The sequence below is a fragment of the Dromiciops gliroides genome, chromosome 2, assembly GCF_019393635.1.
Source record: "Dromiciops gliroides isolate mDroGli1 chromosome 2, mDroGli1.pri, whole genome shotgun sequence".
Taxonomy (NCBI): Eukaryota; Metazoa; Chordata; class Mammalia; order Microbiotheria; family Microbiotheriidae; genus Dromiciops; species Dromiciops gliroides.
In genome coordinates this window covers 603,290,535-603,578,892 of record NC_057862.1, presented here as the reverse complement: position 1 = coordinate 603,578,892, position 288,358 = coordinate 603,290,535, and the positions used below count along the sequence as shown (strand labels likewise).

The 288,358-nt window shown below is 38.9% G+C and overlaps 2 protein-coding genes across 3 annotated transcripts; one reads left to right on the top strand and one right to left on the bottom strand.

Moving 5' to 3' along the window:
• Window positions 1-133,895: 133,895 nt before the first annotated feature.
• Window positions 133,896-159,413, top strand: MSH6 (mutS homolog 6). Of its 2 annotated transcripts, XM_043982071.1 has the most exons (10): window positions 133,896-134,396; window positions 147,644-147,843; window positions 149,746-149,912; window positions 153,036-155,577; window positions 157,223-157,497; window positions 158,057-158,174; window positions 158,498-158,587; window positions 158,664-158,818; window positions 158,926-159,125; window positions 159,255-159,413. In XM_043982071.1, exons 1-10 carry the CDS (start codon window positions 134,023-134,025, stop codon window positions 159,334-159,336), a joined length of 4,203 nt encoding a protein of 1,400 aa, XP_043838006.1. In that variant the 5' UTR covers window positions 133,896-134,022; the 3' UTR covers window positions 159,337-159,413. The 2 variants fall into 2 exon arrangements, with proteins under 2 accessions (XP_043838006.1, XP_043838007.1); XM_043982072.1 differs by lacking the exons at window positions 158,664-158,818; window positions 158,926-159,125.
• On the bottom strand, window positions 159,380-275,361 carry FBXO11 (F-box protein 11). Its single transcript, XM_043982073.1, is given in 29 exon segments — window positions 159,380-160,693; window positions 160,785-160,883; window positions 161,350-161,458; window positions 162,010-162,117; window positions 162,760-162,870; window positions 164,435-164,578; window positions 164,664-164,685; window positions 164,688-164,742; window positions 165,271-165,356; window positions 165,452-165,574; window positions 167,043-167,137; window positions 167,564-167,649; window positions 168,447-168,508; window positions 168,511-168,543; window positions 168,545-168,568; window positions 168,570-168,668; window positions 186,878-186,963; window positions 186,966-187,014; window positions 187,093-187,199; window positions 188,000-188,111; window positions 188,194-188,273; window positions 188,276-188,299; window positions 190,731-190,863; window positions 190,950-191,033; window positions 191,637-191,766; window positions 193,008-193,152; window positions 193,655-193,736; window positions 193,919-194,046; window positions 274,953-275,361. Coding segments are annotated over 29 exon segments (2,850 nt in total). The 5' UTR covers window positions 275,257-275,361; the 3' UTR covers window positions 159,380-160,563.
• Window positions 275,362-288,358: the final 12,997 nt, after the last annotated feature.

Sequence of the window (288,358 nt, the reverse complement as noted above, 5' to 3'; positions counted from 1 at the left end):
TTTCCTTGGCCCCACAATTGTGGCTCAGATGGCCCAGTAGAAAGGCCTGTTTGTATTACTTATGGTTAGGGGGTAGGGTGGATTCAAAAGGGAGAGCATACTAACTCCAAAGTGTTATGGAAATTTAAGTTATTAAGTTGTTATAGATGAAATGTGGCCAGACGGAGGCAGAAGTGTAGACTCAGATCTGTAGGCAAAAGGGAGTCACTGAAGATTCTTGAGAGAGGGAATGATAAAATGAAAATCAGGCCGGGACACAGAGAGAAAAGACCGGCAATTTTAGAGCTGAAACAGAGATTTCAAAATTTGAAGTGAATTTAGATAGCTATTCTGACAATATCCCTGATTCAGATCTATGGCTCTTTCCTATTACAGTGTGTGGGAGAAGTGAGTGACATATCTCCTACATGGCTCCAGGCTGGGGTTTAAGGAACACACTGACCTGGAAAATGCAAAGGACAATGGGTGATGGGGCCTTCTTTTCTCCCTCCCTACTGTGACTCAAATGGGGCCAGATGCTATGAACACAGCTAAGTCAGCTTTCTGCAACCCATTGCAGCATGCCAAAATGAGTGCTTCCCTCTGGTCCAACCACCTCAAGTAAGTTAAAAGGAAATCATGTTGGGGCAGCTAAATGGCGCAGTGGATAGAGCACTGGCCCTGGATTCAGGAGGACCTGAGTTCAAATCCAGCCTCAGACACTTTACATGTACTAGCTGTGTGACCCTGGGCAAGTCACTTAAACCCAATTGCCTCACCCAAAAAAAAAAAAAATGGAAATCATGTTGGCTAATATGACAAAAAATGAAAATGATAAATATTGGAGATGATGTGGTAAAATTGGAACAGTAATCCATTGTTGGTGGAGTTGTGAACAGATCTGACCATTCCGGAGAGCAATTTGGAACTATGCCCAAAAGGCTATAAAACTGTGCATGCCCTTTCACCCAGCAATATCATTACTAGGTCTATATCCCAAAGAGATCATAAAACAGGGAAAGGACCCACATGTACAAAAATATTTATAGCTATTCTTTTTCTAGTGGCAAAGAACTGGAAATTGAGGGGATGCCCATGAACTAGAGAATGGCTAAACAAGTTGTGGTATATGAATATAATGGAATACTACTGTGCTGTGAGAAATGATGAGCAGGCAGATTTCAGAAAAACCAGGAAAGACTTACATGAACTGAAGCTAAGTGAAGTGAGCAGAACCTAGAGAACATTGTACACAGTAATAGGAACATTGTATCATGATCAACTGTGATAGACTTAGCTCTTCTCAGCAATACAATGATCCAAGATAATTCTAAAAGACTCATGATGAAAAATGCTGTCTACATCCAGAAAAAAGAACTATGGAATCTGAATGCAGATCAAAGCATACTATTTTCATTTTTATTGTTGTTGGATTTTTTTTTGTTTGTTTCTTCTTTCTTGAGGTTTTCCCCTTTTGTTCTGATTTTTCTGTCACAACATGACTAATGTAGAAATATATTTAATATGATTATACTGTATAACCTATATCAGATTGCTTGCTAGTTTCAGGAATGGAGAGGGAAAAAGGGAGGGAGAAAAATTTGGAACTCAAAATATTATAAAAATGAATGTTGAAAACTATATTTACATGTAATTGAAAAAAATACTATTTTTTTTCTTTTTTTTTTTTTTTTTTTTAGTGAGGCAATTGGGGTTAAATGACTTGCCCAGGGTCACACAGCTAGGAAGTGTTAAGTGTCTGAGGCCAGATTTGAACTCAGGTACTCCTGACTCCAGGGCCGGTGCTTTATCCACTGCGCCACCTAGCTGCCCCAAAAATACTATTTTTTAAAAAAGGAAGTCATGGGGCAGCTAGGTGGCGCAGTGGATAGAGCACCGGCCCTGGAGTCAGGAGGACCTGAGTTCAAATCTGGCCTCAGACACTTAACACTTACTAGCTGTGTGACCCTGGGCAAGTCACTTAACCCCAATTGCCTCACCAAAAAAAAAGGAAGTCATGGAGTGGGGTGCAGTGGATTGAGTGATTCGGCTAGGGTCAGCAAGATTTGAATCCAAATCTGGCCTCAGACACTCAGTGACCCTAGGTGAGTCACTTAATTTGTGTTTGCCTCAGTTTTCTCAAGTATAAGATGGAGATGATAATATCACCTCCCTCAAAGGGTTGTTGTGATAATCAAGTGAGATACTATTTATAAAATATTTTTCACAGTACTTCATACAGATTGGGTACTTTGTTGTTGTTCAGTCATTTAGTTATGTCTAATTCTTTTTGACCCTGGAGACCATGGTATGCCAATACTATCCATATAGTTTTCTTGGTAAAGATATTGGAATCGTTTGCCATTTTCTTCTCCAGTGGATTAAGGCAAATAAAGGTTAAGTGTCTTGCCCAGGGTCACACAACTAGTATCTGATACTAGATTTGAACTCAGGTCTTCCTGACTCCAGGCCCAGAGCTCTATCCACTGAGCCACCCAGCTGCCTTCAGTGGATGCATCGTATTTGCTTATTTCCTCCCTTTCCTTCCATTTATTTTCCTTAACCATTCTGACTTGAACCACTGGATCCAGACCAATCTCTGTTAGCTGCCTGTGGAAGAAAGATTCAGACTCAGGTCATATTCAAGGAAGGAGCAGAGGATAAAAAGGAACAAGAAGAGGAGGAATACCAGGGATGGAGAGGCAGAGCAAGAGGAATATCAGGAATCTCTGATCATGTCCCTCCTCAAACTCCCGCTCTATAAACACCAATGGCTTCCTTTCATCTCCAACATCAAATACAAAAGCCTCTGTTTGGCATTCGAAGCCTTTCATTACCTATCCCCTTCTTACCTCTCCAGTCTTCTCCCATCTTACTTCCCCATATGCACTTTCTGATCCAGTGACACCAACTTCCTGCCTATTCCATGAACAAGACCCTCCATCTCTCTGCTCTGGACACTTTCCCTGGCCATCCCCCATGCCTGTAATGTTGTCCCTCCTTCATTCTGACTACTGACTACTGCTCTGGCTTCCTTAAAGTCCCAACTGAAGCCTTCCCCAACCCCTCTTAATTCCAGTGGTTCCCTCTGTTAATTATTTTCTATTTTTACAGCATATAGCTTGCTTTGTATATATTTGTTTGCATGCGATTGCCCCATCAGACTGTAATCTCCTTGAGGGCAGGAACTATCTTTTGCCTCTTTCATATCCCCATTGCTTAGCAAAGTGCCCGGCACCTAGCAAGTGCTTAATAAATGTTCATTGATCGATTCATCTAGTCCTACTCCCTCGGTTACAAGTGAGGACATTGAATCCAAAGGTAGATGTGAGGTGGGGTAATGAAGTAGAAAGAAAGCAAAATTTAGAGTCAAAGGCTTTGGTTTTGAAGCCTAGGTCTGCTATTTATCATCCGCATGACTTTAGGCAAGTTACTTCCACCATTGGCCTGTGTGTCTAACATAACCTTCCGGCTCTAAACCCTACCGTAAATGATTCATCCAAAGGTACCTGGCTAATGAGCGGCACAGTCGTACCCAAACCTTCTGACTTTGTCACAATAATGTCTCCGTTGGGACCTGCTTAGAACCATAACTCGGAATTCTGACCCCTGGGGCAGACTCAGCTGAGCAAGAAATGAAAAGATTAGATCAGCTCTGGTTAGGGAAAGCCTTAGCCTTGTAATCATCTAGTGCATTTTGACATTACCACTAATTCTGAGCATACCTTTTAAAAATATGAGCGTCCTTTGTAAAATCTCTAGGCTGAGTGCTGGCTTGACATCATACTAGTCAGGTATGGTCCTCATCTCTCAGAAAGTCTGCCCTATGTCCCTTTAGCAAGGTCAGCCACTCCTAACCCCTAAACCCCAAACTCCCGGTAGTTTGGAGGGGAGGCTGGATGCATGGAAATAAAGTGATTCCCAATAGAAGGTAAGTGGGGGCGGGGGGGGGAGGGGAGGGGATGGAGATGTGTCCCAGGACTGGTCAAAGAAGTAGAGCTAGCTACAGTTGTATCACTTGCCTCAGTGGCTGCCATAGGATGAAGCTTTAATCACCCTACCCTTGTTAGGTTCTGGTCCTTGTGAGGTCTCTCCTACACTCTTATTTTGCTTCTATATCCCCAATTAAATTAATGTTTATAGACAGTCTAAGGTGTTCTTAACCTGGAGTCCACTGATCCCTCCCCCAACCAAGGGATGAATGAGTAGATTACAGGGGGGTCTGTGAACTTGGATTGAAAAAAATTACATCATTTTCATTAACCTCTATTTGAAATTTAGCATTTCCTTCCAATATGAATGTAGGCAACAAATCAGAACAGTATTCCGCTTCACCAGAGTGGCAAAGGGGTTTATGACCAAAAAAAAAAAAAAAAAGGTTAAGAATCCCTGGTCTAGGAGTAACAGCAACATTATGCAATGATCAACTGTGAGAGACTTAGTCCTTCTCAGCAATACAATGATCCAAACAATTCCAAAAGACTCATGGAAAATGTTCTCCACATCCAGAAAAAAAGGACTGTGGGATCTGAATACAGATTGAATCATACTAGTTCTACTTTTTGTGGTTTTTTTTTCTTTTTTGAGGTTTTTCCCTTTCATTCTGATTCTTCTTTCACAACATGACTAATGCAGAAATATGTTTAATGTGATCATACATATATAACCTATATTAGATTGCTTGCTGTCTTGGGGAGGGAAGAGGGAAGGGAGGGAGAGAGAAAAATTTGGAACTCAAAATCTTATACAAACAAATGTCGAATACTATCTTTACATGTAATTGGAAAAAAATAAAATACTATTAAGATTGGGAAGAAAAACAGAATCCCTGGTCTAAGAACTCTCTGCCCTTTTCCCCACATAGGATGAGAAAGCATGGAGGGGTTGCATTGTACAACACAGGATGGAATACCAGCAGGGAAGAGTGTCTACATCCCTCCCTGCCCTCTATCCTAGGGAAATATGGCAGAGATGATGATATCTCTTCCAGAGCCACAACAACAAAATGAAAAAGCTACCTGTTCCTAGAATTGAGCAATGAGGCTGATCATCAGGTCTATTCTTTAGACACTGACATGCTCTTAATCCCAGAAGCTGCTAAGGAGTGGGGGAGATTAATAACCTTTTTCTGTCATGTGCAATTGCAAGCTTTTGGTTTATTGATGCACTGGGGGGCTTGGCCATGACCCTGCTCGATTTTACAGTGTGAGGAAACCCAAATGAGGAATGAGTTGCTACAGAAAATGAAACAATAATGCAGAGGTGATTATGCTAATTACACCCAAGTGCTCCACATTTTCAGTTCTCAGCAAAATCCAATCAGTATAGAATTCTTCACCCCCTGCCCCAGCATCCTATCATTATGCTTGATGAAAATAATTCCTAGACAGAAGCTAGTGCAGCAGCTTTGAATTAATGTTTTGCCTTTCCCACACAAAAAAAAGAAAAAGAAAAAGACAAATGACCCTATAGATGGAACTTGATTTATATTCTTAAAAATAATTATGTAAATTAATTTTGTGAATATTGAATTCTAATTTCCCATAGCCTTTTATTATAAAATTAAAGTTATGTTCCTGGGAGAAGGGAAATTGACTAGAAGAGATAATCATCACATCTGCTAAAAATAAGGGATCTTTTTTTAAATGACAAAAACAGTGTAGAGTATTTCTAATAAAATATCAATTGCTCTACTCAAAATACCATGCAAAACAATTAGAGTTGTGGGAATATGTTTAACATGATTATAATATATAACCTATATCAGATTGCTTGCTGGCTTCAGGAAAAGGGAAGAAAGGGAGGAAGGGAGAAAATTTGGAACCCAAAATCTTACAAAAACGAATGTTGAAAACCATCTTTACATGTAATTGGAAAAAAATACTATTAAAAAAAAAAAACAATTAGGGGCATCTAAGTGGTGCAGTGGATAAAGCACCAGCCCTGTATTCAGGCAGACCTGAGTTCAAATCTGGCCTCAGACACTTGACAGTTACTAGCTGTGTGTGACTCTGGGCAAGTCACTTAACCCTCATTGCCCTGCAAAAAAATAAATAAATAAAATAGATGATTGGATGAATAAATAAATAGGTGAATGAATGAATGAAAATAATAAGTCTTGCATTTGATGAACTTTAAGGTTCAACATAAAAACAATGTGAAAAGAAGCACTAAATAGATTTTATTCCTCCTTGCCCATAACAAAAGAATAAACCCTAGTTATTCAGATCTTATTTCCTAGCCCATCATACAAGAATGTGACTTTTAGAAACAAATAAAAAATATAAAAAGAAAAAAAGTTTTTAAAGAAATAAACATGGCCCTGGATTCAAATCCGGCCTCAGATCCTTGACACTTACTAGCTGTGTGACCCTGGGCAAGCCACTTAACCCCAATTGCCTCACCAAAAAAAAAAAGAAAAAAAGAAATAGACATTTATGAGTTGAATACAGAGGAGATTCTGAAACCCAGCCAAAAAAAACAATAACTCAAATGGGGCAGTAAATTAATAGCTCAGCCAGCATATCTACTGGCATGAAAGAGGATAGGAAAAGGTATCAGGTATTATATGTACATTATAGGAAGCCTCTGACAGAAATTCTCAGAATTTTAAAGGTTAAATTTTCCTGCCACAGGGTATAGCTATGTCTCTGAATCATGTCTCTAGAAGTGGGGATGGACCATCCTGTTACCTGAATGCTTGACTCAGTCCTACTTGTAACCAAGGGCATCCATTTGTCTGATGGGTTTCTTCCTAGAGTTAGCAATGTACTCTTGTAACAAACTGTCTCTTTGGGAAACTAATTAGGCCACATGGGATGCAAAACTATGTCTTCGACCTCATTAACATCATGCTTTAACTTGAGCTAACCAATCCACATAGGACCAACTTTTCTCTCTTCATTTTCTTTCCCACCAGTAATCTATAAAGTCTCATCATTAGTGGTATTATTCTAAACCAGCTGTTTTGTTCTTCATTTGTTTCACTCTTCATGACCCCATTTGGGATTTTCTTGACAAAGCATTGGCTTGGTCTGTCATTTCTTTCTCCAGCTCATTTTACAGATGAGGAAACTGAGGCAAACAGGGTCAAGTGACTTGCCCACAGTCACACACCCAGTAAGTATCTAAGGCCAGATTTGAACTCAGAAAAAAGAGTCTTCCTGACTTCAGGACTGGCGCTCTATCCATTGTACCAGTTAGCTGGCTCCTGGGAGCAGATCAGGATACACTGGAAAAGAAGTCCTGGCTTTGCTACATAATAGCTTTGTGATTTGAGGAAAATCATTTAATGTCTCTGGGCCTCAATTTCCTTATTTGTAAAATGAGGGGATTAAGACTAGATCATCTTTAAGATAGAGGTCCCCCTATAACATACTGTGACTATGAATTTTGCCCTTGCATCATTGTCATAAGACAATGAAGACTAATTTTATGTCTATTTGTCACTTAAAATTATTTTATGTGTGCATTTCCATGTATTGACAGGGTCTACATGTTCATCATTTTTTATTTTATTATTTTTTATCCATCTCCCTGTATGAAGACTTTTGAGCTGCTTCCAATTTGGTGTTTGAGTTTTGTTGGGGTTTTTTTTCCTAGTATAAATTGTGCTGCATCGAAGATCTTTATACAAATTACTTTCTTCCCCCTTTGGAGTTATTCCAAAAGATATATTTTCCAAAGTGGAATTGCTGGGTCAAAAGTCACAAACAGTTTTACAGCTCTGGTTATATATTGCCAGATCCATAATCTCCAGAAAGATTATAGGCAAGCGTAATGAGGTAGAAAAAACACTGATCTTAGAGTCAAGAGGCCTGGATTCTAATCCTAAATCTGAAAGTAATAGACTATGTGACAGAGAACAGGTAACTTCCTTCCTCAAGGCCTCATTTGTCAAATGAGAGAAGTGGACTAAATACCTCCAAGATCTCTTCCAGCTCTATGTTTTTCATTTGCAGTACTACTAGCAATGTATAAATGTGTCCTTTTCTTATACTGCTGGCCAACAATGGGCTTTGCTAATTAGGCTAAGCCCTTTCCTTGGGTCTGTCAGACTTCTCCCCCATCTCTTTTGACCAGGTGTACAATGGATTCATTCTGCAGGCTCCTGACATCCCAGTTCTAAGAATCTGCAAATCTCAGAGCTGGAGGGAACTCCAGAGACTTATTTTATCTATCTCCTATCTGAACAAAAATCTCCTATATCTCCTACTTGAGAAGTAATGATCAAGCCTTTTCATGAAGACCTCTGGGGAGGAAGAATCCATAACTTCTAGAGACAGCCCATTCCACCCAAAGATAATGCTAATTGTTAGGACATCCCCCCACCCTTTACACCAAGCCTAAACTTACCTTTTAGATTTCTACCCTTTGCTCCTGCTACTGACCTTTGATACTAAGCAGAATGAGTCTAATGGTTTCTCTGATTTCCTTCCATTCTCAACTTAAATCCCACCTTCTACAAGAAGTCTTTGCTATAACTTCTTTTTTTTTTTTGTGGGGCAGTGGGGGTTAAGTGACTTGCCCAGGGTCACACAGCTACTAAGTGTCAAGTGTCTGAGGCCAGATTTGAACTCAGGTCCTCCTGAATCCAGGGCCAGTGCTTTATCCACTGTGCCACCTAGCTGCCCTCTAACTTCTTCATTTTAATGCCTTCCCTGTGACATTCCCTCCAGTTTATCTAGCATATGTCTTATTTGTCCATAGTTCTTTGCATGTTGTTTCCCACATTCGACAGTAAGTACATTGAGAGCAGGGATTTTTTTTTTCTTTCTTTATATTCCCAGCACTTAGCAGAGATCCTGGCACATAGTAGGCAGTTAAATTTTTGTTGACTTAACAAGTGACAGCCCTTTGAGCACTTGAAGAGCTATGGAACATTGGATCTTCTAAGTCTCCCAGTAAGTCTTCTCCTCAGCATACTGGTCACCCTCCTTTGGCTACACTGACACTTGTCAATGTCTCTCTTAAAACGTGGCAGACAGAACTGAATGCAGCCCTCCAGATGTGATCAGGACAGCTGCCTTCTTAGAATGTTTTAAACTCCTGGAATTCAAAACAAAACACAACACAACACATACACTACCCTAGATACGGACTCTTCCCCTTGGCAAAAAAAAGTCAGTGGAGTCTGTCTTTAGCCCCCACTTGTTCAGTCTCCTTTGGCCCCTCTCAACGTCTCTAACTCCTAAGACCAGACACAGATCTTTCCCAGCCCTGCCCCATCTTCCTGTGAGCAAGATGTCAGCTAATCTCCCTTATTATTAACTCGGAAATGGCATTAAGATATAACACTTTTCAGGCTACTTGCATTGAGTAGGGAATTCTTTATTTTTTTATTTTTTATTTTATTGTATTTTTTTAGTGAGGCAATTGGAGTTAAGTGACTTGCCCAGGGTCACACAGCTAGTAAGTATTTTTTTTTCTTTTTTTTTTCAGTGAAGCAATTGGGGTTAAGTGACTTGCCCAGGGTCACAGCGCTAGTAAGCGTTAAGTGTCTGAGGCCGGATTTGAACTCAGGTCCTCCTGACTCCAGAGCCGGTGCTCTATCCACTGTGCCACCTAGCTGCCCCCCCCTTTTTTTTTTTTGCGGGGCAATGAAGGTTAAGTGACTTGCCCAGGGTCACACAGCTAATAAGTGTCAAGTGTCTGAGGCCACATTTGAACTCGGCTACTCCTGAATCCAAGGCCAGTGCTTTATCCACTGCGCCACCTAGCTGCCCCTGAGTAGGGAATTCTTAAAGTCCTAAAGAACTGATTCTCTAAATCCTAGCATTTTAGTTTTTGTAATGAAAGAAGGGAGGAGTGGGTGGGGGAAGTCTGTCTAGTGATCATCACATGTCACTTAATTGACAGCCACCTGGGAAGTCAAGGCAGCACAAAGGAAAGAAAAATGAATTTGGAGTCAAAGAACCTAGATTCACACTCCGGTTCTATTGCTTATTACCTGTGTGACCTCAGGCAAGATACTTCACCCTTCACTCTGGCCTAAATCTGTCCCTTAGTGACCCTCTATGGTCCCTTCTAGCTCTGGATCTATGATCCTTCTGTTTCTATGCATAAGGACCACCCTGTCTAGATATGACATCAGTCTTTAATCTTCTCTGTTGATTACCTACATCTTTTTTTTTTTTTTTTTGGTGAGGCACTTGGGGCTAAGTGACTTGCCCAGGGTCACACAGCTAGTAAGTGTTAAGTGTCTGAGGCTGGATTTGAACTCAGGTCCTCCTGACACCAGGGCCAGTACTCTATCCACTTCGCCACCTAGCTGCCCCAATTACCTACATCTTAACTGTACTGGACTTAGAGTCAGCATCTCTCAAGTGGAAATCCCAGTTCTGACACTTATTAGTCATATGACTTTAGGCAAGTCATTTATACTCTCTGAGACTCAGTTTCCTGATCTATAAAATGGGGATAATATACACTATCTACCTCATAAGGTTGCTACAAGGGAAGTGCTTTCTAAATCTTAAAGCATGATAGAAATATTCACTAACATTCACTAATTTTCTGCCCATTTGTTCTATTTGTGTGATTGGTACTGCTCTTAAAAGCCAAGCCCCCTGGAGGGCAAATACCCAAATTACTAGAAGACTCTTCATTGTACAGTGTTACAAACAGAGAAATGCAAATGACTAAGTATTTTTTGATGATGGTGATGCTGAAGGGGAAGCCAGGACCTGCTGGAGTTGCTCATTTTCTAATAACGAGACCACTTTAATTTTGGAAATGAGATGGAAACATGATGCTTGTCTGGGAAAGTTTGCCACAGAGACATTTTCTCTTACTCCCAAGCAAATCTGTACTAATAAAAACATATAAAAATGTTATTGTGTATATTAATTTCCCAAATGGATTTTCCTCCATTGCAATTCACATAGATACTTGCTCTGCCTTTGCTTGTCTCCAAGCCCAAAGGATGCTTCAAGTCTCATAAAGGGCCAGTGTCCTTAAGAGCTACCTAGGACATAGAATAGCTTGTATATATTCAAGGGAAAATGTGGAGAGAGAGTAGGACATGAAGATGCAGGGTGGAACTCCTCTCCTGACTTCCTTTACTCATTAGCAAGCTCAGCCCTTCTCAAGAGGGCCCCCAAACTGCAGAGCTAGGAAAGATGAGAGAACTATCTCTGCACTGATGGGCTTTCAGTCTGTCTTAGTTAAGTGATGGATTAATACTCTGGTTTCTTAGTAGTTCCTCTGAGCCCACCCTTTACATGGAACTAAGTGAGAAGAGCAACATTTCAATTTTTGTTATTGTTTTTCTAAACAGGGATTTTGCCCTACACTTGGTGAGTGGTAAGGGAGAGTGATAATAGAAAGAAAGAAAGAAGGAAAGAAAGAAGGGAAGGAAGGAAGGAAGGAAGGAAGGAAGGAAGGAAGGAAGGAAGGAAGGAAGGAAGGAAGGAAGGAAGGAAGGAAGGAAGGAAGGAAGGAAGGAAGGAAGGAAGGAAGGATATTTATTATTTATTGCTTATTTATTGTTTATTAAGTATTTGCTGCTATTTGTTAACATTTATTATATGCTAGACACCATACTTGGTAGGAGCCCTATACCAAGTTCTTACCTCACAGATTAGGATAGCTTTTCTTAAAAGGTATTGAAGAGGGGCAGCTAGGTGGCCCAGTGGATAGAGCACCGGCCCTGGATTTAGGAGGACCTGAGTTCAAATCCGGACTCAGACACTTGACATTTACTAGCTGTGTGACCCTGGCCAAGTCACTTAACCCTCATTGCCCCACCAAAAAAAAAAAAAGATACTGTAAACCTTCCTTTGAGACTTAATTGGTTCCAGGGACTAATGCTAGGCTTGTTGACAAAGCTTCGTGATGAGTGACATAAATGCAAAAAAAAAACCTCTACTGTTCTAAGAGTCAGCAGTTCCTCCCACAGGCTTCTGAACAGTGGGAACAAAGGAGAGGCAGAGAAATTCCACCCAAATGAATCAATGTTGTACCCTTACTGAACGTCTTTGATTTGGCTAAGTAAACTTCCTTTTGTTTGCTGCTGGATGTTCTATGAGGCTCTTATTTCCTTCTACTGTGAACTATTAGATCAGTCTGGGCCTACAACCCAGAGTCAGACAGATCTCAGTGCAGGAAGGCTTCCTCAAGGAGGAAGTTAGGCAATAACTAAAGGAAAGTGAGTTGAGTTCATTTCTCTGAAAAAGAAGACTAATAGGGTACACTGGGATTTCAGGAAAGGCAGAGAAAACAGGGTAACTGAGGATACCCTAATGAAAAGTTTTGAAGATGAGAATTGGACATAACCAGTACTGGCTCTGACAATCATAGGATCATATATTCATAGCTGGAGGGAACCTTAGAGGTCAGAGCCCAACCCCTTCATTTTACAATTGAGGAAACAGAAGCAAACAGGGTGAAATGACTTCCCCAGGGTCACATAGCTAGTGTCTGAGGCAAGATTCAAACCCGAGTTTCCTCACTCTAAGTCCTGTGCTCTGTCCACTAGGCCATGCTACTTGTCTGACTTGCCATTCTTCTAGATCTAGCTCAAATCTTATCTCTTCCAGGAAGCCTTCTCTGACTTCCAGCCTTCACTAATCTCCCTGTAACATTTAAATCATTTAGCTGATGCTTGTCTCATACTGCCTTATATTGGTACCTTTAAGGTTTGTGTGAAATGTTTTATTATTTTGTTTGAAAAACATATTAATTATTATACTGTTTAAACCTAACCAGATATTATTTGAACCCAGAATGTCACCTTGACCTCAGTAACTCTCCAGGAATGCGAGAAATGGTTACAAGAAAGTTGGAATTCCCCCAGGACCCAGATCTAGCCAAAGCATTCTTGTTTTGGGTTTCTACACCCACGTCTTGTTTGGAGTCCACCCATGCTTGTGTTTTTGGTTCTCCTTGTATTTTGGCTTTGCCCAATTTTTATTAAATGTTTATATTTATTAATATCCATCTCTATTTACCTTTCTTTCAAGTTGTTCTTTAGTAAAATTGCTTAACTGTGTTACATGAGCATGAGGGTCATGTGTCTTATCTAAATCCTATATAATGTAAACTTTCCAGAGCCTGGATAACAGGGAGCCACACTTTCTTTTCAGCTTGCTCTCCTCTACCAAATAATGTAATAAACTCCTTTCTAAAATTATTTCAGATTTTGGGGTTTATTCTCATGAACAACAATTTGTATTTTTTATTCATTGTTCTAAGTTCCTTGAGAAAAAGAACGGTTTCTAATTTTTCTCTTATATCCTGAAGAGTTGTTAGCTCCACAGAAACACATTGTAGTTATTCTATAAAGATAGGAAAAAAGGAAGGAAAGAAGGAAGGAAGATTATTTGAGAAGGCCCTTTAGAAAGAAAGGATGGGTATATGGGAATCCTATTGAAGGTCTCTGATTTCAATGTTGGACTTATGGCTAAGCAAATAAATTATTTCTCCCCCTAAAATTCTTCCTACTCAGGCTAAGGGTTGAGCAAAGCAGGAGAGAGCAAGGGTTCAGGGAGGTCTTGTCTGTATTTCAGCATTTATCTGGGTCTCCCCCTGGCTCAAAAAGATGATGATGAGGGAGTGAGATTCCTAAGGCAATGTGTCTGAGACCTTGGCTTCCCTGCTAAGGAACTCTCTCAAAATAACACCCTGCTAATTGAATGTAGTATTTGTGGTGCTTCTCCAACTTCAGGCCAATTTCCAGACCAGAGGAAGGGAAGAGCAAAAAGACAGAGACAACTTTCTCATTACTTGATGAATCCCAGCAGGTATCTGTGGCAATTGATGTCATGGCTGAGGAAGGTTCAATCCTTGCTGGAATAAATCTTATTCACAGAGATGTTTGATGACAACTTGTGCCTCCAGCCAGTTCCCCTAATGATCCATACTCAACCACAGCTCTCAGGCCCATTTTTCTGCCTGGCTACCTTTGGAATATGTGCCTCAGAGCAGGAAAATGGTCTGGATGAGTCTCTATCTTATCCAGTCAGTTTAAAGGACTAGAGTAGGAGGTAGGTGAGAGGGTGGGGAACTCGGATGAGTTTAGGTATCAGGATCCATGTATCCCATGCGTCGGTCATGCACATTCCTGTTGTTTTACTGAATGTAGCTCCAGTCCCTCCCCCACCTCCATCAGTCACCTCCTCCCTATCCTTACAGTGTCCTCCCTATTTCTCTGTACCCATCTATTTCCTATCCATCCTCCCAGGTCTTTCTCAATAATCTTAGAGGCAAAGAATGTGAGAGCTGGAAGGGGCCTGCAATAATGTCTAATCAAATGTCCTCATTTTGCAGGTGAAGAAACAGACGCTTCCCTGAAAATCCTGGTGACACCCCAATTCACAGTGATGTTTTCCCCCATAAAATTATACATTTAACACATGTCCTGTGCTTCCTTATGACAGCTCATATCTTCTTGCCTTGAAGTTCATCAATCAACAGGAATTTATTAAGTACCTAATATATGCCAGGAAGAAAGGAAGGAAGGAAAGAAAAGCGAGAGAAAGAAAGAAAAGGAGAGAAAAAGAAACAATCTTTGCTCTCGAGAAGCTATATGTATATGTATATACAGGATGCATATACCATAATGTCTACCAAAAAAATTTTAGAGTTTTGTGTCTCATTTTTTAAAGTTTAGTTGTCAATTTTTAAAATTAAATACAGTAAAGTTTTTGTTTCTTTCATTTGATGGATAAAAATAACATCCCGGATGATTGAGCATTCAATAAATGTTCACCTTTTAAAAAATTCTCCAGGTGCACAGCCTAATGAAATGTGCCACGTACAACTGTGAGCGTGTTTTGTGGTCCTGTCCCTATCTAGACTATACATTCTGTGTATGTTACAGTGTCAAAGAAAGGCTCTTAAGAAATATTTGTCGATTGAATTAGCTGTGTTACAACAGAATTAGAATGAACTAAAGAGGCAACAGTGTAATGGAGTCAGAGGATAATAGATTTAGAGCTGGTAGAGACTGGAAATGTCATTTAATCCAACCCTTTCCTTCATATAGATGAGGAAACTGAAAAGCATTCATTTTAGTATTAGAAAAGCTGCGTTAAAATGAATACTATTGGGGCAGCTAGGTGGCGCAGTGGTTAAAGCACCGGCCCTGGAGTCAGGAGGACCTGAGTTCAAATCCAGCCTCAGACACTTAACACTTACTAGCTGTGTGACCCTGGGCAAGTCACTTAACCCCAATTGCCTCACTAAAAAAAAAAAAAAAATGAATACTATTTACTGCCTTTGAGATCTTGGCCAAGGTTCTAGGCCTCCCTAACCTACTGTTTCCTCAACTGTAAAATAAAAGTTGTGGAACAGATAAGCTCTAAGGTCCCTTCCATTTAGAAATTCTATAAGCCTATGATATTTCCCCCTGGCTTCTTAGTTAGGACTCAGAGCTGGTTAAATGTTTGTATCCAAAGGTTGATGATTAATCTATCTATTTAAAACGAGAAGTTGCTCTCTCGAAGAGTTCCGCTACTCTATCTTCGGCCCTATTCTGTTGAAAATGTTTATCAATGACGAATGAAGGCATGGAGGATATGCGTGTCATTTGAAAAGGATTTGAAACAGAGAATATAGATATGAGAGGATATAAATCATCAGATGGCAGAATTAGGGTCCCAAAAGATACTGGCAAGGTAGAATAATAGGTTGAATCTAATAAGATTATTTAGATAGTAAAAAAAAAAAGTGTGTGTATGTATATCTATATCTATATATGTATGTACATATGTGTATGTGTATGTATATATATATATATAATATTGTGTGTGTCTATATATGTATGTATGTATCCTTGTGACTTAGTTTGAGAGCTCACAGGGACTTTGGGGGTGAGAAGAGTTGATCCAATTTGGATATCCTATAGGCATCTCAATCTCATAACAAGACTCATTATCTTTTCTCAAAATTCTTCCTTCTTCCTAACTTTTCTGTGTCTGTCATCCTTCCAGTTACCTAGCTTTATAATCTCAGTCTTAAGACCTCAATTCTTCACTCTTCATCAGCTACCCCTACCCCGATTAAAGTATTTGTCAGGTCCTAACAATTCCACCTTCACAAAACATCTCTGGAATCTGGCCTCTTCTCCCAGCCTAGACAACTAGCACCTTAGTCCAGGCCCTGGTCACATTGGTCCTTTGCTATTTCAGTAAGTTAATTGATCTCCCTGTCTCAAGTCTCCACCCTCCACAGTCTGTGTTCCACATAGCTACCAAAGCCATACTCCTAAAATAGGGAGGTCACTTTGTCGCTTCTCTGCTCAAAAAGTTCCTTCTTGCTTCAAGGTTAAACAATAAACTCCCCCATTTGGGGGATAGACCAACTGGGCCTGGAGTCAGGAAGACCTCAGTTCAAATGGGGCCTCAGAAATTTATTCGTTTTGTGAACCTGGGCAAGTCGCTTGCCACTGTTTACCTCAGTTCTCTCATCAGTTAAGAGAGAGAGAGAGAGAGAGAGAGAGAGAGAAAATTAATAATAATACCTTCCTCCCAGGGTTGTTGTGAAGATCAAATGAGATAATAACTGTAAAGTGCTTAGCAAATCGCAGGAACATAGTAAAGCACTATATAAATGTGAGCTATTATTATTACCCCAAAACTTACACAATCTGGCTACAGCTACCTTCCCAGGCTTATTTCACCTCAGTCCTATTTCCATACTCGAGGGTGCAGCTGCGCTTGCTTCCTTGCTCTTCCTCATGTGTAACATTCCATCCCCCAAAAGGAGGTCTCCCTAACTAGAATATGCTTCCTGTCCCTCTTATAGTCTTTAGCTCCCTTTAAAGCTCAGTTCAAGTGCTGCCTCCCACCTGAGGCCCCCCTGACCTTCCTTGGCCTTACTCCCAGCTGCCCTGGCCTTCCCTGGCTTACTTTGTCTATATGTTATATTTACTTACATGTGTACACATTGTTCCATTGTCCTATGGACAGAAGCTGTTTCAGGGTTTTGTTTTTGTCTTTGTATTTCTCATAGTGCCTGGCCCAGAGTACACGCTTAAGGAAAGCCTGCTGGTGGGCTGACTGAGTGACAGTTTACCTTCTTCATCTTTTAGCAGCAAGGGACCTTTAAACTGGTGGTTTGTGGTAAGTCGGAAGTCACATCAAGAGAAATGAAAGACTGCTGACAAACAAAACATATGCATCCTAGCAAGATTTGGTGAAAGAGCCATGTATTTGTATGTATGTGCATATATACAAATATGTATGTACACATCTATGTATCCGTGTGTGCATACATGACACATATAGCAGGTTGTGTGCTTGTGTAATGTATGCGTGTGTGCACACTGGTATATGTATAAATACATGCATGTACACTTTTTTTTTCCTAGCCAGCCAAAGACTCAGGGGTTAGAAGCTCAAGGTGCTACCGTCCTTCAAGAAATGGTTAGAAAGTTTAAGTCTTACTCTGTGTCTATAGATCAGATCTCAGGCAACTATCGGGATATAGCAGCTCAAAGGATGGCTCCCCAATTTTCCGTATATATAATCCCTATTTATGTATACATGAATGATATATGCATGTGTATATATGTATATGTTATTGTATACATGTGTGGTTATGTGAATATGTGCATGTCTATACGTGCATGTGTTATTGTATACTTGTGTGGTTATATGTATATATACATGTGTATACATGTATATGTTATTGTATACATGTGTGGTTATGTGTATATGTGAATGTGTGTGCATGTGCTGGAGTCAGCTCGAATTGGCTTGCAATATCCAATTGTTACATTTTCACTATAAGTATTTTACAGCTCAGAAATCGACAAACAAATACTGTAAGAGGGCTTCATTTATTGTTTTATCGATTGTGTAGATTTCAAAGTGATAGAGAAAATATTAATAATGCAGATTAAATGTAAAAGCATGTCTTGCATATGTATATACACTTCTAAGGCAGCTAAATTAGCTAAATAGGGTTTTAGAGTTAGGATGACATGATCACCCCATTATCTCTGATGATCAAGGTCTTTTAGAAAAGGATATGAAAAATTGTCATCTATCTTCTCAGGAACCAAGTTACCATGATATACTCCTCCATTGGGGACCAGATGGGCTTTATCTATGGAATCATATTTTTGGAAACAAGGAGAGAGCTTCTCAGGAATATGAAGAAAAACAGTAGGAAGTAATAAAACTGCATAGGTGTACAGAAAAAGATAAATAATTTCTAAAAATTTGGATAATCCTAAATTTAGCCTGGCAGAGCTTCCTTTATCTTTAATTACTTCATGCAGGGTGACCATTGCCAGGAAATAATCTTAAGGACTATTCCTAGCAGCAGAGCAGACAAAGACAACACAACGGAGACTTTGATGAAGAGGGTTGCAACTTCCCTAGAGGTTGTGAAAATGGGTTTGAATAATAAGGAAGGGAATTCCAGCAATTGTAACTAGCAAGGAGAAAACTTTGTCTAAAAGTATACAAAAATCTTCAGACTGCTGTATACATGAGCACATACATGTATGACACGCATGTGCACATACAAATTTATATGCCTAAATACATTTGTAAAATGGGGAAAATATTATCACCTACCTCACAAGATTGTTATGAGTTAACACATATAAAAGTGCTTTGCAAATCTTTTTTTTTTTTTTGTGAGGCAATTGGGGTTAGGTGACTTGCCCAGGGTCACACAGCTAGTAAGTGTTAAGTGTCTGAGGCCGGATTTGAACTCAGGTACTCCTGACTCCAGGGCCGGTGTTCTATCCACTGTGCCACCTAGCTGCCCCGTGCTTTGCAAATCTTAAAGCACTATCTAAATGCTAGCTATTACTTTTAATATATGTATATTGTGCATGTAAGTATATATGTATACATAGATGTATGTATATACATTGTAAAGTATGTGGATGGATAGACAGACAGATAGATATAACTTTGAGAAACTATTGTTTGTTCATCACAGGAGCCACGCTCACTCCCTGTTTTGTACCTAGGTATGCTATCCAGACTAGGTTCAGTCCTGGGCAATCCTGCCTCTAATTAGAGGAGTCTGCCCCTTATATTCTCTTTGACTAGTTAAGTCTCACCGTGGTACCCCAACAATGATTTTCTTTATGGCTCATATTTAAGGCCTTCTCCAAAAAAGGAGGGAAACAAAAAAGGTACTCAATGTACAATTATGAATCAAGTATGAAATGGTTAATTTATTCCTACACACAAATGAATGCTAAACATAGGAGGCTCACAAGTACACATTTGAGAAAAATACAAAATTTAAATCAGGAATCAGTAATTTAACTTAAAACTACTGTTACAACCTTCAGGGCGGCCAATCATAAATTACATCAAAATATGAATCAGTTCTCAGGCCTGCTATTTAGACATTTTTCATTTCATCTCGGCTCTGCACTGTCCAAACAACTCCTGATACATGTTTCCCTAGTAAAAAAAAAAAAAAAAAGCCAGTCCTTTAGTGGTTTTTCTCTTAGAATCCTTCTCTGCCTCTAGCCCAAAGCCTAAGGAAGGCAGAAAGAATGAGATTCTGCCAGAACTGAAAACCTAGAGACACATCCTGGTCTTACAAGACCAAGCTCAAGCCCCACATATTCCATACAGAAAATTTAGGGACATCTCCACTCCAGATGTTCATATGGACTATTTGTGCCTATCCTATGTAGAGCCTTCCAAGCTTGTATTGGTCTGATTAGCCACAGTTGGACACACTGTACCTTAACCCCAATATAGTGATATCATTTTGATCCTCTTTGAGAATAAAGGACAACCACCAATATCATCTCTGAACTCCCACAGTACTTATTACCTTATTTGGCATGTATTCATATTTTTCCAATATTAATAGTATTTTATTTTTCCCCAGTTATATGTAAAGTTAGTTTTCAACATTTGGGGTTTTTTTGTTGTTGTTTTTGTTTTTTTTAGTGAGGCAATTGGGGTTAAGTGACTTGCCCAGGGTCACACAGCTAGTAAGTGTTAAGTGTCTGAGGCCGGATTTGAACTCAGGTACTCCTGACTCCAGGGCCGGTGCTCTATCCACTGCGCCACCTAGCTGCCCCTCAACATTTGTTTTTAAAAGATTTTGAGTTCCAAATTTTTTCTCCCTCCCTCTCTTCCCTCCCCACTCTCCAAGACAGAAAGCAATCTGATATAGGTTATATATGTATTGTATTAGTCGTGAAATGTGAAAGAAGAATCAGAACAAAAGGAAAAAACCTCAGAAAAGAAAAAAATATTTTTAAAAAGTAGAAACAGTATGGTTCACTCTGCATTCAGATTCTACAGTTCTTTTTTCTGGATGTGGAGAGCATTTTCCATCATGAGTCCTTTGGAATTGTTTTGAATCATTGTATTGCTAAGAGCTAAGTCTATCACAGTTGATCATTGTACAATGTTGCTGTTACTGTGTACAATGTTCTCCTGGTTCTGCTCACTTCACTCAACATCAGTCCACTTATGTCTTTCCAGGTTTTTTCTGAAATATGCCTGCTCATCATTTCTTATAGCACAATAGTATTCCATTGCATTCATATACCACAACTTGTTCAACCATTCCCCAACTGATGGGCATCCCCTTGATTTCCAATTCTTTGCCACCACAAAAGAGCTGCTATAAATATTTTTGTACATGTGGGTCCTTTCCTCTTCTTTATGACCTCTTTGGGATGCAGTCCTAGTAGTGGTATTACTGGGTCAAAGGGTCACAGTCCCATAGTCCTTTGGGCATACTTTTAAATTGCTCTCCAGAATAGTTGGATCAGTTCACAGCTCCACCAACAATGCATTAGTGTTCCAATTTTCCCACATCTTCTCCAACATTTATTATTTCCCTTTTTTGTCATATTAGCCAATCTGATAGGTGTGAGGTGGTACCTCTTAGTTGTTTTAGCTTGCATTTCTCTAATCAATAGTGATTTAGAGCATTTTTCATATGGCAATAGATTGCTTTGATTTCTTCATCTGAAAACTGCCTGTTCATATCCTTTGACCATTTCTCAATTGAGAAATGACTTGCATTCTTATAAATTCGATTTAGTTCTCTAAATATTTTAGAAATGAGGCCTTTATCAGAAACATTGGCTGTAAAAATTGTTTCCCAGCTTTCTGCTTTCCTTCTAATCTTAGCTGCATTGCTTCTGTTTGTGCAAAAGCTTTTTAATTTCATGTAATCAAAATCATCCATTTTGCATTTCATAATATTTTCTATCTCTTATTTGGTCATAAATTCTTCTCCTCTCCATAGATCTGAGAGGTAAACTACTCCTTCCTCTCCTAGTTTGTCTATAGTATCACCCTTTATGTCTAAATTATGGTATGTATTAATACTGCACTGAATTGTGGTTATTTGTGCTCTTGTCTTAAAATAACTTAATAAATGTTTGTCTATAACCATGCTTTCAATATACTGTGCCTCCAATATGAGACTGTAAGTTCTTTGGGTTCAGAGACTATATCTTCTTTTGTAATCCTCACATTCCTTAGTGTGGCACTAGATACATAGCAGATTCATGGTTCATCTTTTTTTTTTTTTTTTTGGTATGTATCTGAAAATAAACATGTATCATTAACTACTACATAAGAAACTAGAGGTAGGAGGAAGGAACTATACCCTGAAACTGTCAAGGCCCTCTACAATTTGGCTACTACCTTCCTTTACCATCTTGTTTCTCATTACTACCCTTACCTACTCTACCTCTGCACCAAAGTTTACAACTAGATGTTTCATGAGCCATCTCCTAGTTGCATGTATTCATGATGATCTTCTCCTGTGTCTTTGCACACTCCTGCTTATGCCCCCCAACACAAACACACACACACACACACACACACACACACACACTTATTTCCCAATACCAGGTGCATAACCAGCAGCTGCTACCAACTTGCCTCAGGATTTTGGGAGTAACCCTGAGGATTACAGAGGTTCATGTTGCTGTTGTTCACAAGCTTCCATTTGGTGTGCTTCCCCACTGATTATCAGCCAAAGTTAATTAGCTTTTAAAAAGAGTGTTTACTCAGCAGTATATCAAGGAAAGTTGTTACAGAAACATCTTCCCAAACTGGGAGCACACTCTCCCCTTGCACACACTAGGTTTCTGGGGACAGTGGAGTCAAACTCATAGAGCTTGAGTTTGGTCTAGTTCATTGTCATTGAGTTCATGAATCTTCTGGAAATTCCCCTTAGGTACATGCTGGGCTCTAAAAGTCAGTGCCTTTGTTGAATCCCGAAGTTATCATCTTTTCCTAGGTATTTCTGGTTTGTCCTAAGTACAGAGTGATTAGAATGACCAAGTTGGCTAAGGTCTCAGAAGAAAAGGAGAAAAGATATTCCAGAAATGATGGAGAAGGAGGAAGAGGAAAAAGAAGAGGAAGAAGAGGAGTAGGGGGAGGATTTAGAAAGCAGTGCAAAATATTTGTATTGTTAAGAGCAGTAAGAATAAGTAATTTCCCTTCCAGGAAGCTTATTAATATGTCTAAACCATTTTCTCCCAACCAACAAAGGTTTAGAGACTAGATAATGATAATGAAATCAATAATATATAAGCTATTATTATCTATGATAATATACATATAGAAGCTCTGATATTAGGAATTTCATCCTTTCTCAACTCAATTGATAATTCATAAATGATCCCTGAGACATGGTCAAATTTCCTTTTTGGGGGATCTTTTAGCACTTAGTGGAAGGTCTATAAGTAATTGATTGAAACATGTTCTCACTTATTTGAAATATCAAGGTAGGGGACAGCTAGGTGGTGCAGTAGATAAAGCACCGGCCCTGGATGCAGGAGGACCTGAGTTCAAATCTGGCCTCAGACACTTGACACTTACTAGCTGTGTGACCCTGGGCAAGTCACTTAACCCTCACTGCCAAGAAAGAAAGAAAGAAAGAAAGAAAGAAAGAAAGAAAGAAAGAAAGAAAGAAAGAAAGAAAGAAAGAAAGAAAGAAAGAAAGAAAGAAAGAAAGAAAGAAAGAAAGAAAGAAAGAAAGAAAGAAAGAAAGAAAGAAGGAAAGAAAGATCAAGGTAAAAAGGGAATGAGGTAATTTCAATCCCATTTTATATTAAATTTAACAAGGTAGTAATAAAATTGTCTTGTCCCACACTTTCTGAACTTTTGGGTCTTTTTCTTTCTTTATAATATTTTACTGATGCTCTCCCCCCCTTTTTTATATTTCTGCTACTGTCCACTAACTCACCTCCTCCCCTGAAGCCATCACTACTTCACAACTAACCCATCAATGCAATGCCAATTTTGTAGCTAAAAATACCCGTGCATAACAAATAAAGACACTGGCTCTATCTGAAAATGTTGCTAATTCTGTACCTCTAATTCTTCAACTCTCTACCAGAAGCAGGGAAGAACATTATAAGGGGCTCTTAGGAAGGAGAAGATTCATGCCATGGGGAGTCAGTGTCCAAGGCATTCAAATCACTAGAATAGTCCCACTACAAAAAGGTGTCAAAAATTTTGCCAAAGTATTCTAGGAGAACTGGCAATTTATACTCATCCTGATGTACTAGACTAGGTCAGGTGTATGGGATGTTCAAGGATGAACATCTCTGATGTGAGGGTTTGACAAGCCCTTTTCAGGACTGCTCATCTACCTTTGTTGTCTACCTATCACCTAATTCTCACCTGTGGCTCCAAGAAGCTGTAGATGCACAATAGTCACACCCCAATAAAATCATCTTGGCAGATGGGCTAAACCAGGTTGAGGGTGGCTTACAGGCCTCAAACTCATTGGTGAGTTAGGGGGATGTCTACCCCAAGTATGTGAAGACTTTCCGCAGCAGAATTTGTGGATGAGAATAATTTGTTCCAATGACCATGAAGGTGGCTGAAGCAGGCACTGTGGGATGCTTAGAGCTTGGTCACACATGGAAGATGCCAAAGTTATCCACTGCGTCCTGGGCCATCACCAGTCATCTTGACTTTTATCTTGCCACTGGACTTCAATGACTCTGGAAGAGAATGAGATTGATGACTTTGTGCAACTGCCTCACTTAAATCCAAATCATGTACAAGTCAAGACTTGGTGTCATTGGTCATCTTCAAAAATGAAGGACAAGGGGCAGCTAGGTGGCACAGTGGATAAAGCACCGGCCCTGGATACAAGAGGACCTGAGTTCAAATCTGGCCTCAGACACTTGACACTTACTAGCTGTGTGACCCTGGGCAAGTCACTTAACCTGAAATACCTCATCCAAAAAAATTTTTTTAAAAATGAGGGTCAGCTAGGTGTCGCAGTGGATAGAGCACTGGCCCTGGATTCAGGAGTACCTGAGTTGAAATCTGACCTCAGACACTTTCACTTACTAGCTGTGTGACCCTGGGCAAGTCACTTAACCCCAATTGCCTCACTAAAAAAAAAAAAAAGGACAATCAACTAGATTAGAAAAGAAGAATATCAGTGGCCATTGATGAATTCAAGTCACCTGATGAACAAGATGAACTACAGCCTCAGGTTCTAAAATAATAATAGCAACAACAACAATAACTAACATTTATATAGTATTTAAAGAGTCTGCAAAGCACTTTACCCATTATCTCATTTGATCTTCACAACAGCCTAGTGAGGAAGGTGCTATTTTTCTCCCCACTATTAAGGCTGATGGTTGAGTGATTTGCCCAGGGTAAATAAACTAGTGTAATGTTTAAAATTTAATGTGGTCACCTATTCCTGTCTCAAGTGTAGGGAAAATTAGCTGGGGTTCCTAATATATTTGCTACTTAGAAATTAGAGGCTACTGCACCAGTTTGGGGCATTAAGCATTTATTAAAATATATTAAATATTAGTAAAGAGAGAACTCATGCTTCTGAAAGATAGGAAAGTCTAGAGAAAAGAGAAAATGGAGAACCCTAGAGGGCTGCATCTGCGTTCACCCCATTCCTCGAGCCCAAGAGCGCCTGTGAAGAGTGTCTGTACAAGCTCGCTGAGGGCTCATTGGCTAGCATCACTCAAATCTATTGGTTCACTGGATTTGAGGGCAGTTTGGTGCAGTCATGCTGATGTCAGAGCTCAGATCCCCTGGCGGGAACAAAACTTTCAGGTAGATGTGGTTTGGGGGCCCCTGGAAGTCCCCAAACCCCTATTGTTTTCTCATACTTGTAAATGTCTGAGGCAGAATTGGGACTCAGGTTTTCTTAAGTCCAATTCTAATATTTTATGTATAACTCTAGTTGGTGCTGGTAAATTTGATTTCTGAGTCACTCTAAGTGATATATAAAAGATCATGAGAAAGCTGGGAAGAAGTGTATGAACTGCTGCAGAATGAAGTGAGCAGGGGCAGCTAGGTGGTGCAATGGATAGAGCACCAGCCCTGGAGTCAGGAGTACCTGAGTTCAAATTTGACCTCAGACACTTAACACTTACTAGCTGTGTGACCCTGGGGAAGTCACTTAACCCCAATTGCCTTACTAAAAAAAAAAAAAAAAGAATGAAGTGAGCAAAACCAAGAGAACAATTTATACAATCGTGACAACACTGTGAAAACAAACAACTTGGAAAGACTTAAGAATTCTGATTGGCACAAGGATCAATCATGATGAAGCCTACTATCCACCTCCTACCAGAGAAATAATGGAATGGAGACATCTATTTTAGTACATGGCCAACTTGGGAATTTGTTTTGCTTGACTATCCAAATTTGTTACATGGGCTTTCTTTTCTTTTTTTTTTTTCTCCAATTGAAGAGAAGGAGGTGAGAGGGAATGGAGAAGATCTTAAGGAGGATACTAGACCACCTATGTCTTCATTCTTCTCCAAGATGCACTTTATGGGGGGGCGGGGCAGTGAGGGTTAAGTGACTTGCACAGGGTATTAAGTGTCTGAGGTCAAATTTGAACTCAGGTCCTCCTGAATCCAGGGCTAGTTCTTTATCCACTGCGCCACCTAGCTGCCCCTCCACGATGTACTCTTAACTCTTCTTGGGACTTTCTCTACAATGCCCCTGAACCAGATACCTTCATTTCCCACCCTATCCTTCTCCTTTTCAGCTTGCTTTTATATGTTGTCTTCTCCCACTAGAATGTCAGCTCTGGACTGTCTTTCTCCTTGTGCTTGTAATTCCAGATTAGCACAATTCTCAGCACATTTTTCCATTGTCATTGAGTTGTTTCAGTTGTGTCCAACTTTTCATGACCCCATTTTTTGGTTTTCTTGGCAAAGACACTGGAGTGGTTTGCCATTTCCTTCTCTGGCTCATTTTATGGATGAGGAAACTGAGGCAAACAGGATTTAGTGACTTGCCCAGGGTCACACAGCTAATATGTGTCGCAGGCCAGATTTGAACTCAAGAAGATTAGTTTTCCTGATTCCAAGCCCAGGACTCTATCCACTGAACCACCTAGCTGCCATTCTAGCACATGGTAAGTGCTTAAGTCTTTCCTTGGCAAGGTAAGACAAAAATCTCCCTTCTCAGAGTCAGGGGAGTCAAAGAAAGAATCTTGTGTCTTTCTAGGGCTACTCAATTTCTCCCAGTTTCCTTATACAAAAGATAATGCTTTTGAGCTATTTCATCATGGCAGGGGTAGGGGGGTGGGAGGGAACGCTCCTTGGTTCATCAGCATGAGGCACTTTCTGAAATGTCAGGCAGGTCTCAACATCTGAAATTGTTCTAGTACACCATCATGAATGTAAAGCATTGTTTCTTACCCCCTCAACACTTTCTCCTAAGGCACTGGATGCCAATGTTAAACAGAAACCTATCCCCCACGAAAACAGAAACAGGGTGAATCACAGTTATAAAGACAAGCACCCATTTCAAAAAATTCTTCTCAGCAACTGATTACATGCACTGCATGAGAAACCTCTCTAGAGGTTCCATCCAGTCTTGTGGAAGGAGAGTATTTAAGGAGTTGGGGGGGGGGGGTGCAGCCCCTGGACAATTAAATTTTTAAGTCTTTATTGATAAGAGGTCCAGATTGATTAACTCCCTGGTACCTGGTTATGCAATAGGATGCTTTTAATTCCATTTGCACAATGAAAATCAGTCTGATAGCTCACTTCTTGAGCCCAAGCAATGAGATTTAGGATGTGAAGCTGGAAATCTCTGGGAATCTTTGCAGATAAGGACCATAAATTCCCAAATATCTCAGGAGAAGCCTGCTTGGTTTGTGCTTTTCATTGTCATGAGGAATGTCTGATTATTTGCATATTAACCAGGTTCAATTTCTGTTACCATAAGGGACCTTTGAATTGTAGACCAGGTTTTCACGCAGTTCCTCTAGAAAAATAAAGGAATTCTAATAAATTTTGTGCCCCAGAAAATGTGAGAAGGCACAAAGGAACCATTTGCTTACTCCTTAAGACCAGTGTCCCCTAGAGAGCCAGGTGTACACACATAAAGAAAGAAACCCTTGCTGTTTCTGCAGGAGTGAAGGACTCATGGCCACCTCTGTGACTGGATATCCATCCTATGTGTTGCTTGAATCTTGTGGAACTCTCTTCTTCTTCTTCTTCTCTTCTTCTTTTTAATGTTTTTACCTCCTGCTTGCATATTTTTTAAATTAAGTATTTCTTTTCTCTTCCTTACCTTTGCCTCCCCCAGCCAATTGAATAACTAAAAAGAAAAAAAGAAAGGAAAAATCAAAATCTCATAACAAATATGTATAGTCCAATGAAACTAATTCCCACATTGGTCATGTCCAAAAATGTATATCTCATCCTGCATTTTAAGTTGGTTGGTCTCTTTTCAAATCATTAGGTCATCAAGTATGCAGCACAAGATTCCTTTCCTCAGTGTTCATGAATGCAGTTTTCTACATGACTAGAAGGATAATATCAAATGCAGATTACCTGAGTTATCTGTTATTGTGGATCCCAGATTAGGCTGTACCAACTCCACAGGAAGTTTCATTGTTCAGTGACCTCCCACTATAGTACAGTATAACCCATCAAAGTATGAGATCAGTGGTGTAGAATTCCATATGAGAAGTAGTGTGGCTTAGTGGGCAAAGCACCAGACATATAATTAGAAATTCTGGATTTGAATTCCAAGACTTCTGCTACTTACTACCTGTGTGGCCTTGAGCAAGCTAATCAATCAAACAATCAATAAAACACTTAAGTGCTTTCTATGTGCCAAGCACTGTGCTAGGGACTTACAGACAAAAAAATTTAAAAACCCTTGTCCTCGAGTTTATATCTATTAAGGAAGACTAGATAGATATGTATCTACATGCATATATCTATGCATATATATATATACACACATGTGCATACTTATAGAGATATACACACATAACATGTGTTTATTTTTAAAATATACAAATTAATTATAAGGTCAGGGAGAGACACTGGCAGTTGGAGATGTCCGGAAATCAATCCTTTAGCCTGTCTGAGACTCAATTTCTTCCTTTGGAGATATTATCTAAGGATAATAATATTAGTATTTGGTACCTCCTAAGGTTGCTGTGAGGATCAAATAAGATAATGTATTTAAAGTGCTTTGTGAGAATAAAGCCTTTTTTATTATGATTATTATTTCCTGTACAGAGTGTTGAGAGGATATCTAGCAGAGACATTGCCCGAGGAATTCAAGTCATTCACAGGCATTCAATATGAATTATCTGCCTATAGAGATTGCCTTTTATAGGAAAATTGCATTGTTTTTCCAGAAGGCAATCATCACATTATCTCGGTCACACTATATGAAGTGCATCTGGGAACTGTGAGCATAAAAACATAGATGAGAAGCTAAGTCTGATAGCCTGGAATTTATTACAATGTTGACAAATGTGTGTAATAACCCATCTGGGGCTACCTCCCGCAACTCAGCATTTGTAGGCTGTAGGTTGGGTTCTCAGGGGGTGGTGATTCCTCTCAAATGCAGAGAATACGTTGTTGGTCCACAGTCCTAAAATTATAACCCATAATCCCTTCCCCCAACCTATGAATTCACTTACCTGTAATGGACAGCAGACATAATTAGCTCAAAAAAAAAAAAAGGCATTTCTTAGGATGGCATAGTAAGAACAGTAGATACAAAATATCCCCCCACCAAAACCTGGCACGTGTGTTCCCACAAACATAAACAGTGTCACTGAGAATGACAGACTCAAATATGTAGTAGTTTGTACATGAGGCACACAAATCAGTAACACATTACCAAGGAAACTTAAAAAACTGATACTACAGGGCTTGGTGTCCTTTTTTTTTTCTCTCCTAGTATCATCATGCTACTCGTTGTGATGGGTGCAGCATCTCTACAAGGTAGGTGGGTCACCTTGGCTGCCTGAATTTGTTGCTTTCTTTAGCTTAACTCTCAAATTCCAGAGACACTTCACTCTGAAATCTATAGTTAGCTCTCTTCTCTGCTGCCAGAGGTCGTGCTTCTTATAGCTGTTTTCCACTCCAGGATCTCTGGGTCTATGTTTCTTTATAGAGTGTATACTCCTTCTTTAAAAGTAATTAGTTGTTGGGGGCAGCTCAGTGGATAAAGCACCGGCCCTGGATTCAGGAGGACCTGGGTTCAGATCTGACCTCAGACATTTGACACTTACTAGCTATGTGACCTTGGGCAAGTCACTTAATCTTCATTGCTCTGCAAAAAAATAAAAATAAAATAAAAGTAATTAGTTGTTTTCTAATTCCACCAAGCAGCTAGATGGTGCCTTAGATAGAACACTGGGCCTGGAGTCAGGAAGATTTGAGTTCAAATCTGACCTCAGACACTTACTAGCAACACCCTGGACAAGTCACTTAACCCTGTTTGCCTCAGTTGTCTCATCTGTAAAATGAACTGGAAAAGAACATGAAGAGCCACTCCATTACCTTTGCCAAGAAAGCCTCAAATGAAGTCACAAAGAGTTGAATATGAATGAAACAACTGAACAACAAATTCCATCAAATTCCTCAAAAGAGAAAATTTCTTCATACTTTTTAAAGTCTTCACTTCTTTGCACTTTCTTTAACCTATTAACATCTGTCTTTTCTGTGATTTTTATCAACTTTGCTAGGGGAAATGGTAGGGGGTAACTCTCCTTTACTGCATTTGTAAATGATATTTTCGACTATTTGCCTATTCAACATAATTTGCCAAAGGTATTCAATTGTATCATGACAAATGGCCAAAAAAAGTTTGGGTCAAAAATCTGTTTTTTATCTTTCAGGGGAAATAAATTTTTAATTGGAATATATGTCATCTTTTCAAATAGGTTTAGAGAACTAAGACCATCACAAAAAATTGCTGAAAACATAGTTCTGCACTAGGTATTTGCAACAAGTGAGCAGACAAACACTCATTTCTTCCAAATGGTCTGCTAAGTTGAAGGAATTTGTGGACAGAAACCTTTTCAGAACTGTCAACCTCAAGAAAATGGTGGACTTAATGGATAATACAAGACTCCTAATTATGCTGGCTGTTAGAGGTAACTGTCCAATGAGACATGCCAAGTTTGTCATCACGCAATATGCCACTGTATGTTTAGCAACTAAAGTTAGTCTTACTGGATTACTAATAAGGGGGCATCAGAAGAGTTCCCTTGTCCATGTCCATCCAAATTTAGCTGATGTTTTACAAAACAAGTAAAAATCTATCCTGGGCACTATTGTATTTGCACCTATGCTTTCCTCACTTTTGCCACAAAAATTAGTTAGATTTTCCCAACCTAAAACAGAGGAGAAGATGGTGAGGTAAGGGTAGCAATCCAGCTGAACTCTCCCAACATTCAACACATCAAATTGAACTCTTGAAAAGAATTGCTAAAAAAAAGGGGGGGGGAGAAAAGAAAAAGAAAAGAAGAAAGAAAGGAAGGAGAAAGAAAGAAAGAAAGAAAGAAAGAAAGAAAGAAAGAAAGAAAGAAAGAAAGAAAGAAAGAAAGAAAGAAAGAAAGAAAGAAGGAAAAAGAATTGCCAACAAAAGTTGGGGTGAGACATTTTTCAGCCCAAGATAACTTAGAAGGATAGCAGCAGAGGTGTGTGAAGCAGAGGTGGGGGCTGACGCTGAGTAAATGTAGCAACAACACAAGTGATAGGCCTTAGAGGTGGCTGGGACAGCAGCATCAACAGCTTTGGGAGCTCTCGGCCCAGACTCGGTAAGAGAATTGGATATGGCCAAAAATAAATTATAAGAGACAGTAAGCTGACACTGAGCAGGGGAGCAAGCAGTGTTTGGCAACTCCACTCTCTATATGCAGTTCTGGGTTGCAGTTCCAGGGTGGAAAGGAGTCACATGGGAGCAGGGGCCCTGGTTTCAGTTCCAGGGCTGAGAGGAATGCTAACACTTCTGGTCACAGGAAAGTTGGGGAACTGGCCACAGTTCCAGGTGTTAAGGGCTAAAATTCTAGCTAAACTGTCTAAAATATCTAATGAGTGGTCGCCAATCAATTATAAGCTTTAGCAAGAGTTAGACTTTTAAGCATTTATTAAGGAGAATAAGAATTTGGTAAAGAGAGAGAAAAAGGCCTAGATTCCTATCTATTAAAGGGAGAGCACATTTCTCGCTCCGCTCTCCACCAGAGTCCGAAGGAAAGAGCCCTAGAGTCAGCGCCAGTCTCTTCCTTCCTCCTCCCACTAGTCCGCGTCACTTCCTCCCGCCAAGAACTCTTCTACAGTAAGTATCCAGCAGGTGGCGTCATTCCAATCGTTACAGTCCCCCCTGTTGTTCCTCAAGAAACAAAATGTTTCCTTGACGGAACAGTAAAAACAATATAACTATTGCTAACTAATAATATGTGAACAACAATATAGAAAAGGAAGAGAGGAAAGTTTTGTCCAGAGGGGCGATTTTTTGTCCTCATGAACCGACGCTTTGACATTGGTCTTGCAAAGGGAGGGCCTCTGCAGAGAATACATGTTACAGATGGTGTATATTATAACAGAAAGAGAAAAAAAACAACAAATCAAAACTGTTCATTTAAAGTCTCTGAAAGTCTTTTCTCAGATGTCCTCTAGGTGTAGTCGTAGAATGGAAGTCTCTTCAGGGGTTGATGTGTGGATGCTGGTAATCAGCCAGGAAAATTTCCTACAAAATTGAGCTTAACACAACTTTAAAATAGCTTTATCAATAATCAAATCAAACAATGAAAGTTCTCAAAAACATGTCTAAGGGAATACAGAATCTTAGTTGTTACACATGAAACATATAATAAAACAAAAATTGAAACATTCTTTAAAATTATAATATTACTATAGTCCCCCCCTTATGGAGGGTAATTGAGAAGACAATTGCTGCAATATTAATTATTAAAAATAATTTTTATCTGTTTCATCACTTTTTGCATCATCTGCCTAATTATCCTCATGCCATTATGAGAAATTAAAAAATCTAATATAATTGGTAACAGGTGTCAAGGCCAAATTCAACACTGTATTTATCATGACACCTGAGATAATTATGGGGGTTACCATAAAAGAACAGAGAAATGATGGGATATGAGCATTCCCACACTTGAGCAATATGTACTGCCCATACAGTATCTCAGGCTTAAAATAGGTGGATGGAATATATGTCCATGCCACCGAACATATTGGAAGAAACTGAGTCAGACTTAATCAGATGCATGGGATTGAGATGTCCATGGCATCAGGCATATAGGAGGGAGCATAGAAGCCAGGTGTAGAAGTGAGATGGGTGGGATGAATACTTCCAGCCATCTGTACAATATTGTGGGGAAAAATAAATAAAATATTAAACCAAGAGAATCCAAACCTCAACATTTGTCAAAAGCCGTTCCCTCGGCCATACCTTGACTTCATGCATGTCTCCCCTCATGTGACAGTTCAGTGTCTGCTCTTGCATGTATTCCTCTTGTGATTGGATGGCATCTTGGCCAACTGGCATCTGATAACTCAGAATAAAGGCAATTAATGTCTTAAATGATAAGTTCCCATAATCCAAGTCTCATATGGATTTAAAATTGAGGATAATAAATGATTGCAAAAAATGTGAATACATCTTGACTCAGAATATAATATATAATTATGCAACAATTTCAAATAATACCCTTTTTTTTTTACTTAGTATACAATTACTTTTGTGAAAAATCAGAACATACTTAAATACAAGTTAAAGCACAACAGAATCTCAAAGAACTTTTTTTTTTGAAAAAGAAAACTTTTACAAATGTTCCCCTCTTTTTTTTTTTTTTTTGGGAATATGCTTATCAAAAATAATACTTCTAGAATCAATTTACACTTGCCATGGCAACCAATTTGCCAGGGAAATGCTTTAAAGAGTTTGATCAAATAATCAGTTGAGGAAAAAAAAACAAAAACAAACAACTCAGAATATGGGAGCACAATACTCCTAGAATTAACATTGTATAATAAAATCAAAACCATCTTGCAATGTTTCAAAATTAGATAGACAAATGAATAGAAGAAAATACACATGGAGTATAAGACACAATCTCAAAAGCATGAAAATCTCTATGAAAATAAACCCATACCATTAATTTCAAAATGTATATATAATAGCACAGAAATCCTATGTAACCTCTGAACTGATACTATTACTCTGAGTGAATTCAGAACACTTTTGATTCCGATATCTAAAATCCCCAATACTCATATCAATACCTTGCTGCTTACTTCCACATTTCTGTAAAATATATACCCTTCCATGGCAAAAGAAGCGGAGTCTTGAACTATGTTGATTGTCATTCTTATTCAGCTTAAGTTTTTCTTCTTTAACCCCTCTATATTGTCTGTCAGGCTTTTCACCATACAAATGCTTTATAAGATTACTAATTAAAGACAAAAGCAGGTTAGCAAAATTATGAACAAAACGAGCATATCTGGAATTTAAAGGGTTTTCTAAGGTTGTCTCAAAAGCACAGCCAGGCCGGGGAAGGGCTGAGCCTGAAGCTGCAAATGCAGGTAGAAAAAGTTGAGCATGCGCATCAGATCTCTGGACTTCCCAGGCAGGGGAAGCTATGGGCTTGGCCATAGGAGGAGTAGAGGGTGGGGTCTGGAGAGGAGGGGAGGGACCAGAGCAATTTGAATCAGACTGGATTTTGAACTCAGGCCTGGATTCCTCTTCCCCCACTTTGCCTCCAGGTGCTAGGGGATTAAAAGCTTCTAGAGGGTGGGTCATTGCCTCCAGGCATGCAAAATTAGAGCAACAATTAGTGTTAGAACTGGGAAAAGCTGCAGGAATCTCTTCAGGTTTCTCTGAAAAAGCATGGTTGGGAGAGGGGGAGATATTTCTTTGTGGGAGTATGTTGCTGGCTCTTCTAACAAAAATAAAAAGAAAAATAGAAAATCCACAAAAACAAAGCATTAACATGATCTTATCTCCCATTTGTCTGGTTAAACAGACTAAAATCAAAAATAGGATAATTAGGGAGTCTAAAAGGTCCATATTCGAAAAATTTGAAGGAAAACACAGCCAGTACACCAGTACTTAGCAGTTTAAAGGGTAGGGGAAATTTCTTACCCAACCAGAAGATCAGAAGTGAGGTTCAGCTTTCCTCTTCGTGGTCAGCCATCTGTTAAGGGCTAAAATTCTAGCTAAACTGTCTAAAATATCTAATGAGTGGTCGCCAATCAATTATAAGCTTTAGCAAGAGTTAGACTTTTAAGCATTTATTAAGGAGAATAAGAATTTGGTAAAGAGAGAGAAAAAGGCCTAGATTCCTATCTATTAAAGGGAGAGCACATTTCTCGCTCCGCTCTCCACCAGAGTCCGAAGGAAAGAGCCCTAGAGTCAGCGCCAGTCTCTTCCTTCCTCCTCCCACTAGTCCGCGTCACTTCCTCCCGCCAAGAACTCTTCTACAGTAAGTATCCAGCAGGTGGCGTCATTCCAATCGTTACACAGGCCTGAGAGGAGAGCTAGTGCTTGTAGCTGCAGCAGAGCAAGGGCCCTTCCTGGGTAAAGACCAGAACACAGACCAGGAGAACAGTGACTAAACCCCTCTCAGAATAAGGCCATCTTTAAAGTACTGACAACTAGCAAACCCCCACAACTAGTTCTAAAAACAGCTTTGTTAGTATGAAAAAGCCTAAAACTTGGCACAGTGCCTCCCCACCCCTAAGTAAGCAGAGCACAACTTTAATATAAAAGTCCAAAGTCAAGAAATAGGCTGGGAAAATGAGAAAACAACAACAAAAAGAACTCAACCATAAAAGCAACTACAGTGGCATGGAAGATCAAGACACAAATTCAGAAGAAGACAACAATGTGAAAATAGCTATAAACAAAGTCTTGAAGAAAAATGCAAATTAACCACAAATCCAATGAGAATTTCTGAGTTTTTTAAAAAGAAATAAAAGTGGTAGAGGAAAAATTGGTAAAAGAAATAAGAGTAATGCAAGAAAATTTTGAAAAGAGATTTAACAACTTGGTAAAAGAGGCACAAAAAAATGCAGAAGAAAATAATACCTTAAAAAACAGAATTGACCAAATGAAAAAGAAAATACAAAAGCTCACTGAAGAAAAAAATTAGAAGTGGTTGATGTCTATCAAGAAGTAATAAGGTTAAAGCACCGGCCCTGGATTCAGTAGTACCTGAGTTCAAATCCTACCTCAGACACTTGACACTTACTAGCTGTGTGACCCTGGGCAAGTCACTTAACCCCCATTGCCTGCAAAAAGAAGAAGAAGAAGAAGAAGAAGAAGAAGAAGAAGAAGAAGAAGAAGAAGAAGAAGAAGAAGAAGAAGAAGAAGAAGAAGAAGAAGAAGAAGAAGAAGTAATAAAACAGAGGCAGCTAGGTGGCCCAGTGGATAGAGCACCAGCCCTGGAGTCCAGAGGACCTGAGTTCAAATCCAGCCTCAGACATTTGACACTAGCTGTGTGACCCTGGGCAAGTCACTGAACCCCAACTGCCTTAAAGAAGAAGGGGAAGAAGAAGAAGAAGAAGAAGAAGAAGAAGAAGAAGAAGAAGAAGAAGAAGAAGAAGAAGAAGAAGAAGAAGAAACAAAACAAAGTAAAGAGAATAAAAATATAGATGAAAACATGGAATATCTAAACTGGAAAAAAAAATTGACCCGGAAAACAAGTCAAGGAGAGGCAATTTAAAAATTACTGGACTACCTGAAAGCCATGATCATAAAAGAGACTAGATCTCATATTTCGAGAAATTATCAAGGAAAACCGCCCTGATATCTTAAATCCAGAGGGTAAAATAGAAATTGAAAGAATTCACCAATCACCTCCTGAAAGAGATCCCAAAATGAAAACTCCCAGAAATATTATAGTCAAATTCCAGAGCTCCTGGGTTCAAGGAAAAAAATATTGCAAGCTGTCAGAAAGAAATAATTCAGATATTGTGGAGCCACAGTCAAGATCACACCAGATTTAGCAGCTTGCATGCTAAAGGAACAGAGTGCTTGAAATATGACATTCCTAAAGGCAAAGGAGCTAGGATCACAGGCAAGAATAACCTGATGATCAAAATTGAGTATAAATCTGTAGAGAAAAAAAAAAGGATATTTAACAAAATAGAGAACTTTCAAGTATTCCTGATAAATATAAGACTCAAGAGAAGCATAAAAAGGTAAACATGAAAAAGAAATCATAATGGACATAAAAAGGGTAAACTGTTTACATTCTTATATGGTAAAATGATACATGTTAACTCCTAAGAACTTTATCATTATTAGGGTGGTTCAAAGGAGTCTACTAGGCAGAGAACATAGGTGTAAATTGATTACGTTGGGATGGTTTCAAGAAACATTGAAGAGATGCGAAAGGAAGAATGAAGGAAATAATCTCACATAAAAGTGGTATGTGAGAAAGAGCTTTTATAATGAAGGGGAAGTGGCAGGGGGTGGTAGACCCTCCTTTTCATCAGAATTGGTTCAAAGAGGGACAAATATATATATTCACATTATCTATCTTATCTAACAGGAAAGTAGGAAGGGAATTGGATAAGAGAAAGGGGAGAGGGGTGATAAAGGGAAGGGTGAATTAAGGAAAGCAGTGGTCAGAAGCAAAACAGACGTTGAGAGAGACAGAGATCAGGATAAACAAGAAAAGAGCATAGATGGAAATATACATTTAGTAATCATAACTGTGAATGTAATGGGATGAACTCACCCATAAAATGGAAATGGATAACAGAATGGATTAGCAACTAGAATCCAACAATATGTTGTTTTCAAGAAACACACTTGAATCAGAAAGGCACACACATAGGGGCAGCTAGGTGGCACAGTGGATAGAGCATCGGCCCTGGAGTCAGGAATACCTGAGTTCAAATCCGGCCTCAGACACTTAACACTTACTAGCTGTGTGACCCTGGGCAAGTCACTTAACCCCAATTGCCTCACTAAAAAAATAAATTTAAAAAAATTAAAAAAAAAAGACATACACAGAATTAAAGGGGCTAGAGCAGAATCTATTATGCTTCAGGTGAGGTAAAAAAGGCAAGGGTAGCAATTATGATCTCAGACAAAGCAAAAACAAAAATAGACCTAATTAAAAGAGATTAAGGAAAACTACATTTAGATAAAAGGTGCCACAGAAAATGAAGTAATATCAACAACAAAATTACAGCAGGTTTCTCTGATAAAGGTTCCATTTCTCAAATATACTGGAAACTGAGTCAAATTTATTTTTTAAAATGAGCCATTCTTCAACTGATAAATGAGAAAAGGATATGGACAGGAAGTTTTTAGAAGAAGAAATCAAAGCTATGTGTAGCCATGTGAAAAAAAATGTTATAAACCACTATTGATTAGTGAAATGCAGATTAAAATAACTCTGAGATGCCACCTTACATCTATCAGCTTAGCTAACAAAACAACAAAAAAAAAGGAAAATAACAAATTTTGGTGGGGATGTAGAAACATTGCAACACTAAAGCATTGTTGATGTAGTAGTGAATTATTTCCAACCACTCAGGAGAACAATTTGGAACTATACCTAAAGGGCTGTAAAACTCTGCATACTCTTTTAGCCAACAATAACACTACTAGGTCTGTATCCCAAAGAGATCAAAGAAAAGGGAAAAGGACCTTTGTGCACAAAAAATATTTATAGTTATATTTATTTTTGTGGTGGCAAAGAATTGGAAATTGAAGAGATACCCATGAATTAGGAAATTGCTGAACAAATTGTGGTAGATGATTGTGATGGAATACTATTGTGCTATTAAAAATGACAAGCAGGATGGTTTCCAAAAAAACTAGGAAGACTTATCTGAACTGATGCAAAGTGAAGTGAGCAGCACCAGAACACTATATACAATAACAGCAATATTATAAGGATGATCAACTGTGAAAGACTTAGCTACTCTGATCAAGATAAAGATCCAAGATAATTCCAAAGATCCATGATGAAAAATGCTATCTACCTCTAGAAAGAGAATTCATGAACTCAGTACAAATTGAATTATATTTTTTTGCTTTCTTTTTCTTCCTCTTTTGTCACATAATTAGTATGGAAATATGTTTTGCATGCACATGTATAATTGATATCATATAGCTTGGCTTCTCAATGGGTCAGGGAGGGGCTGCAGGGAGGGAGAGAAATTAGTACCAAAAATGTTTTTTAAAAATATTAAAAATAAGTAAATAATAAATTAGAATAAAGAAAGTATCAAAAAAAAAAAGAAAGAAAGAAAGAAACTCAAAAACTGCTCCAAAGAAGGCTCCTGTCACTATAATGGTGATCAAAGAACTCGTGCCATATAAAGTCCAGAGTGAAAATGGAATAGGATGATAAGAATATATTGAACCAACACAGATGTCTAGACAACAGCAATTCCAATTGAGGGTTTGCCACTGACTTGCTGTGGGAATGAGGATTATTTGGTAGATATATAATCTCTCTTGATGTCTCAGTTTCCTCATCTATAAAACTTGCAAAATAGCTTCTTCCAATGTCACAAGGTTATTTTGTTATCATCAAATGAAATGATTGATGTGAAAGTCCTTTGACAAATACTAAGCTCTTTACAAAGGGAAGGTTTTTTGATATGTTCAGGGGAGCTTGGAATTGATAATTATGCAAACATCAAAACTATAGAAATTCATTTATTCTATCCTTCTCCCTCTAGTTAAGACTCCCACATCAATGACACTAGATGAAGAAGAATTTCTTCTGTTTTAAACAAGTCTTTTGGAGGAGAAGATTACAGAATCTCCTTTGGTCGGTCTTCCCTTTGAGCTTGTGTGGGGTTCTTCCTTAGGTCTAATCTAAATCTTTGACATTTCAATTTGAGCTGCTTCTCTCTTAGCCTATCTTCAGCTCACATTTATATACTACTTTTCCTTATATGAGGCCCTGCACATATATTATTTCCTTTGATCCTCACAACCCTGCAAGTTAGGTAAGCATAAATATCATTAGTCCCATTTTACAGATGGGGAACTGAAGTTCAAGAACCAAGTGATTTTCCCAGGATCACAAAGCTAGTAAATGCCAGAGCTCAGTTTTGAACCTATTTCTTTTGACATCAGAGTTCAGTTAGGTTGTTTCACCAGCCCCTTTAGAGAGTTCTGTAATAGTTTATGTGAACCCTGTTGCCCATCAGGTGCCATTCACATCAAGAAAATATGTGATCGTGAAAACCCCAATAGAAAACTAAGATAGACTGAGTCAGATACCAGGGAATGAGTCTCCACTCCCACCCACAGTAGTGATGTAGCTGACTGTTCTCTCTAAATTTTACTGCTGCTTCTACCATACTAAATTATTTAGGTGCTTTCTTAATTATGGCAGGCCTTCGATTGCTTCTTTTCTTTGTGCCGTTTCCACTTCTATAATTGGTGCCATGCAAATTGGTGTCAATATTTGTAATCTGACTCAGTGGTTTTTAAAGCCTGCCCAATCTTTCTCTCTTAAGGAGAAACAACCTGCAGAGCAAGGCATTTCACTAAGCTGAATTTCTAATTCTACAATGACCTTGACAAAGATTGTTTTCTGGACATGCTATTGAAGAGGGTGAACGCAGAAGAATTTGGAGCCTGGAATCAGCACTTTATCCACAGCCCACTTGTCCTGCTCTCCCTTTCATCATGTCTCCAGGCAGGACCACCCTAACCCAGCCCAGGTAAAGTAGAATCTTTTTTACACTTCAAGTCCTCCAGAGAAAGAGGTTTCAAAAGCACAGATGAGATTCAGCATTATCCTAGGTGGTTGTAACTTAAAGGGATCCTGGAAGTTATCTAGTACAATGCCCTTATTTTATATATGGAGAAACTGAGACCCAGATAAATGAAGTGACTTAGAAACATAATATTATAGATTGAGAGCTGGAAGGGACTTTAGAGGTCATCTGGACCAACTCCCTCATTTTACATTTGATAGATATAACCAGGACCTTGGATATGTGCACACTCTGTCAGTTTGTCCAGCTGATGCAACTTCTCCACCTGTGGTGACTGCTTCTAAGACAGTTATGATAAACAAAAAAAAAATAGTTATGGTGACATGTAAGGGAAATGCATTGGAGAGACTATGGTTCTCACTGGCTAACCACATGGTGGATGGGTCATTCTTTAATTGGCTACAGAGGCTTCAATCGCTCTCTTGCCTTAGCCCTTTTTTTTTGGGGGGGGGGGGGGTGAGGCAACTGGGGTTAAGTGACTTTCCCAGGGTGTTAAGTGTCTGAGGCCAGATTTGAACTCAGGTCCTCCTGAATCCAAGGCTGGTGCTCTATCCACTATGCCACCTAGCTGCCCCAGTTGCCTTAGTCCTTTTGGCTGTTCTCTCTCTTGCTGGTAGCGTGCCTCCTTTGCCCTCAGTATCGGATGAATGGATTCCTGAGCCATTATAGAACCAATATCCTAAGGATAAAGGAATGACCTTGGGAATGATGCTTGGGGCCATAGCTTAGACAAGGACTCATCTAACAGAGATGCCACCTTTAGACGTGAACTTGGTAGGATCAAAATTATGTGGGAATTGAGCTAAATTATAAGTGTACTCCCCCTAGAAACCAAGAAGGGGTAAGGGAGAACATGCTCCTTGAAGTATTTGTTTTGGAGGGGAGGAATGATTATATTTTGTTCTTATTTTATCTTCAAAGTAAATATCTCAGGGGGCAGCTATGTGGTGCAGTGGATAAAGCACCGGCCCTGGATTCAGGAGGACCTGAGTTCAAATCCGGCCTCAGACACTTGACACTTACTAGCTGTGTGACCCTGGGCAAGTCACTTAAGCCCAATTGTCTCACCAAAAAAAAAAAAAAAAGTCATCCACAAAGTAAATACCTGTTCATAAAAGTTCATCAATGTTTTATGGCTAAACCATTTGTACCTAACAGAGATGAGAAACAGAGCTGCTGGGAGTGGAGGCTCAAGGTGATAGCAGTAGAGAAGAGACATCCCCCAAAGCCTGAGGGGCAGATGTGACCCACCTGGCTCTGAGGAACACCAGCTCTATATGTAAGCAAGCCATGGCCCAACGAGGTTCACACAACTTCTCTGAATTCTTTCCACTGGGTCATGCTACTCCAAGGCCAGATAGCTAAGAATAAAAATAACAGGTGTTTATCTACATGGAACATACATCAACTCATTTGATCTCATAACACCCTTTGTGAGGTAGATGCTATTGTTGTTCCCATTTTATTAACAAGGAAATAGCTTCTAAGATGTTCAATGTCTTGCCCGGGGTAAGTGTTCAAGATGCGAACTGAGGTCTTCCTAATCTGAGTCTTCCTAATCACTTTTCCACTTTGCCATGCAGTCTCTCCTGGCTGACAGAGCTACTGAATGACAGAACTGGATCTCCTATCAGAACTGGATCTCCTATCCAATGGAACTCATATGGTCTGACCATGCTCTTCTCCTCAATGGCTTCCCAATATTTCCAGGATCAATGATAAATTCCTTAAAGTAACATTTAAAGGGCAGCTAGGTGGCATAGTAGATAGAGCACTGGCCCTGGATTCAGGAGGACCTGAGTTCAAATCCAACCTCAGACACTTGACACTAGCTGTGTGACCCTGGGCAAGTCACTTAACCCCAATTGCCTCACCAAAAAAAATAAAATAAAATAAAATGACATTTAAAGCCCTTTGAAACCTAGATACAACTTGTCTTTCTAGCCTTACTCTATACCTACACACACAACAATCTAGCCAAACTTCTTATTGTTCATAATATGTGACATTCCATCTCCCATCTCTGTGTCTTTGCTTTGGTTGTGTCATGGAAAGCACCTTCTTCTCACCTCCGCTTCTGAGACTCCCTAGTGTCCTTCAAAGCCCAACTGAGGGGCAGCTAGATGGTGCAGTGGATAGAGCACCGGCCCTGGAGTCAGGAGTACCTGAGTTCAAATCCGGCCTCAGACACTTAATACTTACTAGCTGTGTGACCCTAGGCAAGTCACTTAACCCCAATTGCCTCACTAAAAAAACCAAACAAACAAACAAAAAAAAACAAAGCCCAACTGAAACTTCAACTTCTACATGAAGCCTCTCCTGTACCTCCCAGCTGTGAGGGCCTTCTTCCTCAGATTATCTTGTGCATGTTTTATTTTGTGTGTATATGCCTATATAGATACATGTTGTCTCCCTGGATAGACTGTAAACTCCTTGGAGGACAAGAGTTGTTTCACTTTTCCCAACAGCTCACACAATGACTAACACATGGTAGGTATTGAATAAATACATGTTGATTAATTTATAGGCTCCACACGCCATCCAAACTGAACCACATTCTGTTTCCTGCTTCCATGAATTCTCACAGATTGTCACCTATGCCTGGAATATCCTCCCTTCTTGTTTCCCCCTCTCAGAATCATTGACTTCCTTCAAGGTTCAGCCTTCTTGAGTTTTCAATCTCAATTAATACTCTCTCCTCCAATTTGCCTTGTATCTTATTTATATGAGTTCCACTCTATACTAGCTCACTTGGTAATCTCATTGGCTCTTCTGGGTTCAATTATCATCTCTATACAGATGATCTCCATATCTATATATCTAGCCCTGATCTCTCTCCTGAACTACTGTCTCACATCACTAACTGCATTTTTACATCTCAATCTGATATTCTAAAGGCATTTCAAAGTCAATATATTCAAAACAGAACTCTCCTCTTCTAAACTTCCCTATTACTGTGCAGAGCACCCTTTTCCTCCCAGTTACCCAGACTCACAATCTTGGTATCATCCTCAATTCCTCATTCTCATTCACCCTAATATCTAATCCATTGTCTGAACTAACAGGTTCTGCCTTTACCAAATCTCTCATTATGTGTTCTCTTCTCTCCACTCACACAGCCACCCATGCTCATTCAGCATCACCCCTTATTTGAATGAATGGAATAGCCAGGTCTCCCTCCCTCAACTCTTTGCCCACTCCAATCTGTCCTCTACTCAGCCACCAGAGTGATTTTTCTAAAGAATACATCTGGGGGCAGCTAGATGGCGCAGTGGTTACACTTGACGCTTACTAGCTGTGTGACCCTGGGCAAGTCACTTAACCCCCATTGCCTGCAAAAACAAACAAACAAACAAAAAAAAAGAATACATCTGGGGGCAGCTAGGTGGTGCAGTGGATAGAGCACTGGCCCTGGATTCAGGAGGACCTGAGTTCAATCCAGCCTTAGACACTTGACACTTGCTAGCTGTGTGACCCTGGGCAAGTCACTTAACCCCAATTGCCTCACCAAAAAAAAAAATGAATTCATTCTTTGCATTTGCAACATAGTTTTAACAATTTCTAATAACATCATATATCTGAATAAAAAATTAAAAAGGGAGACAAATAGATTCATGAAAGGGAGAAGACACACACACATTTATGCACACTTGTAATGAAACACTCCTGGGAAGACAAGGAAACACCATAAAGATACCTTTCTGAGAGTCCCATTGGACCATTCTTGCTAGAGTGTGTTAAGCTCCTACCTAAACAGAAAAATAAAGAATATCTCCGAGCCTCTCAGCTCTCAGAAATAGAAAAGGGGGAGGGGAGCACTTGTCCTCTGAGCTTCTGTACCAGGGAAAAAAATATTAAACGCATTAAATTGCTCCCCAAACAAGAAATAGTATCAAGACAAAGAGCAAAGGAGAAGAGAACAAAAACATAAAATCTCCCTTTTTTAAATGAGACGCAAGAGAGGGAAACACAAACTGCCTTTACTCTTCAGCATAAATGTGTTTTTTAAACTGCAGAATATATAAATATCATTAACACTCCCTATTTGTCTATAGTAGCGATGGATATAGAACTGCTTTTTGTTCTAACACATTCTTTCTATTTTAGTCTGTCTGGCCTTGCAAATGTTTGCTTCTTCCCTGTGTTTACAAAGTTATATAGCCACACAAAAGACCATTGTAGGGCACTTAGACATTTTCTTCAAGGATAATCCTAATTTACTGTGGGGGCTGGGACAGAGAAGAAATGGGAACATGTGGAGGAACCTGTATAGATTCAGTTCTGCCAAGTTTTTGGTTTGGGAATCACAAGGACTGGAAATGCAAGGACTGACCTTGCATAATTTTTCTGTGTTCATTTTCTCTTTATACTTGTAGTAGGAGAGGAAGGAGGACGGGGTATAAAATGGGGAGGACTCCTCCAGTGGTGACCAGAACACTCTCGAGCAATTGATCTCCCACACCCATCCCCCTATCCTGCTATGTCATCTCAGAAAGATGTGCTAAGGTCCTGGAGGAAGTGTAAAGAAGTCTGATTCTTTTTTATAAAATGAGTCACTCGGTAGCCTTTATTGCCCTTTGTACCTCTAAATCTATGATCCTACGACCCCTTTTTGAGATGTGAAAGAAGACTGATAAAATCTGATAGAAGTAGGGTGTAGCTAACAGGACAAGGATCAGTCACACCCCTGGTGACCCTTAAGAAAAAGTCGAGACTTCCTCTAGGGAATCAGTTAAGGAGTCAAGGCAGTAGAGGCAGGGGACAATTCCAAGAAGCATGACCTCTGGCTTCAAAGAAGAGAGCCAGTTTTGGAAAAAGAATCCAGCTCCTTGGGGTCAGCTAGGTGGTGCAGTGGATAAAGCACTGGCCCTGGATTCAGGAAGACCTGAGTTCAAATTCGGCCTCAAACACTTGACAACTTACTAGCTGTATGACCCTGGGCAAGTCACTTAACCTTCATTGCTCCACCAAAAAAAAAAAATCTAGCTCTTAAAAAGGAACCTATTGGTGTGGGAAGGGTATTTCTCTCTCCTCCCACCATGGCAATGGTGTCTTGTAGTGGAACTCTTCACCCAATGGAAGATATCACAAATAGCTGGGAGATCCAGTCAGAGAAAGTGAACTCTAAGAGTCAAGAGGAGTATTAGCCCTAGCAATCAGAAGTGTTAAAGGACATACTCTGGTGATCATTAAAATCCATGTATAGGACACACTCTCTAGGGACACACAGAGAGTCAGGGACAGGAAGTAACTTCAAGAAGCATGGTCTCTGGAGAGCAGCTAGATGGCACAGTAGATAAAGCACCAGCCCTGGATTCAGGAGGACCTGAGTTCAAATCTAGCCTGAGACACTTGATACTTACTAGCTGTGTGACCCAGAGCAAGTCACATAACCCTCATTGCCCCAAAGAAGAAGAAGAAGACGACAACGACGATGACGAAGAAGAAGAAGAAGCATGGTCTCTGGCAGCAGAGAAGAGAGCAAACACCAGATTCAAGAAAAAAATAATTATCTCTGGCAGTCCAGAGTGGAGCCATGAAAAGGATTATACCCAAGGAACCCAGATGTACAACCCATCCAGCAAAGACTCTAGCCCTGTTGGGGAGCAGGGTGGGAAAAAAAATAAGCACTACAGTAGTTGTATGAGTTACTTTTGCCACGTGTATTCCTCACATATGTGAAACACCACCAATGTATTCTGTGTCCAGTCTTCCCACTGATTCTGTGTGTATTTGTAGGAGAGTGCACCCCAGTTTTGTGGAGAGAATGTTTTGTAGCTACTGTTCTTTATAATGCCATCTTAGTAAAAACATTTACTTTGAGCTAATTTTGTCTATTGGCTGACTATGAAAAGTAATTCACCCTTGGGGTCCATGAATATAGCATTAGGGTTTTGGACCAACAGAGTACTTTGAACCTGAGGGTAGTCCTTCCCCTGAGGGACCTACCCTGTGACTTTGAATTGGGAGATAACCACAAAGAGGCTGTTACATACAGTTTCTATTCTGGGTAAAAGTTAATAAGTGCTTTTTGAGTTAAGATGGCAGGATAGCAGGAAGAAATACAGAGCTCTCTCCCCCTGTAGCTCTCCCCACAAAAAGAAAAAACAAAAACAAAAACAAAACAACCCTCTTCTAAATATATCTAGAAAATATATCAGATCAAATCCTGATCAAGTAAACCAAGAAAATGTCACAATGATTCACTTTTCTGGTCAAGGTTATTAATAAGGAGATAGAGAGGTCTGTGGACAATGGAAACAGAATTTAATCAAAAGTGTGCATCATGGAGCATTCCGGTGCTCAGGGACTGGAAAAAGAACAAGGCAGTACACTGGGAGAAAACTTAGTCCCAGACCCATACCAAGGCACCACAACTTTGTTCAGGTATGAAGAAACAGGTACCAACTGTCAGTTTTATCAACCCATTATATATTTCCAGATCACAGATCCAAGGTGGAATGAGGAAGTGATATTCTGTGGAAAGGAGTAGACATGGAGTCTAGGTAGTATAGTGAACAATGAATGAGCTCAAAAGAAAACAGTAGCTGTGTGGGTCTGATCCTAGTAGTGGAGTGGAGTCTCATTCCAGCTTCCAACTCAATCTGAAGCCCACAAAGAAATAACTGGGGCAAGAATCCCACACCAAAGGGAAGCCTACGTTTCTGTCACTGAACTAGCAGAGCTTTCCAGCTGCCTGATAGGGGGTGAGTACTGCAGCATTCTACTGAAACTTCATAGGAGGCAAGGCCAAAGGCCTGTTACCCACACCCAAACCCAGGTCAGGAACTTGCACAACTCAGACTATGGGAAAGTGATCAGACTCATTCTGTATCAAACCACTTTGATTTTTTAAAAATAAATTTACTTTTAACATTCTTTTCCCTTTATATTCAGAGTTCCAAATTCTCTCCTTTCCTTCCATCACTCCCTAACCCAGTGAGAAGACAAGCAAGATGATATCAATTATACATGTAAAATCATGCAAAAAATTTCCATATTAGCCATAACACTAAAAAAAGACAAAAATAAAGAAAGTTAGAAAATTATACTTCAATTTGCACTCATCAGTTCTCTCTCTGGAGATGGTTGGCATTTTTTCATCATGAAAGCATTGGAATTGTCTTGGATCATTATAGTGAATTGAGTAACCAAGTCTTTCACAAATTGATCATCATAAAAACATTGCTGTTACTGTGCACAATGATTTCTCGGTTTTTCTCACTTCACTCTGCATCAGTTCATTTAGGTCTTACTATATTTTTCTGAAACCACCCCACTTGTCATTTCTTATAGCACAATAGTACTCTTAATAAAATGGCCATTTTTTTAGATCATCCCAACATAATCAACTCACACTTACACCCTTTATGTAGACTCCTAACTGCTCTAATAATGATAAAGTTCTTAGGAGTAGTGTGTATCATCTTCCCATAAAAGAATGTAAACAGTTGAATCTTATTATGTCCTTATGATTTCTCCAACATGTTGTGAGATGCATAATTTCTGGGTAATTAATATTCAATTTATTAATTATGGATAGCTAATAATTAATCAATGAGGGTAGTGGCAGTCTTAGAAGCCAAAAACACCCTGGAGAAGATTCAATGCTTGGGGGCAGCTAGGTGGCACAGTGGATAGAGCACCAGACCTGGATTCAGGAGGACCTAAGTTCAAATCCGGCCTCAGACACTTCACACTTATTAGCTGTGTGACCCTGGGCAAATAATTTAACCCTCATTGCCCTGAAAAAAACAACACCCCCCCAAAAAAAGAAGATTCAATGCTTAAAAAGCCTTTGGAAAAGGGGGTATAATAAAGATGGAAATTAATACTCAATGAGGAGATGGACATATTAACAAGGAGGTGGGAATTCTTTCCCGCTGAGAACATGACCCAATCATGAAACTCAGCCACCTCCAGCAATCTGGACAAAAGAATCCATCTCTACCCAGACTACTCTGACTGGGTTTTCCCCTTCAAAAGTTGAATCATCCTAAATACTAATGGAAGGTCCCAAGAACAAGGGCTTATTTCCTAAGGAAAACATCTCACCTAGACTGGACTCTGTAAGGTTTTCTAGTTAGGTGGGTTCTCACCCAAAATCAAAAAGCATGTACCCTTAGGATTTAGGCAATCTCATCTATCAGCAATGTCCTTCCGAGACTGACTGAATAATAGGGCTAATTCCTAAATGAGGAAATAGGGAGGGAAAACTTTAATTTTAATTTAAGAATTGATTATTAATGTAAGAAAAATAATTATTTCTTTCATTATCTACATTGTTGTGCATCTCTTGAGTCTTGTATTTAAATGTCAGATTTTCTTTTTTGTTTTGTTTTTGGTTTTTTTTTTAGTGAGGCAATTGGGGTTAAGTGACTTACCCAGGGTCACACAGCTAGTAAGTGTTAAGTGTCTGAGGCCGGATTTGAACTCAGGTACTCCTGACTCCAGGGCCGGTGCTCTATCCACTGCGCCACCTAGCTGCCCCAATGTCAGATTTTCTATTCAGCTCTGGTCTTTTCATCAGGAATATTTGAAGGTCCTCTATTTAATTAAATATGCATTTTCCCCCTAAACAATTATACTGTTTTTCTGAATAGGTTATTCTTGGTTGTGATCCTAGCTACTTTGCCTTTCAGAATATCATATTCTAAGAACTCTGCTTCTTCAACATGGAAACTAATAGATATCGTCTTATCCTGACTGCGGCTTCACATTATTTGAATTATTTCTTTCTTGCTACTTGTAACATTTTTCTCCTTGAACCTAGGAGTGCTGGAATCTGGTTATATTCCTGGGAATTTTCATTTGGGGAGTTTTCAGGAAGTGATTGATGGATTCTTTTCATTTCTATTTTACCCCCTGGGTCTAAGATATCAGGGCAGTTTTCCTTGATAATTTGATATCTAGGCTCTCTTTTTATCATGGCTTTTAGGTAGTTCTATAATTCTTAAATTAGCTTTCCTTAATCTATTTTCCAAACCAATTGTTTTTCTAATGAAATACCTCACATTTTCTTCTATTTTTTTTCATTCTCTTGACTTTGTTTTATTATTTCTTGATGTCTTATGGAGGTATTAACTTCCATTTACCCAATTCTAATTTTTAAGGAATTATTTTTTTCAGTGAGCTTTTGTGCCTTCCTTTCCATTTGGCCTATTCTGCTTTTTAAGGAGTTCTTCTATTCAATGATTTTTTGTCCCTCTTTTATCATTAGGCCAATTCTATTTTTTAAGGTGTTCTTTTCTTCTGTATTTTTTGTTTCCCCTTTACCAAGCTGTTAATTCTCTTTTCATAACTTTCTTGCATCACCTTCATTTCTTTTCTTTCTCTTTTTTTTTTGTGGGGCAGTGAAGGTTAAGTGACTTGCCCAGGGTCACACAACTAGTAAGTGTCAAGTGTCTGAGGCTGTATTTGAACTCAGGTCCTTCTGAATCTAGGGCCAGTGCTTGATCCACTGTGTCATCTAGCTGACCCCACTCTCATTTCTTTTCCTGATTTTTTTTCGTCAACCACTCTTATCTCCTTATTTAACTCTTCAAAGCATTCTTGTTGGGCTTGGGTCCAATTAGTATTTTTCTTTGAGGCTTTGTTTATAGCTATTTTCACATGGTCATCTTCTTCTGAGTTTATATCTTGGTCTTCCCTGCCACTGTAGTAGCTTTTTATAGTCAGGTTATTTTTTTGTGGTTGTTTGCCCATTTTCCAAACCTATTTCTTGACTTTGAACTTCATATTAAAGTTGGGTTCTGCTTATTTAGAGGTGGAGAGACACTGTCCAAAGCATCAGGGGTTTTTGTGTTTTTATGTTATGGTTTTCACAGCTAGTTCTAGGGGTTTACAAATTTTCAGCACTTCCAAAGTGGTGTGATTTGGTAAGAGGTGTGGTCACTGCTCTCTTGGTCTGTGCTTTGACCTTTACCTAGGAAAGGCTCCAGCTCCCCTTTAGCCATCAGCACTCCTCTTGACCCTGGAACTGTGACCAGGTCACATGCTTCCTGCAGCCACAGGCACTAGTGCTCCTCTCTGCCTTGGAATTGTGACCACGGTCCTTTGTTACTGACCAGAAGCACTCCTCTCCTTCCTGGGATCGTAACTGAGAATTATGGACAATAGAGTTGCCAATCATCACTATCTTCACTACATACTAGCAAAGAGTCCCCTTTAATCTCTTTCTGACCAGTTGTCTAATCTTTTTATCATCTCTGGGTTGAGAGCCCTCAAAACTACTGCTGTTGTAGCCACCTCCATGCCCCACTACTGATACCATGCCTTGTACACTCTGGGCCAGCCTTCATCACAAACCACTCCTACTGACCTCCTAAGTTGACTTAGCCTGAAAAAAGCCTCACTTTGACCTTTTATTGGCTCTACTACTCCAAAATTTGATTTGAGGAGTTATTTTAAAGTTGTTTGGAGGGGAATATTGGGTTTCTGCCTGTGCTCTGCAATCTTCATTCTGCCTTGATCAGACCACTTTAGAAGCACGGAAAGCTTGCAGATATTCACTCTAAGCTGTCCCTGAAATCCTGCAACTACAAATACTCAATACCACCAAAAAAAGCAGCAGTAAGGGTAGTCCAGATATTCTCTCCAGAAGTGCAGAGTGATAACATAAAGACTGAAGTAAACAAATAGACTGGAAGAATGACACCCTCCCCCCTGAAAAAAAAAATCTTACTACTAAAAGCTATTGTTCTGATAGGTATGCTTAAGACACAAACCCAGAAAAAAAAGAGAATGATTACAAAACAGCTACAAACAAAGTGTCAAAGAAAAACACAACTTGGGGATAAAATTCAACTAGAATTCCTAGAAGAGATGAAGCAGGAGTTTAAAAAAAGAGTTTTTAAATTTTTTTAGCAATTGAAATGAAAGTACTAGAGGAAGAAATGGGGAAAGAAATGAGTTATAGAAGAAAGATTTGGAAAGGGGATTAATAGTTTAGCATAAGAGGTACAATACCTTAGCCAAGCAGAAAACTACCTGAAAATTAGAACATACCACATAGAAGCCAATAACCTTATGATATAACAAGAAATATTAAAGCAAAGTCAAAAGACTGAAAAATACAAGAAAATGTAGATATGTCATTACAAAAACAAATGGCCTAAAAAATAAATTAAGAGGGGAAAAAATTGAATGATAATTGAACTACCTTAAAGCCATAACCAAAGAAAGAGCATACACATCATATTTCAAGAAACCAGCAAGGAAAACTGCCCAGATCCCTTAGAACCAAAAGGCATAGTGGAAATAGAAAGAATCTACTTGTTACCTAATGAAAGAAGCCTGAAAATGAAATCTTCAGGAACATTATAGCCCAAAGCCAACACTTGCAAGTCAAATAAAAAATACTTCAAGTAGGCAGGAAGAAAGAATTCAAGTACTGAAGAGCCACAGGTGGGATCACACATGATTTAGCAGCCACCACTATAAAGGAGGGATGAACCTGGAATACAATATTTCAGAAGGCAAAGGATATAAGGTTACTACCAGGAATAACTTACTCCACAAAACTGAATATAGTTCTACAAGGGGAAAATGGACCTTTAATGAAATAGAGAATTTCTAAACATTCCTCATGACCAGAGTTAGGTAGAACCTTTGAAGTGCAAATATGAAGAAAAAAAAAGTAAATATTAACAAACAATCAAAAGGGACTAAACAAGGATAAACTATAAACTGCTTACTTCTACTATGGGTAGATGATACATGTGTTCCCTCTGACACCTATTATCATTAATGGTTATAAAGGGAATGTAATTAAACAGAAGGCCCAGGAGTGGCTATGCTATGTCTTAATGACCTCAAAAAAGAGGAAAAGAATAATACAATAGGGGTGGGAGGAGGAGAGAAAGGTTAGGGGAAATTATCTCTCATAATTGTAGCATGGGAGTAGATATCTATGTAAACAAAGAGAAAGGACTAGTGGAAGTGGCTATTTGAACCTCACTTTCACCTGAACTGATCAAAAGAAGGAAGAATACATACATACATACATACACACACACATACACACACACACACAATACAGAGTTGGATTCAGAAATATATTTCACACAAGAAACTAAGAGAAAAAGGGGAGAAAGGAAAAGGGAATTAGAGAGAGGGTAAATTAAGGAAGGTGTTGGTCTTAAGCTAACTAAATTTTTAAATGTACAAAAATATTTATAGTTCTTTTTGTGGTGGCAAAGAATTGGAAACAGAAGGGATGCCCAACAATTGGGAATTTAGTATATAAATGTGATTTAATGCTATTGTGCTATAAGAAATGATAAGTGGATGGTTTTAGAGAAACCTGAGAAGACTTGTATGAATTGATATATAATGAATATAACAGGAGAATAATTTATACAAAGACAGCAATATTTCAAAGTCAAGCAAATTTTGAAAGATTTAGAAACTCTGATCATCATAATGACCAAGTATGAGTACAGATGGCTAATGATGACACAAGCTACCTACCTCCTGACTGAAAGACTCAGAGTTCAAATTAAGAAATGTTATGGGGGGCGGCTAGGTGGCGCAGTGGATAGAGCACCGGCCCTGGAGTCAGGAGTACCTGAGTTCAAATCCGGCCTCAGACACTTAACACTTACTAGCTGTGTGACCCTGGGCAAGTCACTTAACCCCAATTGCCTCACTAAAAAAAAAAAAAAAGAAAAAGAAATGTTATGGAGGGGATAGCTGGGTGGCTCAGTGGATAGAGCATTGGCCCTGGAGTCAGGAGGACCTGAGTTCAAATCTGGCTTCAGACACTTAACAATTACTAGCTGTGTGACCCTGGGAAAGTCACTTAACCCCCAATTGCCTCACCAAAAAAAAAAAAATGTTATGGAACAAGGAGTGAGGAGAAAGATATAGCCAATGTGGAAATATGTTTTGTTTCACTATACATGTTTGTATCAGGAGTCTTGTTTTTCTTTCTCAGTTGGGGGAAAGAGAAAGGAGCAGGAGGAAAAGAAGGCAGATTTTTGCTGATTGAAAAATCTTATTTTAAAAGAATCCTGCATAAAACTTGGTAACAGATGTCCATTCATCTTTGACTTTATACTAACCAAAGGGTAAAATAGTCAGGTCACTGAGCCCTTTCAAAGAAGAAAAACAATAGGACCTACACAAAAAAAGGTTCAATCATCACTTCTACAAATTCCTCATACTACTCCTGAGTATCTACTTGGGACCAATTCAATAGACTCATCAAAAATAAAAAATTAAAGATAATAGTACTGGTTCAGATTTGTGATTTCATTAGTGTGAGGAACTTGGGAGGGGGGAAGATCCCCCACCAAAGCAAATCACCAATTGTTCTACAATTTTCAGTCTTTAGAGAATTTCTTAGGGCAATTGAGAGGTTAAGTAATTTGCTCAGGGTCACACAGCCAGAATATGTCAAAGGCAGGACTTGAATCCAGATTTCCCTGACTCTAAAGTCAGATCTCTATCTTCAAGGTCAAACTCCCTCAGCCAAACTGTAACATTGATCTGTACTCTACAAACCAGGATCCTACTGATGGTACTGCACACTTCATACAACCTAGTCTGAGAATCACTGAAAGCAAGCTAAGTAGAAGGCCTATTAATATATCAAACAGCCAATGGCAAAAGAATAGTGAGAGGAGAAAAGAGGTCATATTTGACCACGATATAAAAATATCTGCAAAGCCTGAGCAAACACAGGAAAAAGAATTAGAATGAAAAATAAGCATTCAATTTGGAGCAGAATCTAAAACTGAAGGGCAGAGATTGACCAGGAGTTTGGAGGAGACTCATAAGGAAGGATTTGGCTCTCTCTAGGACATAAATTCTTAATCTTTGTGTGTGTGTGTCATGGGATTAGAGAGAAAACCAATTATTTTGAAATTGTTATTTTAAAAAACCAAGTTCACAGACCCCCACATGGAGAACCCCTGACTTAAGAGCTCTATTTTTCTCTGGAAAGTTTACTTTGCCCCTCTATCTCCAAGAGTATAAACACTCAGACTCTTTCTCTCCCTGCTCTTCACCTGAGGAAGGTAGGTGACACAGTGGATAGAGTGCTGGAGTGGCAGTCAAGAAGAACTGAATTAAAATTGGGCCTTACTCATTTACTAGCTGTGTGACCCTGAACAAATCACTTAACTTTTGTCTACCTCAGTTTTCTCATCTGTAAATAAGGATAATAAAAGCTCACACTTTCTAACAATCAAAATTGTTGTGAGGATTAAATGAGCTAATATTTGTAAAGCACTTTACAAAACCTTAAAGCCCCACATAAATGTGTGAGAGTTGGAATAACACCCCCTGCTGGGAGGAACATTTTGTGAGCTCTGGCCTGAGGACATAGCCATGTGGCCTTGGCATCAGGAAGTGATGTTTGCTCATGGGTACTGTCAATCAAAGCTACCAGCCAATTAGCTTGGAGGTGTGTGTGTGTGTGTGTGTGTGTGTGTGTGTGTGTGTGTGTGTGGACAGCCCTGTTTCCTGTTGGACAGGAGGCTTCTGGGAGGAGGAAGGAAGCGTTGGGTCTTTTGGTTCCTGACCTCGGGTTGGAGAGGTTGGATGATGGGGTCTCTTAGATATAGTTAGATCTATTACCTCTTTCTCTCTCCTCACCAAATTCTTATGCTCCTTAATAAATACTTAAAAGTCTAAACTCTTGCTAAAGCTTGTAATTTATGGCGACCACTCATTAGATTTTAGACAGTCTAGCTAGAATTTTAGCCCCCTTACAGATGGCGATATTACCAATACTAGGTATTATTATGCTTATTGCCTATACTTATGCAGGACCATAGGACCATAAGTTCTAGACCTAGAAGGGCTCTCAGAGATAATTTAGTTCTACTGAGTTTCAATACAATCAACTAAGAAAGTTAAAAGGACTCCAGAGGGGGCAGCTAGGTGGTGCAGTGAATAGAGCACCAACCCTGGATTCAGTAGGACCTGAGTTCAAATCCAGCCTCAGACACTTGACATTTACTAGCTGTGCAACCCTGGACAAGTCACTTAACCCTCATTGCCCTGCAAAAAACAAACAAACAAAGAAAAAAACATGAAAAGGACTCCAGAAATGGTTTCAGAAAATCTTGGGAAGAACTTCATGAACTGATGCAAAATGAAATGAGCAAAATTAGGAGAATGATGTCCACAGTAATAGCAATATTGTGAAAGACTTAGCTATTCCGAACAAGACAATGATCCACCAAAGCACTCATAATTAAAAATGCTGTCCACTTCCAGATAAAAAACTAATAGACTCGAAGTGAAGATTAAAGTATATATTTTTCTCTTTCTCTTTCTTGTTTTTAGGTATTTTTCAGAACATGATTAAGGTGGAAATATGTTTTGCATGACTTCATATGTGTAATAGATATTATATTTCTTCCTTCTCAATGAGTAGGGGAAACGGGTCAGGGAGGAAGAACATTTGGAATTGAAAACAAAATAAAATTGAATTTAAAAGGCTCCAGAGAAGAATATCTTTCACTCTCTTATCTTCTTGGAGGCGCTTTCCCTACAAGTTATAGCCTTCAATTTTCTATATACTTTTCTATCTATGTGTGCATGGCAGCAAATTGTAGCCTTCTCTATTCTTCACATTTTTCTTTCTACATGTATTCCATCACTGTGACTTCAGAGCCCTGTGTAATCCTTTGTTTCTTGAATCACCTCCTCTCTGTATGTATGACCTCTCTTTTTGATTGGCATGTCAGTTATGTCTCAAAGTTATTGAAGCTAAGTTCTTATTGAAGCTATTATTAAATTGAGCAAATTTCCCAGTTTTGCTGAATGATTTGCCTATTTGCCTTTCAGCTAAAATTTTCCCCAAGTGATCAATGTATAGATTTATAGCTTTGTTTTTATAGATTTTAATCAGGTATGCTGGATAAAAATCACATTCCTACCACTGGTTTCAAACACTACCTAAGCTCAAGATCTACACTCTACATATATGAAAAACTACTGGTAAGAGATCAGAAATATAACAGTTATGGAACATTTGATCAAGCTTTCTCCTCTCCTCTAGAATGCATTCAGCAGGTACAAAACCAGTAAAAGTTGGCTTTCTATATCACAACAAAGATAAAAATCTTTGTTCTCTGGTTTGTCCATGACTCAACACACTCTCTATAGCAAAGCTTCTTAAACTGTGGAGTCATGAAACTGAATTTGGAGGTCACAAAAAATTTGGCAACAGTAAAAGGTTATGAATACCTATTTTATATACCTTTATACCTGGGGTCATGAGTAGAAAAAGTTTAAGAAGCCCTGCTCTATAGCAATTGTTCTTTAAAAAAAAAAAAAGTAATTTTGGAGGCAGCTTGGTGGCACTGGCCCTGGATTCAGGAGGACCTGAGTTCAAATTTGGCCTCATACACTTGACATTTACTAGCTGTGTGACCCTGGGCAAGTCACTTAACTCTCATTGCCCCTCAAAAAAAAAACCCAACGACAACAAACAAATAAAACAAGTGCAATTTTACTTTATTGTTTCCAATGTAAAGACAATTTTAAACATTCATTTTTTAAAATGTAATGAACATTTTTATTTATAGTTTTGGTTTCCAATTTTTATCCCTCCTTCCCTCCCTCCCTCCCCATCCCCTGAGGTGGCAAGCAATCAGAGATGGACTATACATGTATGATCATGTAAAACATTACTATATTTGTCATTTTGTACAAGAAAACTTGATTTTTAAAAAAATGAAAGAAAGTGGAAAAATAGCATGCATCAGTCTGTTCCACCAATATCAGTTCTTTCTTTGGAGGTGGATAGTATGTATCATCAATATTCTTTTGGGATTGTCTTGGATCATTGTGTTTCTGAGAATAGTCAAGTCATTCACATATCTTCATCAAACAATATTGCTTTCTCTGTGCACAATGTTCTCTTTGTTCTGCTCACTTTACTATACATCATTTCATACATGTCTTTCCAGGCCTTTCTGAAGTCATCCTGCTTGTCATTTCTTATAGCACAATAATATTCCATCACCATCATATAGCACAATTTGTTTAGCCATTCCCCAATTGATGGCCATTCCTTTGATGGCCAATTCTTAGCCATCCCAAAAAGAGTTGCTATAAATATTTTTGTACAAATAGGTCTTTTTCTCTTTGGGGGGATATCTTTGGGATATAAACCTAGCAGTGGTATTGCTGGATCAAAGAGTATGCACAGTTCTATAGCCCTTTGGGCATAGTTCCAAATTACTCCCCAGAATGGTTGGATCTTTTCACAACTCCAGCATTGGATTAGAGTTCCAGCCTTCCCACATTCCCTCCAACATCCAATATTTTCTGTTTTTGTTATATTTGCCATTCTGATAGGTGTGAGGTGATAACCTCAGAATTGTTTTAATTTGCATTTCTCTGATCAATAGTGATCTAGAGAATTTTTTCATATGATTATAGATAGCTTTGATTTCTTGATCTGAAAACTGCCTGTTCATTTATCAATTGGGGAATGATGTATATTTTTAAAATTTGACTCACTTCTCTACATGTTTGAAAAATGAGGCCTTTATCAGAAATATTTGTTTCAAAAATTCTTTCCTAGTTTTCTACTTCCCTTGTAATCTTGGTTACATTAGTTTGTGCAAAAGCTTTTTAATTTTATAGTCAAAATTATCTATTTTACACTTTGTTTTACTCTCTATATCCTCTTTGGTCCTAAATTCTTCCTCTGCCCATAAATCTGACAGATAAACAATTCCATACTCTCTTAATTTGTTTATGGTATCATCTTTCTTGTGTAAATCATGTACCCATTTTGACCTTATTTTAGTATGTGGTATGAGGTATTGGTCAATACCTAGTTTCTGCCATACTGTTTTCCAGTTTTCCCAGCAGTTTTTGTCAAATAATGAGTTTTTGTTCCAAAAGCCTGGATCCTTGGGTTTATCATATAGTAGATTGCAATTTATTATAGTGTAATTTCTATCTATTCTATTCCACTGATCTACCTCTCTATTTCTTAGCCAGTACCAGATTTTTTTGATAATTGCCACTTTATAATACAGTTTGAGATCTGGTACTGCTAGACCACCTTCTTTCATATTTTTTTAAATTGATTCCCATGATATCCTTGAATTTTTGTTTTTCCAGATGAATTTTGTTATTTTTTCTAGCTCTATAAAGTATTTTGATAGTTTGATTGGTATAGCACTAAATAAATAAACCCAAGTAGGATTGTCATTAACATTCATTTTTTAAAAAAGATTTTGAGTTCCAAATTTTCTCCTTCCCCTCCCTCCTCCCTAAGATAGCAAGCAATCTGTGCAATACATGTGCAATCATGTAAAATATATTTCTATATTAGTCATGTTGTGAAAGAAGAAACAGAACAAAAGGAAAAACATACATAAAAAGTGAAAATAGTATGATTTGATTTGCATTCAGACTCCATCAGCAGTTCTTCCTCTGAATGTGGAGAGCCTTTTCCATCATGAATCTTTTGGAATTGTCTTGGATCATAGTATTGCTAAGAGCTAAGTCAATCATAGTTGGTCATCACACAGTGTTACTATTACTATGTACAATGTTCTCCTGGTTCTGCACACTTTACTCAGCATCAGTTCATCTAAGTCTTTCCAGGTTTTTCTGAAATCCACCTATAGCAATTATTCTTTTTTTATAGCAATTATTCTTTAAAAATTTGCCTTCTGGGACAGCTAGGTGGTGCAGTGGATAAAGCACTGGCCCTGGATTCAGTTCAAATCTGGTCTCAGACACTTGACACTTACTAGCTGTGTGACCCGGGGCAAGTCACTTAACCCTCATTGCCCCGCAAAAAAAAAAAAAATTGCCTTCTGTGTCCTTCAAGGTGAGCTGGGTACACCATAGGTTCTTCTTTGAGACAGTCTAATAGTGTCCACTCCTTCTGCCTTTACTTCTTTCACTACCTGCCTCTAAAGCAGCCTGTCTATAAGCTGGTAGGTACTGATAAATACTGAGAAGTCATGACTCTGCCAAATTGATTCTAGCCTTTACCAGTATTCAGGGTTTTGTGATTTCACACCAAGTATGGAATTGACTGCTGGTCCCATGTCTTTCCATTCACCCATTTCTGTTTCTCTATATCCATGACTAAGTACTTTAAATACTTTGAGAAACTTCTTAATATGGGGTAGTGAGGTCTATACACTGTTGGAGCTCCATCTCCAAATGCCATTAGCTCAGATGTTGATCTTTCCCTCCTAAGCAACTCCTTATCCTTGGTGGGAAGTCTAGTGATCAATTTACAGGTAATATCTTCCACTCTTATTGCCCCAAGGAGGTGAAAATATATCACTGGTACAGCTGATTTGCAGACCAAGGATGGGACTGTCTTTCTCCTTGTACATTTTAATAAGTACATCTCCCCAAATTGTACATAGCCATTACATAAGGCACTCTCAGTTTTTTATCCCCCATATCATCAAGCACTTCTATAACTGGTCCCCTATGAAAATTAAAATCTAAAGCTTTGCAGCAATATTTCAAAGATTTAATAGTCATTTTGTTTATTATAGTTTAAATCATACTCAACAACACAATGATTGTGAATACTTAAGTATACAACTATACAATAGTTATAGTGGAACAACTGATCTAACCTATAAATGCCATAGTAAAAAGCCCTGTTGTATGATGACAACCTAGAAAAGGAAAATAATATGTATATAAAAGGAGGCAAAATCTTCAATATTAATTCTCTCTCTCCCTTGGTCTTTCTCCAAGTTCTTTGATCACTCTCTTCAGCTATAAAGCACAGAATCCAAGAGAGTACATTTATGAGAGGCCGAGCATAGGAAAATGACATCATACCCCTCTCATATGATCCTCATATCTGGACTATCACAGTAAAATCATGATAAATTGTTTTTAAAATCAATTTAGGGGTAGCTAGTTGGCACAGTGGATAAAGCACTGGCCCTGGAGGGTGTCAGTTCAAATCTAACCTTAGACATTTACCAGCTGTGTGACCCTGGACAAGTCACTTAACCCCAATTGACTAAAAAAAAAAAATTTTGCCTGTTTCCTAGTCAGCTTGTTATAGATTCCAATGACCAATATTTTTCTGCCATAGTCACTTACCATCAACTCAATTTAACTCAGTATTTATTAAACAACTACTGCAAGCAAAGACATTAAAAATATTAACAGGGAGCAGCTAGGTGGCACAGTGGATAATGCACTGGGCCTGGATTCAGGAGGACCTGAGTTTAAATCCAACCTCAGACACTTGGCATTTACTCGTTGTGTGACCCTGGGCAAGTCACTTAACCTTCATTGCCCTACCAAAAAAAAAATGTTAATAGTCCCTATCTTTAAGGACCTTACATTCTTTTCCCAACTTTTTGTTAATACTCTGTGTATATTCTCCAGACCTAAGTTGTTTTGCACTTCTGATCACTATTACCTCCAGGATCAAATATAAAACCTTCCGTTTGACATTCCCAATACTTGGCCCCCTCCTACTTTTCCAAACTTCTTACACCTTACTCCACTCCACTTATTCTGTGATCCTGCCGCACCAGCCTACTTGTTGTCTCTTATTTAAGATATTCCATCTACCATTTCTGTGCCTTTGCACTGGGTATTCCCCATGCCTAGAATCCTCTCAAACCTCATCTCTGTCTCCTAACCTCCCTGGCTTCCTTCAAATGCCAAATAACCCATCCTCCTTAGTCTTAATGCCTTCCCTCTGGGATAATCTCTGATTTTTTTCTGTCCATATTTTGTTTGTGCATAGATATTTGCATGTTGTTTCCCCCTGTGAGTTCCTCGAGGGCAGGGACTTGGTCTTTGTCCTTCTTTGTATCCCCAGTGCTTATCATGGTGCCTGGCACACAGTAGGTGCTCAATAAGGCTTATTGACTAGCACACAGTGGGTGCTTTAAAATGCTTATTGACTAATTGTCTAAACTTTATACAGAAATCAGAAAGACATTTGGAATTCTGATCCTAGCCTTCTAGCTGACTCCTGCTTCACTCTTTTATTCCACTTTTAGGAGCCTACCTGCTTAGTTAGCCCTGCTTAGTAAAGAGCCACTTTTTTCTTTGATTTTGTTGTTGTTCAGTCATGCCTGACTCTTCATGACCCCATTTGGGGTTATCTTGTCAAAGATAACTAGAGTGCTTTGTCATTTCCTTCTCCATCTTATTTTATAGGTGAGGAAACTGAGGCAAACAGGGTTAAGTGACTTGCTCAGGGTCACACAACTAGTAAGTATCTGAGGTCAAATTATAACTCAGGAAGATGAGTCTTCCTGATTCCCAGTCCAGTGTTCTATCCACTGTTTCCTTCTAGTTATTTATAGCTGGTACAGGAATAGGGGAGATGGGGTATATTCCTCTGTCCCACTCAGCTCTAGCAAGAACAAAAGGTCCTTGGAAAGTAGTCAGGAGAGAGGGTTTTTGGCTATCCTGAGTCTCCTATTGTTGAAAGCTTTTTACTTCCTTTATTCCAAACTAACTAATCCCTGGAAATGGGATCCACCTCCACCAGCCCTCAGTTCCAACACTAAACTTGAATATCAGAAGGTATGATGTTGCCCTAAGCTTTCAGGAAGTTCTGAGAAGTAGGAAGAAACTATAATAACATATTACTTAATCAGATCGGAAGTCTTGGAAAGAGCAAAAAGTCACACAGATTTCTGGGATGTTCCTCCCTCTCTCATCCCCATCCGTCCTTCAGACATCTGAAACTGGATGCCCAGTAGACATCTTTTTTTTTTTTTTTTGCGGGGCAATGGGGGTTAAGTGACTTGCCCAGGGTCACACAACTAGTAAGTGTCAAGTGTCTGAGGCCACATTTGAACTCAGGTCCTCCTGAATCCAGGGCCAGTGCTCTATCTACTGCGCCACCTAGCTGCCCCTGCCCAGTAGACATCTTAAACTTAATATGCCTCAAACAGAATTCATTATCTTTCCCCCTATACCTACCCCACCCCAACACCTACCCTCTTACTGTGGATGGTAACACCATCTGCCCAGTCCCTCAGGCTCACAACATAGGAGTCAGTCACCTGGATTCCTCACTATCTCTCACCCCCATATCCAAGCCGTTGCCAAGACCTGTTGATGTCACTTTTGCAAATACACCCCTTTCTCTCCTCTCACACTGTCACCACTCGAGTGCAAGCCCTCATCACCTCATTCCAGGATTTTTGCAGGAAATCCTGCTAGTGGATCTGCCAGCCTCGAGGCTCACCCCACTCCAATCCATCCTCCTTTCAGCAGCTAAAGTGATTTTCCTAAATTGAAAGTCCGATCATGTCACCCTGGCCCCTTCTAAATAAACTCTAGTAACTTCCTGTTGCTTTCAGGAGCAAATACAAAATGCTCTGTTTGGCATTCAAAGCCCTTCATAAGCTGGCGCTCCCTCCTAGTTTTCCAGTCTTCTTATACTCTACTCCCCAACACATACACTGATCCAGTGATACTGGCCTCTGGGCTATTCCATGAACTAGACACTATCTCTCAGCCCCAGGCATTTTCCCTGACTGCTCCCCAATCCCGGAATGTTTTGCCTCTTCTGTTTTGACTACTTACCTCCTTGGCTTCTTTTAAATCCCAACTAAAATCTTATCTTCTACCGGAAGCCTTTTCCAACCCCTTTTAATTCTAGTGCCATCCCTCTGTTAATTATCTCCTATTTTTTCTTGGATATATTTGCTTACATCTTGTGTCCCCATTAGACTGGAAGCTCCTTGAGGCCAAGGACTATCTTTTGCCTCTTTCTGTATCCACAGTACCTGGTACATAATAGACTTTTAATAAGTGATTGATTGATTGATTGATTGATTGATTGATTGATTGATTGATTGTCCTCCCATTTGGTTTCAAATCTGGCCCCAGATACTAGCTAGCTGCATGACCCTGGTCAAGCCATTTAACCACTGTTTGCCTCAGTTTCCTCAACTATATAATAATAATAATAATAATAACACCTACTTCCCAGGGTTGTTGTGAGAATCAAATGAGAGAATATTTGTAAAGTGCTTAGCACAGTGCCCTGTACATAGTAGATACTTAACAAATGTTTCCTTCCTTCCTTCCTTCTTCCCTCCCATCGTTCCTTCCTTCCTCCCTTCCTTCCTCCCTCCCTCCCTTCTTTCCTTCCTTCTTCCCTCCCTCCCTCCCTTTTTCCTTCCTTCCTCCCTCCCTCCTTTCCTTTCCCTCCCTCCCTTCCTCCCTTCCTTCTTTCCTTCTTTCCTTCTTTCCTTTCTTCCTTCCTTCCTTCCTTCCTTCCTTCCTTCCTTCCTTCCTTCCTTCCTTCCTCCCTTCCTTCCTTCTCTTCTTGGAGAGAAGGGTAGCAGACAAGCAGCACAGATTCTCACTTCCTCTTCATCTCCTCCCTAGTCAATAGATAGAACCCATGATCCTCTAGTGAGCAAAGAAACCAGATGCAGCTTCTCTCCATATTGCTCTAGCTTAGCCCATATACTTATTAGATAGGCCCACCCCTCTCTTTCAAGCAAAATCATCTCTATTTTTTCACCAAGTGTCCATTGACAAAAAGATCTGAGTGACTTTCTGAGTAGGAGTTAATGGTGCCCACAAGTCCCTTCTTGGGGCAGTAATGGCTTTAACAGGGCAGGCAGGTAACTCAGGGGATAGAATGCTGGGCATAGAGTCAGAAAGACTCATCTTCATGAGTTCAAATCTGACCTCAGACACTTACTAGCTGTGTGACCCTGGGCAAGTCACTTAACCCTGTTTGCCTCAGTTCATCAGCTCATTTTAGAGATGGAGAAGGAAACAACAAACCACCCCAGTATCTTTGCAAAGAAAACCCCAAATGGGGTCATGGAGAGCCAGACATGACTGAAAAATGGCTAAACAACAAAATGGCTTTAACAAATTAGACATTGAATGTGGGTATAGAACTATAAAGAGATGACTGCTCTTCATGGCACCAGCCCCCTTCCACCCCACATTTAATGAACCTTCCAAGTTGTACCTGTTCAGAGATAGTGGCTGCCTGCAGCATCTTGCACACGGTAGGCACTAACAAAATGTTTGTCAACTGAATAAAATATGAAAATGTCAAGCAGCAGGATATAACTTCTTCCTTCTTCAGGACTCTGCAGGACATCAGTGCTGATAGCAAACAATATCTGGAGACATTCAGCCCTTTAGCTGAATGTTTCCCCCCTCAGCCTTGCCTTTTACTAATGAGGTCATTTCCAGGAGAGATTCGCAGGGTTGTCAGAAAGTTCCAGTGGGTGGTTCAATGAAAAGTCCCCTCTCTCCTTATACTGGAGTTTCATCCATTAAGCCTTGTCTCACTTTTCAAATCCGTAGTCCTCTCTTCCTCTCTCCCTCTTCTGAGCTCCTGTGCTGTTTCTAGTCAGTACCACTTATAGACGAATTGTTTCATACAAGCTGGCTGCCCTTGCTAGACTACAAGCTCTAGCTTACAGGGAAGCAAGGGGCACACTGTCAGCGACTGTCTTCTCCAGTCCTTGTCTCTCCCACAGCACCTCTCACAGAACTGGGCATAGGGCAGGTGATTAATACATACTGATTGGCTTGTGAATGACCCCTCCCCCAAGAGGAAAAAGACCTTTCCTACCAGAATTTTAACTCCGGTTGTACCTCTCCTTGTCCATTCATTGAGTCTGAAAGATCTTGCATCCAGGAGACAAAGCAGAGTGACACTTGGCTAGCCAACTCAAATTCCCTTGGTCTCAATTTCCTCATCTGTAAAATGAACGGACTGAATTAGGTGACCTCAGAGGTCTCTTCTAATGCCAGATCTATGACACTCTTACATGACAAGTAGCTTTTAGAGGAAAGGCCATTGGATTTGGCATTTTTTAAATTGCCGGGGGGGGGGGGGGCGGAGGGGAGGAAGGAAGGGAGGGAATTTGGAACTCAAAAATTATTTTTTAAATGTTAAAAATTGTTTTTACATGTAATTGAGAAAAATAAATAAAAACTTTTCCAAGTCTAAATTTTTTTAATTAAAAAAAAAGTTAGGTAAGAATCCCAGATCTCTTATTTCCTTTGTGACCTTAGACAAGTCACTTCACTTTTTCTGGGCCTTAGTTTCTCCATCTATAAAAATGATAATAGACTAGATAAACTCTGATGTTTTTTCTGACTCTATATTCTGCTGTCCTATGGTAAGGAAAAATCCATTGGCAAGCACCCTTTACCAATAACCATCAGTGAAACTTGATGAATATTGAAGAAGAGAATAATAAAGAAGAAACGATTCTGGTCCAGGTAAGCCTGAACTCATTCAGATTTTTAAAAGCACTTACTATGTACTATTGGCTATGTGACCTTGAGCAAATCTTAAGAGTCTCAGTTCTCTCATCTGTCACAAGAGGAACTTGTCAAATTCTTTTTTTATTTTTTTGAGGGGCAATGAGGGTTAAGTGAGTTGCTCAGGGTCATACAACTAGTAAGTGTCAAGTGTTTGAGGCTGCATTTGAACTCAGGTCCTCCTGAATCCAGAGCCGGTGCTTATCCACTGAGCCACCTAGCTGCCCCTGAATTCTTATAATGGGATTTCTTTTTTTTTTTTTTTTTAGTGAGGCAATTGGGGTTAAGTGACTTGCCCAGGGTCACACAGCTAGTAAGTGTTAAGTGTCTGAGGCCGGATTTGAACTCAGGTACTCCTGACTCCAGGGCTGGTGCTCTATCCTCTGCGCCACCTAGCTACCCCTGCCCCTGAATTCTTAACTAGTGAGTTTATGAGGCGGCTGTGGGGGTTAGCGAAATATAGAGAAATTCATAGTGTCACTGTTTCTCACTACTGCTCCACTGGGTGGGTGGGAGGAAGCATGGTTCACCAATGGAATGTCTGTCTTTCTAGGACCAATTCTGCCAAAACCAGAATATGCCCTTGATGCCAGAAGCAATAGCAGCCAACCTACTACTCCATACCAACGATTTCTTCTAGGACCACACTACTCCAGCTACAAGACTCTTCAACAGCTAGGCCTTCCTGGAAGATCAACAGCAAAGATACCATTTCCTGCTCCTCTCTATTTCTTCTGAGGTGAAGCCTTCTTTAATTTTGTACTTCTGAAAGGTTAGAAGGTTTAGCTAAAGTGGGTGTTGTGGAAGAATAAGATGCACTTGATAGAATCTTAGACATTCACTGATAATACATCAAAGAGCAAACACAGCCACAACTCGGGTTTATGATAAACCTCCTTGGGCGTTTTGATTGGCACTGAAAGAGATAATAATTAATCATTCATAACTGACTTTTATATGTCAAGTGGAAGTTTTCAAAGTGTTTTCCATATATTATCTCAATTGTGCTTGACAATAAATAACTCTGGAAGATTTCTTAGCAGGGAAGCTAGGTGGCACAGTGGATAGAATGTTGGACCTGGAGCCAGGAAGACCTGAGTTAAAATTTGGCCTCAGATACTTCCTAGCTGTGTGACCCTGGGTAAGTTATTTCACTTGTGTTTGCTTCAGTTTCCTCATATATAAAATGGATATAATAGTAGCACCTACCTCTAAGGGTAGTTGTGAGGATCAAATAAGATAATTATAAAGCACTTGGCACATAGTGAATACTATATAGATGTTAACTATTTATTAATTTTTATTTAAGGTAGATACTAGTTCCAGGATCACCATTTTGCTAATGCAACTAAGAAAATTGAGGCTTAGAATATTTAAGTAATTTGCCCATGGTCCCAAAGGTCAGAGAGGGTAAGGCATCAATATAGCTAGTTAGAATATACAATGTACGCTATTACATGATAAGCACGTAAGAGTAAAAAAAAAAAAATTATGTCTGAAATCCAAAGGAGAAACCTGTCACCAGTGGGGAAATCAGGGATAACTTCCTGGAGGAGTTGGCATTTGTACTGGGATTTAAGGTATAAAATGGGTTTGTATAGAGCATGTACACCAAGAACTCCCTGGAAACTTCCTGAGATTCTAAAGACAAGGTGACTCACTGTCTGGGCCTTTGGGGATAATGAACTTCTTGGATGCTCCTGGCTATGTGGTGGTCAAGCCCTGAAAGGCCTTGGTATTTCTGAGTGTTGGGATGTTCATTGAATGACTTTGGTTACTCTCCCCATTGGTTGGGTTTGGGGTAGGGTAGTGCTGAAGCTCATAACTCTACAGATGATAAAAATGGTTGTTGTTATTGCTGTTGTTGTTCAACCTTCCTCCTCAAAGAGGACCATGACGGATGTCAAGACTTCAATGAATTGGATTTTAGTGAGGAAAGCCTGTGCAGTTGCTATTCTCACTTTCTCCTCTGGAGCCGTTTGGGTCCAGTGGTAATTTATATTGTCAGGACAGCTGGAGATGGCCCAGAATGCAATGGCAGACTTTGGCCTTTTAGTTTAAGGCCTTTCCGCAGGTCTCAGTTTGCCTGAGGCAATGCCCATTCAGTGATTAAGGCTAGGTAAGAAATGAGGCAAAAGCCTCTTTTATCTAGTCAAAAAAAAAAAAAGAGATAGATAAAAAGGGTGGGAGTGGGGGCAGATACTCAGGGTGGGAGCAAGGGAGGAAAGAAGGAAGGAAGGAAGGAAGGAATTGCTATTGCAACCTAAGCATGGCTCCTGTGCTAAAAGCTATATAGTAGCAAAGGAAAAATTCACTTTTGTAGGTGTGTACCTATCACAACTCTGCAGGTTATTTCCACCCATAAGAAGAAGTGTCCTCACCCTTTATCTTCCCCTAGTAGCTGTGGCATGAAACCTTCGCCCCCATGTTAACTGCATTTCTTAGTTTGCTATTACCACCAAGTTACTAAAACCTTTTCTTCACCTCCATTTTCCTTCCACTTAAACCCTCTCCCTCCACAGACCACCCTCCTAATTTAAAGTGAGCGAAAATCTGTGTCAAGAACCAGTCAAGGGGGCAGCTAGGTGGCACAGTGGATAGAGCACCGGCCCTGGAATCAGGAGGACCTGAGTTCAAATCTGACCTCAGATACTTAACACTTACTAGCTGTATGACCCTGGGCAAGTCACTTAACACCAATTCCCTCACACCAAAAAAAAAAAAAAAAAAGAACCAGTCAAGTACATGGTCTTAAGTAAGACCTGTTACCAGGAAAGAGTAAAGGTGAATTCTAGGGCCCCCAAGACACCCCGCCCCTTGTCTTTCAGTAATTGAGCAATGCACAACTTTTTAGTGAGTAGATTCTTTCCTTCTAGACCCTCTTCTGCTACACAGTTCTCTTTGGGCACTGTTTCCCCTACAGCAGAAAGGATGCAGGAGACCAGGCTTTGCCTCCAGTTGGCTCTCAGCTGCTTCCTTTTACACTTTATCTCTTGCCATCCCAGAGCCACGGAAGGAATTATCCTTTAACAATTTGACTCACTAAACTTCAGAAATAGAGATTGTTCTTTAAAAGTTCTAAACTTCTCCAAACCCTCAAAGGTTCTATGAAATGAACATTGTATGGAAACGAAGTATGGAATGGAGTCTTAGGGACGCATCTGAAAAAGGAATAGGTGCTGTCCCACCAAAGAAAGCCCCATTGCTATGAATTGTTATAGGTTGTTCTGTGGCTCCACGTCCATCTCACTCTCTCCCCACCGAATCTTTTTTTTTTTTTTTTTTTTGCAGGGCAAGGGGGGTTAAGTGACTTGCCTAGGGTCACACAGCTAGTAAGTGTCGAGTATCTGAGGCCAGATTTGAACTCAGGTACTCCTGAATCCAGGGCCCAGTGCTTTATCCAATGAGCCACCTAGCTGCCCCTCCCCACCGAATCTTACCAAGGGTTACATAAGTAACAGCTGAACCAATTATCATGATTCTCAACATTTTCTCACCTCAAACTTTTCCCCCTAAACTTCCCAAACTGCTGACTTCTGATTTCTCCTTGGAGGATATTTCTCTAGCTTTTAAACCATTTAGTAGCCTTCTTGTCACCCTGCCAACCCCTCTAGGAAGATGAATAGCAAAGATTCTTTCCTGTCTCAGTCTAGTCATTCCCTCTCAGATATTACTTTCTATAGAAACTGCTTTGAAAGTTCTTAAAATATGTGACAGGGAGGTCATAAGCCAGACCTGAGCTGAGCTCCAAAAACACCACCCACGAAATCAGAGAAGGAGATTAAGTTTGGTTTGTGATCCCATGAAGCCCAACTGAGAGTATGGTCTTAAAGAAGGCGTGTTTTGGGAAGTGTGTCACTCTCATTAAAACAGAGCTCCCCGGGGCAGCTAGGTGGCGCAGTGGATAGAGCACCGGCCCTGGATTCAGGAGGACCTGAATTCAAATCTGACCTCAGACACTTGACACTTGCTAGCTGTGTGACCCTGGGCAAGTCACTTAACCCCAATTGCCTCACCAAAAAAAATTATATAAATAAATAAAAAGTAGTACTTGAGTTATATCTTTTTTTGTTTTGTTAGTAAGGCAATTGGGGTTAAGTGACTTGCCCAGGGTCACACAGCTAGCAAGTGTCAAGTGTCTGAGGTCAGATTTGAATTCAGGTCCTCCTGAATCCAGGGCCGGTGCTCTATCCACTGTGCCACCTAGCAGCCCGCTTGAGTTATATCTTAATGAAAGTAAGAGGTTCTATGGAACAAGGGAGGTAGAGAACGGGGAGGAGGAGTAGAGGAACTTGGAGGAGGGTGGGTGGAGAAAGGAGGAGGGAGGGGGGAGGGAGGGGTGGAAAAGGGGGGTTCTGAGGGGAGTTCATTCTAGGCATGGAAAATGGCCAGTGCCAAGGCATGAAGTTGGAATATGTCATCTGTTCAAACCACAGAGGACAGTTTGGCAAGAAATACTCCTTCCTTACTTTCTAGACTCTATGGAAATAGATTCTGTAGAGTATGGGAAGGAGAATAATATACAATGAAATTGGAAAGATCTCTATCTTTCCAGGCTGTGAAACAGAGGACTTTACTTTTTACCTTGGGGAACTTATTGAATAGAAGAGTGTCATGATCATATCTGTCCCTAAGAAAAATCATTTTGACAGCTGTTCAGGCAGTGGGATGCAATGGGGAGAGACCAGAGGCCTCCAATGAATCCACTGTAACAGTCTAGGTGAAAAGTGCTGAGGGTCTGAAATAAAAGGATTGCTATGTGATTTGTTTGTGTGGTTTTTTTGCAGGGCAATGAGGGTTAAGTGACTTGCCCAGGGTCATATAGCTAGTAAGTGTCAAGTATCTGAGGCCAGATTTGAACTCAGGTACTCCTGAATCCAGGGCCAGTGCTTTACCCACTGCACCACTTAGCTGCCCCCTTGCTATGTGATTTGAGAGAAGGGTACCAGATGTGAGAGATATTATGGAGTTAGAATGGCAAAGTCTGGCAACTGACTGGATGTGTGACTGAAAGGAGAGTGACAACATAGCCTAGATGGCTTCCCCTGATTTAGCACATATTTCCAGGATGTGATTTTTGGTTAACATATAATACAGTTTGCAAATTATGCTCCTGTGATCTTTGGGATCATCTGTATATAACTTCTTGATTCCCCTTTGCTCCCCTGGATCTGTTCACGTTATTCTGCATCAATTCATACAAGTTTTCCCAAGTTTCTCTACAAGCATCATTTCTCTCAGCACAGTAGTACTGTTTGTTTATACACCACAGTAGTATTGTGCCATTTATATACCATAATATATTCATCCATTCCTCAATTTATGGACAATCCCTCAGAATCTCACTCTTTGCCACCTCAAAAAAGTCCCAGTTTAATTAATGATAATGGGGTTCAGAGGAGATACGTGCATCATCTTTTCATAGTGGAATGTAAACTGTGTATTCTTCCTTGTTAGTTCTTTATCGTTGTTCATGCATGTCTACCATTTTATGTTTCTCTTTACACCTATATTTGAATTTCAAAGTTCTATGTAGCTATGGTCTTTTTATCAGGAATGCTTGGAAATCCTCTATTTCATTAAAAATCCATTCTTATTTTCCCTGTAGCATTATACTCAATTTTGCTATTTAAGTTATTCTTGGCTATAATATATTCTTTGCCTTCTAGAATTCTGAATTCATTATAGTAGTGGCTGCTAATCATATGTGATCCTGACTGTGGCTCTTTTGTACTTGAATTCTTTCTGGCTGCTTATAGTATTTTTTTTTTTCTTTGACCGAGAAACTCTATGATGTCCCTGGGAGTTTTTGCTTTTGAAGTTTCTTTCAGGAAGTGACCAGCAGATTTCTTTTCATTTTTTCCCTTTGACTTATAGTTCTAAGAGATCTAGGCAGTTTTCTGTTATTAGTTCTTAAAATATGATGCCTAGTTCTTTTTTAGATCATGGTGTTTAGATAGTCCAATCATTCTTACTTTTTTTTCTCCTCAGTTTTCCAAATCAATTGTTTTTCCTCTTGTCCTGGTACACAGTTTCTCCCTGGGTGCTGGAGTGTTCTGTTCTCAATTTGGTTCTTGTCCAACCTATACTTTGTGTCTGAAAACCTCTCTGTCTGTCTTCCTATGTTGAGCTGGGCTGAACAAATGACTCACTGCAACTTTTTCTGTATTTCCTCATCAGGATTAAGTCTGGTGCATTTTCTAGAACTGTTTGGAGGAGTTTTGTGGAGGTGAGCTTGGTTATACAACTTCCTACAATTCTACCCTCTTGGCTCCAACTTCCCTTTGGGTAACAGCTGATTAAGTAATACAAGAGCAGGGAAAGTAACACATGGTAGAAATTTGCTATCCTTTGGGGTAATAGTGGGCAATAAAGATCCCCAAAGGCAATGTTGTAGAGTCCTAGGCTCTGATCACTTGTCTGTTCCTCTGGGCAGACAAGATGAGGAAGGAAAGGAAAGAAGGAAGGATTAATTTTTATCTACTGTATCCATGCATTTGATCCTTACAACAATCTTGGGAGATAGGTGCTATTATTATCTTTCCTTTACAGTTAAAGAAACTAAGGCAAATACAGGTTGAGTGACTTGCTCAGGATCACACAGCTAGTTATAATGTATCTGTTAAGGGCTAAAATTCTATCTAGTCTGTCTAAAATATCTAATGAGTGGTCACCAATCAATTACAAGCTTTAGCAAGAGTTAGACTTTTAAGCATTTATTAAGGAGAATAAGAATTTGATAAAGAGAGAGAGAAAGGCCTAGATTTCTATCTATTAAAGGGAGAGCACATTTCTAGCTCCACTCTCCACCAGAGTCTCAGGAAAGAGCCTCAGAGCGAGCGCCAGTCTCTTCCTTCCTCCTCCCACTAGCCCGCGTCACTTCCTGACGCCAAAGAAAAGACTCCTGGGTCTTGCCCTCAAAGACCTTCGCTTCATGGCAGAACTCTTCTACAGTAAGTCTCCAGCAGGTGGCGTTATTCCAATCGTTACATATCTGAGGCTAGATTGAACTCATCTTCCTGACTGATGGCCCAGTATCCACTGTGTCACTAAGATTACCTGTCTCTAAGAAAGTAAAATGGTTTTTCAAGGTCAGAGGGTACATGTTCCTCATCCATTTCTTTTTAAAATCATATTATTTTATTCTTGTGCATTAATGTATTGAAATGTATTTAATAAATCCCCTATGACTTGATACTTAGGTTGCTTTCAGATTTTTGCAATTTTAAGTGTCACTATGAGGAAATCTTTGAACAGAGAGCTCTTGTTGTTATTTTATAATATTTTCAAGGAATATTTTCAATAATGGCATTATTGGATCAAAAGGTGTGATTACTTCTGCACCTTTTCCTGTTCTTCTCCACCAAGATTCTATAAATTCGCAATTCTACCAGTAATGCATCAGTGCATCCATTTCTTCATAACCCTGTCAGCATTGAATTTTCTTGCTTTCAATTTTTTTCCCCATTTTTATGGGTGTGAGTTGGTACCTAAAAAATGTTTCCATAAGTATGGATTGAATGCAGTTTGGGTTCTTCTGAGGACAGGATGCTCCACAATTCGTGTAATTATTAAGAAGATGGGTTTTGGCAGCAAGAAGCAGTTTGCAATCATTAAAAGCACTTCATAATTTTTCAAATGTAATATAGCCTAGTTTCCTTCTCCTAATCATGCCACAGGAACTTCCCCCTATTTATAGGGCCAGTTTTGCCTAAAATAATGACAATGGGTTGTTTGGAATGAGTTTAAATGATAAATCCTAAACCCTCATTATACCTCTGTCAGTACACATACTAATTAGGTACATCAATTTTTCCAAATGCACCCTAAGGAGAAAGGAATGCTTTTAACCTGATTATATTTTTGAAAACAATAATCAGGGTAAAAAATAAACAATATTTACCAATAGAATTATCTTCATGATTGAACATAAACTAGATGGATAAAGAGATGTGGTATTTCATTATTATTATTAAGCTAACCCAATTATAAAGAAGGTATTAAAATGAGCTATGTCATCAATGGGTGACATTAAACTTCAACCAAGAAAACAGTTTGCCTCAATTAATTTCCTGTTAGTTATTCCAAGTTGGAAGTGAACTTCAGCTTTCTGGAAATTGACAAGATAAAAGGATAACTCAGTGTTCTAGAGAAGTGCTAAAGCAAGAGAGGGCTAAAGATAGTCCAATCCAACCAAAAGTGTAGATGGAGGAGTAATTTGGAAGTTCTCAGTTGCTGTCTGGCCAGAATGCCCCCAGAAAGGTTAATAGGGAAGGAAATTGAATGAAAAGCACCAAGGAAGGATCCCAGTGGGGGCTCTCCCAAGTTCAAGCTAAGATTTTTTTTGTTGAGCACTGTCATTGGGGTATAGTTATTACAATGCAGGAAGGGAAACAGAGACAGTTTGATGAAAGAATCAGACAGGATCATTTACCAATTCACCGGTTTGGGCAAGTAACCACCAAGGGTCCAAAGGAAGTCTGTTGAGTAGAAAAAATGGGAAAGACATTTATCCCAGGATTTCTGGGAGATGATTACTTTTTGAGCCTATCTAACCCATGCATTATCCTTAGCTGGCTCTGACCAGAAAACAAAACAAAACAAAACAAAAACTTTTGGTCTGATTATAAAGGGATAAGGAATGGATAAGGAAAGGATAATGAGCAAATTAAAATTTAACCTTCTGTTCCCAAGATCAGTAGTCTGAATAAGAAGTTTTACACTGATTAGGGATACTGACACCTGAAAATATGTTTGCATCTTCTGGATGTGGAGTTAAAAGGTCTGGGTTTGAATCAGAGAAGTGCTGGAGCCAGCCAATACCAGGTCTTGAGCCAATTGTTTAATTTTCAGTGTGAACATTTATACATCAGAAATTATCAAAGGCTATGAACCAAGGCTTGATTTATTGTTTTATTGATTGTCTAGACTTAAGAAAGTGATGGGTAAAATGCTAATGATGCAGATTAAACTTGAAAGTGTGTCCTGTGCGATTTTTTGTGGGGTGAGAGCCAGTTGTGAAGACATTTACCAGAACACTTAGTATGAAGCTTGGTTCTACTGTGTATAGCACAAGCTCTGTGACCTTGGTAGCACAGTCTAGTATTAAGAATCCTAGACTTGGGAGTCAAAAGACTTTGGAGCTGGGCTAGCAGTGTGACCCTGGGTGAGTCATTTCAGTTCTCCAGGCTTCATTTTCCTTACCTGTAAATAAAGGTTAATGATTTTTGAGATCTCTTCCACCTCTGAAACCTATGAAGTTGTTTTTTGCTTTATAGAGTGGAATCAAAAGATCATAGGTTGAGAATTGTTGGGAGGGGAATTTAGATATATTTAGCCTAGCCCCGCAATTTTACAGATGAGATCGCTGAGATATTAGAGAGGTTAAAATTATTTGGGAGAGGTCACTTAGTTGGTAAGTGGCAGAGGAATTTTCAGAGAACAGAAGAAACCAGCTAAATTCACCCCCCCACGCCCCCACCCCACCCCCCGACCTCAGTCTTCTCAGTGGCTGAGGGGATCAGGGGAAGAAAACAATCAAATTAGAACATGGATGGTAATTTTCCATTGCTGTGGAGCTAGTGCCCCTTACTGCAGCATCTCTGTGAAAGGAGAAAAACAATCATGTGTACTCTCTATTGCAGTTCTTTCCCTTTCCTTACTGAACTCTCATTCGACCACGCGGCTCATAGGATCCTAGATTCAGAGCTGGAAGAGACCTCAGAGTCCAACCTCCTCATTTTCAGAGGAAGAAACTGACTATCTGGACAATCAGAGCAATCACTGAAAATCAACCCAGTAGAGCCATGCAAAATTGCAATAGTGAACTAGGAAAGAAATTCCCTTTCTCCAAGCCCCATGCCTGCTAGATATTTTGTTTCTCAGATTTGAGCTCCCTGCTGTCTGTCCCCAGTGCTTGGTCTTGCTCTAGCCACCACCCCTCTTTATCTCTGGTGGGTGATTAACTTCATCCAGGACCCTAGCAGCCTGCCCTTCCATTATGTGAATTGTTCTGTTCACTCATTTCATCTGTGTCTGACCCTTCATGACCCTATTTGGGGTTTTCTTGGCAAAGATACCAGAGTGGTTTGCCATTTCCTTCTCCAGCTCACTTTTTACAGATGAGGAAACTGAGGCAAAACAGGGTTGAGTGACTTGCCAGGGTCACATGAGGCCAGATTTGCACTCATGAAAATGAGTCTGCCTGACTTCAGGCCCAGCATTCTATCCACTGTGCATCAACAAAGTTCCCTTACTTCACTGGGGTTGTGACTTGCGATTGTGGGCCCTGCCCCTAGCAACAAACATGGCAGATAAGAGAGATTGACGGCTTTCCCTTTGCTGGACTACAGTATTCCAAATTTCCTGAGTTTGTGTTAAGCCAGACACAAAGAAACAAATGTATGACGCTAACATTCCGTGCAATATCCAATTGAGATCTTTGAGTCAAGGCCCCTGGCCAACTCCAACAGCTCAAATAATGACGATGTCGGCGTCTGTTTCTCAGAAGCCTAAGATTCTCTTTAACCCTGACTTCCTAGCTCAGACCTGAAGCTCAAGTCAGCATCGTACTTCCCAACCAAGAACCCCTTCTACAACATTCCCCAAAGGGTGCTTATTGTTTAGTCGTTTTCATGTCCAATGCTTTGTGATCCCATTGGGAGTTTTCTTGACAGAGATACTAGAGTGGTTTTCCATTTCCTTCTCCAGCTCACTTTTTACAGATGAGGGAACTGAGGCAGGGCTAAGTGATTGCCCAGGGTCACACCGCTAGGAAATGTCTGGGGCCAGATCTGGACTGAGGAAGTTTTGTAGTCTATCCACAGTGCCACTTAGCTGCCCCAGTGTTTATTAGTGACATTGAACCTTTCTGAAGGCTGGGAGCTACTGCCTTGAGGTACCCCTTTGATGGGGGTACTCACCACTTCCAAAGGTAGCTCATTCTGTGTTGGAATAGTTCTAGTTCTCAGTTTTTCTTTGGATCAAAGGTAAATTTACCTCCTTTGAAGCCAACTGCTACTAATTCCATTTGATGGGGTCAAATAGAGAAAGTCTAATCCCTCTTTCTGTGGCAGCCTATCTAATCCTTGATGACATCATCCCCATATTTCTTGCCCAGGATCTCACAGCTAGTAAGTGTCAAGTGCCTGAGGTCAGATTTGAACTCTGGTCCTCCTGAATCCAGGGACAGTGCTTTATCCACTGTGCCACCTAGCTGCCCCAGCAGCCCATATTTCTACAAATGATCCTCATATGTTATGAATTCAAATGAATTCAAGGCTCTTTGCCATCCCAGATGTCTCCACCCCGACACCTTCTAATCTTATCAGTGTTCTTCCTAAAATACAGAACATAATATTCCTGTTGTGATTTAACTAGGGCAGAGGATCACCTCTTTAGTTAGTTCTCTCCTATTTAGCCTAAGATTACATTAGCAGGTAGTTGGCACAAAGAATACAGAACTGGCCTAGAGTCAGGAAGACCTAAATTCAAATCCAGCCCTAGACACTTGTATCACCTTGGGCAAGTCACTTAACCTCTGTTTACCTAAGTTTTCTCAACCATAAAATGGGGATAATAATAGCACCAACCTCCCAGGGTTGTTGTGAGGATAAATGACATAACTGACAAATATTTAGTACAGTGCTTGGCAGAACTTTCATGGCTGCCATAGAATACTATTGACTCATACTGGGCTTGTGGTCTACCAAAACCCTCAGATCTTTTCCAGACAAATTGATGTGCAGACATACCTCCCCTATCCTATTTTTGTAAAGTTGGGTTTTTTGGACCCAAGTATAAGACTTTACATTAATTCCTATAAAATTTCATCTTACTGAGTTCCACCAAATTTCCTATCCTGGGTAGGTTTGTTTGGATGCTGACTGTCACCCAGCTGTGTCTGCTATACCTCCTCCAGATTGTGTGTCATCTGCAAATGTGTTAAGCTTGCCTTTGTCAAAGTCAAAGATAAAAATGTTGACCAGCATTGATCTTTATCTAGAAAAGAGAGGGTTGAACTAGATTATCTTAAAGACTGCTTTGAGCAGTAAATCCTATGGTCCTGTGAAATTCAACCGATGAAAGTCAGTGCCCAGTTTCTTGACTGAAAAGAGTTTATGACCTGAAAAGGCAGTCTTGTGGGCCACCAGTTTGCTGAGAAGATCGCCTCTGGGTATAACCAGCAAACCTCTGAAGAAGAGGGAAGGGAGTACTTGAAAAAGGCAATCACAATATTGCAGGCCAATCTAGAGCAGAAAAGAATGACTATGGAGGGTCCAGGTCCCAGAGCTTTTCCATAATACTATCCCAGCAATGAAGCCACACAAAGTTGATCAGACTGAGTTCAGGAAGAAAAGATGGCAGAAAGGAAGAACGGATGACTCAGTCCTGGGAGGCCAAGCCAGTGGGCAGACTCTATAGAGGCTCAGGTTTCTTTCTGCTGCTTCCTCCCCACACTGTGTTTCTTTAGAAAGGATCGCTAGGGAAGACATTTCCCACATACCTCTAGGCTACCTCCAGTTTCCTGGGGACACATGCCTTAAGTAGGGCTGGGACTGAGGGACCCAGGAAATAGGATTCTGATCACTGAGTGCCCAGAGGACACAAACCTAAGCAAAGGCCAGACTTTCATGCAGAAGTCATTGGTTTGATGTAACTGAAGCTATGCCCCAAAGACCGTTCTCTCACTTTCACACACACACAAAAAAAGTGGGGTTGACCTTCATCTTTCCCTCTCCAAATTGGAAGCCAGAAGTGACCAAAGTAACTTCAGGGCCCCAAAAGACTCAACTACTGGAAGACTTTCTCCAGAAGAACTAGAGATACTCAAGCTTTCTGGCCAACCAACTCCTTACCCCTCATGCAAGGCAGGGCGGTCGTCTCCACCAATGGGGAGAAAGTCCCGTATTTTGGCTTTGCAACTGTGCTTTCACTTTTTACTATGCCAGAAATTCCACCATTAGGATGCATTCCTTGGAATCATAGGTTTTCTACCAAGTTGCAAATACCTGGTAAAGGGTCATACTCTAAATTAGTTATCCACTAAGTCCCAACTCGGTTGACAGCTTCATGGAGAGAGAGACTTCAGGTCATAGGACAGAGAATCAGGAACTGGACAAAATTGTGGGGAAGACAGAAGGCTCTGTCTGAGAGGGAAAGAGGTAAAAACCCAAATCTCAGCTTGCCCACTAGGTAAGAAGTCAGGAAGTGGGAGGCAGAGGGGGAATACAAACAAGGCTTCACCTTGGATCAGGCTGTACCCTGGGTGAATTGTGACCTCTTGTGGCGATCCCTTTTCTCTACAGCCCAAACTTGCCGCTCGTTTCAGTGACTGCTCTAAAACTTAAGCAATCTTTGAGGTAGCCCTCCTCCCTCGTGGCTTATGGACATAGGAATATCCTTCCCCGCCACGCTCGCTGCCCCCAGCCCCCATTCTGTTACATCAAGGGAAATGGAAATCCTGCTTTCCCACCATTAGACCCAGAGCACCTGGCTCAAGTAGGCCCTCGAGTTGGCAGGACCCGCCTTGCTCAAAGACACTGATTATTGTTCCCCCTGAGAGCTTTGCCACTGGCGATCTCCTGAAAAACTAGACCAAAAAAAAAAAAAAAACCCCAAGTATTTATAAATAAAACCAAAATCCATCATAAACCCAGCAGGGCAACTCACTATTAACTTTTTGATACACTGGGTTCGTTTAAAGGTGGAGTCGCAGATAGAAAGTACACTCTATTGCTTGTTTGAGATAGGTATTCACTGATCACCAGCTGTGTGCCCCTGGACCAATCTACCCTGTTTTCCCTCTGCTTAAAGAGGCAGCTGGTGGCACAATGTGCCTTGGAGTCAGGGAGTCCTGAGCTCATATTCAGTCTCAGACATTTACTACCTATGTGCCCCTGGGCAAGTCACTTAAACCCTCTTTGCCTCAGTTTCCTCAACTGTAAAGTGGGAATAATAATAGCACCTATCTTAAAGGATTGCTGGGAGGATCAAATGAGATGATATTTGTAAAAGTGCTTAGCACAGTGCCTGACACACAGTAAGTACTATATGAATTGCTTTTTCACCTTTCCTGGAGAGTAGTAAAATAAGAGAAGGAACCTGACCTCCTAGAGAACACCACCAACCCCTCCTACTCAGTCTCTGTTGTTGAGTCATTTCTCAATCATGTTCAACTCTTCATGACCCCTTCCCCTTTTGAGGTTTTCTTGGCAGAGATACTAGAGTAGTTTGCCATTTCCTTTTTTATTTATTTTATTTTATTTTATTGGTAAGGCAATTGGGTTGTGACTTGCACAGGTCCCCCTGACTCCAGGGCCAGTGCTTTATCCACTGCGCCATCTAGGTGTGCCTGCCATTTCCTTCTCCAGTTCATTTTACAGATGAGGAAACTGAGGGAATTAGGATTATATGATTTGGGGCAGCTAGGTGGTGCAGTGGGTAAAGCACTGGCCCTGGATTCAGGAGGACCTGAGTTCAAATGTGGCCTTAGACACTTGACACTTACTAGCTGTGTGACCTTGGGCAAGTCACTTAACCCTCATTGTCTAGCAAAAAACAAAAAAAAAAGGATTAAATGACTTGCCCAGGGTCACACAGGTAGGAAGTGCCTGAGGCGGCATTTGAACTCAGGTCTTCTTTCCTCTAAGCATAGTGTTCAATCCACTGCACCACCTAACTCCCCCTGGCTCAATCCCTAGCTCTGAATTAATCAATAGAATTTTGGAGCAGCAGGTGTGACCAGGCCTGAGGTTTCAGCCTTCACAACTCAGGAGAAATTCCTTTCCATGTACACAGGGCAAAATCTCTGTTGTAGTAGTAGTAGTGTATGAGTCCAATGAGAAACTACTCATTCATTTAGTAATGATAAAAATAAGCATAACAATAATCTCTCTCTGGAAGGAGGTGCCTCACTTTTAAGTCAATTGGTATTGCTATTTGAAAGACAGAAGAAATGCAGCTCCAGGGAGGATGTAGCCTGGGGGGTGTCGGTGGCGGTGGAGAAGGGAGGCTGAGGATAGAATCCAATGAAATGAAAAACAATACCAAAAATGATGGTGTAGCAAAAAGGGCATGGTCCTGGGTTTCAGGACACCTGGGCTCTTAGGAATTCAACTCAATGAACTCCAAGATCACTTCCTGCTCTAAATCTATGACCCCCCTGATACTAGTCCTGGCTTTGCAACTAACATTTGTGATAAATTACTTGGGACTCCAATCTGTGAAGTAAGAGGCCTGGACTAGATCATCTCCAAGGACCCTTCGAGGTGAAATTGTATTGTTCTAAGTGCTGATACAAATGATACAGATAACCCAAATCAAGACAAATCAGCTCAATCCACATTTATTAAGCACTTACTATGTTCTAGGCACTGTGATAAGCACTGGAAACAAAAATACAAGCAGAAAGAAATGTACTCTTTGCCCTCAAGGAGCTTGCATTCTAATGAGACCACACAACCCGTAAAAGGAATCTAAAAGGGTGTTATGGGCCTCAGAAGTTTTCTAGGGGGAAATCCAGGAACCTTCTCCTGGAGAAACTAAACCAAAGAACTGTTATGGGCCCAGAGCTTCCCAAAAGTTCTCTGGGGCACATCAAGGAACCTTCTCCTGGAGAAACTAAACCAAAGAACAGACACACCCCTAAAGAAAAGAGGCTCCTGATCTGAACTGAGATAACTCCAGGACCACCACCCTTCATTCCAGTCTCCCCCACCCCTCATAGAGATAAGATTAAGTGTGGCTGCTGCCCTTTGTGGGATGAGGGGGACAGAGATGGCTTGAGAGCTCCGGAGGCTCCTCTCACCCAACTTCCCCCAGCTACCACCAGTAGGGGATGGTCCTCCCCCAATAAGAGAACTTTCCACAGTTAGATGATCACCCCATGGGTCCTCTATAAAAGGATTTGCCTATCTCCTGCTCGAGGAGAAAGGTATCTCAGAGAGTGATGCCTCTGTGCCATGCCTTCTCCCCATGAGAAGAAGTCCAAGGATTTCTCTTGTTAACCTGGAAATTAAGGAAACAATCAATATAGGAGAAATAAGGTCTTTTATCCGGGCAGAGGAACTATAGCTTGTGGTATCGCAAAGCTCCGAAGCTAGGAATACCCAAAGATGGGAACAGAGGACAGGGTTTTAATGGGGTAACAGAACAAAAAGATTGCTCCAGAGTGACATATAGCTAATTAATGTAAATGAGCCTTTGACAAAAGAAATAATAGAACAGCTCCTAATTTAAGTATAGGCTTACTGACTGAATAGAAACTACTTAATGCAGGTGGACCCTTTTTACATAATAACATAAAGTCCAGGGAGTAAGGTGGGGAACATTGGGAGGGGATAAGTTGCTTGGGGGAAGGTCCATAAGTCCATTGAGTCTGGAAATGACAAAGACAGTCAGCCCCAGGCAATTCACCTGCCTGGGAAAGAGGGGACTGGGTGGGGAATCAGTTCTCAGTAAATTTTGTAGTTCTCACTCTCTTGGTTTCCTTTCCCTAGCCTCTAAATAAACTATCATTTTATTCTAATTGGATTTGTCTGCAAGAGGGTGTAATTCTTTAAAGAGGAATTCCTAAGACCCCTATCCCAAACCCCCACCCAATTTCCCTCATAACAAGGGGAAAGGAGGAAAATGGGGGAAAGGGGTTCCTGGTATGAATGGAATGGGGTAGAGGAGAAGAAGAAATGGCTGGCTTTGGTGTTCTCAAAAGGGAAGTTCTGGGAGGAACCGGTCAATCAGGAGAAGCTGAAATAACAAAGTACTGCAAGCTTTCATGAAGAAAAGGTTTCTTTAAGTCCAGAGAGTCAAGAATGGGAGGGGGGGGGGGGGACAGTGCAGTGGATAAAGCACTGGCCCTGGATTCAGGAGTACCTGAGTTCAAATGCGGCCTCAGACACTTGACACTTACTAGCTGTGTGTGAGTCTGGACAAATCACTTAACCCCCATTGCCCCGCAAAAAAAAAAAAAAAAAGAATGGGACCTGGAGAGGAATGAAGACAGAGGAAGGAGGACATTCCATGAGGTAGATCAGAGAAGATAATGGATGGGTGAGGGCTGCAATAGCCTTGAGAAGGTTTCAAGAGGAATTGGGACTTCAAGTCAATATTGAAGGAGAATGGTCAGGTTAGGCAAGTGTATGATATGATTATGGATTTGAGTCAGATTAAACTCTGAGGATGGGGTCTGGAAGGTATAGTTAGTTTAGAAGTTTATTGCTTGTCAAATTCTCACGGTCTCCTTTAAGTTTTATTGCCAATTAACAGTATTTTTACTTCTGCTCAGTTTCCCCACTTGTCAGCTACATATTAGTTTTGTCTGCAATCCATCATGTGTCAGAACCCCAGTCCCTGTTGAGTCCCTGGGTCAGGGAGTTTGCCCACCAATTCAATACTCGGGACTCAAGAAGAAAGGACAGGGCTCAGCACAGGATGCAGCAATTAAGTTGAGACCAGATGTTAAGTGACATGTCTCTTTTTCTCAGAGCAGAATCCCCTTGGCCCTGGGGTCCCAACAATGGATTATTCTTTTCTTCCCGACATAACCGAAGATAAATTTTAACCCTGTCATCCTTCTAGAATTAACATGACTACAGAACAATGCTGAAGCACCTGAGTGACTCTTCCTGTTATTCAGGTTGAATATCTTTAGAGACAGGGGCCTGGAGAGGGGAGTCAGTGGGAACTGTGAGATCTGAAACATCTGACTGTCACTCCCCTGTTTCGTCTTCCTTTGGTTTGACCTTGTTCCCCCCTCCCCTTTTCCCCCTTGTTCCTGGAATACCTATGCATGTCTCCATACATTGATGATGAGCTGAACACGCACCCTGGGTGAGACAGGATTGGATGTTAGATTGTGAGCTTGACCTAGTGTGCGTGGGGACTTCCCCTATAAAAGGTCAAGGCATGGATTAGCTAGCGTGGCTCAGGTATTGAGCTTGCCCATTCCTATGGGAATGTAATAAATCTGTCTCTGCTTGACTTGGTGGTCTCCTCGAGTTATTTGGGTAAACTGAGGCAGTTTGCTCCATACACAAGGAACAGCAGGGAAGTGGAGGGCAGTTGTGGGCCAAAGAGCATTTCTTTTCCTCTGAATATCCTTCTTATCTCATATTTTGTGTAGTGCTAGAGGCCTCTCCTGCCTAATTTCTTTTCTTTCTTTCTTTTTTTTTTTTGGTGAGGTGTGAGAAATGGGTAATTGTCTCCTCTCAATGTGGATATAACAGTCAGTCATACCCCCCTGACCTGTTTGTAGGACAAAGGTCTCAGATCCCCTCCTCCCCCTCAGGTTAGCAAGGTCACATGGTTCAAGGAGCTCTGGTCTCAATTAGGTCCTCTCCAGAGTTCTGTCCATATAAGGAAGTATAAGGTCCACTCCTAAGTTATGCCCATACAAGGAAGAGGAGTGGGAATACTGCATTCCGATTAGCTAGTTTTTCCTCATAGATTGTAACCCCAACCAGTGATGAAAAAGGGGAAGGTCCATTCGAGTTAGGGACTAGGGTATAAAACAGGGCCTGTGAGCCCCCTTTCTGGGCACCCATTAGCTGCACACTAGGGTGCCTCCTTCTCATGAGAAGAAAATAAAGCCTTTGTCACCTCGCTGCTGAGTTCCTGAGAATTACTGAGAAGAGGATGGATTTTTCCCTCACATGAGGCAATTGGAGTTAAGTGACTTGCCCAGGGTCACACAGCTAGTACATGTCAAGTGTCTGAGGCTGGATTTGAACTCATGTCCTCCTGAATCCAGGGTCTGCGCTCTATCTACAGCGCCACCTAGCTGTAATTTCTGCACTAGGCAGCAGGGCACTAGGGCCTATGTAATAAATTGGGTTTGTTGTTGTTATTCATCCTTCATTCTCAAAGAGGACCAATGACATCATGTGTGTGATGTCTTGACTTGCAAGTGAATTGGATTTAAGTGCACAGAGTCATCAGCCTCACTCTCTCCTCCCAAGTGATAGGAGTAAAGTGGCAAGACATGAACTGTGAAATTTAAGATTCTAAATGTGGATTCTAATCTGTTCCCCCAGTTTTGGGGGAAACTGACTAAAATCACTGATAAACCGAGTTCAGGTTTTTAAGGGTTTATTGGAAAATAGAAAGAAAAAGACTGAGAACAGAATTCCAACAGCCTGGCATTCCTATCTTTCCTCAAATTTCCTGTGAAGTCCTCTGCTGCCACCACCACCAAGTCAGGAACCCCCCAAAAAAACGCAAGAGCTCTCCGCACAGGCTCCCTCTCCTCCTTCCTGTCTCCTCCCAGAAAATAGGAGGCTCCACAAGTTGATTGGCTGGTAGCCTTGAAAGACAGCACCCATGAGCAAACGTCATTTCCTGACGCCAAGGAAAAGCCACATGGCCTTGCCCTCTGAGGCATTTTCCTCATGGCGGAGCTTTCCCACAGCAAGTCTCCAGTAGGTGGCATCATTCCAATCATTACAGAGTCAAGACAACACACTGCGGTCCAGAAATCAGGTCCAAGAAGTTGGAGGTGGTTCAGCGAACCTCATTGAAATGAGTGAGTTCCTAAAGTGTTGTGTGAATGCCAGGTTTTTGTTTTGTTTTGTTGCAAAGTTGACTTTGGGCCTTTTTATGTCATAACTTCTGGTGTGTGTGTGTGTGTCTGTATTTATGTGTGTGTCTGTGTGTGTCTGTATGTGTGTATATATGTGCCTCCAGTTGGAGAAGGAATAGCAGTCAGAGAGAGATGTAGGATGGGTTTCTTCCCAAACCTAGCTAGACTTCCTCCTCTTCTTTCTTATACCTGTTTTCACTCTAATGCTATTGACGCCCTAGGCAGATATAGACCCATGCAAACACTGCTTGTGTCCTATCCGGGTTATCTCCAAACAGGTGAAATCAAGCAAAAATGACCATCAAAAGCAGCTCTGAAAAACAAAAACAAAAAAGGAAGGAAAAGGCAGCCTGAGAAAGGGATGCTTCAAAGGTGTGAAGTTCTGCCCTTTTGCCTTGCTGATAGAAATAGTGGAGATGGCAACCAGCCCAAGGTTTTTGGTTATCTCCTTGAAGGAGCCTCCAAGAGCTGATTTTTCTAAGAAAAGTGCTTTTTGAAAGAAGAAGATGACTATCAACAGGATCTGCCTGCAGCTAAAGGACTAAATCCACACCATGTAGTACTAACAGATAGGAACCTGAATTGCTCAGATATTGCAGACCCAAGATGGTGGGATATCTTTGTTTAACAGTTCCAAAAGTGTGTTTCCAGGAAGTGGTTAGCTAGCCTAATGGACTATTTGGATGTTTTATACTTCCCTATTTATCCAGGAGCACCTGTGAACACTTTGCATTTTATGCAGGGGGTAAAATAAAAACTATTCTATGCCTGATTCCCATATTGAACATTGAATTCTGCCATGTGAATTGAGGATAACATTATTGATAAACTATATATTAGAGAGTTTCCTTTAGAAATCCAGGTGAGGGAACAATGAGCTCCAAAGAAAATTAAAAAATCCCTTGGGAATCAGGCTTCCCAGGTTCAAACTTAATCCATGTGAGGCCGGAGTCCACAGGGAGCCCTAAGACATTGAGTATTTCTTTTCTTTTCTTTTTTTGGGGGGTGGGGGGGGGTGGGGAGAGGGCAATGAGGGTTAATTGACTTGCCCAGGGTCATACAGTTAGTTAGTGTCAAGGGTCTGAGGCTGGATTTGAATTTAGGTTCTCCTGAATCCAGGGTTGGTGCTTTATCTACTACACCACCTAGCTGCCCCCAACATAGGGTATTTCTTCAAGAAATTGTTATTTCATTGATATTGGTGTTCCCTCTACCCACCTAGATCACAGTCTCTCTCTTCCTTAGTAGAAAGTCTTTGTGAGTTACTATGCCTGAAGAAATCAATTGCCTGGGAAAACCTACCAGTCATGAACCTCTCTGAATTTGGAGTGCACACTGTTCATACTCAAAAGGCATACTAGGGGCAGCTAGATGGCGCAGTGGTTAAAGCACCGGCCCTGGATTCAGGAGTACCTGAGTTCAAATCCGGCCTCAGACACTTAACACTTACTAGCTGTGTGACCTTGGGCAAGTCACTTAACCCCCATTGCCCCGCCAAAAAAAAAAAAAAAGGCATACTAAAAGCCTTTTCAGCTTGGGAGGACCTACCAACATTTGCTTTTTACTGATATAACCTTCTAGAACCCAGTCACCTCTGTTAGCAGGCTACTCGCTGGAGTAGTCATGAAAAATATGCTGTAATTCTCATAATGCTGCCATATTTTAGTATTGAATTGGTCCCAGGTGGATATATGGCAGCACTGGGAAGGATTGAAGAATTGGTCTCACAAAGGTAGTGGCAGGACTTTTCTAAAGATCTCACTGTTTTCCTTGTGTCGTAGACTCAGGCCCTGATTTTTCCATCTTTCATTTAGCCTGAAGACAAATGTCATGAAATAATTACGGACCAAACTTTACCTAAGATCAAAATAGGATTAAAAAGAAACTAAACCCATTGAAACCATCAACCTGCAATTCCCAAACAAAGACCTGACAGAACACAACTAGAGAGTACCCATGAAGGTGTCCTTCTCACCCTTACATAGGATATTCTGCTTCTCTTTGAAAGAAGATAATCAGCTGCTGTATGATTATCTTTTAAACAGCTATCTAACTTGTGTATGTGGAGACTAAACAAGTAGACAGTCTTATTTGAAAGGCCAAATTGAAACAGGTGTGCTAGAACAAAGAATGCTTTCAAGACATTCTCATAGTATTAATCCCCTTCATACTCTTGACCTTTTGTTCTTCTATATGAATTTTGTTATTGTTTTTTCTAGCTCTATGAAATACTTTTTTGGTAGTCTGGTATGGCACTGAATAAGTAAATTAATTTGGGTAAAATTGTCATTTTTATTTTATTAGCACAGGCTACCCATGAGCAATTTATAATTTTCCATTTGTTTAGATCTGATTTTATTTGTGTGAAAAATGTTTTGTAATTGTGTTCATATAGTTCCTGGGTTTGCCTCGGCAGGTAGACTCCCAAGTATTTTCTATTGTCTACAGTTATTTTAAACAGAATTTCTCTATCTCTTGCTGCTGGACTTAGTTGGTCATCACAGGCAAGGAGGGTGAGACAATTGTGATGTTTAAAATCTAATGTGGGTCCTAACCTGACCCCCCAGTTTTGGGGGGGAAGCTAGATAAAATTATTGATAAATTCAGCAAGAGTTTAGGCTTTTAAGGATTTATTAAAGTGTATTAGAAGTTAGTGAAGAGGGGCAGCTAGGTGGCGCAGTGGATAGAGCATCAGCCCTGGAGTCAGGAGTACCTGAGTTCAAATCCGGCCTCAGACAATTGACACTTACTAGCTGTGTGACCCTGGAAAAGTCACTTAACCCCAATTGCCTCACAAAAAAAAAAAAAAAAAAGAAGGTAGTGAAGAGTCGGTATAGCCAGAGAGAAACCCTTGCTTTTCCTAGCAGTCCACATGAAGTCCCTCACTACGCCAAAGTCCTGGACAGAAAGAGGGGCCCTCCTGTTCTCCATCTCCCACAACCAGTCCAGTTCCGGACCACAAGAGGCCGATTCAGCCAACAAGCCTCACCTTCCTACTTCCTGTCTCCCTCCCCAAAAGGGGAGGTCCTTCAAGCTGATTGGTTGAGTATCATCTCCTGATGACATCAGTAGTCCACAGCCTCTGAGGACAACACCCCACTCAGGGCCAGCCAGGTATGGTCTCAATTTAATCATTCTTAAGTAGGTACTCAGTCAGTTTCTCAGTCTCACTCAATTCAAACAATTCTAAATCAATCTTCAGGTGGGGCTCCTGGGTGATCTGCCAAATCCCATTATTTCATCACATTCTCCCCTGTGCTTCATTAAGAAACAATTGTTTCCTTAATGAAGCAATAACATTAGATACTTATGACTAACAAAGTAAAGGGAATGAAAAGAGAGAAAAGAAATTGAGCAATGCATTAACAAAGGCTAAAGGGGGCACTTCCCTTTTAGCAGGAGGACATTACAAACAGAAAAACTAAAGGGGGCACTCCCCTTTAGTAAGTGGAAATTATAAACAGTGTATACAGTGGGGAAAAGGAAAACAGAAAAATGTCCATTTAAGTCTTTGGAAGTCTTTTCTCAGATGATTCTTGGGATGTCCTCTGGAAAGTTGTGGAAAGGAAGTCTTTCAGGTGTGGATGCTGAAGATCAACTAACAAGTCTCAGCTGTAGAGTTTAGGATGTGGTTTTAAAGACCCTCAGGTGTTTCAGATACTGGTAATCAGTTGGGAAAGTTTCCTACAAAATTGAGCTTAACACAACTTTAAATAGCTTTGCCAATAATCAAATCAAACAATGAGTTCTCAAAAACATGTCTAAGGAAATTCAGAACTTTTTAGAGATTTTACAATCATTGTCCAATTGTTATATATGAAACATATAATAAAAACAAAAATTGAAACATTCTCTAAAACGAATATGACTACACAATGATATATCTATGTTTGCCGCAGTTTGGGAAAAAATACATATCTTTTTCTTCTCTTGCTGCTTTTTCTTGTTTGAGGAGGGTAGTTTTTTGTTGGGATTTTTTTTTTTTTTTACTTAGAAAGGGGCTCCAAAGGTCATCTGCCTTTTCTCTCTGAAGGCAAGCTTGCAGTTGAGGTCAGAAGAGTTCACGCTTTCTTGTTTCTCTCTCTTCTCTCTTTCCTTCTCTCTCCCTCTTTCTTCCTCCCTCCTCCAACTTTTTCCTCTCTCATTGCTTCTCTCTCTCTTCCTTTTTCCTATTCCTTCTCAATTTTTCATATATATATCTGTATATATATCTGTATGTATATATGTGTACATGTATATGCATATATATTCTTCATATATATCTTTCTCTCCCTCTTTCCCCTCTTTCTTACTCTCTATCCTGCCTCTCTCCTTTCTCCTTCCTTCTTCTCATTGCTTCTCTATCTCTGAATCCTCTCCTCTTTCCTCTCCATGTAATTCTTCCCTACCTCTATCCCCTTCCTTCCCCCTTTTTTCTTCACCCTGCCCCATACCCTGTCTCTCACACCAACATGAGAATTTCTGTTTGTACCACAATGGCCAGTCCAATGGAAACATGGCAATGTATCTTACTTGTTCTGTTCTATCTTTCTGGATGTATTTTAATTATAATGTACAGCCTCTATTCCTGTCCCCAATATTTGCATGTTTGTGTGTGCTGTTCATCTCCTTTCTGTCTACATTTCTTCGACTGATGATAGTATATTTTAGTTATTGTTCCAAGTTGATAAAACTAAGTTCTTAATACAAAATAGGTGTCTGAGATAATTCTCATTTTGATCAACAATGATTTGCATATTTGTGTTTGGGTTTAATTTTCCCCAAACCTGATCAATGTGCATTTTAATACTATTTGCTTAGCAAATTTATACTCCTATTTTCAAAGAAGGACTTGAGACCCAATGAGGTGTTGATGATTATCTACCAAAAACATTGCTACTGGGGGCAGCTAGGTGGCACAGTGGATAGAGCACCAGCCCTGGATTCAGGAGGATCTGAGTTCAAATCCAGCCTCACACACTTAACACTTACTAGCTGTGTGACCTTGGGCAAGTCACTTAACCCCGATCGCCTCACCAAAAAAAAAAAAAAAAAACCCAAAACATTGTTACCAAAGCTAAAAGATCCTGAATCAAGAGGCTTGTTGAACATATATAAAAGCACACATTTGTGGGAGAAATACTTTAAACAGTTCTGATAGGATTGATAGAAAACAGCTTTTGGCAGAGATTCAGAAAAAGAAAAGGAGTCTTCCTAACACCGGCATACCACTATAAAGCATCTAGTAGAATTTTAGTAGAGATCTTTATAATATAGAACTATTACATTCCAACTTGGGTTTTGACAGTAAACAATGATGCATCCATGAAGTACTGCTGCTTTGCTTTACAATAATGGGTACCAAACAAGACTGCAGAGAAGTACAAGTAGACCTCAGGCAAAGTTAATTGGTTTGTCATCATTAAGGAAGGCAAGGTCATGGAGGACAATTAATTCCACAGAAATAGCATATATTCATTGCTTTTATATAAGTAATATGGCTTTGTTAAAACTGTTATCTGTGGTATTTAACATGAATTAGGGTACAAGTGCTAATACCTGGGTAGCTGGATGGTATAGCACATACTGTTGGACTTAGAGACGGGAAGATCTGAGTTCAAATCCTGTCTCAGTTACTTAGCTGTGTGACTCTGGACAAGGAACTTAATCTCTCTCCATCTCAGTCTCTGCATTTGTAAAATGGATAGAGCAATTTGTACATTCTGTAACGATTGGAATGATGCCACCTGCTGGAGACTTACTGTAGAAGAGTTCTGCCCATGAAGCGAAGGTCTTTGAGGGCAAGACCAGGAGTCTTTTCTTTGGCATCAGGAAGTGATGCGGACTAGTGGGAGGAGGAAGGAAGAGACTGGCGCTCGGTCTCGGGCTCTTTCCTTTGGACTCTGGTGGAGAGCAGAGCTAGAAATGTGCTCTCCCTTTAATAGATAGGAATCTAGGCCTTTCTCTCTCTTTACCAAATTCTTATTCTCCTTAATAAATGCTTAAAAGTCTAACTCTTGCTAAAGCTTATAGTTTATTGGCAACCACTCATTAGATATTTTAGAGAGACTAGCTAGAATTTTAACCCTTAACAGATGGCTGACCACGAAGAGGAAAGCTGAACCTTACTTCTGATCTTCTGGTTGGGTAAGAAATTTCCCCTACCCTTTAAATTGCTAAGTACTGGTGTACTGGCTGTGTTTTCCCTTAAATTTTTTTCAAATGGACCTTTTAAACTCCCTAATTACCCTATTTTTTATTTTAGTCTGTTTAACCAGACGAATGGGAGATAAGATCATGTTAATGCTTTGTTTTTGTGCATTTTCTATTTTTCTTTTTCTTTTTGTTAAAAGAGCCAGCAACATACTCACACAAGGAAATATCTCTCCCTCTCCCAACCGTGCTTTTTCAGAGAAACCTGAAGAGATTCCTGCAGTTTTTCCCAGTTCTAACACTAATTGTTGCTCTAATTTTGCATTCCTGGAGGCAATGACCCACCCTCTAGAAGCTTTTAATCCCCTAGCGCCTGGAGGCAAAGTGAGGAAAGAGGAATCCAGGCCTGAGTTCAAAATCCAGTCTGATTCAAGTTGCCCTGGTCCCTCCCCTCCTCTCCAGACCCCACCCTCTACTCCTCCCATGGCCAAGCCCATTGCTTCCCCTGCCTGGGAAGTCCAGAGATCTGATGCGCATGCTCAACTTTCTCTAACTACATTTGCAGCTTCAGGCTCAGCCCTTCCCCAGGCTGGCTGTGCTTCTGAGACAACCTTAGAAAACCCTTTAAATTCCAGATATGCTTGTTTTGTTCATAATTTTGCTAACCTGATTTTGTCTTTAATTAGTAATCTTATAAAGCATTCGTATGGTGAAAAGACTGACAAACAATATAGAGGGGTTAAAGAAGAAAAACTTAAGCTGAATAAGAATGACAATCATCAACATAGTTCAAGACTCTGCTTCTTTTGCCATGGAAGGGTATATATTTTAGAGGAATGTAGAAGTAAGCAGCAAGGTATTGATATGAGTGTTGGGGATTTTAGATACCAGAATCAAAAGTGTTCTGAATTCACTCAGAGTAATAGTATCAGTTCAGAGGTTACAGAGGATTTCTATGCTATTATATATACATTTTGAAATTAATGGTATCGGTTTATTTTCATAGAGATTTTCATGCTTTTGAGATTGTGTCTTATACTTAGTTTTTAAAACAAGGAGAATATTTGTAAAAGCTTTTTAGTCATGTGATCAAGTTTATATTTTATAATACTCTTATTAATATTAAGTTCTTGCTCATTTAGATTTCCTTAGTTTGAATTTCATTGTCTTTTATTGTTCCATGTGTATTTTCTTCTATTCATTTGTCTATCTAATTTTGAAACATTGCAAGATGGTTTTGATTTCATAATACAATGTTAATTCTAGGAATATTGTGCTCCCATATTCTGAGTTGTTTGTTTTTGTTATTTTTTTTTCCTCAACTGATTATCTGATCAAACTCTTTAAAGCATTTCCCTGGCAAATTGGTTGCCATGGCAAGTGTAAATTGATTCTAGAAGTATTATTTTTGATAAGCATATTCAAAAAAAAAAAAAGAGGGGAACATTTGTAAAAGTTTTCTTTTTTTAAAAAAAAGTTTTCTTTGAGATTCTGTTGTGCTTTAACTTGTATTTAAATATGTTCTGATTTTTCACAAAAGTAATTGTATACTAAGTAAAAAAAAGGGTATTATTTGAAATTGTTGCATAATTATATATTATATTTTGAGTCAAGACGTATTCGCATTTTTTGCAATCATTTATTATCCTCATTTTTAAATCCATATGAGACTTGGATTATGAGAACTTATCATTTAAGACATTAATTGACTTTATTCTGAGTTATCAGATGCCAGTTGGCCAAGATGCCATCCAATCACAAGAGGAATACATGCAAAAGCAGACACTGAACTGTCACATGAGGGGAGACATGCATGAAGTCAAGGTATGGCCGAGGGAACGGCTTTTGACAAATGTTGAGGTTGGATTCTCTTGGTTTCATATTTTATTTTATTTTTCCCCACAATATTGTACAGATGGCTGGAAGTATTGATCCCACCCATCTCACTTCTACACCTGGCTTCTATGCTCCCTCTTATATGCCTGATGCCATGGACATCTCAATTCCATGCATCTGATTAAGTCTGACTCAGTTTCCTCCAATATGTTCGGTGGCATGGACATATATTCCATCCACCTATATTAAGCCCGACATACTGTATGGGCAGTAAATATTGCTCAAGTATGGGAATGCTCACATCCCATCATTTCTCTGTTCTTTTATGGTAACCCCCATAATTATCTCAGGTGTCATGATAAATAACAGTGTTGAATTTGGCCTTGACATCTGTTACTAATTATATTAGATTTTAAAATTTCTCATAATGGCATGAGGATAATTAGGCAGATGATGCAAAAAGTGATGAAACAAAGATAAAAATTATTTTTAATAATTAATATTGCAGCAATTGTCTTCTCAATTACCCTCCATAAAGGGAACTATAGTAATATTATAATTTTAAAGAATGTTTCAATTTTTGTTTTATTATATGTTTCATGTGTAACAACTAAGATTATGAATTCCCTTAGACATGTTTTTGAGAACTTTCATTGTTTGATTTGATTATTGACAAAGCTATTTTAAAGTTGTGTTAAGCTCAATTTTGTAGTGATTACCAGCATCCACACATCAACCCCTGAAAAGACTTCCATTCCACGACTACACCTAGAGGACATCTGAGAAAAGACTTTCAGAGACTTTAAATGAACAGTTTTGATTTGTTGTTTTTGTTGTTTTTTTTCTCTTTCTGTTATAATATACACCATCTGTAACATGTATTCTCTGCAGAGGCCCTCCCTTTGCAAGACTAATGTCAAAACGTCGGTTCATGAGGACAAAAAAAAATCGCCCCTCTGGACAAAACTTTCCTCTCTTCCTTTTCTATATTGTTGTTCACATATTATTAGTTAGCAATAGTTATTATATTCTTTTTACTGTTCCGTCAAGGAAACATTTTGTTTCTTGAGCAACAACAGGGGGGACTGTAACGATTGGAATGACGCCACCTGCTGGAGACTTACTGTAGAAGAGTTCTGCCCATGAAGCGAAGGTCTTTGAGGGCAAGACCAGGAGTCTTTTCTTTGGCATCAGGAAGTGATGCGGACTAGTGGGAGGAGGAAGGAAGAGACTGGCGCTCGGTCTCGGGCTCTTTCCTTTGGACTCTGGTGGAGAGCAGAGCTAGAAATGTGCTCTCCCTTTAATAGATAGGAATCTAGGCCTTTCTCTCTCTTTACCAAATTCTTATTCTCCTTAATAAATGCTTAAAAGTCTAACTCTTGCTAAAGCTTATAGTTTATTGGCGACCACTCATTAGATATTTTAGAGAGACTAGCTAGAATTTTAGCCCTTAACAATTCTAAAGTGCTATATAAATGCTAGTTATTATTATTATGCAATGCTAAACCATTTGTAACCCCCAGCTGTTCTAGGCATGTCCAGGGCTAACATGGAGTCCACCACATCCCTTACCATACCCTTACCATCCTCACATGGATTGGCTGCCTCCATCTTTAAACCTGGGAATATTGAGCCATTTGCTTTTTTTTTTCAACCAAGCTCTTTCCACGATTTTTCAGCTATGTTTTTTTTGGAGACTCCTATCTGCTGTATTCAGCATAAGCACCATGAACTGAACCCCAAGAGAGCTCCAGCTCCAGATAAATGAACTAATGGTATGTGTTTCTGTTCTGTCCTGTTCATCCTCATCAGTTTCAGAAGTGTCAGAGATGACCCACACTGATTCAGAGTTTGAACCATGGTGATCTCGCAGAATTGCAAGTGGAATAATGCATCTAGTCAGGCCATCATGAAAGCCCTGAGAAGTCAAGGTGCCTAGTACTTGAGCCTGAGGTGGGGTTTGGACTTGGAACTGAGACTATACTTTAGCTAAGATTTAAGACTAATCTCCTTCTCCTCTTCATAACCAAGAGTGGAAGTGATACAAAGGTGAGCAGGGAGATTATGGAAAGAGCAAGTTTGTTTATTTCTGATTTTATCTTTTGAAATAAATATTCTTTTGTAAAGGTTTCAGTGTTACACTTAGCATTTAATAATTTTAAAAGGGAAACAGGAGGGCTAGATGTGACAGGTACATTTTTTCATATTCCCATAATTTACTTTTTTAAAATTTTCCATATTAGTCATGTTGTAAAAGAAGACACAGGGGCAGCTAAGTGGCGCAGTAGATAGAGCACTTGCCCTGGATTCAGGAGGACCTGAGTTCAAATCTGGCCTCAGACACTTAACACTTACTAGCTGTGTGACCCTGGGCAAGTCACTTAACCTTCATTGCCTCACCAAAAAAAAAAAATCCAAAGAAGACACGGACCAAAGGAAAAAAACCAGAAAAAAAAATAAATTGAAAAATATTATGCTTCCATCTGCATTCGGACTCCTTCAGTTCTTTCTCAGGAGGTGGATAGCATGTTTCATCATGAGTCCTTTGGAATTGTCTTGGATCATTGTTTTTTTTGTTTTGTTTTGTTTTTGTAGGCAATGGGGGTTAAGTGACTTGCCCAGGGTCACACAGCTAGTAAATGTCAAGTGTCTGAGGCCGGATTTGAACTCAGGTACTCCTGAATTCAGGGCCGGTGCTTTAACCACTGCGCCATCTAGCTGCCCCGTCTTGGATCATTGTATTGCTGAAAATAGCTAAGTGATTCACAGTTGATCATCATACAATATTGATCTTATTGTGTACAACGTTCTCTTGGCTCTGTTCACTTCACTTTGTATCAATTCATGTAAGTCTTTCCAGGTTTTCTGAAATTATCATGCTTATAATTTATTTTTTTTTGTTCCAAAAATTAACCCATTTATTGTTGGACTATGGGCTAGAGATATTTGATGGGGAGAAGATTTTACTGGTCTTTCAATTCCTTCAGTCTTCTGATGGCAGATTTGACTATGACTGCAGAGGTGGTATTGTAGGTCCATGCACCACCAGCTACTGTTTTCTTTTTTCTCTCTCTTATTTTTTTTTTTTTTGCGGGGCAATGAGGGTTAAGTAACCTGTCCAGGGTCACACAGCTAGTAAGTGTCAAGTGTCCAAGGCTGGATTTGAACTCAGGTCCTCCTGAATCCAGGACCGGTGTATTAGCCACTGTGCCACCTAGCTGCCCCTAGCTACTGTTTTCATACAGGATCCACAATGCCAGATGCCCACAGCCCATCTCTTCATTTTAAAAAAAATTTTTTTAGTGAGGCAATTGGGGTTAAGTGACTTGCCCGGGGTCACACAGGTAGTAAGTGTTAAGTGTCTGAGGCCGGATTTGAACTCAGGTCCTCCTAACTCCAGGGCTGGTGCTTTACCACTGTGCCATCTAGCTGCCCCCGTCTCTTCATTTTGATCTTGCCAAAGAAGGAGCAGGTATACTTGGCATGCTGGCTAATTTCAATTTTCTTCACCATTTTTCTGAGAGATGCACCATTAACATGTTCCATGTTTACCAACAATTCTAACCTTCTTGGTACATCTAGCCATGTTGCCAGTTGCAGGCCAGGAGCTTAGAGAGGCCTGCTTGTAATTTCTTATAGCACAATAGTAGTTCATTACAATCATATATCACCACTTGTTCAACCAGTTGATGGACATCCCCTCAATTTCCAATTCTGACCATTGCCTCCCTCAATCTGCCCTGCCTTCTATCAGTCTCCAGCCCTATTCACTCCTATTCTAGTGAGATAATATATCCCATTCTATCTTTCCCTTCTTTCTTCTCTCAGTGTGATTTTCTTTCTTACTCCTTATTTTTGGGGGGAGGGGGAGGGGGTTTGCATATCATCCCATCAAAGTAAACTTATACCCACACATTCTATGTATACTTCTAAAGTGACCAAATAGTGATATAGTTCTTAAATTACATATATCCTCTTCTAATGTATGGATGTAAACAGTTTGACCTAACTGAATCCCTTGTTTTCTCTTCCCTGTTTAACTTTGTATGCTTCTCTTGAGTCTTATGTTTGAAAATCAAATGATCTGTTCTGCTCAGGTCTTTTCAACAGGAGTACTTGAAGAAACTCCTCTATTTCATTTAATATCTATTTTTTCCCCCTGAAGGATTATGGTCAATTTTATTGGACAAGTGATTCTTGGTTATAATCCTAACTCCTTTGCTTTCCAGAATATCATATTTTAAACTCTCCAGTCCTTTGATGTAAAAGCTGCTAAATCACGTGTAATCCTAACTCTGGCTCCACAATATTTTAATTGTTTGTTTCTGGATGCTTACAGTGTTTTCTTCTTGACCTGGGAGCTCTAGAATTTAGCTGTAATATCCCTTTATGTGTTCATTTTGGGATATTTTCCAGGAGGTGATTGGTGAATTCTTTCTGTTTCTATTTTACCCTTTGGATTTAAGATATCAGGACAGGTTTTTTTTATAATTTCTTGAAATAAGATGTCTAGCCTTTTTCTTTGATCAAGGTTTTCAGGTAGTTCAATAATTCTTAAATTATGTTTCCTTGATATTTTTTCCAAGTCAATTGTTTTTCCAATGAGATATTTCATATTTTCTTTTTTTCATTCTTTTGATTTTTAAAAATTTTTTTCAAAAAGCTTCATTTAAAAAAAATTCCCAATTACATGTCAAGACAATTTTTAGCATTCATTTTTACAAGATTTTGAATTCCAAATTTTTCTCCCTCTCTTTCTCCCCTCCCTTCTTCCTAAAATGGTAGGCTATTTTATAAAACATATGTCCATATTAGTTACAATTGTGAAAGAGGAAACAGATGAAAAGAAAAAAATATGAAAAAGAATAAATTATGTGAAAAATATATGCTTTGATCTTCATTCACAGTCCATCAGGTTTTTTTTTTTTTAATTTTATCCTATTTTTGAGGCAATTGGGGTTAAGTGACTTGCCCAGGGTCACACAGCTAGTTAAGTGGTAAGTGTCTGAGGCTGGATTTGAACTCAGGTCCTCCTGAATCCAGGGCCAGTGCTCTATCCACTGCGCCACCTAGCTGCCCCTTCCATCAGTTCTTTATGTAGAAGTAGATAGCATTTTCCTTCATGAGTCCTTTGTACTTGTCTTAGATCATTGTGTTGCTGAGAAGAGCCAAGTCTATCACAGTTGATCATCACACAATGTTGCTGATACTATATACAATGTTTTCCTGGTTCTGCTCATTTCACATTGCATCAGTTCACACAAGTCTTTCCAGGCTTTTCTGAATTTTTCCTGTTCATAATTTCTTATTACACAATAGTATTCCATTCCATTCACATACCATAACTTATTCAGTCATCCCCTAATTGATGAGTAGCATCTCAGTTTCCAATATTTTGCCACTATAAAAAGAGCTCCTATAAATATTTTTGCACATGTAGGTCCTTTCTCCTTGTTTATGATCTAGTAGTAGTATTGCTGGATCAAAGGGTTGTACAGTTTTATAGCCCTTTGGGCATAGTTCCAAATTGCTCTCCAGAATGGTTAGATCGGGGGCAGCTAGGTGGCACAGTGGATAGAGCACTGGCCCTGGAGTTAGGAGGACCTAAATTCAAATCTGGCCTCAGACACTTGACACTTACTAGCTGCGTGACCTTGGGCAAGTCAGTTAATCCTCATTGCCCAACCAAAAAACCAAAAACCAAAACAAAAAACCAGAATGGTTAGATTGGTTTACAATACAACCAACAGTTCATTAGTGTCCCAATTTCCCCATATTCTCTCTAACATTGATCATTTTTCTTTTTTTGTCATATTAGTCAATTTGAGAGGTGTGATGTGATAGTTGTTTCAATTTGCATTTCTCTAATCAAAAGTGATTTGGAATACTTCTTCATATGCATATAGATAGTGTGGTGTTTAAAAATTTATGGGGTTCCCCTATTTCTGTCCCAAGTGTTAGAGAACTTAGCTGGGATTTATTATATATTGTTACTTAGAAATTAGAGGCTATCACACTAGTTTTGGGCATTAAGCATTTCTTAAAGCATATTAAATATTAATAAAGATAGAGCACATGGCTCTAAAAGATCAAAAGGCCTATCCAGGATTGAGAGCGAGAGAATGGGCCACGTGGCTGCTCTTCTGAGTTCCAGAGGGAAGAGCAAGGCTGCATGAGTATAAGCTAGCTGAGGTCAGGAGGAGAGTTGGCCCTTCCACACTGCTCAAAGCTAATTGGCTAGCATCATTCAAGTCTATTGGTTTACTGGACTTGAGGGTGGTTCAGCGCTGTAAGTGCTGATGTCAGAGTACAGAGGGCAGACCCTCTGAGGGGAAAAGCTTTCAGGTAGGTGTGGTTTTAACCTCCATTGTCTGTATTCACAGTCCAAGGTTCAACTACATTTCCTTTGGAATTCTCCTGACTCTGGGCTGGCCTTAAGAAAGGTCAGGCAAGGCTCTTCATCACAGACACTTGCTGGAAAGATTGTTTCCCAGCTTTTTGCTTTTCTTCTAATCTTGGTTGCATTGGTTTTGTTTGTACAAAAGCTTTTTATTTTAATATAACCAAAATTATCTTTTATTTTTTGTAATGCTCTATCTTTTGTTTGGTCTTGAATTCTTACCTTCCCCATAGGTCTAACAAGTAGACTATTTCTTGCTTTTCAAATTTTCTTATGGTGTCACCCTTTATTTCTAAATCATGCACCAATTTTGACCTTATCTCAGTATATAGTGTATGTAAAATGTTTTGGTCTACACTTAGTTTGTGTCCTATTGTTTTTCAGTTTGCCCAGCAGTTTTTGTCAAATAGTGAGTTCTTTTTTTTCTTTTCTTTTTTTTTTTGGTGAGACAATTGGGGTTAAGTGACTTGCCCAGGGTCACACAGCAAGTAATGTTAAGTGTCTGAGGCCGGATTTAAACTCAGGTCCTCCTGAATCCAGGGCTTGTGCTCTATCCACTGCACCACCTAGCTGCCCCTAAATAGTGAGTTCTTATCCCAAAACCTGGGGTCTTTGGCTTTAACAAACACTAGATTACTATGTTTATGTGTCTTGTGTGCCTAATCTATTCCACTGACCCACCACTCCATTTCTTAGCCAGTATCAGTACTGCTTTATAATATAGCTTGTCTAAGATGCACAGTTGAGGTCTCCTGCTAGTATAGTTTTTCTGTCTATTTCTTCATGGAACTCACTTAACTTATCCTTTAAGAATTTGAATGCTATACCATTTGATTGTGTTAAGGGCTAAAATTCTAGCTAGTCTGTCTAAAGTATCTAATGAGTGGTCACCAATAAATTATAAGCTTTAGCAAGAGTTAGACTTTTAAGCATTTATTAAGGAGAATAAGAATTTGGTAAAGAGAGAGAGAAAGGCCTACAGTCATCTATCTATTAAAGGGAAAGCGCATTTCTAGCTCCGCTCTCCACCAGAGTCCACAGGAAAGAGCCCGAGTCAGAGCGCCAGGCTCCCCCTTCTTCCTCCCACAAACAAACGTCACTTCCTGATGCCAAAGAAAAGACGCATGGTCTTGCCCTCAAAGACCTTCACCTCATGGGCGGAGCTCTTCTACAGTAAGTCTCCAGCAGGTGGCATCATACCAATTATTACAGTCCCCACTTTGTTTCTTCAAGAAATGGGGCGTTTCCTTGATGAAACAGTCAAAAATAACAGAATATAATAACCTATGCTAACTAACAATATGTTAATAACAATATAGAAAAGGGAGAGAGGAAAGTTTTGTCTAGAGGGGCGGGTTTTTTTTGTCCTCATGAACTGGCACTTTGACATTAGTCTTGCAAAGGAAGGGCCTCTGCAGAGAGTACATGTTATAGATGGTGTATATTATAACAGAAAGAGAAAAAGAAAACAACAACAACAAAACTGTTCATTTAAAGTCTCTGAAAGTCTTTTCTCAGATGTCCTCTAGGTGTAGTCGTGGAATGGAAGTCTTTTCAGGGGTTGATGTGTGGATGCTGGTAATCAGTCAGGAAAATTTCCTACAAAATTGAGCTTAACACAACTTTAAAATAGCTTTGTCAATAATCAAATCAAACAATGAGAGTTCTCAAAAACATGACTAAGGGAATTCAGAATCTTAGTTGTTACACATGAAACATATAATAAAACAAAAATTGAAACATTCTTTAAAAGTAATATTGCTATAGTCCCCCCTTATGGAGGGTAAATTGAGAAGACAATTGCTGTGATATTAATTTTTAAAAATAATTTTTATCTTTGTTTCATCACTTTTTGCATCATCTGCCTAATTATCCTCATGCCATTATGAGAAATTTAAAAATCTAATATAATTGGTAACAGGTGTCAAGGCCAAATTCAATACTGTATTTATCATGACACCTGAGATAATTATGGGGGTTACCATAAAAGAACAGAGAAATGATGGGATATGAGCATTCCCAAACTTGAGCAATATATACTGCCCATGCAGTATGCCAGGCTTAAAATAGGTGGATGAAATATATGTCTATGCCACTGAACATATTGGAGGAAACTGAGTCAGACTTAATCAGATGCATGGGATTGAGATGTCCATGGCATCAGGCATATAGGAGGGGGCATAGAAGCCAGGTGTAGAAATGAGATGGGTGGGATCAAAACTTCCAGCCATCTGTACAGTATTGTGGGGAAAAATAAAATAAAATATTAAACCAAGAGAATCTAACCTCAACATTTGTCAAAAGCCATTCCCTCAGCCATATCTTGACTTCATGCATGTCTCCCCTCATGTGACAGTTCAGTGTCTGCTTTTGCATGTATTCCTCTTGTGATTGGATGGCATCTTGGCCAACTGGCATCTGATAACTCAGAATAAAGGCAATTAATATCTTAAATGATAAGTTCCCATAATCCAAGTCTCATATGGATTTAAAAATTGAGGATAATAAATGATTGCAAAAAATGTGAATGTACCTTGACTCAGAACATAATATACAATTATGCAATAATTTCAAATACCCCCTTTTTTTTTACTTAGTATACAATTACTTTTGTGAAAAATTGGAACATATTTAAATACAAGTTAAATCACAACACAATCTCAAAGAAAACTTTTTTTTTTTGGAATAGGCTTATCAAAAATAATACTTCTAGAATCAATTTACACTTGCCATGGCAACCAATTTGCCAGGGAAATGCTTTAAAGAGTTTGATCAAATAATCAGTTGAGAAAAAATAACAAAAACAAACAACTCAGAATATGGGAGCACAATAGTCCCAGAATTAACATTGTATTATGAAATCAAAACCATCTTGCAAAGAAGAAAATACAAATGGAACAATAAAAGACAATGAAATTCAAACGAGGGAAATCTAAATGAATATGAACTTAATATTAATAAGAGTATTATAAAACATAAACTTGATCACATGACTATAAAAAGCTTTTACAAATATTCTTTTTTTTAAAGCTAAGTATAAAACACAATCTCAGAAGCATGAAAATAAATCCATACCATTAATTTCAAAATGTAGATATAATACCATAGAAATCCTATGTAACCTCTGAACTGATACTATTACTTTGAGTGAATTTAGAACACTTTTGATTCCAATATATAAAATCCCCAATACTCATATCAATACCTTGCTGCTTACTTCTACCTTTCTGTAAAATATGTACCCTTCCATGGCAAAAGAAGTGGAGTCTTGAACTATAATTGTCATTCTTATTCAGCTTAAGTTTTTCTTCTTTAACCCCTCTATATTGTCTGTCAGTCCTTTCACCATACAAATGCTTTATAAGGTTACTAATTAAAGACAAAAGCAGATTAGCAAAATTATGAACAAAACGAGCATATCTGGAATTTAAAGGGTTTTCTAAGGTTGTCTCAGAATCACAGTTCAGCTGAGGTAGGCCGGAAAATGCAGGTAGAGAAAGCTGCGCATGTGCAAGATCAGGACCTGAGAAAGGTGGATTAGATCTTGTGACCTCCTGGGCAGGAGAATCAAGGACAGGAGGGGGAGGAGGTGGGGTCCCTAGAGAAGGGGAGGGGACCACCTCTCCCATGTGGTGTACAGCCTGGGAATCAAACTCAGGCCTGCATTTCCCTTCCCCCCCTTCTAGGGGATTAAAAGCTTCTAGAGAAGCCTCCAGGCATGCAAAATTAGAGCAACAATTAGTGTTAGAATTTGGAAAAGTTGCAGAAATCAGAGCTTTCTCTGAAAAAGCATGGCTGGGAGAGGGGGGGGATATTTATATTCCCTTGTGTGAGCACCTTGCTGGCTCTTCTAACAAAAATAAAAAGAAAAATAGAAAAACCACAAACACAAAGCATTAACATGATCTTATCTCCCATTTGTCTGGTTAAACAGACTAAAATAAAAAATAGGGTAATTATGGAGTTTAAAAGGTCCATTTGAAAAAATTTAAAGGGAAAACAGCCAGTACTTAGCAGTTTAAAGGGACAGGGTAGGGGAAATTTCTTACCCAACCGGAAGATCAGAAGATAGAGGTTTCAGCTTTCCTCTTTGTGGTCAGCCATCTGTTAAGGCTAAAATTCTAGCTAGTCTGTCTAAAGTATCTAATGAGTGGTCACCAATAAATTATAAGCTTTAGCAAGAGTTAGACTTTTAAGCATTTATTAAGGAGAATAAGAATTTGGTAAAGAGAGAGAGAAAGGCCTAGATTCCTATCTATTAAAGGGAGAGCGCATTTCTAGCTCTGCTCTCCACCAGAGTCCAAAGGAAAGAGAGTCAGACAGAGCGCTACTCTCTTCCTTCTTCCTCCCACTACCCAACGTCACTTCCTGATGCCAAAGAAAAGACTCCTGGTCTTGCCCTCAAAGACCTTCGCTTCATGAGCGGAACTCTTCTACAGTAAGTCTCCAGCAGGTGGTGTCATTCCAATCATTACAATTGTAAGGGGCTAAAATTCTAGCTATACTGTCTAAAATATCTAATGAGTGGTTGCCAATAAATTATAAGCTTTAGCAAGAGTTAGCTTTTAAGCATTTATTAAGGAGAATAAGAATTTGGTGAAGAGAAAGACCTAAATTCGTCTATCTATTAAAGGGAGAGTGCATTTCTAGCTCCACTCTCCACCACAGTCCTGACGAAAGAGAGAAAGAGTGTCAGCCTCGCCCCCTCTTCCTCCCACAAGCAAACGTCACTTCCTGACGCCAAAGAAAAGCTGCATGGCCTTGCCCTCAGAGGCCTTCTCCTCATGGTGGAGCTTTCCTACAGTAAGTCTCCAGCAGGTGGCATCATTCTAATCATTACATGATGCATATATGTTTAGTATTGATATTATTTCATTGTCTATGGTACCTTTTAGAAAGATGAAGTTTCCTTCCTTATCCCTTTTAATTAAGTCTATTTTTACTTTGTCTAAGATAAGGATTGCTACCCCAGCTTTTTTTTTTACTTCAGCTGAAGCATAATATTTTCTGCTCCAGCTCTTTACCTTTACTCTGTGTGTGTCTCTCTGCTTCAAGCATGTTTCTTGTAAACAACATGTAGGATCCTAGTCTTTGATCCACTTGATCTGCTTCTGTTTTATGGGAGAATTTGTCACATTCAGAGTTATGATTACTGTATATTTCCCTCCATCCTATTTTTCCTCCTGTTTGCCTCTCTCTCTCCTTTCGCCCCTTCCCTCCTTACCAGTGTTTTGCTTTTGTACATATCCTCCCCAATCTGTCCTCCTTTCTGTCAGTGCCTCTCCCTTCATGTAATCTCATCCCCTCTTACTTCCCTGTTTGGTAGAATAGACTAATTGTATATTTTATTCCTTTTTTGAGCCAATACAGTGAGAATAAGGTTCAAATGATGCCCATAGCCCATCCTCCCATCTTCCTCTCCACTGTAATAAACCTTTTATGCCTCTTCATGTGAAATAATTTAACCCATTAGACTGCTCCCTTCCTTCTGCACCCAGTGTACTCCTTTCTCATTCTTTAATTATTTTTGTCATTCCCTCAAATTCATCTCATATCTATACCGTCTGTCTACATATATATTCCTCATAGCTGTATTATTAGTGATAGAATTTTCATGAATTACAAGTATCATCTTCCCATGTAGGGATATAAGCATTTTAGTTCTACTGAATTCCTTACATTTTCTTTTCCCTTTTTACCTGTTTATGCTTCTCTTGGGTCTTGATATTAGAGATCATAGTTTTGGTTTAATTCTGTTCTTCTCCTTATGAAAGCTTGAATTCATTTTGAGGAATTATTTTATAGTTTTTTGGAGGTGAATTTGGAAGAGTTCAGGTGAGATCTTGCCTTATTCCACCATCTTGGCTCCACTCTCCCCTAATTTACTTATATCACCACTTATATCTAAATCATTTATCCATTTTGACTTTATCTTGATATATGGTGTCAGATGTTAGTCTATACCTAGTTTCTTCCAAACTGCTTTCTATCTTTCCCAGCAATTTTTGCCAAATGGTGAGTTCTTAACCCCAAAGCTTGGATCCTTGTGTTTATAAAACAATAGATTACTAAGTCACTGACTATTGTGTATAGTGTACCTTATCTATTCCACAGATCTACCACTCTATTTCTTATCAAGTACCAGGTTGTTTTTATGATAACCACTTTGTAATACAGTTTGAAATCTGGTATTTCCAGGCTGCCTAATAACAAGTGTTTATTAAAAGCTTGTTAGGTCTCAAGCATTGTACTAAAACTGGGTATGCAAAGAAAGGGAAAAAAACATGGTCAGGGAGCTCTTTAGGCCTTCACAATCTAATGAGGGAGACAATGTACAACTACGTATAAACAAGATGTAGGCAGAATAAATGTGAGTCATCTCATGTCCTTTAGGAACTTATTTTCTAGAGAAATAAAAGATTAAGTAAGCAGTAAAACAAAAATAAGAGAGATGTCACAAGGCATTCTTTAGTAAGCACCAAATGAATGACACTCAATTCAATAAAGTATCTACCGCTACATTCAGGCATTGTCCTAGGCATTGGAAATGCTTCAATAGGGCTCAGGTGGCAGAAGACTAGCTTGTTTCTGTTATTGTTCTTTTCTATTGCTTCATATTCTGTTTTAAGTAAACATCCTTTACTTTGCTATAATATCAGATGATTTTTTTCTGACTCAATTGGGGGATATTTAGTAGAAATAAGAGTTCATAATGAGTGTCTTAAAATAAGTGGGTTTTTTTATATTTCTCTGATACAATCTTGTGTATTATAATTTCCTCTGTTTACCCTTCTCTAACAGACTTCATTCCTCTCAAGACTATGCACCCAACTTTCCTCCTTGACTTTCTCTACAATACTCCAGAAACTTCATTTTTGAAACTCACTCCAGCCCTGGATCTCACACACAGAAAGTACCCTCTACACCTACAGCCCTTCCCTCTGATGGGATAGATCTCCCCAGAACCTCCATTTCTTTTTTTTGTTTGTTTTTTGCAGGGCAATGAGGGTTAAGTGACTTGCCCAGGGTCATACAGCTAGTAAGTGTCAAGTGTCTGAAGCCAGATTTGAACTCAGGTCCTCCTGAATCCAGGGCCAGTGCTTTATCCACTGCGCCACCTAGCTGCCCCTAAGAACCTCCATTTCTAAAGAGGCTTCTGAGAAGACTCATGGCTTCATTCTTTTCCCATCTTCCCTCCTGACCTTCCTCTTGGATTTTCTCTACAATGCCTCACACACAGGTTATCTTTATCTTTTCCCACCCCAGCCCTAAATTCTAGTTTTCTCTTAAGTGCTGGCCTCTACCATTAGAATGTAAGCTTAAGTGGATAAAGCATGGGCCCTAGATTCAGGATGACCTGAGTTCAAATCCAGCCTTAGACACTTGACACTTACTAGCTATGTGACCTTGGGCAAGTCACTTAACCCCCATTGTCCCACCAAAAAAAGAGAGAGAGAGAGAAAGAGAGAGAGGTACAAAAAAGCCAATGAGGAAAAGACTGCCTTGAAAAGCCAAATTGGGCCAAATGGAAAAGAAGGTACAAAAGCTCTCTGAAGAAAATAACTCCTTAAAAATTAGGATTGAGACCCCAGGCAAGTCACTTAACCCCAATTGCCTCACTAAAAAAAAAAAAAAATTAGAATTGAACAAATGAAAGCTAATGACTTTATGAGAAATCAAGATACAATAAGGCAAAACCAAAAAAAACAAATGAAAAAAAAATAGAAGCCAATGTGAAATATCTCATTGGAAAAACAACTGACCTGGAAAATAGATCCAGGAGAGATAATTTGAAAATTATTGGACTACCTGAAAGCCATGATCAAAAAAAGAGCCTAAACATCATCTTCCAAGAAATTGCGAGGGAAAATTGCCCTGATATTCTAGAACCCAAAGGTAAACTAGAAATTGAAAAAATCCACTGATCACCTCCTGAAAGAGATCCCAAAATGAAAACTCCCAGGAATATTATAGCCAAATTCCAGATCAAGGAGAAAATATTGCAAACAGTCAGAAAGAAACAATTCAAGTATTAGGTGTAATGATTGGAGTGACGCCACCTGCTGGAGAGTTACTATAGGAAAGCTCCACCATGAGGAGAAGGCATCTGAGGGCAAGCCATGAGGTTTTCCTTGGTGTCAGGAAGTGACATTTGCTCATGGGTACTGTCTATAAAAGAGGTGAAGCTTGCTCTCTCACTCTTTTTCTGGGGGGAGAGGAGCTGGAGACATTGGCTCCCTTAGATAGACAGCTGAATCTAGGCCTCTTTCTCTCTCTTCACCAAATTCTTATTCTCCGTAATAAATGCTTAAAAGTCTAAACTCTTGCTAAAGCTTATAATTTATTGGCGACCACTCATTAGATATTTTAGACAGACTAGCTAGAATTTTAGCCCTTACAAATGGAACCATAGTCAGGATAACACAAGATTCAGTAGCTTCTACATTAAAGGATTAGAGGTCTTGGAATATGATATTCTGGAGGGCAAAAGAACTGGGATTACAACCAAGAATCACCTGTCTAGCAAAACTAAGTATAATTCTTCAGAGGGAAAATGGGAATTCAATGAAAGAGAGGACTTTCAGGCATTCTTGATGAAAATGCCTGAGCTAAATAGAACATTTAACTTTCAAATACAAGACTCAAAAGAAACATAAAAAGGTAAACAAGAAAAATAAATTATAAGGGATATTAAAAGGTTAAACCATTTACATTCCTACAAGGGAAAATGATACTTGTAACTCATAAGAACTTTCTCATTATTAGGGTAGTGTGAGTTGAATATGAAGAGATGATATCTTTAAAAAATAAAATTAAGGGGTGAGAGAGGAATGCACTGGGAGAAAGGGAAAGGGAGAAGTGGAATGGGGTAAAGTATCTTACATAAATGAAAAAGTGGAGTTCCGGAACAGAGCCAAGATGGCGAAGGAAAGGCAACTCATGACACAATCACACCAAAAAACCTCCAAATAATGACATATGACAATTCCTGTGCAGCAAAGTCCACAGAAGAACGTGCTGAGATAATTTTCCAGCCAAGGACGACTTGGAAGGTCGGAAGGAAGGAGTTGCTGTGCCAAGAAAGGAGTGGAGCCCAACCTGTGCAGTCACATTGACACAGATCCAGTCCCAGGAAGGCCTCTCCAGAAAAAGAGACTGCAAGAGCCTCTGAATCAGCTTCAGTGCCAGTGTCATTTGGAAATAAGCTCACAGTCTGGTGAGTGGGCTGAACCTTTGGCAGGGGGGAGATTACAGGGGTCTCTGCTGGTGCTGAGGCAGAACTTGGGTTTTTCACCCCTGTTGAGAACCAGGAGGTAGGCTTGAGTAGCAGTGGCCCAGGTTGGGGAAGGGCACAGACTCATTGGAGCTGACAACCACAGTACTCAAAGATGGTTAATTAGCAAGTTGGCCTGGGGTCATCTATGGACCAGGGAACAGGCCAGGTGAGTGAAGAACCTGATCCTCCTTAAATCATACCACATGGGATGCCCTGAAGCTTGGGACAGTGCAGCTTGGAAACAGTGCCCTACTTTAAGAAGCTAAAAGCCAAATAAAAGAAAAGCAAGATGAGCAGACAGAGAAAGGTGAGGACCATAGAAAGTTTCTTTAGTGACAAGGAAGATCAAGGTACACCTTCAGAGGAGGATGGCGTCAGGGCCCCTATATGTAAAGCTTCTGAGAAAAATATGAATTGGTCTCAGGCCATAGAGGCTCTCAAAAAGGACTTTGAAAATAAAGTTAGGGGGGCAGCTAGGTGGTACAGTGGATAAAGCACCAGCCCTGGATTCAGGAATACCTGAGTTCAAATCTGGCCTCAGACACTTGACACTTACCAGCTGTGTGACCCTGGGCAAGTCATTTAACCCCCATAGCCCTGCAAAAAAAAAAAAAAAAAAGAAAAAGAAAAAAGAAAAGAAAAGAAAGTTAGAGAGGTAGAGGAAAAAATGGATAGAAAAATGAGGGTGATGCAGGAAAGACATGAGAAAAACGTCAGCAGCTTGAAAAGCCAAATGGAAAAGGAGATACAATAACTCTCTGACAAAAATAAGTGCCTAACAATTAGGATTGAACAAATGGAAGCTAGTGACTTTATGAGAAATCAAGAAACAATACAGCAAATCCAAATGAATAAAAAATAGAGGGCAATGTGAAATATCTTCTTGGAGAAACTGCTGACCTAGAGCTTCTACTCTCTCAGGCACAGGGACTTCCTCTTTGGGGCCTGAGACTTGTGAATGAAGGGGGCTTTTTCTCTTCTCTCTCCCTTAGATGCTAGCTAGGCTTTCCTATCTTTCAGAGGCACGTGTTCTCTTTTTACTAACATCTAATATATTTTAATAAATGTTTAATGCCCAAAACTGGTGCTAAAGCTTCTAATTTATAAGTAAACTTTAGGTAATTTTCCCTACACTTGGGACAGAGATAGACCACCACACATTCGATTTTAAACATCACAAAGGAAAATAATAAATGTTGGAGAAGCTGTGGAAAAATTGGAACACTAATGAATTGTTGGTGGAGCTGTGAACTGATCCAACCATTCTGGAGAGTAATTTGGAACTATGCCCAGGGGGTTATCAAACTGTACATATCCTTTGACCCAGCAATACCACTATTCAGTCTTTTTCCCAAAGAGATCAGAAAAAAGGGAAAAGCACCTACATGGACAAAAATATTTATAGCTGCTTTTTTGTGGTGGCAAGGAATTGGAAATTGAGGGGATGCCCATCAATTGGGGAATGGCTGAACAAGTTGTGGTATATGAATGTAATGGAATACTACTGTGCTGTAAGAAAGATAAGCAGGGGGGGCAGCTAGGTGGTGCAGTGGATAAAGCACTGTCCCTGGATTCAGGAGTACCTGAGTTCAAATCTGACCTCAGACACTTGACACTTACTAGCTGTGTGACCCTGGGCAAGTCACTTAACCACCATTGCACTGCAAAAAAAAAACTAAAACAAAAAAACTAAAACTAAAACTAAAAAAAAACTAAAGAAAGATAAGCAGGCAGATTTCAAAGAAACCTGGAAGGACTTACATGAACTGATGCTGAGTGAGATGAGCAGAACCAAGAGAACATTATACACATTATGTGTTGATCACCTGTGATATACTTGACTCTTCTCAGCAATACAATGATCCAAGATAGTTCCAAAGGACTCATGATGGAAAATGCTCTCCAAATCCAGAAAAAAAGAATTGTGGAATCTAGATGCAGATTGAATCATACTGTTTCTACTTTTTTTTGTTTTTCTTTTTTGAGGTTTTCCCCTTTTGCTCTGATTCTTCTTTCACAGCATGACTAATGCAGAAATGTGTTTAATGTGATTGTGATGTAGGAGGCAAAAAAAAAGGAGTTAATAGAAAAACCTAAGACCCAAGCTCTAATTCAGATATTAGCTCTAAAAGGGATTCAGACCCCAGTTAATGGATAACTTACAAGTCAGGATGCTAAGTTCTCTTACCCATATAAATCAGTACCCATAACAGGAATTTAGGGAGCTAGGCCATAAAGACCTTAGACTATAACAATGATACATTAACAGGCTATAGAAACTCAAATTAGGAATAAATGATAAATGAAGATATTTTGAAAATTGGGCATGGGAATCAGAAAGAGACATGTGCAGAAAAGGCCAAATTTGTCCCCAGATTCACATTATGACTTGTAAACCCCCAAAACACACTTCCACAGAAGCCTTGGGGGTTGGCTTAGGACCCCAGGAACTCCAAATTAGGATAAGCCCTCCCCCATACCTCCCAAAGGTGGAGATTATTATAATGAGTAGGACAGGCCCTCCCCTGTACCTCCTAAGGTGGAGATTATTATAATGAGACTGATAATCAATTTATCCATACTATAAATATAACTTTCTATCTTTCCTTATTTGAGAGATACCCTTCCACTTTTTTGGTTCTCTCTTTGTGTTCACTCACCGTATTGCAATAAAACTTGGGAAACTGAGTCACTGAGTCTTCTTTTGGCATGACTCACGATCAATTTGACCCTAATTCCATCCCACATCAATTGTACATTTATAACCTATATCAGATTGCTTGCTATCTTGGGGAGGGGGGATGGAGGGAGGAAAATTTGAAACTAGAAATATTACAAAAACAAATGTAGAAAACTATCTCTGCATGTAACTAGAAAATAATAAAATATTTTTATGATAAAAAAAGAGAGAGAGATAAGCAGCACTGGATCTGGAATGAGATAACTCCAGGATCACCACCCTTCATTCCAGTCTCCCCCACCCCTTGAGGAGAAAATCCTATTAGGCATGGCTATTGCCAAAGTGCTGAGAGGGGACAGAACAACAGCCCCTTACCAGACTGCTTCCAACCCACCACCCAATAAGGGAACTTTCCACAGTTAGATGATCACCCCATCACAACACCATCAGTCCTCTATAAAAGTCTCCTGTCTCCTGCTCGAGGAGAAAGGTTTCTCAGAGAGCCATTCCTCTGTGCCATGCTTTCTCCCCATGAGTTGTCTAAGGACTTCTCTCTTGGTTTCCTTTCCCCAGCACCTAAATAAAATATTATTTTATTCTAATTGGATTTGTGTGCGAGAGGGTATAATTCTTTAAAGAAGAATTCCTAGGCAGCTAGGTGGTGTAGTATATAGAGCACCAGCCCTGGATTCAGGGGGACCTGAGTTCAAATTTGACCTCAGACACTTGACACTAGCTGTGTGACCCTGGGCAAGTCACTTAACCCCAATTGCTTCACCAAAAATAAAATAAAATAAAATAAAAATAAATAAATAAAAAGAGGAATTCCTAAGGACCCTTATCCCAAACCCCCACCTATTCCCCCTAACACAGGGTGACAATCAACTCTGGCCAACAAACAATGACTCGCTGGACCCATTCCCATGAACTTTTGATCATATCATTTACCTCTAAATCACCCCTACCCTTAGACAATCTGAACAAAACATTTATCCCCACCCAAACCTGACAAGAGAACAATAGGCTTCCTTACCTTAAATTCCTTGTTAGGTTGGGTAGGGTCTGACCACTACTGAGGAGAAATTAATTCAACCTTCAGAGACTGAGTCCTGAAAAAAGGGACTCCAAAAAAAGGGGAAACTCGATCTCGATTTCCTCAAATCAACAGTCACCAACAATCATCTCCCTCAGTAATCACTGTTTCTTCATCTAAAAATTGGTAATTATAATATTTGCTCTATCTTGCTTGTTTTGATTCAATTTGAATCCTAGCCCTGACACTGTTTCAATGTGATCTTAGGCAAGTAAGTCACTTAAACCAGAGGAAAATTAATTTTAATGATGTATTATTTGATTATTAATATTAATTTGTAATATTTCCTTCTCTGTTTAAGAGGCCATTTCTTACATTAGTTTAAAGAGAAATCCCAGCCAGCATATTTTAGCTGAGGAATGTAAACTACTCCCAGTTCCCAAGACATCTACCTGGGCAGAGACCCCAAAGCCAGCTGGAGCCAGATTCTCTTCCAGGGACATGTAATCTTGTCCTTGCTACTCCCCTCATCAAGATTTGGGGTGACCAGGTCTAGAAAGGGAGACTAAACCAGTGAAAACTTGATTGAGATTGCTCATGGTTTTTTTTCAAGCCAAAGATTGCTAATAAATCAGCTACCGTTCCATTTAAGTACCAGAAAGGGATGATGAGCCACATTTGAAAGTCATTTTCCTTAGGTGTAGTGAAACTATAGAGATCTGCCCACCTGAGGAGTAGTCTTCCCCATTTCTCCCCATTAGATTGTAAACTTCTTGAGTCCTGAGACTGATGGAGGACTGTTTTTATTTGGTTTTGTATTCCCAGTGCTTAGCAGTGTACATATAGTAAGAACTTAATAACTATGTATTGTATTGTTTTGTAAATGAAGGAGTTGGAACTGAGGACCACTAAAGTCTGTTCTAGCTCTTAATCTAAGGGGCTAGGATCATCACATATTCATATGTATAGGATAGGTGGACTTGAGTCAGTTCAGATTCTGAGGATAGGGTCTGGAAAGTACCTAGCCCCCAGTCCCTGTTATTGTTAGATTATTCTGTTCACATTTTATTCCATAGATTATAATAGAAATCATGTATCTTGCTTTACTAAACCTGATGTATCCTGGTACTACCACCACCCTCCCTCACCCCCGCCTACATTCCAAACCCCGAGTCCTTGTTATGGGTTAGTTATGTTGTTGCTACAACATACCCTTTACCACCCCACCCCACCCCCTTGTTCTATGACCAGGCAGGAAAGATGTCTCCTGCTAGGGCATACTCCACCCAGATACTACCTCTCCCTTCTTGCATTCCTCCTAGTACCAGCTCCTGGTACCATGTCTCCCCTCTTCCCCCTTGCCCCCTCCTTACACAGGTGGTGGTTTCACCCTTCCCCGTCCCCCGCCCCCCCCCGCCCCCCCCCCGTTTTAATGTAGGAGGTGAAAAAAGGGTTAACAGAAAACCTAAGATCCAAGCTCTAATTCAGACATTAGCTCCAAAAGGGAGTTAGGGGGCAGCTAGGTGGTGCAGTGGATAGAGCACCAGCCCTGGAGTCAGGAGGACCTGAGTTCAAATCCGGTCTCAGACACTTAACACTTACTAGCTGTGTGACCCTGGGCAAGTCACTTAACCCCAATTGCCTCACCAAAAAAAAAAAAAAAAAAAGGGAGTTAGACCCCACTTAATGGATAACTTACCAGGTTATCATACCTACAGCAATCAGTACCCATAACAGGAACAGAGGGAGCTAAGCCGCAGAGACCTGACAAGACTATAGAAATTCTAAAGAAAAATGATTACATTTTGAAACTAGCCATGGGAATCAGAAAGAGGCATGCGCAGAAAAGGCCAAATTTGTCCCCAAATTCACCTTATGACAGGTAAACCCCCCAAAAACACACCTCCACAGAAAAAGGTACCCGCCTTGGGGAGTTGGCTTAGGACTCCAGGAACTCCAAATTAGGATAAGCCCTCCCTTGTGACACCCCTAGGTGGAGAATATTATAATGAGAAGGACAGGCCCTCCCCTGTACCTCCCCAAGGTGGAGATTATTATAATGAGACTGATCATCAATTTATCCATACTATAAATACAACTGTCTTTCCTTTCACTATTGGAGAGATACCTTTCCACTATTCTGGTTCTCTCCCTGTGGTCACCCACAGTATTGCAATAAAACTTGGGAAACTGAGTCACTGAGTCTTGTGATTCTTTTGGGACAATCACTTTGACCCCAAATTCCATCCCACATCTGTTTGACCTTTTCCCCCTCCCCTTCCCCCTCGATCTTGGGACACGTATCCATACCCTGATCATGAGCTGAACTCGCATCTTGGGTGAGACAGGATTGTAGTTTTTCTGTTTCCTAGGAACTAGCTTTGATCAGTTCCTAGCTTTCTCACCAGAGATAGGGCAGGTATATACAGCACAACTCACATCTCCCTCTTTCTGCAGAGGTCTCGTGCAAGGTGATCCAGGAAGAATTTTATCCAGATGCAGTGATAAAACTCCAAGCCAGAAGTCATGGCCATAGTTGTGCTTCTTCTCTGATGTGGGATGGAATTTGGGGTCCAATTGATCGTGAGTCATCCCAAAAGAATTACAAGACTCAGTGACTCGGTTTCCCAAGTTTTATTGCAATACTGTGAGTGATCACAGGGAGAGAACCAGAATAGTGGAAAGGTATCTCTCGAATAGTGAAAGACAGTTACATTTATAGTATAGATAAATTGATGATCAGTTTCATTATAATAATCTCCACCTTGGGAAGGTACAAGGGAGGGCCTGTCCTACTCATTATAATATTCTCCACCTAGGGGTGTTACAAGGGAGGGCTTATCCTAATTTGGAGTTCCTGGGGTCCTAAGCCAACCCCCGAGGTGGGTACCTTTTTCAGTGGAGGTGTGTTTGGGGGGTTTACCCGTCATAAGGTGAATATGGGGACAAATGTGGTCTTTTCTGTGCATGTCTCTTTCTGGTTCCCATGGCTAGTTTCAAAACACCTTCATTTCTTTTATTTCTAGTCTGAATTTCTATAGGCCAACATTTAGTCTAAGGTCATCATGGCCTTTCTCCCTCTGTTCCCGTTATGGGCACTGATTTCTGTGGGTAAGAGAACCTACCGTCTTGACTTGTAAGTTATCCGTTAAGTGGGATCTGACTCCCTTTTGGAGATAATATCTGAATTAAAGTTTGGGTCTTAGGTTTTTCTGTTAACCCTTTTTTCACCTCCTACATCATCTCCACCCTTTGAGGATGAGGTTCATCAAAAATCCCCAGCAATGTTGACACTGTTCCATCTAGCCCCTGATAAAGGTATAAAAATCTCTCTTCTCGACAGGGATACTGGGGTATAGGCTCCTAGGCTTCCCCAGACTGTTGTAACGATTGGAATGATGCCACCTTCTGGAGACTTACTGTAGAAGAGTTCCTCCCATGAAGCGAAGGTCTTTGAGGGCAAGACCAGGAGTCTTTTCTTTGGCGTCAGGAAGTGACGCGGGCTAGTGGGAGGAGGAAGGAAGAGACTGGCGATCAGTCTCGCTCTTTTTCCTTTGGACTCTGGTGGAGAGCGGAGCTAGAAATGTGCTCTCCCTTTAATAGATCGGAATCTAGGCCTTTCTCTCTCTTTACCAAATTCTTATTCTCCTTAATAAATGCTTAAAAGTCTAACTCTTGCTAAAGCTTATAATTTATTGGAGACCACTCATTAGATATTTTAGACAGTTTAGCTAGAATTTTAGCCCTTAACACTGTCAATGATGTGGTCCATTACACACAAAAAGGTGAAGAACCTTGCTTAATGCTTATGACCTTGGACAATCACTTAACCTTCCTGGGCCTCAGTTTCTCCACAACAATAGCTAGGTGGAACAGTAGATTAGAGAACTGGCCTTGGAAAAGGACCTGAGTTCAAATCTCACCTCAGACACTAGCTATGTAACCCTGGGCAAGTCACTTAACCCCAATTGCCTTAAACATCCAGGGCCATCCCCAGTCATCCTGATGTATATCTTGCCACTAGACCCAGATGGCTCTGGAGGAGAGAGTGAGGTTGGTGACCTTGCACAGCCCTCCCTCACTTACATCCAATTCAGTGCAAGTCATGACATGGCCTTGATGTCATGGTCCTCTTCATGAAGGATAAACAACAGCTATCACTGATATAGCTCTTACTTTGTGCTATAAGCACTTTATAATCATTATCTCATTTGATCTGCTGGGGGGGGGCTTGTGACCTGGAAAGGGGGGGGTAGCTCACCCCAAAAATTGGAGGCTCATCACCAATGTTGTCAAATAAAAAGATTTATTAGGAGAGAAGAATATATAGCCAGGGGGAAAGAATCACTATGGAGATGGTCCTACTGGAGTAAGAGAAGACCTGGTCTTTTGTATGTTTATAAAACAAAGAAAGGGGAAGGAATTACAAAGCATCTAGGAGGGGATTTTTGAATAATGGGGCATCAGTAAGACTGCAGCACCCACCCATATCTTGCATATTATTTTATAGACCTTGGTATTCCTCATCCTGTATGAGGGTCCTGCTCAGCCACACCTTATTCCTAAATTGGGAGGCAGAGCTGGTTTTCTTTTCCCTTGGAAAAGTTTAAGGATTACTTGGGGATTGGAGTGCCTCATCCCACAAGAGATCCTTATAATAACCCTGGGAGGTAGGTGCCAATATCTCTATTTTACAAATGAGGAAACCAAAATAAAGAGACGTTAAGTGACTTGCCCAGGATCACACAAGCACTAAATGTGAGGCTAGATTTGAACTTGTCTTCCTAACCTCAGCCCATTTCTTGGGGTTGGAATCAATGACCTCAAAGATCCTTTAAAGTTCTTTTCTATGACCCTATGCATATGCAGTTGATTAGCCAACTTGTCACTCAATACTCCAGCAGTAAAACCTTACTTTGGACTTAGTCATCATACTAGTGATGATGATTTAAAAAAAAAACCCCAGAGTTTTAGATTTGCTCTTGCAGAGATGATAGAAGTAACTGGTGGCACAATGGGTAGGGTCCCAGACAGGGAGTCAGAAACTCAGATACTCACTCAATGTGTGACTCTGGACAAATCATTTAATTTCTGCCCCCTTCAGTTGCATACTAGCACCTGCCTTGTAAAAGGTTTTCTGAATGTTAAAGTGCTAATTATTAGAGGAGGTATATCAGTTCTATATAACTGCTAGCTGTTATATATTAGAGGAACTCTCATCTACTTATCAAAATAATTGGTTAATAGCCAGCTAGGAAGTACACTAAAGAGGCCTTGGACACGTGCCAGAATGTTTAGGTTTATTTCCTGTCTGCCATTCCACATGACTGTCTTCTATGTGATGTAGGAGGGAAAAAAAAAAAAAGGGTTAACAGACAAATTTAAGACCCAGGCTCTGATTTAGATCTGAGCTCTAAGAGGGATTCAGATCCCAGCTCCAAAAGGGATTAATGGATAATTTAAGATTTGGGCCTTCATTAATACAAGACAGGGCCTAGATTCTTGTTAACTGGTACCTTGAGGTCTGGTTCCTATTAATTACCCCCATTAATCACCACCTACAACAAAAACATAAAGAAACAGATCATAGAGACCCTAACTACAACAAAAATGCAAAGAGACAGATCACATTGTGAGGGAAAATCAATTCTCTTCTCAATAATCCTCGGGAACTCAGCAGTGATGTGACAAAGGCTCTTTTATTTCCTTCTTGTGAGGAGGCACCCTAGTGTGCAGCTAATGAGTGCAAAGAAAGGGGGATCAAAGGCCCTGTCTTATACCCTAGTCCCTAATGCAAATGGACCCTCCCTTTCTTCATCATTGGTCTGATTACTCAAGGGTTATAATCTACATGCAAAAACTAGCTAATCAGAATGCAGTATTCCCATCCCTCTTCCTTATATAGGCATAACTCAGGAATGGACCTTATTTTTCCTTATATGGATACAACTCCAGGAGGACCTTATTGAGAACAGGGCTCCTTGAACCGTGTGATTTTGTTAGCCTGAGGGGGAGGAGGGGATCTAGACCTTTGTCCTGCAAGCAGGTCAGGAGGAGTATGATTGACTGTTATATCCTCATTGAGAGGATACAACTACCCATTTTCTCACAACAGAGACCCTAGCTGAATACCCCAAAATTAGGCCTAAGAATAAGAAAGAGATGAGGCAGCTAGGTGGCGCAGTGGATAAAGCACCAACCCTGGATTCAGGAGGACCTGAATTCAAATCCGGCCTCAGACACTTGACACTTACTAGCTGTGTGACCCTGGGCAAGTCACTTAACCCTCATTGCCCCGCAAAAAAAAAAAAAAATTAAAAGAACAAGAAAGAGATAAAAAACACCAAGACACTCTACCTTGGCAAGTTGAGGTATGTTTTTTATGAACATGCTCAGAAAAACTCAGATTTGTCCCCATATTCACCTTATGACGTGTAAACCCTAAAAACACATCTCCATGGAAAAAGGTACCCACCTCAGGGGTTGGCTTAGGACCCCAGGAAGTCCAAATTAGGATAAGCCCTCCCCTGTACCTCCCTAAAGTAGAGATTATTATAATGAGACTGATAATCAATTTATCCATACTATAAATATAACTATCTTTTCTTTCCCTATTTGAGAGATACCTTTGCATATTTTTTCTGGTTCTCTCCCTGTTATGGGCAAATAGAGTTGGGGTATGAGATAGGGGTAGGGATTTGGGATGGGGTAGGGGTTTGGGGTCCTTAGGAATTCCTCTTTAAAGAATTACACCCTTTCACACAAATCCAATAGAATAAGTTAATAGTTTATTTAGGGGCTAGGGAAGGGAAACCAAGAGAGACATCCTAGGACTTCTCATGGGGAGAAGGCAAGGCACAGAGGTGTGGCTGAGATACCTGATAGGTTTGAAGTGTCCTCCTCAGAAGGCAGGATGCATTATTCAAGTCCTGGGGGCTTCTTCCCATCCTTCCCACCCCCCACCCCCCTTCTCCACCATTCCTTCCTTTTTCCTGCAGAGTTAACAATTAACCAATAGAGCACATTCCTCTCAGATAAGAACAAACTATGTAATTCAAGCCCTAGAGGCTAATTCCCACTCCCCAACATTTCCCTTCCTTTCCTTGCTGAGTCAACAGAGGTTTTCTAAAGTTAGAGAACAAAGAATCATAAAATCACAGGGTCTGGTTGTCCCAAGGGATGGGGGCAGCAGTGGCACCACATCTGGGAGTGGGTAGTCTACATGTTTAGAAGTATCAAGAAGAATGTGGGGACAGCTAGGTGGCACAGTGGATAGAGTACCGGCCCTGGAGTCAGGAGTACCTGAGTTCAAATCCGGCCTCAGACACTTAACACTTACTAGCAGTGTGACCCTGGGGAAGTCACTTAACCCCAATTGCCTCACTTTAAAAAAATAAAAAAGAAAGAAGAATGTGAACCCAAATGGGGGAGGGACCTTGCATTAGTTCTAGGGTAAAAAGGAGAACTTCACTGGGACAAGTCGCACCACTCCTTTGGAGTTCTTGCAAGATTGAGAATAAATGGCCTTCCTTCTTTGTACCAGACTGGGAGTCATGCATCAGTTTACCTGTTTCTAACATACCTATCTCCTCAAGCAGGAGACAGGAAGATACTTTTATAGAGGTCCAATGGTGGTCTGATGAGGTGATCATCTGACTGTGGAAAGTTCCCCTACTGGGGGAAGATCATCCCCCACTGGTGGTGGCTGGGGGAAGTTGGGTGAGAAGTGGCTCTGGATCTCTCAAGCCATCTCTCTGCTCCTCAAGCTACAAAGGCAGCAGCCACACCCAATCCCATCTCCCTGAGGGGTAGGGGAGACTGGTTAGGTGTGTCTGTCCTTTGGTTTGGTTTCTCAAGGTGAAGGTTCTTTTGATTTTTACCCCAGAAAATGGGGTAATAACACTGTGGTCAACAGTCTTTCAATAAAACTTGGGAAACTGAGTCACTGAGTCTTATAATTCTTTTGGGACGCCTCACGATCAATTTTATCATCCTAATTCTGATGTAGGTGAAAAAAGGGTTAATAGAAAAACCCAAGACCCAAGCTCTAATTCAGATATTAGCTCTAAAAAGGAGTCAGACCACAGTTAATGGATAACTTATACTAGGTTCTTGTACCCACAGAAATCAGTACCCATAACAGGAACAGAGGGAGAGAGGCCATGATGACCTTAGACTAAATGACAAGGGTATAGAAATACTAATGAAAAATGGAGATATTTTGAAACTAGCCATGGGAACCAGAAAGAGACATGCACAGAAAAGGCCAAATTTGTCCCCAGATTCACCTTATGATGTGTAAACCCCAAAAACACACCTCCACTGAAAAAGGTACCTGCCTCAGGGATTGGCTTAGGACCCCAGGAACTCCAAATTAGGATAAGCCCTCCCCTGAAACACCCCTAGGTGTCTCCTGTACCTCCCCAAGGTGGAGATTATTATGAGACTGATCATCAGTTTATCCATACTATAAATACAACTGTCTTTCCTTTCACTGTTGGAGAGATACCTTTCCACTATTCTGGTTCTCTCCCTGTGGTCACCCGCAGTATTGCAATAAAACTTGGGAAACTGAATCACTGAGTGTCTTAATTCTTTTGGGACAACTCACGATCAGTTGGACCCCAAATTCCATCCCACATCAATTCCATCCCACATCATTTGGCCCTAAATTTAGGATGGCCTCTGTCTCTACATGTCTTCTCTAGATCTTGCCCTTCCACATGCTCCTTGAGGCTGGTGTGTTTAAAGGGAAGAGCGATGTCAATAAACCTAAAGAAGGAGGATCACAGGTAATGCTCACACATGCATACATATACCCTTATACAAACAAGTGTAGTAGGGATGGGTTTAATTGATAGAATTGATCGTGAGGGCTCCCAAAGAATTACAAGACTCAATGACTCAGTTTCCCAGGTTTTATTATCAGACTGTGATGACCACAGGGAGACACCAACGAGAAAAGTGTCTCCCATAGGGAGAGGAAAATGGTTATATTTATAGTGAGAAAAGTAGGTTATTTCCTCATTATCTTGATGTGGGCAGGAAATTTGGGGTTAAATTGATCGTGAGTTGTCCCAAAAGAATTACAAGACTCAGTGACTCAGTTTACCAAATTTTATTGCAATGCTGTGAGTGATCACAGGGAGAGAACCAGAAAAGTAGAAAGGTATCTCTTGAATAGAGAAAGAAAAGACAGTTATATTTATAGTACGGACAAATTGATTATCAGTCTCATTATAATAATCTCCACCTTGGGGAGGTACAAGGGAGGGCCTGTCCTGCTCATTATAATATTCTCCACCTAGGGGTGTCACAAGGGAGGGCTTATCCTAATTTGGAATTCCTGGGGTCCTAAGCCAACTCCCCGAGGTGGGTACCTTTTTCAGTGGAGATGTGTTTTGGGGGTTTATACGTCATAAGGTGAACCTGGAGACAAATTTGGCCTTTTCTACGCATGTCTCTTTCTGATTCCCATGGCTAGTTTCAAAATAGAATCATTTTTCTTTAGAATTTCTATAGCCTTGTCATTTCCCTTATTGTTATTTGACCTGACCCGTTTTTATGGGTACTGATCACTGTGGGTATGGGTACGAGAACCTGGTAAGTTATCCATTAACTGGGGTCTACCTCCCTTTTTAGATCTAATATCTGAATTAAAGCTTGGGTCTTAGGTTTTTCTATTAACCCTTTTTTTCACCTCCTACATCAATCTTAATCTCCTCCTTAAGGAGGTACATGGGAGGTTCACACCCTATTTTGGACTTCCTGGGGTCCTAAGATGTCCTGCAAGGTACCTTTCTCCCTAGGTGTGTGTTTTGGGGATTTAAACATCATAAGGTGAACCTAAGGTCTTTTCTGCACACGTTCATGCTCAAACTTGTTAGAACCAGAGTGTCTCTCTGTTTATGATATCTCTTACTTAAGATCTTGTTTCTAGGTGCAGTTACTGTTTTCTGTCATCTAGGAATATTAATGGCTATTAATAATTAATGGTCGCGGGGCAGCTAGGTGGCGTAGTGGATAGAGCACTGGCCCTGGAGTCAGGAGTACGTGAGTTCAAATCTGGCCTCAGACACTTAACACTTACTAGCTGTGTGACCCTGGGCAAGTCACTTAACCCCAATTGCCTCACCCCCCAAAAAAATAAATAGTTAATGGTCTCTGGTTACCTTCCCTAGGTTTCTGCTGATAGTGTTGGTTGATAGTAACTCTGGTTATTCTGGTCTTAGTTTCTCTGTTAACCCTTCTAGCTACTATTGATCAAGTCTTAGGTTACCTGTTAACCCTTTTTAGCTACAGTTGATAGGTTATCTATTAACCTTTTTAGCTTCCTCCATCACTAGCACATACCTATGTCCATATACCATACATGGATATGTCTTTTGAGAACTTTGGGGGTTAAGTGTGTGGAACAGTGATTAGGGTGGGGACATTGGAGCTTTGCCATTGGATGGGAAATTGCCCAAGAGGATGAAATTTGTCCCAGATGAAAATAAGATTGATACAAATAACAATTCTATTCCTCTAAAGAAGAGAGTAGTGGGGCCAGATCTAGAGGGTTTTTTTGGGAGGGGGGAGAAACAGATGATGGGATGGTAAGAATAGAGACAGAGACAGTAGAAGATCATGATATCAAGCATCTAAAGCTGGAAAGAATTTCAGAGGTCATTTAGTACAATGCCTTCATTTTACAGGTGTGGAAACAGGCAAAAGGAGGTTACATGACTTACCTCAGAGGTAGGATTTGAATCCATGTCTTCTGACTCTTGAACCAGTGCTCTTCCCATTTTACCAGGACTTGCTTGATTGAAGAAAGCCAAACATTGCTCATCATGTGCACCAATATGAGCCTCAGTGAAAAGATGAAGAAATGTAGTTCCCATTGTCATGGGGTGCAGAGCACCCCAGAAGTTCTCTGGGGCACATCAAGGAATCTTCTCCTCGAGAAACTAAACCACAGGACAGATACCCTAGAGAGATAAGAGGAACCAGTTTGGACAGAGCTAGCTTCGGGACCTCCCACCTTCCATTCTGGTCTCCCTTAAACATGGGGAGATAAATTTGGTGTGGCTACGGCCTTTGTGTCCTGAAGAGAGATCGGTAGTCACCCCTCACCCAAATTCCTCCAATCACTGCCAGTGGGGGATGGTCCTCCCTCACTAAAGGAACTTTCCACAGGCAGATGGTCCACCCGCATCAGTCCTTTATAAAAGTACCTACCAGCCTCTTACTCAAGGAGATTGGTACCTCTGAGCCATGTGCTTTGTGCCTATCTCCCCATGAGAAGGCCAAGGATTTCTTTCATGGTTTCCCTTCCCCCACCCTTCCCTTCCCTTGCCCCTAAATAAACTACCATCTTATTTAACTGCTTTTGTGTGCAAGAGGGTGTAATTCTTTAAAGAGGAATTCCTAAGAACCCCAACCCCTACCTCAAACCCCATATCCCATTTCCCCCATTACACCGTCTTTCCTTAGAAGCATATGTCAGAAGGGAGGTGAATTATGGATACAGAATTTACGAACAGTGTGTTGGTGGTTGGCTTTATTTATTTTTTGTTATTGTTACAAAATAAGATTCATGGGGCAGCTAGGTGGCGAAGTGGATAGAGTGCAGGCCCTGGAGTCAGGAGGACCTGAATTCAAATCTGACCTCAGACACTTAACACTTACTAGCCATGTGACTAGGCAAGTCACTCAACCTCAATTGCCTCACCAAAAACAAGCAAAGAGGGGGCAGCTAGGTGGCATAGTGGATAGAGCACCGGCCCTGGAGTCAGGAGTACCTGAGTTCAAATCGGGCCTCAGACACTTAACACTTACTAGTTGTGTGACCCTGGGCAAGTCACTTAACCCTAATTGCCTCACTAAAAAACAAAAAAACAAAACAAACAAACAAACAAACAAAAAACAACTTAAGATTCACTTTGTGGGAGATGGTTTAAAGATTGGAATGATGCCACCTGCTGGAGACTTACTGTAGGAAAGCTCCACCATGAGGAGAAGGCGTCTGAGGGCAAGCCATGCGGTCAGGTCCTTGGTGTCAGGAAGTGACTTTTGCTCGTGCGTACTATCTATCAAAATTACCAGCCAATCAACTTGAGGAGTCTCCCATTTCTGGAGAGACTGGAGAACATGAAGTAGGAAGCAGATACTGGTGGAGGGGTTCTTCCTCTTTTGGTTCCTGACTTCGCCATGGTGAGTTGGATGATAGGGTCTCTTAGATTTTTACCTTCCTCTCTGATCCTAATGCTCTTTAATAAATACTTAAACACTTAAATACTCTTGCTAAAGCTTATAATTTATTGGCAACCACTCATTAGATATTTTAGACAGATTAGCTAGAATCTTAGCCCCTTACAATGGTATATCTGGAAATAATTGTGATAATTTTCAAGAGTCTCAGAAAAACTTAAAGAAGAAAAAAAAATAAAAACTTAAGGGGATTTTCTTCAAACTTAAGGGAGTTACATGACATTTGGAGATAATGTTTATGTTTAATGGGAAAGAATTATGGTCTTAGGCCAACAGGATGTGCCTGTTTTTCTGTAATTGTCAGAATAAGGCTCAAAGGGTTTTGCTTAAGTGACAGGGTGGGGTGGGGGAATGCACACTATGACAAGCTAATGTTTATGCTTAGTGGGAATGGGAAGGCTTAGACCAACAGGATGCATCTGCTTCTGTGGAAATGACCAATGTCAATCAAGAGGATGGGAAACAGATTCCCTGGACCACAAGGTGAACTGCAGAGTTGGCCTAGGGGAGTCTACAGTCCCATATCCCTCAATTAGGCACAAAGAACTTGGCAGCCTACAAGCTGCCAAGTGCACAATACATGCTTGCTTTCTGGCTATCTCACAGTCAATTCTATCATTTGGAAATTATGGGATGATTTGAATATATAGGAAAAGGGATACAAATTGGGGAGGGGATGGAGGAAAAGTTGAAAAAGGAGTATCTAGAAGGGTTGTGTCATGGTCTCAGAGACACAGGATACATAAAAAGTCTTGGGGGCAGCTAGGTGGCTCAGTGGATAGAGCACCGGCCCTGGAGTCAGGAGTACCTGAGTTCAAATCCGGCCTCAGACACTTAACATTTACTAGCTGTGTGACCCTGGGCAAGTCACTTAACCCCAATTGCCTCACTAAAAAAAAAAAAGTCTTGCCAGATTTCTGCTCAGGGAAGCATGCTGCATGGCGCAACACGACTGCCTTCCCTTGGCTTTGCCAGGGCGATGGAGAGGCAATGAAACTTCATAAGCTGAACAGGCTTCTATGTTTCCTTACAGTCTCACCTCTCTATGGCACAGGGCAAAAGCGGACCACAGTTAAAACACAAAGTTGAGGGAGTGCTAGTAAGTGTGACATATGCCTATGCCTTGCCCACTTACCGTTTTGGATAGAATGCAATAAGCATTTATTAAGTGTCTGTTATGTGCCAGGAATTGTTTTAAATGCTTTACAAATATTGTCTCATTTAAGCCTTAAAACAACCCTGTGAAATAGATACTATTACCAATCCTATTTTACAATTAGAGAAATTGAGGGAGACAGATTAAGTACCTTCACTGAGCTATTGTCTGAAGCTAGATATGAACTAAGGTCTCACTTATTGCTGGCCTGGCACTTTATCCATTGTGCCACCTGGCTTCCTCTGTGATAAAAATTTTGAATTATTATTATTTACTTTTGGGTAGAGTTAATACAGGGAAGAGAAAGAGACTAGTAAAGTAGTTTCTGATGATCTTGGTATGAAGAAAAGGTTAAATGCCCTTCCACCTTCAGGATGCATGCAACCAGTGGGTAACTAAGCAGTAGGATAGAGGGGTACCAGATTGGTATACTGGTGTCCAGAGTTACCTGCTTCTTCTTCTGCTCATTGACCTTAAGGTTTGAACTCCTTGCTCATCAGACTGGACCAGAAGTAGACAGTATATCTAGATAGGATCTGAGAGACTGGACCACTAGGAAATAATACATTCAGCCAAGAGCAATAGTCGTCAGAGAAAAGACAGCTTTAGGGAATGTGGCTCCTCATGGTAGAGAGGTGTCAGCTATGAACTTGACAAAGGCATTGAACTTCAGAGGTCAGAAGAAAGTTAAACATAAGGGGAACTTCATGAAGACTTTACAAAAAGAAAAATGGATTTCCAGTAACCAGGAACTAAATTACCCCTTTGTCACACATTCTCTACATATTTACCTCAATACTTTTGTATTTTAAATTTGAATACATTTATAATTATAGTTCTTACTATACCATATTAGCAAATTAGCTAATTACCTGTTTGGTTGTTAGTGGGAAGAATACTGGTGTGGGCCCCAAAATGTCCAATCTGCAATAAAAACAATTGAGGCAGAGCTGCAAGCTAATAACCATTTATTAAAGGGACCTGACCCCCTTTAATAAATAGGACCTCAGGAGACTTTAAATAGGATCCTTACAATCTGAGACGCCCCCTTTTCTACAGGGCCTTGGTTTTATAGTGCTTGATATCCAGATGATATAGATGACACAAAGTAAAATACAGGATTTCATTGGTTGACAGACCTATACCTTAACCCTCCTGGTGGGCCTATAGAAAGTGGGCATGCTTGATGGGTCAGTATGACTAAATGCTTCTAACCATTCCCCCAAGTTGGGCAATAGAGATAAAGAAGGGTTGAGGAGCAACAAAAATAGTCGGGGAACTTTCTATATCATTAGGTCATCTCCACCATGCTGGGCTTCACCACTTACTCATTAGGAAGAAAGAGTCGCGGTCCTCTAGTTAGCTTCCTGGGGTTAAGCAAGTAAACTTATAACCAAGTGTTTAAAGTGTTGGGGCCTAATATAAGAATCTGTCTAACCTTATCTAATTATCCCTAAATATAAGATTGACTTTAAAAAGCATGTGGGGCAGCTAGATGGCTCAGTGGATAGAGCACCGGCCCTGGATTCAGGAGTACCTGAGTTCAAATCCAGCCCCAGACACTTACCACTTGCTAGCTGTGTGACCCTGGGCAAGTCACTTAACCCCAATTGCCTCACCAAAAAAAAAAAAAAAAGCATGTACTAGTAATATTGGTTGGATATGTAAAACATGTACTGTCAACCTTGAAAAATAAAGTATCATAGTCATACGGTCAACTCTTTATACCGTCAACTCTGAAAAATAAAAATAAAATAGCCAAGAGCTCACAAAGGTTATAGCCAAAAAGCCTTCTTTATGCCATTGGAGGAGACAAACTAGACACAAGTGGAATGCCGCGGTCTGCTCTAGAGCTGAGGAAAACCAAGGCAGCAAGGCTAAGCTTTGATACATATGGTTGTAGCTAGACAAATAATCAAGCAGGGAGGTATAACTACAGCATTGAGGCATAACAGCAACAATGAGGCAAGGTTGCTTAGTGACAAAAAGTTTATTGGTAGCAGGGCTTCATGACCGAGATGTAGTTCCTGCTAGTGCTCGCCCTAGCTCAGGGACTGTCAGTTCTGATTTAGCTGCAGCAGAGTTCATACAAAGGGTGAACACAAAGGACTTTTGTTATGACAAGCTCAGGGCACAACTTGCTGGCTTAGCCCTGGAAAACAAAGTACCTCCTAATAATAAATAGAGAGGAGTGAAAAGAGGAGTGGTCTTGGGGTGGGAGTCCTGACAGTACTAATATTACTTGACTAGACTGAATATATATTAATAGACAAGTATAACAGAAACAATCACTACTCCTATGAAATTACACTAAATTGAATTACAGTGGTGGGGGCTCATTAGCACGAGAAACCTATTCCCTAGGGTTATCCTAGAACTCTGACGAAAGTCTAACTATATGAGTGGGGGTTGGGAAAGTCGCTCCAGAGAGGGTGCTTCACCAAGTTTCTCTGAATCTCTTCCTTTCCTCATTTCTTGTGGTGAAATAATATTCCATTACATTCACGTTATTTGTTTAGCCATTCCTCAATTTACTGGTAACAGCCTTTTTTTTTTTCCAATTCTTTGCTACAACAAAAAGTGATGCTACAATTTTGTGTATATATGTCCCTTCCCTCTTTGATCTCTTTCTTTGGGATATGCATCTGGTGGTATCACTGGGTCAAAGGGTATTCATAACATTTGTTACATTTATGTCCCCATGGTTTAGTATAGTGTCTGGCATATAGTACTGTGAGGGAAATGCCCCCCCTCGGCCTAGTGATCAGATCTCAAGGTCTTAGAAGCCCCTGTCTCTCTCTCTCTCTCTCCCCCTCTCTCTCTCTCTCTCTCTCTCTCTCTCTCTCTCTCTCTCTCTCTCTCTCTCTCTCTCTCTCTCTCTCTCTCTCTCTCTCTCTCTCTCTCTCGAGCTTGAAAAGAACAGGAAGCTACTATCTCCCAGCTAAATATAGGCATATCAGTTTGAAAGTTGCCTCATACTAGGGTCTGCACAAAGACATTATGCAGACATGACAGAATATTTGCTGAAACAGGAAATTTAGGATAAGTTTCAAAATAACCTATGGCTGGACCCCTAAGGTCAGAGCACTCTGACCTAAGAGAAAGATTTATTGCTGAACATATAGTTTCAACCTAATTACCGCATCCTGCTTAAAATAGATATCTGTAAAGGGTATAAAAACTGCTTGGTACTTTATCTCTGTGTGTCACACCTCCTGGTTGTCCCAGTGAGTGTGGTGCACCTTTCTTTCAAAAGAAATAAAAGCAATGCTTTGACCTCCTTTCTCCTTGAGTCTTGATTATCAGGTCGGTGGGTGTATTTCCCATCCCACTCAGTAGGCACTTGACATGTTTTTATTGATTGACTGGGTCTAAGATTCGCTGACTGGTCTGCCAAAAAACTAGCTCTGCAACAGATTTCTTTTTTATAGGCAAGCAAAAAGGGGTGGCTATGAACCACAACAAATCAATTCCTCTGTCCCCAGTCTATGAAATACAAATTCTCTCCTGATCAACACTCCACATACTTACTTACCTACCACCATGTACCCATGTACAAATTGTATCTTTTCATTAGACTGTAAATTTCTTTTTTCTTTTTTTTTAGATTTAAATTTCTTGAGGGCTGATACTATTTTTATGCAAAGTAATGTGATGAGTAAAACTAAATGTGTGGTCCCCTTATTCAATTAGCTAGGGTTTCTAATATAAATTAGAAGCTTTAGCACCAATTTTGGGCATTAAGCATTTATTAAAGCATACCAGGTATTAGTAAAAAAAGAACACCTGGGGCAGCTAGGTGGCACAGTGGATGGAGCACCGGGCCCTGGATTCAGGAGGACCTGAGTTCAAATCTGACCTCAGACACTTAACACTTACTAGCTGTGTGACCCTGGGCAAGTCACTTAACCCTCATTGCCTGGCAAAAACAAACAAAAAAGAACACCTGGGTCAGAAAGTTAAGAAAAGACCTATCTAGCCTAGAGCTCTGGCCTCCTCTTGTCTGGTTCTTCCTCAAGCCTGTCCAAGCACCAAAAACTGCCAAGTAATTGTGTGTGGTAGCTTTTTATGGGTCTGGAGGAGAGGCAGTCCTTACACATTGCTTCAGGCTAATTGGCTAGCATCAACCAAATCTATTGGTTCACAGGACTTGAGGGTGGTCCCAAGTTGAGGTCAGAGTTCACAGCCTCTGAGAACACTCCCTCTTTGGAGTCAGGCAGGTGTGGCTTTTTTTTGGGGGGGGGGAGGGCAGTGAGGGTTAAGTGACTTGCCCAGGGTCACACAGCTCTAGTAAGTGTCAAGTGTCTGAGGCAGGATTTGAACTCAGGTCCTCCTGAATCCAGGGCTGGTACTTTATCCACTGCACCACCTAGCTGCCCAGGCAGGTGTAGTTTTAATCAAGTAGCTTCCATTCAAGTCCTATCGTTACTATCTGTACCCCTCCTGAAGCATTTTTGTTTTTCTCTTGGTTCCTCTCAGGACTGCCTATGTTCCTCCTCCATCTATGTTCCTCTGTGTTTCTCACACGAAATTCTTTTCCCTGCCTTTTTTAGTAAATAAAATAGTTACATAAAAGGGGTGTAATACCTTGCCCTAGACACTGTAAGAAAATAATGGGCTTTTGCCAACACCCAAAAGCCCCAGGTTAATTTAGACTGATTGGATTGACTAAGAGATTAAGTCACTTAAAGTTGAAAAGAAAGAAGCCAGTGAAAGACAGCATGGTGGTATGGCTAGAGCACTGGATTTGCAGGGATGTTAGAATCTACATCCAGAAGTCAGAAGTCAGAAGCCAATAGAGCTGAGAATCTAGTAGAAAAGTAGGGTGGCCACACAAGCATATTCCAGCTAACTAGATATAGACAGAATCTGCAGTTAATGTGGAGAGTTGATCTGATTGGAGGAAAGCTCTGACGTTAGCTGATGAGAGAAAACAGAGAATGCTCTGCTGTTTGAAAAGCTGATTGGAGAAAGGTTGTCTTGTTCTCCAGTTCCATTTGCTGCTTGAGAGGGGAGAGCCTTCCAAGCTTGCCTAGATAGCCCTTTACCACCCTTTATGGCTGGAAGGGGAGACCCTTTCCAAGCTCAGGGAGCACATACGAATAACTTTGTAGATCCCAGGCTCTAAGGGAACTGTTTTCCCTGTATATTGCTGCCTCACAACTGAGACAAAGGAACAGATCTGAATTCTGCAGATCTCAAACTTTAAGATTATTGTTTGCCAAAAGAGCTTAACACTGTTTCAGGGGGCAGCCAGGTGGCGCAGTGGATAAAGCACCAGCCCTGGATTCAGGAGGTCCAGAGTTCAAATCCGCCCTCAGACACTTGACCCTTATTACTTGTGTGACCCTGGGCAAGTCACTTATCCCTCACTGTGATATAGAAAATCACATAGCCTCTGATCTCGTCTATCTCAAACAAACCCTGACCTTGCTATGTTCCAAACTGCAGCTGTAGCCTGTAATCTCTGTTTTCCAACCTTGTCTCAGACAGGCTCTGGCCTTGAGATACCCCAGCTGTAACACCAAGCCTCCCTTAATGGTACCCCAGCTGCAATGCCAAGCCTCCCCTTAACGACTAGGCGCCACTATGCATCCTTTGTTCAGTGAATAACTGACCTCATCTTTTTGATAAACTTGCCACTATACCATGCCTACTCTTTTTGTATATAACCAGGTGGGTTACAAGACTCATTGCTCATTGTTGGAGGGATGAAATCCCCCTCTTGAGTCCTTGCATAATAAACTCTCTCTCCAACCTCAAGTACCTGGCTGAGTATTTTCTGCATCAATTGTGCTGTAACAACTGCCCCAAAAGAAAACAACAAAACAAAACACGGCTTCAATGGCTCCCAAAATAGAAATCACCATGCAGAAGGTGACATGTGGGGCAGACTGTTCTTTAAAGAGTTCAAAGTCAGGAAGGTCTATAGTCTAGAGTTATGAGTTGCCTCAAGCACAGAAGTTTCCCTTCTCATGTAAGTGTTGTCCCCCTCCCCCCCGCCCCCCCCCCCCCCCCCCCCCCCCCCCCCCCCCCCCCCCCCCCCCCCCCCCGCCTTGCAGTGTGCATTGCTGGGAAAGTGGGATTGATCCAGGTTTATGGGTGGATTATTATAATTATTACTGCTCTGCTTTCTCTTAATACATGTTTCATAATTAAGAGTTAATGGGCCATCTTGGGGGAGGCATACCAGCCAGGTCTGAGGAACGGCAATAGTGAGTACAAAAGATGAAAAAAAGGTTTTCTCTTAGCTGCCTGAGAGTGAGTTGTAACAATGTGGCCATCCCTTTGAGGAACCACTTCTGCCTGGAAGCATGAGGCAGGTTGGGGTAAGCCCAGGCAGAGAGAATGTTGGGGCCTGGGTTCTATACATGCCCTACAATATATGAATTCTGTGCCTTTCCATTGTAAGGGCTTACTAAATATGGTGTTGCATTAGATTTTGAACACAGAACTCAACCTAGAAAATCAAGCCAGTTTAGGCGCTAGAAAAATCTAGGCAGTTTTGTGCCTGAGTTGGAGTCATAAACAAAATGGATTTTAGGTGGTCCAGGTGGGCAGACGCCCAGAGTAGGAACAGAAGGATTTAGAGCTGAAAAAAAAAAAACCCTCAGAAATCACATTTAACACCCTCATTTTCATTTTAAAAAAAGAAAGAAAGAATATGACTAAATTAATAGATAAGACTTGAGTCGAAATTCTTTAGTTCTTGAGCCAAAGGTCAGGGCTGGATTCTGGGTCTTGGGGGATTTTGTTTTTTTGTAAATACAGGGTGAGCTATTTTACCTCGGGAGGGTTCCTTTTCCTAATTTGCAAAATAACAGGGTTTGACTATAAGCTCTCAAAAGGTTTTTCTTCATTTTGCTCAACAATGCTTATTTGTTAGAGGGGGCACACCCCTTTCTTTTTTTCTCAGGTTTTTAAGGGGGGCTGGGCAGGAGAGGGAAGGTAGCTATATAATAACAGGAGCTAATATTTATATAGCACCTACTATGTGCCAGGAACCGTGCATATATTATCTCAGTTTAGCTTCACAAGAAACCAGAGAAGTAGGTGCTATTATTCTTATTTTACAAAAGAGGAAAAAGATTGAGTGACTTGTCCCTGGTCATACAGCTACTAAGTATGGGTCCAGACTCCACACTAGGTGCTCTATCAATTGCACCAATTGGCAACAGTGATAAAAAAAAAAAGAGCCATTGAAACATTTTTTAAATGCACAGAAAAGGAAGCACAGGTAAGGACAATTTTGAAAGCAACCTGGAATGACGCCTTTTTTTTTTAAAGCAAGCACTTGATTCCATGTGGAAATATCTTTTTTTGTTGTTTTGTTGGTGGGGGGGTTGTGTTCTTTAAGTTTAGAATTTTTAAAAAGTGCCCCAGCACCAAAATTGGGTGCCTAATGAGTTTTAAGGTCTTAAGAGAGGTTGAACAGGACAATGATGACACAATTTTGGTATCTCTGGGGCGATCATTTAACTCCCTGGGGGCTCCAATTTTCCATCAAATCAATCCAAGGAATATTTACTTACTTTTTTTTTTGAGGCAATTGGGGTTAAGCCCAGGGTCACACAGCTAGTGTTAAGTGTCTGAGTCTAGATTTGAACTCAGGTCCTCCTGAATCCAGGGCCCGTGCTCTATCCACTGTGCCACCTAGCTGCCCCCAAGGAATATTTATTAAACGGTTACTGTGTGGAGAGTCCAGAAGTAGGCTGGAATAGATTTTAGGAATAGGAATTTTAGGTAGGAAGTGGCCCCAGCCCCCCTGGAATTTCCAGTCTTCAGCTTGGTGGGGTACTCCAACTTCAGACACTCCTTTGCTGTATAACCCTGGCAACGTCATTTAACCTGTCTCAGCCTCAGTTTCTCATCTGCAAAATGGGGATAATAAGAACACCTAACTGCCAGGGCAGTTTTGAGGATAAAATGAGACCTTTGTAAAGCACTTTACAAACCTTAAAGCGCTACATAAATGCTAGCAATTTCATATTATAATTGTTACTGTTATTATATGCCTTCACGCCCTGGGACATGCAACCGTTTGCACTCATTTAGTCGCGTTCCCTTGGAAGTTCATTCTCCGCCCTCCCCGCCCCGGCAGTAGCCCCAGTTTAAGTTTTCTCGGGGTAACCCGTCCCGCTTCACTTCTCTCGGGACCACCGGGGCGGGAGTAGGGACGCCGGGCAGCCGCTAGGTGGCGCCCATCCCCTCCATCTCTTTCGCGAACTGAGGCTGGAGGACAGAGGCTCCCGCGCGAGCCCACGCACGCTCTGATTGGCTGAACATTGGGTTATCCCCTAGCGGAACCCGCCTCCGCCTCCCTCCCTTCCCGCCCTTCCCCTCCCCCATAGCGCCCTCCCCACTCCCACCTCCTCCTCACGTTTCCCGCCAGCCAGAGCGCGGTCGGCGGTTGGCCGCGGTGGGTCATTCGTCTCACCCGAGCTACCTGGAGCAAGCTAGGGTGGAAAGGGGCTCTGTCCCCACCGGCTGCCATGTCGCGACAAAGCACCCTGTTCAGCTTCTTCCCTAAGAGCCCGGCGCTGTGCAGCAACAACAAGACCGCCGCCATTGCTGCAGATGGAAGCGGCGCCGGGGCCGGAGCGGGGGCCGCGGGGACTGCGGGGGCCGGAGCCTCCGGGGCCTCCTCCGCGCGCGAGGACGCGCCCCGGAGTGAAGAAGCCCACCCGAGCCCTGACCCCGCTGCCAGTCCAGGCCCCGGCCCCCGCGGCCCCAGCTCCCACGACCCCAGCCCCCGCTCCAGCTCTGGGGTCGCCCCGCTGCCCCGAGAGATAAAACTCAATGGAGGGCCGCGTCGGCGGGCGGCCCCGGCCCCGGCCCCGACCACGGCCCCGGCGGCTTCTGCCAGGTAATCCGGGAAAGGGCCGTGAGCCTTTCCCCCTCAGCGAAGGATGCGGGGTGGGGGTGGGGGGCTGAGGTATAGGCTGGAGGAGGAGATTCTCTCCCCACCCCCACCCCCCACCCCCGGAAAATTGAGTAAAGGGGGCGTGGCGCTGGGGGAGGGGAAGCAGCTCGGAGGGGGAGGATTCGAGCGTGAAAATGAGGGAGGGGGGCGATACGGGCGGCTAAGCCTGGCGAGGTGGGGGAGGGGAACGAGTAAGCGTGCAGGGGGAGGGAGGAGGAGGTGGAGGTGGGTGGGAGCACACCTTCCGAGTCCTGGAGCAGGGAGAAAAGAGAACTTTGTAATAAAACCTGATGGTCTGGGGGAGGGAAGGGGATGGCTTTGATCTTGTGGTTGCACTACTGAAAGGGGCATAAACAGATTAGATGTCGGTTGAATGGGGGGGTGACGGTTGGGTACTTAACGATAATGAAAAGTTTTGGAGCCGAACAGACAATGCCTTGCTACCCTCAATTCCGAAGGGATCGACGCGTGCCAACTCCTTGGAAGAGAGAGACGGACTGACCTAGACCTAGGGATTGGACTGTGCAAGCAGAGGGCAGTTAAATCTTGGCCCAGAGAAACTTTTAGGGAGTATCAGAGCAAGGGAAGACCTTTTGATTTGAAGTAGTGTCACAGCCAGCTAACTAGATGTATAGGAGAATGTTCAGAGGTTTTTTTTTCCTCCTCCTTGGAGATGCCTGTTGAAATTTTCAATCTAGGTGAAACTGAGGCAACAAAGTTCCGAGCACTTTCCATTTATTAGCAAGGCTAGTAATTGCCAATAAATGGGGTTCAAGGCTCCTTAGTAACCAGAACCCCGTGGAGAGTTTACAGACCTTTTCTTATAGTAAATAAAGAGGCAAATTAGAAAATCTTGAGTAATTTGGCTGTCGTCGATTCCTTATTGGTGGTTGAAGGTAGTAACCACAAGTTGTATTATTTTGCCACTAGGTGGACTAGTAGATCCTGGGGCATTTTATTTTTATTTCACTTATTTATTTTTGTGGGGCAATGAGAGTTAAGTGACGCGGCCAGGTCACACAGCTAGTGTCAAGCGTCTGAGACCCCCAGCATTTAAAAAAAAAATTTTTTTTGGTGAGGCAGTTGGGGTTAAGTGACTTGCCCAGGGTCGCACAGCCACTATGTGTCAAGTGTCTGAGGCCGGGTTTGAACTCAGGTCCTCCTGAATCCAGGGCAGGTGCTCTATCCACTGCGTCATCTAGCTGCCCCATACCCCCAGCATTTTAAACAAGGTCAAGAATAGGAAATCTTGGTTGGAAATAGATTAGAAACAGGAGGGAACCTATTTCTGGGAATGGGGAAATGGAAAATTATACAATCTCTGAGGAGTTAACACTCCTTTTCTCTGATTGACATGGCTTTATTGATTTAATAGGCTATTTACACATCAGTATTTTAGCTTAGCATCATGCAGAAAGTTTGTAATTTTCCATGAGTCCAAATGAGGAATTAACACATAAAAAGGGGGAACTTTGACTTACACAGAAAAGGGAAGTCTTAAAAAACAAGGGACTTAGGTTCACAAAAGTGGAGGAGGGCAGCTAGGTGGCGCAGTGGATAAAGCATTGGCCTTGGATTCAGGAGGACCTGAGTTCAAATCCAGCCTCAGACACTTGACACTTAACTAGCTGTGTGACCCTGGGCAAGTCACTTAACCCTTATTGCCCCGCAAAAACAACAGCAACAAAAGTGGGGAAGCTAAACTCTTGGAAATTATTAACACAAGCTAGTTTTAGTTTGATTCATAGTAGGCCTCAGCTAAAAATCAAGTTTGTACACAACTCCCAATTGATTGAACACTGTTTTCAATTTACATTTCACTGAGAAAGAGGAGGGAGGTGCTCCTCTGGAGTAATTGTAAGAGAAGCCGAGGGAGAAGACCTTAACTTTGTATTTTGCAACTATATTTCCTGCATTTGAGGATTTTATTTTTTCTGTATAAAACAAGATGATCTAGTCCCTTCTAGCAGATCCTTTGTTCTCTTGTATTATTACAGTGATGGTATGAAGACTCTGAGCCACTGATTAGCAGTTATATATTTTCCCAGGAGAGCACAATTTTGAAACCTTGCTTGGGGCTTCTCCCAGCTTTGCTTCTGACTCCTTATCTATTGTTCTTTCCACTGTACTAGAACCATCACTTTTTTTTTTTTTTGGTGGGGCAGTGAGGGTTAAGTGACTTGCCCAGGGTCCCACAGCTAGTAAGTGTCAAGTGTCTGAGGCTGGATTTGAACTCAGGTACTCCTGAATCCAGGGCCGGTGCTTTAACCACTGCGCCATCTAGCTGCCCCAAACCATCACTTTTTAAAAGATAAAACAAAATTTTGTTTTGAGAGATGCGAGAAACATTGATTAATTGAAAGGTTTAAGGGGAAAAAAAGGAAGTTTCACTCTCTCTTCATGTAAACAGATACTTTGCAGTCTTCAAGTATTCCAGATGTGATAGAATTGTGCAGCACTTCTTCCGAGGCTGGATTTTCCAGTCATCTCAAAGTCTTCTCTTCCCTTCTCCCCAATATCCAGCATCTTCATGTGACAGTGGTAGGCTATTAATCATGGTCTTAATTTTTATTCCCAATTCTGATACTGAATTGAATTCATTACTGTCCTTCATGTAGTCTTTGTTCCAGGCCAACTGATCCCTTTGCTGGTCTCCAAACTCACCCCCCCCCCCCACCTACCTGTCTTTGTACATGTCACCTGTGCTTGAAATCTATTCCTTTTCTGCTTAGTTTCCTTCTAGGATTGATTATTAACTCAGGCTCTGCCCCCTGCAGAAAAGCCTTTTTGTTTCTATCTTAGCTTTTCCTACTCTTTAGATTATTTTTATCATCCAGGAGGATACAGTAAATAGTGATGCTAAAAAAGAGGTATTTTCTGTCAAAGAACCAACTAAATATTATCTTTTCTTGTGTAGTCAAGGCATCCATTAGTCTTAGAACTTCAGAGAAAGCACCAAATGATGACTTTTCTTTACGGATGCTGAAGTAAAGTTCTTGGAGCTAAGAAAAGACTGTACATTTTGTAGTCTTTCTCATAGGTTCAAGAAGACAGAAAGCCAAATGAGGGGATTACAGATTGAGTCCAGTTGGAACACTCTGGGAACAAGTAATATGTTAACAGGATATGGTTACAGGTTGAACAGGTACTTTCTATTATTATGCTTAGAGACAGTAGTTTCCAGTAGTTCCTCAGGACAGTGTCTAGTCTAGTCATAGTGCTTAGCAGTAATGCTCAGCTTTAGAAGTACTGCAGAAAAGGCTTAGAGTCTTGTTTCTGTACTCCTCAACAAATCCCTTTGTTTTTCTTTGCCTTAGAATCATCCTTTATTCCACAGGATATTTCTGCCTTTCCCTTGTTTTGTTGTTGTTCAGTCATGTCTGGCTTTTTGTAACCCCATTTGGTGTTTTCTTGGCAAAGATACTGGAGTGGTTCGCCATTTCTTTCTCCAGTTCATTTTTACAGATGAGATTGTCGCAAACAGGGTAAAGTGACTTGCCTAGGGTCACACAGCTAGTGCCAAGTGGCTGAGGCTGTATTTGAACTCGGGTCTTCCTGAATCCAGGGCCGGTGCTTTATCCACTGCTCCACCTAGCTGCCCTTAACACACTTTTTTTTTTAATCAGTTTAACAACATTTCAACATAACTCCTTGGTAACACAGCTTCTGAGGCTAGATTTGAATTTAGGAAGATGAATCTTGACTCCAGGGCTGGTGCTATATCCACTGTACCTCCTAGCTTCCCCAATTTGCTTAGCTTTTCCTTGTGCATATATATATAAGGGGACACATTCAAGAGATGTCTTGGAGGTAGACAGAAGAATTAATAACCAGTTGGCTGTGTAGGGTGAGAGAGATTGAGGAATTCAAGATAATGCCAAGGTTTTAGACCCAAATGGTATTGTTCTTGACAGAAGCAGAAAAGTATGGAAGATAGGTGTGTTTGGGGGAGAGATGAAACTGTTTAGAAATGTTTTTGAGATGCTTTTAAAATACTTAATTGGAAGTATTCAATAGGCAGGGGGATTGGAGCACAGAGGAGAAACTAGGAATGGATAAATATTATCTGGGAATCAACTACATAGAAATGATCTCTAGATCCATAGGAGCTGATGAGGTGTTGTTACCAAGTGAGAGAGTTTAGATTGAAGAGATTGAGGCCCAGGACAGTTAGGGAGTGTTGTAGGTGATGAATTGGCAAAGGAGATAAGAAGGAATCAGACAGGAGGAGAACCAAGAGAGAACAGCATCTGGAAACTTTTAAAAGAAGAATGAATACCTAGACAGATAGGGTTGTCGATAATATGAAATGCCTCTTAGGTGTCCAGGAATGAAGACTGAGAATAGGCCATCAGCTTTTGAAATTGAGATGAAGAGAGCCATTTTTGTAGAGTGATGTAGTTGGGAAGCAGATTTAAAAGGACTGGAGGAGTAAGGAGAGAGAAGTGGAGGCAAAAAGTAACAGGTGATTTTTTTTTTCCCCTAAGAGTTTGACCTGCAAAAAGGAGGAGAGAATGGATAGTAGCTTGAGGGAATGGAAAAGTCTAGTGAGGGTTTTTTCAGCATGGGGGAAACTTGGATCTGTTGTAGGTAGCAGGGAAGAAGCCAATAGAAAGGGAGAGATTGAATCATAGAAATAATAGTAGAATCAATCAGCTGGAAAAGATAGGTGGGTTTAGGATCAAGCTTTGAAGACGACGAGGTCACTTCTTTAGGGACTGGAATAAAGGGGAGAGTTGGGGCATGATGTCAAGAGATTTAGAGAAGGGGAGAAGAGAACAAATAGTAGTGTCTGTAGTTTCTCAGTAAAGTGTGAGGTAAAGGCCTTAGGTGAGATATGGGAGTCTTGAAGAGAGAAAAGTTTTGGATCAGCCTCACTGCGGAGCAAGAAGATTGATGGTCATTTTGTGGTAAGGCTCCTGTTGTAATTAGATAACAAAATTTTTATAGACCCAGTTGGTTATGATTCCCTCGAGTTCTATTCATCCACATAAGTAGGGGAGAATACATTTAAGTACTGGAGGTTTGGGGTTTGGCAAAGTATTATAAGGCTTCCTAGGACAAAGAAGCTAGGAATTTGACATGGCTAACTGTAGGGTTAAGATATTGGGAAGGGAGGGAAGTAAAGTTAGGACAGGGAGGGTAGCCTGAGAGACTGTAGTTTAGGCATTCTTAACCTGAGGTCCATGGATAAATTTCAGAGGGTCCATGAACTTGGGCCAGAAAAATAATTATATTTTAATTTTCATTAACTTTTAGCTGAAATTTAGAATTTCCTGCCATTTTTTCAAAATTAGAATTCTGAGAAGGAATCTGTCCATAGGCTCAAGTAGATAAAACTAGTGGGACTGGAGTCAGGAGTACCTACTGAGGTGTAGTGAAGGAGGAGGTCATGGAATGAAGAGATTTAGGAACTGGGAGGTTAGGGTGTTTGAGTTCCCTACTTATAAGGACAAGAATTGAAGTAGAGGGGACAACTCTAGGTTACTGATATAAACTGCTATTAGAATTTGGATTGGGTGATAAATTTGGATAGAGTGAACCTCAAAAGAATAGGGCTTGCTGAGTGATGGTGGCAGAGTCAGGGGAGCAAGAAGTATTTCCTTCCCCTCCAGGAATGGTGGCTTGGTGTAAAAAGTGAGTATGAAAGTAAAACCAGTGATAAGTGATCAGGTGCCCTCTGAGGAAAGTCAGATCTCTGGGTTTCATAAGATGGAAAAAGTGTAAGAAGGAAAGTAAAGAACTAGAATTCCAGAGCGCGTTGCTATGGCACAAATTTTTTTTTTTTTTTTGGTGAGGCAATTGGGCTTAAGTGACTTGCCCAGGGTCACACAGCCAGTAAGTGTCAAGTGTCTGATGCCGGATTTGAACTCAGGTCCTCCTGAATCCAGGGCCAGTGCTCTATCCACTGCGCCACCTAGCTGCACCTGCTATGGCACAATTGACACAGAAAATACTCAGCCAGGTACTCGAGGTGGAGAGAGAGAGTACCAAGGGGGAGTCAAAACCTCCAACAATGGGCCCGAGTCTTGTAGCCCACCTGGTTATATACAAAAAGAGTAGGTGTGGTATAGTGGTGTAGTCATCATTACAGGACAGCAAGATACATACAATTGTATCAAACAGGGATGAGGTCAGTGATTACCTTACAAAAAACAAAGGAGAGACAGGCCTGCAACTGCAGCTGGAACACAGCAAGGCCAAGGACCTGTCTGAGAACAAGGTCAGAGGCTACTTGTGATTTTCCATATCAGCATAATGGAAGGAAGAGGAGACTTGAGAGTCTGAGTTGAGGTTGTTAGGGATAAGAGCATGGAAAGTGGGATTTCAGATATCATAGAGCAAGTTAGTCTAATCCCATCCTAGAAAACAAAGCTTATATCTCAAAGAGGAAAACACAAATGGATTTTATGTTCTTGAGTATTGTTTTAACAGAATCCAATGATGTTTTATAATAAGATTTTTTTCTGTGCATAAATTTAGCTTCCTTTCTACTAAAATAGAGGGATGATTGGGGTTTACTAACTGCAGTCCAAATTTAAACATATTTTGAATTTTAAAAATTTTATTGCTAACTAAAATTTTCCTAAATTTCCAAAACACATTCTTTCAACATCCCTCATAAGAAAGAATAAGGGTGGGGCAGCTAGGTGCTGTAGTAAAGCACTAGCCCTGGATTCAGGAGGACCTGAGTTCAAATTCGGCCTCAGACACTTTACATTAGCTATGTGACCCTGGGCAAGTCACTTTAACCCCCATTGCCCTTCGAAAGAAAGAAAGAGTTTGGCAACACTAATCAATATTCCTAAACTGAGTCTGACAATATATTAATTGTTCCACATTCATACAATGTAGCCTCTCTTCCTCAGTAATGAAGGGAGTGAGATTTTATTACTGAGACTTAGGTTGATTATAGTAGTTATACAGTGTTCATTTCCCTTTTTTCCCATATATTTTACATAGTTATAGTTGTGTATGTTTTTCTGGGTCTGCTTACTTTATTTTGAGTCAGTTCGTATAAGCCCTTTCATGCTTCCTTTGAATTTTTCATATCCTTCAAACCTTACTTTATAGTAATTCATATTCCATTGCATGAAAGTATCACAGTTGCTTAGACATTCCCCAGTTTTAGGCATCTTTCTGTTTTCAGTTATATGTTACTATAAAAAGTATATATGGTAAATATGGGGCCTTTATATCTTTGACCTCCTTGGGGTATATGTTTAACATTTTGGTCTCTGGATCAAAGAGCATTAGTCACTTTTTAAAATTGTTTTTTAAAAAATAAAAGTATTTTATTATTTTCCACTTACATGTAAGGATAGTTTTTTTGTTTTTTTTTTTGCGGGGCAATGGGGGTTAAGTGACTTGCCCACGGTCACACAGCTAGTAAAGTGTCAAGTGTCTGAGGCCGGATTTGAACTTGGGTACTCCCGAATCCAGGGCCGGTGCTTTATCCACTGCGCCACCTAGCCGCCCCTAAGGATAGTTTTTAACATTTATTTTCATAGGTTTTTTAGTTTCAAATTTTTCTCCCACCCTCCCTCCTCCCCAAGATGGAACGCCATCTGATATAGGTTGTATATGTACAATCACATTAAACATTTTTGCATTAGTCATATTATGAAAGAAGAATCAGAGCACAAGGGGAAAACCTCACAAAAGAAGGGGGAAAAAAACAGTCCAAAAGTAGAAACAGTATGGTTCATCTGCATTCATAATCCACAGTTCTTTTTTTCTGGATGTTGAGAACATTTTCTATCAAGAGTTCTTTGAAATAGTCACTTTTCTTTGTATGATTTTAAACTGCCTTACAGAATACTTGGATCAATCCACAGCTCTACCAACAGTGTAATAGTATGCTGAAGTCTGAATTTAAGACTTATAAAGAGCATATTTAATTTTTAATAAATCAAATCAAAATAACTGATATTTCACACCTATCAGGCTAAAACGATAGAAGGGGAAATGACAAATGTTAGAGGAGATGCAGGAAAATTGGGATACTAATACACTGTTGGTGGGAACTATGAACTGATCCATTTGGGAGAGCAATCTGGAATTATGACCAAAGAGTTATAAAACTGTATATCCAGCGATATCATTATTAGGTCTGTTTCCCAAGGTGATCAGGAAAAAAGGGAAAAAAAAGCCTTATATGTTCTAAAATATTTATAGTAGCTTTTTGTGGTGGCAAAGAACTGGAAGTTTGAGGGTATGCCCATCTGAAGAGCAACTAAACAAGTGGTATGTGACTGTGGTGATGGAACCTACTGTGCTGTAAGAAATGATGAGTAGGTTGATTTGAGAAAAACACAAAGACTTGCATGAAATAACAGAGTGAAATGAGCAGGAAAAGGGTTGTATGCTTAACACCAATATTGTTCAGAGAAGAACTGAACAATTAAGCTATCCTGAGTATTATATTCAAATCAACTGCAAAAGATTCTTTCCCCTTCCAGAGAAAGAACTGATAAAGAAAAGTATGTATAATAGGGTTTTATATATAGACAGACATCTGTCTGTGCCTCCTGTAGTGTGAGGTGGAGAGGTGGACATATCTCCCCCCCAAATCTAAAATGAATAAATAAATAAAATTAGGGGGAAAATAATTTTTTAAAAATGTCTTTATTAGAGAAACTGGCTGCCAAGATTTTTCCCCACTCACCTGCTTCTCTTCTAATTTTATAAAGGTATCATAACATATCTTTATTTCATAATGTGTTTTAGTTGGAAGACAGTTTTAGTTGGAACTTTGGAGTTAATGAATAGCCTTTGGTTTCTCTTTGACTATCAGGTGTAGTGTTGATAATTTGTTGATCATGAAGAGGGGAATAGCATAAGTCAAATGAAAGAGGAGTGTGTATACAGACTAGAGGCTTTTAAAGAAGTACAGCTTGAAATAGCCACTGTATTCTCTTGCCTTCACTGCCAAGGATAGTGGGTTCTATGTTACTACTTTGTGGTTAAAGACAATGTCATGTATGTATAACAAGTTATTTTCATGTGACAACATAATTTATGTTATATTTAGTAAAATTGTATTGTGTAATTTATATTGAGAGCTGTATGTAGTCCGGATGTCCCCTTTTTTATACATGAGGAAATGGAAGCTCAAAGAGGTAAGCAATTTGACCAATATTACATCGGTAATTGATGAACTGGGATTCAAACAGAGATCATCAGTGTTTGTGGCTCCTCACCACCTCCAGGATCAAATAGAAAATCCTTTGTTTGATATTTGAAGTCCTTCATAACCTCTTCTCCACCTTCTCCCATTTTCAGGTCTTACATCTCCTATCTTTTGCACCATCTCCTATTTTCCAGTCTTCTTACATTTGCTATCCTTCTCCCCACCCCCACCCCAACTGTGGTCCAACTACCCTGGCCTACCCTGGCTTTCTTGCTGTTCTCTGCACAAGAGAAACCATCTCTTGAACCTGGGCATTTTTACTGACTGTTCCTCTGTGCACAGAATGCTCTCCTTCATCTCACTTCCTGGCTTCCTTTGATTCCCAGATAAAATCTTGTAGAAATGCAGGAAACCTTTCCCAATTGCCCTTAATTCTAGTGTCTTCCCTCTGTTGAGTATTTCCAACTTATCTTGTATATAACTCATTTTTCCATAATTATTGGACAAATTATTGGTCCATATTGTGATGGAAAATTGACTCGGACAGATGCAGTATTTGAGCAAATCAGGTTTATTAGCAAGGCTAGCAGTTGTGTGACAAATTGAGTCCAAGACCTCCTCAGTAGGTACAAGGACACCATTTGGCAGTTTATAAAGCATTCTTATAGTCACTAATAAGAGATCAATTATTTTACACAATCTTGAGTAACGTGGGCCCACTCCCTTCTCATTGGACAGAGTTTTACAAATTTTGTGGTTATTAATACAAGAATGTCCTGGACATTCTTTTGTTCTTACAAGAATACTTAAAAGATGTGGGGTGGTTGGAGTTGGGTGACATGCCTGGGATCTTGCAGTGGGTGAGTGTCTTGTATCTGAGGCTGGATTTGGGCTCGGGTCCTCCTGGGTCCAGGGTGGGCACTTTGTCCACTGTGTCACCTAGCTGCCCCATGATAACATCTTGTTTTGTTTTTGTTTTTTGGTTTTGGTGAGGCAATTGGGGTTAAGTGACTTGCCTAGGGTCACACAGCTTACTGTGTTAAGTGTCTGAGGCCGGATTTGAACTCAGGTCCTCCTGACTCCAGGGCCGGTGCTCTATCCACTGTGCCACCTAGCTGCCCCCCATGATAACATCTTTAGGGTAAAATTGAGGGGTGAGAGGAATGCATTGGGGAAGGTGGAAGGGGAGAGGTAGAATGGGGTGAAATCCACAGGAAAGAGTTCATGGAGTAGGGGGAGAGATGGGGGAGGAGCACTCATCACAATAGGCTCAGAGACCTTAATCTCATCAGAGTTGGCTCAAGGAGGGATTAACATACACACTCATTTGGGTGGAGTAATCTAAACTGGACAGTGAATGAGCCTTACACTCATTAGAATTGGCTCAAAAACCTTAATCTCATCAGAGTTGGCCCAAGGAGGGAATAGCATACATACACACTCAGTTGGTTGGAGTTATCTATCTAATCCTGCAGGAAAGTAGGAGGGGAAGGGGATAAGGAGGGAGGGGATAGTCAGAAGCAAATCCCTTTTGAGGAGGGATAGGGTGAAAGAAGATAGATAATAGAGTAAATATTATGGGAAAGGGAATAGGATGGAGGGACAGTTAATAATAGTAACTGAAAAAGAGAAAAGAAAAAATATACAAAATATTTATAGCAACTCTTTGTGGTGGCTAAGAATTGGAAATCGAAGGAATGCCCATCAATTGGGGAATAACTGAACAAGCCGTGGTCTATGATTGTAATGGAATATTATTGTGCTATAAGAAATTACAAGCAGAATGATTTCAGAAAAACCTGGAAAGACTCATATGAACTGATGAATAGTGAAGTGACCAGAACCAGGACAGCATTATAGCTCTATGAGCAATTGTGAATGACTTAACTACTCTCAGCAATACAATGATCCAAGACAATCCCAAAGGACTAGCGATGAAAGAACTGATATTGATTGAACACAGACTGAAGCACGCTATTTTGTGCTTTTCTTTTTTTTTTTAACTTGTCTTTTTATGTAAAATGTCTAATATGGTAATGTTTTACATAATTGCACATGTATAATCTATACTGATTGCTTGCAACCTTGGGGAGGGGGGAGGGTAGGGAGGGAATGAGGGATAGAATTTGGAACTCAAAATTTTAAATTATCAACATTTTACAGATGAGCAAATAGCTGAGAAAAGTTAAGTGATTTGCTTTTCATCACATGCCTAATAAACTGTGGTGGGGGGCGGGGCGAAGAATACTTAAAGATACAGAGAACATCTTGTCAGCACATTTACCAAATTCCCAGAATTATAACAACATCTTAATTGCCCATAATCATGGGTTATATGAAAGCAAGGCCTAGGTCACAAAGTGGAGGAATAATCATATAGTGAAGGGAATCAAACAAAATGAAGTTAATTTTGGACTAAAACACCCATTAGACTGAACTCCTTGAGTAGAGACTGTCTTATCCTTCTTTGTATCCCTAGAATTTAGCATAATACCTGACACATAGTAAGTGCTTCATAAATATTTATTGGCCAAGTAGGCTCTGAATGTGGCACTACTCTGTTCTAGCTTGAGGTGATAACTTACTCGTATTCATTAGTTATGTTATTGAGGAAGAAAAACAAACATTTAGGATAGTTGAATACCTGCTTGAAATGTTAGCATTGTGATGAGAATTTTAAAATTTATTTTTATTCAGTTTTATTATGCCATTCCTTCTGGAACATTTGGTTAACTGAAATGTTTCCTGTTAATAATCTCATCTACCAGAGAGCTGAAGGGGAGTTTGAACTTTCTAAAATGATTTAGCTATTTGTGGAAGGATTCTTTTGGCTCCAAGTTTTTTATTACATTTGTGAAGTGTAAATCTCCTTTCAGTCAGCCCATTGTGAACCCTCTAAATGTAATTCAGTTTGTGACCTGACTTAGTTTACCTTGAGCATCTCTGTGAGTAAGCATACTTTCTTAGGGGATATATGAGATTATGATTCTATTTTAAGTTTTGTTCAATTTTTGTGGCTTAAGAGGATACACAAGATTGCTGTATGTCTCTCTGATGTAATTTTTGTCTATAAAAGGCCTTTTTAGAATCCTAATCCTTCCTCAGGTTTATTTTTCTAACTCCTGAACCTGTGTCTAAGCTTAATAAAACCTAGGTTTTTATCTCTATATTTTCTGCTTTGTGGTAGATTTATTTGACAGCAGTAACTGTTGGGAAAATAGTTATCTGTTAATATTATTTTAACTTAGCTTTACATGCCTAGAAATAATCTAACCCTAAACCGTAGGTTTTGCTGGTTTTAGAGACCTTGTAGAGAAATCCAAGTGCTTGTTTTGGGTCCACCCAAAATTGGGTCTGTCCAAAGAACTTGTGTTTTGGCTTTGCCCTATTTTTATGGAATATTTAAACTTGATCAATATCTCAGGCGATCTTATCTGGATAACCTACCGACACTAACTCAGAGGAAATATTTTCTCCCCTAATAGTATCTTTTGATTTTATAAAGAAGAATGTACTTTCCTAATCTTGTAACATTTGGAATTTGTAAGTATTCATGGTTGATAAGACTTTACCATTTCCACACAACTAGTTTCCTGGGTACCAATCAGCTTTTGAGTAGCTTTACAAAATATTTCAGTGTGTTCTATTTGACTAGAAACAGGATATATGTGGCATTATTCATTAGGCAGTCCATTGCAAAGTTTGCTTTACCTTATATTTAGTTACTATCTTATGTGTTTTGATACCTGTGTTCATATTATAATTCTTACCATAGGATAGCAGTTGGGCATTCTGGTTGTGGAATCTCTGTATATTACTCTATAGGTAGCTTAAATTTGCTAGTAGGGAAACCATAGTGCTATTTGCTATTCAAAAACAAAGGATGTTTTTTTTTTCTTTAGTGTTATTTACTCACTCATCCACAATTTCATCTTTATTACTGCCTTGTAAACTTTGTAGGACTCTTGGAAACTACCCACACAAAAGTATTGTTAAAGTAATTGCCTTTAAAGGTAATTGACCCAGATATTAATCAGCTATCTTCTTTTGACAACAGCTCTTGTGACTTCTCTCCTGGTGATTTGGTTTGGGCCAAGATGGAAGGTTATCCCTGGTGGCCTTGTCTTGTGTATAACCACCCCACTGAAGGAACATTCATCAGAGAAAGGGGGAAAACTTTCCGTGTCCATGTACAATTTTTTGATGACAATCCAGTGAGGGGCTGGGTTAACAAAAGGCTTGTAAAGCCATATACAGGTAAGAGATTTGCTTTTTAAGTAGGAAACTAACACATTTTAACTTTTAAAAAACATACCGACTATATACAAAATAGATTTGCAGTTTCCTGTGTAATCATTGTTTTTATTTTACTTTTTTATGGAAATGCTTATTTTATTCTATATTAATTTTAGATTTGCGGTTTTATGTGTAATCATTGTTTTTATTTTATCTTTTTATGGAAATGCTTGTTTTATTCTATATTAATTTTAGATTTGCAGTTTTATGTGTAATCATTGTTTTTATTTTATCTTTTTATGGAAATGCTTGTTTTATTCTATATTAATTTTTCATTTCTGCTAAGTTGTAGGAATGGCCTTTGTGTAGTAGTACCACTATCAAAGATTTGGGTATGAAAAAGTGATTTGGATTCCACTTTGTCTTCCTTAAAAGAAAAGAGATGTTGTGAGTTGCCAAATAGACCTTCATGCTCAAACAAGATTAAGAAGAAGGAGGGAAAAGGAAGAGACATGGTTTGGTCAAAAAAAGGAAAGCTAGAAAATAATAAATAATTTGCCCAAGTTCATATATAGAAAGCTAGAAGAGATGTTAAGCCATTTAGTCTAACCTCTTTTTCCTTGCCTATAAAATTTTATATTTAGGATTAGTTAATATGGGCTATGTTCATCCCATTCCCGTCCAATTGCACTTGTTTTTAATTTGGACTGGGGACTAATTGTGCTTAAGTACTCAGTCCAGAAATAAATGTAATTTAAAGAGTCCTGGACAGGGCTGGTTGAATACCAGCATTACCACTTGCTAGATGACTTCCTCCATTGTCTGAAGGGAAAGACAACATATAAATAATTAGATACATGCAAGATATATACAGAATAAATGGGAAGTAATTTCAGGTAAAGGCTTTAGCAGCTGGGAGGACCGGTAAAGGTCTTCTGCAGCTACTGGAATTTGAGCTTGAGAGACTTAAAGGAAACCACAGAAACCAAGAGGCAGAGGTAAGCAGGGGGGCCACCAGATAGAGTATCTCATAAGTAGCAGCAAAAGTAGGCCAATATAACTGAGGTGTAGATTAAGTAGAAGGGGAAGTGAAGTGTAAGACACCTGGAAAGGTAGGAAAGTACCAGGTTATCAAGAATTTTAAATGGCAAATAGAGGCCTTCATGTTTGATCTTGGATGTACTAGGGAATCACTGGAGTTTATGGAGCAGGTGGGCTGACATGGGCAGATCTACACTTTGGGCAAATCATTTTGGCAGTCGAGTAAAGCTGGACTGGAATAGGGAGTCACTTGAGGCAGGGGGAACCAGTTAGATAATTATAATAGCCGGGTGACAGGCTTGGCAGAGGGTGATGGCTGTGAATAGAACATATAAATGATAAGATTTGTCAACAGATTGGATGTGTGAGGTGCAGGATCCAGGATGACACAGGTTGTAAGCTTGGTTGACTGGGAGGATGGTAGTATCTTTGATAGTACTTGCTTATTTTTTATAATTTTAATTTTCTGGATGTATGTAACTAGTACCATACTACCCCTTTTAACAAATGTCACTTTAAAAGATTATTAAAAATATTGTACTAGCAAGTTGGAATTAAATAATTCATTTTAAGAGGAGCATCTTACCTCTCTGTTTAGGGTGCCCAATTTAGAAGAAAAGGGAGACAATCTAAGTGAAGTTTAATGACTCGAGAGTAGCTTCATAAAAGTAGTACATTTCCTTTCCTTTTCACTTGTATTTGCACACTGGGCCTGATGCTGCTTAACATTAAAAAAAAAATCTTTTAAGCAGATTTTTGGGAAGTTTTTACCTCTGCAAAAATGTGAAATTAGTTGGAGGATTTATAAATAAATTTTGCTACTTCAGGCATCCCTGTTCATTTGCTGAGTAGAGTACTTACTAGTAAACTTTTTCTTTCCAGGTTCAAAATGTAAGGAAGCCCAGAAAGGAGGTCCTTTTTATACTGCAAAGCCTGAAATACTCAGAGCAATGCAACTGGCAGATGATGCCATAAGTATAGAGAAGAGTAAGCGGCTTGAATTAGCAGTATGTGATGAGCCTTCAGATCCAGACGAGGAGGAAATGGAGGTAGTAACACTAATTTTGCAACTGTTTGAGCACTTTATATGAATTTCTTAGGGATAGGTATATTTCTTAGGTATATTATGTATTTGTGTGTGTGTGTATGTATACAAACGTACGTGTTTGTATATAAACATACACCTACATATGCCAAAATACAAAATATACAATAATATAGCAACATGGAGCTTGTAGCTTTGTGTGCTCTTATTTATAGAGTATGAATTCCTGCCATTTTAAGCTAGAGTGATGTTAACAGAGTTCACTTGTGGCCTAAGATCTTAAGCCATAATACCACATTTGTCAGGGTACTGGGATGGAGTGTGTTGGTTTTTGAAGGGTTATGGAGTGTGTGCATGTGTGTGTTTTATTGGGGGGGGGGGGGAGTCTTTGCATGAGAGGTATTTAATTGCTAGCATTAAACTTAAATCTAATATTTAAGAATATTTTCAACTTTATGATTCCAGTCTACAAATAAAGGGCATAGAGTAATGCTGTGAGTCTAAAATGCCTACAGTTCCCTGGGAAGAGTTGGGAAAATAGATTGCAACCTTCTTTGTACTCTTTGCTAATATAATCATTGAGATGAAGCAGAACCAAGCATAGTGCTTGAAAGCAAGTTTTACTGCCAAGCAAATAAAAGTATTTATTAGACTTACATTATGCAGAAGTTTAGTAGAGCATAGTGAATAGAGAGGAGCTGGCCTCAGAGTCAAAAGACTAAATTCAAGTTCTTTCTCTGACACATACAAACATCAATTGCCTGTATGTATTGTTACAAAGAATTTCCTCCATGCAAATTCCCCACACCAATAAAACAGTTCTGGATCACACAATGCACCTTGCTCTAATGTCCTTACAATAGAAGCCCTGGTTTAAAAAGGTTATGGACTCATTGAATCTCTGTGTTGGGATAGATCTTTTGAGGTCATCTGACTTAAATTGTGTAATAGAAAGCAGTGTGGCTCTGTGGTATCAGGATTTGAGTTCAAATTTTTATGACTGTAGGCAATTCACTTAATCTTCCTGGGCCTTATTTTCCTCATCCATAAAATGCAAGGTTGGACTGGAAGTCCTCCTATCTTGCTGCAAATTTGTGATCCGGTGACACTTTGCAGATGAATAAAAATTGAGGCACAGATCACAAAGCAAGCAAGTGTAGAGGCATTGAAAGTTAAGCTAACTTCTTTGTAGTTTCACTTCGAAAACTAAAACACAAGTGTCTTAAAAACTTAGGCATTAGGGAGTAGTTTCCAAGGTCAGACTAAGCAGGCATCTAAGCCCCAGCTCAAGCCCATCTCTCAGGATTTGCTTCCATCTTTGGTCCAAGGAACCTAGGATATAGAGCAGAGGCTTGAAAGATTTGAAGGGGTGCCTAGCACCTCATTTTCAGGGAGGAAAAAGTGTATTCATTTTAAGCATAGGGGCAGCTATCATTCAGTTGAATGAACAACCCATTAATATAATCAAAATGTGTTGTTAGGTAAATAAAAAAAGTTAAGGGGCTGGGGGGTTGGTTGTTTTTAACACTGGACCTTCAATTTCATCACCATTGGGAACTCCAATTGAGGAAAACTTGCTTAATTATATGCATAGATAGTTGATCTGCATCTTACTGTTTTAGAGACTTTCTTAGGGGCATTAAGAAATCAAGTGACTTACTCCATGGCACTTAGATAATGTGTAATGGAAGGAAGGACTGGAAAACCCTTCTTTTTTCACAGTTGTTGGCTCTTTATGTGCTGGGATCTATTGCCTCTTGTTTGAAATATAAACAATAATTAATCAATTTGCCAACTATTTTTGCTTAATGATTATGTACCTACACGGGAAAATTGGCTTAATTTCATTTTACCTATGGTAAGGGTGGGAAGCAGATTCCATAAATAAAGAGCAATTTAATTTTTTTGTGGGAAGGAAGGGTGTTGGAAATGAAATGTTTCATTTGACTTTTGAAATTAAGAACAGAGAAAATACAAATTACTAGTATTTTATAGCTAGGAATACATTTTCAATAATTGGCTCACAAAAGTTGTTGTTAGAGTTCATAAAATTTTTGTTCATGCTATTTTCTTCCATTCCCAGTTCCTTCCTTGTTCTTGGCCCCTGCCTCCTGAACTGCTGAGAGGGTCGTTTTGTCCAATTACAGTGTAGTTTGGACTGGGAAACACTGTTTTAGTCCAATTCCTTCATTTTACATATTGAGAAAGAGTATGACATAATGGATAGATCTTAGTATCATAAGAAACTGGATTCAAGTTCCCATATAGACACAACCTTGGGCAGGTCATTTAACATCTCAGTGGTCAAGAGAACTCTCTGAGACTGCACTTGGCAGAAAAGGTGCCAGTCTACATTGGTGGAGAGAGTTTGCTCATTCAGGAGATCATGGTACTAATGAAATCACAGGGATCCAATCCCTGTCCCTTCATTTTATAGATGAGGAAGCATGTAACTCGACCCAAGTTTGCTTTAGCTACTTAGTGACAAAACTAGGACTGGAAATCAGGTTTCTTAACTCCCAGTGTATTGTCTCTTATGTATACCACAGAGCTGTTTGTTTATGTTAAATTCCCTATCTAGTTTACAAGTGCTAGGTGGCAGAGACTAAGAATCATAATTTTAAAACATTGAAATTCTTAGTTATGGCCAGTTGGAGAGAGAAAACAGAATGAAAGAAAAATAGCAGCAGATCACCCTGAACACATATACGTGGGGAAAATATTTCAATTTTATGGCATTTTAATATCTGTAGAAACATGAAAAATGGAGTTGGGTGGGGTGGGAGAGGAAGGGAAAGTGTAAGGTATTCTTTCTAGTGTTTTTTTTGCTTTTGTTTTTTTTTTTTTGTTTGTTTTTTTTTAGTGAGGCAATTGGGGTTAAGTGACTTGCCCAGGGTCACACAGCTAGTAAGTGTTAAGTGTCTGAGGCCGGATTTGAACTCAGGTCCTCCTGAATCCAGGGCCGGTGCTCTATCCACTGTGCCACCAAGCTGCCCCCTCTAGTGTTTTTTTGTAGAATTGAAATCCTTATCTACCCCAATACCTGCATGTCTAAATACATGTGTGTATATTTATATATTTTGAATGCAAAATGTTTTGTTTTTAAATAGTCTCTCCTTTCTGACAGGTGGCTGTAGCATCTGCATCAGATAATAGTGGGGAGGATCTAGAGAGTGAAGAAGAAGTAAGACCCAAGAGGCAGATGGCTAAGCGTAGCACAGCCCGGAACAAAAAACGGAGAGTTGTTTCAGACTCAGAGAGTGACATTGGTGGCTCTGATGTCGAATTTAAACCTGATACCAAGGAGGAAGGGAGCAGTGATGAAGCAAGCAGTGGAATGGGTGAAAGTGATAGTGACATGGACAGTCCTGTCAAAGCTGCCCCAAAACGGAAGAGGGGAACTGCTGTGAACAGCTCCCTCAAGAGGAAAAGCTTGGGAGGTTGTGCACCTAATGTACCCAAACGAGTAGTAGGAGTTTCCTCAGAAACTAAGAGCACATTGAGTGCCTTCTCTGCTCCACAGAACTTTGAGTCCCAAGCCCAAGTTAGTGGAGGTGGAGGTAGTGATGGAAGCTGTGGCTCTACTCAGTGGTACCATGAAACACTAGAATGGTTAAAGGAAGGAAAAAGAAGAGATGCATGCAGGAGGCGGCCAGATCATATGGATTATGACCCAAACACTCTCCATGTCCCTGAGGATTTCCTTAATACCTGTACTCCAGGAATGAGAAGGTGGTGGCAAATCAAGTCTCAGAACTTTGACCTAGTCATCTTCTATAAAGTGGGGAAGTTCTATGAGCTATACCACATGGATGCGATCATTGGGGTCAACGAGCTGGGCCTAGTGTTTATGAAAGGCAATTGGGCCCATTCAGGTTTCCCAGAAATTGCATTTGGTAGATATTCAGATTCCTTAGTTCAGAAGGGTTACAAAGTTGCTCGAGTTGAGCAGACAGAGACCCCTGAGATGATGGAAGCTCGCTGCCGAAAGTTGAGTCACATATCCAGATTCGACAGGGTGGTGCGGAGAGAGATATGCAGAATTATTACCAAGGGAACACAGACTTACAGTGTGCTGGATGGTGAACCCTCTGAAAGCAACAGTAAATATCTGTTATGTGTCAAAGAGAAAGAAGAGGAAGCTTCTGGTCACATGCGTTTGTATGGTGTTTGCTTTATTGACACCTCTGTGGGCAAGTTTTACATGGGTCAGTTTTCGGATGACCGTCATTGCTCCCGATTTAGGACTCTGGTAGCACATTATACTCCTGCACAAATACTGTTTGAGAAAGGAAATCTCTCTGCTGAAACAAGGAAGGTCCTGAAGGGTTCTTTATCTTCTTCCATTCAGGAAAGTCTGATACCAGGCTCCCAGTTTTGGGATGCAACCAAAACTTTGAAAACACTCCTTGAGGAAGGATACTTTAAAGAAAAGTTAAATGTGGCCGATGGAGTAGTGTTACCCCCTGTGCTTAAAAGCATGACATCAGAGTCTGACACCATTGGCTTAACACCTAATGAGAAGAGTGAGCTGGCATTGTCTGCTTTGGGTGGTTGTGTCTTCTACCTCAAAAAATGCCTTATAGATTATGAGCTTTTGTCTATGGCCAACTTTGAAGAATATGTTCCTGTTGATGCTGATATGGTGAAAGCAGTGAAGCCTGGTGCTGTCTTTGTAAAGAGAGATTGTCGAATGGTGCTAGATGCTGTGACCCTGAGCAATCTGGAGATTCTCCAGAATGCAGTCAATGGCTCCACTGAAGGGACACTGTTAGAGAGGATTGATACTTGCTGTACTCCTTTTGGGAAGCGGCTCCTAAAACAGTGGCTCTGTGCTCCACTTTGTAACCCATCCTCAATCAATGACCGTTTAGATGCAGTGGAAGATCTCATGGCTGTGCCTGACAAAATTAGTGAAGTAGTTGACCTTCTGAAGAAACTTCCAGACCTTGAGAGACTGTTAAACAAGATTCATAGTGTTGGCTCTCCATTAAAGAGTCAAAAGCACCCAGACAGCAGAGCTATAATGTATGAAGAAACCACTTACAGTAAAAAAAAGATTGTTGATTTCTTGTCCGCTCTAGAAGGATTCAAAGTGATGTGCAAAATTATTGGGATTATGGAAGAAGTAGTGGGTAATTTCAAGTCTAAAATCCTTAAGCAAGTAATTACACTCCGGACCCAAAATTCAGGGGGTCATTTCCCTGAGTTGACCACAGAATTGAATCGATGGGATACAGCCTTTGACCATGAAAAAGCTCGAAAGACTGGAATAATTACTCCCAAAACGGGCTTTGACTCTGATTATGACCAAGCTTTGGCAGACATCAAGGACAATGAACAGAGTCTCTTAGACTATTTAGAGAAACAGCGCACCCGGATTGGCTGCAGGTCTATAGTCTATTGGGGTGTTGGCAAAAATCGCTACCAACTAGAAATTCCAGAAAGTTTTACATTGAATGATTTGCCAGGGGAATATGAACTAAAGTCCACCAAGAAGGGCTGTAAACGGTACTGGACAAAAGACATTGAGAAAAAGCTTGCCGATTTGATGAATGCTGAAGAGCGGAGAGATGTTTCACTGAAGGACTGTATGAGGAGGCTTTTTTTTAATTTTGACAAAAATTACAGGGACTGGCAGACTGCTGTGGAGTGCGTTGCTGTATTTGGTAAGACTGGTGAATCTTTTTTTCAGGCCTATTTGTGATGCTCTTAGCAAGCAATTATTAAGCACCTTCTATGTACCAGGCACTGTGCTGAACACAAAAAAGATTACAAAAAGGCAAGGGAATAGCCCCTGACTTTTGAGGAGCTCACATTCTAGTGTCTGACAGAGTCATTCACTGTTGTTACACAGCTAGTAAGTGTCAAGTGTCTGAGGCTGGATTCCTCCTGAATCCAGGGCCGGTACTTTATCCATTGTGCTGCCTAGCTGCCCCATAGCAATCATTTCTTTATCCATTTTTGCTTTTTGTCTCCCCCTTACTGTCAAAAGCTTGGTGGCTTCTAATCCTAGCTGTTTTAATGAACTATGTGACCTTGGATACCAATCCTCCATTCCAAGAATCATTAAACTTCCTTCTAGCTCTAGAATCCTATTACTTTGTAAAGTTCACTTTATCTTAAGAATGCTTATCTGTACAGATTTATATTTTATCCTTTTCTCTACTTCATTTTTTCTTTTATACTTTTCCCAGTCTTGAGAAATTGAGTATATATTTGGCTAGAGTTGGAACTACTTATTTCTATAAGTTCTAATAAGGTCTGGAATTCTTTTAACATTTTTGTTTCTACAAAGTCTTTTTCTTTTTTTTTAATGTCCAGACACGTTATTTCATCTGTATAGGAAACACCTGGTGTATTTAGACAATTTTTTTTTTTTTTTAGGGGCTGGACAACTCTTAATCATCTTACAGAGATGTCAAACATAGGACCTGTTAGCTATTTGTGCCCTTCAACAGTCTGAAGTGCAGTCCAAACTAGATTATTTAACAAAATGAGTGAGAATACAATAAAACATAGACAGATATTAATATGTGCTTTTCTAAGTCAATCTTCAGCCCATAGGGAAGCTTAGTGGCTTTTATTTCTTAAGAGACTAAGGCTAAAAAAAAAAGACTAAGGTTCAATAGGCAGGATTAGAACTGAACCAGTTCTTCCTGTCCCTAAGGCCTATATTTTCTATTCCCTTGGCCTTCTAAATGCTATTAAAATACTTTCTTTTAAAAATTCTTCCCCCATTCTTCTGAATATATATGTCACTTCGCAGTAACTTTCTTTTTTATCGCTTTAGAATAAAGCTTCTTAAAACTGTGGGTTGGAACCCCATGTGGGATCATGTAACCGAATGTGGGGTTGCAAAAAATTTGGCAGTAAATGTTGGATTTATATATTTTTTTGACATACCTATATACCCAGGGTCATGCAAAAATTTCTCAGGTGAAAAGGGGTTGTGAATGGAAGAAGTTTAAGAAGCCCTGCATTAGAAGACTGTCATAAAATAAGTGTACAGTTAAGGAAAGAACGTCCGACAATGATCCAGACCTGTGGTATTTTTTGAGCCCTATGTGTGGGAGCAGTTGGGTTCAAGGAACGAACGTGACATCTAAAAACGTTTGAATAGGCTTTTTATTGCTTATATTTTATAGAAATCGTCAATTATATGCTCTCAAAAGTATTTCTATTAGTAATTCAAGTGAGGGAGTTAAGCTAGATTTAAACTCTATCTGCTAGCTTTAACTTGAGTTTCTGTATTACGAGTTCCTTTGTTAATTGGAACTGGTGCTTTACCTTTTTTTTCTTTCTTTTTAATAGATGTCTTATTATGCTTGGCTAACTACAGTCGAGGTGGTGATGGTCATATGTGTCGTCCAATAATCATAGTACCAGATGAGGATACTCAACCCTTCTTAAAGCTTAAAGGATCTCGACATCCATGCGTTACAAATAATTTTTTTGGTGATGACTTTATTCCTAATGACATTATGATAGGCTGTAAGGAAGAACATTCAGAAGATAGTAACTGGGATGCTTATTGTGTGCTGGTTACTGGACCAAATATGGGGGGCAAATCAACCCTCATGAGACAGGTAATTAATCCAGAAGTATTTTTCCAGGGCAGCTACATGGCACAGTGGATAGAGCCCTGGACCTACAGTCAGAAGAGCAGAATTCAAATCTTGCCTTAGACACTAGCTGTGTGACCTTGGGCAAGTCATTTAACCCTCTTTTGCCTCAGTTTCCTCATTTGTAAAATGAGCTGAAGAAGGAAATGGCATCTTGAAGAATCAGGCACAATTGAAACAATTACACAACAATTTTCAAGATGCCATTAAAATATTCTGAGACCCCTAAGTCTTATGTAAACATTGAATACTAATTAAAAAGCTAATTTGTTTTACATTTTAATTAACTTATCATATATATTTATTAGTGCTTTTAACTAAAAGTGAAGGTTATACCTTAAAATGGGAGTCTAGTCATTCTGGCCCTAGGTACTGGGCGGAGAAGGGTGCATACTATTTGAACATATAGAATTGTATTGGGAGTTGGGACTGAGTTTTAATTCTTCAAGTGGAAGGCATTTATATTTCTTGGCTTTTAATGACTTATTAGGGTTGGGGTTTTTTTGTTTTTTAATGTTTACAGGCTGGCCTTTTGGTTATAATGGCTCAGATGGGCTCTTATGTTCCTGCTGAAGTTTGTAGTTTCACACCAGTTGATAGAGTGTTTACTAGATTAGGTGCCTCAGACAGAATAATGTCAGGTAAGTTAAGTCTTTTTTGTTGTTTTTTTAAAAAGATTTTAGTCACTGAGAAACTTGCTTAGAGTCTGTTAATTTTGTTAAGTCTTGTGTGTGGTTATGGAAATGTTTTAAAGCACTGGTGAAGGAAAGGAATTTATAAGCAAGTAGATTGTGTTCCTACATAAGGAAATCTGAAATGATTACTGGAATTCAAGTAAAAGGGGGTCTTATCTTTCATGCAACAATTTCAAATAAGAATTTGGACTTTACTACTAAATGTTTTGATTGTTTCAATTTGGCCATGAACCTGTTTAATGACCATTGTCCACATTTTTGCATGTCAGGTGAAAGTACCTTTTTTGTTGAAATGAATGAGACTGCCAGCATACTACAGCATGCAACAGAACATTCCCTCGTACTCATGGATGAACTAGGTAAAATCCTAAAATTTTAAGTGGAGAGGGGAGACTAAGTGAAAGAGTAGTTTGTGATCCTTTTTAATTCTTGTAGGTAGAGGCACTGCAACTTTTGATGGTACAGCTATAGCTAATGCAGTTGTTAAAGAACTTGCCGAGACCATAAAGTGTCGTACTTTATTTTCTACACACTACCATTCATTAGTAGAGGATTACTCCCAAAGTGGTGCTGTGTGCCTAGGACACATGGTATGTAACTGTTGCTTAAAAGGGGGGGGCAGGGGTTACAGTTTGGGAAACAGCTTGGCACCTCCATAAATTAGATAATGAAGTCATGGTAAATGTTATCCTTTTAGGCATGCATGGTTGAAAATGAATGTGAAGACCCAAGCCAGGAAACCATTACCTTCCTCTATAAATTTACTAAAGGTGCTTGTCCTAAAAGCTATGGATTCAATGCAGCAAGGCTTGCCTGTCTTCCTGAGGAGATTATTCAGAAAGGCCATAGGAAAGCAAAAGAATTTGAAAAGATGACTCAGTCATTGAGACTATTTCGGTAGGTTAATCATACAACTATTCTTTGGGAAGATACTAGGTACATATAGTAAGAACTTGGACAGACATAACAAGGGCTTCAAGAGGAAAATTTTAAAAACTAACTTTCGTTTTGCCCCTTTGTTTTTAGGGAAGTTTGCCTGGCTCTTGAAAAATCAGCTGCAGATGTTCAGGCTGTTCACAAGTTGTTGACTCTGATCAAGGAAATATAAACTTCAGCAGTTTCTGACAAAGGTGGTTAAAATTCAGACAACATTATGATCTAATAAACTTTATTTTTTAAAAATGACCATTTTTCCATTTTCTTTCCTAGGAAATTAAACCCTTTTAATTCTTACCTACCCTTCTACATAATGGTTATTGAATACTTCACAATATATTAAGTCTAGATGTTATGGTACATGCATATACTTTCAGGCTGTTTGATTACCCACTGTCACCAATACACATAAATGGGGGGGGGGGGAAAGCTATGAAACTGTATAGGGCTGTATATATACTTGTCTCAGCTTCATTAGAGCAGGAAATTGTTTTAATTTCCAGCAGTTAAGTCTAGACTGTTCAAAAAAAAACTATGAACAGATTAAATTACAGGACTGTTTTGAGGAGACTTTCTAAAGTGTACTTTAAAACATAGTAGGCTTTTTACCTTTCACAAAATTAGTTACAAGAATACTTTGTTTTACAGTGCATCCCTTCCTAGGAAGTCTCATTAAAACACTCACTTTTTCTAGGGGTGATTTGATTGCTGCTGGGACAGGGAAGGGAAGGAAATAATAGTCTAACTTTCTTAAAGGATACCAGAAACATTGCTGGATATAATTTAAGATTAGTGTTTTCTCTTTCATAGAAAGAACGTACATACTGGGACATGAGTACAGTTACAGCAAGTCTAGGTGTGCTAACAAAATGGGACACATTCAAGTACAATTTTGCTTGAAATTAAAAACAAACTACATGAGATTAAAGCATTAAAATCATATCTCAATCTGAATACATGTTAAAAAAATCAAAAATGCAGAAGTGCTAGCTCACATTTTTTTTTTTTACCATATTACAAAAGCAATTGGTACCCATGTCCATAAAAGCAGCAACAATGCTGCCTGTCTACTGAATAGTACTACTGCAAAGTGGACTGCGTTCAATGCTAGTTGTAAAAACACCAGCTTTACAGAAGTTGGTATCTGTACAAAATTGCAGCTTATTTTCTTCACTTCTGTCCCTTCGAAAAGTCTTTACACAGTAATGCTAAAACACCCAGTTCTGTGATCCTGAGTCAATATATTGCCACTTTCTTTTTGGTAGGTTGAGCTTCATAGTGTCAACACCTTACACATCCATTTTACAGTCTCTTCCTGCAGAAATGGGCAAGTTATCTTCCTCCAAAAGTTTTTAATAGTTTTAAGTTAGAATGGCAGAACTCTCCTTGGAGAAGGAATTCAATTGTGCTGCAACGTATTAGATTCTATAGGTGGAGCAGAGTCATATAGTGTATCTGTATCATGTGTAGGCTCGCCGGCTAATGTACAGGGATTAGACAGTGTTCCAGCACCACAGTCACAGAAAAACCTAGAAAATGACAAGCCAATACGTTAGTATGTGGAGAAAGTGGTCCAGATTACAGAATACTACTACAGTAGTAAACAGTAGGCTTACATACCTATCATGTCTAATAAATTCTACATCGTGTCCCTGATGGCACTTCTTAATGCAGTTCACACATATGGCATTACGATCTGTGGTGTTACAAGTATGGCATCTGAAAAGCATTAAATACAAATTAGTTATGGATTCAATGAAGTTCGATTCACCTTTGGTCAATGAATTAACTGACTAAATGGAATATTTAGTTTCCAGAACTGCCTCACCTCCAAAGCTCAGTTGTTTATTCCAGGGTAAGGTGTGGCACTACTCTGCCTATTTCTACTCCAAAATGATTTTCAGACTAAATCCAGAAAATGAAGTGGTACAAAGACATTGCTCCCTAGCCCACAAGAATCAACTCTTAAATCTACTGTAAACTCTCTTCCTGCCCACTATGGAAAGAGTCACCATGAGGGAACATGAACGGAACCAGACCAGATCAAACTTTGATCACTTCCACTTGGAATGAGCAAGAATATTTTTCTAAGCTGGAGGACGATGGGGTGACAAAGGGAACCCAGTCTGGGAAATTGAAATTACTTTGCTTCAGAACCCACAAGTAATTTGGAAATTTGATATACCTGTAGAAGTCATGCATGGGATAGCTGGTATAGCTGGATATTTTATATAAGCACTGGCCTCTACTAACAGCCTTTTCTATGGCATCTTGGTTGTTCATTATTTTGTTATCTGCAATAAAAGAAGAAAAAAAACTCTTAAAAACTTTTCACAGGAAGATCTTACCAAGTTGTACCATGTTGCTTTTTGATGGCCTGAAGGGAAACCTGCCTTCTGGGGTATTTCAGCAAAATGCCACTTATCCATAAGGCTTTTCCTGCTGTCCTAGCTGTCCTGAAATAATTTCATTTACATATATAGTCTTGAATTTGAGTGCTGGAGATAGGTGATATCTGAGGATCAGCCTAGTTAACCAGAAATGTTTATCCCCATATTAGTTAAAGGGTGCTGAATTTTGGGCTACTCCAGCACTGAAAAGACCATGGTGTGTTCAGAGCAATCTGTGTTGAAGGGAATACCCCAATAAAAAATCACAAGTCTTTGAAGTATAAGAATTAAATAGTAGCTCAGATAATTTTAATATACTTCCAAAAGGGGAAAAAAATTACTTTTGGGCAAACTTATTCTAAGGAAGTTTGGACTTTTGAAACTACTTTAGTTTTTTAAAGTGAATTGCCATAAGATATTTTGTGACTATCTGTAAAATATAGACTCCAACATACCTTTCATCGTTACATTAACACCAGATGCTAGAAATAAGCCTCCAAACCGGTTGTTAAAAATTTGATTGCCTTCTAGTGTTGCAGTTGCATGATTTGTAATTTCAATACCTGAAGAAGTTAAGTGTTTGTTTAAAACAAGAGTTGAATGACCTTATTTACTAAAAACTATTATAGTGTTTAATATAAAATATCACAAGGCAGAAACAAATTCAATGGCTAGTGTTTATGCACACAAGAGAAATATCTATTAAATATATAGTTAGAATAAAATTCATTCACTCTTAACAGTGTGCCATCTTTGCTGATAGCTATACAAAAAAGGATAACAGTGAAATTACTTGGCATTCATTGAGCAAATCAATTGGTAAGGAGGGAGAAGTGGTCCAAAGGGCAAACAGCTAGAATTATATCAGACAAAGGCCAACTATTTAAGTCATTTGATGTACTAAACCTTCTGCTTAACAAAGCATTAGTTTGTGTAGAGTAGATAAAACATCTAAATTAAAGGTCAAGGGGGCAGCTAGGTGGCGCAGTGGATAAAGCACTGGCCCTGGATTCAGGAGGACCTGAGTTCAAATCCAGCCTCAGACAATTGACACTAGCTGTGTGACCCTGAACAAGTCACTTAACCCTCATTGCCCTGCAAAAAAAACAAACCCCAAACAAAAAGCCCCCACTAAATTAAAGGTCAAGCCTTAAAAGTTAAAAGACTAGTACTACATATGGACTCATGGTTTTATGAATACAAACCTGCAGCAAATCCATCAAATATTCTGTTTTTCCTTAAGACTGGATGACTATTGGTGCTGATGAGTACACCAGCTTGAGCATTTCTGAAAATATCATTCTCTTCAAGGAGACCTATAATAAAATGCCCAGATATTGTTAATAAAAACTTGGATACATAATTAAGAGGTATAAAAACTTCTGGGAAATCATGGACAAAGAAGAAATGGACAATTCCAAGTGAGACACTCATCCTCAAGATAACCAAAGAATCTATCCAGGATGTACAGAAAGTGTGCCAAAAACTGCAAGGGGAAAGATGATTGTGGATAAGTAGTGATTTCTGTCACTGGGAATACTGACAGTAGCTTGAGATAAATGCTTGGGCTTGAAGTTCTTTTAGGTTAGGATGTAATAACTATATACATGAAAGAAAACAGGATTCAAACATAAGAACTAGAAGGGATCATTTAGCACAAGACGAGCAAAGAGCTTGAACTGAACTGTGAATTCTGAGACAGCACAGTATAACAGACACAACACTGGCCTTCCTGGTTTGAAAGACAAAGTCTAGTATGCAACTCACTAACCTCTCTACCTGAGGTAACTATAAGATTAGTTAAGAAGAAACTACGGATCTGCAGTAATAAAGGCAGTTTCTATGTTTTGACAAAAAAGCTAGCTAGCCTGATTCATTATTACTGGATCAGCCATTGGTCTCATTAGCACCAAACTCAAAACACTTTATGCTAAATGAATGTGAAAACAATACCTCAATGCAAAAAAAGTTTCCATATATTTCAATGCAAAAAATATTTCCATATATTTATTAACCAGTTAAAGTCAGATTATTTTTTGTAATTTATTAAAATTTATCAAACTCACTGAGAAGCAAATTCTAATGTATAAAATAGACGTGGAGTTTGGACTGGGAAAAATGTCTTATTGTGAATTTTAGCAGATAAGGTAGGCTCTCCAGATGAAAATGAAAGACACAGAGGTCAAAGTTTCAGGGACAAAGACCCCGAATGTCCTTAAAAACCTGGAATCAAAGAATTCCACTGAAATCTTTCATGACACAATGTTGCTCCAATGAATTTATGGTCTTATTTCACTCAACAATCATATTAGGCACCTATAAACTAGACATTGGAAACCCCCCCACCCCCGTCCCAAGTTTTTGCCCTCAGCAAGCTCACATTCTCTTAGGAGGAAACTATAGATACAGAAAAGGAAACACAAAATAAAACTGGAGAGGATTAGGAGGTGGTCTTAAAGCTAAGCTTTCAAGGAAATTAGGGATTCTTTGAGGCAAAGTCCTGTGCACTAGCAATAGCACGCAAGGCAGTTTGGTTAGAAAGCCAAGGGCATGATGGGCTAACATGCTTGGAAATGTACTGGAGCCCAATGGAAAGAGCTTTACAAGCCAGACAGAGGAGTCTTTGATTTTACAGCTAAGAGGAAGCTCCTGGAGTTTCTTAAGCAGAGAGGCAAGTTCTAATTAAGGAAACTCAATCTGTGTGGAGGACAGAATGGAAAAGGGAGAGCAGGAGCAGGGAGATCAATTAGTAGACTACTGCCATAATCCAAGCAAGAGGTGATACAGGTCTAAACTATGGTGCCCTTCCACAAACATGGCTCATAAGCAGACAATTTGGATAAATACAAGAGGATAATTAACATTTTAAATGAAGACTACCTCGGCCTCCATTAAATATACAGATGCCTCCATCTCTTCCATCATGTATTTTATTTCTTCTTAGTGTAGGGTTACTATCTGTCTTAATCCAGACCCCAGCCATTGCATTATCAAAGATTTCATTGTCTTCTATACAGCCCAGACCTAGAGAAATAGACATTGAAATTATGCTACTGGGTCAGTGTTAAAAATATTAACTCTGAAGAAAGAAGAAAGTGACTCAACCTACCAGAATTATAAACTAGAATTCCCACCATTCTGGGCCTCCCCAGATCTTGTTGCGCCTAATTTTAGGGTTGCTTCCAGTTCTATAGATAAAACAGAAAATACTGCTTTTTAATTTTTATTATTTTAGGCATAAAGTTACACTTTTTAAAGCTGAAGTAGTAACATTTTTAGCTAATCATAGCCACGCTTATTGTACTTTATAACATACAAATGAATCTAAATCTAAGAATTCTAGATAATGAACTCATTAGAAACTATATTCAAACTTCCAACAAATACATGGTTGGGTGATGAATTAATCTATTGGAAAGGTAAGAAAGCTTTTAAGAATGGTCTGCCAGAATTAGGACCTTTCTCCATTTTCAGCATACTGGGGAACCAGATCCTTATGCCAGTCTTTCAATATTGCTAAAGCAGCAACTAATTTTTGTGCCACCTTTTGCACATGTGGCATATAAACTAGTGGGACTCCAGATAAAATGGGAGACTACTACATTTTGCCAGAATTTTTAGTTCTTCAAGTTAAGGGAGAAGAGGTCTTTAAGTTCTTTTACTTCCTTCACTGTCCCTAAAACAAAACTCAAAAAGGAAAAAAATCCAGTTTTTACCTTATTTGAACTCCTGAGTACATATGATTATAGATGTCATTGTCCTCTAGCACTCCATGTCCATTGTCATAAAAGTAAACACCAACCTAATATTGAAAAGGAAAATGTTATGTTAAAGAAATAGAAAAATAATTTCCAAAAATATTTCCCATCCAATATACTAGGGGAAAAAAAATCCCACCTGCTTGCCACTGTGTATTCTGTTTCTCCTCAACACTGGAGTACTTCCTGTTGTCACCCAAACTCCAGCCAGAGTATTACTGTAAACTTCATTTTCTTCTATCACACCTTGTCCTTTTTCATGCTAAATAAAAGTCATCATTTACATTAAAGTTCATCCATAGTCATAAAAAATTGTTTAAGATTTTTTTTAAAAATGACAATGATTTTTATCTTGGTAGAGAAACAAAGACCATTATTATTGCATCAATGACATTGCTGCTTTGTGTTTCCAATCCTTGAATTATTAAATTGGGGGGGGGGGGGAGAAGGGTGTTAAGCGACATGCCTAGGGTCACCTAGCTAATAACTGTCTAAGGTCGGATTTGAATTCAGATCCTGTCTCCAGGGCCAGGAATTAGTCTTGAATTTTACCTAAGCAGTGGAACTTCTCTGCCTTAAGTCAATACCATATTTTCACAAAATTTCTATGCATTTTAGGATCTTAAGCTATAATAGAATTTGCATTTTTTTTTCAGTGGGGCTTCAAGGGTTATGTGACTTGCCCAGAGTAACACAGCTATTGTCAAGTGTCTGAGGCCGCATTTGAACTCAGGTCCTCCTGAATCCAGGGCTGGTGATTTATCCACTGTGCCACCTAGTTGCCCCTAGAAATTTGCATTCTTATCAACGAATGTTCACTTTTAGCAGTATAATTAAAATTAGCCACATCTTAACATCATTTCATCACTCTTCTGAAATCTCCTCTATATGTACTAGATTATAAGCTCCTTAAGGGAAGATGCTGTCTCATTCACTTTTGACTACCTCCAAGTTCTTCAAAAACATTAAACACTCATGTGTTAGTTAAATTAATAGAGTATAAAGAAACAATGATAAAAGCCAAACATTTTTTGACTAGTAACAAGCTACTCAATTATATTTGAACATCAAAACTGGATTTAGTGTTTCCTTTCCAAGGGAAAAGAAAACAAAAGCAAATCAGGTTAAAGACAATTGTGGCAGAATTCTAGTACAAGAAAGTTATCTGGCTTATCTCAGATGTATTCCTATGTAACAAAATTTGTATATATTTGCACATGTAACCATATATTCATATATAACTTAATAATATTCATATATATAAGCAGTGGCTCCATCACAGGTTACTGTAGATTTATTTTCTATTAGATCAACCTTTTAAAGTATAGAATAAAGTTCTTTAGAACACTTTATTCTCTAAAGTCAAAGTGAGGAAATATTTTAATTCAATTTTTAAAAATTTGTAAAACATCTTCTACAAAGTTTCTAAGCTGAGCTGGGCAGTCCTTGCCCTTGGGAAGCTACAATTAAATGTTAAAAAGAACACTTCCCGGGCAGCTAGTAGCTCAGTGGATAAAGCACCGGCCCTGGATTCAGGAGGACCTGAGTTCAAAGCTGGCCTCAGACACTTTACACTTAGTAGCTGTGTGACCCTAGGCAAAGTCAGTCAACCCTAACTGCCTCACCAAAAAACAAAACAAAAACAAAAACCAAAAAAGAAAAGAAAAAAGAACACTTCCCTCATCTTATATTTTTATATTTAACTTATAGAATTATGTTCAGTAACTCACCACATAAATCCCACCATGCTGACCATCATGAATTTTGTTATGTCGAACAATGGGACAACTGTTTGTTCTGATCTGAATTCCAGCTAATGCATTACCTGTTGGAAAATGGTATGTTAAAAAATCTGGAACTCAGTATAAAGGAACTATAAGATAATCTTCCTGTTATATTTAGCATTGATCAGATTCTTAGAGAAGTTCAAGAGGAAAACCCCCAAATTAATAAGTATAAGCATTATGAGAAACTAAGCTCATGGAAATGGGACTGTACTATAGAAAGGAAAGCTGAGAGTAAAAGTTTAACATAGGACAAAGTTTTCTCCATGTTAAAAAAAAAATACTCAAATTGCAGCATAAAGCACTCAAATTACATGTTATAAATAAGAATTTCCTGATGGAAATACTGGAATGGATTGCCAAGTAAAGTCTTGGAATTGTTTTTTACAGAATCTTTAAAAACGAAATAAATTTGAAATTCCTTTTGCCATGCCCTGATTTTATGAAACAAAAAACTACCAGCTTACCATAAATGTCATTTCCTTCAATAAGGCCTCTTCCATCACCAAAGATGTAAACTCCTCCTTGATTTCCATTAAATATTGAATTCCCCCTATAATTAAATGCACATGTATGTATAAATTTACAAGAATTTAGTTTATTTGCAAATCCTTTTTTTCATAATAAATGACAATGGAAAAAGTCCTTTTTTATTTATCTTTCCATGTGCAGAATTTTTTTGAATACTAACAACTTGTTAGAATAATACTAACAATGTTACATTAATTTTTTATAAGGCAAAATGCAAAGTCTGCTTTGACAAATCATATTTAAAATTTCTTAAAAAACAAAAAAAACCTGTGGTTTTGGATCAGATTTGTTGAACACATGCAGCCAGTAAGACATGCGCTACTCCTATTTCCTTCCTGTGGCCAAAGAGGACAGCACAAAACATGAAACTATATAGGAACAAATGGGTAAAATTTGACTACATGCCAGCTTCATCACTATCTCAGGGATCGTTGAGAGCTGACACACCAAACTGGGAGCTGAAAATTATAGGCTAGTGAAAAATTCCCTAAAAGAAAGTTGCTTTTTAGAAACATGGCCTAGAACATTAACATAAGTATCACATATTTAGAAACATTAGGGCTTAGAACATTTACATAAGTATCTATGTATACACATATATGTACAGACATACATCAAGAGTTTATAAATTCAGATATGGTTAGTATTATGCATAAGTTTTTAGTACTAGCAGTTTGTCACATTACATTTGTAAGTTATGTAAGCTCTAACTGAGCCAACATATCTCCTGACTTTCTATAACAGTCCCACAGTGAAAGGTTTTTCCTAAAGTCATTTCTACCCATTAATATAGATGTACAGATATTAATAATAAGATACCTTATTGTTGGGTCACTATTTGAGGTAATCCATACACCTGCAAAATTATTTGCAATAGATTTTTATTCTCTATGAATTGTCCTCTTCCTTTTTCATGGGACATAAATGCCTCCAGTTTGACCACTGATGGATTTCACATCGAACTACTGTAGGGTTAGCATAGGCTTTCACCTCAAAGCCTGCTATCCTGTTCCTGTGTATATTACAGCTTTCAAAGTAACCCTGAAAACAGAAAAATTATTATTTACATAAAAGCTGTTTTCTAAAATGAATGGTGCTGTTTAAACAATTTAAATTCTCTTTTGAGAACTCAAAAACTCCTAATCACATATATTCAGTTACTAAATATTATGGCCAAGTCCATTCATATACAAACAATAGCGGGCAGTATGGTGTCCTGGGGCCCCAAAGTTGCTCCTGCTATTATTTAGAATGATGGTACCAGGAATGCATGACCAATAGTAGTGTAGGGGAAGCAGAAAGAAGCACAGATTGTAAACTCCTTGAATATAGGGGCCCAGTCTGGCATAATGGATAGAAAGCCAACCCTCTAGTTGAGAACACTTAGGCTCCAATCCCATGTGTGACACATGCTGGCTTGTAATAAAAAATAACTTGGCTGTTATTTACATAGATCTTTTCTTTTTTATAGATAATTCTTTCAGACCCTTACAGCAATCCTGTGAGGTAAGTACTACTATTACCCAATTTCTATAGATGAAGGAAACTGTCTCAGAGAAGTTAAGTGATTTAGCCTGTCAAAAAGACAGTAAGTAGATGAGGGAAGAACTGAATGAAACCCTGTTTTTCTGACTGCAAGTCAGCACCTTTTCTGCCTTTGCTGGACAAATAAATCACTCAACCTCTTATTGCCTCGGGCAATTCTTTAAAAATATAAGTTGCATACACATGTGTATCAGTGTTAGGAATTATCTCACCAGGAGTTACTTATACCCATAAAATCAAAAGTCATCCACCTTCCCCCTCAAAAACAAAACAAAAACACAGCCCCTAGAAGAGTACTTTGCACAATAAAAGGCATGTATTATATTTGTTGGAGAGGGCAAAAGTATTATTATTATTATTATTATTTTGGTGGGGCAATGAGGGTTGAATGGGGTCACACAGCTAGTAAGTGTCAAGGGTCTGAGGCTGGAACTGAACTCAGATCTCCTGAATCCAGGGCTGGTGTTTTATCAAACTGCGCACCTAGCTGCCCCCCAAATTAATTTTGTAAAGTATTTTTTTGTTGGTACTTTGGTTTTTAATTTATATCCCTTCCACACACACAGAAGTTATCAATAAAAAGAGAGGGGAGGGGAGAATTTAGCAAAATTATATAATACACTGAAAAAGTATGATATTATATGCAATGGTCCAAATCCAGGGTTTCCCACCTCTGCAAATAAAGTAAAAGGATGCAAGGGGAAAAAACACTGAGGAGTAAATTCCCGCTTTAGCTGGTCTTTTCTTTCTACCATTAGCTCCCAGTCCCATTCCCATCAGAGGCAGTATCACTGTCCAACTCCCTCTCTTAGAGCTCTTGGGGGAAAATACCTAGAAACAGGCTAAATCTGGTTAGCCTATGCAACATAGACATATTTTAGTTTAGTTTATGTATCCAAAGACTATAATCAGCTTTTATGTCTGCTTTTGTCATTCTCTGCAGGGAAAAAAAAGAAAGGGGCCCACATTGGGAAAAAGCACTGGCTCAAACCTGCCCTATATGTTTCTCATTGCTGCTAGAAGTAACAATGAGAAACACAGTAAGAACCTTGGGGCACTGCCCTGGGGCGGGCGGGGGGGGGAGAAGAACTCATAGGCTTCTAGGAGAGGAATGCATTCTCTTCCATAACGTCTCAGGAAAGGGAAAACAAACAAACCCAGTCAGAAGCCATATAGAGCTGCCTAATTATGGGGAAGATGTTCTTTACTCTTTACTCTGACGTCTTATAAGTTGTTTAGTTCCAACAGCCATCCCTTACATTGTGTTCAGCCTAGGACAATGCCTTGAAAATATGAGGTATACAATAATTATTAGTTCTGAATTCATACTCCTGAATTGAGTCCCTTCTCCATAAACCACCATCTGTGTCTTATCCTCATATTTCTCAGTACATGGGAGAGGGATACCTCCTTCAATCCTACTTCAGGGCGACTTTTTGCGACCCCAAATTGGAATGTTTCATATAACAATGTTTCTATGCTAAAACTCTTAGTGCTAGTGAAAGTAAATAGGCTCTTTTTCTCAATCCCCAGTAGTCTCTTTCTCCCCATATAAAAAATTGGGCCATAGGTAAAGTAATTTATGTAAAATGTTACATTTTTAAATAAAAATATCAAAGATTAGCACACTATGCTACATTTTATGTATAGTGGAAAGCCAGTCTCAGAATCAGAAACACCAGATCTTAATACCCTTCCAGTGCTATTCTGGGTATGTCATTTAGCCTCTCAGTAACCCAAGGCAATTCTTAAGATTATTCATTTCCACACAGATCCTGATCTGCATTGGCCTTAATTTTTTCATCTGTAATTCCCTATACCAATAAGATAACAGATATAATCCAAACTTTCAATCTAATTTAAAAATTTGGGAAAATATATTAAAATGTAACATCAACTTCAAATGTACTAAAGCATTCAAGATGCTTTTCAGAATGAAAATGGATGCTGAACAAGATACAGTATTTATTATAGTACATAAATGAAATAAAAATACCAGGTACCATCTGTACCACTTTCACATTTTAACTACATGTTGCTTTTATTTTTCCCCTAAAAACCTACAATTTAGAACCACATTAAAGAAAATTAACTGATAAAGTCTTTATGTTGCCTCCCCTGTGCAACTGTTTATCATTAATATGCTTAACCAATCCATGCTCATGACATGCCTCTTGACTGCCATTTGGATAACCTGCAATCTTAAATATTCAGAGACTGTGGTGTTTCATTACTTACAGCCATATATACTGTCATCACTGAGAATGTGAACAGCTGGCTAAGCAGGTAGTATCTGAGTGGGATTTAAATTTCTCAATCATGGCTTAAAATGTAAGAATGGCAGCCTTCTGATCAGGGATAAAGTACACCTAACAAATAACTGCTAAGAATCTATTTTTCCAATGTCTTAACAAAAATCTAATCACAACAGCTTTAAACTACAAGGAAAGAAGAACACTATGTATATCTTCAAGCTAGACAGACAGTAGATACAATGTGGGAAAAAAATAGTAACTGAGACATGTAAAAATTCACAAGAGGGGCAGCTAGGTGGTGCAGTGGATAAAGCACTGGCCCTGGATTCAGAAGGACCTGATTTCAAATTCAGTCTCAGACACTTGACACTTGCTAGCTATGTGACCCTGGGCAAGTCACTTAACCCTCATTGCCCTGCCCCCACCACCACCACAAGAAAAATCGCAAGAAACAAAATTCAGTAAAGTCCGAGAAAGTCCGTGGCCTCAAATGTTTATATACAAATGCATAAAGTTTAGGCAACAAGTAAATTAAAACTATAGGTCTTTACTCAAGGAGGTAAATTTGATCTTACACATTATCACTAAGACTTGACGGATAAAAACAAGCAACTTGAATGTGTCTGGATAGATATATCTTACAGATGTAGGAAAGACTAGGAGGAGGGTTAAGTGCTTAGCCTTATACATTAAGAAGGTATGTTGACATGAAATCTAGGAATCAGAAGACAGAGGCATGGTGGAGAACATCTGAGTGAAGATCAGTGGTGAGAAAAAGAATTGCGTCATCAGAGTATATTACAAACCAACTAGATGGAGGGGGGAGTAATGGGGAGAATATGCATTTATTAATTGGCTATTCTGTTCCAAGCACATAAAAATTAAAGTACTTTACAAATATCTCACTTGAAGGCAAATAGATGCAAATTCTGCAAAGAGATTGCAATGCCTGGTATAGAGGCATGATGGGTGGCTTTCAACAGTCTAGACATCTGCTGGAGCTTTCTTCCTATCAAAAGCAGAGCAGCTAATAATGCCTAGACTTGCTGTCAGATAAGGATAGGATGAACTCGATCTGTGATTTCATTAGTATAAGTAACACCAGGACAAGGAAAGTTTTCTGTCAATGCAGATCAACACCTTCTTCTGAAATTTATAATCTTAAGCATTGCCTAGAAAGTTGACTTGCTTTGAAGGATGATGGAGGAACCAATAAGGAAAAGCTTTAAAGTGGTGTTTTACTCTACCAAATAAAAATGCTTTTTAGTCTTCAAATAAATACAGTGGGATCTTGTGTTTTCCACACCTTTTAATTCACTGTGTGTTTGTAAATTGTAAATATAAGTTGGAAAAGCCATCCTGCTCCCTTCTGATACCCTCATCAAGAATGTCTTGGATAAAGAACTCATGATGGAAAATCCTCTCCACATCCAGAAAAAAGAACTGTGGATTCTGAATGCAAATTGAACCATACTGTTTCTACTTTTGTTTTTGTTTTTTTAGGGTTTTCCCTTTTGTTCTGATTCTTCTTTTACAAACATGACTAACGCAGAAATATATAAAAAAAAAAAGAATGTCTTGGATATGTGCATGGATGACTCTCAAAGATTTTAGAGAAATAGGAAAGCAAACATTTGGGTTAAGGCACTTAAGTAGTTGGCTTTTTTGGGGGTGGTGGCAATAAGGACCATTCCTCTTCCTCCCCCAAAGTATTTCAATAAATCCCTCAATGCCACTAAATTACATTATCTCCAAAAAGGAATACTTGCTACTAATTTTATATTTGCTTTCTTTAGTGAAATTCCTATTTTATCATGTAGCATATTACTGACTATGGTGTTGAGTCTTAATGTGATGGCCTCACTGTTAACAGTAAGAGTTTATTAAGGGGGCGGCCAGGTGGCGAAGTGGATAAAGCACCGGCGGCCCTGGATTCAGGAGTTCCTGAGTTCAAATCCGGCCTCAGAGACTTGACACTTTACTGGCTGTGTGACCCTGGGCAAGTCACTTAACCCCCATTGCCCCACAAAAAACCAAAACAAAACAAAAAAAGAGTTTATTAGGGAATTTTTGACCAATGTTTTCCACCTGCTTACTGCCTTCCTGGTTTCATCCATGAATTCCCTTGGGAATTGAACAGCTGATTAAGCAGATGACATTTTGAGAATGGTTAGATTTCTAGACCATAGCTTAAAATAAAAGAATGCCAGGCTCCTGATCAAGTTAGAGAACCATTATAACCAATGACCTTGGGGTTGACTTGGCTTCCTTGAGTCTCTTACTAAGCTTTCTATAAACTTGCTTTTAACCTCCAAAGCTAGTTACTATTTTTTGAAGTGACACTACTCATAATCTTCCATTGTTCTCATATATTATTTTACAAATGAATTTTCATTTGAAACATATATTTTGCGTGGTTGTTGCATCTCGTAGATGATCAATTAAGATCAATTAAGTATTTAGTGGCAGAAACAGCTCCTCAGCCCATGGTCTCCTTATTTTGGTGATTTATATAAGTTAATTTTCTTTATGAAAACGGTTTGCCTTTTGATTTATCAATTTCCTATTTTTAATTTTTATGTCTTATTATTAAAGTATTTGTAGAACTTTTCAACTTTCTTTGTTTTGGGTTTTTTTTTTAAGTGAGACAATTGGGCTTAAGTGACTTGCCCAGGGTCACACAGGTAGTAAGTGTTAAGTGTCTAAGGCCGGATTTGAACTCAGGTCCTCCTGACTCCAGGGCCGATGCTCTATCCACTGCGCCACCTAGCTGCCCCTCTTTTCAACTTTCTTATGCTTTGTCAGAGCATAAATACACAAGCTGCAATTATTTTCATTGCAGTATTTTTGCAAATGCTTATCATAAGCATTCCAATTTAAGAAGACAAAGAGTCTCAATATCCTTGATGTCTTTGCATGATAAAAAAAACAACAAAACATCACAAGACATCCTTTATTTGCTTCTCCAAGGAGAACTTATGAGCCATCCTTTTAGTTAGTAGGAACTTCCTTCTAATTTATTCATAAAAAGAACGTTAAGTTTGATACAATTCACTTCCTTCGGTAGCACATTCACTTGTTCACTGAACCAGGTTCTCACACTTAAGAATATCAATAGCTAAATTTTAAGAGTTAAAAATTGTGAGATTCCTAGCACCCTCTGTCTTACTTTCTGGCATGGTCACCATCACTGTAGAAGCGCAAGGGGCTATACGGGTCCAAGACCAATCTTGTACTTCTGTTTCATAGCCTGCCAATGCCAAAGAATGTATAACCCAGTGGACAGCCTATTGGTGATAAGCACTTTCTGTACTTAATCAGGCTTCACCTGGGACAACAATCTGATGTTGAGACCACATTTGGTCGAAACTGCTAGAGCTTACATTCTATGGCACTTTTAGGAATCCATGCCATTATAAGACACCAGAGTAGAACTAAGTAGAGAAATACACATCGATTAAATCCATGTGGTTTATTTAGTTGTCTCTATCACAATCTGTGAGTTTTTCATTTATTTTGCTCTTCCCATGTGAAGGACTGAGAGATAGTTTGGGAGTCAGGAAGACCTGGGTTCAAGTTAGGCCTCTGGAAGATACCAATTGTGTTGCCCTGGGCAAGTAATTTAACTTTCAGTGCCCCAAGCAACTCTCTAAAACCTCAGAGCAGGTACCAAATCACATTTATTTAAATAGAGTTTTCAGTGGGAGTTCCCTATACTAATAAAATAATATGTCTGGTCTAAGAAAGAAAGAAAAAAAAAAAGCTGGTTAGACTAATGTCTTTCAAATTATTGTGGACTTTTCTGAGTACATTTTATGGTGTTGTGGGACTCAATTCAAATGATATGATGTTAGCCAAATACTCCTAATTGCATTATGATATTGACAAGGAAATCTTGTTTGGCCCTACCATGTGACATCATTCATGACACTAACACTTTTAGCGATAAATCCATAAACAAACTGGGGAATCTATATTCTGTATACTACTCAGCTGTATGCTTATAAAGATGTGGTCTGTTGTAAAAGCTTTCCTGTTTCTTGCTCATGTTTTCAACTGATGTACTAAACAGGCAAAAATGACCTTCAAAGGCTTATTACAGATCAGAAAGTAAATATGTATCCATATTCTATGTCTTTTTTGGTCAGCTTTTATTGATCAGAAAAATCATTCGTGTTCTTTTTCATCTTTTTGAATATTTCTCTGGCATATCTTAAGATTCAATCGCAGAGTATCTTTAAGATTGTGTTGTTTTGGGTATAGATTTAGTTGATTTTCCTGAAATAAATTTTCATTTTCTTAAGTGCTGTCTAGTAAGAAGGCAGAGACATGCACAATGAAACTGATCTGCCATAATTTTTATAGTGACCTATTTTAATCAGCCAGAAAAAATTGCTGGACACGACTATCTTTGTACCTAACAGTAAGCAAACAAACAATTGATTACTAGAAGAAATATTCCTTAAATATTGCTTGAATTCTTATGGTTCTATGCAACAAATCACCAGTTCAAGAATATGCAATGATTATTAGTTGGCATTAGCTCAAACTCAAACTTCTTTTTTTTTTGGTTGGGCACACAGCTAGTAAGTGTCAAGTGTCTTAGGATGGATTTGAACTCAGGTCCTCCTGAATCCAGGGCTAGTGCTTTATCCACTGTGCCACCTACCTGCCCACCTTCATCATTAAAAAGAAAAAAAATCTAATTGTATATACCACAACTTCCTGGCATACTTTATGAATGAATACACTTAAACCTGGCTCCATTTCTCTGTTCATGCTATCCCCCCCATCCTTATCTCCACTAATTCAAAGATAACCCATTTTTCTGGACTTATTTGACTTCTAGAGTTGTATAAAAATGAATTTCATTCTTCTTCCACATGAGGATGCCTTAAGACATAATATGCATCCTAAGATTTATCTTTTCTACAGACTAAATATCCATGATTCTTTCATATGGCATGTGTTTGTAGTCGCAGAACCAAGACTAGAACTTGCGACATTAGAAGTTTCTTGATTTCAGTTCAGTGTACTTTCATTTGTTTGTTTTGTTTTTTGTGGGGCAATGGGGGTTAAGTGACTTGCCCAGGGACACACAACTAGTAAGTGTCAAGTGTCTGAGGCTAGTGTACTTTCTACCACACATTATGTGTATATTCCACGTGCTTGTAAAGCAATGCAATCAAATGCTATCAGAATTCAAAGAAGAAAAAACTAGTTTAAGAGAAGGCTCCACTGGAACAAAAGTAGATATTTAACTTAGTTTTGAAGACAATTCATACTGAAATAAAAGAAAGGGGAGGACAGGCATAGAAAAGATTTAAATGGATCTGAGGAACGAAAAGCACTCAAACCTGTCTGAAGGAGATAAATGTTTGTTGGTCCTAAGAAGAAATAAAGTTGAACAGATTAGGGTCAGACCATGACAGGCTATAGAGTTTAGACTTGATCTGAAAAGTATTAGAATACCTTTATAGATTCTTTAAAAATAATAGAGAAGAGAAGAACAAGCATTTATTAAGTACCTACTATATGCTAGGCACTCTGTTATGCACTTTGGAAATATTTCATTTGATCCTCACAACAAACCTGGGAGGAAGGTACTAATATTATTCCCATTTTATAGCTGAGGAATTAATTCTTTTTTTTTTTTTGGTGAGGCAACTGGGATTAAGTGACTTGCCCAGAGTCACACAGCTAGTAAGTGTTAAGTGTCTAAGGTTGAATTTGAACTCAGGTCCTCCTGAATCCAGGCCCAGAGCTCTATCCACTGCGCTACCTAGCTGCCCCTGAGGAATTAATTCTAAAGTCAGAGGACTTGGTTTCAAATGACACTTCTAATGAGTACTACCTCCCTATTTGTATGTATGTGACCTAGGTTTCCTAATGATGAGAGGGGCCTAGTTAGAATCTGAAGTCAGTTCCTCCTGTAAATCTGTGATAAAGATGAAAGTGATGTTTTAGGAAGAACAAATGTGGGGTTGGCAAGCACTTAAAGGGACTAAAGGGGAGACAGACTGTAGCCAGAAAGACTAGTTATGAGACCATTAGAGCAATTCAGGTATAAGGCAAGGACCTGGAATGGCTACAGTATTAACAGAAAGGAAAAGCTAGATATGAGAAACATTTTGAAGAAGGAATGTTGCCTGTTTAGATAGGGGACAAAGGAAAGAGGTGTAAAAAATACTGGGTATTAGACGTTTGGAAGAATGAGAGGACAACTGACAGAAACTGTGAAGCCTAAGAAGATACAGTTTTTGAAAAGAAAAACAATTAAATCAGTTTCAGATATAAAAAAAGCTAACATATTAGTTAGAGCAAAGCTTCTTAAACTGTGGGTTGTATCCCCATATGGAGTCTCGTCACAGTGAGGGGGTTGTGAAAAATTTGGCAATAGTAAGAAGTTATACCTATTTTAGATACCTATTTATCCGGGGTCATGTAAAAATTTCTCAGGCAAAAAGGGGTTGTGAGTGGGAAAAAGTTAAGGAGGCCTGTTTTAGGGCAAGTGAATTGAATGTCTCTTTCACTTAGTCCCTTTGCAACTTTCAGCAAGTCATGACCTCTGTTCCTTTATATATAAACCGTGGGGGGGGGGGTGGGATGCAGCTAGGTGGCACAGTAGATAAAGCACCAGCCCTGGATTCAGGAAGACCTGAGTTCAAATCTGACCTAAGACACTTGACACTTACTAGCTGTGTGGCCCTGGGCAAGTCACTTAACCCTCATTGCCCCATGCAAAAAAACAAACAAACTGGGGGGGGGGGGGCGTGGCAGTGGGTTTAGGGAAAGGAGGCAAGGGTTTGGACCCCTGAGGTCCTTTTCAGGTCAAAATCTATGAAATTATGATTATTGAGAAATGGTAGAGCAGACAAGTAGAGATATTTTGTATGGAGTAGCAAATATAGAATAGGAACTAGGATCCAGCTAATTCATGAACCCAACAAACTTTATACTTACACATTTTTAGAACACCTGGAGAACAAAACATTTATTTCCATTTTAAAGGATAAGAAAGAAGTCCAAACCTAAGTAGTTATGGAACTGAAGTACCACTTCACTAAGGAATTCACTCAAACTACAGAATCTATGAGTTTTGCACTACCATCTGTACCCCAAACTATCCATATTACAACTCAATTGAACATTTTAAATATATCTAAAGTGATCAATACTTTACCAAGCTCAACATTTTTGTATGTGTTAATCAGAGGTGAACAAAATAGTATGTGCTGTTTTTCTCATCTAAAGTATAGTTTTTCCTCAGTTGAAGAGGTTTAAGTTTAAAAGATGAATTGAAAATTTTAAATGGGTATAGTACAGCTGCTAAAATGTTAGGGGGTAATTTAGGATATATTGTCAAACTTCCTGATACTATAGTGTATTTTTCTGTCCAGGACTGATTTGAATGTTGTTATCCATTTTGAATGAAGGGCGATAGTATTATTATTGAGTAATATTTTCTAATTTTTACCCTTCAAATAGGATTTTAAAGGATTGCTACATTCTTAAATTATTATTTTATTATACCCAGAAGCTAAAGGAAAACCATGTCTGATTAATCAAAATTTCCACATAGCTAGAATTTTGGCAAGCAGCTGATATCTACAGTACAAAATGGTCCAATGATATCGATTTATGGGAATTTAGATACACAAAAAATTTGGACTCAATTTTTAAGATTCACCCCTCAACTCCTCTCCTAACACAAAAACACTTTTAAAAAGCAACAAGAGCTTTATCCCTCAAACCTATCTATCCTGCAAGATTTTCTGTTATTCAAACATTCTAAGTTAGCATTTTTTGACAAAGAAAATTTTAGTTTGCCAAGAACCTCCTCCATATTTAAAATGAGTTTGTCAGTTTCTTAGTAGCAAGCCACTCTGAAACTCAGCCATATGCACTAATTCAAATACTGGGAAACTTCCAAGCTTGGGGGGAGGGGGGGGTGGAGAAGAAAGGGGAAGAGGTGTTAAACACCTCAACAATGGCTGAAATACAGAAAGGTCTATTGTATCTGTTATAGCCTAATGAGAGGTAACAGAGTCAAATCACAAGGACAAATTGAATTCTTTTCATCCAATCTGAAGAGTGCAGGAACTCAAAGCAAAATGCTCACAAAAACAGAATAAAAGTTTGTTTTTTAAATAAATCACTAAAAGAGGAAAAGGGAGGAGATATGATTTCAAAGTACAAAACAAGAAATTTATATTTGAGAGGAAAGCAGTAAGCCAAACTATTTTTGAATGTTTTTTTTCAGATGTGTTCTGTAGCCCTATATAAAACAAAGCCATGAAAAACAAAAACAAAAACAAAGAAACCCCCCCCCCACCCCCACACCTTTCCTCAGTGAGGTCATCTAACTAATCACAACTGTTAGCACTAAAAAGAACAATGAAAAGGCAACCGCAGGCCCCCGCCCCCCCCAACAAACAAGCAACCCCCCCAAAACTAAAACCACACACAAGAGATGAGAACTGTTCTTTCAAAGACTTAAAGTTTGCATCAACACACCTTAATTCATTTTAAAAAATTTTTTATTTATTTAATTTTTGGAGGGTGAGGCAACTGGGGTTAAGCGACTTACCCAGGGTCGCACAGCCACTAGGTGTCAAGTGTCTGAGGCCGAATTTGAACTCAGGTCCTCCTGAATCCAGGGCAGGTGCTCTATCCACTGTGCCACCTAAATGCCCCTTAATTCATCTTTTATTTATCAAAATATTATATAGCTATAACTACTCCAACCTAATGAAACTAATCTTTAAAAAAAAAATTAGTGCTCATAAAAAACCTGGCACATGAACTTATAATGAAGGGACTATTTTCATAGTGACAGTGGATATTTCTCAATCATTTTAACAGAGTGCATGGCACCTTTATGGGCCACATTGGCACTGAAACACAGGTGGCTTAGAAAGAATTCTTAACAACTAAGAGCAACAACAATTATGCCTGGCTGGTATTTGGATGAGAGACTGCCTGGGGACTGTAGGCTGAACCATAGACAACATAATACAACAGAGAACCTTGGAGTCAGGTAGTTTTGCCTTTAATACATAGGGATTGGGTGACCTTGGATAAGTCACAACCTCTCAGTCTATTGTACCAGGCAACTCCCTAAGAAGTTTCTTAGCTAAAGTTCCCTCCTTCAATGAAATCACAAAATAAGGGGGGAAAAACACTAATAATCTCATGTGCCTTTGTATCAAGCATCAAGCTTTCAATTCAACAAATACCAGTTAAGTTGTTATGATGTGCATGCCTGGCTAATTTCCCTCTTAATACCTCCCCAATTCTGCTATCCCATCCTAGCTTCTGAATAAGTTGTAAGAATACTGCTAGTTTTGATATAAAGATGCTTAAAATCACTATTACCTTCTATTAATTTTCTGTCAATAAAAAAAGTAATAGGAATGACCTGTCACAGCAGCTACTATTAATATTTCAGAGGGGATAAATGACACTCAAAGCTATATATCTATTTTTTCTCCTTTGTACATCACATTTCAACCTACAGCTTCAATTATTACTTCTGATCTTTACCTCAAACTTTAACCTTTTATCCCAAGCTCTAATCCTCCACTTCCTGTTGGACAAAGTTAATTTCATTGAAACCCTTTCCCCATGTCTAGGTTCTTCCTGAGGTTTCTATTTCTGTTAATGAACACCTCCCACCATCCTCCTGGATACTCACCTCTTCCTAACTACCCAATTTCTGTGGATGATGACACTTCATACACAGGTTTGCAACCACAAAGTTCATCCTCAGCTATGTCCTTTTTTCACACCACCCATAGCTAGTCTGATAAAAGTTCTGTCCATTCTACATGAACACCATTTCTCACATGTCCTTCTGTCTGCCCACACAGCCACCACCCTAGTTCAGGACTTGATCAGCCCCTATCTAGCTTAGACTATCACAAAAGCTTTTTGAATGGCCCCCCAGCCTTCATTTTCTCCTTTCTCCAATTTATACTACACAGAGCTGCTAAGTTTCTAAAGCACAGGTCTGACTATGCCATTTCCCTGCTCAAGAAGGTCCAGTATTTTCCAACTAGGAGAAAACATAAACTTCTGTCAGGTTTTTTAAGGTTCTTTACAATCTGGCCCACTTTTCTAGGCTTACTCCTATTTCCTTTCTTCATCAGTGCTAACTACATTTTAGCCAGACTGATCTGTTTGTTACAAGTTCCCCTGTAGGACATTCCATCTCCCATCTTTATGCCTTTCAATTAGCTCTTCCCTAGAAGAATGCATTCTCTCCTCATCCCTAACTTCCTTCAATGACACCTACTCCACCACAGATCTTTCCTAATCTCACCAGCTGATGGAAGTTACTTTATATGTGCTGTCTGTGCTCTTATTATTTCTACACAGAAGAATGCAAGCTTGATGAAGGCAAGACAGTTTTGTTTTTGTTTCCAAAATTTGGCCTAGCCATAGCTGGCACTCAGTAATACTTGCCAAATTTATCACTGTTTTAATAGTCACCTAGAACAAAAAACCGAGTCATTGGTTACTGTATCACTGCCTAGGAATCCACAAGAATCACAAGAAATGAGATTTGAGGAAGAAATTTAACCCCCCAAACTGACTCCAAATCAAACACCATTTTGCACTTCACTACAAGGCAGCAAATTTCCCATCACTGAAAGACATGAGGCAAAGACTACATATGTTAGGGATGCTGTGAAATTCCTGCACACCTAGATGTTAAAAGAGATGTTCTCTTAATCCCTTCCAAAGTAGAATCTGTGAGTTTATGACCTAGAAAAGGTTCTCTCTGCATCTTCTCCCCACTCCCTCATCCAGTCACCAATTCCTGCTTATTCTACTCTTCCTTTTCCAATGCCTAAAATTTGTCACTTCTCTTCTATTCCCACTAACAGTACTATTATAATAAACTTGTAAATAATTTTCCTAATTTCATATTTTTCTTGTATCCATCCTGTATTGCTGCCAGATTATTCTTCCTAGAGCATTTCTCAAAAGATTTATTTGTAAAATACTTTACGGTTAGCTAAGAAAGCAGTAAAACATCTATTCTTCCATTTGATCCCTACAAATACTTCCAATGGCTTCATGCTGCCTCTCAAAGTTCAAAAAAGCCTTGGGCTCTCCTTAGATGAGATGCCCTCCTGGCATGAGATAAGTAGGATTTAACTACTCTCATGAGTTAGTCTTGACCAGAATAAATTATGACTCGGGGTACTGAAAAACCTTGAAGTTGTGCTTGCTAAACTGCTATCTTTGAGGAATCACAGTGAATGGGAGAGATGACACAGAACTTTGAGATGGGTAACCTTGATGAGAGATCTACGATCCCTATAATAATTCTAAAACAGACGATTTTGTGTGTGTGTGTGTGTGTGTGTGTGTGTGTGTGTGTGTGGTTTTTTTGGTGAGGCAATTGGGGTTAAGTGACTTGCCCAGGGTCACACAGCTAGTAAGTGTTAAGTGTCTGAGGCTGGATTTGAACTCAGGCCCTCCTGACTCCAGGGCCAGTGCTCTATCCACTGCGCCACCTAGCTGCCCCTAAAATAGACTATTAAAGTGATGATTTGGGAGCACTTAAAAAGGAAAGAAGTGTTCACTAAGAGCCAGCCTGGCTTGATTACGACAAAGTCATGCCAGACTAAGCTCATTTTCTTTTCTGAGGGCTACAGATCAGAGGATGCTGTAGATAGGCATATGAATCTTAGCATGACAAGAAAATCTATGTTCTGCAGATTACGTATAGGATAACAGATCTAGGACTTTGGAGTTCATGCAGTCTCAACACACTCATTTTACAGATGAGGAAAGTAAGGTTCAGAGTTTGTCCACAGTCATAGCCAGGAGTCAAACTCAGGTCCTATGAATCCCAAGCTAGTATTCTTTCCATGGTACCTGCCTCCCTCCTTTCAAACATACTATGAAAGATACAGACTATATGATCATACACTTAGGTGGGAGTTCAGAAAGGGTTGACAGATCAGATCCAAAGACTATTGGCTAACAGTTCAATTTCAAACTGGAGGGAAATTTCTAATGGCTTTGTTCTAGAGTCTATTCTGTGAAAAAAAAAATCAATGGATGAGATGAATGTTAGGAGGTACAAAGCTGGGAGAAAAAGAATGGGTTTGAGACAACAGGCCTAGGATACAAAACAAAAATCAAAAACAAGCTGTAGTAAGTTCAGGTGAATAAGTTGAAATTTAATAGAGACCTGTGCTTAAGTTAAAAAAAGAAAACACCCAACTATACAAGTACAGGAGAGATATAATATAGTTTTAAAAATTGAATTTAAATGATTAAGGGTTCTAGTGGAATGTAAGCTCCATGAATCAGCTGTATGATGTGGTAAACAAAAAAGTTAATCTGACCTAATACTAAATTAAGACAAATATAAATATCCAGGACAAGGAGGAGATTATAATACTCTCTACACACCCCACATTTAGAAAAGATGAAACCAATTCTGAGTGTCATATCTTAAATTGCAACTCATCCAGAAGCGTGCTCAGGGAACTGAAGTGACAAGAAACCAGGCACAGGATAAGTTAGAGAAAGTGAGAATGTTTTAGTCTAGCAAAGAGAAACCCTGTTTGGTCTGGAGATGAGACAGAAGGAGGAAGAGGAGACAGCATTATAGCAGTCTTCAAATATTCAAAAGGATTATTATGTGGAAAAAAGACTAGACTCATTCACTCTGCTTGGCCAGAAAGCACGCTCAACTTAAGGAAAAGCTTCCTAGTAATTGAAGTTGTCTAAAAATACAATAGGCTACCTTGAGTAGCAGGGAAATTCTGGCTCCTGGAAGTCATTAAAGCCACTTGACAGGGGTCACATAGATATCTCAAAGTGTGGTAGACAGATTTCTTTAGGAGGATTGAGAAATCAAAACTATTTTCATAATAATACTAAGATGTTATTTACCTATTGAAATACTTCTTCATTTTCCAACCACATAGCTCTATGAGTTAAGAATTTCTTCTTATACTTCAACCAAAATAACATATTGCAATTGATTAAATGAATAAATAGCTGAGAATCTAGTATTCTTCTCTTAAGCCAGACATTAAAAAGATTTCCAAAAATATATAAAACAAAGCCACTCTTTTCACTAAATTTATTTTTTATTTAGTGAGGCAATTGGGGTTAAGTGACTTGCCCAGGGTCACACAGCTAGTAATGTCAAGTATCTGAGTCCGGATTTGAACTCAGGTCCTCCTGAATCTAGGGTCGGGTGCTTTATCCACTTCGCCATCTAGCTGCCCCCCCCAAAATTTATTTTTGAAGTTACTTTCATAAAAATTTAATTTAGGTTAGCAGGTAATGAGTTTATTATTTTTAAAGAAATTAATAAATATCTTAAAATGTTATCTGTCAATTTCTGATATTACAAATGTAGATAAAACCCACATAAACAAAAGCTCTTTGGAATCCTCAATAATTTTTAAGAGTGTAACAAAGTCCTGAAACTAAAAAAACGTCTGAGAACTCAGTTACAGGCCAAGTCTATGATTATCACATGCTACCTTGTCTTATTAATGATTTGTGTAAATGTCTTTTGTCTTATCAACCTACTTGAGAGGATGGATATCTATATCTACCATAGTTCTTTGTATGTAAGAGGCATGGCATAGTAGAAAGAACACTAAGTCAGAAGAAGGCCTAGGTTACTGATTCTGAATCTCTGTTTCATTATCCATAAAATGGTCAAAATACCTGTACCACCTACTACTTCATGGGGTTGTGAGAATCAAATGAGGCAATAAAGTAACCGGAAAACATGAATTGCCATATGAAGTAAAAGTACATGAGGAATAAATAATTTGCAAGCCTAGTAGTAAATAATAATTGAAAAGAAAATGACTTGGTTAGCTACCATAAGGAGATTTAAATGCTGTCAGAAGACTGATTTTTAAGGGTGGAAGAAGTTAAGATGTATCCACTGGCCTATGAGGACATTCCTCAAATGCCAAAACATTTAAAATATTAAAAACTCAAAAATATACAGTTAGTACTAAATAAAAAACAGAACAAATTAACAAAAGCAGCACAAGGGCAGTTTGTTTTTGTTTTGTTTTGTTTTGTTTTTTGCAGGGCAATGAGGTTAAGTGACCTGCCCAGGGTCACACAGCTAGTAAGCTGATTTTTAACTGTCTTATAAATTAACCAAGGAAAAAGTTGAAAGGACTTTAGTTGTAAATCTAAAGGCTTAAATGTTGAGAGTGCTTGTCAATATTAGATTAGTAGTTGATGCTATAAAGAATTGATTTTTAAAATTTTTCCTGTCTTAGCAAAAGCATTCTGTTAATTAAGATGTTCATTTGTGCTCATTCAGTACTGTCAATTCTACCTTTACAATGTCTCCTTTATTTGTCTCCTTGTCTCTGACTCCACACAGCCTGATGCAGGCCCATCACCTCATGCCTGGTCTACTTCAATACCCTGTGCTTCCAGCCCCTCCCCATTCCAATCCATCTTCCATTCAGCTATCAAAATGATCTTCTCAAAGAACATGTCTGAACCCAGCCCCCATTTCGTACACTCTAGTAGATTCCTATTACTTCAAAGATTATATATACAAATTCTATTTGGCTTCAAAAGCCCTTCATTACCTGAAGCCTTCCTACTTTCCCAATCCTCATACTTTACTCACTCCTCACCATGTACTCTCCACTACACTAGTTTCTTTACTGTTCCTAATACAATGATAATCCATCCCTCGATTCCAAGTATTTGTCTGTTTGTTGGTTGGTTGGGCAATGAGGGTTAAGTGACTTGCCCAGGGTCACACAGCTAGTAAGTGTCAAGTGTCCGAGGCTGGATTTGAACTCAGGTCCTCCTGAATCCAGGGCCAGTGCTCTATCCACTGTGACACCTAACTGCCCCTGATTCCAAGTATTTTTACTGGCTGGCTCTAATGCCAGGAACACAATGGCCTTCCTCATATCTAGCATCCCTAGTTTCCTTCAAGTGTTAGCTAAAAGGCCATCTTCTGCAAAAAGTCTTTCCTAATCCTCCCCCTTAATCTTAGTGCCTTCCCACTGAGACTACCCCCAATTTATCATATACCCCCCATGTACCTATTACATAAACATGCATATACATATTTACATATTACATATCTTGTTTGTACATTGTTGTTTGTATGCTGTCTCCCACATTAGATTGTGAGTTTCTTGAGGGTAGAGAAAATTTTTTGCCTTTCTTTACCTACCCAGTATTTAGCAAAGTACCCAATTTACTAGTGCTTAATAAATGCTTGTCAACTTGCCAATTTAGGAAATGTGTAAGTCATGAATCACACTGGAATTGTTTTTCCATTTGCACTTTGCTTATAAAGTTTGTAACCTATTCAGGAAAAATTAGTACGTCCCAAATATTTATTGGTAATTAAGCATCATCTAGTTGATGACGTGAATCAGATGTTTTTTACCAAGAAGGAAATGTTCTTACCATGCCATGGTCAAACGTGAACACACCAACATCACGTCCATGATGAATGTGATTCCGTCTAATAATGGGGTTTCCATGATTTTTAACCAAATCCCAGCTAAAGCATTATTGGAAATCTCATTATCTTCATATATCCCCTATAGCAAATAATCAGAAGTCAGCAAGAGTAGAACTTCTCCAAACATCAAAGAAAAAAATTTTAAATTAAAAAATACCTGTGCATGATCTGTTATATAAAGTCCAACATTCTCACAGTCACTGATGTTGCAGTGCTTGATAGTGGGACACGCTCCTTGTCCACTAACACATACTGCAGAACCAACTGTAAGGAAAATAACATGTATAATTTACTAGCATTGTGCTAAGAACTTATTTAATTTTACTCTTTTTAATTCATATCCTCCTATAGTCCACAATGACTCAACATTGAACCATTGGGTCTGAAAACCAATGCCAGCAGAATGTAAACTCTAGTTGATTCTAACAAGTTTGAAGGCTTGGTTCAATTCAACAAACATTTTTTAAAAAACAATGCATAGGATGCCATATACAGGGAATACATATACAAAAATCAGAATAGTTTTACAAGTGGGGAGAAGGTAGCATAGGGGTGGAGATCAGTAAAGAAGAGGGAATATGTCACACACACACACACACACACACACACACCAGCTAGCAGGTCAATTTGACTGAAATGAAGAATATGCAACGGTGAGTAAGATGAATAAAGACTGGAAAGGTAAATTCAAGCCATATTGTGGAGTTTTCAACTTAAGTGGATTTTGCCCTTTATCCTAGAGACAATACAATAAAACTTTTTGTTGAAATGGGACAAAGACCCACATGTCTATTGTTTAAGAAAAAGCCTACATAAATTTTGAAAGGCCTATGACCAGGTTAGTTGTGGCGTGATGAATATTTTGGTCACAGTCATTCTCAAAGACAATCTATTAATTTGTCAATGAATACGTGATATACCTCTTTATTTTAATTTGTGGAAAAAATATAGCTTAAACAAGTTTCTTTATTCAAACATGTATTTGTGCAAGAACACACACATACATACACACACATAAAAGTTCTAATACTCAAGTAACATCAAATTATGCAAGGAATACTAACCTGTACAGGTACTTCGAATAATACAGTGATCTATTATTGGACTACAATTCACTGTAATCTCTAAGCAGTGGTGAGCATTATGGTGCTGAGCAGATTTATCATCAGGGTTGAACTGAAAAATATAAATTTTTTTCAAATAAAGAAACAGTGACTTAGTAATTAAATATGCATGGTTTTAATCTCAGGTCTCTTACCCTGATGGTCATATATCCAACATAAGCATCCTCAGAACCTTCCATAAAAACAAAAGTTGAATCTCTAGTGTTTTCGATATGACTTTGTCTGCCACTTTTCCAGGTGCTGTAGAGAGACAACATTTTAAAAACAAGATATTGCTTTTAATGAACATATTAAACCATGTCTATTGGAGAAAAAAGCTTAAATCTAAAGGACAGAGTCTTAGTGCTATACTATAAAACTAAATAGCAACATCTTTTTTTTTGGGGTGGGGGGTAGGCAATGGGAGTTAAGTGACTTGCCCAGGGTCACACAGCTAGTAAGTGTCAAGTGTCTGAGGCCACATTTGAACTCAGGTACTCCTGAATCCAGGGCCGGTGCTTTAACCACTGTGCCATCTAGCTGCCCCTAGCAACATCTTTATAGTGCTCTTTTCAAGTTTTTACAAAATACTTTCTCTGAAACTACCCTATAACAAAGATACTAAAAATATTATTCTTATTTTATATATGAGGAAACTGAGCCTCTGACTTATTTGTGGCTGGAATTTTGAATTTAGGTCTCCTGAGTCTTAAGTCTAGTGCTCTTTCTTTTTCTTTCTTTCTTTTCTTCTTTTTTAGTGCTCTTTCCAGTAAACTAATGCCCTTGATTAATAATACAGCGTTGGGAGTTGGTCCTAACACATATGTACCATGTTACATGAGGCCTTATTATATGATCAAATTTAATTGAGGGGAAGGCGGAAGAGCAGGGAGAGGGAGGGATGGGAGGGAGAGGATGAGGGAAAGAATGTGTGTTAACTTTCAGGGTGTTGAGGAAAGGAGAGTTAAACAAGGGAACCTGAGATATCTGTATTTATTGAAAGATGTCTATGCATTTATATCCCAAAGACATCCCCCAAAAGAGAAAAAGACCTATTTGTAAAAAAATATTTATTGCAGCTCTTTTTGTAGTGGCTAGAATCGGAAATCAAAGGAATGACCAACTGGGGAATGGCTAAACAAGCTATGGTATATGATGGTGATAGAATATTATTGTGGTACAAGAAATGACAAACAGGATGATTTCAGAAAGGCCTGGAAAGACTTCTGTGAACTGATGTATAGGGAAGTGAGCAGAACAAGAAGAATGTTGTGCACAGTGACATCAATATTGTTTGATGAAGAATTATGAATGACAACTATTCTCAGCAATTCAATGATCCAAGACAATTCCCAAAAGACTAAAGATGAAGCATATTATCCACCTCCAAAGAAAGAACTGATATCGATTGAACACAGACTGAAGCATGCTATTTTCATCTCTTTTATTTTTATCTTTTATTCAAGTTTTCTTGTACAAAATGACTAATATGGTAATGTTTTATATAATTGCACATGTATAACCTCTATCTGATTGCTTACTGCCTCAGGGAGAGAAGGAGGGATAGAATTTGGTATTTAAAACTTAAATAACCAATGTTTCCTAATATATGCATTAAGGAAGGAAATGTATATGTAAAGTTTCATGTTCTACCATGAAGTAGATAACTCCAGGTCATGGGGGAGGAGAGCAATCTAGTTAATATCCTGACTTTAAAGGAAATGTAACATTCTATTTTCTAATTTTCTTTTAAGCAAGAGTATTACCTCCTCTTTAAACTAAAGGGTCTGCCCCCTTTAGTTTTTGTCAATGCGTCCCTCAATTTCTTTCTCTCTTTTCATTCCTTTACATTGTTAGTCATAAGTACCTATAAAGTGATTGCTTCATTTAAGGAAACTATATTGCTTAATGAAGCACAAGGGGGTCTGTAAGAAAATAATAGGCTTACAGGCTTTGCCAACTTCCAAAGGCCCCAGCTGGGATTGATTTGGACTGATTAGATTGCCTGAGAGTGATTTGCTTTGGCTGATTAAACCCACTTAAAGTTAATTCAATGGAAACCACACCTGACCCGCCATCAAAAGGGTATTTTTCTCAGAAGCTGAGGACTTTGAACTCAACACGAGACCATCCTCAAGTCCAATGAACCAATGGATTTGGGTGATGCTAGCCAATTAGCTTGAAGCAGTATGTAAGGACTGCCTCTTGAGGGTGGGAGAGCGGGGAGAAGAAATGCAGGAAGGAGCATGAACATACACAGTTTGGGTCTCTCAAACAGGCTTGGTGGCAGAAGACGTGGGAGAAGAACCAGGTCAGGCTGTTGATGGGTGAAATTGAGGATGCTGGGTTAGATAGGTCTTTTCCTGGCTTTCTGACCCAGGTGTTCTCTTTTTCACTAATAAATACTTCATGCCAAACTTGGTGCTAAAGTTTCTAGTTTATAAGTAAACCCTAGCTAGTTTTACCTACACTTGGGACAGGAATAAGGTAACTACACATTAGATTTTACTCGTCATAAAACCATTCTCCCTGACTGTGTAGGGTCCTCTGTCTCAATGGTAGAATATGAAGTTTTCTTTTCAAAATACTTTTGACAATGTATTGTTGCTACATTAAATGCATAATGTGTCACTTGTTTCATAAATTTGCATTACTTTGAATTAAAATAAGATAAAAATACATTTCAAAATACCTGCACCAATCATAGTAATTGGAGATTCAATGTATATCCATTCATCAGTATATATACCAGAATGAACAAAGATAAGTCCATCAAAATGAGCTTCCTGTACTCCACCTAATGCATCTTCGATGGTGTCATAATACTAAAAGAAATTTGAAATGAAAATATTAGTTACATACTGTGGAGTTACTTTTGAAGAAATTATATGAAAATACATATTATACATACTAGCATGTTTTCTCTCCCTTTATATCTTGCAGGGTTACTGTAGAAATGTTCAGCAAATCCTGGCTTTACATGTGCTCCTTTATACTAAAATGCAAAAAAGAGAATAAAAGAAAAAAATTAACACACTTAAATGCATATGGTATTAAGACAAATATTTCATTTTTAATTTAAAATTAGAATCATGGTATATTTCTATGTCATCCTTAATTGAAAAAAAATTTTGAATATACATTTCTACTCATTTACTGTGCTTTGAAAAGAGATTAGTTCTGTAACATTTATAGCATACCATTAAAATGAGAGTAATAATGAAAAAATAGTAAGAGACCACAAACTATCTTAGTTAAGCATGAACTCTTTTAGATTCCTGATTATCAAAGTGACAAAATATTTGTTGGTGTTTTTTTTTAAAAAGGATGTCTGCTACATATTTTTTTTAAGTGAGGCAATTGGGGTTAAGTGACTTGCCCAGGGTCACACAGCTAGTAAGTGTTAAGTGTCTGAGGCCAGATTTGAACTCAGGTACTCCTGAATCCAGGGCTGGTGCTTTATCCACTGCGCCACCTAGCCGCCCCTGCTACATAATTTTTAACATGAATGGGATATAATAGTCTTCTTTTTAGCTGAAATTTTATTTACAAATATGCACTGAGAAAAGTACTTTCTATATTAAGTGAGGCTGCATACCAACTGCTGAAAACTTTCTTTCCAAGGATTTGGATGTTCATATTCTTCTGGATTAATCTGGTAAAATTTCCCAGGTTCAGGATGCATCATAGGACGTGTATACTCAAATACTTCCATGTATAATCGTTTCCTGAAAGGAAAAAAAGTATTAAAAATAGAAATCAGATGCAATGATTATTTCAAATTATATTGAAATTTAAAACCTCAAAATGAATCCCTTTAAATAATAAATAGAAAATGAGACTAGGAAAAGGTAGAGCATAGAAACCCATTCTGGCTACTAACTCAAATCATTTATGTATTTGACTGAAGTGTGAAAGCTAGTGAAAAAAATCGGCATGGCAACATAAAATAATGTACTATTTTCTCACTATTAAAATATTAAATTTAGTACTTTTTAAAACAAAAAACATTCTGCAAATACCCTTCCTTCCTCCTCCCAAGTTCAACCTATCACTAGTTTTACAGCTTCTGAAGACACTAATAACTGCAACTTAAGAATTACAACTCTAAAAAAAAACAAACCAAAAGAATTACAGCTCTAGAATTCTATTGTCAGTTTTTTCTCTAATTAATGTAGTAAAAACTTATACTAACAAAATAATACTTTTTCTACATAAACAATTTATCCCTGTTTTTCCTTTCTTGCTTAATATATTCATGATTCTATCATTTAAAGAGGGCAAAAAGATAAATCCATTAGTTTTATCTCCATTCCTAAAGAACAATTAAATGAGAGATAACTCCAACAATCACCAAAAGAATGATAGTTATTAACCAGTAGATCATAGAGAAAATATTTTAATTAATTTTGGGGTTTTGTTGTTGTTGGTTTTTTTGTTTTGTTTTTTTGATGAGGCAACTGGGGTTAAGTGACTTGCCCAGGGTCACACAGCTAGTAAGCGTCAATTATCTGAGACCAGATTTGAACTCAGTTCCTCCCGAATCCAGGGCCAGTGCTCTATCCACTTTGCCGTCTAGCTGCCCCTAGGGGTGGGGTGGGGGGTGAGGCAATGGGGGTGGGGGGTGAGGCAATGGGGGTTAAGTGACTTGCCCAGGGTCACACAGCTATTAAGCGTCAAGTGTCTGAGGCCAGATTTGAACTCAGGTACTCCTGACTCCAGAGCCCAATGCTCTATACACTGCACCACCTAGCTGCTGCCCCCCCAACAATTAATTTTTAATAATTATTGCAATGACTAGCAACTCACATTTGTGATAACCAGTTTTTTTTTTTTAAAGCATCTTTAGTTTGGCTCAGCTATTTAAATATAACAGTAAAGTCACATTTTATCTTTCCTACCATCTTTGGCATTTTGTGAAGGCAAACATTATATCTCAGGATAATAACAAATACATCTTTTCACTTACCACAAAATTGGGTCATTAGCAAGCTCACTGAAGCGTTTACACACACAAGCTGCTCTACAGAGATCTTGCTCCAACAAGTATGAAAAAATCTTCAGAACTACTTCATCTGGCAATTTCTCCTGAAGATATTGTTCGGCAGGTGCTGCTATGAAAATATTAACAGATATAACCTAGCTGATTATTAAGCAAATCAAGATTAATGAATAGGTTTTAAAAATAATAGACAACTACTGATTTGAAAGAATTCTGTATCTACACATAAAATGCTCTTCAAATTCTAAAACCCTCTCTTCACTTGAATTTGGCAAGTGTAACAATTGGAATGACGCCACCTGCTGGAGACTTACTGTAGAAGAGTTCCGTTCATGAAGCGAAGGTCTTTGAGGGCAAGACCAGGAGTCTTTTCTTTGGCATCAGGAAGTGACGTTGGGTAGTGGGAGGAAGAAGGAAGAGAGTAGCGCTCTGTCTGACTCTCTTTCCTTTGGACTCTGGTGGAGAGCAGAGCTAGAAATGCGCTCTCCCCTTTAATAGATAGGAATCTAGGCCTTTCTCTCTCTCTTTACCAAATTCTTATTCTCCTTAATAAATGCTTAAAAGTCTAACTCTTGCTAAAGCTTATAATTTATTGGCGACCACTCATTAGATACCTGATAAGTCTTGTGATTTTCCAGAAACTCTTGCACGTTTTGCTCGATGACCAAAATTTTCAGTGGTAGAAGTAGAAGCACCCTTTTAACAACAAAAACACTGTTAGAAAGTTGTGGTTTTAAAAAAAGAACAAACAAATTCATGTGCTTCTAAATAATATGAAAAGTTTTACATTAATTTTTTTCTAAGAGAAATTCCTCCTCTACATACTTTAATATCCTCAAAAAAAAAAAAGGCAGATAAAAACAAAATAAATAACTTACCTCCATATTGCTCTTTGTAGGACAAGCTGTTCTTTTAGGTAGAAGAGTTTTTCTACGAAGTTGGTATGGACTATTTTGTGCACCAGGACCTGATTCTTCTGCAACCATATCTGCCGGTACATCATCATCTATTACAATTTTAAAAAAAGTCCTTTAATTTTGATGTAGGTACTACTTACCTTTACAAAGACTATTCAAGTATACATCCGTTTTATCACATGGTCATATGTACATTAATGTGTTCCTAAAAATACGTATTATAAAACCTGTGTTTTTGAAAATGTTATATTGTTTAATAAATTAACAGTGTCAAAATAAGGTGATTCAAATTATTTTGTAACAGAATTCTGCTCCAACAGAAAGAGAACTATACTCATTATGAGGCAAGAAACTTGGGTTTTGCTTCTGACATTAGACAAATTATTTAAAACTCTCTAGGCCTTGTTGCCTCATTCATAAAATGAAGGATGGCATGTAGAGCCAGAAGCAACCTTGGATCTTTGATTCTAACCCTTCATTTTACAGCTGAAGAAACCAGGACCCAGAAAGATAATTGTACAAAGTTACTCAGGTAGAAAGCGGCTGAGCCAAAATTTGAACACAAGTTTTCTAGTAAGAACCAAGAAAAAACTAAGATAATTCCTTCCAGAAATATGAAGAACTGTGAGTATTTTACTGAGGCCATGTTGATCTTTACCACAAACAAGTTACTGCTATCTGTGTTCTAAGCACAGCCTAGTCTTCCTTGCAGAAAAGTGGGTAAAAACACTCAAAGAACTCTCCAATATTTAGGTAATCAAAAATGAAGTGTTCTTTAAAAACAAAACAGAAAGGGTTAGTGTGAAAACAAAAGGATTTGGGGTGGATAGTGGAATTCTTCCTTATACCAGGAGGGTGGATGAATGAGACACCAAGTAAATGGGAAGAAAGATCAATAAACACTGGTAATGGTTGTGAGACTCCTCCTGAAGAGAACAGAGCTGGACCTTATAAGGAGAAAGCAACTGCTTTAGCATTATTTAGCAAAAATCATAGGAAGATGAGATGAATAGAGGAGCTTGGTGATTCTAAGCTAAAAGGCTGATCGTAAAAGGCTGTAATGGAAAATCTCTCTAAAATTTGTCAAACCTACCTAAGGAAAGTAGGTGTCTACTATTTACTTATGGTGACACACACAAGCATATACTGTCAAAAGGAATCTGAAAGGCAATTCTCAAGATGACAAAATTTTGGACAAGAAACTGAAATCTTTAGAAGCACAGGTAGTGTTGTGACTACTGCTGATCATCATAGTAAAACGCCTCAGAAAAGAAAGACAGAATTCATAAGTAAACACCTTGTTAAAAGGATGTCTAGAATCAGATTTAGATTTTTGAACTATAGCTTAAAACACAAGAGTCACAGTATGGGAATAAAATGTATCTAATGAAGGCTAGTAAGAATATATTTGCCTACAGTCTTACAAATATAATCAAGCGTTAAATTAAAAGGAAGGATATGAGAGAACACTACCTAAGTACAAACATTAGACAATATAAAATTGTTAAAAACCATAGGAAAACATGAAGAATGCCTGGAAAGTCAAAGAAGACAAAAAGTCAATACAAAGGAGTCAAAACCAAACCCTATGACCACATATGTCTAGTCACAGTGTACAAAGCACAGATAAAAGACAAAGAAGCCATATCTCTGAGACTTGGTGGGACAGGGGCTATCAGTCAATAAGCACTTACTAACCAACTACTATGGGTCAGGTAACTATACTGCCAGAGGAGATACCAAAAACAAAAATCAAAGAGTCTCTGTCTTTAGGGTGCTCATACATTCTATTGAGGAAGAAACTTACATATATAAATTATAAACACAATATGCATAAAAAATGCAAGACAACTTTGGGGAAAGGGGCAGTTGCTCGGAGTGGGGTGAGATAGTGAATCATAAAAGGTTTCACATAGAAGACAATGCTTAAGCTAAGTCTTGGGGGGGGGAGGGGAGGGCGACGGGAGATGAGGCAGTTGGGGTTAAGTGACTTGCCCAGGGTCACACAGCTAGTAAGTGTTAAGTGTCTGAGGCCGGATTTGAACTCAGGTACTCCTGACTCCAGGGTCGGTGCTCTATCTACTGTGCCACCTAGCTGCCCCTTAAGCTAAGTCTTGATGGAAATAATAGAGTCTAAGAGATGGAGATGAGGGGAGAGCACATTTAAGGCATAAGTGCCCGTCAGAATCAAGGTACAGAGATGGAAAGCCTAGTGTCACATACGAGTAACAGAAAGAAGTCCAATTTGGCTGGACCACAGAGTGTAGGAAGAAATAAGGTTGGAAAAGTAGATTGAGAGCAAGTTGTGAAGGGTTTTAACTAATAAATAGGAATCTATATTTTATCCTAGAGGCAGGACTAGAACACACTGCTAAAGAAGAATATATTTTATACAAAACAAATAGGATACATTAAATCACACTCATGTCATCTGGATAAAAATCAACAGAGGCAGAAACACAAGTGATATACTAATTAGAGTACATTTACAGACTACTTGGATAGAAAGAAGATGAAAAATTTCAAAAACAGATTAAAAGTCTGGCAGAAAAAAATATAGTGTGATAGGGAGTCTCAATTATTTGGATTTCTGCTGGAATCCTCTCTTTGCAGGAACAGAGCAACTAATATTTAAATGACTTGTTTTAATGACAAATCCTTCCAAATGGGGAGGAACCAATTTGAGGATTATCTATTCTAGTTCTATTTGTATAAGCAAGGAAGAAAGAGCTGCTCAGAGAGAATGATAGCTGACTTACAGGAATGTGAATCAGTCCATTTTAGAACTTGTGATTGAGAAAGAGAAGATAACTAAGCATAGTTGGACAGGCAACCTTATACAACAAATTTCAAAAGATTAAGGGAAAGGATAAGTAGGAATCAATTTGCTAAGTACTAATTAAGTGCCTTCTATGTGCCAGGCATTGTGCTAGGCAATAGGGACACAAAGACAAAACCTAAATAGCCCTTGCCAACAAAGGAGCCTACATTCAAAATAATGGGGGACAGAGATATAACAATACATATACAGAAAAGTAAATACTCATTTTCTCTGTATCTCTCTCTCTCACACACACAGCATCTATATAGGTATGTATATCTATATAGGTATACAGGCAGGTATAGATGGAAAGATAGAAAATAACCTCCAGTGGGAAAACCCTAGCAACTGGGTAAATCAAGATAGGCTTCATGAACAAGGGTAATTGAGCTTAGTCTGAAAAGAAAGATAGGATTCTAAGAGGTAGAAACAGGGAGGAAATGCCCTCTAGGCATAGGGTATGATAGCCTGTTCGAAGGCACAGAGATCGAAGATCTAATGCCATGTATGAGGAACAGGAAGCAGTCAGTTTGGTTTCAATGTAGAGAACATGGAGTATGATATGCAGTAAACCTGGAAAGGCAGGATATTATTATAAATATATGATATTAACATGTTTACATCTTGTTAGCTTGTATTCCTTATGTCTTTCTTACTTGATGAGTCACTCTATGTAACAAAAAATTTAAAAAGGAAAAAAAGCAGTTCTGCAAATAATGAAATTTGATAGTATAGGCAGTATTTCACAAAAACACAGCTTCCCACCTCTGCAAAAAGAGAAAGTTCATTTTCTCAACTCTTTAAGGCCTTGAAAATCCAAACCGAATATTATATATTATTATACTTAGCAGCAATTTGGAGCCACTACTAGACCTTCTTGAATAACAAGTAAAATTGTATAAGACATCAGGCCAGGGGTAATGGGAAAGCTTTTAAGAATGATATTCTGAATATAGAAAGAGAAATACTTCCCATTGAGAAGGAAAAAGATAAGTTGTCTAAAAAGACTACATTACTAAAAAGGATAGCAGGACCCTCTAAGAATAGGGTCAAGAGCGTCAAAATTCAGCATTATCCAAGATTGTCAAGTAATGCTAACAACAAAAAAGTGGCTGTTAGCTATTTAGGGGAAAATAAAATCAAAGAAGAGATAGTACTACTAACCCTATCAGGAGATGGAATGAGGATGAAAGATAAGAGATGACAAGGTTATTCTACTCTTTATTTTGCTTCTTTTCTTGACCAAGAAAAATGATTTTTGAACTAGAAAGCATAAAACAAAAATGGATAATAGGGAAAGAAGGATGATTGGAGGTTATGTTACTTCTACCTAAAATCTTCTCCCTGGACCATCACGGCATACCATATACATTCTGTAAACATTTTTTGATTGACTAAGATGACAATCAGATTCATCAGATTTCTTTTCCCCACTCCTAAAAAACCCCAAAAAACACAAACACTAAAGACCTGAATAAGGACACTTTGATGTCATAGGGTCATTGAGGGGGACACTAGGAAGTAAAAGACTAGAACATACATTCTCACAATGGAGGTTGAAGAGTCAAACTTTGTAATTTGTGCATATTAGTTTTGCCCTTTCCCCCTCCTTCAATTGCCAAGACCATCTTTCAGTTCTTTTTTTGTTTCTCATCCCTTTCCTTGCATATGTGTGTGTTTGGGGGTGGGGAAGAAATAGCTGTTGCCAATACCCATGAGTTGACACTATGATAAAGCATCTTAGAACCAAGAGAGAACATTACAAACTAAACAGCAAAAATGAATGTGTACACAAGATTTTGTGTATTGTAATGAAAGAAAACTGTGCTAAAACTATGTTATTTCATTCTGATATTCCATGTGAATAAAAATGACACTTGAATACATATGAAAATAGGATAAAGATAAAACTAACAAGAGTATGAGTAAAGCATTACAAAATGACTATGTTAAAGCTGCTAGTGCCACCCCCTCAATTACCTTGAATTTATTTTACATATCTAGAAAATCTACACATATAAATTTTGCATATTTATATATGTACATATATATATTTATATCTTTCTCAATAGAATGTAAGCTCCTTGAAGTGCAAGAACTGTTAAATTTTTGTTCTTGTATCCCCCACTAGCAGCACCTGCAATGTCTGACATAGGGAAGGCATTTAATAAATGTTTATTCTTATGTGGTGGTGGTCAGTTACCTTCACCTATCCCTCAAATAGTTTAAAACCAGGAAATAAAAGGGGGAAAGGGGGCAGCTAGGTGGCGCAGTGGATAGAGCACCGGCCCTGGAGTCCGGAGTACCTGAGTTCAAATCCGGCCTCAGACACTTAACACTTACTAGCTGTGTGACCCTAGGCAAGTCACTTAACCCCAATTGCCTCACTAAAAATAAATAAAATAAAATAAAAGGGGGAAAGACCTCCAAGCACTTAAATTAGCAATCCTTCCCCCCCCCCCCCAATCCTTCACTACAGCCCTATTCCTTGAGACATTCTCTGGCCCCTTTACGGATTTTTTCACTTCTATTTCAGACAGCATTCTAGCATGCAAAGTTAGAAGCTAAGTATCAATATTTATTAAGCACTTACTATGTGCCAGGCAATACAAAAAGAGGCAAAAGACAGTCTCTACCCTCTAATGAACGAAACAATATGCAAACTATACACACACACACACACACACACACACACACACACACACACACACACACACACACACGCAGGATAAATAGAAAATGATTGACAGAGGGAAGGCACCAGAATAAGGGACTGGCAAAGGCTTCCTGGTAAAGATGGGATTTTAGTTAGGACTTAAAGGAAGCCAAGGAATTCAGGAGGCAGAGTAGACATGGAGGAGTAACCAAAGAAAATTCCTGGAGACAAGAAATGGAGTCTTTTTCCTGAAACAGCCAGGAGACCAGTGTCACTGGATCAAAGCATATTTGGCAAGGAGTCAGGTATAAGAAAACTAGAAAGATAGGAGGGAGCTAGATTATGAAGGGCTCTGAATTCCAAACAGAAGATTATATATTTGAACCTAATGGCAATAGGGAGTCTCTGGAGTTTATTGGGTAGGAGAGTGACATGTCACACCTACACTTTAGGAAAACCACTTTGCTGGTTGAATGAAGAATGAACTGGAATGGAGAGATCTGGCAGACCCATCAATAGTCCACTACAATAATCAAGGTGTGAAGTGGAGGGCCTGAATTGGAGTGGTGGCAGTGCCAGAGAAGAAAGCATGGCATATCTGAGAGAGGTTACAAACATGAGATGGACAGGCCTTGGCAACAGATTGGATATGGGGGCGGTAGGGATGGTGAGAGAGAGTGATGACTTTTAGGTTGTGAGCCTGAGAGACTGGGAGAATGGTATTGCCCTCTACAGAAATAAGGAAGATGAGAGGGGTAGAGCTTTTTGGGGAAAAGAAAGTGAGTTCTGTTTTGGACATATTTAGTTTAAGATGTCTACTGAATGAATATCCAGTTTGAGATGTCTGTTGGAAATGTAATAGGAGCTCAGTAGGAAGGTTGGGGCAGGATAGGTGGATTTGAGAATCATCAGCATAGAGATTAAATCTATGGGAGGTGATCAGATCACCAAATGTAGTAGAGAGAAAAAAGAGAAGAGGACCCAGGACAGAACCCTGAAGGACACTTATGATCTGAGAGCATCATTTGGATGGGGATCCAGAAAAGGAGATGGAGGAAAGGTTGGATAGGTAGGAGGAGAGACAGTAGTGTGAGAAGAGAGATCAATAAGGAGAGAGTGATCAATGGTGTCAAAGGATGCAAAGAAGTCAAGAACAATTGGGATTGAGAAAAGACTATTGGATTTGGCATGTTTGCATTAATAATATTGGAGAAAGCAGTTTCAGTGGAATGATTTTAAATTTGGAAACCAGATTGTTAGGAGTTAAGAAGAGAGTGAGAGGAGATAAAATGAAGGTACCTATTGTAAATGGTTTTGTGATTCTAACATTAAGACTGAATGAACTGAAAAATGAAGCTGTCTAGGGAACTTGAAGGAACATGAAGTCATGAGCAGTGATTTGCAAACATCTGAGAGAGATCCACTTAATCTTTGATTTTGATTTGAAAACTTCCTGATACACACAGCAGCCTTTCTATTACAAACACCTAGTTAATTATAGTATGATATCTAATTTTAAGTGAGAATATTTGGGTTTTAAGTCCAGGTTCTACCACTTATTACTTGTGTAAGTACCCTGCCAAATCCCAATCCTGAATTACTCCCACTATCCACTGTCTTCATTCCTACTCCCATATTGACAACAGGAGAAAAATCACAAAACTGTGCCGAGTCCACTCCAAATTTGTATTACATAATCTCAACCAGACACTCATTATTGCAAAAAACAATCCTTTTATACCTCCCTAATTAATCAATCAATCTCTCTCTCTCTCTCTCTCTCTCTCTCTCTCTCTCTCTCTCTCTCAGAAGGGCAATGAGGGTTAAGTGACTTGCCCAGGGTCACATAGCTAGTAAGTATCAAGTGTCTGGGGCCGGATTTAAACTCAGGTCCTTCTGAATCCAGGGCCAGCGCTTTATCCGCTGTGCCACCTAGCTGCCCCCTCCCTAATTAATCTCAATTTTGCTGACTTCCTCACATCTCTCCTCTGATATTGCCCCCATCCTGATGTGGCCCTTCTTCTCCTCATGCTTGTACTACTTCCTTTAACAGCCTTCCAGTTAGTTTCTCTGACTCTAATCTCTCCCTTCCCTCTCTATTTCACTATCCACTCAGTAGTCAAACTGATCTTCCTTAAGTGCCCCTCTGACCATGTCAGTGGGTTTTCATTACCTCTACTATCCTGTCTTTAGATGTTAAAACCCTTCAAAACCTGGATCCTTTCTATTTTCCAGTGTTGTTCTACTTTTTTCATTTCTTCCTGCCACATACTCTACAATCCAGTGGCATTGGCCTTCTTTTTGTTCCTTGCACACAACATTCGATCTTCAAACTCTGGGCATTTTTATTCTCTGTCCTATTCCCCCTTTCCCTAGAATTTGATCCTTCCTCATTTCTACCTCATGGATTCCTTCAAGTCTAGGAGAAAACAGCACCTTCTGCAAGCAGCCTTTCCCAGTCATCAAACTTAGTATCTCCTCTCTAATATCAGCTCTAATTTATCCTGTCTCTAGCTCATTTATACATGGTTGTTACTAGGCTCTCTTCCCCATTAGACTTCTGAACTCCTTGAGAGTAGGCATTGTTTTTTTGCTTTACTTTTTTTTATCTCCAGTACTTATCACAATATCTAGCATGGAGTAGGCACTAAATAAATCCTTGTTGACTAACCTATGTGACCTTGAGAAAATCATGACTTTTCAGAGTCTCGGTTTTGTCATTTGTAAAATGCTTGATTAGACCAGATAACCTTTAAGGCCCTTTAAGCTCAAAAGCTATGATCAGGTGTAAAAGACCACTGGTGTGTTATGCATCTGTTCACTATAAATGACCATTTGGAAGTTAAAATACATTGTGCTCTTTTCTTTTCCATTGAATCATTATTATTATTATTTTTTTTAGTGAGGCAATTGGGGTTAAGTGACTTGCCCAGAGTCACACAGCTAGTAAGTGTTAAGTGTCTGAGGTCGGATTTGAACTCAGGTACTCCTGAATCCAGGGCTGGTGCTCTATCCACTGCGCCACCTAGCTGCCCCCCATTGAATCATTATTATAAGTAGTAGTTAGGTTCCTAGGTCAGTTCATAAACTCCATTTAATCTAAATACTCCATTTTTGCAATGAAAGAAGACAGAAATAGTAAAAGGTTTCAGAATTTTGATACCTTTTACTGTGAACTCCTTAAGGCAGGGAGAATATTTTGTACATATGTAGATCATCTTGTATATAAGTAAGCATTCAACAAATATTTGTTGGTTGTAAAGAAAAAGGATGACAAAGGTGAAAAAACAGACTATACATTGAAGCTATTTTTAATGTGACTGTTCAATTTATGGGCACAGGTAGTTGTGATTAGCAACTTTTAAAAATAGCTTTAAAGGGCCATTAAAAAAGCAACCTGCTATTTGCTTCTATTTAAATGTTATATTCCATAAAAATCTTATTAATATAAACCAAAGGAAAAATCATCAAATCCTTTACTTTATAAACATACACTATCATAAAAGGATAGTCCTCAAATCTCTTCCTTTGTGCCTAGACCTAGCCCTAGTCCTACTCTTACCCCTAAAAAATACAACAAAAACTTGCAGTTCATCTTACTACAGGTATTTTGGGGTATTAGAAACTCCTCTATCTCAACACACGAGAATGACAAAGGCAGAAAAAGAGCAATTTTAGCAGAATGATAGTACGTGGATGAAGATTTCAAGGGCTTAAGGAGAGAGTATGAAATGTGGTAAGGAAAGGAGGCATCTAGTGTAGACTCTAGTAGTATTTGTATATCCAAAACACTATACAAACAAGTTAAGCTGTTCATTCAAAAAAATCTTCCCATATACTAACAGGTATCTACTAACAACTAAAGGTGAATAGTAATAAATGGCAGTTCCCAAACTGGCTTTATTCTACATAGATTCCACAGAGGATTTAAGCTTCCAATAAAAACAAAATCTAAAAGTAAAATCTAACAAAATATTCTGAATTAAAGATGCTTAAAGATGTTTCTCATACTTACAGTTTTTCATTTTCAAATTTGAGTCTAGAAAACCAATACCCAACTATCACAACATAACCTAAAGACTTGCAGGGAGCACCAGAGCAGAATAAAATCATCTCATGCAGCACCTGCCCACTCACTAAAAATGATCACTATTTGTCAGAAAGAACTAGTTATAGTTATAGATACAGTTTTCATTAGTACTCTGAAAGAATAAAGAATATTTCATTTTATTTTGAAATGGTCTTTAAAGAAAACACTATATACAGGTTTTCTGCTTTTCACGTTTAAATTATCAGTTAAAAATTGAACTAGTTTTAAGATAAATTTAATCATTAGAGGAAGTATTACACTTTATACCAGCAGATCTATATCATGACACCAAGCCAACATGTTTGCATTAAAGAGCACCACTGATACACAGCATACTGGGATTCATTTCAACAGCAGTGATTCAGGTCTGTATCTACCATATTTTCTTAATTCGTAATACAACTTAAGATAATATTTTAAAACCTGTCTACAACAAGAGCAACAACTCTCATGCTACTGAGTACTGGACATGCTGGACTAATTTTTCTCTATGTAATACAAAAATCTCATACCACTTACCAACCTGCCACATCGGTCAGACAAAAAAATCTGTGCTAGTAACAACTGTGTTTGAAAACAGTTCCTAGTCTCATGGCAGAGATACATGCCTGACAACTGTTTCTAACACAGCTGTGACTACCTTAGCTATTTTCCAATTACAGAAGTTTTATAAAGCAATTAACATTAAGATAATTTTACTTAAAGCAATTAAAAAATAAGTAATTCAGGAATTAATTTGCCATATAGATTAATTTCTCAGGGGAAAAATCCATAAGTTATTTTATTTTATTCTGTATGTAGTTAAAAACTAAGATTTAACTTTTTTTTAAACTATGATTGAACTATTTTAAAAGTTGTGTTAAATCTTCCTTTTCTATAATAGTTTAAATTACACCATTAATGTATATACAATACTTTCCTCACCACTATCTTTTTCCTCCCTGCCAAGAAACATGCTGCACTATCTCCCATTCTCAAAACAAAGCACTTTCCTTTATTTTACTGCTAAACTTTTTCACAATTCATCTCTACTAGTTTCTACTTTCTCACTACTCACTGAATTACTTGCAGACTTTCTGCCCCTCTGAACTCAAATTATTTGCTCAAAGGTCACAAATGACATTCTAAGTACCGAATCTAATGGATTTGATTCAGTCTTCATTCTTCTTTCCTTTTTTGGGGGGGCTGGGGTAGTGCTATTTTTGGCACTATTGACTAACTTCTCCTTGAAACTTATTTCCTTGGCTTCTGTTGCAGTACACTCAACTGGTTTTCCTTTTACTTCTTGGATTGCTCTTTTCTCCGGGGGCTCCTTAAATATAGGAATTTCTCAGAATTCTGTGTTCTGCCCTCTTCTATCAACTCCTTCATTTTTAATTACCACCTCTCTGCGAACTCAAACACATTATTTCTCTCCTGAGCTTCAGACTCAAATTTTCAACTGCCTAGACAGTTCTGCAGGGCTATCCTGTGGTCATATCAAACTAACAATGTGTGACTTGTTAGGGAGAAAAATATTTACTGCAAAGGCTTTAGAGGTGTAGCAGGAGATTCTGGTGGAATTCTATTCCAGATCTGAGTTTCGACAACAAAAAAGAACTAAATCGCTTCTAGGTGGCAGTGATGGGAACCACTGAAAGAAAAAAAAACATCTCCATCTTAAGAGCTGTCATAGAAGAAAGTTAAGTCAAGCCAGGCTTAACATTAATTTCTTGAGAAAAAATATAAAAGGTTTCAAAGAAAACTAAGAACAGTGGAAAGCTCAATAAGAATAATACCATAAAGACACAAAGACAACAATTTTGAAGACAAAAAGGGCAGATTCCTGAAAAGACCACCGTAAATACAAAGATAAAACATGCTAACTAACCTAGATCTTGGAAGCAATAACAGGTAACAAAGAATGAATATAAACGTGTAGCACTACCCAGTAAGAATGAGCTACAGCTCATGAGGAAAAGCTAAAGACAACAAAAAAGGGTAGTGGTTTTTGTTTTGTTTTTAATGTTGAAATTCCAATAGATCTGTGATCTCATTGACATAGAACTCATTTCCACTTAGGAATCCATCTATTCCTGTTCAACCTGTGCTCTCATCCATAACCTTCCATAATTACATCACAGATGGGCCACTCATACATTGAGGGACTTTTCTATGTCCTCTCAACACAATAAGGGTACTAATCAAGCCATTCTGGCTTTCCATCATTTTTTTTGTTGTTCCTGCTACATGGCTCATCCATCCTTAAAAAATATAATGTAAAAAACACACACACACACCCCTTTTATGACATCCTTTATTACTGTTTCTCTTGCATAAGGTTCTCGTTTGTCATGTGTTGCAGTTTGCAATTCATGTACTAGGAACTGGGAATACACAGACAAAAACAGCTTCTGCTCTCAAACAAACATTCTATGTAGGCCTGGGAGGAGGTGAGAATGTGTATATAATATATACAAAATGTATAAAAATAAAACAAAGTAATTTGAGGGGTAAGAGAACCCCCTTTGGAAGAAAGGGGCAATGGGAGGTGGAAGAAAAATCAATAAAATCCTTAAGTAAGAGGTGGCTTTTACGTTGAACTCTGAGAGACTCTAGTTATTCAGAGGCAGAGGTGAGGAGCAAGTGCATTACAGACACAGAGATGAAAGATGGAATATTTTGTTTGGTGTTGGTGTTGGTGTTGGTGTTGGTGTGTGTGTGTGTGTGTGTGTGTGTGTGAGAATTGGGATTAATCGACTTGCCCAGGGTCACACAGCTAGTGTCAAGTGTCTGAAGTCACATTTGAACTCAGGTCCTCCTGAATCCAGGGCCAGTGCTCTATCCATTGTGCCACCTAGCTGTCCCAAGATGGAATATTTTGTGTGACAATAGCAAGACAGAAACCCAAATTTTAAGAAGCTTTGGACCAGACTGTATAGCATCAATGTCAAAGATCTTTGAAAGATTTTATAGAATGGAAGAAGTAATCAAATCAGCAGGATTAAGCAAAGGCAAATGTCTCAATTTTCAAAATATAAGAAGAAAACAATAGGCCAAAGATTTTGTCTTCAAATTCTGGGAAAATTCTACAATTCATTCAAGTGTTAAGAAGTCTGGGTCACAAAGAAAAAGCCTGGCTTCATTAAAAACAGGTCGTACTTCATACGGAGGGAGTGGGGGCAGGGCAGAAATAAATAATTAGAATGGAATGGTTAATTCCACTGCTGGACTGTTGGACATAGAGTCTGACTAGATTTTAGCAAAGCATTTGGCAATTTATCACACTATTCTTAGGTGAAAATGGGAAAATATGGAATAAATGATCATTCAAATAAGGTAGACTTCATATTGGTTGAGTGTAGCTCAATTCAAAGAACAGTCACAAAGGATTCTGTGTCCAGTTGGAAGAAGGTTCCTAGTGTAATACCCCAAGGTATTATTATCACTAATTTGGATAGGGGCAGAGACAGCATATTTATCAAGATAGACAGATGTTGCAAGAGGCATATTTAGGCTAAGAAAAACTTGCTAACAATTACACCTATCCACAAGTAATTGGAGACTTTCAAGCACATGCTGGATGATGAATTATCAGACTTATGGTAGGCCTTGAATTTGAATGACAACTTAAAGAATTTTTATTTATTTTTCAAGCAATGAGTACTGTTGAAAGGCTTTAAAGCAGCAGAATGATCTCATAAAGCAGTATTTTAAGAATTTCAATCTGGCCACAATTTGAAGGGTAAATTGTGGAAAGGAGGAAAAAAAGAAATCAGTGGCTATAAAATTATGAATGGTTTAAAACAAAAGGAAATGAGAAATTTACCAAAAACGTTAAGAATTATTTTCCTTCAGGATAATCACTTTGGGAGGCAAGTTACTTGTCACAGAAATATTGCCATTACTCAAATTCTTCTTTTTGGAACTGTCACTAGAATAATTTACAAATCCCAGAAAGATTACTTTCATTACTTTCAAGTTCTATTTGTTTGGGATTTTTAAAAAGTACTACCTAATTTACCATCTGCCTTGTTAATAGTAATTTCTCTAAGTGATTATGGATTGAATGACCTGAAAAGGGAGAATGGGGTGGGGAGAGAATACTAACTAGGGATATGACAAGTTTGGTACCACATAAGAGTAGGTAAAACAAAGAGAAAAAATAAATAAAAAGAGGAATTCATGGGAAACAATATCTAAGAGAACTTCCAATAAAACTTATGGCCTAAAATATCCACATATGAATACACAAAATATGGGTAGTTAAAGTAACCTAAAGCTCCTTATACAACAGAGTAAATATGTACACATGCATCATAGCCATAACTAAGAACCAGTAAAATGTAAATTCTTAAAGGCAGAGACTGTTCTGGTTTTGTATATCCAGTACCTAGTATAATGCCTTATCCATAGTAGGCATCTAATAAATGTTTGTCAAACTGAATTGAATTCAGGACAAAGAGAAAAAGATGAACACACCAGGTTTAATTCATGCCTGTGAATTAAATTCAGATCATGCAAATCATCCTAAATTTCAGTTACACACAGACACACTACATTTCTACATATTTTAAAAATACACACAAAGTCCACAATGATTTTATATAGCACTAATTTCATTTCCACAATGGCCTGCCTCCTCAGAATTGTTGGGTTGTTCTCAAAGTAACTTTCCATTGACAAATTCTGTAACATAACGTATAAGAGATTTGATTTATTCTTACATATCTGTGATTAAAAAATACAACCATAAACTTTCTAGCTAATATTAGAATGTGCTTCCTCTGAAGCAATAAAACTAAGATACTGGAGAAATCTTTCAGGAAACGTTACAAAGTTAATGAATATTTTGAAAGTACTTGTGCACACGTGCACATGCATGCACACACACTTTGTAAAATAGATAATGGACATGTATTATCCATAAACATGAACAAACTAAGACACTAAGAGAGTAAGTGACTTCCTAATTTAAAATGTTCTCAAAAGTAAACAATGTTCTTTCTTCTCCAATTTTCCTTTCATTTTCTATGTCACTACAATCAACTGAATGGCATGGTAGAAAGAACATTGGATTGGGGGTCTGAGAATCTGAGCTTGAATTTTCAGCTATTAAATCTTACAAGCAAAAAAAAAAATCTTATAAGCAAAGACAGGTCATTCATTTCTTTCCCTGAAATTCAGGTTTGACATCTGTAAAATATAGGAGCTATATTTCTAAGGTCCCTTTCAGTGCTAAATCTAATGGCCCCATGAACTACCATTTTTAAAGCCATTTTGTCTAAATAGATTCCTCATGTTTACAAACCTGTTAGGGAATCTTCTCAGACATCTTCACAGGATGCATCCTTCATTCTGGTCATCACCCCATCTCTACCTCTCTGCAGGTCCCCATCCCCCAACTTCCACCAAAACCCTGAGTTCTCCATCTGGGACATACGTTCTGGAAAGTGAGCTTTCGCCTTGGCCAGGAACCAAACCTCTTTGTATTTCCCAGTTAGCTCCACACCATGCTCCCACTACCAACTCCCTCCCACCTCCTTTTAAGTGTTGTCTTCCTCCATGAGGATGTAAAGCTCCTTGAGAGCAGGGGCTGTGTTACTTGTTTGTAACTCCAGCAGTAAGTGCTTAATAAATGTTCTATCTACCTACCTATAAGATAGATATTTGTTGTTGTTGTTTAGGCATTTTTCAGTCATATCTGACTCTTTGTGACCTTATTTGGAGTTTTCTTGGCAAAGATACTGGAGAGGTTTGCCATTTCCCTCTCCAGCTCATTTTATAGATGAGAAACTGAGACAAACAGGGTGAAGTGCCTTGCCTAGAGTCACACTGCTGGTAAGTGTGCTTCCAGGCTGGATTTGAACTCATGAAGAGGAGTCTTCCTGACTCCAGGCCTGACACTCTATCTACTACACCATCTATCTGCCCTCATAGAACAGAAATAGTAGTAGATAAAAATCTCCCTTGATTTCCCATACATACTAAGAATGGTAGGCTATATGTATTGTGTATGTCTCCTCTCTAATAGTCCAATCCCCAACAAGTATTTGAAGGCCTACTATATGCCTGACCCAGTCTTATAGGCATTAGTGGAGAAGAGTAGTAGTTGTATAAGACCTAACTTCTGAAACTGGGTCTCAACTCCATGTAGGTCAAGTTAATGAATGTGGGATTCTTGAAAAAGTGGGCAACAGTAAAAGGTTATGTATACCTAGTTTATATACCTATATACCTGGAGTGGTGTAAGAATCTCTTGGGTGAAAAGCAGTCACAAGTAGAAAAAGTTTAAGAAGCCCTGGTATAGAATATGGTCCTTGCCCTTAAGGAGTGAACTTGTCTTGTGGTAGAAAAATCTACAGAGAATACAACAGTTTATCAGATGCTGCATTCACAACAGTTCAGAAAAGGACAAGACTAGCATGAACTGAGGTCATAATGAGAGGTATTATAAAGGAGGTATCACTTTAAAGAGCCAGCCAGTACAATGTGGCAAAAAGAAAGAAGGGGGAGGGGGGGACTTTGGGTATGGGGTGAGAATAGTAAGTGAAAAGCACAAACTATTTTGGGGACAATTACTAGACTACTTAGCTAGAATTAAGCTTGACTAGACAGGATGGAGCTAGAATATGATACCATTATATGGGAAGATAGACAAGACTGTGTGAAAGGTAGGTACCAAATCCATCATTTTCCTGATTTAAAGGCTATCTTTCTATTTCCTACACCATGCTGCATGAAATAAGATCTTGGACTAACATGGGGTCAATTAACATGGAGAAAAAAGGATAAATCCAAGAAATGCTGCAAAAGAGCAATTGACAGAGGCTGGTAATTGACTAATTGAAGTGCAGAAACTGCTGCATTTGAATTAATAATCATTTACTGAGCATTTATTATGTGCAAAGCACTGTTTAGTCATGGAGATACAAACAGAAATGTAAGACAATCCATACTCTCAAGGAGACGCATATATATGGAAGGTTTTAGCTACAAGTCAAGTCAAATAGAAAAGTTCCATGGTCCTTAGGGCTCAGAAGCAAATAAAGTGTTAATTCCTCCTCTTTTATGTCACTATTCAAGACTTTTGATCAACAGCTGTTGTTGATGGTTATGATAAATGGGGGCCCTTTCTGTACAATGATTTCTCCCCTCAATGATGGCTGTTGGGGCCAGGCTAGAAGTGGTGGTGGTTTAGGGGCACTTCTATTCCCAAGGTTCTTGGGTTTAGAGTTAATCCCATCAGGGTCTGAAGTGAGATGGTGGCAAGGTGGCGGTGTTATGACTGACATGTGTAGCACATGTTGCTTCCAATCTCTCCTCAGAGTGCCTTCCTGTTTCAGCTGGACTGGCTTGCCTACCTATGTAATATGGAGTCAACAGACCTGGCCAAGATCAAAGCCCGGTTGTACTGTATTTACTATCATATAACTTTGGACAAGTCACTTGACCTCTCTTCCTCAGTTTCCTTACTTACATAAAACAAGGGAGTTAAACTATATGATTTCTAACAGGTTCCCTTCCAGGTATAAAGTCTATGACTTTATATGTGAATTAATGACATCAAGCTTTCAAACCTAAGGGATTAGAAGAATGATGGGGAAACTGAAAGGGAATACTAAAGCAGGAAGGGAAGTAATGAATTTAATTGTGGTTTGACATAAAGTGGAACAACTAAGAAGCCTCTAGTATAGAGATTTAGTGATTCACATTGTGAGTAGAAAGTGGGTGGGGGGAGAGGAAGGGCAGCTAGCTTAGAAATGAGTCATGGGGAGTGCTCACAGTTTAGAGCCAGAAGGAAGAGAGAAAGAGCTAAGAAAAAGTCATAGAATCAGAGCAAAACAGAGTCAAGGTGAAAGAGTGTTTGAAGAATGTTAATATTATACATAATTTTATAGACGAGCAACTAAGCCACTAAGACTAGAGGAATACAAACTTAATCAATCACAGGTCTTTTGGCTATGTCGTACTATTTCCACTAGACTAACTATCCAGTTGATATGTCATATAAATATATATGCATATAAAAGGTTTTATTCTTTATAAATATTTAAAGATTATTATTAAAATAATCACAACTCAAGTATTTCCATTGCCCTTACTGATAAATTTTTGGGCTATGTCACAGAAGGGTTAAAAGTCTCTAACTTTTACATAATTTATGGAATAAAATTTCAATAAAGCATGGACAATTTGTTAGCAAATTAGAGTACAAGGTCACATGTACAAGCACATAAAAATAAACAACTTTTATAAAGTGATTTGAAATTTGTACTTTGTAAATATGTGTAAAATCACATTTGATCCTACAACCCTGGGAGATATTATTCCCAATTTACAAGGAAATAGGTTGAAAGAGTGACTCATTTAGGGTCATGTATCTACTGAGTGTTTGAGGCAGGATTCAAACTCAGGTCTAATGTGGTTGAGAAGACTATAGTTTTCAAACAACATTTAAAAATGGATAATTTGATAGAAAGTAATTGCTGAATTATCTGTGTGCAAGACCATTGAATCATTAGAACAAAAATTCAAAAAAGATGAGAAGATACTGCAGTTAAAGTAACTCCAATCTGCCTTACCAAAACAAGGTGTTGTTGCAGTACACACACACACACACACACACACACACACACACACACACACACACACACACACACACACACACTCTCCACCAATACAAACTTTAACAATTTCCTTTGTGGGTTTAACTAATTTGAGGTAATTACAACAATGAAATTCCCAAAGGAGAACAGCAAACACTGAATCTCCTTTTAAGCAGAAAGACATGGCAATCAAGGGCCGAACTGGTTTGGAATACTTTCATGACACTGCTCTCTTATTGTTCACCTCGTACCTGTTAGCGCCTTTTCAATCTGCTAATTCATCATTCATATCTTGCCAAACACTAACTGACTTCTTCTCTAAAGACTGTCTTAGGATTTCTTCACCTGTACATCCTCTTTCCTGGTAAGCTCACTGACTTCTATTAGCTCTAAGTAAATGACATAATTCACATAATTCACCTTATCCAAAACTGAATTCATTACCTTTCCTCTTAAACCACTTCATCTTTCAAACTTCCCTATTTTTGTCAAAGGCAACAACTATCTATCTTTTCAGTCTCCAAGGTTCCTAAGAGTGGAGTATTCTTTACCCCTTATCTTCCCTCATTCCATTTATCCAATCAGTTGTCAAATCCTGCCATTTTTACCTTCACAACAGATCCCCTTCTCTTCTCAGCTACTTCAGTTCTATATCATCATCACCTCTGACAGTTATTGCAATAATTTAATTGGACTCTGCCTCAGGTCTCACAACACTCCAGTATGTCCCTATACAGAGCTGCCAAAAGATCTGACCCTGTGTCTTCCTTTAATCAATTCACTTCAATGGCCTTCTATTGCCTCTAGGATCAAATACAAACACTTCTGTTTGGATTTTAAAGTCACATACAACTTGACCTTAACTTATCTTTCCACAATGGACATTACTTACTCCTACACTGTGGGATCTAGACAAACTGGCTTCCTCTCTATTCCTCCTACCTCCATCTTTTGTACTAGCTGTCCCACATGCCTGGAATGCACTCCTTTCCCTGCCTCAGAGTTCCTTTTTCTTTCTTTAAGATGCAGCTTCAGTACCATCTTTTACATCAAGCTTTTCCTAATCTTCACCCCCCAACTGCTAGTGTGCTCCTTCCCAAACTACCTTGTATTTATGCTGTATTTGTTTTTAATATGTATTCACTGTCTTCACTATGTGAATATATGTATCTCCAGTGCATGGATGGCATAGAGGAGGTGCTTAAGCAATACTTGTTGACTGATATAAATGGGCAATATCACATCAGAAAGATGAAACATAAAACTAGAAGAGAGCTTGGCATGCTATCTAATTAGGTCAGATCACAGCAGATAAAATTGGAAAAATAAAGATATAATAAATGTCAATTACCTACCAAAATTTCAACAAGAGCCTATTCTTATCACCTATGATAATAAAACTACAACATTTGGACTCAATGTTGTATTGTTGGACTGATGTATTAAAGCTGGATCAGACTAAGTAAAAGTGAAAAAGAAAGCAGCCATGCTGGAAGTAACAATTTTCAAAACACTGCAGGATCAATTTTCAAGACATATGAAATGAGATTAAGATACTAAATGAATAGAAAAAAAATCAGAGCAATACACATGCTTACTATTTCATCTCTATATAAAGGTTTTTATGAAAATGAAATATACATTATATTCTTATGTGAAATGAATAGGTAAACTACTAGAAATCATTTTCTATACACACTTTCACAATCAAACAACTGACTAAAAGGTTTAGGGGTAAGGTATGGTTTAGGTAAAATCACATAGCTATTTTTTTTTTTAAAGCTATGACTGGAACAAAATGAATTCTTTAAAGTTTTCCTTCAGTGATGACCTCTCCTGCATATATGTTAAAGTGGTACAAGATTCAATGACACATATAACCTTAAAGATAACTGTAATATGTCAGGCAAGACATAAAACAGAAAAGTGTTCAAAGTTTTTCACTTCTACCACAGAAAATGTTGTGTAGAATCCAATGGAGAGGGATTTCCTTTATCACCAGCAAGTCTCAACCTTGGTTATACAGAATGTTATTTTAAAAAAATATTTTGATATCTATATTTAATATAATTAGTTTCCTTTGGAATCTTATGTACCCAATTTTATGCCTTTAAAAACACTATTCTGAAAAAGGGTTCATAAGTTTTACCAGACTATCAAAAGAGTCTGACATTATAAAATTTTAAGAATCAGTAGATACCCATAGCAGTTATCTAGTCAATCCATTTCTTTCTTTCTTTTTCTTTTTGGGGGATGGGGGGGTACAATGAGCGTTAAGTGACTTGCCCAGGGTCACACAGCTAGTAAATGTCAAGTGTCTGAGGCTGGATTTGAACTCAGGTCCTCCTGAATCCAAGACTGGTGCTTTAGCCACCGTACCACATAGCTGCCCCTAGTCCAATCTATTTCTAAAAGAACAGCCATTACAACATACAGGATGAGTAGTCATCCGGTTGCTACCTGAAATATCTCAAATGCTTCCCAAGGCAGCGCATTACAATTTTGAACAACTCTAATCATTAAGTTTTTCCTGATATTGAATCTAAATTTACCCCTATAAAACTTCTACCATTCATGACCATTCAAGTTATCAACCTAAATAAATAATCCATGTAGAAAGGACTCATGGTTCTTAATCAAGCAAATAGATTATTTAAATTATGTAAAGATTCAAAATCTTTTGCACAAGTAAAATTAAGGCAGCTACAAAAAGTTGTATATTGAGATGTCTTTTTTGGGGGGGGGCAATGAGGGGGTTAAGTGACTTGCCCAAGATCACACAGCTAGTAAGTGTCAAGTGTATGAGGCCAAATTTGAACTCAGGTCCTCCTGACTCCAGGGCTGGTACTCTATCCACTGCAGCACCTAGCTGCCCCAAAAGCTGTATATTGAGAAAAAAATCTTTACACTCAATTTTTCAAAAAGCCTGATATTCAAGATAAAACAGAAATGACATAGATATAAGGCCAAAAATTATTTCAATAATGATTTAACAAATGTGAAAATAAACTAAAAATCACTAAGTAAAGTGAAGTTCGTTCAAATTAAATCAATTTAAGTGTCATCTTGCAACGTAGTTTTCCAAAGATGATTTTTAAAAAAGGAAAGTCAGTATCAAAACAGCCATGGGAATATAGTAGCACATGCACTTCTAGTGCATCTGTAAATCTGTTTAAGCATTCTAGAAAACAATTTTAATTTATTTGAGAAATTTACCCCATTATTTATTCCTTTTAAACAAGAAATATCCCTCCTAAGCATAAACTCTTCCTCTCCCAAAAGGTTTAAAGCAGAAAGGGGTCGTGTGGATGTGGATATGGATGTATGTATGTGTATAGATAGGTTGGTAGGTAGATAGAGAGATAGAAAGACAGACCACAAAATGTTCATAGGAGATCTTTTTCTGATAGCAAAGTGGGTGGCTAACAATAAGTGAAAAGCTGAATATATTGTGGTATATGAGAAATACTCTTGCCAACATAAAAAATGAAAGCCATGAGAACTTTGGAGAAACATTTAAAGACCTGTATGAAGTAATGCATGAGCAGGTGGTGCAGTGGGTAGAGCTCCAGGTCTGGAATCAGGAGGACCTGATTTCAAATCTGGCCTCAGACACTGACTAGCTGTGTGACCCAGGAGAAGACACTTAACTCTGTCTCAGTTTCCTCATCTGTAAAATGAGCTGGAGAAGGAAATGGCAAACAATTCCAGTACCAAGAAAACCCCAAATAGACTGAGACAACTCAAAGAAAGCAGAAGCAAGAAAACAAAGCATATGGGATTACAGTCACATAAATCAAAGAACTAAAAGATTTTTTTTTTTTGGTGAGGCAATTGGGGGTAAGTGACTTGCCCAGGGTCACACAGCTAGTAAGTGTCAAGTGTCTGAGGCCAAATTTGAACTCAGGTCCTCCTGAATCCAGGGCTGGTGCTCTATCCACTGTGCCACCTAGCTGCCCCGACTAAACGACATTTGAACTCTGATTACTTACAATGACGGAATCTCAAATCTAGAGAGCAGAGGATGAATGACATCTCTTCTTTTGATAGAAAGGTAGGAGAATATGGGTAGAAAATGTTTCATGTGCTGACAGTGCAATGGATAGGAGAATTTTTTTTAAAAGATTGTGAATCTTTTTTTTTTAATTCAGTTTTTATTTATAGTTCCAAATTCTTGCCCTTCCCCTACCAAGTGAGAAGGCAAAAACATGCTATTATACATGTGAAGTCATTGAAAGCCTATGTACAATTAGATTTGCTAAAAAAGGAGGGGGGAGGAGTGAAGAAAAATAAAGTGGAAAAAAATATGCTTTGTACTCAGAGTTCATCAGTTCTCTCTCTGGAGGTAGACAGTATTTTTTCTTTTAAATTTAATTTTTTTTTAACGAGGCAGTTGGGGTTAAGTAAGTTGCTCAGGGTCACACAGCTAGTAAGTGTCAAGTGTCTGAGGTGGGATTTGAACTCAGGTACTCCTGACTCTAGGGCCAGTGCTCTATCCACTGCTCCACCTAGCTGCCCCAGCACTTTTCATCATAAATTCTATTGAACTGCCACATATCACTGTATTGATGAGAGTAGCTAAGACTTTCACAGTTGATTATCATTTAAAAAAAAATTTATCAGGCTTTTAATATGTATTAATCTATGCTTAGCACTGTGCTAAGTTAATCAAGAGGACAAAAACACACGGTTACTCTAGACAGTTATAACACAGTTTGGGAAGGCAAACATGAGAGTTTATAAAATTTGGTTTCAGTTTGAACTGGAAAAATCATTGCCATGGGGGACACCAAATATGGAGAGTCTTTACACTGATAATCATTTTAATATTGCTGTCACTATGTACAATGTTCTCCTGGCTCTGTTCATTTCACTTTGCATCAGTTCATGAGTCTTCCTGAGTTTTCCTGGACCTATTCCCCTCATCATTTCTCATAACACAATAGTATTTCATCAAAATCCTGGGAGGGGAATTTAAAAAAAAAAGAAAGAAAACCTAAATGGATGGAAAAAATGTATTGACGGATTATCACATTCAGATAAACCACTGAAACCATCAGTATATGCAACCCTACAATTAAATAAGAGGGTAAAAAGAGAGCTTATTGCATGTGGGAATTAATTAGCACAGTACTTTGAAAGCTTCCAAGCACCTCTCTGACCCCCCCCCCCCCCCCCCCCCCCCCCCCCCCCCCCCCCCCCCCCCCCCCCCCCCCCCCCCCCCCCCCCCCCGCCGCCTCCATAGCTGTATTCTTCTGGTGAAGGTGTAAGGGTGCTTAATCATGGAACATCACAATCTACAAAGAACAGAAACTCCGGGCAACTGTAACAATAATGGAAAAACACCTGGTGTGCCTAAGTAGGCTGCTGTATATTAACAGTAATAGCATATAATGAGAACCACAGAACCCAGATGAACACCACAGACCAAGGCTTTCATGAAAAGTTATGGCAGGTGAGGAAAAAAATATTTCTATCCATAAATCAGAAAGGTGGCCTAACACTGCTCCTTACCCAATATTTCACCTTACATGGAATCAGGAAGACATGGGCTTAAATTCCAACTCAGAAAATTACCAGTTGTGTGACACTGGGGTCATTTCCTCTCTCTAGAGCTGAGCTTAGCATAGGGCCTGGCATATAATAGGTGCTAAATAAATGTTTACTCTTCTCAGTTTCCTCACCATCAAAACTGGGGGTGAGGATGAAGAGAGTGGGACTTAACTTTTCTAGGATTTCTACCAGCCCTATATTGATTATCCTACACCTACTGCTCCTTTCTCTCTGTTGCTATTTGGAGAACAACTCTAGAGAAGGTCTAGCAATGAGGATGAACACCCTGAAGGAAGAGGGCAGAGGTAAATCACAAACTGGAAGTTAAAGACTTGGAAACCAAGAAACTCAAGGATTCAGATTCCTGTTAGTGTTCCCACTATGTTCATAAAGCAGTAAGAATACTGCCCTAGCTTTGTATTTGATACTGCCTTAAAAAAAACAAACAAACAAAAAACCCCTTATTTTAACTTTCCAAATCTTTCATTAGTATTTCTGCTCATATCTGGCAGATCTCAGAGAACAAATGACTAACTCTCAGTCAACATTTAGCTGACTGACCACGCAGGGGAGACCATCTAGTGGTCAAAAAAGATAACTACAGCACTTATAACAAAAATCTTTAAGAAACATAATCAAAGCGGGGTGGGGGGGGGGGAGAGAATCTATTTTTAATGTCCTGTTGTCTCATGTGGTTTTTAATGCATAAATCCTGAGGGGTGGGGGAGGCTAATCATTCTGTGGTAAGAGTATGCACCATAATCTTACTTCTCTTCAAAGAGGTTGATATATTAAAAGTTATTTCAATTCTTTTTGGAAATAGAAACCCTCTTAGGCTTTAAAGTAAAATACTTTTAAGTGAACACTATTATTTTAAGGAATCAGAAAACATTTTTACCATCATTTTTAATTTCACAAAGTAGAAAAATCAGATGTGATTTTAGTCCAAAGGCCATCAACTGAGCTAAATCTCAATTTCCCTAATTAGTATTAAATTAAACATATTGCCTTAAAGATAGAAATACACATCTATTCAATAGATAAAGATGTATAAGACTCACAACTAAGAGCGGTTTCTGTAAACCAAGCAAAAAGCATCCTTCTTTTAAAATGTTTTTTATGTTTGCAATAATAGGGAAATGCCTATGTAATTATTTTACTGAAAGAAAAAAAAGGAAAACCGGAAGGACTGGTAGTAATTATTGATACACAGTCTGAGTATTGAGTACCACTGAAAATAAAAGGGTATTTTTCACTTCTCTTTACACAAAATATTGAAAAATAGAGGGAGCAATCCTCCTTCCCTAAATCGAATAAATGCAATTAATTTTATGATTAATGAAAGAGAACACAAGCAAAACACCAGATTTTTACATAAAGGAAGCTAAAAGAATATAAGAATGCACAAAATGATCACTGACTCCATAAAAGTAGGGAAAGCTAAATTAAAGCAAGAAACCATTCAGCACATATCAACAATAAACAAAAACTGTAAAAAACAAAAAGAAAAAACAAATCCGCAAAATCTTTACAGAGTTAACATGACATAAAATCATATACATGTGTCTATGAATTCAATATTCCCTTCCTAACTTTATAAAAGGTTTAATGAAAGTCAATGATGGGGGCAGCTAGGTGGCACAGTGGATAGAGCACCAGCCCTGGATTCAGGAGTACCTGAGTTCAAATCCGGCCTCAGACACTTAACACTTACTAGCTGTGTGACCCTGGGCAAGTCACTTAAATCCCAATTGCCTCACTAAAAATAAATAATAAAAAAATAAACAAATGAATAAATGAAAAAAAGAAAAAGTCAATGACAACTCTTATTTAACTCACTGCTTGTTAAAATTTGTCAAAGAATTTATTTTGTTTTCACTTTTCAATTGAAGGTTGGTTCATTATCATGTTCATCTAGTTTAAAACAAAACCAAAGGGGCAGCTAGGTGGTACAGTGGATAAAGCACCAGCCCTGGATTCAGGAGGACCTGAGTTCAATCCGACCTCAGACACTTGACACTTACCTAACTGTGTGACCCTGGGCAAGTCACTTAACCCTCACTGCCCTGAAAAACAAAACAAAACAAAACAAAAACTTTTAGAATGAACAAGCAAGTCAGAAAATCTGACCCTTGAGTAGAAATTCTCCATTTTTATTTAGAAAATAAATCCAATGAATTACTAAAGGCTACTGGATGTACCAATGAAGATAATTAAGGCAGATAAAGGGGAAAGAAGACTTTTAAAAATAATAGACATGGGGCAGCTATGTGGCACAGTGGATAAAGCACCGGCCCTGGATTTAGGAGGGCCTGAGTTCAAATCTGGCCTCAGACACTTGACACTTACTAGCTGTGTGACCCTAGGCAAGTCACTCAGCCCCCACTGCCCCGCCCCCCCAAATATATATAGAGAGAGACAGACACACAAGAAAATACCCAAAATATGAACTACCTAGAAAAAAAGAGCACTGGAATTGTGGGTATTATTTGCACCTATCTACCTACTGTAAAAAGTTTATAGTTTATTTATATTGCCACCAAATGTTACTTTTCATTGTGCTTCATACTCCCTGAAATCAAAATATCCTAACCATGTAAACAAATTTCTTCCATTCAGCTTAATACCTGAATGCAACTGTGACTTCATTAGTATAGATCCCATTATAGATCACAACCCAATCATGCCTTCAATTATTGTGCAATATTCTTGTCCAATTTTTTTCCTATAAATTCTCCATAAAAGATCTCTTAATACACTGGAGGTTTTTCTCTAGTTGTTTAAATATCCTATATATCAGTGCACAATGCAGACAGAGCAACTATTATGCCTTACTTTCCCTACCTGACAGGCCTACCTCTTTTCTCAGTCATTTATGCCATTGATTATTCCTTTTCTTCTGATCTAGTCACTTAGCATCATAGAGAACATTAGTGCTTAAAAAAAAAAAAAGATGAGCCTTTGCTTTGCGCATCTTTGGTACAGTCGAAAGAAGTACATTAACTTTTCAAATTTGAGACAATTTGATCTCCTCTTCCTTTGAATTCTGGCACCAGCTAATTAACCATTTCTAACGGTAGTCCCAAACACATGTAATTATAAGCTTAGTATGCTGTTAATCAATTGAATGTCATAACCTAAGCAACATGCATTCTCCATCCACTTTATTATTTCTTGATTTGTAAGTGACTAACAGTACTACTACACTTGATGTTACTTGTTTCTGGTACATTCCCTTCTCAGCCAAACTCCTTGGGAAAGCTGTCTAGGTGCCTACACCTCCTTCCTTCTCCTCTCACCATTCTAAACTCTCCACAATGTGGATTCCAGCCTCATCATTTAACTTTAACTACTTTCTCCAAAGTTACTAATGACTTTTTTTTTTGGGGGGGGGTGTGCTAATGACTTTTTAATTGCCAAACCTAGTGGCCTTTTATCAATCCTCATCTTTTCTTGACCACTCAAACATCTGACACTGCTGATTCACTCTCTTTTCTAGGTTTTCACCTGTCTGACTACTCCTCATACTCTTTTCTAGTTCTTCATCTAGGTCATGCAGTCTAAAAATGAGTGTCCACTGCTTTAGGGAAATATTAATTTGAATGCAAAAAGTGATATAAAAATATCAGGCACTCTTATGTCTAAAACTATTGTATTTCTTCTGACTCCTATCTCCCATCCAACCCCACACAGTACAGGCAAATCAGAGGATTGGATTCTGTGATTTCAATAGCATAGGGAACTCCTGGGTAGGAAAAATCCTACCAAGGCAGGTGGACACCTTCTCTGTATCAGAAAGGGGAATTTCAGTCTTCTTTTCCTGTCTTCAAGGACAGTTATCTGTATCTGCTACAACACACTGCCTCTCCCACTGGGAAATTGAGCTTCCTAAAATGTATATATATGTCATTCCCATATTCAGAAACCTTAAGTGGCTCTAAAAAATTATAGCCCCCCTTTCCAATCCAATTATTAATTTCTATCTACTGGATCCTTCCCTACTCCCTACAAATGACTGGATTTCCTTGTCCTTTAAAAAACTTTTAAAAACCATCCCCTGTAGTTATCAGCCTACTTTTCCTCTCCCTTTTAGAACCCAATTCCTAGGGGGGAAAAAAATCATAGTTTTTAACGTCACTTAAACTGAAACCACCCTGTCCCAAGTTACCAATGATCTCTTACTTGCTAAATGCAATGGCTTTCTTTCATTCTTTATTCTTTTTTTAAATAATCATTCTGCAAGCATTAGCATCTAAACTTTTGCCAATCTCCATTTCCTGTATACTACCCTGCGTGCCTCTCCCTTTCCATAGTTCTCTTAACCTAGAAGAATATGCCTCCTCAATCTCTTTTGCTGGATTAAAATCATGCCCTCCTCCCAACCAGAATGTACACCAAAGCTCTGTTCCTGGGCCCTTTTCTTTTCTCATTCTCTTGGAGATGCCATCAGTTCCCTAGAGGTCAATGACCATGTCTATATGGATGATTTCAGATCTATTTTATCTTGCCCTATTCTCTTTCATAAGTTGCAATACTGCATCACCAATTATCTATTGGATATCTATCATGTCCCAAACCAAACTCAGTGTGTTCCACCCCCACCCCCCATCCACCTCTCCAGCCTCCATACTTTATTCCTCTTCAGATCACTTCCATCTTTCCAATCATCTGCACTCACAACCTTGGAGTTATCCTCAACTCTTCACTTTACCTCACTTCCTATATCCAATCAGTTGCCAAGTCTTGGCAATTTTACCTCCATAGCATCTCTTATATACATTCCCTTCTCTCTATTAATCCAGCCACCACCATAGTTCAGACCATTATTTCTTGCCTTGACCATTGAAATTATTTCTTAAATGGTCTTCCTGCCTCTAGTATCCCCTTCTCTACAATATGTCCTCCACACAACTGTGAAGCTGATCTGGCTAAAGCATACATTTAAGCATGCACCTTGCTGCCTGAGAAGCTTCAGTGGCTCCTTATTATTGCTAGAATGAAATGCAAAATCCTCTATTAGGCATTTAAAGCCCTTCATAATGCAGTACCAGACTTTCTGTACTGATTTCACATTTGAACAAACTCTCTCCCTGCACCTCTCCTATGCTTGGATTGCACTCACTCAATTTAAAATTCCCAGCTTCCCTCAAGGATAAGAGATCATGTATCAGATCCTATGGGAAAACTTCCCAACTCCATTCCTCCATCCCAGTTGCTAGTGTTCTTTCTTCAGCAAATCATGCACATATTTACTTGTTCACATGTAGTATATGAACCCTAGCCCCAAGGCAATAAAAGCTCCTTGAGGTAAGAAGCTTTGTATCACCAGCGCCTTATTTAATACATATAGTAGTTGTTTAATAAATGCTGATTGGACTGGAGTAGATTACAGTGACACTCTGCCTACAGAATAAAGTCCAAACTCTAGGCTCCCTATCATATGGCTCCAGTCCTATCTTTCTAACTTTGTCTCCCACTACCTCTTTTTACAAATTACAGTACACTATTGATATGATCTATAAAGTACAAGATAAAATCATTAAGAACTTTCAGGTGAGGTTTCAGTTTCCAGTTCTATAATTTAGGGATCATTCCTTCTAACTTCACTGTTAGGACCCTCGTGTTGCCCTTTTTTTCTTTTTAATTGCCTATCTCCAATATGGGGTTGGTGATGGTAGAATATATCACAAAGTCTAGAAAAAAAGGAAGCCATTTTTGCAAGTTTATAACCCCCAACCCTCCCACAAGCCCAACAAGTCTCAACAATACTCAAAAATGTATTTATGAAGTGTTTACTATGTTTCCAATAGTAAAATACAAAAGTACACAGTACAAAAAGAAGCAAAGACACTATATTTTTGTCTACAAATAATTTGGAGGCAATATATATACATAAACAAATAGTGATTGAATTAATATAACGACAGTAATAACAACAGCAACAATACCAATAACTGGTATTCATTCAGATTTATTTGCTTTTTAACATGTTCCAAAGCACCTTATTTGTCACTTAATCCTCTGGAAACTGAAGATTGCAGAAAAACCCACCCATGGACACAGTCTGGAAGTTTCAGAGTTCAGGTCTGCCTAACTCCAAGTCTAGCACTTAACTATCCACTATGTCCCAGACAGGCTCTATGAAAGGACTCAAGGGAGCTCTTAGAATTTGGGTAAGGCTAATAGTAGAACAAGCATTTCTTGGGAATGTGTATTTCTTAACTCTAGAGCTACAAAAATGGAGAGATATAATGAATAGATGTTCTCTTTCATGTGGGGAAAGAGGTTTATTAAAGGAGTAGAGAAATTTTCCCTTTATTAATCTGAGAATATATGCAATGAAAAATTAGTGTCTAACCATTAGGGGTTACTAAATAATGTTTAACAACATATTTTTAAACCTGTGGACTTCAGAAAGTCAGTTAAATAAACTAACCCACAACATAAGAACCTTGTTGCTGCTTTTAATATACAAAGTATCCATTTTCAAGGGACAATTTTGATTTAGGAGCTACTGTCTAAATGCTTTCACTGTCAGATAAAATTAAGATACATTAATAGCAGATAGTGCCCCCCCCATCTTTTGAGATTATCTTTTATGACAGGTGGCAAGGGGGGAAAAAAAGGAACCATCCCCTCAGATTGGAACTGATATCCTAAAAATGCAAATTAGCAAAAGCATATTATAATGTCCTAAAGTTGTCATCCACTATGTCCAAAAAATGGTACTGAGAACTTAATTTACCACACAAACACTTCAAATTATCAGTAAATAGGGAAAAAGTGACTTCACATCTGAACTGACACCATAAGTATTTTTGGTATACAATAATCTAATAAGTAAGGTTTAAATGTACTTTTTTTTTTTTGGCAGAGCAATGGGGGTTAAGTGACTTGCCCAGGGTCACACAGCTAGTAAATGTCAAGTGTCTGAGGCCAGATTTGAACTCAGGTATTCCTGAATCTAGGGCCAGTGCTTTACCCACTGCGCCACCTAGCTGCCCCCTAAATGTACTATTAAATGTACTGTAAGTGTAAATAACTATAGTCCAAAAAATTCTGAAAGATATTTAGTAAAATGCACACTCATATAAACCTGTATACAGTACTAAATTATTTACCCTAAAAGACATGGATGATTGTTATTCTGTTCAGTTATGAACTAGCAAGTAAAATTTTATTGCCCCACTTTGAACCTACAATGTCCTTTTTGAAAACATACTTATGTCATAATTTCCTTTACAAAGAGCTCTTTGGAAAAAAATAGAGAAATGTGGGCTGGATGTCAGTGCAATTATATGGACTCAGAGATGGCCAAGACCTAAGAATAATCCCAAATGGCTCGACCTCAGCACTGAAACATGTTTCCCAATGAAGTCTCTTATAGGGTTTGTGCTTCTCAAGGCCAAAGACATGCACGATGGCAATATGGTACTGAAGAAAGCTTGCTGCAGTTGGAGTACAAAGGACATGGGTTCAAAATCGTGGTTTTGTGACAGCCCAACTGTGTGACCTTGGATATGTCATTTAACTACTATGGACCCTAATTTCTCAACAGTAAAAAAGAAAATGGGCATGGACTCTGTGAGTTTTAAAGTTTCTTCCAGATCTAAATCTCTGATCCTTGTGGTGTAACATGCTTACCAAATACAGGTGACACAAAGCCTTGACATAAAAGAGTCAACACAGATGGCACAGGATCCAAAAAAAGATCTTAACAGGCTAGAGAACTAGGCTAAATCAGGGTAAATATAAAGTTTTCTATTTCAGTTTTGTTTGTTTTTTTAAACTCACTATCACCAATACAAGATAAGCGAGGCATCAGTTATGCTGCAGTTTGTTTGGAAAAGATCTGGGGATTTTAGTGAACTATAAACCTGAGATGAGTCAAAAGTGTAACATGACAGTCAAATAATAACCTAATGCAATCTGAGGCCACAGCGGGGGGCAGTAATATTCAGGGCGCGAGAGATGATAACCCCAATGTATGATGCCCTAGACAGACAACATACAGAGAACTATGTTTAGTTCTGAATACAATACTTTATGAAGGACATTGATTAACATGAAACGCCACCAGGAAGGTGAAAAAAGCCTCGAGATCATGCCACATGAAGATTTGTCAAAGGAACTAGGAATGTTAACCTTGGAGAAAGGAAGAGAGCATAACTAAGTTTTCAAGTATGTGAAAAGCTATGTTGTAACGTAAACTGTTTCTTTGCTTGCAAGGGAAGAACTAGGAACAATGGGTGGAAGTTGCAAACTGAGTTATTTCAGCTCATTTTAAGGAAAAACTGTTTAAACAACAGAAACTATTGAAAAGTGAAATGGGCTGCCTTTGAGATAAAAGGTTCTCCCCCTCATGAGATATCTTCGAACAAAAGTAGTCACTTGTTGGTATACTATAGAAGTTCAAGTACAGGCTGGACTATATGGTCTCTGAGGTTCCTGCCAACTCTGAGATTCTATGACATAAAGTACACAAAGATGATGTGAAATGGAACACGTGCTTTAAGTTGTTTTTCCAATAGTGGGGATAAGATTCTCTTAGCCATATACATTTTTTGCCTAGAAAAGGAAAATTTTAGTTGGGATAGGAAGTAGAAATTATGGGGATCTATTTTTTTCCTAACAGTTTAACTTTTGACAACTTTGTTTGAGGTATGGATGAGGATTAAAATTGGTTTGCATTTCCAAAGAACATCTTAAAGAAAAACTGGACTGTAAATAAAAATATACTTTAACATGACTCTCACCCAGATAATTGAGTTTATTTTCACTGAACCTATCATTGGAAAGAAGAGATCAATTGATCTAATCCCTATATTCAGGCCGGTAAGATACAGTAAATCTCTCCCACCTCTCATTTTAAAAATTTAACCACCCTGTGAATCAGTGGGATAGATAAAGGTACACAACACATAGTAGGAAATGACCATAGCAATCTTGTATTTGATAAACACGAAGACCCAGACTTTTGGGACAAGAATTCACTTTTTGACACTATTTGGGAAGAGTGGAAAGCAGTTTGCCAGAAACAAGGAACAGAACATCTCAAACCATATAGCAAGATAAGGTCAAAATGGGTACATGATTTAGACATAAAAAGTGGTATCATAAGCAAATTGGGGGAGGATGGAAGTCACCTGTCAGATCTATGAATATGGGAAGAATTTATTACCAAATAAGAGATAGAAAGTATTACAGGATATAAAATGGATAATTTTGATTACATTAAACTAAAAAGGTTTCACACAAACAAAATCAATGTAGCCAAGATTAGAAGGCAAGCAGAAATCTATAGTCATATAAAAAATGCTCTCTACTGATCATTACTGATCAGAGAAATGCAATTATAAAAACAACTCTGAGGCATCATCTCACACCTATCCGAGTGGCAAATATAACAACAAAAAAAGAAAATATTGGATGTTGGAGGGGATATGGGAAACCTGGAACACTAATCCACTATTGGTGGAGTTGTGAACAGATTCAACCATTCTGGAGAGCAATTTGGAACTATACTCAAAGGTTATAAAACTGTGCATACCCTTTGATCGAGCAATACCACTGCTAGGTATTATAACCCAAAGACATCCCCCAAAAGAGAAAAAGACCCTATTTGTACAAAAAATATTTAGAGCAGCTCTTTTTGTGGTGATTTTGGAAATCAAAGAAATGCCCATCAATTGGGGAATGGCTAAACAAGCTGTGGTATATGACTGTAATGGAATATTATTGTGCTATAAGAAACGACAAGCAGGATGATTTCAGAAAGGCATGGAAAGACTTGTATGAACTAATGTATAGTGAAGTGAGGAGAACCAAGAGAACATTGTGCACAGAGACAACAATATTGGGTTTTTTGTGTGTGTGTGAGGCAACTGTGACTTGCCCAGGGTCACACAGCTAGTAAGTGTTAAGTGTCTGAGGTCGGATTTGAACTCAGGTCCTTCTGAATCCAGGGCTGGTGCTCTATCCACTGCGCCATCTAGCTGCCCCAACAGCAATATTGTTTGATGAAGAACAACAATACAATGATCCAAGACAATCCCAAAGGACTATCTACCTCCAAAGAAAGAACTGACATTGCTTGAACAGGCTGAAGCATGCTACTTTTTACTTTCTTTCATTTTTTCCCCTTTTATTCAAATTTTCTTATACAAAATGACTAATATGGTAATGTTGTGAATAACTGCACATGCATAACCTCTATCTGCTTACCGGCTGGGGGGGGGGGGGAAGGGATAGAATTTATAACTCAAAACTTTAAATTAAAATGTTTATTATTTTTTTAAAAAGGTAAGCAGATAGCTGGGGTTGGGGGGAAATTTTACACTAAGTTTTTCTGATAAAGACCTTACCTCTCAAATATATAGAGAACTGAGTCAAATTTATAATACAAGTTATTCTTCAATTGATATATGATCAAAGGATATGAACAGGCAATTTTCTGATAAAAAACACAAAGCTATCTATAGTCATATAAAAAAATGCTCTGAATCACTATTTCTTTTTTTTAGTGAGGCAATTGGGGTTAAGTGACTTGCCTAGGGTCACACAGCTAGTGTTAAGTGTCTGAGGCCGGACCTGAACTCAGGTACTCCTGACTCCAGGGCCGGTGCTCTATCCACTGTGCCATCTAGCTGCCCCTCTCTGAATCACTATTAATTAGGGAACTGCAAATTAAGACGACTCTGAGGCACCACCTCACACCTGTCAGATTGGCTAATACTAAAGAAAAGGAAAATAACAGATGCTGGAGGGTATGTGGGAAAATTGGGATACTAATGCACTGTTGGTGGAGTTGTGAACTGATACAACCATTCTGGAGAGCAATTTGGAACTATACCCAAAGGGCTATAAAACTGTGCATACTCTTTTACCTAACAATACCACTACTAGGTCTGTATACTGAAGAGATTTTTTTTAAAGGGGAGAGTGGGAGGACGTTTTTGTGGCAACAAAGAATCAGAAATTGAGGAGATGCTTATCAATTTGGGAATGGTTGAACAAGTTGTAGAATATAACTGTGATGAAATACTATTGTGCTATAAGAAAAGACAAGCAAGATGTTTTCAGAAAAACCTGAAAAGGTATATATGAACTGATTGAAAGTGAAGTGAGCAGAACCAGGAGAACACTGCACACTTTTACTAACAGCAGTAATGCAAAATGATCAACCATGAATGACTTAACAATACATACAAAGATTCAAGACAATTCTGAAGAACTTATGATGAAAAATGCTATCAATCTCCAGAGAAAGAACTCGTGGAGTCTGAATACAGACTGAAACATGCTATTTTTGTGTGTGTAGTTTTTTAAAAATCTGTATTCTTTCACAACATTATTCATATGGAAATGTTTTGCATAACTGTACATATATAATAACCTATATCAAATTGCTTGCTGTCTTGGGGAGGGAGAGAATTTGGAACTCAAAAAATTTTTTAAAAATATGTTAAAAATGATTTTTTTTACATGTAACTGGAAGACAATAAAACATTCAAATTTGTAAGAAACTGGATGAAAATCTTTCCAAAAGGTACCACACATTTTCTGCTTAAGAATATATCAAAATGAATTTTTAAAATGTTAAAGTATATCAAACACAGTGCCTTTTTTTTTAAATTGACTCAGTTTTCATCATTATGAAGTAGTATCATTATTATTAGTAGTAATCCTAGAACTGTTATTTTGTTCATGTAGATAACTCTTCAGTGTAGCAACCACCAAATGCAAATGGCCTATAAATTGTAATCTTAAGAGATGGCCAAAGCACAACAATTTAAGTGATTGATATATCCATGGTCACAAAGTTTAGATGTGTCAGAGTAGTATCTAAACCTAAGTCTTCCTGACTATATGGCCATCTCTTTATTCATTTTTTATTTTAGGCCATGATGCCTCTCAATTATGATACAATTCTATTAGAATGACAGTCTCAGCATCTATTAAGAAGGCATGCAAGGCTGTTTAACCCCTTACACGAAACCGTCCCAAAATCCTGTTATTTCTTGGGTTTAACTTCTATGGTTTTTTTCCATTCTTCCTTGTTGGTTTTCTTCCCTATCCGCCTTCTGATTTTTTGCTTCTACTTAAAAGCCAAACAGCCAAACAACATGCTAAAATTGTGTATAAAGCAAGCCTGGAGTAAGAGTTTAAATGAGAGCTCTTCTCAACAAAGTATACAACCTTTAAAGTACAGATCAGGATGAAAACAAACAAGAACATTGTATTGTTTGTCAGTTTTGATCTTCCTGCTACCCCAGGCATTTAACTCAAGAAACTTTAAAGGTTCTACTTCAACAAAGCTGGGAGAGAGCTAACATATAGACTGTCAGAAGACAAAAAAAATTTTGATTGAGTAGAACACTGGGCTTAATATATTAAGGTGCAATGTAATAGGAATAAATGTGGAGACTTGTACTTGGCTTTAAAAATCAACTTCACCAGTATAGGATAGGAGAGGTAAGTATGGTTAGAAAGCAGGTTGTCTGAAAAATAGAACTGTCAGGTAAACATGAATCAGCAATGTGATGTGGCAGACAAAACAAAAACAAAAACTAATGTGATCTTGGGCTGCATTTAGAGAGGACTTTTGTTGTTGAGTTTTTCAGTCCTGTCTGATTCTTTGTGATCTCATTTGGAGTTTTCTTGGCAAGGATACTGGTGTGGTTTGTTTCTCTAGCTCCTTTTACAGATAAAGAACTGAGGCAAACAAGGCTGAATGATTTGCCCAGGGTCACATAGCTAGTCAGTGTTTGAGGATTTGAACTCAGGAAGTTGAGTCTTTCTGATTCCAGGCTGGGCACTCTATCCACTGTCACCTAGCTGGCCCAGAGAGGACAAGCCTTCAGCAATAAAGGCTCTATCAGGGTTCTCTTCTCATTCTACATTTTCTTGGTGGTCTCCTCAGCTATGTGTTTAATTATCTCTATACAGATTACTCAGATATCTATATAATGAACATTTTGGAAATCTCAAACTCAGTATGTCCTAAAATGGAACGTATTCATTTTTCCCCAAAACTTATCCTTCTTCCAAACTTATCTATTTCAGTCAAAGGCATTATTACCAGTCTTTCAGTCTGTCAGGTTCATAACTTCAGCATAATCCTCAGTTCTTTTCTTTAAAACCTAGATAGATAGCCAATCGGTTGCCAAATCTTGCTGTTTTTACCTCACATCTCTCGCATGGATCCTTTTCTACTCACAGAGTCACCAACTTAGTTCAAGCCCCATATCATCTCACTCAGAATAATGCATTCAATGTCTCTTAATTCACTTCCCTAGGTCAAGTCTCACCGTATCAATCCATGCTCCACACAGCTGCCAAAATGGTTTTCCTTTAGTGCAGATATGCACAAGGGAACTTCCCTGGGCAATAAGTAGCTCCCTTTACCTCTAGGATAAAAGATAAACTCTATTTAGCTTTTAAAGTTCAATATATCTGACCCTAACCTATCTTTTCAGCCTTAGTGGACATTCCTCCCCTTCTCTCATTCTACAATCAGGTCAAACAGCAGTTTTTCTATTCCTCACACATACAACACTCCATTCTCCATTCTTTTTATGTCTTTGTGTTGGCCATTCTTCATGCCTGGAACGCCCTCCTCCACTTCAATCTCACAGAACTCTTCTCTTCCTTTAAGATACAGCTCAAGTACTACTTTCTACATGAAGCCTTTTTTGATCCACTCCCCCAGTTGCTAGTCCCCTCCCTTCCCTAAATAACTTGTATTTAACAAGGCTTGAATTTATTAATTATATACTTCTGAATTAACCTATATATTTCTACTATGTACTTGTCTCCTTGTTAGAATTTAGAATTGAGTGGAGAACTTTTTCATTCTTTATGTTGTACACAGTAGGCACTTAATAAATTTGTTGATTGACTAAATGATCCCATGAGGCTCCTCAATACAAACACATATCTTTTTTTTGTGTGTGAGGCAATTGGGGTTAAATGACTTGCCCAGGGTCACACAGCTAGTAAGTGTTATGTGTCTGAGGCCGGATTTGAACTCAGGTACTCCTGACTCCAGGGCCGGTGCTCTATCCACTGCGCCACCTAGCCACCCTAAACACCTATCTTTTTAATAGTGTTTTCCCAGTAAAGCAGTTTAGTTGTCAATCTTGGAATAGCATGAATTCTAAAGAATCCACACTCGAATAAAGCAAAAGATAACTGAGAGACTCATGGCAGGTTTAAGTATAAACACGGTTCTAAATGACATTTTAAAGAAGTGATATGAGTGTTTCAGGGAATGTATGAGGAGAGAAATCAGGTAGCCATGCCATATATGGAGAGCAACAACAGGCAGGTAGTCCAAGTGCTTACTGTTCTAGAGGAAAGGCTTTCCACCTGCTAGGTAGACCCTATATATAGATTCTAATAGAGGACCAATGAGACAACATGGACAAACGTATAAAAGAATGTATGGATGAACTGCAATTTACTCTGACCATAAGATCACAGATACAATTACAGGATGTGATAATAATTCATATTTATGGTATAATTTAAAATTTAAGAAGTGTTTTTTTTTTCTTCTTTCTTTCTTTTTTGTGGGACAATGGGGGTTAAGTGACTTGTCCAGGGTCACACAGCTAGTTAGTGTCAAGTGTTTGAGGCCAGATCTGAACTTGGGTACTCCTGAAACCAAGGTCGGTGCTTAATCCACTGAGCCACCTAGCTGACCCACAAGAAGTATTTTTCGACTTGTATTTTGGCTGATCAAATTTTTTTTGATTAATCGCTTATTGTCAATAATATTTCAGAGCACAGATTGCCAGATATCTGAGGTTTCAGTTAAAATAAGCCTAATGTCATTTAGGAAAATAAATCAACACAAAATGTAATCCTCAATTGAAGGTCCTATATATAAGAGAAGCATCAGTTGGGAACTTGATAGATTTCTAACAAATCTATCTGACAGCATATAATTTTTCAAGTTCTATCACTATGTGGAAGCTTAAGGCTCCACTGACAGATATTTCATCAGATATACTCAGTAGCTTGTTTACTGAGGAATGGTCAAGAAGTTAAACCAAAATATGATAGAAAATAATTACTTCCATGAAGAAAGAGTAATTTTCAAGGCTTGGAGGTATTGGCTAAAAATATATGCTAGTATAATTAATATTCAAAAATTCACAAGGAATAAAATAATATTACCCCAAAAAACAGGGAGAAAATAAATATACTGAACTAAAGTGCTTAGCATAGTGCCTGGCACACAGAAAGCATGATATAAATGTTAGTTATCATCATCATTAAATTGTTCCACCATCACCTCTTGGACATTTTCTTCTTTAAACCATGACAATGTTCTTATCATTCTCCTATAACCTGTCTCAACTACCAATTTCTCATTATCCTTTGATCTTCTGCATGTCCACTAAGTATGGGAATCCCTAAGGCTTTATCCTGAATCCTCTTCTTTCGAATATATTCTTTCCCTTGATCTCTCATGGGAATTCACCCTCCTTATCCAACCCTAATCTAGTATCACACTAACAATATGTGGGCATATCTTTTAACTGGATGCCCTACAGGATCTCAAACTCAACATGTCTAAAATAAGTCATATTCCCCCTCCCCCCTTCCCACCAAATACACATCCATTCTCTAATCCTTCCCTATGTCCGTTGAGGGAATCACTATCTTTCCAAGCTTAAGTTCACAACTTTGGAGTTGGCTTTTATTCTTCTCACCAGAGATATCCAATCAGTTCCCAAATCTTATATTTTTAAATTTTTTTAAATGTTATTTGTATATCTTGTTTTTATTTCATACTACCTTATAAATCCCTCTCTCCTTACCCTTCTAAAGAGTTATGCCTTAAAACAAAAAAAAAAATACAAAAGAGGGGGGAAGAGTTGAGCATTGAGTTACCAGGTCTTGTTAAGTCTAAATCCAAAATTTTTCCCTTCTTTCCATTCACAGGGCCAAGACTATAGTTCAGGTTATCGCCTGTCACCTGGACAACTGCAATAGCCTACGGGCTCTGACATATCTAACCTATCTTGTTTATGAATTAGCTAGCATGAATGTGTTTTAGGGCTTTCAAAACACCCTCATTTAATCTTCATAACAATACATTTACAGATAGAACATTTACATAATCATACATAACATTTTACAGATAGAAAACTGAAGCATAGAATGGTTGAGACTTGGCCAGGGTCACACAACCAGTAAGTGTTTGAGGCAGGACTTGAATTCAAGTGTTCTGGACTCCAGATCCGGCACTCTATTCACTTCAACTACATATATTTCTAAAGTACATGCCTGACCATGTCACTCTCCTGATCAAACAGTTTTAGAGGCCCCCATTGCATAAATCAGAAACAATAAGATCAAAGATTGAGAACTAGAAGATACTTAAAAAGTAACATCATTTTAAATATGAGGCAATTATGGCCCAGAGAGGTAAAATCCCTTGCCCCTACAATAAACAAGTGGAAAGTAGGTAAGTTAGAACTTGACTCCAAATCTCATACCTTTCCCACTATTCCAATCTGCCTCCTGTTCTACAGTTAAAACCCTTTACAAAGGGCAACATCTCTTTCCAGATTGATTTCCTATTACTTCTCCTTCACAAACTCTATATTCTAGTCAATCTATCTAATTTGCTGTTGTTGTCTGTACATGACATTCTATATCCTGCCTTGTGGGCTTTTGGGAAGTTTTCTTCCATGCCTGTTATGTTCTTCCTTTCTAATCTCTTCCACCTCTTGGAATTCCTACTTCCTTGAAGGTTGAGCTCAGGTTCCAGTTTAGCTGACACCAAACAAGTAATGACTGCTCTTTAGGTCTGCTTTTCAACCAGTTTCAAACTCATCCAAATATTAAATCACCTAGCACATTTCATCTAGTCTAGTACACACAAGGATAACATGATTATTTATCCAATCAATTACTCTGCTAAAATCTAAATAAACTTTGTTTACAACTCCCTAATCTCTCACTCTATCAACAATATCCATCTAAAAGAAAACATAGTGCGCATGACCTATTTTTGCTGAAGTCATGGTCTTTGTGATCACTCCTTCCTTTTCTAGAAGTTATCACAAAACTACTCCCTTTAATAATATATTCTAGAATTATGTCAGGAATGAAAATCAAACCCACTATTTAAACATTCCATCATCACCCCTTTTTGAGGAAAATGGGAACATTTGCCCCTTCCTGTCTCTTTCTTGATCATCTTCCAAAGACCACCAATAATGGGCTCTGCAATCCCATCCACTAATACATTAAGTGATACATGAATGCTTTTCTATAAACTCCACAAATTAGCAAACACAATATACAACATAACCATTTTTCAGTTGAAAATTATTAAATGTTTATGGTGTAAAGCTTTGTATCTAGCCTCAAAAGAATAAAACACTTTCTTACACAATTTTTTTTAATACAGTGTACATATAAATAGCATCTAGACAACATTCCTAAATTAGTCAACCAAAAGTTCAAGTTTGATCAAGTTCCACAGAAATAACAGGCTGAAAGCCTAACATGTCTCAACCATGGGCAAATCAATCAATCTATCAATTTATAATGAATATGTATACATTCTGGCAGGGTTTACAATTTGCTATGAATAAATGAAAAGGTGGTACTGGTTTCCTCAAATTTTTTTTCAATTCCACATTTTGGATTGATAGTAAAGCACAGTTCAGTAATACTTAACCAGAATATATGATAATAAGAGTAAATAAATAGACAAGAGATAATCTAGTCTGATTCCTTCATTTTTAGAGATTAACACTGAAAACCAAGAAAATTGCAAAAAGGCATTTACTTTAAGAAACTAGTATTTTATTCAACCACACTCTACAAGCATCATTTAAGCTCTACCTCTACCACTATGCTAGCACCAGACACAACCATTAAAAATAACTCATTTCCTGCCTTCCATGTACTTATGCTTTACTGGGGAGGAGGTAGATACACGAGTATATACAAAGTAACTTTGACAAGGCAAGAGCAGAGTGGCTCTGTAAATGGGCTCATGTTGGAAATATGTTCTGTAAATCAGATTTTACCAGGCAGAGTTAAAAAGAGAGCTTTCCAAACACTTGGATATGTAGTGACACATACCAGGAAAGACCCAGCAAGCCAGTTTGATTGGATAGAAATTATATGAAGAGAGTAATATGAACACTAAACAGGAGTTTCTATTTTATTCTGCAACATAGAACTACTGCAAAAATTTGAGAAGTAAAATAGGTCAGGAGTGCTATAGGAATATAAAGTTGACAAACTTTGTAGCGGATGGTTAGGAAGTCATTCTAATAGACCAGCAAGAAGTTATTTTAGGTTGCCAAGGAGTTGTGGCAGTGAGTGGAGAAGAGGATGAATGTGAGAAATATTTGCAGTGAAGAATCAACAAGTCATGTGGTACATGTTGGATTTGAGGGCAGAGAGAGAGGTGTGAAGGTAGAGGGAAGAGTCGATAACTTTGAAGCTTTGTACATGAATGCTAGAAGGATGATAGTGATGCCCTCAATAGAAAAGGGGAAGTTTGCAAGAGGGGCTGATTTAAGAATAAATATAGTTAAGTTCTGTTTTGGTACTCCAAAGACTGCTGCTATAAATATTTTTGCGTATTTGGGATCTTTCTATTTTTTACCTTCTTGAGGGTACATACTTAGCAGTGGAATCTCTGGGTCAAAGGGTTTGGACATTTTTATTACTTTTTAGTTCCAAACTGCTTTCCAGAATGATTGTTCCCATCTTTTATCATCTGTATGCTGACAATTTACTGGATGTACTGCAAAACCTCATAGTATTTTCAATTACATTTCTCTTATTATTAGTGTTTTGGAGACAGCTTTCACATGGTTAACAGTATGGAATTCATTAGAATACTGCTTGTTCATATACTATTGGCCTCTAATCCACTGGAATTTTGGTTAGTTGTTAGTTGCATTGTATATCAGAACTTTAAACATATTTGATACAGTCCCCACCCCCCATCCCCCCAACAGCTTCTCACCTTTCAGCTCTACATTCTATACACCTTAGCATTTTCCATTTGGTACATAAAAACTACCCAAAGAAATTTGATTAAATTTGATATATTCCAAAGAGTGCTATGTATGATTTAGCTTATCATAAAGTAAAACATATTTGATTTTAAAAAACAATCAGAAAAGGTACTCATTTGGAAACCATAAATAGCCCTGACCACTTTTATTTACTATACCTATGTGAGCATGGGCACATCATATAATTCCTCTATAAAAGGAGGAAGTTGTACTAGATGGCATCTAAGATCCCTTCCAACTCTGAATCTATAATCCACGTTATGCTAGTCAAGGTTACCAAAAAAAAAAAGTAAATGAGTAAAATCTATAGTTTACAGAAGCACTGAATATGGTTTAACAGGTGCAACAATCTTTTCTAAAATGAAACAAAACTGTTAATAGAATAATCCTTTGTTAATGCTGTAACACATTTAGATACCCACTATAACACTAACTGAACAAATATAACCCCTGATTCTAGAAACTTAGAATTCATGGTAGTCACAAGCACACACATACAGTAAAAATATCAAACAAAATTTTACAAATAAATCATTTTATTAACAAACAGCAGGAGGGTTATCTTGAACATGGAGAATAAGAGTTAAATCAGCTACCTTATGGTCACAAAGTTTAGTATTCAAACTTCTCATGAGAAGTAGACTTGAGGACGGAAAACAAGTCTCAAGGAGGTGAATACAAAATGATAAGAGAAAAGAGCTTAGTTGTAATTTTAATTCTTTAGATCAATCAATCAATCAAGAATTTATTAAGCTCTCACTACATGCCCAAGTATTCTGCTAGGGAATACAAAGGCGGAAATAAAACAGTCCCCTGCCCTCAGGGAGCTTTCTATCAAGGGAGAGAACATAAACCAAGCATATACAAAATATATACAAGATAAATTTGGAGAGAAGGTACTAGTAACTGGAGCAGAATGGAATCAGGAAAAGCTTCCAGTGAAGTTGAATTTTATAAGGACAAAAGACATTCCAGATTCAGAGGTGAAGAGAACATCTAATTCCAGGTATGAAGGACAGCCAGTGCAAAGGTTGGTGCCAGGTACCTCCTAGGCAAAGGGAGGACATCAACATTATTATGTAGGGTAGTAACACTATCAGATCAGCAGTTTAGGAAAATCCTTTTAGCAGCTGTTGAAGGATAGATTATAGCAAAGATAGATGTGAAACAGAAAAGACCAATTATGACTCTGTGAGAGGTGACTAAGGACCCTCAACTAGTGTGTTATGTGAGTACTGAAAGAAACAGATGAAAACAACGGTTATTGTGGAAATTCATTTGATTTGGCAAGTCTGTGGATATGCTAGTGAAAGAGAGCAACAGAGCTGAGGATAATGCAGTTGAGAATCTAGCTGAATGGTAGGAGGATAGTAACCCTAACAGAAAGGATGCATTTGGATGGGGATAAAAGTGAGTTGTTTTGATTATGTTCAATTTAAGATGCCCTTATGGTACAATCATACAGTGTCCCAAAATACAATTGGAGATGTAAGAATGAAGTCTGAGAGAGAGACAGAGACAGAGACACTAGGGCCTGAAAATATAGACGTGGGAGTCATCTATACAGAGTATGATAAATCTATGGTATTTAATGAAGTTGCCAGATAAGAAGAGGACCAAGGACAAAGCTTTGGGGCATACCCTTACATAAAGAGTGTTATATGAAGTATAAACAAGCAAAGATGACAGAGGATACAATCAAACCAACAGGAAAACCTAGATAGAAACAGTACCACACACAAAAAAATTCAAAACATAGTATATCCAGAAAACAGTGGTCATCAGTATCAAATGTGTAGCATATGAAAGATAAGATTGACAAAAGGTCAAGTCTGGTAATTAAAGTAAAATTAAGTAAATATAAAATAAAGTAAAATATTAAAATAAAATTAAGTAATTATGTAATTCAAAGTACGGTAAATACACAATAAAATAAAGTAAATATTAAAGAAAATTAATTTTAAAAAGTAAAATTAAAGATAATTTTGGAAAAAAATAGTTGCAATTGAATAACAAGGTATTAAGCCAGATTACAAAGGTTCATTGAAGAGTGAGGGCAAGAGTATAGGCAACTTTAGGGGCCGCTAGGTGTGCTGAGTGGATAAAGATGGCCCTGGATTCAGGAGGACCCGAGTTCAAATCCAGCCTCAGGACACTTGCACTTACTAGCTGTGTGACCCTGGGCAAGTCACTTAACCTCATTGCCCCACCACCCAACAACAAAAAAAGCGTATAGGCAACTTTTCAAGGAGTAAGGCTGAAAAGGAGTGAATACCTTCAAGGGATAGTAGGGATAGAAGAGTTTTTTTAAAGAGTGCATATGACTTGGACATATTTGTAGGTAGCAAGGTTAGAAACAGAAGACAGGGAGAGTGTTGAAGACTAGAGAAAGAATGAATGAATGACAGTAGGGTGAGGGAATTTTGTAGAAGGGAAGAGATGGTGATACAGAGTACAAGGATGGGATGAAAGACTGGCCCTGCTAAGGCGAAGGGCATCTCTTAATCAGAGACTAGAAAAAAGAGAAAATGAGGAATGATGTCAAGAGCTTCTGAGATGTAGGTAGCAGGGAGGAGACAGAGCTCATAGTGAATGACCTCTTACTGTTTCAAAAGACCCGAGGGATAGAGCCTTTGTGAAGAATGGGACAGAAGAAACATCAACTGGAAGGATTAAAGATTGAATTGTTATAGCGAGGCCCAGATGAGAATGGACCCAGTTAGCTTAATTTTCTCCTAGCTCTGTTCTGCTGAACATGTGAGGTGGTTGTAAGGGAAGATAGATCGTAGGAGTAATCCAGGGTTGGGGTTTGAAGCAAGGAATGAATGAGCAGAAAGTCCAAATTTTTACTATCTTTTGTTTTACACACAAAGAAGGCAAGGGATTCAAAAGTAAAGAGCAGTAATAGAGCTGAACTAGTTAACTACAGCATCCAGAGTGGAAAGAGAAGGTAGTAAAATCAGAGCAAAGGTGATGGCCTAAGAAAAATACTGAGGATGATGTTTGGAAGTACTGGTATGAAAAATAGGTTTAGAAAGTGGTAAAAGCATAGGGGAGATAGAATAATAGAAGGTTATGATGTGACAAAAGGGATTTCAGGGTTTTTAATCTTGGAAGTACAATACCTATAGCATAATCATGTGATACTAAACTGGGTCCATAACAATAACACACACATTATTTTATTTAAAATGCATTTACACAGCTACATGACAATTCCACATACATTTATTAAGGTTGCCTAGAAAGTGCCAAGCACTGTGCTACAGTCTAGGAGAAAACATGTATAAATAAATAAATACAAAGTAATAGGAGAGAGGAGTGTAGGGGGAGAGGTGGAACTAATAGTTGAGGGAATCAAAAAAAGCCTCTTGTAGGAGAAGCAAGCTAGGGATTCCAAGAGGCAGAAATTGAGGGAGAAATTTCAGACTTGGGGCACAAAGCCTGTGTAAAAGGCATGGAAGCAGGAGATATAATGATATGTAAGGGGGAGGGTGTTGTGTGGAAGGAGTAGGACAACAAATACATCTTTACCTGGAATAATGGTGTTAGAGGAACTAATGTGAAAACAATCTGAAAAAATCTATGTTGGAATGGTATCTTGAAGGGCTTTTAAATGCTAGATAATTTTCCATTTTGTCCTAACAGCATTAGAAGCAAAAATGACTCACTGATGTTTCTTGCAATATTTCAACAATGCATGATACTGTTTCTGAACTAGGACCGTGGATATTTGCATGTAGAGAAAGGGAAAGATATTGTAAATGAAGAACTGACAAGACCTGGTCATCTATCTTTTGTTGAATATCACCTACATTTCCTTCCCCTCTTCCCAGAGAATCAGTTCTTTTAATGAAAGGGGGGTGGTGGTTAACCCAAACAGTTCAATAAAACTAACTTCTCAAAGCATCCAACATCATATGAAGTGTCCCAGACTCCAAAGTATCCTACCTTTGCAAAGAAAGTTCAGGAGAGGTGCCTTTTCCTAGCTCTTCTTTGGGGCTAAGATTGGTCATTTTAATTTTGAAGCTTTTAGTTTCAGCTTTTCTGTTCTCACTCTTAATTTGTTATTGTATTCAATTTTATGTATTTTCTTGGTTCCATTTGTTCTACCTTAAAACAGTTCACTTAAGTCTTTTTATACTTCATTGTAATTATGTTTTTATGCATCTTCTTTCAATAAAAATATTCCATTACATTCTGTGCCACAATTTATTTCTTATTTTCCAACTGATAGGCATCTATTTTATTTCCAGTTCTTTGCTACAAATATTTTGGTGCATATAGGAACTTTTTGTCATTTACCTTCTTGGGGCATATTACCTAGCAGGAAAATTTCTGGGTCACCAAGTGACTTTTATAGCATAATACAAATTGCCTTCCGGATGGAAGGACTACATTGCATTAGTGTTTCCTGTTCTCTCCAACACGGACCTGATCTCATCTTTGCCAGTTTTTGGAGTGTGAGGAAAAACCTCAGTTATTTTTCATTGCCAAGTCCTATTAATAATTGAAAACATTCCTTCTTATGGCTATTAGGCATATAAAACTTTTTGAGAACTATTTGTTCAAATCCTTGATCACATATCTTTATTGGAGAATGACTTCTGGTCATTCTGAAATTTTCTATTAGTAGTCTACGTATTTTAGATATAAGACCCTTGCCAGAGGTATTTATTACAAAGAATCATCCCCAACAGAATGCTTCCCCCTCTTGTCCCAGTTACAGTAACTTCTTGTAATAGAAATACTCTTCTATTTTCTGTAATTGTATCTATCCTTTGGTCAAGGAATCATCCCTAGCCACTGGGTTGAAAGCTACTCAATCTGTTTCTCTTATAAATAGATACTCTTTAATAATTAAGCACCTGTATGCATTTTGAGTTTTGTGATATATAGTTTGAGATGTTGGTCTACACCTAATTTCGGCACTATTTTCAATTTTCTAAGCAATTGTTGTCAAAAGATAATTAATGTCTGGGAGTTTATTGAACACTGCATTACTGAGTTCAAGTGTGCTGATTCTTTTCTTCTCTAGTGTATGCCAATAAACTCAATTTCTGTTTTTTTTAACCAATAACAAATAGTTTCTGGTGATCACTGCTTTATAATATAGTATGAACTCTGGAAGTGCATTTCCCCTTCATTCCCACTTTTTTTTTTCATTAGTTAGCTTAATATGCTAGATCTTTTATTCCTCCAGATGAATTTGTTATTTTGTCTAGCTCTGCAAAGTATCTCTTTGGTAAAAGAGGACTAAATATGTATATTAATTTTAGTAATATTAGTTTTATTACATTGGCACAGTCTAAGCCATTAGTGTACTTATTAAGTGCCATACCAAACGACTAGGAAAATAAGATTCATCAGGAGGAGCAAAAGGTTAAGAACCTCAAGAGAAACTCAGGGAAAAAAAAGTGGGAAGGAAGAGGGCCTAAACACTAGGTGATCTCAAACTTCTCTACAAAACCATTTTCTTCTCTTCTACCAAGTTTTCAATTATCAGTAATTCTCAGGATATAGTTATCCAACCTTAAATATCTCTACTAACCTCCAGACTAGCATCTTCAATTATATATTTGACAACTCATATTGCATGGACCCATAAACATCTTAAACTAATAAACATGTCCAAAAATCTTTCCCCCCAAAATTTCCCTCTTCCTAATTTCCCCATTACTGTCAAAGACACTATTATCCTTGCTGTCACTCAAGCTCAATATATGTCATTCTTAACTCTTCACTCTCACACAATCTGTTGCCAAGTCCTCTTAAATCTAATTTTTCATAATAATATCTGTCTTATACTCTTCCATCTTTCTGACACTGTAACCATCCTGGTGCAGGCCTTCACCTCATGGACTAGTCTGCTGGTTGATCTCCCTACCCACAAGACTCTCCCCACTTCAGTCCATCCTTCACTGAGAGGTCAACTAATCTTCCTAAAGCACTGATTCGATCACTGTTGACTGGCTCATCAACAAACATTTATTAAGCACCTGTGTGCCAGGCACTGTGCTAAGCACTAGAGAGATGAAACAAAAGCCAGTTCCTGCCCTCAAGAAGCATGCAATCTAATGGGGCACATAACATGGAAAACAAACATACACAAAGCAACCTCTATAGAGGATAACTTGGAAGTAATTAATAGGTGGAAGGCAGTAGGAGTAGTTTAAGAGGGGATGGGGGGAAAGCTTCCAGTAAAAGATTAGATTTTAGTTGGAACTTAAAAGGAAGCCAGCAATCAGCAATGTCAGCAATCAGACAGGAGGAGGGACCATATTCCAGGCATGGGAGACAGCTAGGGAAAATGTCCAGAGATGAAAAGATAGAGTGTCTTGTTTGTAGAAAAGCTAAGAGTCCAGTGTCATTGTGGATTGAAAAGTAGATGTCAGGGAGTAAGGTCTAAGACTGGAAAGGCAGGAGAGCTGTAGGTTATGAAGAGCTTTGAATGCAAACAGCATTTTATAGTTTATCCTGGAGGCAACTAGGAACTAGTGGAGTTTATGGCATGGGATGGGGGTAAAGGGAGTATTGTTAGACCTGCACTTTAGGAAACCACTTTGTGGCTAATTAGAGGATGGATTGGATGGGGGGAGGGTGGGGAGGAATTGAGGGAAGCTGACTCACCGACAGGTTGCTGCAGTGGTCCAAGTGTGAAGTGATGGGGGCCTGAGTTAGAGTGATGGCAGGGTTAGAGGAAAGATGTTTAAAAAGGAAAACTGACAGGCCTTGGCAACAGCTTAGATATGGAAGGTGCAAGTGAATAATCCAGCATGACTCCTAGGTTGCAAACCTAAGGGAACAGGAGAATGGTGTCCCTCTCTACAGTAATAAGGAAGCTAGAAAGAGAGTGTGTGTTGGGGGGCTAGGGCACGATGAGTTCTGCTTTGGAGATATTGAGTTTAAGATGTCTACTGGGCATCCAGTTCAAGATGCCTAAAAGGCAGTTGAGATACAAGATTGGAGGTCAGCAAAGAGATTGGGGCAGCAAAGGTAGAGCTGAGAATCATCTGCAAAGAGTTGATAATTAAATCCATGCAAGCGGATGAAATCGCCAAGAGAACTAGTATAGAGGGAGACAAGAACAGGGCCCAAGATACAACCCAGAGGAACACCTACAGTCAGAGGGCATGATCTGGAAGAGGATCCCCCATTCATTAAATTCCAGGGTCTACTTATCACCACTAAGATCAAACATAAAATCCTCTGTCTGGAATTCCAAGAACTTCAAAACCTGGTCCCTGCTACCTTTCTAGTCTTCCTAAAATCTATTCCCCCCAAGTATTCTGTGATCCAGTGGACAAATGGTCTCCTTGCTATTCCTGGAACAAGACCCTTTCTCCTCTTCAGACTACAGACATTTTCATTCACTGCTCCTCATGTTTGGAATACTATTCTCCCCCCATCTCATTTCTGCTTCTTAGCTTTCTGGAGTCTTTTCAAATCCCAGCTAAAAACCCCTCTTCTAAAAGAAGCTTTCCTAACACTCCCTAATCTACTGATTACCTCTAATGTATCCTGCATATACTTTGTACAGGGTTGTTTTCATATATTCTCCCCTTCATGAGACCGTGAGCTCCGTAAGAGTAAATGGTCTTTTGCCTTTCTTTGTATCACCACTGAGTAGCACACGTACTTTATATACAATAGGTGCCTAATAAATGCTTATGTATGACCAATCAAAACTATCTGGTGCTGTCTTAAAAAACTGATTACTAGAATAGATTATATACACAAAATACAGAAGCTAACATATAAAAATAACTGTAAGGGAAAAACCTGAGACTCCAACAACTGGAATAAAGATCCACTATTCAAGCAAAAATGGCTAGGAAAAGTGGAAAGTAGTTTAACAAAAATTCAGACAAACATCTTGCACAATACTATAATAACCTCCAAATGGGTACATGACTTAGAAAAAAGTTCAATGCAATAAACCACAATTTAGCCTATTGACTGTATGGAAAAAGAAGAAAAGCACCTTGGGGTTTTTTAATGCACAGAAGCTCAAAGGAAGACACAAACAAGACGGCTTTGAAACTAACAAGTTGAATTTATTAACAAGCTGTACATAATACAACTGTTCATAGACAATCCTGTCTTTTTTCTGTTTATGTAGAAATGTTAGTGTTTTTCACTGTTAAGTTCAGAATAACAAAGTAAAAAATTATGTAAATATACACATGTATAAAGGTATAGCCTAGTCATGAGCACAGACTATTCCTCCATTGTTTAAATCTATTAGTTATTTTAAGGAATTGGATCTATTTAATTACAGCACTGTCCTTGGAGTCATGCAGAAATAAATTTAACTCCTTACCCATGACACTTACTAGCTCTAAGACCCAGAACAAGCACTTTAATCTCTCTTAACCTTAGTTTCCACATCTGTAAAATTGGAAAAATAACAACACAAACATAGGATCATGAGGATCAAATGAGATCACATACTACCACAGCTTTGCAAAAACTGCAAAGTATGGGGGCAGCTCAGTGGCTCAGTGGATAGAACACCGGTCCTAGATTCAGGAGGACCTGAGTTCAAATACAGCCTCAGACACTTGACACTTACTAGCTGTGTGACCCTGGCCAAACCACTTAACCCTCACTGCCTCACAAACAAACAAAAAAAGCACTGCCAGTATTATATAAATGTTCACTATTTCTACTAATGCCACTATTACCACTCACTCACAACCACTACTACTGGTTATTGAGTGTGCTTTGGTAGACACTCCCAGATAATTTATGCATTTAGCAACTATTTCTATTGGGAAATCCCATTCTATTATTTCCTCTTGGATTTTATTATTACATATATTGCTACTTTATTAAGCCTATTAATTTTTTTATTTATTTACTGATTTCCTAAATAGTGTACATAAATCATAATATTCTCAAATACAGAGTTTTTCTCTTCTTTGCCTATGTGCCTTTAAATCTTTTCTTGTCTTATTCCTATCGTTAGCATTCTAGAACTACATCAAATAACTGCAATTAATAAAGTGCATGATTGCTTTGCTCCTATAATTATTGGGAAAACTTCTAGTATTTTCCCATTGTATATAATGCTAGCTTTTGGTTTTGTATATTTTTAAACCAATCTTAAATTGTTTTTTTAAAGGTCTTTGGAAGTTTTTTGGTTTTTTTTTTAAAACATAAATGAATATCTTAAAAAAAACAAAAACCTTTTCTTGTATCCTTTGACATAACCATGCGGTTTGGGCTATTTGTTTTTAATATGACTAACTGTGTTCGTTGTTTTTCTAATACTGACCCATCATTCCATCTCCTGTATAAAATATACTTGAATCAGTGATTTTTTGGGATAATAATACGCCTTCTTCCAAAAATTACCTTGCATAACTTGTAATGAAAGGAGAAGAACTGATTAGGATACTCCTATCAATTGGGTTCCCCCTAGCCCAGTTAATGAAATACCAATGATAATGGAAAGATAGTAAAGAAAATGAGATGTTATTGTCTTAAAGGAAGTATAAAACCCCCTTTACAGGGCAGCTAGGTGGCAAAGTGGGCCCCTGGAGTCAGGATACCTTGAGTTCAAATCCAGCTCAGACACTTGACACGTAGTAGCTGTGTGACCCTGAGCAAGTCACTTAACCCCAACTGCTCAAAAACAACAAAAAACCTTACATTACTAGTTCTCTGATCAAAACTGATTGAATTAGAAGGCAGTTAGCTATTGTTGGCCCTACGTGGTCTTTTTAAAAAGTTAAGACATTTTCTAAGAGAAAAGTCAAGGCAGGGAATGGTTCCGAAAGTAACTAGTGGAAACAGAAAAGAGAGAGCCAACTAGGAAGGCTAAGAAGAGGGGACATTACTCCTCTACCTCCGGTGAGGAAGAAAAGGATTACTCTCATTTCCCCCCAGCCAAATGGCTTTGGGTCCTGTAATGGAGAAACTTTTCGGATAGAAGGCACTTCACCCAGCAGTTAAGGCAAAAGAGCTCTAAGGAGAGTAAGGTCTCTTATACATAGACTAAACAAATATCTGCTGAATGATCATAGTATCATAGACTGAAGAGTTGGAAGGAGTCTTGGAGGACATCTAGTACAACCTCCTTCAACTTAGAGATCTAGTAACTGAGGCCCAGAGAGGTGAAATGACTTTTCTGAGCAAGGTCACACAGCATGTTAGAAATAAATTGCAGTACTAGTATTTGAGGCCAGTTTTCCTGACCAAATCTAGTATTCTTTTCCCTGTCCATTGCTTTTAAGAGCCTCCAAGGTAAGGGTCTGAAATTCAATTGACATGGGCCCCTTAAAGACAAGCTTTATTGTTGAACCCCAGGGATCTATCTGAAGGCATTTAAGATCAAAGAGGGCAAGGCTGGGAGGGGAGGGCAGGCTGGGGCCCCATTCATGTCGCTATTCTGATTTTTGCTCTCTGTACTATAAGAAAGTCAGGCTAGGGAAAGACAACGGGGAAAGAATAAAGTGGTTGTTGTAGGAAAGAAGGCCTGGAAAATTAGTGCTTCTTCCATTTCTGGTATGCTCTTTTATTGTAATCTGGAAACCTGTTGCCAATGGTGAAACCTCCTCAAAGGTGGGAGAATGCCTAGGCTACTCAGCAAAGTCTCCAAGGACTCAGCACACTGCTACTTACTTCCTCCCTGACCATAAAATAAAGTACAAACTGGTAAGGTTACTGACCCTTAGGCCATCAGGAAAAGTTTGATGCTGTTTAATTGATGTCCCTATCTGATTGTGGTTGGTCATCCATATGTCCTTGGTTTTTTTGATGTTTCACACAGCTCACAGAAGTTTTTATAGGTGTTTATTGTTTTCTGTACAATGAAACAGAAAAGGCTATCCCAATTCTTTTCTCATCTATACAAGCCATTAGCAATTTCTCTGGACAACTAAATATTTGCTTAATACCTACCGTGTGCAGAATGCTGGGGATTAATTAAGCATAAGATAGGTGACAGTGCACTCATGACCTTACGACCTACAAATAGGCTATGTTACATGAACAAAGTAATTATAACATTAAAGTGCCTAAGAGAGGTATGAACAAAGTGCTACACAGTGCTAGTAGAAGAGAAGATCGTTATTGATTTGGGGGATTGGAACAAAATCAGGGAAAGTATACAGGAGAAAGTAGCAAATGGGCTGAGTAAGAATAGGAATGAATCAGGGGTTCAGTGGGGTAGGAAGTACAGGAAAGAACCAAGCATTCTAGGAATAAGGTATAGCAAAGGTACTAAAGCAATGTAGTGCCAATGGAACTTGTACAAAGAACCATGGGCAGCAGAGTTTGGCTAGCATAGAGAAAACATGAAATAATTATTACATAACATCAAAGAGAGGGTGGAGATAAGTTAAAGAAGGTCTTAAATGTCATAAAAAGGAATTTGAAGTAGCAGAAGTAGTGTTTTGATCCAAGGAATGACATTACCAGCTGTATATATAAGGAAGATAAACTGACACCAATATAAAGAATGATGGGAGATGGGGGGAGGTATAGGGGAAGTTTAAAAGGCTATTGTACCTGTTAGAAGGCTATTGCAATTGACCAGGAAATGAGGGCATATATTGCAATGGTGGAAGGGGTAATAAAGAGGGGATGAATACAACAGAAGTAGACACAGTAGTACTTCAATCCAATTGCCTAGCAGAGGCAATATAGAAAAGTCAAAAGATAAACACAAAGGTTTTGAACATAGACTAGATGAATAGTGATATCACTCACAAAAAATAGTGGAGCCAGTTCTTGGTGGAAAAACTAACAAGTTTAACTTTGGACAATCAAAGCAACAGAGAGCCGCTAGAATCCAGTTCTGATAAAGAGTATTTATGAAATGCTTAAAAGGAAGTCACCAAATACAGTATTGAGTCTGGCATCCTCTATACATTCTTACATATGACAGTCCACAAAATAAAAAATACAAAGTAATTTTGAAATTCCAGAGAGGTAGAGTCAACAATATTACCCCCCAAACAGATTTCCCTGACAACAAAGAGCCACAAAATGACCTCAATTAAAAAAAAACAAACCAACCAGTTTGATTTGTCTTTCTTCTTGAAAATGATCCTATCCTATAAGACAGTTTATTCACATGGTAAAACAGAAAAAACCCAAGATTAGTCTGGTGACAAGTTCTATTCCTACCTCTACTAATATCTAGTATTTAGTTCCACGGATTTAAAAAAATCACTTAACTTCTCTAGGCCTTAGTTCCCATCCATTAAAATAAGAGAGTTAAAATAGAATATACACACCCACACATAAATCTTTTTTTTTTAAGTGAGGCAATTGGGGTTAAGTGACTTGCCCAGGGTCACACAGCTAGTAAGTGTTAAGTGTCTGAGGCCAGATGTGAACTCAGGTACTCCTGACTCCAGGGCTGGTGCTCTATCCACTGCCCCCACACATAAATCTTTAACCCAAATAATATAAATTAAAGGAGTTACACTCGATAATAGCTATCATTCAAGCTTTAAAATTATGATTCTATCTAAAAATCCTATGGATTCCCTAAGTCTTATAACTATACTAATATCCCCTTCCTGACTAAAAAAGTTAAGCAGATATAGCATAGGGTCTAGGATTTTCTCATTCATGTTTATTAACAAAGAGCCTATCACTGAATTTCTGCAAGCCCTTTTAGAACAATAAAAGTGGTCTTCTAAATTATAAAGGCATACTGAGAATACTTAAGTATGATATCAACAATTCTTTCTAGATCTATATAAACTTGATATCTGGTTTTATAAACAAAGAAATTACTTGAGGAAATGCTGTCAGGACAACCATATAAGAACTGTTAGGAAAACTAGAATGGAGTTTGGAAAATCCATGTTTAGACTAACATCTTAAACAACATATTACAAGAAACTCAAAAGGGATACTAGAATCAGATCAGAACATTTCACAACTATTGCTAGGGGGCAAATTCTTAACTAACAAAGGACAAAGGAGATCACAAATATAAAATAGATAATTATTAAGGTTTTACCTTACAATCAATAAACTGACAAAGACGACTATATGTAAGTCAATGTTGTAGGGCTGTAGAAAGAAAGGTATACTAATACAGTGCTGGTGGAGCTGGTCCAACACTCTGGAAAGCAAATCTGGAATTATGCTCAAGTGACTAGAATGTCCATTCCCTTCCCAAAGATCTCACTAGTAGACAAGCCCAGGTTGTTGAAAGACAGAAAGAAAGGTCTGGTTTTTCTGGTGAGGCAATTGGGGTTAAGTTAAGTGACTTGCCCAGGGTCACACAGCTAGTAAGTGTCAAGTTTCTGAGGTTGGATTTGAACTCAGGTCCTCCTGAATCCAGAGCCAGTGCTCAATCCACTGCGACTGATTTGATTTTGATATCCTGCTTTTCTTCTTCCTTTTTCTTTTTAGACTTTGTAACAAAAAATTGACACGGATTTATTAAAAATAAGATCATTAAAAACAAATATTTTAGTCCCTGCCCTCAAAAAGCTAGAAATCAAATATGAGAGATTAGACATGTACACAAAAATCTCTAATAACAAGCTTTTTAACTTTTTGGTTTTGTTTTGGGGGGCAATGAGGATGAAAGTGACTTGCCCAGGGTCACACAGCTAGTGTCAAGTGTCTGAGGCTGGATTTGAACTCAGGTCCTCCTGAATCCAGGGCCAGTGCTCTATCCACTTGGCCATCTAGCTGCCCCCCCCCCATAACGTTTTAAGGTTTGCAAATTACTTTACATAAATTATTTCATCTGATCCCCACAACAACCCTTTGCAGTAGGTGCTAATAGCTATCACTAACTTCATTTCACCATGACAGGTTAAGTGACTTGACCAGGGTCACACAGCTAATAATTATCTAAGGCAAGATTTGAATTCCGGTCTTCCTGACTATATTCACGAAAGAAAAAATACAAAAGGAGAGACTGAAATAAAAGTGCTGGAAGAAATCTGAGAGAAACAAAATGCATTCCAGCTTTAGGGAACAAGAGAAGGAAACCACGGAAGGCTTTGGAAAAGAGATGGCATCTGAATTCATTTTTGAAGAAAGGGATTTTAATAAACTGAAACTGGAGGTGCAATGTGGACTCCATTCCAGATACGCTGGAATATGGCAAGAAAACAGAAGGCAGAATTAGAACAGAGAACAATAGTATGTTTAGAACAGAGTACATGAAAGGAAGAACTATGTAATATGCCACTAGAAAGAAAGATAGATCAAAGACAGTCTAAATGCCAGGATAATTCTGCTTCTGATATTTATCAGTTGTGTGAGAATGAGCAAGACAATTTCTTTAATTTCACAATCTTTCAATTTTTTCCTCTGTAAAATAGAAATAATATTACCTACAGTACTTACTTCACAGGGCTTATGGGAGACCAAGATAAAGTAACATCTGTTAAGAATTTTTCAAACTTTAAGGCATTAAACTATAAACTATATCAGCTACTTTCTTTGCCCAGGGTCACACAGCTGGTAAGTGTTAAGTGCCTGAGGCCGGATTTGAACTCAGGTACTCCTGAATCCAGGGCGGGTGCTATCCACTGCGCCACCTAGCTGCTCCCCCTATTCGACTCTTACTAAGCAATTAGGCAGCATAATGTTGGACTTGCAGTCAGGAAGACCTGAGTTCAAATTCTGCCCCAGCCACTAACTATGTGGCAGTGGACAAGTCACTTAATTTTTCTTCACCTGTAAAATGAGGATAATGATACAGATAGCACCTACTTCATTCACTTGGTTGTTGAAAAAAAAACAAATGAGATAAATGTAAAGATCTGTAAACCTTAAAACCCTAAATAAATGCTAGTTATTTATTATTCCCTACCCTTCCATCATGCATCTATAAAATGAGGATAATGATACTCAGAACACCTAACTCATAGCGCTGTTGTAAAAATGAAATGAGATGATGTGTATTTTGCAAACTTTAAAACACTATATAAATGCTAGTTATTACTGTTTGCTCTTCCACTGTGCCTTCTGTAACTCCTTTTATTAACAAGCTCCTTTTCAAACTAGACCTACGCCCTCTGCACCAAACAGCTTTGTATTTGTTTTGTATTTACTTATAAATATACTATTCTTTCTCACCAAAAGATGTAAGCTCCTAGAGGACAAGGGTCTTGTATCCTAGGTGTCAACCATAGTGCAGACACTTAATAAATGTTTCTTTAATTCAATTGTTTATCATGAATGCTTTTTGAAGAGTTGGGATTTGAACATGGTGATCATCCAACATCACTCTGAAAGAAAAAGGAGAGAAACGGGGTAGAGAAAAAAGAGGAAGAGGAAGAGATGAAATAAAGGAGTTGAAAGAGGAGAGTGAGGGGGAGAGGAAGAAAGAGGAATGAAAGAGAGGAAGGTGGGAGACAGAGAGAGGGGAGAGAAAGGAGGAGAAAAAGGGGGAAATAGTAAGGGAGAAGGGAAGAGAATCCCCTCACAGAACAATGAAAAATGGCTGAAGGGAAAATGACCTTATAGAAAACTTGTCATGAAACCCAAGAATATTATCCCTAGATAATCTATAGATGAAACTGGAAAACAAAAACAGAAACAAAAGGGCACAGATAAGACTAACTTTTCAATTACAATCTAGTCTAATCAATGATAGTGGAACCACATTTGGACTTTTAACACCTCAATACTCAATATGCTATATGAGGAAATAAAATGGCACTTATAGAAGTATAGATTTAGAGCTGAAAGGGTCCTTAATAGACATAGCACCTAAGCTCTTCATTTTATGGATGAAAAAACTTGAGGTCCAGTGAAGTTAAAGTAACTTATCCAAAGTCACACAATAAGTGGCAGAGCCACTTAGATAATGTCAGAAAAAGTAACTGCAGCAGACCAAGTACACACAGAAGGAATTCATGATAGAGACAGCAATTTTCAACACATCTCAAAGAAGTTAAAAATCCATGGGGGTGGGGGGGTGGGGAGGAAAGAAATCACAGATAGTAAGTATTATTACCCCAAAACATGAATGACAATTGATGATGATAGCTAACATTTTATAGTGCCTACTATGCAGTAGGCAGTATGCTAAATGCTTTATGAATTTTATTCTATTTGATTCTTACAACCCTGGAAAATAGGTGCTATTATTATCCTCATTTTATAGTTGAGGAAACTGAGGCCAACAAAAGTTAAGAAACTTTCCCAAGATCACACATCTCAGAAGTATCTGAGGCTGGATTTTAACTCCACTTTTTTTGACTCCATGCTGAGAGAAAAAGAAAAGGTTTCACACCAGAAAAATGCTGTTCAGAAAAACAAGACAGGGAGGGAGTCTGGGTAAGAAAAGAGAATTGCAGAAAGGGGTCTCAAGACTCAAAGAGTCTTGCAGGTGACTAAAAGATATAGAAGAGAGCTTCAAGGCCAGAAGTCTAGCTAGCTAGTCCAAGTGTGCCAAAGTTTAAAGCTAGTTTGTACTGCGCTTATGCATATTAACTGCCAACACCCCAAAGGCAGTGACTACGGTCATTTTCAAACATTTGATATATGTAATGGGAGGGGGGACATGTTAAGGGGAAATATGTAGAGGCATTCCGGGAAGATTGTACACCTCTTACTCCTCAACCAATGAGATGAAGAGTGGAGGGACTTTGCATTAAATTTAGGGATAAAAGAAGTTTGCTGTAGCAAAGCACACCACTTTTCTTTATAGTGCATGCCCATTCTTGCAAGAATGTAATAAAGCCTTCACATATTCACTAAGTCCAGTAATTTTATTTCTGACACTGTGCCACTTAGCCACCATGTCTATGTTCTCATTTCTGGAAAACCTAGATGAAAATGTTCAATGCAAGAAAAGAAAAGAAAACAAAAAAGAAAATGTTCAATGCACCATTTTAAGGTATCCTTCATGAAAATGAGAAGGAACAGATAGTCTTTCACAGGTGATTTTCAATAGCAGAGATTTTCATAACCTTATAACTGGCAAAGTATAAATTATGTTGATTCATTTTTAAAATATACATATGATTTAGTAGCAAAAAAAGCTTTTCTCCAACAAAGTGTCTGCAGTGCATACAGTTAGATCAGCTAAGATTCCTTAATAGATATAACCATAAAGAATTGTTCCACTTGACTATGAAGTGAAACAAAGTAGGGAGACATGTTTACCAAGGTTGTTCACTACTGTTATGATGAATGTCTATCCTATTATTAAAAATAAGGTCCTCCAAATACTTTTTGCCTATTGATTTTAGGTAAATTTTTTACACATCAAGCCCCAGAATATCACAAAACATGCTCAAGTAGATCCAGTTTTTGAAAAGAGAAAGGTCTTGTAGCTGATACAGGAAAGACCAAGTAGATTAAGAATGATATGCGGGGACAGCTATGTGGCTCAGTGGATAGAGCACCGGCCCTGGAGTCAGGAGGACCTAAGTTCAAATCTGGCCTCAGACACTTGACAACTTACTAGCTGTGTAACCCTGGGCAAGTCAATTAACCCTAATTGCTTCATCAAAAAAAAAAAAAAAAAGAATGCTATGCAACTGGATGGGGAGCTGGTCTATCCATACATGTATCATGATGGCCTACTGCAGCAGAGAGACATCAAGCTGTGCCCAGAACTAAGTAACAATGAATAGAGTAGGTTAGATTGAATTTGAGAAATTACACAGCCCTTTCAACTCTTCCAAGCTATTGCCTGATCTCTAAAATATTAAACTGCAGGTCACTTAGAGCAATGGAGAGGCACACAGTGGTTGGAAGTAGGCTACACTATAATACTAAGATAACCCTCATGCAACAAGTGACATAAACATATTAAAGAAATGTATGGCCAGAAGCATAAAAGGACCAGTCGTATCAAAAGTGAAGGACAACAGAGTGTTGTACCTGAGTGTTGTACTATTTATTATATGAGAAACATTAAAACACCTAAAACACACTGGACAGATTCTCTATGGAGTACTTATGAAACATTCCAGTTTTAGAACACAGGAAGAAGGGTTGTGATAGGTGATAGATGTAATAGATGAAACACTGGAAGAAGTATCTACATGAATAACATTGATTCATCTATCAAAATTTTTCTCAGTCACTGTATAAGGTAAAAATACTAAGCAAAAAAAACCAGATTTTTTTTTTTTAGTTCCACTGGGAAACTACACAAAGAACTGTCAGTTGAAGATCAACAAATTACAAAGAACTCTGGAAAAGAACATCACCACCATAAAATTCTATAGATGATCTAGCCCCTCTCTCCAGAGAGGATTAAGAACATCTAAGAGAAACAGTTGAACTCAGGGAACAAGATCATATAACCTTTCTCACTGGTCTACTACTCCAATTTTTGGGGATCTTTCCATCCAAGAAGTTCTTTATAGCTAACTTAAACCACCCAGGCTACAACTGAGCCCATTTCTTCTGTCTGTTGCAGGTGAAAAAAATAGCTAGCCACACCCCCCCCTTTTTTTAATTTTTTAATTTCAAGCCAGGAGTGATGGATTGGTTGTCCACAGCATTAATATGGTGATTTCCCAGGGGAGCAGAAGTTTACCAACCTGCCAAAGGAGGCATGAACTCATCTGGGTCAGAAAAAGTCAGAAAAAATCATGATTGGGTAAGGCCTGTGAGTGGCTACTGAACTTTAAACCTGACAGGTTGTTTTTTTAAAGAAAGGGGGGGAAAAACAATTCTCTTGAAGCATCATTATCTCTTAGACTCCTCCAGAACTAATGGGTTTTCTTATTATTTTCCACCTTAACTATTAAATATTTTTAAAAAAGATTTCCCAGTTTTTGCAAGTCTTCCTTCTATAAAATAGGGCTTGTACACAAATTTAATATTTAAAACAACTCATTAAATTAATATCCCTAAATCACTTGCTGTTGAACTTAACAATGAGCCATTTCTGAGCCATTTTGGGTAGGATTCCTCTGTATGCTGTCCACAAATATCTGACAACTATTCATTAATTTTTCAAAGTCCTCTTATTTCTATTCCTAAGTATTTCTAAGCCTCAACTAAATTAATATTATCTGCAAATGCAATGTGTTCTCTATTCATCCAAGTTATTGATTGAAATACTAAATCTAGAATCAACTTCTATGGAACATAACTACATAAATGCCTCCTCCCTAACCTTAACAAAAGGTGTATACTCCTAAAGATACACACTTCAGGTGGGGTGAGAAACCCAGTAAGTCAAAGCTACTAATCAGCAGGGGCCTTCGAATGGCTGCTGCGCTTCCAGCCTAGATGAAGAGAGATGTCTTTCTCACGAAACCCCCAAAAACGTAAGATAAAAAATCTTAAGTTTTACTATTTTGCCCTAGCTGCTCCATCTTTTATTCTTTAAGAGAACTGGAGCACTTTTTCGAAGACAATAATCAAACTGGTCTGATATAACAAGCTCTTCGCAAGCCTTGCTGCTTTACTACCCAGTACCTCAGTTTAAAGACTGGTTTCTCAAATATGATTTACCTCAGCCTAAACTGTAGGCCCCTGAATTAAAATGTGAAAAGCTCTCTCTGGAAGCAAGCTTGTTCTTTGTAATCTAAAACATAGCTGATACCTTTACAAGCAGGTTCATCACATTTGATCTTCAAGTTATGGATTATCTGTCTTGGATTTATACTCAGAGAACAAAGAGGCTTAAAAGGAATTTTACCTGAAGTTTTTTATCAATAGTCCCTACACTTTTGCTACTTTTAGTTACTAAATATATTTTTTTTTCCTTTTTTTTCCCCAGGGCAATGAGGGTTAAGTGACTTGCCCAGGGTCACACAGCTATTAAGTGTCAAGTTTCTGAAGCCAGATTTGAACTCAGGTTCTCCTGAATCCAGGGCCAGTGTTTATCCACTGTGCCACCTAGCTACCCCCCAGAATATATTTTCTTTAAAAAAAAAATGCTGGAACGGGGCAGCTAGATGGCGCAGTGGATAGAGCATCGGCCCTGGAGTCAGGAGTACCCTGAGTTCAAATCCAGCCTCAGACACTTAACACTTACTAGCTGTGTGACCCTGGGCAACTCACTTAACCCCAATTGCCTCACTTAAAAAAAAAATGCTGGAAGGAAATAGAAATAACTAGTGGGAGAGGAGGATGCTTAGGAGAAAGTTATAGCCTTGGTAAGGTGAATGGGTTGAGTCATCTAACATCTCTGGACCTCAGCATCCTCATATATAAAATAAAGGGGCTAAACAAGACTACTGCCTAAGGTTCCTTCTGCTTCAAAAATAACAATCAAATTTTGATAGTTAAATATAGTTTTTATAGACCCAACAATTTCTGAAAACTATTTGGTAAGGTAATCTAATTTATTTTAAAATATATTAAGTCCCAAACTTCAAATGAACCATTTCTGTTAAACTCACAGTATTAAAGCACTTGGTACAATGCATGCTTAAAGACCACTGATAATACTGAAAACTATTTCGACTCAGCAATCTGCTCTGGGGTTTCAGAACTTTACCAGCCATAGATTTCCTCCATACAACTTTGTAAGGAAGAAATTATCCAAACTAATGGCAGGGGGAAGGAGGATTTTATCTCTTCTTCCTCAAAATGTTCATAGTTATAAGTCTTCCAACACACCAATGTAGTTCCAGTGAACAGACAGGCCCCTCTAGAGCTGGCCTAAGATGGACAGATTTGCAGTAAAAGCATCGGGGCTCAAAAATCACATTAGATACCTTACTTGCTATGTGGCCATGGGGCAGATCACTTACCCTCTCGAAGCTTTGGTTTCCACTGTAAAATAAGGATAAATACATAAACTACCTATCTCCCAGGCCATGCTACCTGTTCAGAACAGAAGAGCCTGTCCAGATTGGGGGGGTGGGGGGGATGGGATGGTAGTTAGCTTGGAATACTGCATATTGGACATATATTGGCAGACTTAAAATATTACATTTAAATTATCAGATCTATAACCCCTAAGATGGTTCATTAGGCCCAGAACTCTTCTAGTTAAGCTACAGAGATCTCAGTTATGGAGTTCCCAAAACAAATACCTACTGTATCCAGCAGTGTAGGGTCTGGTTGGGTCCCTAGTACTATTTCTCATTTATTTCTGCTACTGAATCTCCTGTTTATTCCTAGGCTGCAGCAATTTTGAAGTGCCTAGCACTTCAAGTAACTGGGCACACAAATGGTGGAACAAATATGAGATACTGGGATCAACACAACCCTGGTTCATGTACTATAACTTTCAGAATTATCAAGCATGTTAAACTACAAAAGGGTCTTATAACATGGATCATAAGAATATTATAGCAGGGCTTTTCCAGTGGATATGTTCACCACTTTTTTGGTTTTTTTTGTTTTTTTGTTTTTTTAGTGAGGCAATTGGGGTTAAGTGACCTGCCCAGGGTCACACAGCTAGTAAGTGTTAAGTGTCTGAGGCCGGATTTGAACTCAGGTACTCCTGACTCCAGGGCCGGTGCTCTATCCACTGCGCCACCTAGCTGCCCCTGTTCACCACTTTTTAATATCTAATTTAATTAACATCCAGAAAATCACGTTTGGTGCAAATTGAAATCTACCTAAACACAAAACTTGCAACTTCAAGGAATAGGGAAAAAATTTATCAATAAGCTCCCTGTAAATTCAACTTCTGCTGATAATTATCTTCCTTTGCTTTTCACAATGAAATTTTAAGCTTCCAAAGAAAAAGAGGCTCTTCTGCTATATTAATTTAATTTTCTCAGAAGTCATTAACATGTAATATATCCTAACTACTGCAGTATAATCAGGGAACAATGGATGGCTGCTCTGAAAAATCTGTTTTCCTTATCTTATGTATATACATTATAATTACAAAATACTTTCATATGTGTTCAACTTATGTTCCATATTTGTCTGTCTACAGCATAAGCCTCCACAGAAGGTAACGAGAGTGGGTTTAACAAATTGCTAAAATCAAAAATAATGCCTATAAAAACACAATGACAATTCAGTAAGTCTAATGATTCCAAGACTCCCCCCATCCTACACTAAATTTTATTCTACTCAGCTTTTACAAAGACTCGGATGAATATCATCAGACCTCAATTTTACTTTGTTCTTCATTGTCTATGTAAGAAAACACATTGGAAACATCTTTCACAGTTTATAGGTGAGTACAGATTCTCCAAAAATTTTCAAACCCTTTTCATCATACCATTAACTTTGATAACATCTATAGAAAAAAATTATTCAAAATAATGGTTCTTCAGCTACAACTAATTCAACCCACTCATTTGCAAACTTTATAATTAATAAATAAGCATTTATTAACCACCTACCATGTGTTATGCACTATAACTGGCACTAGAGATACAAAGACAACAACGAAAAAATCCACATACATCCTGAAGGAGCTTACATTCCATCAAGGGAAACAACACGTACCTATAAAAGTACATTCTGTGTGTGTGTGTGTGCACGCGCATGCATACACATACATATATATAAATAATACACAAAATAAAAACAAAGTTAATATTGACTATTGAACAAATAACATTATAGTAGTCAATGTGCCTATTACCTAGGTGAACAATAATGCTACTTTATGGATTATCTGTTGCATTTACTAATAAAAATGTTTTGTTTAGGAAATGATATCACTAACCCACCAACAAGAGGGTATGCTCTTGGGGATCTTCTTCTACTATTAATGAATTTCCACCAATATTCTCAGAGGATCACAAAATCCCTTTAGAACAAGAACACACACATAACGTTGTCTACAGCTCTGGAGCAAAAAAAGCAAAGTGGCCCACACAATGATCAAATCCATGATCTGGGCCTCATTAGTGCCATGCTCTAACCATCCTAACCAACCACATATGGGCAGCATACAAATACATACATACACACACATACACATAGCACCCACAAAACTGCTTTAATTTTTTTCACTGATCCAACACTTAGAGCATCACTGATCCAATAAAACTGCCTTCTCCCCGCACTGATACAACATTTAAAGCATCACCTAACTTGACAGAACAACCAAAATCAATAAAACAAATGAGTCATCGTCTTCCAGGAAGAGGGACAATCTTCTTGGGAGAGGTAATTTCGAAGGGATACTGGCTTATGAGAACTTATGACACATGAATAAAAGACCTTTTCTTGGGCGAGGCTCCATGTGGGGCTGCTAAAAAAGACACTCATGCACCTTCCTTGAATACGTCAGAAACAAAAGGACCTGACCAAGCTCAAGAAACACAAGAATGGTGCAAAATGTATCCAAATATTTTGTAAACCATATTCCAGCTTTCCAGTATATACCAAGATGACTTTAAGATAATGAATCACCAGCAATGACAAGCAAAATAACCAGGAAAAATAAAAAACAAAACAAAACAAAAAACTAATGGCCTAAAACAGTACTTTACAAATTAGGATTAAATGGAAAAGCAAATAATTGAGTTTCAAAGCTAAGATAAGAGGTATAAAAACTTAAGACAGAATTAGCAGTGACTATATCCTCACTGACGAGAATTTTAAAGCAAGAATGTACCTTAAAGATTTTAGTTTAACTCCCTCATTTTGCAGAGGAAGTAACAGTCTTAGACAGGACAAGCCAAGATTTTGAACCCAGACTTTGAACACTCTACCTATGACTCAGCATAATAGAACAACCAATATCACCTACACCAAAAGTGTATGTGTAATTTTTAAAAATTGTAACCTAAAAATGATAAAAGGTTACAATCATATTCAAGGCATAATTCAGTGCTAAAATATTAACTGCACACAAAAAGACAAGGAAAAAGTTAATAAAATTTCTAAAGCAGTAGCATCTTTCTCCCTTAAGTTCTTTACTTAAATACATAAAAAATAAAACATTTCAGGCAAATTTACTCTATCAGCATAATTAGGAGAGCTCCTGCTCTTATTTACATTGCCAATATAGCCCTTCCACTCCTTTTAAAATAAACTATAACAATCAGTTATTGGAATAATAATAGCTAACATTTATATAGCACTTACTATGTGCCCGGCATTGTGCTAAGTGCCTTACTATTACTATCACATTTGATCCCCACAACAACTTTTCAAAGTAGGTGCTATTATTATCTCCATTTTATAGAAGAAACTTAGGCAAACAGAGGTTAAGTGACTTGCTTAGGGACACACAGCTAATAAGTGTCTGCGGTCAGATTTGAACTGAAATCTCCACTAAAGGGTTAGTTTTCAATGTGGACAAACTCTTTCTGAACCACTAACCCTACTACTCATACCATCTTCACATAAAGCTAGTCCCCAACTTACCACCCAGATAGCTAACGTTTTTCTTCCACACCAACCATACATATATACACACATACACACACACACACACACACACACACACACGAAAGGTAAAAGCCACTGTAAAGGAAAATTTACTTCAAAAGCTTCAATATTCTATGGATTCTATAGTAAAGAAAGGAATATGCTGTGAATAACTAAGGGGAGCTGACTATGGGGACAAACTCCCAGGCACCACACCAAACCTATCTAAAGCTATCTCAAAATACACACACACACACACACACACACACACACACCCCCACTTAAGAGCCCAAATGTTTTTTGATCACTGGGTCATACAGCCTCAATTTCTCCACTTAGAGAATCATTTCAGTCAAAAGTACCCTCTTAAAAAAAAAACAAAACCATCGTTTCTGATATGGTTATGGGACTATGATCAATTCATACATCAGGTATGACCTACTTCAAATAGAGTTTTAGAACTCCAGACTTAGCTGATTTGCATTGAATTTCGATTCAATTCAACAAATATGAAAACCTACTCTGTGGGACATAGTGTAAAGCTCTGGGAAAGATATATTGCTTAGGTAAGATAAGATTCCTACCTAAAAATAAGATATAGGGAAATAGCTGATTTGGGAGCATGGAGTATTTTTAGAGAGTAGAACATCTAATTAGAGTGCTATAGTGTAGGGACTTTGGTTGGTACAAGGGCACTAAGCATCAGAGGAGAGGACTATTGGGGAAGTAGATTGAAGTTAGCAAAGAAACGTAGTTAATTTTGAATTTTTGTCCACAGCTGGCTTTGCATCTAGAAGAAAAAAATATCAAAAGATCTTGGGGGAAAAAGAGATGGAGCCACTCCTTTTTCTCCTTATTTCTCAATAGCATAGTGCTTTATTCCCCACAATGAAGAATTCAGACCAATATTCAATACTTTAGCAAATGGTCAGCTATTGAGTGTTAAATAGGATTTTGTGGACTAGCCTACATATTCAACTATCATCTAATAATAATTTTCTAAGAAAGAATATATTCCAAAAGACAAACAACGAACCTTACATACAACCCAAAGCTGGGGAAATCTTCTGTATGTCCATTGTTCATATTGTTCCAAATTATTATTGAGATAGGAACTTAAGATTCCCATGATGGCAATAGTAGAGTCTTAGCAAATGATTTGGAAGAATTGTAAGTCAGGGAGAAGTAGCTGATACTTATATATTCTTTTTTTTTTTTTTTTTTTGTGAGGCAATTGGAATTAAGTGACTTGCCCAGGGTCACACAGCTAGTGTTAAGTGTCTGAGACCAGATTTGAACTCAGGTCCTCCTGACTCCAGGACCAGTGAGTGCTCTATCCACGGTACTACCTAGCTGCCCCTATATATTCTTTAGTACAAATAGAACCAAGGAAGCTTAAGCAATCTCTGATTATCAAATGCAAAAATAGGGAATTTAAATTCCAAATGAATGTCATTTTATGTTTATTTCAGCTATTCTTCAGAACCCTTAAGCTCTAAAAAGTAGGCACTATTTGTCTTTTTTTGGTCTGTATTCCCATCACCTGGCACAATGCATTGCAATAGATGATTGTTGAATTTAATTAAGTATACACTAGCTGGGGTCAGTTTCAAAAGTTCTACACATTTCTTATGCCAGCAGGATCGCTAAAAGTAAGGTGTTTTTTGATGCTGAGTGGCTCATATTTGTGAAACTTCTCCCTTCTGGCTTTAAATTTATGATACTATGAGCTATGAGAATTGGGGGGGGGGGGGGTAATGAGGGTGAAATGACTTGCCCAGGGTCACACAGCTAGTAAGTGTCAAGTGTCTGAGGCCGAATTTGAACTCAGGTCCTCCTGACTCCAGGGCCAGTGCTCTATCCACTGTGCCACCTAGCTGCCTGAACCAACTTCTTAAAGTCTCCATTTGTCCATCATGTAACCTTGGGTTTTCCCCTTGTCTCCCTTGATAGTTGGGAGGGGGCGGGGGTGGGGGTGGGGCACAGATGGGGGAAGGCTATTTCAGAAGACTGTTTCTCTCCAATCACACAGGATTTACTACCTTCAGTCAGTCAACAAGCATTTATCAGTCAGGTGGTCAACAGGCATTTATTAAGGGCTTACTACGTGACAGGATTTGCACTAAGCACTAGGCAAATTTTAAAAAGAGAGAGAGAGAGAGAGAGGCAAAAAAAGTCTCTGTTCTCATAGAAACTACATTCTAATGGGAAAGACAACAAGCAAAGAACTTTGTACATACAGGAGTAAATGGGAGGTAATCTCAGAGAAAAGGGAGGCATCAGCGGTGAAGGGCACCAGGAAAGAATGCCTGCAGAAGGTAAGATTTGAGGTGAGGTAATAGAAGCAAAGAATTGGATGTGAGGAAGCATTTAAAGAATGAGGGACAGTCACTGCAAATGTACAGAGTAGGGAAGTATGATTGGGAGTATCATGTGGAGGAACAAGTCAACAAGTGTAACAATCATAGAGCAGGTGGAGAGGAATACAATATAAGAATACTGGAAAAATAGGAAGATTGCAGGTTGTGAAGGGGTTTAAATACCAAACAGAACATTTTTAGTATTTTATTCTGGAGGCAATAGGGAGCAGAGCCAGAGATATTGAGTGGGGGATGGAGATAACATTATTAGACAGGTAAGTGAAAGATGGATTGAACTGGGGAGTCTTGAGGGAAGCCGGGAGAACCAACCACTAGGCTACTGCAATGGTTAGGTACTGAGATGCTGAGGGACTGTACCAGTGTGTTAGCTATGTGACTAGGCAGAAGAGGACATAAGAGAAATGTTGTGAAAGAAGAAAAAGACAAAACTTGACATATTGCAGAGTTAGAAGTGAGGATGTGGTGGTTGCCCACCTGGCGGACTGGAAGGCAAAATGAGAAGAGAGGAGAGCAGAGGGGGGAAAAGGGGGTGGGGGAGAAAAGAGATAATGAGTTTAAGTAATATTGAGTTTAAAGGCTCAGGACAGAATCCTTGGGACATACCTATTCTTAATGGGCATACCTTGGATGAAGATCCAGAAAAGGAGACTTAGACTGGTCAGACAGGTAGAAGAACCAGAAAAAGAGTAATATAGTAAAAAACAAGAGAGAAGAGAGTTTCCAGGAGAAGAGAGTGAATGAAGGTAGCAGAGAAGTCAGGAAGGATGAAGAATGAGAAGAGACTATTAGATTTGGCAATAAAGATTTCAATGATAACTATGGAGATAGTAGTTTCATTAATAACCTTTGAATTTCTGTCAAGTACCTTCTTCCACATCACTTGCATTTACCTAAAGTGACTCCCACTTTTCACCTGCTAAATCTTTATTCACACAAAATCTTAACCTCTTCAAAAATACAATACCAATTAAATTGGAAGAAACCATGTTATTTTACCTCCAATGAATAACTCATACCTAGGTATATTTCACATACTTGGCTTTACCAATCTCCAAAATACAACAAGTGAATCAAAGTATTATGAAAGAAGTTACATCTTCTTAAACTCAGTTCTCTCATAGAACAGAGGCTCATATATTCTAATCATACTGTGAATACTGTTGTTATTGTTGTTTAGTCATTTCAATCATGTCTGATTCTTCATCACTCCATTTGGGGTTTTCTTGGCAAAAATACTGGAGTGTTTTGCCATTTTCTTCTCCAGCCCATTTTCCAGGAAGGAAACTAAGGCAAAGAGGGTTAAGTGACTTGCCCAGGATCACACAGCTAATAAGTGTCTGAGGCCAGACTTGAATTCAGGAAGATCAGTCTTCCTGACTACAGATCCAGGGCTCTATCCCCTGTGCTACCTTAGCAATCCCACTGTGAATACTACTTAGAAGCAAAAACAAAGGTTCAGATAACTAACCTTGGGAACTAAGAAGCAAGTCCCTAAACCAGGGAAGCATAATCCATTAATGTAGTGCTAAAAGGAACCTCCAAACATGTAGCCCAATTACTTCATTTTATAGATGAATAAACAAAGGCCTAGAAAAGTTAAATAAATGACTTGCCCAAAAGCACACAGCTAGGTAGCGCTCTTAATTTTTAACTAATCATTTTACACAGAACAGTAAGTGACCAGTATGATTGTCTCCATCTTACATGTGGGAAAGAATCCAAGTGACTTGTCCAAGCTGACAGAACTAGTTAAAAAAAAAAGCCAACGTTCCTGATAATTAGGTGCCCAAGGTTCCCCAAGTCAGGGTATTTGAATCAAGATGCTGCCTTACTCAATTTGTCCTAATGTCAGTTTTACCCAAACAAACAGCTGACCATGTGTTTGTCAAAGAACTTGCCAAAGAACTTCTAAATAGGGGTAAGGAAGAAACTACCCTACCCACTGAAACTACTTTGCATCAAGACCTAGAATCACAAGAATCAATACTTTCTTCTATGGATTGTTACTAGTTGCTTTTAAGACCTCTATTATTAGACACTTTCCACAAGGGAACCCATGTAAATCTTCACTGATTCCATATTCACTTAATAGTAGAATTTGTAATGGAAAAGTGCCAAAGGTGCAAATCATCCTAAAGACCCAAATGTCTGTCAGCAGAACTGACTCCACCTTCATCTCCAGCAGAAGTTTGTTTTCTCTGATGTAGACTTTAGGAGAAAAAAGATCCAACTACTTCACTTGTGACCTGACTTTCCTGCAATGAGGTTCCTTTCACTAGTGCTAAAATTCCAGATAACCTGAAGAAGTTTTATAATGTCCCTAACCATTCAGGGTCAGTAAATAAGATATATGGCTGACAATGGACCAGCCTGGTTAATTCCTAGAAATACTAATACCAAAGGATTCATCGTTATGATCATAACTCACAATGAGAACATCTTATTTTTCAGTCATATACTTCATTCACTATTAACCCCAGCCAAACAAGCCTCAAAATTCATGCTCTCACTCATATAGGGATTGTGTCAAGACCACTGAAAAACAAACTCCTAAATAGGAGAAAGCTCCAAGACCCACAACTGAGTTATCTTCAAAATATAAGCAGAGAAGCGAAGAAGGAAGGGCATCAATCTGTGATTATCTGTGTAGATCAACTCAGTCTACCAATGCACCAGTTCTGAAATGCATGGTCTTCCAGAATAGTCCTGGAGCATTGAGACTTCAATTGACTTGCCCAGAATCAGAAGGCCAATATAGTGTTAGAGGTAAGAATCTACCTGGCTGGAGACTTGCTTCCCATCTACTCAATAACCTATATCTCCTTTCTTTTATAATATAATGGACAGAATCAAATAACAAGAAATCAAAAACAGTAGACAATCATTTCCCTACCCACTTCTCAAATTCCATTTCAAAGGAAACTGAAGCCCCCTACATGTTCCTGGATTCCTCCAATTAGGCTCCACAGAGCAGTTGCTTTTATATTTGAAGCATTTATCTATTTATTTTGCATTATGGTTATATATCTAGTGTGTGTATGAGAGGGTATAACCCCTTTACTTAGTTTGTAAGCTCCCCAAAAGGCAGTGTGGCTTCCCAAACTTTATCTCCAACACCAAGCACAGACTTCCACATATAGTATATGCCTACTATACATTTGTTGAACTGAATTATATTACTATATGAAATATACCTGTCTACTTTGCAACTACAGTCAATCTTTATTAAATGTTTCTAATTAAGAAAATGCAATGAATTGATTTTCGAAGTAAAATTGTTTTCAAATAAACTCTTGCCCTTGACCAAATTATATGTAAGAAAATCAGTCCCTTTCACTTTTCTATTTTTCTTTAGATTAAATATATTAAATTTTAAGTGTAAGAAGCATATTTCTTTAAGCTAAATCCCACAAACTCAACTCAATGATCAATTAGTGAACAAACTGTGCACAGCACTATTAGAGATGAAATTTAGATATGATCCACGACCTTATGAAATTTATAGTGCAATAGGATCTAACTAATAAAAAATTATAATTCAAGTCAACAAACACTTATAAATACCCACTATATGCAAGGCATTGGATCCCTGCCCCCCCCCCAAACCGTTCCCTGTCTTCAATAAGGGCACTGGTTCATAATAAATGAGTGCCAAAATTCTATGTGAGTACAACAGGAAAAAGGAAATTATTACCTGGTGGAAATTAGGAAAGATTACCTAGAAGAAATCTGAGTTAGGCTTTAAGGAATGGACTTTAAAGAAAGGAATGTAGTCTAGAGGATATTTAGTATGAGCAAAGACATAGGAGAAGGAAAGCAGAGGATGTATATGAAAGACCATTTAGTTAAGGGTGGCTGCAGAATAACATACACAGACTAAGCTGGGAAGAGATAGAGCCTAGAATATAGAGGCATTAAATGCCCAGCAAAGTTATTTGAATTTAATCCACAAGATGAACAAGAAGGAGGCACCAATATTTTGAACAAAGGAGTGACATGACAAGATTTATGCATAAGGAAAATTATGTGTTGCAGCCATGTTAAGGATAGATTGAAAGAAGTAGAAAGGACTGTTCCTCTTTATTTTATTTGTTGTTGTTGGGTATTAGGTTGTTGTTGCTGTTTGGTGCATTAGGGTACTGATAAAGTGAGTACCAAGGCTAATGCAGTCTTTCAGGATAATGAGATGGCTGATGGTGTGATGGGAAGAAGTTAAAAGTGGAATCAGGATGACCTATTAAGGCTACTGCAATAGAACAGAAGGTAGTGAAATCTGTACTAAAGTGGTACCAATGCAAATAGTGCAGAAGATAGGCAGGAGATTTCAGAAGTAGAAACAAGAAACCTTGGTAACTTAGAATAATGACAGATGAAGGAAATGGTAGAATCAAAGACAACATTAAGGATTTTTTTTTTTTTAAGGCAGGCAATTGGGGTTAAGTGACTTGCCCAAGGTCACACAGCTAGTAAGTGTCAAGTGTCCGAGGCCGGATTTGAATTCAGGTACTCCTGACTCCAGGGCCAGTGCTTATCCACTGCGCCACCTAGCTGCCCCCAACATTAAGTTTTAAACACACAAAACTGAGTAAATGGTGGTGTCACTCAAAAATAACAAAGACAGAAGGAACTGTAAGTTTTGAGGATAAATATAATTCACTTACTTTCAAACATAGGGAGTTTGAAGTGGCAGTGAAATAGTCAGAGACATGAAGCTCTGGAGCATGGGAGAAAAAGGCCAGAACTTAAAAGATTTAAAAAAAAAAATTAAGACTCAAAAAGGTTAAATGGCTTGCCCAATGGAATCTATATACTAAGAGAGCCAGGACTTGAAACCAAGCGGTCTGTTCTAAAATCTAGCACTTTGCTAAACCATATTGCATTAACTAAAGCCATAGAAGTGGGCGAGATTGCCAAGAACAGGACAAAGTGAGAAGAGCCCAAGTCCTAGTCTTGGCAAATATCATCTTCAACAGTCAATAGGGAAAGGAAAGAAGAGTTGTCCACAACAACAAATAAAATAAAGAGGAACACTCCTTTCTATTTCTTCTCATCACACCATCAGCCATCTCACCATTCTGAAAGACTGCATTACAGGACCCTAATGCCTCTGGGAGCCTTCTGCATGGAAGGTAGAGAGCTCTTCCCAAAGTCTCCATATAAGAATGGTCCCTAAGCCAGCCATCTCTGCATTTCTCACAGCCTCTCCATTATTCCATAAACCCAGGGCTAGTATCTTATCCATCCCATTTCAGTTATCCTTTTTTGTATAGTCTTCCCCCATTAGATTGTAAGCTCCTTAAAGTCGGGGCTGTCTTTTTGGTATTTGTGTCATTCCCCACAGCCTACCCCCCCCCAAAAAAAAAGACATTTCCCAAAGGCAAAAGACAGACAGTCCCTGTCCTCAAGGAACTTATAATCTAACGGAGGAGACAACAAGAAAGCAAAAATGTACAAAATAGCTATGTACAGAATAATTAGGAATATAATCAGTAGAGGGAAAGCACTAAAATTACAAAGGATTGGGGAGAGGCCTCTTATAAAAGTTGGGATTTTAGCTCAGACTTGAAGAAAGCCAGTGTCTGGCTCATAGTAAATATTTATTGTCCCATAAGAGCAAGTGAGGTAGGAGGACAAGACAGGCAGCTATATGACAGTGGATAGAGCCCTGGACCTGCAGTCGGGAAGACCCATCTTCCCGAGTTCAAATCTAGCCTCAGATACTTACTAGCTGTATGAACCTGGGCAAGTCACTTAACCCTCTTTGCCTCAGTTCCTCATCCGTAAAATGAGCTGGAAAAGGAAATGACAAACCACTACAGTATCTTTGCCAAGAAAACCCCAAATGGGGTCACAGAGAGTCAGACACGACTGAAATAAGAGAGTAACAACAGGAGGACAAGAAGAGTGGCGTCTGGGAAAACAAAAGAAGAACTAATGTATAAAAGGAAAAGAATATTAAAAATGCTTCCTAGAGCCAAGCACTGACAAGTTCTAGGATACAAACAAAAGCAAAGGATAGTCCTTGCATTCTAGGAACTTGAGATTCTAATAGAGGAGGTAACACATAGAGGAACAGTTGGCTGGATATAGTAGTATTTTGGTTGGAAAGTTACAAGTATAAAGATAGGAATTTGGACTGACACACCCTTTGGGGTGGCCAGGAAAAAATCCAGGAGAATGGGATGGATGATCAACATGGTCAAAGGCAATGGACAGGTAGGTCAAGGAACATGAAGCCTGAAAAAGACCACTGGATTTTGTGATTAAAATGCTCCATTAATGACCTGGTTGGGGATAGAGGGGAGCTTTTCAATTGGGACTAAAGAGATGGAAGTCAAAAATCAAGGGATGTTGGAAAATACAAGTAGATGGTCAGGAAATAATAACAACAAAGTTTGTCTAGTATACACATTAGTACTATGGGAAATTTGCTCCAGATAACAGCCAGTCAAAAATGATTTTTAAATTAGTACTTTAGTCCAACATTAACTTAACCTACATTTTTCTTCTAAAAACAGTCTCTGCCTGTAGCCATGAACTGGAAAAAAAAACAAAAAAACTTCTGAACTCATGAGTAATTTTGGGAAAATTCACCCATCTCTTTGTACACGGAAAACTCTAGTCATTTGCATCAACAATCTATGGTTTCACCTTGTTAGATATGAACAAACTTGGCTCCAGCACCATCTACATTTGCATATGGCAATGCTCAAAGTCTCAATATCACTCTAAGGGATTATTCTGAATGTTACTCCAGAGAATTAGCCCTAAATTGAACAATATTTTACTGATTTAATCAGTGACCTTTTTTTGGACCTGTGATTTCCTGTGTAGGAAGCTCCAGTGTGGAAAATCCTTCCACCTGTGCAGAGTGGAAACTGGTCAGCTACTTATAGTCTTAGAATTGCTTGGAAGAACTGAGAGGGTATCTTCCTAATAGTCACAAAGCTAAGAGGTATCAGAGATAGGACTTTAATCCAAATAATGCCAACCTCAAGACCAGTTCACTAGTGAAATGGAGAATGCTCACTGAATGTTCAGTTTAGCAAAGTTGCTATATCTTTGGAAGACAGGAAAAGGAGCAAAAATAACAAGAGAAATGGTAGGACAATGACCAAATGACACTTTAAAGAGTCTTTAGAAAGCACAAATACACAGATGAACAAGAGGTACAAGTTGAAGAATAAGAAGAGAGAAAAAGAGAAAGAAAAGGATCTCAACATCGTAATGTTTCACAAATTAAAGTTGTTCTTCTTTGAAATCTTATTATTCTAAAAGTGATACTGCACAGGAACACTGACCCAGCAGCCCTGAACATAAGGATTTCTTAATTCAAGACCTTAAGAGGTAGATGATCTCTAATCTGGCTGCTACTTTTCTTAATCTGCTGAAGTTCCCAAATAGGAAGGGAACACATACTTTTCTTGAAAAATTTCAATGATCTCAAAAGCTAGGGAAAATATAAAGAAAGTGACTCCCTCCTAATAAAGTGGTCCAGGACTCCTGAGCTGATTAAAAAAAAAGAAAAAAAGAAAAAGAAAGCTCTTGATAGTCTTCCCAACTTGTCATGCCAAGTTGGGCCCAAAGAATTTTTCATCTTCATCACCCTTGTTCCCAAGATAAATACCTAAACTCCTGAAACCAGAGTCGAGTTCCCTGACCTGAACTCCTACCACTACAGGAGTTTCAAAAGAAAATATGAGTGTGGTGTGTGTGTGTGTGTGTGTGTACATGTATGTGTATGTCTGTATGTGCGCAATGGAGCCTGAAGGGAGCTGATAAAGTTGGAAGAAGGGGCCAATCAGAACTTAAGACCAGGATCCCCAAAGATTCCCCTGCCCAAGTCTGTGATAGGATATTCCTGAAAGCTCATATTGAATCTTGGTACAGGTTTGTTTGTAAGAAACAGTTTAAAAAAAAAAAAAACTACTACAAAATAGAGAAGCAATTCAAGTTATAGCAGAGACTTTTTCAATTCTTTGGGAGGGAAAAAACAGCCTGATCCCCTTAAAATCAGAAACCAAAAGATCATGAGAACCACAATAAATTTCCTTGAACTTTAACTGCTATTTTATATATACATATACATAATAAACTTTTAACCTTTAAAAGGTGCCTCAAAGTCTTTCAACAGCTAAAATGCAAATTGTAGCTGTCACCCACTTAATTTTTTAAAAAATTCAATATCAAGAATAAAATCTTATTAACTATAACCACCAACATACTTGTTTAGCTACTTATATTCCATTGTGGAGAATAAGCAAATAGCTTTTCCGTTCTCCAAAATTCTTATCAAACAGTATCAGAGTGAAGAACGTAAACTCAGTACCTGAATTTTTAAAAAGTTCAGTGAGTGTCAAATATTTCTAAAGTAAAGAACACACTAACTACCTTCAGTTTCATTTTGAAAGACTATTTTAGATTCTAGACTATAACAGTAGTCTTTATATTAATAAATCCTTGTTTTCTCCTCTATAAAACACCTCCAATTATTTTCTATTAGCTAAACGTGTATGACACTCAAAGTTCAAGAATTTAAATGAACATACCAAAAGTGTGGTAATTAGCATTCTGCCTTTGACAAAGGACCATTTTAGATAATCTATAGATAAATGCAACATTCCATGACATATTTAAGTCAACATTTCCTGAAGTGGTGTCTAAAGAGCCTTATAAATCTTCCAGGAACCAGGGAGAGCCTCTAAAAGACTTCCCTATCATATTCCTAAACCACTCTCCCCCCTCACTGGTCATGAAGAAGACTGTAGTTGAAATAAAGGTAACATGAATTGTAGATGCTAAAATAATGCTTGGAAAGGGGAACAAAGGAAGCTATACCAGTACCACAGTCTTAGTAAACTATTTTTCCCCCAGAAAACAAATTGATGTCTATTTTATCCTTCTAAACATAAGACATATCCACCACATAAAAATTAAGAGCTTTTACATGGATAGTAAACTGACACTGAAATTATCTTAACAATCAGTGAGTCTCAATTTAGCAGTTGCAAGCTGATCTAAGCCCTTATGATATTTCTTATGTACTTATGTAATAACTCAATAAGAAAAAAAATAGCCATTTTCATTACACACCTTGAATTATGGAAGCCAGAAGCATTCTCTTTTAAAACTAGCCCTCCCCCCCACAAAAAAAACTTTTCATATGGAAACTTAAAACCTTTTCCAAAGTATTCAAGTTTTAAAAGGAAAAATGTTTTAATGGTTTCTAGAGTTAGCATACTAATATCATTACCTAAGTTTTTTGCTTATTAACTCGGTAATTTATTCAATTTTAAAACCATCCTCTGAATTTAAGAAGCTCATTAAAGGTTTTTTAGAAAGTCTAACTAATTAATGAGAAGTGTTTTATTCCCCAAAAACCCACCCAAATTCGTTTGTTCTTACTGCAGAGCAAGGATCCTAGACTTATTTTTACTTGTTATGAAGACTTTGCTACTTACTGAAATTCTGATTAATGCATATCATCAGACAGTTTACGAGTATCAAAAACAAAGACAGGAACTCTAACTATTGGCATATAACTTACAATTTTCAAATCCAGATTACCACTTTATTTCAAATGAAAAGCAGCTACTGCATTTGAAAGAAAGAAAAATGTGAAAGATAATCTATTTTAACAAATTGATACTAAAGTTTAGTGTATACCAGGCAGGTTAAATGACAGACTAAAAAGGGGACTCTGGGGAATCAGTCAAAGAAATTTTTTTAAAATAAGTCACATGACTAAATTATGTTTTACTAAATCAAAAGATTTTTGGCAAAGTTACTAACAGATTAACACACCCTGAGCACATTTACTGCTCACAACACCCCAAGACTGAACATTCATAGTGATTAATACAGAATCATGAATTGTTCTTTCAAAAAAAAATGTTTCCCTAACTACTTTTATAAAAGTGTCAACTTAAGAGGGAAACACATGACTATTATTTGAGTGGGACATAGGAAAAGAAACTCTTGTATGTTTGTCACACACAAAAAGGAAATGATGAAAATAAAATTCCAATTCACTAAGCAGTAAATTACTAAGATTTTCTAGAGTTTGCAGAAGACCCTCAACTGGACTTGCAGTCTCACATCCTTTCATATTATACACAATAACCTGCTCCCCAAATGACAGTGTTTACAATGACCAGGGAAGAGATGGGTAAACTTAATTTTCAAACCGGCATTTTCCTCTTTCATCTATTCAATATTTTGACCAAGTAAAAAGACTGAGAGCCATCACTTTAAAAAAAACATACCACGTTTCTGAGACGGTAACTGCATTCAAGATTAGTTCCCTTTATCATTCGAGATGTGACAACCAATGCATAAAAAATTAAAACCTAATCTTCTCAACTATACAATATGCAAAATGCCTCCTAACAATTCTCTTCCTCCTTAAAACAACAAGGCTGCAAATATGGTAAGGGGAACAAGCCCCTCCACTGGTAGCATTTAGTTAAAAAGAGAATAGTTCAGCAGCTTGGTGACCCAGGGGCACACCCCCACCTCACAACCTCCCGAAATAACTGTACCATTTCCCTCAAGCAGGAATCCAATCCCGAGGAGCCTCAGCCCTTTAGACAATGGTGGTTACCATACTGAGAGCTAAACAGTTGGGTCCAATTGACACATTTCACTAGGCCTTGGACAAGACACACACCACACACACTCCCAAGACATTTGGCTCCAAGGTAGGAGTATTAAGTCCATGCCAGGAGATCGGGGCAGACCAGAGAATAGGAGGTGAAGGGAGTGGGGGGTGGGGGTACAGAAGGGCAGTAAACAAGGGGTACGGGAAGACACCGCGCAGGGGTAATTGCACCCGGAGGGAGGAAGGGAGGGAGGGGGCTGGAAATGGCCGATGGTCTGTTTATTTATTTATTTTAAAGATCTAGATTTAACGGGTGCCTTCTCCAACCCCCATTCTCACACACACATTCCCCCCCCCCCTCCCCGGGATTCTGTAACCCAAACCAAACTGCGCAGCAAACACCTTGGGGCTGGAAGCATCACGACTCCCCCCACCCCACCCCCCACCCCGTGACTCCAGAGCCCAGCGGGGCCGGAGGGGTGAAAACAAGTTCCCGGGCCAACCCCTCCAGCCGCTCGGCTGCCCCGATCCCCACGCCTAGGGGAGGCTGGCTCACCCGCTTAGGAGAGGGGGAGGGAGAACAAATTCCTCACCCGACACCGGCAATTCCATGCCCCGTTCCTTCTTCCCCAGTCTCCATCGGAAGGGGAAGAGCCGAAACCCCGGGCCGAGCGAGGAGGGAGGACGCGGCGAGCCCACCCCACCCCCCTACCCCCGGACTCCCCCTGGGGTCCGGAGACGGGGGAGGGGGGGGTGTGCCGAGCCCCCGAAACCAAACAAAGCGCGGCCTGAGCGCGAGCCAAGGAGAGTGGGGAAGCCGGGGCTTTTCCTGGCGACAGGGGCCCGGGCCGGGCACTGCGGCAGCGGGGAGACCCGCCTCGGCCGGGCCGCTTCCCTGATAACCCCCTGCCTCCCCCCACCCCCCGAGACCCCGAGACGGAGAGCCGCGGCCCCCTCCCCCCCGCCCCTCGGCCGCCTCCGCCGGGGCCGGGGACAGGAGAGCGGGGGAGGGGGCGGCGGAGGCCGCAGCCTTACCCCGCTCCCCGGCGTTGTTCCTCTCCTGAGGCGGCGGCGGCGGAGGCGGCGGCGGCGGCGGCGGAGGCTGCTGCTGCTGCTGCTGCGGCTGGGGCTGGGGCTGCTGCGGCGGCGGCGGCGGAGGAGGCGGCTGGGGCTGGGGCTGCTGCTGCAGTTGGGGCTGGGGCTGCTGCTGCTGCTGCTGCTGCTGCTGTTGCTGGGGAGGCGGCGGCGGCGGCTGCGGCTGCTGCTGCTGTTGTTGTTGCACCGGGCGCGGCCTCGACACTCGCCTGGGTCTCCGGTTGGCGGCTCGGACGGAGTTCATTTGCCGGGCTGAGGTGGCGGCGTTGGCGGAGGGACACACACACACACCCCGCACCCGAGGATCTGGGAGAGAGGGGGGGCGGGCGGGGGGAGGAGAGGAGAGGGGGGCGAGGGAGAGGCACGGAGATACAGGGGCGGGGGGGAGGGGGGCCCCGAGGAGACCCAGAGGCCCCGGGGACGAGAGCGGCTCAGGAGGCCGGGGCGGTGGGCCGACGCGCCGCCCGGAGAGAGAGGAGGCCGAGAGGCGAGGGAGGGGCGAGGGCGGCCGGGAGCCGAGGCCGCGGCCGGGCCCGGGGCCGAGGGAGAGACGGAGAAAGGACGGCCGCCCGCCCGCTCGGGGATCCCGAGGAGAATCGCGACCCCGATCCCGGTCCCGCCGTCTCCCGAGCACGGTCTCCGGCGGCGGCGGCGGCAGCGGCTGGGGGGAGTGGGCGGGCGGGTGAGGAGGGGAGAAGGAGGAGAAGAGAGAGAGCGAGCGGGAGGGAGGGAGCAGGGAGGGAGGGAGCAGGGGGCGCCGGGCTCCTTCTTTTTTTCTTCCTCTGCCACCCCCCCACACCCCCTCAAAGAGATTTCTGTGAGGAATCTTTTTTTCCTCTCCTCGGCCTCCTCTCTCTCCTCCCCCCCTCTCTCTCCTCACCGAAGGGGAAACGAGGGTGAAGGGAGGAGACCGGGGGGGAAAAAAAAAGAAAAAAAAAAGAGGCGTAGTCGTTCCTCCTCCTTAAAGGAGCCTTTCCTCGGGGTCCTCCTCCTCCTCCGCCTCCTCCTCCGCCGCCGCCGCCTCCTCCTCCGCCTCTTGCTCAGCCCCGTCGCTGCCGCCGCCGCTGCTGCTGTGGCTGCTGCTGCTGCTGCCGCCGCCGCCGATGATGATGATGGTGCTGCTGCTGCCGCCGACGCTGCTGCTGCTCCGTGGCAGGAGGAGCCATTGACACCGCCGTAGACACCACACGCTCAGTCAGTCACTCACCACAGCAGGGCGGGGGAGGGCCCGACAGCCGCCGCCGCCAGAGCTGAGCAATCGAGGGACGGGGCAGGGGAGGAGAGGGGAGGGGCTTCCAGCCGGATGGCCAATGGGAGAAGCTGGAACGGAGACATCCCGGCTCCGGGGCCAATAAGAGCTCGGCTCTTATCAGGGTGCCGGCCCTCAGTCGGCTCCCCTAGTCCCCGCCTTGATCCCCAGGCTGAGGGGAAGAGAGGGAGCCTGGGGTAATGGTGGGGGGTGGTATCGAGGTATACATAACGCGCGTGCGTGCGTGTGTGCGTGCGTGCGTGTATTGGGTGTGTGGTGGTGTGTGGTGTGTGTTGGGGGGGTTCCAGTGAGGAGTCGGGGTTCTGGGGAAGGAGTGTGTGTGTGTGGGGGGAAGGGCGGGGGCTGCTGATGTAATAGGAAGCGGTGATTAATCCATTCATTTACAGTATCAGTCTCTCTGCCCCATTTTATTTCCTTCCAGTAATGAAAAGGTGGCGCGGGAGCGGACCTTTGGGCAACTTGCGTTCGATGTAGATGCTGAGAGTGATCTGTAGGGTGCGCAAGAGCCTGTGTGCCCTTTAGCAAGCCCGGGGTTGTTTGCAAACCTCTAAGAATTGGTAGGCCTCTAAATGGAAACGGGGGTGGGGGGATGAGAGGGTACAGGGGACTGAGGAGAGGTTGTCACTTTCTAATCATCGACCCCCATTTTCCCCTCCCCTGAAAATGAGCCCTCACATCAATCGATAATGTAATCATAGGTAAGACTTAGTAGAAGACACGGTCCGTGAAGTGTATAAATCTATCCAAAGAAAGAGTAGGTAAGGGTGGAGACAACTGAACTTGATGTTTGCAAGAATTTATGTTTAAGTAGCTTTAGGCCCTCATTCACAGTCCTCTTACTGTGTTTTTTGAGAGAAACCGTGTTTTTGTATTCTCTCCTCCCTCACATACTGTTTTTCCCTTTCCTTTTTTGTTATGGCCATTCTATGTTGCATGTCTTGAGGCTCTACCCAAGTCTTAGGCTTTCAGACCTTTGTGTTTCCCTCATCTCTGTGAGCTTTATAAATCACCGCTTTGCCTTGCTGACTAGGCCAGGGGTAGCTTGGGCAATGCAAAGAACAATTTTTTTTAAAGTATTGTTTTTAAACTGTCCATTTAAGGTTAAAAGTCCCTCATACATTTTAGTCTGAAAATGGAGAGATGAGAAGAGAAACTTTTCCAACTCAGACCTACCCCCCCCCCAAAAAGAGTTGAACAAAAGAAACTAAGTACTGAAACAAAACAGTTACATTTGTTAACTCAGTCACATGGTAGTCAATAACCAGTAAAATAATAGCTAGAGGAAATAGGGAGGAGTAAAAGCTGATCCAATTGAGTTTAAGAAAGAAAATCAAAACCACATTCTTCCATAGTCTCTTCAAATTGCTAATCAGTTCCTGTGATTTTTCTTATTTCACCTTTTCATCAATTCACCCAAAAATTATTGAGTACCTAGGATATGCCCCAAAATCTAAAGGGGTAATATGAAAGAAGCAGAAGATATATGTCTACTTTATCTTTCATTGCTATTAGGTAGTTGTGAACAGGCATTTTTTTTTAATCATTTATTTATTTTTAGAATTTGATTTTCCAAAATCTATGTAAAAACAAATTTTGACATCAATTTTTAAAGTGACTTTTCCAGGGTCACACAGCTAGTAAGTGTCAATTGTCTGAGGCCAGATTTGAACTCAGGTCCTCCTGAATCCAGGGCTGGTACTTTATCCGTTGCACCACCTAGCTGCCCCCTTGACATCAATTTTTTTTAAATTAATAAAGTATTTTTTTCCTGTTACATGTAAAGATAGTTCTCAACTTTTGTTTATACACGCTTTCCAATTTCAGATTTTTCTCCCTCCCTCCCCCCTCCCTTAGACAGCAGGTAATCTGGTATAGGTTTTATATATATATATATATATATATATACACATAATAACATTAAACATACTTCTGCATTATTCATGTTATAAGAGAAAAATCAGAGCAATGACAAAAAACCTCAAAATAGAAAAACATCAGCACCCAAAACAAAAGAAATAGTATGGTTCATTCAGCATCTACTCCACAGTTCTTTTTTTTTTTTTTTCCTGGATTTGGAGATCCTCTTCTTCTGTACCATTGCATTGGTGAGAAGAATATAGTCCATCGCAGTAGATCAACACTCAATGTTGATGATACTGTGTACAATGTTCTAGTTCTGCTCATCTCACTCATCATCAGCCCACGCAAGACCCTCTAGGTTTCTCTGAACTCCTCCTGCTCATCATTTCTTTTTTTTTTGCAGGGCAGTGGGGGTTAAGTGACTTGCCCAAGGTCACACAGCTAGTAAGTGTCAAGTGTCTGAGACCGGATTTGAACTCAGGAACTCCTGAATCCAGGGCTGGTGCTTTATCCACTGCACCACCTAGCCACCCCCCTTTTTTTTTTTCTGCTCATCATTTCTTACACCACAATAGTATTCCATTGTATTTATATACCACAACTTGTCCAGCCATTCCCCAATTGATGGGCATCCCCTCAACTTCCAATTCCTTGCCACCACATAAAGAGCAGCTATAAATATTTTTGTACATGTGGGTCCCTTTCCCCTTTCCATGATTTCTTTGGGCAAAAGACCCAAAAGTGGTATTGCTGGGTCAAAGGGTATGCACAGCTTTATCGCCCTTTGGGCATAATTCCAAATTGCTCTCCAGAATGGAACAGGCATTTATTAATAGTTTACTATATGCCAGAAACTGTGTGATCAAATCTTCATGTCTCTTTTCTTTTCAAATCCACCCCCATTTTAGAATCATAGACAGAGCCAGGAGACCAACGCAATTCATTTTACAGATGAGAAAATTGATATCAAAGAAATTAAGTAAACTGCCCAAAGTCACATCCATAATACTATGAGCTCCTTGAAGACAAGGGTTTGACTTTTGCCTCTTTGTATCCAGAGTGCTTAGCACGGTGACTGGCACATATTAATCCCTTAATAATGTTTCTTGATAGGGCACCCAACCAGAAAGAGGACCCAGGTCTCTTGACTCCCAGTTTACTGCTATCTTAATTTGTATATACGGTGGAGTCTTAATTTCTTCTGTCCTTAAGGGGGGGGGGACATCCTGAAGGCCTGAGAATAATAGACTAATGGTTACTCATTAATAAAAATATGAAATTGTTATTATATAAAAAGTACCATGTTCTTGGTTATGTGAGAAGATAATAATGACACAGTCTTATAGGATCAATGAGAGCCATATACAAAGATCTACAAAATAAGAGATTGTGTGAAAAATGCAATTAGAGAAAAAATGAAATAAGTTTTTGGAGTCCAGAGGTAGAAGAGATAACTTCTTTTTTGGGGGCGGGGGCAATGAGAGTTAAGTCATTTGCCCAGGGTTACACAGCTAGTAAGTGTCAAGTGTCTGAGGTCTTATTTGAACTCAGATCCTCCTGAATCCAAGGCTTCTGTTTTATCCACTGCAACACCTAGCTGCTGCACCCCCCATAACTTCTAATATGGTTCATACACATGAGAAGTTAACTCTGGTTATAGAAGTTTCATTATAATACTTCAAGTTGTATAATGTTCTTTCCCTGTCAGATTAAAGTCTTTTAAGCCATTAGAGCTTAAAACTGCGCTGAGACTTTTGGGACACCCAGTATTTAGGCAAAGAGGGCCCCCAGAATTATGCTTATGTATGTTTAGCATAATTTCAAAGTACAGAATTCCCTTAGAGTTTGTTTTGTCTTTAAGAACAAGTTTGTGCTTGTTTTACTCAAGTACTTACTGATGCTTAATGTGTTCGAGTACATTATTTGTTTCTAGAATCAATCACAATAAGAAGGTACAAAACAAACTCTTTAGTCAAGGTAGGAGCTGAGCAACTGTGATCTTTAAATTATACTCTTCCTATTTTATAAATCTTCCACTAAAAGTTCACTCTCCAAACTCAGTCCCAAACTTTCACAATTCAGATGGACTATTGCATAAATATAATATATAAATATGATCATTCATAGCTGCTTATCATGTCAGATTTCATTTAAGGAGTTCGTTTGGTCTAAGCAATTTTCCTTAAGGAACAACTAGCTCTGTTTAAAAATGTTCTGGTTAGAGTAAAAAAGACATCCAAATAAATGACAAAAATTCACCCTTCAGATCGTACTCAACTTAAATTCTGTAAATTAATAAAACTAAACTTGGAAACAACTTTTATTTAATGTATAGGTGTAGAAAGCTCATTAGCACAGAATTAAAAGATGCCCATACTAGACATAATTTACTATACCCTGATATACTTATGATCTTATCAATATGGTTTTTTTTCTCTTCTAATAGAGATTGCAGTCCATCCAAATTTTCTTAGCCCATGCAATTCTTTTTTTTTTTTTCTTAGTGAGGCAATTGGGGTTAAGTGACTTGCCCAGGGTCACACAGCTGGTAAGTGTTAAGTGTCTGAGGTCGGATTTGAACTCAGGTACTCCTGACTCCAGGGCTGGTGTGCTATGCAGTGCGCCACCTAGCTGCCCCAGCCCATGCAATTCTTGTCCATGTTTTCCCATTAATCTTCAAAGAGGATCTGCCCAATTTGGTAGAAGTCTTCCCCAGGGTCTTTTTACATTTCATGAGTATTGACTATAACACTTGGGATAACTCCTTTTCTAAACATTCATTTCTAGGGTACAGCCATTACTTGACTTCTTATAAGTTGGTAGTCATTGGAAATCACACAACTTAAATGTTGGAAAACACCTCAGCAGCATCAGGTCCAATTCATATACAAAAAGGAATCTCCATCATAGACCTCCATAGAGCTTGGAGTAAGATGTTCATGCTCCCCAGGGAACATTATCCAATAGGTCCCTGGGGCACTAGATTAAAGAACTTCTTTCACTTTGACTTCCTAATGAATATTCTTTGATTCTACCTTTCAGCTAGTTCTGAATCCATCTAAATGAAGCATAGTTTGTCCCACAACACTCCATCTTTTTTCATATTGATGCTCAGTAGTGTTTGACTCATTGTCAATCCATGGACCATATAGTGTGCTAAGCCCTTTTGTCCTCCACCATCTCCTGAAGTCTGGCCAAGCTTCCAGTGTCATATCTTTTGCCAATACTGTCCATGTGATTTTCTAGGCAAGATATGGGAATGGTTTGCCATTTCCTTCTCCATCTTTTTCCATGAGGATAGCATAATTTATCAGACATTTTGCTAAAATCCTTTTAAAGGAATGCTCCCTCACTGTGTGCTGGCAAATAATAATAAACTAACATTTATTTATATGGAACTTACTATGTACTGAGCATTGTGCTAAGTGCTTTACAACTATTATCTCATTTGATCCTCACAGCAAACCAGTGAGGTAGGTGCTATTATTATCCCCATTTTACAGATGAGGAAACTGAGACAAACAGAGATTAATTGATTTGCCCAAGGTTCACCAGCTAGTAAGAATCCGAGACCAGATTAGAACTCAGATCTTTCTGACTCTGGATCCAGATGTAACCACTGGGCCACATAGTTGAATCACCTCTGGCCCACATCCTGTGCTTGACCACAAAACCTAGTATAGCATACTGGACAAGTGATCACCCAATCTTTGCTTGCAGACCTTCACTGTAGGGGAACCTACTACCTCCTGAGGCAACAAATTTCAATACAGGTTGGTTCTAGTACTTAAGAATTTTTCCTAACATCAAATCTAAATTTGGCTCTTTGCTCTTGGTTCTGCCTTCTAAAATCAAATATATGAAGTCTCTGCATGAACTGGTACAAATGAGTAGAACCAGGAGAACATTGTACACAGTAGTATCGATATTATCAGCTGTGAATGATCTAGCTATTCTCAGCAATACAATGATGATCCAAGACAATCCCAAAAGACTCATGATGAAAACTGCTATCTGCCTCCAGAGAAGGACCTGATGTTTGAATATTGATCGAAGCATACTATTTTTCTCTTTCTTTTTCTTTCTTTTGTTTTGTTTTGATCAAGTCTTTTTACATAAAATGACTAATGGAAATATTGTACGTGATTGCACATTATAACTTATGTCAGATTGTTTGCCATCTCAAGGAAGGGAGAGTGGAGGGAAGGAGGGATAGAATTTGGAACTTAAAACTTAAAAATATAAAACAATGTCTTTTTAACATTGCTTTTACATGCAGTTGGGGGAAAATAAAATATTAAAAATAAGAAGCAAAAATAAATCTAATCTTTCTTGCAGGTGATAGTTTTTCAGATACTTGACAATAGGAATTTTGTCACCTTTGACTCTTCTTCAGACTATATATTCACAATAACTTCAATTGATTTGTATGTGATATGGCCTCTAGACCCTTCATTATGCTGGCTGCTTTCCTTTGGATGTTGTCCAGTTTATCAGCGTCCTTTCAAAAATGTGAAACTTAATACCCCAGATGTGGCTTGACCAGGGCAGAGTACAGTGGGATTATTGTCTTCCTATTGTAGGAAGGTATACCTCTTTTAATACAACCCAAAATTGCATCAGCTTTTTAGGGTATCACTTCATATTCCTCACTCATACAGCTTATAGTCTTCTAAAGCAGAGGCGTCAAACAGGAGCCCCATGGGCTCATATGGCCCACCACACTCTCAAATGCAACCCTGCCAGATTAAAATATAATTGAGAAATAATTAACCAAACAAATGTACAATAAAACATAGATAATGCTAATATGTGGTCTTCTAAGTAAATATGCAGCCCCCCAGGACCCTTATGTTCAGTTTAATGGTCCCTATTTCTATTTGAATTTGAGACTATTATAAAGCCCCCAGATGTTTTTTCATATGAACTGCACTCTCATTATACTTTCCCCATATCGTACCTGTAAAATCCATTTCATGCATCCAAATGTAATACTACATTATTCCCTATTAAATTTCACCTTATTAGACTCAGCCCAATTTCTTTTCTTTTCTTTTTTTTTTTTTTTGGTGAGGCAATTGGGGTTAAGTGACTTGCCTAGGGTCACACAGCTAGTAAGTGTTAAGTGTCTGAGACTAGATTTGAACTCAGGTACTCCTGAATCCAGGGCTGGTGCTCTATCCACTGCACCACCTAGCTGCCCCCCAATTTCTTAGTCCATCAAGATCTTTCTGTAACCTGACTCTGTCATTCAGTATATTGGCTATTGCTCCTAGCTTTATGTCATTTTAAAATATGATGAAAATCAGAATATTTACCTTTATTCAAATCATAAATCTAAAATGTTGACTAATACAAACCCTTGATACACTCATTTCTTCCAAGTTATAGTATTGTCTAGCCAACATGACTCCATCTTTTCCACATGGATAGCATGCTAACTCAGCTTTGCTAAAATTGTGGTAAACTATATGTCTTGCATTACCCTGGTTGACCAGTTTACCTGGTCTACCTGTCAAAAAAGGAAATATGATTGGTCTGGCATGACCTGTTCTTGAAGAAGCCATACTGGTTATTTGTGATCAGCACTTCCTTTTCTAGGTGATCACTGGCCATCTCTAATAACACATTCTAGAACCTTGTCAGGAATCCATCTAGCTCACTGGGGTTTGAAGATTCTATTCTTCCTACCCCTGCACCCCTTCCTTAAAAAAATTGGAGACATTTGTCCTTTTCTATTCCTTCTGATACTTCTTGTTCACACTCTTTCTTCTATCGCCAACAGTAGTTTGACCATCACTTGGGTCAGTTCTTTCTGTACCAGATGTTGCAGGTAACTTGAATCCATTGAGCACTGTTGTAAGTATTTTCTTCCTATCCTCTTATCTTGGGTATCAACTCCCAGTGGACCATTTTTTGTTCTTTTCTTTCCAGTCCATAGGTCCTCCCTGACTAAGGAAAAATAATTAGATAGCTCTAATTTTTCCTATTGTCCCATGAAGACCAAGCAATGGTTTTATTGCTTGATACTTATTCCTCCAATGAAGCAAAAAAAAATTTTAACTGCCTTTGTTGCCTTCAGCTTTATCAGCCTCAGCTTGTTCTGAACTTTAGTAGTATTCAATATAATTCTTACAAGACCATACTATGTTTTTCATTCATTCTCAGTTATCCTCCCTTGCTTCCATCTACTGCTGTACATATTCTTTTAAAATTTAAGTTGTTTGGCCAGTCCTTTTGTCATTTACTTCAATATATTCTGGCATCTCTCATTTTTCCTCCTCATCAGAACTGTTTCATTTTATGTCTTCAGCATTTCTTGAGAGTTTCCCATCTCTCCTCAGCAATCTTCCCTTGCAGAACTGTAGTCAATGGGAGCCTACTCATCCTTCCTCTGAATTCCTAGAGTGCATGTCAGACTATACCCAACTCTCCTTGCCTTTCCTGTCACAAACTCTAGGAATTAGTGGTCACCTAGTCAAGAAGTCCTCATCATGTCCACCATAGCCACCATTTCCCTCCTGTTGGTGAGAATCAGGTACAGAATAGAAATCCCTCTTTTTGATTTTTCATCTTTGGAAGGAAGGAATAATCATTTAAGTAAAATAAGAAGATAGCTGATCTGCTTATGACAGAGAAAGAGCTTCAGAAAATGACTGGATTAATTGAAATCCCCCTATGCATATATTATGCCCGAGTCAGGTTTGTGATCTCTTAACCTTCATATATTTCTTCTTTTTTTTTTCTTCAGTTTGTCTGTAGTATACACTAATAACAAAATTATTTCTATTTGTTCCTCCATTTATTATTATCCAAATACTCTCTCATCAAGCTTCTACCTTCTGGTTTCTAAATTTCTTCATATAAGTATATTTTCATAAAATACAAAGCTAGCCTATTATCCTTTTAATATATAATATATTTATGTTACATATTTAAATTTAAATAGATAGCACTCTCCCATCTTCTTTCTTTTGAGTGAGTTATACCCATAGAGTTCCACATTTGTTATGGGTACCAAAGCTTAGTGGGACAGCTAGGTGGCACAGTGAATAGAGTATTGACCCTGAAGTTAGGAGGAACTGAGTTCAAATCTCACTTCAGACACTAGCTGTGCGACCCTGGGCAAGTCACTTAACCCCCACTTGCCTTAAAACATCCAGGGCCATTTCCCAGTCATCCTGATGTATATCTCGTGTGAGGGCCAAATTTAATATATGGAGAGTTAATTGAGTGGTTCACCGTAATATTGGGATCCCAGAAATAATGAGGGACCTCTAGGTCCAAAGCTCCCTTCTCCTCTGAACTGCCTCTTTTGATATTTTCCCGGGCCAATAAGAAAGGAGCCTAACAGCCTCTTTTCCACAAATGAATCAGGTTTTATTAATGGGAATAAAATAAACAGCAAAGGTGAAATTAATAAAATCAAAGACAAGGGAATAGGAAAAAAGAAATATGGATAATCCTCCTAACTCTAACCTAAGTTTATACAATCCCCAAACTTGCTTCTAGTTCAGCTAATTCAAAAGAGCAGGGCTCATATGCTAACTCACCACCTGGGGTCCATAGCTTCAATGGAAAACCAGGTTTGCAGCCAGGGCCCACGGGACTCATCTGCTCCTGCTGCTCGCACCACCGGAAGAGTGAGTCACTCCGGAAGAGCCTGAGCCCCCATCATCGAGCGTTTACTCTCCTTCCCCCCAAAGGGGAGGTCCTTCAAAACTACCTATGGAGAGTGGTTTCTCCTGCTGATAGCAGCAGCACACGTCACTCAGGGCAGGCCAGGTGTGGCTCATCCCAATCAGTCTGCCAAATTCCAATAATCTTACCACACTTGCCACTGGACATTGATGGCTCTGGAGGAGAGAATGAGGTTGGTGACCTTGCATAGCCCTCCCTCACTTAAATCCAATTCATTGCAAGTCATGACATCACCTAGATGTCATGGTCTTCTTTGAGAATGAAAGACCAACAACACCAACAACCAAATCTTAGTAATATCTGTGATGTCAGATTTCCTTTTTCTGAGTTAGGGTCTCTAGTTCATCTTGCTTATTGCATACACTTTGGGCATTTGCATATAGATATTTGAGCCCAAGGGTTTTACTACTAGCTCCTTTCTTGAATAAACTGTAGCCGACCTACACTTGCCATATACTTTATCCACAAAATAGAGGTTTCAGGAGAAATTCATCAATAGGAGAAGGGGGTTACAAGAGTAGAGAAATGTTCTGAGGTGAAAAACTCTCTTGTATATCGTTCTTTAATGAGGTAGCATTGCTTGTAACTGGCTATCCTCTTCCATTTCAGTTTACAATTGAATTTGTGCTCTATACTAGTATTGCCATTTGTCTATCATGTCTCTGTGCAAGGAGATTATATGACAGTTAGCTAAGGCAATTTCTGGTCTCTTCTGGCCTCTTTGTTATGACAACTGCTTCACATCACTTTGACTTCTGGTTATAATCTGAATCAATGTTTTTTATTCTTTTACTCTCCTTTTTTTTATAGTTAACTGCTTAACTTAAATTGAGTTGGAACTATTGAATTTCATTTAAGGTTGCCCTTTCATCCTTATCTTTTCTTTTCTCTCTCTCTCTCTCTCTCTCTCTCCCTCCTTCCCTCCCTCCCTCTCTCCCTCTCACCTTTTCTGTAAGTGGATGATCTAATTGCCTGCAAACAGATTATTCAAAAATTACTCCTACCAAGAAATTTGGAACTGTGCCCAGAGGGCAAGCAAGCTGTGCATACCCTTTGATCCAGCAATACCACTACTAGATCTATATTCCAAAGAGATCATAAAAAAGGGGAAAGGACATGTACACAAATATATATATATATATATATATATATATCAGCCCTTTTTGTGGTGGTAAAATGTAGGAAATTTAGGGGATGCTTATCAATTAGGGAATGGCTGAATGATCGGCATATGAATGTAATGGAATACCATTATGCAATAAGAAATGAATAAGAAGATTTCAAAAAACCCTGGAAAGACTTGCATGAGCTGATGCAAAGTGAAATGAGTAGAAGCAAGAAAACATTGCATACCATATCAGCAATATTGTATGATGATCAACTATGAATGACTTAGCTCTTCTCAGCAACACAATTGTCCTAGACAAGTACAAAGGACTAATGAAGGAAAATGTTATCCATATCCAGATAAAGAACTGATGCACTCCGAATGCAGATCAAAGCATTTTTTAATTTACTTTATTCTTTTTTTGTTTTTTCCCTTTCTGATCTATTTCTTCTTTCATAACTATGACTCATATGAAAATTGTTTTACATGATAGCACATGTATAACCTATATCAAATTGCCTACCATTTTCAGAAGGGGGGGAGGGATGGAGAGAGAAAAATTCAGAAACTCAAAATTTTATAAAAATGAATGTTAAAAATTATCTTGACATGTAATTGGGAAAAATACAGTTCTTTATATAATATTTTTATTTAAAGTTTTGAGTTCCAAATTCTATCTCTGTTTCTCTCCTTTCCCTTCCCCCTCCCTGAGACAGCAAGAATTCAGATATAGGTTATACATATTAAATAATTTAAAACAGCATATTATTCTAGAAAAATTGAATAAAAAATGAAAGAAATAAAGTGAAAAAAGCATGCTTTAGTCTGTGTTCAAACAATATCAATTCTTTCTTTGGAGATGGATAGTATGCTTCATGAGTCTTTTGGAATTGTCTTGGATCACTGTATTGCTGAAAACAAATAAGTCATTCACAGTTCTTCATAAAACAGTGTTGTTGTCACTATGTACAACATTCTCCTGGTACTTCTCACTTCACTATACAATCAGTTCATATAAGTCTTTCCAGACCTTTCTGAAATCATCCTGCTCTTCATTTCTTATAACCCAATAATATTCCATCACAATCCTTTACCACAACTTGTTTAGCCATTCCCCAATTGATAGACATTCCTTTGTTTTCCAATTCTTAGCCCCTACAAAAAGAGCTGCTATAAATATTTTTGTACAAATAGCTTGGTTTTTTTTTCTCTTTTGGATGTCTTTGGGATATAAATCTAGCATTGGTATTGCTGGATCAAAGGGTATACACAGTTTTATAACCATTCGGGCTTATCTCCAAATTGCTCTCTAGAATTGTTGGATCTTTTCACAACTCCATCAACAATGGATTAGTGTCCCAGTTTCCCCACATCCCTTCCAAGATGCACCATTTTCCTTTTTTTATT

Coding starts and splice junctions, on each gene's coding strand:
- MSH6 (XM_043982071.1), top strand. CDS start 134,023: ATGTCGCGACAAAGCACCCTGTTCAGCTTCTTCCCTAAGAGCCCGGCG. Junction 147,844..149,745: donor GCTTGTAAAGCCATATACAG/GTAAGAGATTTG, acceptor TTTTCTTTCCAG/GTTCAAAATGTAAGGAAGCC. Junction 149,913..153,035: donor CAGACGAGGAGGAAATGGAG/GTAGTAACACTA, acceptor CCTTTCTGACAG/GTGGCTGTAGCATCTGCATC.